The following is a 242,722-nucleotide window of genomic DNA, read 5'->3' on the forward strand; positions in this document are numbered from 1 at the left end:
TCCAGTTTATAAAGGCAATATTAGACAAGTGCACCAGGACCAGACACATATCCTTGACAAGCCTTATCTAAGAGGTGCAGCTATGGGATATATGCCTTAAAAATCCCCACAACAGTGAATTGTTGGAAGAACTTGGAGTTGACCTTCTGGATTTTTTTTTGTCTAAGGTGCTTACACTGACTTAGACATATCTTCAAACAAAAATCAAAATATCAGGCTATTTTTGAAAAGCTTTGATAATTTAAAAGGACAACTTGAACTGATCTTATCACCAACTCGGCATCAACAAAACACCTGAGGAGTTTAATGCAACTTTTTTAAATACCACATACTGAGAAGCAGCAGAGTTTGTAGAAAGGAATCCGGAGTTTGAAACTTCAGCATACAGTGAGTTTCTTGTAACTAGCAATAGTGCTGGACTCTAAACTCCTCTGCAGACGCAATGCATAGCAGAGCAGCAGTTGTTTTGGGGATGAAGGTGGTTATAATTAAGCTGATGCTGTTTGGAATCCAAGTTAACTCAGCACCCACTGAGAGAAGAGAAGAAACGACTGAACTACCAGGTGAGACCAGCCAGCCAGTGACATGTTAGTGAAATCAGTTGTTTTCAGATCAACAGTTTTCCGTTGATCATTTCCAATGTAGTACACAATATGATTATGTATAAATGTATGAAATCCAAACAGTTATTTCCAAAAGTATTATTGGTCCTCATATCTAATTTTGGGTAAGAGAGATAGTTTTGTAGTTGAAACACAAATGTGACAATCATAGCAGTTTGACATAGAACAGAAGTTGATATAACATTTTAAATATTATATTTACAAGTGTTTTTGCCACAACGTATTGCTATGTGAGGCGGGACCAGTATGGTAAAAATGGGTAACTTAAATTTAAAAGCACTATTTTAATCAAAATGAAATTGTTTGCAATGACTCCACTAAAAAGTTTGCTTTAAGTCACATAGACCCGCTACAGATGAGGCTTGAGACAATCTCACAATTCAGTAAGTTTATTTATTACACAATTGTTTTAGTTTAATCAAAAATACTAGTTTAAAACCACTCACACTTTAAAAGACACAGTTATGGCTCAACTCAGAGATAGAAGTGCAATTCAGGGTAGTATCCTAAAAGAAAAGAAACGGCAAAAAAAAAAAAAGAAAGTCGTGCACCAAACCAGAAGTAGTACCACCACCGAGAAAGTCCAACACCAACACCACGAGCTGGCCGTTCCTGTTAAAATAAAGGAAAGAAACATTCAAATTACAGACAATACAATTATACAGTTCAGTCCACAACCAATCAAGCAGCAATAGTCCAAATTAAGGGTCCGTCCTAGGGGGAACCGATCCGCTGTAGCAGATGCCACTCAGAGCTGATCACTAATCAGCCCAAATCAGCCACACTGGATGAGTGATAGAAGCCAGCTTTACGCCGACCAGGACGGCGGGCATGAAGCCAGCAAACAGGACGACAGGTAGGCAGTCGACAGATAACCCAGATGACAGGTGGACCGCCAGTCGGGGACAACCAGAACAGCAGGCAAACAGCAGCGGCTATCAAAAATTAATGTTAGAAATGGAATCTAAAAGCATGCAAACTCTAGCACTTCACTTACCACTGAGCTCTTCATGTACTGCCTCTGACAGGAAGGAGGAAACGTGGAGCTTGTATAGGCGGCCTGGATATACAACAAAAGCTGAGCTAAAGCTAAGCTAACAAACGTCGAGTGTGGGAAGATTCTTACCACAAGGACGATGGATCGGCAATCAGAGTGTCGTTAAGCGCATTCATTTGTGGCTATTATACAGAAAATGGAAATAAATCACAAGTAATAAGCTTGATTGAGAGAGAAGAAGCCTGCCTTACCTAGCGTGCAGCACCAACAAACGCCGAGGTCTGAACTGGAAGGAAAACAACGTGATGTCAACAAGGTGAGGGAGGGCCCTTTATATACAGGCAGCCAGCGCCACAACTAATTACATGCAGGCACTTGTGTGGTGCATTCAAAGCCTACAGGGCATACTGCCACATATGTAACATATTTCTAAACTTAAACATTTTGAAAATGTTTACATGTTAATATTGTGTATTTTTTTAATTCTTTGTTTTTATGTATTTTAAATAACTAGCTGATAAATTTGCTGTCAGCTGACCAACAATATGCAGCAACAAGTAGAACTAGAAAATTCCGCAGAAATTTTAAGGGGCATGCCAAAGTGTGCCCGTCGGTTTTTAATCAAGCGTTCTAATGCAAAAAATTAGCATTAATGCTAAAGAAAGCTTCAATGTAGTCAATAACCTGTGGTGAGTCAGAAACATGTTGACTAAACTGCACCTGTACCATTCAGTATGTTGAAATTAATGCATAAGCCAAAATGCTAATATTAGCGTGAAGACTAATATTCATGTAGGATGTTAGGATGTTAGGATGTGCACTGCCTTGCTGCGCAAGGCAGTGCACTAGTGGGGGCAGTAAAATGCTAAAGTTTGTGCTAATGTTGTGCACAATCTTGTGCTAATGTTAATGAACTGCCTTGCTGCGCAAGGCAGTTCACTATCCTGAGGAAAAAAAATGCGAAAAAAGCTTAATATTATTGCAACGCCTACGGCGTTGCACTAGCATGAGAGGAGTGCAGCAACTCTTTGAAGCAGTTAGTTTTTCTGATCAAAGCGGCTTACTGTTCAGCATCCATAAGAGCAATCCGAAAACTTTTTGAAGCTTATAAGAGGGCAATTTCTTGTCTCCGATGGAACCTCGATTTAAATCTGTAGTTCTCTCTGCACTAACCTGAGAGAAAAACATAATAAAGGCCTGAGAGGAATATTCAGGCTTTTATTTTGAAATTTTCAGTAAGCTTCATTTTAAATGGCCACACTAATCCCATGTCTAACAGTGGTTGGGTTAAACCAGTTCATATATAATGCCCAGAACATTCTGCCCTGTCTGTAGTTATAACATTCTGCTCACCTTCTTTCTGTAATAAGTCAGAGTTCCACCATTATGTACTTCTTAACTGCCAGCTCAGCCCTCCTTTGTAATGATTGAGGGTTCCACCATGTTGACCTTCCGACCTTCTGCTCAGGCCTCTGTAGTAAAGTGTTCCATCGTGTTTAGAACTACAAAGATGGTGTTTTTGTAGTCCTAAGGAGCAGTTTGGCTTTTGTCTGTGTTCTGTTGCTATAGTGATCAAGCCTCCCCCTGTGTTTCTCCAGACAGGGGGAGAAACAATTCTATGTGTTTGAGCCAGCCAGTTTCACTCCAAAAAGCTGTCCGAACAACTCCTTTCCATTCGGGAACCGTGATACGTATTCGAAAACCGTTTGAAGCATATGAGAGGGCTATTTGTCGTCTCATTTAGTACCGCGATTCATATCTGTAGCTCATTCACAGTAATTGCAGTGATGAGAGAAAAATGGTGTGCGCTGAGCTCAGAACTTTTTGCAGAAATGTATGTAAAAAGAGCAATTACATGATGTAAAAATTGTCAAGGCTTTTATTTTGAAAATTTTCAATAAGCTTCATTTGAAATTGCCACACTAATTTCATGTGTAATAGTGATCAGGTTAAATCAGTTATATAATGCTCAAAGCACAAGTAGTTCAGAATACCAGCCAACTCCTCCTCTGTAATAATTGAGTGTTCCGCCATGTTGTAGTTCTGACATGCTGCTCAGGCCTCTGTTTTAACTGAGTCTTGGCCATAGATAGAACTACAGTTATGGCAGTTATGGCTGCTGGTTTGTAGTCCAAACCAGCAGATTTGCCTTTCTCTGGATTCTGTTGCTATAGCGATTGGCCCTCAGCCAACTGCTGTGTGTGTGAGACAGAAAGCTGGGGAAGGATTTCAATCTTTGAGACAACCATGAAATGCTAATGTTAATGAACTGCCTTGCTGCGCAAGGCAGTTCACTATCCTGAGAAAAAAAACATAAAAAAAAGATTTTCATTTTTGCATCGCCTACGGCGATGCACTTTTGTCAGTGCAATTTTCAGAGTTTTATTTTGAAACTTTCAGTAAACTTAATTTTCATAACCACACTAATCCAATGTGTAACAGTGGTTTGGTTAATCCACCTGTATAATGCCCAAAACAGGAAGTAGTTCTAACTGCCAGCTCAGCCCTCCTCTGTAATAATTGAGTGTTCCGCCATGTTGTAGTTCTGACCTTCTGCTCTGCCCTCTGCATTAAAGTGTTCCGCCATATTTAGAACTACAGAGTCTTTGTAGTCCAAACCCCAGCAGTTCTCCCTCTCTGCATTCTGTTGCTATAGTGATGAAAGTGCCCTGTGTGTGTCAGACTTATCTATCTTTATGAGACACCCAGTCAGTTTTAATGGAAAAAGCAGTCCGAACGACTGCTTCCCGTTCGGGTTCCGTAAGTCCGATCCAAAAACCGTTTGAAGCATATGAGAGGGCTATTTGTCGTCTCATTTAGTACCGCGATTCATATCTGTAGCTCATTCACAGTAATTGCAGTGATGAGAGAAAAATGGTGTGCGCTGAGCTCAGAGCTTTTTCAGAAATGTATATAAAACACTGGGGAGGAGCGTCAGTTATCCTGTCCCAAAACTTTGCTCTGAAGCACCTTGACCGAAAACCGTAAGCCCTAGGAAAATTTTGAAAACATTTTACCGGAGCAGGCATACGTATCAATGTCATGACCGACTTTCATACCGATAGAGCAATTTTTGCACCCATGAGAGCGATTTCAAAATTATTTTTGGGTCAAAATTCCACTCTTTTTCTCACTCTAAAAAGCGGCAGTTGGTTTCAGTTACACTCTAAGGTTTCGGCAGTTGGAAATTTCGCTCGTTTTTCACTTTTTACGTCGCCGTCGTAACTCCGATCCCCAATAAAAATAATAGCTCCAATGCCGGGATCGAGACACACGTTTTGATACCACTTTTGTGGGTGGGCACGCAGCGGTACGAGCCGCATTAAGGTGAACGGAAGAAAAATATGGAATAACTAGAAAATTCCTGCAGAAATTTTAAGGGGCCTGCCAACTGTGCCCATCACTTTAAACCCAGCGTTTCAAATTTGACGTGAAAAATAGATATATGCAGGTCTGACATACTTATCCCACCACTACAACACAATAACTGTAAATATTGTCAGGTGTATTATGACAATGTCAGTCACCATTGAAAAGCATGGTATAAACCCAAAGTCAGTGAAATTCAATCCGAGACCGACGACTATAAGCTTCCCACATGTGGTTCTCACTCATGGTCCAAAATAAAAAACATGAAGAAAGTTGGTAATAGTTAATTTCTAAAAACAATTTCAATTTTCATAGTAAAGATTTGAATTTACACTCAAAAATTCAGAGAAGTAATAATTTTATGTAAGCAAAACATGAAAAGTCACAGGAAATATGTATTCTTCCCACAATGCATTGTGAGATCTGATTCAGCGCTGTGGGAATACTCACTGCCTCTGTCTAGGACCCGTTGCTATGGTAATTAATGATCTGCACCTGGGCTGGCTCTCTCCCTGGTTTCTATACTTGTGAGACACCCAGCGTCGGTCTACAGGACCCTGACAAAAAACCATAAGCCCTAGGAAAATTTTGAAAACATTTTACAAGAGCAGGCATGTGTATCTATGTCATGACCAACTTTGAGATCAACAGGCCTCTATTTGTGCCTGTGAGGGGGAGTTAAACAGAGTTTTTGAGTCAGACCTCCACTGTCCTGTGTGTGTGTTTCAGAGATTAATCTTAGTGATGCTGTGAGTTCCTCAGACTCAAGTTTTTTCGTTTTTCTCAATTTATGTCGTCATTTTTACACAGAATCCCAATAAAAATAATAGCTCCAATGCCGGGATCGAGCCGCACGTTTTGATACCACTTTTGTGGGGTTTCTTGCAGCGGTACGAGCCGCATTAACGGTAACGGAAGAATAATAAATTATAAACCCTAACCCTAACCCTAACCCTACCCGCAGAAATTTTAAGGGGCATGCCAAAGTGTGCCCGTCGGTTTTTAATCAAGCGTTCTGATGCAAAAAATTAGCATTAATGCTAAAGAAAGCTTCAATGTAGTCAATAACCTGTGGTGAGTCAGAAACATGTTGACTAAACTGTACCTGTACCATTCAGTATGTTGAAATTAATGCATAAGCCAAAATGCTAATATTAGCATGAAGACTAATATTCATGTAGGATGTGTGGCATCACTAGCATGTTTTCTGTCATTGATTTACTCCATTCAGTATACTGAACATCGCTAATAAGTAAGAAAATTATCTAATAGCTACCTTTAGGGAAAAGGCTAATGCTAATGCTAATGCACTGCCTTGCTGCGCAAGGCAGTGCACTAGTGGGGGCAGTAAAATGCTAAACTTGTGCTAATGTTAATGAACTGCCTTGCTGCGCAAGGCAGTTCACTATCCTGAGGAAAAAAAATGCGAAAAAAGCTTAATATTATTGCAACGCCTACGGCGTTGCACTAGCATGAGAGGAATATGCAGACTTTTATTTTGAAACTTTCAGTAGGCTTCATTTTAACCACCACACCAATTCAATGTGTAAAAGTAGTTTGTTTAAACATTTCACATAAAGCCCAAAGCTGATGTGAAAAATATCAAGGCTTTTATTTTGAAATTTTCATTAAGCTTCATTTTAATTGACCACAGCAATAAAATGTGTAACAGTGGTTGGGTTAATCCAACTATATAATGCCCAAAACAGCAAGTAGTTCTAAATGCCAGTTCAGCCCTAATCTGTGGTATCTGAAAGTTCCGCCATGTTGTAGTTCTGACCTTCAGTCATTGTAGTTCTAAAGAGCAGCTCAACTATCATGTTAGTGAGACACACAGGGAGAGAGAATTCTAACTGTTTGAAGCAGTTAGTTTTTCTGATCAAAGCGGCTTACTGTTCAGCATCCATAAGAGCAATCCAAAAACTTTTTGAAGCATATAAGAGGGCAATTTCTTGTCTCCGATGGAAACACGATTTAAATCTGTAGTTGTCTCTGCACTAACCTGAGAGAAAAACATAATAAAGGCCCAAGAGGAATATTCAGGCTTTTATTTTGAAATTTTCAGTAAGCTTCATTTTAAATGGCCACACTAATCCAATATCTAACAGTGGTTGGGTTAAACCAGTTTATATATAAAGCCCAGAACATTCTGCCCTGTCTGTAGTTATAACTTTCTGCTCACCTTCTTTCTGTAATAAGTCAGAGTTCCACCATTATTTACTTCTTAACTGCCAGCTCAGCCCTCCTTTGTAATGATTGAGGGTTCCACCATGTTAACCTTCCGACCTTCTGCTCAGGCCTCTGTAGTAAATTGTTCCATCGTGTTTAGAACTACAAAGATGGCGTTTTTGTAGTCCTAAGGAGCAGTTTGGCTTTTGTCTGTGTTCTGTTGCTATAGTGACCAAGCCTCCCCCTGTGTTTCTCCAGACAGGGGGAGAAACAATTCTATCTGTTTGAGCCAGCCAGTTTCACTCCAAAAAGCTGTTCGAACAACTCCTTTCCATTCGGGAACCGTGATACGTATTCGAAAACCGTTTGAAGCGTATGAGAGGGCTATTTGTCGTCTCATTTAGTACCGCGATTCATATCTGTAGCTCATTCACAGTAATTGCAGTGATGAGAGAAAAATGGTGTGCGCTGAGCTCAGAACTTTTTGCAGAAATGTATGTAAAAAGAGCAATTACATGATGTAAAAATTGTCAAGGCTTTTATTTTGAAAAATTTCAATAAGCTTCATTTGAAATTGCCACACTAATTTCATGTGTAATAGTGATCAGGTTAAATCAGTTATATAATGCTCAAAGCACAAGTTGTTTATAATACCAGCCAACTCCTCCTCTGTAATAATTGAGTGTTCCGCCATGTTGTAGTTCTGACATGCTGGTCAGGCCTCTATTTTAACTGAGTCTTGGCCATAGATAGAACTACAGTTATGGCAGTTATGGCTGCTGGTTTGTAGTCCAAACCAGCAGCCTTTCTCTGGATTCTGTTGCAATCTTTAAGACAACCATGAAATGCTAATGTTAATGAACTGCCTTGCTGCGCAAGGCAGTTCACTATCCTGAGAAAAAAAACATAAAAAAAAGATTTTCATTTTTGCATCGCCTACGGCGATGCACTTTTGTCAGTGCAATTTTCAGAGTTTTATTTTGAAACTTTCAGTAAACTTAATTTTCATAACCACACTAATCCAATGTGTAACAGTGGTTTGGTTAATCCACCTGTATAATGCCCAAAACAGGAAGTAGTTCTAACTGCCAGCTCAGCCCTCCTCTGTAATAATTGAGTGTTCCGCCATGTTGTAGTTCTGACCTTCTGCTCTGCCCTCTGCATTAAAGTGTTCCGCCATATTTAGAACTACAGTCTTTGTAGTCCAAACCCCAGCAGTTCTCCCTCTCTGCATTCTGTTGCTATAGTGATGAAAGTGCCCTGTGTGTGTCAGACTTATCTATCTTTATGAGACACCCAGTCAGTTTTAATGGAAAAAGCAGTCCGAACGACTGCTTCCCGTTCGGGTTCCGTAAGTCCGATCCAAAAACCGTTTGAAGCATATGAGAGGGCTATTTCTCATCTCATCTATTACCGCGATTCATATCTGTAGCTCAATCACAGTAATTGCAGTGATGAGAGAAAAATGGTGTGCGCTGAGCTCAGAGATTTTTCAGAAATGTATGTAAAACACTGGAGAGGAGCGTCAGTTATCCTGTCCCAAAACTTTGCTCTGAAGCACCTGGACCGAAAACCATAAGCCCTAGGGAAATTTTGAAAACATTTTACCGGAGCAGGCATTCGTATCAATGTCATGACCGACTTTCATACCAATAGAGCAATTTTTGCACCCATGAGAGCGATTTCAAAATTATTTTGGGGTCAAAATTCCACTCTTTTTCTCACTCTAAAAAGCGGCAGTTGGTTTCAGTTACACTCTAAGGTTTTGGCAGTTGGAAATTTCGCTCGTTTTTCGCTTTTTACGTCGCCGTCGTAACTCCGATCCCCAATAAAAGTAATAGCTCCAATGCCGGGATCGAGACACACGTTTTGATACCACTTTTGTGGGTGGGCACGCAGCGGTACGAGCCGCATTAACGGTAATGGAAGAAGTTGTTATAATAATAATAATATCCAGGCGTTCTATTGGGTGTAGAACAATAGGTGCCTGCCATGCAATGCATGGAGGCAGTGACTGACCTGCTTCGCAGGTCAGTCACTGCTCTCCTTATGCATTGCTAATGGCATGCCCCAACTAGAAAATTCCACAGAAATTTTAAGGGGCATGCCAAAGTGTGCCCGTCGGTTTTTAATCAAGCATTCTGATGCAAAAAATTAGCATTTATGCTAAAGAAAGCTGCAATGTAGTCAATAACCTGTGGCGAGTCAGAAACATGTTGACTAAACTGTACCTGTACCATTCAGTATGTTGAAATTAATGCATAAGCCAAAATGCTAATATTAGCGTGAAGACTAATATTCATGTAGGATGTGTGGCATCACTAGCATGTTTTCTGTCATTGATTTACTCCATTCAGTATACTGAACATCGCTAATAAGTAAGAAAATTAGCTAATAGCTACCTTTAGGGAAAAGACTAATGCTAATGCTAATGCACTGCCTTGCTGCGCAAGGCAGTGCACTAGTGGGGGCAGTAAAATGCTAAACTTGTGCTAATGTTAATGAACTGCCTTGCTGCGCAAGGCAGTTCATTATCCTGAGGAAAAAAATGCGAAAAAAGCTTAATATTATTGCAACGCCTACGGCGTTGCACTAGCATGAGAGGAATATGCAGACTTTTATTTTGAAACTTTCAGTAGGCTTCATTTTAACCACCACACCAATTCAATGTGTAACAGTAGTTTGTTTAAACCATTCACATAAAGCCCAAAGCTGATGTGAAAAATATCAAGGCTTTTATTTTGAAATTTTCATTAAGCTTCATTTTAATTGACCACAGCAATAAAATGTGTAACAGTGGTTGGGTTAATCCAACTATATAATGCCCAAAACAGCAAGTAGTTCTAAATGCCAGTTCAGCCCTAATCTGTGGTATCTGAGAGTTCCGCCATGTTGTAGTTCTGACCTTCAGTCATTGTAGTTCTAAAGAGCAGCTCAACTATCATGTTAGTGAGACACACAGGGAGAGACAGAATTCTAACAGTTTGAAGCAGTTAGTTTCAAAGCGGCTTACTGTTCAGCATCCATAAGAGCAATCCGAAAACTTTTTGAAGCATATAAGAGGGCAGTGATTTAAATCTGTAGTTGTCTCTGCACTAACCTGAGAGAAAAACATAATAAAGGCCTGAGAGGAATATTCAGGCTTTTATTTTGAAATTTTCAGTAAGCTTCATTTTAAATGGCCACACTAATCCCATGTCTAACAGTGGTTGGGTTAAACCAGTTTATATATAAAGCCCAGAACATTCTGCCCTGTCTGTAGTTATAACATTCTGCTCACCTTCTTTCTGTAATAAGTCAGAGTTCCACCATTATGTACTTCTTAACTGCCAGCTCAGCCCTCCTTTGTAATGATTGAGGGTTCCACCATGTTGACCTTCCGACCTTCTGCTCAGGCCTCTGTAGTAAAGTGTTCCATCGTGTTTAGAACTACAAAGATGGCGTTTTTGTAGTCCTAAGGAGCAGTTTGGCTTTTGTCTGTGTTCTGTTGCTATAGTGATCAAGCCTCCCCCTGTGTTTCTCCAGACAGGGGGAGAAACAATTCTATGTGTTTGAGCCAGCCAGTTTCACTCCAAAAAGCTGTCCGAACAACTCCTTTCCATTCGGGAACCGTGATACGTATTCGAAAACCGTTTGAAGCATATGAGAGGGCTATTTGTCGTCTCATTTAGTACCGCGATTCATATCTGTAGCTCATTCACAGTAATTGCAGTGATGAGAGAAAAATAGTGTGCGCTGAGCTCAGAACTTTTTGCAGAAATGTATGTGAAAAGAGCAATTACATGATGTAAAAATTGTCAAGGCTTTTATTTTGAAAATTTTCAATAAGCTTCATTTGAAATGGTCACACTAATTTCATGTGTAATAGTGATCGGGTTAAATCAGTTATATGATGCTCAAAGCACAAGTAGTTCAGAATACCAGCCAACTCCTCCTCTGTAATAATTGAGTGTTCCGCCATGTTGTAGTTCTGACATGCTGCTCAGGCCTCTGTTTTAACTGAGTCTTGGCCATAGATAGAACTACAGTTATGGCAGTTATGGCTGCTGGTTTGTAGTCCAAACCAGCAGATTTCCCTTTCTCTGGATTCTGTTGCTGTAGCGATTGGCCCTCAGCCAACTGCTGTGTGTGTGAGACAGAAAGCTGGGGAAGGATTTCAATCTTTGAGACAACCATGAAATGCTAATGTTAATGAACTGCCTTGCTGCGCAAGGCAGTTCACTATCCTGAGAAAAAAAACATAAAAAAAAGATTTTCATTTTTGCATCGCCTACGGCGATGCACTTTTGTCAGTGCAATTTTCAGAGTTTTATTTTGAAACTTTCAGTAAACTTAATTTTCATAACCACACTAATCCAATGTGTAACAGTGGTTTGGTTAATCCATCTGTATAATGCCCAAAACAGGAAGTAGTTCTAACTGCCAGCTCAGGCCTCCTCTGTAATAATTGAGTGTTCCGCCATGTTGTAGTTCTGACCTTCTGCTCTGCCCTCTGTATTAAAGTGTTCCGCCATTCTTAGGACTACAGAGTATTTGTAGTCCAAACCCCAGCAGTCCTCCCTATCTCTGCATTCTGTTGCTATAGTGATGAAAGTGCCCTGTGTGTGTCAGACTTATCTATCTTTATGAGACACCCAGTCAGTTTTAATGAAAAAAGCAGTCCGAACGACTGCTTCCCGTTCAGGATCCGTAAGGCCGATCCAAAAACCGTTTGAAGCATATGAGAGGGCTATCTGTCATCTCATCTATTACCGCGATTCATATCTGTAGCTCAATCACAGTAATTGCAGTGATGAGAGAAAAATGGTGTGCGCTGAGCTCAGAGATTTTTCAGAAATGTATGTAAAACACTGGGGAGGAGCGTCAGTTATCCTGTCCCAAAACTTTGCTCTGAAGCACCTAGACCGAAAACCGTAAGCCCTAGGGAAATTTTGAAAACATTTTACCGGAGCAGGCATTCGTATCAATGTCATGACCGACTTTCATACCAATAGAGCAATTTTTGCACCTATGAGAGCGATTTCAAAATTATTTTGGGGTCAAAATTCCACCCTGTTTCTCACTCTAAAAAAGCGGCAGTTGGTGTCAGTTACACTCTGCGTTTCGGCAGTTGGAAATTTCGCTCGTTTTTGGCTTTTTACGTCGCCATCGTAACTCCGATCCCCAATAAAAATAATAGCTCCCTTCTCGGCATCGAGCCGCACGATTTGATACCACTTTTGTGGGTGGGCACGCAGCGGTACGAGCCGCATTAACGGTAATGGAAGAAAAATAAAGATATATATAAATAAAGAGACATTCTATTAGGTGAAGAACAATAGGTGCCTGCCATGCAATGCATGGAGGCAGTGACTGACCTGCTTCGCAGGTCAGTCACTGCTCTCCTTATGCATTGCTAATGGCATGCCCCAATAAAGAGACCTTCTATTGGGTGTAGAACAATAGGTGCCTGCCATGCAATGCATGGAGGCAGTGACTGACCTGCTTCGCAGGTCAGTCACTGCTCTCCTTATGCATTGCTAATGGCATGCCCCAATTTGATTAGTCCTTTTCTGACTGTACGTACATTCACAACTATAGATGTATTTCCATTGATCATGGAATGGCGCAAATTGAAATTACATTAATTTGCTTAATGAAAAGACGCTAATTTTGAAAAAAAAAAAACAAAAAAAAAAAAAACGTTTTTAGATTAAAAAAAAATTGTGCTAAGATGAGCACAACTCAACCAGTCCGACACGTGGGATGGGTAGTGGCCAAGGGAGGGGGCCCTGGCGATCCGATCCTCTTGGGATGTGAAATGTCATCTCTCTGGTGGGGAAGGAGCCTGAGCTAGTGTATGAGGTTGAGAGGTTCTAGCTAGAAATAGTTGGTCTCACCTCAATGCATGGCAATATTATAAAGGCAATAATATTGCCTTTATAATATTGTCTCTCCTTGAGACTGGATCCAGTCTCCTTGAGAGGGGCTGGACATCCTTCCACTCTGGAGTTGCTCATGGTGAGAGGCGCCGGCAGAAGTGGGCATACTGGTTGGCCCCATCTCAGTGCCATCTCAGTGCCTGTACATTGGGGTTTACCCCGGTGAACGAGAGGGTCGCCTCCCACTGCCTATGGGTGGGGGGATGGGTTCTGATTGTTTGTGCTTACGCATCGAACAACAGTTCAGATTATCCACCCTTCTTGGAGTCCTTGGAAGGGGTACTGAAGAGTGCCCCTCCTGGGGATTCCCTTGTTCTGCTGGGGATCTTCAATGCTCACATGGGCAATGACAGTGAGACCTGGGGCATGGTTGGGAGGAATGCCCCCCCATTTGAACTCAAGTGGTGTTCTGTTGTTGGACATATGTGCTCAACATGGATTATCCGTAACAAACACCATGCTCAGGCATAAGGTTGTCCATATGTGCACATGGCACCTGGACACCTGAGGCCACAGTTCAATGATCGACTTTTTCATCGTTTTGTCAGATCTGTGACCACATGTCTTGAACACTCAGGTGGAGAGAGGGGCAAAGCTGTCCACTGACCACTACCTGGTGGAGAGTTGGCTTCGTTTTTGGGGGAGGATGCTGGTCAGACCTGGCAGGCCCAAATGTGTTGTGAGGGTCTGCTGGGAACGTCTGGCAGAGTCTCATGTGAGACTGAGCTTTAACTCCCACCTCTGGCAGAACTTTGAACACGTTCCGGGGGAGGTGAGGGACATTGAGTCTGAGTGGACCATGTTTATGTCTCTTTTGGTCTCTTTTGTTGAGCCGGCTTATCGAACTTGTGGCCGCAAGGACGTTTGTGCCTGTCGCAGCAGCAACCCTCGAATCTGTCGGTGGACAACTTCGGTGAGGGATGCTGTCAGGCTGAAGGAGGAGTCCTATTGGGCCTTTTTGGCCTGTGGGACCGAAAGCAGCTAATGGGTACTGGCAGTCCAAACGGCATGTGGCTTGGGTGGTTGCTGAGGCAAAAATTTGGGCGTGAGAGGAGTTTGGAGAAGCCATAGAGAAAGAATTCAGCACGACTTCGAGGCAATTCTGGCCTCCAGGAGGGGCCAGTGTCTCAGGAGGGGCAAGCACCAACACTGTTTATAGTGGGGATGGTGTGCTGCTGACCTTGACTTCTGACGTTGCGGGTTGGTGGGCAGAATACTTTGAAGACATTCACAATCCCACCAACATGCCTTCTGTTGAGGAAGCTGAGACTGGGGACTCTGGGTTGGGCTCTCCAATATGGAGATTGGAGAGCTCGGGGATGGATGAATCCAGCCCACGGATTCATCCATCCGGAGATTCACCCGGAGTTCCTTAAGGCTGTGGATGTTGTAGGTTTGTGTTGGTTGACACAACTCTGCAATGTTGCATGGATATCAGGGGCAGTTTCCCTTGATTGGCAGACTGGGGTGGTGGTCCCCTTGTTCAAAAAGGGGTGTGCTCCAATTACAGAGGGGTCGCACTCTTAAGCCTCCCTGGCAAGGTCTATTCAGGGGTCCTGGAGAGGAGGATCAGTTGGATAGTCGAACCTCAGATTCAGGAAGAGCAGTGTGGTTTCGTTCTGGTCGTGGAACACTGGACCAGCTCTACACCCTGAGCAAGGTCCTGGAGGGTGTATGGGAGTTCGCCCAACCAATCTACATGTGTTTTGTGGACTTATAGAAGGCGTTCAACCCTTCGGAACCCTGTGGGAGGTTCTCCGGGAGTATGGGGTACCAAGCCCTTTGATATGAGCTGTTAGGTCCCTCTATGGTGTGCATTGCCACCAGTAAGTTGGCTCATTTCCGGTGAGGTTTGGACTCTGCCAGGGCTACCCTTTGACATCAATTCTGTTCATTTCTTTCATGGACAGAATTTCTAGGCGCAGCCAATGTTGACTTATGACTCAGTAAGATTTAGAGAAACTCATCCATCCATTTATCTTTAGTCACATTGATTACTGTGACAGCGTTTTTACAGGTCTGCCTAATAAATCTATCCTCCAGCTGCAGTTGATCCAGAGTGCTGCTTCTTGTTTTTTCACTAAAACCAGCAAGATAGAGCACATCATTCAGTTCAAAATCCTTTGCACTTGCTCCATGTAGCTCAGAGAATAGATTTTAAAATACTGTTAGCTTATAAATTACTGAACCACAATACATTCAAGATCTGCTGCTGTTGTATCAAACTTCCAGACCTATCAGGTCTTCTGTCTCTGGTCTGCTCTGCATCCCCAGAACCAGATCCAAACATGGAGAAGCACCATTCAGCTTCTATGCACCACAAATCTGGAATAAACTTCTAGGAAACTGAAAAATAGCTGAAACACTAAATGCCTTTAAATCTAGACTAAAAATCAACCTGTTTGTAGTTGCTTTAGAAACATCATAAATGAAACGTTAATCAGCAATCTGATGTGTGAAGATGGTACGTGACAAAATGCAATGTTTTAATTGACTGTGACTGTGTGTTCTATGACTTTATATTTTTGTATTGTTATGATGTAAAGCACTTTGAAATGCCTTGTGGCATACAAATAAACTTGATTGATTGATTAAACATTGCAGTTATTTAAATACAGCAACATCCAGAAAAATATTTATATGTGATTGTAGCATCCCGGTTGAAAAGATGGTCTCTCTAATGCAGTGGTTTCCAAACATTTTCTGCGCCCCCCCCTATGGATTACAAAATGGCTGTCTGGTTGGTTGAAACGATGCGTGTGAGGGGGGGCATCGACTTATTTGGGGGCAAAATGAATGTATGTAGCTGAAAATAGACACCAACATCGGTAGCCTACAAGGTGCTTGTTAAGCTTAAGGTTCTGTATTAATATTAGCTAGTCATCTTTTAGCAAACATTACCTGCATCCAGCAGCTTTACTCAACTCAGTCGGTTAGTTTGGAGGGAAAAACTGTGAAAAGTTCTTTGCGTTTTGCTGGTTTGCTGCCGTGATTCTAACACAAACCTACGTAGCTCCGCCCAGCAGCAGCAGGTCTCCTTCACAGGTGGAAACCCAGCGCGAGCGTCGTAGCGCTCATGTTGCGTTTAAAGGCGGCTCGGAAAAACAGGTTACAACATGTTAACAACGGATTAAACAGTTTTAACTGCTGATAAAAGTGACAGAGGACACAGATATGGGAAGTGTGGAAGCCTCTACTGTATCAAATTGACAGAGGAATAACAGAGAGTTGGCCTTTCTAAGGTAAAAACCCAGCACATACAGTGTTCATGTTTTTTTTTTTTTTTTCATCCAGATGGCTTCCCGCGCCCCCCTGCAATGACACGGCATGGGGGGCCGTGTCCTGGCACGGCCCCCCCTAGTTCCCAAACTAGGGGGCGCGCCCCACAGTTTGGGAACCTCTGCTCTAACAGATGGTTCACGTTTCTTTATTCAACAGCCTTTGTACATGAACACACCGTAAGAGCTACAAACATACAAATAAAATACCATTAGTAACTCTTAGTGGTTCTAACCTTTTACCTTGACCTATAAACCTTACTTTATGTAATAACATTAAATTTACAATACATGTATTTAATTAACTGTAACATTTCTCTATTACAAATGAACCAAAACGTATTCCAACTGTTTGACAGTTAATCAAATATTAACACCATTTCATGTTGAAACAATAAACATCATGCTCAATAAATACAATTCACTCATCAAAACACCCACCTTGTTCCCTCATCAACAAAGCGCTAACTAATTGATTGTCTGGACCTTAATTGGACTATTCCTTAGTTATCTCCCCTCAACCGTGACTTGTATGCTCGCTCACTCTCTGCACTATGTCCAAAACAGCCAACCGTCAGTTACCGTCAGAAGTCTGTGTAGATCACCTAGCAACCTTGTTCCTTCAAAACCCCTTCAAATCAAAAACATTGGCTGAAAGGCAACAAACAACTCCCGGCCAAATGAACAACACCAAAAAACAAATAAATATATATGTATCAATAAAGTCATTTACAGTGATACATAACTACAAAATACTGATAGTTGTGAAACCTTGATGTTGTCATGTGATTGGACAACTCCCTCGTCCCCCTTAGTTAAAATAATTAACAGAAAGATACTATCACAATACAGTTAAAGAGAATGAATTCAGCTGTTTTGTTGTGTGTAAATTTTGAGCAAAAATGAGCAGGAGATTGTAAAATCATAAAACGGGAGAAATAGAGAATTTGAGGAAGTAGGTATGTTCTCTAAGGGAGAACATTCTCATTATGTTTTAAAATGAAGTATTTACTTATTATTTTCAGTGAATGATCAGAAAGTCTTATTCTTTGCAAATTAATGTTGAAAGTAATCATTTTAACAGTCATTGAGAGTCTTCGCATTTTAATAAGTGGGATACAGATTTGACATTAGGATGATGCAGCCCCAGGGTGGGGACAAGTGTAGGAAATAAGTATTTGATATGATGATATTAGTATAACTTGAGGGTTTTATGAATTTTTTTGGTGTGAAATAGATAATCTAGGACCATCCAATTTATTCTATAATGAAGATTCAGACTTAACAGTGAAAGAGTGAAGTTTACAGAAGTAGACAGCATATTGTTAGTAATCTAGATTTATTAGCAGTGATGAGACAAAACTGATATATTTAAAAGGAACAGTTATCTCTATGTCCTTTTAGGCAAAGGCTATTTTGTAGAACCAGTTCATGATTAGACTTTTAGAAGTTTACTGATGACTAATAATACAAGAAAACGTCTAAAACCAACAGGGTAAGACTTTAGTAAAAACCAGGTTGGTGCTAAGCTGCTCTGTGTAAATGCTTTAATGTTTTACTTTCTATGTATAATCATAAATTGCAAACATGGAAAAGTTATGATGATGAAAAGTTTATCTAAGCTGTATTGGTTAAATAACAAGTTAAAATTGTGAGCAGTCTGATGTTTTTTTTATAACTGTGGAATTGAATGCTACAAATATTCATAATGAATTAATATTAAATAATGATATCAATAATTGGGAAGTAGATTAAACTAAGTCTTTATCACTTAAATTATATTTTTATTACAAATGTATAAAATGTATTGATTGGTAAGATAAGGAACAGAAGATGACTCAGATGTGGTGAGAGAAAAAGGAAAGTTGTCTAGGACAGAGTATAAGTGGCTATAGGGGAACAATTTTAATTGCAAAAAAGGAGGAATTTTCCAGCAAAGAGGGATGGTTTTACGTGTCACAAAGGCATTGCTCAAAAAAGGATAAGGCAGAAGCACTTGCTAATATTCGGGGTTGTGTCTCGGGGATAGTCTTTGTGTTCACATCAGGAGGAGAGAACAAAGAACAAATGGATCAACCCAGGAAAGGGGGTACGAGCCTCACTCTCTGTCTCCTTGAAAATGTAAAAAGTTCAAATAGATACAGTTATAGGGAAAGATAATTAATCATGATTTGATTATAAGAGATTATAAACTCTGCAAATTAAAGCAATGAAAATCTTCTGGGAAGTTGTGAACATGTGATTGTTGAGATTGTTGTGATCTGTGTTTTGTGTAGTTATTTTTGAGGTTTATCTGTCTAGATCTGTTTTCCCTTGTGAGTCTCTGTGTCTTCCCTGTTGATTGCTCCCAGCTGTGTCTAGTTCCCTGATTACCCTCCCTGTGTATTTAGGCCCACCTGTTGTCTGTGTTCCTTGTCGGGTCCTCGTTGTGTGTTCGTCTAAGTCGTCTGCCAGTTCCTTGTGTTCTCTGTTTTCCCTGTGCTGCCACTGTTGGACTTCATTTGGATTTATCATTAAAACCACCATTCATCTTCATCCTGGGTCTGCCTGCGTCTTCCCTCACCTCACCAAACTACCAATCATGACAGAGATTGTTACCTTTAAAAGTTCTTCATGAGGTTAAATGCTGATTGCTGAGCTGAACAAAACAGTACACAGAGAAGATAAATAAAAAAATCACTTTGTTATTTATGTAGTATGGTAATCTTTAATTATCAGCAAATGGCTGCATCTTTCCCTCTTAAATTATATTTAAGCAGTAAGGTACTCAGTCTACAGTCACACTGGAGGCTTCAACACACAATTCAGAGTTTTTGTGAAATCCAAATTCATTTGCATGGTCATTCACATTTCCAAATATTTGTATAATTTCTCGTGTGAATTGCAAAGGATCTGAAAGTGTGCCACATGTATGGTAGAGGGCGCAATAATGTCACACAGAGGACATGCTAAGCCAACCACATTAAAAAAAGACGAAGAAGTGTTTAGTGTTTGCAGGAGGAAACACGAATGCTCATGGTGGAGCGTGTCTTTTCATGTTAAAGTTGTTATCCAACCATAGGCAGCATATCAGCACTTTAATCCTCATTATCATCCACCATGGTTGTTGTTTTTCTTCCCGTTTGAGCGCATCAGGTCATACCACAGTGACATTTGTTGAATATCAATGACATTCGGGTCGAATCATGGGATTTATGCGACCTGACGGTATACACAGAGGTCACATCTGAAAACATCAGATACATATCGACTTTAGGACCACATATCCAGGTGGTCCTAAATCTGATATGTTCCTGAGTTGCTTTTGAAAAAATCCGATCTGTGTTCAGACTGTCATGAAAAGATCAGATGAAGGTCACATCAAGGCAAAAAAAAATCTCATTTGGTCACTTCAGCTTTTTTAATATTGCTATAACTTTGTTTCACCAGGAACTTTTTTCTGCATGCAAATTTATATTTCAAGCTTAGAAAGTCAGGCATAGTGATTAATTGTGATTATTCACTGTGCTAGAGTGTGACTAATCTGATAATTTTCTTTTTATCGATTGACAGTACTAGTTTTAATTCATGTCTTTGGAGAATTACTTAAACCTTTCACTAAATGTACTTACTACATTTCAGACACAACTTTCAGCATGCATATTGTAACCTCTTTTTCTTTCTAGCAGGGTTTGGGACACCATCAGATCTTTTACCACCTGGCACTATAGCATCATCTGTCCTGTCGAAAGCATCCCCATTAAATCCGAGTCAATGCATGAAATGTTTTTTTAGCATAAAATCAGCTGGGCTTGATAAAATGACAAGAAATGCAGAAAAGATTACCCAACGAAGTATCACTGCTGGAATTATGGCTGGAAGATCACAAACAAGTACAGATACAGCCAGACCAGATAATCGAGCCAAGATACTGAAAATGATCTCAGCCCTCGCAGAGCTGCACAAGACCTTCAACAGCACACTGAGCTCACAAATCACTCTTATCCCTCATGGTAATATTACTTTATTTTCTCACTTATGTGGATTCTAAAACCAGTTCCTATCCTTCTTCCTGATCAGCATTCGGTTTTTTTTCTTTTCCTTTTTGTTATTTCAGCAAACAGCAAAAATCCTAGAAGAAAAAGTAAAGTGGTAAGATCCAGTGTTCAGATCAATTAACTTTACTCCAGTATTGTGATTTACAGCCTACATCATATTATGTATATCACAATATAATATGATGTATATAAAAATCAGAAGCGCTTTTATATGCACGATTCCCTCCAAGTACATAAGATTTGTTGCCTGTTATTTCTTCCTGTGGGAAGCTCCCTGCTCCAGTAAAGACAACTGCTGCCACTCTGCCAGCCTCGCAGACCACTGATTCCAGGTCAAGCCCAGACTCTGTTGCCCTGAGTATGCCAGGGCGAAACTTCAGGAAGTCTCTGCCACCACAGACCAAGAAGACCAACAAAAGAGGTGAAGAAAGCCAAAACCTTTTCACCATGCATCTGTGTTTGGCACTGTTTTCAAACTAGAAATGCCATTTTTATTATTCATTATGACACATTGTGTCACTTTGTTAGAGTGACCAACAGTATTTGAAGTACATTAAAACTATATTACCCAAAGTACTACTTGAAAATATGAGCAATGGGCTATTTTAGGTAACACTTTATTTGAAGGGGGTTGAATAAGACTGTCATGACACTGTCATAAACATGACATAACACCTGTCATGAACATGAATAAGTCTTCATGAATATTTATGACTGTTGTCATAAAGCGTCATTTGGTAAATTATGACACTTTTAATACAAAGTTGACATTATTCAAAATGTCTTTGTTATGACAACTTGACATTAACCAAGAAATCATGATCTGACATAAATTTGTCATGATAGTAGTCATAATGATTTAATTATTACACTAGCAAAAGCTTTAACAAAACAATGATTAATATTTCCACTCCCTGAAATAAAGCAAAACAAGTAGGAGAACCAGTAAAGATTTCACTAAGCTTTATTACACGGTCAAATGATTTAATAACAGACTCATTAACAATTTCTTTTACATCAACTAAAGTGGAACAAGTAGCACCTGTTATGAATATGTCATTAAGTATCATTACAGTGTCATTAATATTAACTGTTACCTCAAGTAAAGTGAAACTAGTAGCAACAATTATAAAGATGTAATTTAGTATTACAGTGTCAAATGCAATGCTAACAGAGTTATTGATATTAAGTCTTACCTCAAATGAAGTGAAACACACTGGACTACTTATAACTACCATCATAACTGTAGAACAAACCCTTTGTACATTGGAATAAAACAAAAGATAACTTGTTCTAAGATAACAGAGGATTTAACGTCTGGTCAGTATATTGTTACTTTGAAATGCTGATTGAAAAACTAAAACAGAATTACTTATTCTTTAACTTAAGAAAATAGGTTCTTTCAACAGTAACATTTTTTGCTTTATGTCAGCCATCTCCTTCATAATAGTCTTCCTGTAAAGCTCTGAAAACAGGAGATCTTCTTCTTGTCTTCATTTCCTGGAAGCAGCTCTTTGAATGTGTCCAGAAATGCTCAGAAATTACAGCTGTTCTTGCAATAGTTAATCATGGCGAAAGCCTTTTCATGAATTCAAACTTGGTGAATCTCTTCTGGACATTCTGATAGTCGGTGATGACTCAATTCATTGTGGTCACTTAGAAAAAGAACAAAAACCAAAAACAATGTCATCATATTTCAGCATTTATTTAAATACCATTTCAAAAATGTCCCTTGCTGCTCACTGTCAGAATGGTAGACTGGCAGACAAATGCCTAGTTAACATGACTGGTTGTTATAAAGTGCAATACAATTATTTCTTAATACAAGTGGAATGATAACTGGAGCTGAACAAAATTATTCTGATCAAATACTTTATTCATTTAACATATAGTTTTAGGCACATGAATGCATCTTTTTACTTAATGAGCATTCTAAACTCTACTCTAACTTAGGGTTGTTTGCAAGAAGCTTATAGATAAATAAATAAATAAATAGATTTAACACCAGTTTTCGTTGTCTAAAACTAACTTAACTCAGCTGGTGAATGTTGATTCCTGCTCCCCATTCCCCTCTTACCTGGCTGTCCCACCCCACTTCACATGGTGAAAATATTAACACAAAAACGACTTACCTAATTTTCTTGGGGAATATTTCATCTGCTTCTTTCTCTTTGGTCAAATAGGAACTTCTTTCTCTGGTGGCTGGTCCTTATTACATCCTCCACACTCGTAGCATGTCTTCATTAGCCAACTTTCTCCCCCCCCACCATGTGTCCTTAGGCTAGCCTGGGTCTTCATGTGGCTAAACTTGCCAAAGCAAAGAACACAAACTCTGTGTCACATCAGTCAAGTCGCTAAATAATGCACATGAAGGATAACTTTGACTAACATATTAGCTTTTAATTTGCTAGATTAAAATTGGAGAGAAAATACTCATTTGCCTGTCTTTAAAATATATTTAATATTAAGGGCTAACGTTAAATAATTGTGTTTAATAACTTTAGCTAACATTAACCTACAGCAAGGTAGGATTGGCTTTAATTACTCATAGCTAACATTACAGAGAAAGAGAACATAGTCAATGTTATTTTCTCAAAGAAAATGTAAAGTTAATAAGACACATACCTCATATGTATTAGGTATCAAACTTCGGCTTCTTCTTAAACAGGAGGTCTGGCCCATAGACATCATATACTAGACCCCTCATAGAGCGATGAGTCGTACGTAACAGCGTCCGCCATCTTGAATGTGGCAGCAGAGCGATCGGAGCTCCTTAAGTCTTGTGCTGTGTGGACTTGTTTCAACCGTTTTACGAAACAAACTGGATTTATTGGCATTACCTTTCACAGGTAAGGATGAAAGATCAGAATTACTTGACTTTGCAGCCAGAAATTCGTTTCTAAACAACCGAAAAATATTTCCTATGTAGTTTAATTGGCCCAACGTAACCGCTGATTGTTAGTGTAGCAGCTAAAGTTTTTATACTGTTTTCTAATGTGTAGGTTTGATAACCCTGTTGTTGCACAACTTGGACTCACTTTACAAGTGCACCATAAATGTTTCCATCATGGTCTTATGTTAAAAGCAGGGTGCATATGGAGTCTTAAGGAACTGGATCAGGAGGTTTTCACCAAGAGAGAACAAATGGGCAGATTTCTTATAGAGCTGAGCTGTGTAGTATGATTATCTCTATTAGCTGTTAGAGGAGAAGTTCATTAAAAACCAGAGGATTTAGTGAGGAAAGATCAGTCAGGATCAGAGCTGGAGCTGCTGTTCTTCAGTTTGTTTCCAGCTCAGCTTCTCCATGTCGGTATTTAGCTATAAAGATGCTACGAGTCAGAGCCCAACATGCTGAAAATGTCTTTTTATGAATGTGAAGGAAACATATACGAAACATATCGTATGTATTTTCTATTACACTTTTGGATCATTTCTCTTTTATCCTTGGCTTTAGTCTGTGAACCAGGACGTCTCAGAAGTCATTGAGTTCTCCCAGTGTGACCAGCAGACTGAAGCCTGTGACCAGTGTTCCCAGTATAATAAATAAATGTTTTATTCTTTCACTTTTTGTGTATTTTTAAATATCTCAATCTGAAGTATTAGTGTATTAATGTAGCTTATATAATGAAATAAGAATGATTTACTCTGTTAGAATTATTTTCACTCTTTGTCAATAGCAGAGTTGATGTAGTGTAATAAATATTTTTTTCTCTGGAAAAAAGTAAGAAAAATATGTAGTTTAATGTTTGACAATGACTGATTTATAAATCAAAAGTCATTTCTCAATAATGTATAAAAATATATACAAGAAAATAATTTGTTTCTTGTCTGGAAATGTTAAGTGTACATTAAATTATGGAATTATGTAAATATGTTCTTTATTAAACACTGTAAAAGTGTCTGTTCATCAATGTTAATATAAAAATGACCAGAATCATTTCTATCAAATAAAAACATTGTGCTCTTTAAAGTTAGAAATTCTCTTTAGTAATTTCTTTGATTGCCAAAAATATTAATGTATGTGAGAAAATGTGTCAATGACAGATATTAACTTAAAATACTTTGTAGAACGGCACTTTGTGAAGTTCGGTCCATTTACTTGTATTAGCTTACTGGCACATATTCCACATTCAATATGGCGGACGCTGTCGAGGTGTACTTGGCCCCATAGACATAATATAAGGGTAGACGCCGCATTGGCTGCTCCGGCGCAGGAAATACGGCGGCCATCTTAGAGCGGTATAAACTCCTACTTTCCTCAATCAAAACAATAGACGATGCCTCAGCTCTGAGGGATATTATTGTTCGGATCTATGGATTATTGATGTGAGGGCTCCACAGACAGCATTTCACAAGTAAGATGGACATATTATTGTGTATATATTGTGATTAGAATATTACTTTACTGTATTTATGTCCACCGGCGAGATACCAGCTAATATTAGCTACAGTGCTTGGTGTAATACAGGTTCAGCCCCGCTATGAAGGCTAACTGAGATTCTGTACATCTAAAAATATTAATTATTCTCTAACATTGACTTAGATTATATGACACAAGAGCATTAGAAATGAAACAATATAACACATATTATAAAACTTATGTGTTATAACATTCACCAGCAAAGTTTACACAGGTGGTAAAGACTATTATTTATATGTAATTCTTTCACTAGTAAGATACATCCCAAATCTTCCGTTTTTGTTTTGAAAGTTTCATAAAGACACGATGTGAGGAAGAAGAGGGAGAAATCTATAAAGAGAGACGAATTCACTGCAGCAGGATGGATCTCATCAGATTTTGGACTTAATCTCAGCTGCTGAAATTAAGCAGCTGAGATTATATATATATATATATATATATATATATATATATATATATATATATATATATATTCCCGGCCCCGGTCTTTCTGCATGGAGTTTGCATGTTCTCCCTGTGCATGCATGGGTTTTCTCCGGTTTCCTCCCACAGTCCAAAAACATGACTGTCAGGTTAATTGGCCTTTCCAAATTGCCCCTAGGTGTGAGTGTGTGTGTGTGTGCATGGTTGTTTGTCCTGTGTGTCTCTGTGTTGCCCTGCAACAGGCTGGCAACCTGTCCAGGGTGTACCCCGCCTCTCACCCGGAACGTGAGCTGGAGATAGGCACCAGCACCCCTCCCGACCCCACTGAGGGACAAGGGTGAAGGAAAATGGATGGATGGATATATATATAAAATTCCCCTCTCACCCTCCGTGGGTGGTCTCTTTCATCCTCTGAGCTCGGGTCCTCTACCAGAGGCCTGGGAGCTTGAGGGTTCTGCACAGTATCTTGGCTGTGCCTAGAACTGCCAATATATATGTATTAATTATTTATTTGTGCCATTATGAATCTTTATTTGTGTTGTATAGTTATTTAAATATGTATTGATATTACTAAATAATTTATTAAATAAATTATGAACGGCTGTGTGCTTTGTAATATGCTCTTTATACATCAATATCAGAATATTCCATTCCTATTCTATTGTTTTAGCCACTAAGCATATTTAAATACTTAAATAACATACTTAAATAATACAATTGTTTATAAATGTAGCTTTGATAGATGTTTGAATATGGTTTCCAGTAACAAAAAAGCGTGTTATGATCGATTAAATGCGCTGATCCGTCACTGTGCCTGTTAAACACATAGGACCGAGTGGAGTGGTATACCGCTCCAAGATGGCCGCCCTAAATCTCGTCAGCGACAATAGGCGACAGCGGGGCATGAGGCGTCTATCCTTATATTATGTCTATGCTTGGCCCCATGAGGGGTCTACATATTTATGTCTATGGGTTTGCCCCACAATATGGAAGATTTCTTCTTCACCAACACACTGCATGCCTGTTCGTGCACTGCTGCCTCTCACTGGTGGAGATGGTGTATTGCACTACTTAGCCCTTGTGTTTAGAAATGGGGTCCATACCAACCGACCCCACACACGTAAAACTTTTATCATTTGCCACAGTTCTCTACGTTTGCCTCAGTCCTCGCACGCACAAGGGTTAAAACAGCGTTAAATAATGTTTCAAATGCTAAGTTCATGAGTGCTTTGTAGACATCTTGCTGTAAAACTTTAGGATCGATTAAATTAAGAAAATTAAGACTAAACAACATGGCAGAGCTTTATAATATTACTACATAAAGCTAATTTTTAAAGTTTAATCGGTAATACTTTTATAACAAATGTATACCAGTAATGATTTCTTGGTTAATGTCAAGTTGTCATAACAAAGACATTTTGAATAATGTCAACTTTGTATTAAAAGTGTCATTATTTACCGAATGACGCTTTATGACAACAGTCATAAATATTCATGAAGACTTATTGATGTTCATGACAGGTGTTATGTCATGTTTATGACAGTGTCATGACAGTCTTATTCAACCCCCTTCAAATAAAGTGTTACCCTATTTTAACCTTCTGACAGTCTTAGTATGATGGTCATGATGCTGTCATGGTTGGACAGCAGGGAAGAGTGGGGTTGTTCCGTCAGACTGCCAGTTCCTGAAACCACACAAAAGAAAACCTTTGTAATAATGCGCAGGGCTACTGTGGACCCTCCAATGGACCCTGTCTCTTAAGACCACAGGAGGGTTAAACTGGGTTAAATTCTGGTATCCCTCTTATAAACTCAGCATTATGTAGCATCTAATCTTATTAGCTTAATGGTGAATACTATAGTGAATAGTTAATAGCTAAAATGGGAGATTAGAGTGAAATTGCTCAACACTAATACTCCCCTCACTAAGACTGTCTGAAAATGCTAAGTTACATATATTTAGCAATATATTGTTATTGGTATATTTACGTATTTAAACACACTTGTAATTTTTCTGGGTTTTTTTTTCTGTGCTCTGGTGGCCAAGCAGTGACATTTCGTTGCCAATTTCACTATTATGTCTTTGTGCATCAACAATTAAATAAGTCTAAGTCTAGAAGCAAAATACAATATTTTCAAATATGTCTGCACCTTTAAGTCAAATCTAACATAGCACAGCTACCCCACCATGCTACAATGTAATTCTATATTTTTTTAGTTTTGATTTGTTCTTTTTGTAGGCTTTTGCTCAAAATTTATTTGGTGAGTCATTGCATGTTTGGGCAAATATTTGCTGTGGTTTTGAATTTTGTGTAGCTGAAGGGTTTTGCTCAAATTATTTTATATTTGGACAGTTGTTATGATGCATAACCATGGCAACAATGTGTTGGTTTTACAACTAGGAGCAGCTAAATTCAACATCTCAAAATCTCAAATAAAACATTAACTATGATCCCAAATAACACAACAGTTATTATAGCAGCTTCAATGGCTGCAAAGAAGGGCCAGTAGCCAGAGATAGAAGGAGGAAGTTCAATTGATCTCTTCCTTCTGTCATAATGGGTCATATCCCCGTCGTTCTCCTCAACTTTTTAACCATACGGTCAGACAGATATTTAAACAGGAGCAGCAAAAGCAAATGAGATGGATTAAACAATATTTGCTAACAACTGGTGGTGACATCCAGCACATGTTGTGGAATATATTTCCCTGCTGTCTTGAAATTGAGCTGTCATAATTGACAGTCATAAAACTGTCATACAGCAACAATTTTTAGCTGGAGGCCTCTTCAGATTTTTTTTTTTTTGAGACTCACTGCTATCAGAGAGCATTCCTGCTCAGAGCATAATCATCTGACTCTTTGAAGATACTTGGATGATATTGTCATGATGTAGCGGTGTGTGGTGGGGAGAATGAACTCAGAGGAACCAGTTGAAAGATGATGATGAATTTAATAAAGATGCTCAAACAGTTCAGGTCAGGCAGCACAGCAGAAATGTTAGCTCACAGCTAATTACCAGTAGCAACTGAAAACATTGAAGACTGAATACAAGAACAAACCAACACAGGACTTAACAGTTCGACTGTGATGGCCCGCAGACAAACGACAAATGACTTACGACGGACAACGGACGTAACATTGATGAGGACCCGACAAAGGACAGAGACAACAGGTGGGGTTAAATACACAAGGAGGGTAATCAGGGAACTAGACACAGCTGGGAGCAATCAACAGGGAAGACAGGACAGGAACAGGACTAAACACAGAAAACCTCAAAAATTACTACACAGAAAACACAGAACACAACAGATATGAGTTACAACAACATATCATTCTATGCTGAGATAAAATAAATGTTTTAAATTGATTTAAACTGACCTGAATTGAAACAGCTATAGAGTAGAATATACTTTATTGATCCCCAAGGGGAAATTGTTTATTGACAAGCTACTTTATCCAAGGTGTTGAATATTAATAATACAAATATAACCATGAGATGAAAGCGTGATTTAAGTTGTTCAATGAGACTGAATATAAATAAATTAAGATTGCTGTAAATGAATATTTTAGTAATCGAGTATTCTATTGATTATGCTTACTGATTATAACTTCTTAACTGATTACTTGACTAATTGAGTAATCAGATAAAATAAAATATTGGTAAATCTAAAATAACAGCTCTGTTACTATAGTATGTCAGCATCAGTCCAATTTTTCACATTTGAGTTTCTCTAACAATTAACCTGTAACAATAATAGCTCACTTTCTAAGTTAACCTGAATGAAAGTTATATAAAAAATTACAATTATATTCAATTTAATAATAAAGAGGCAGGCTCACAAATACACTTATAAAAAATTCCTATACTCCAGTTTTTGTTGTATTCATCTTCAGTCTATTTAATAGATGAACTCTCACCTTTCCCAGCCATTCATAGCTTTTGTGCTCAGGTTAGCGACGGGATTTCACACCTTCGCTCATCACACACAGAAACTCATCTACCAGCTGTGTGCCGCCACGATGCCTCCGCCACACATTTGTTGAGACCGGGATGATATGAAATTTATTTTCCGGTTCGTCCGTAAAGCTACATTTAGTTAATAATCTGTAGCGCAGTCGCCCACAGTGTTCAGTCTATCCACTGACCTGTACAAGCTGCGCTCTTTCTCGCCACCAGGCAGCAGCTCTGGGAGAAGAAAGCCTGCCGTATCCAGGCATCGCGCCAGTCATTTTAAGGATACTTATTGGTCCCCGAAAACATGTTGCTAACACTTGGCTTTCCTCAACAACTCATAGGTGGAAGTGAGAGCGCTGCACAATGCAAATAATGACCCGGCCAGTACACGGTGCTAAATAATAAAACATAATTTAACAAGGCTTCAAGGCGAATAAATTTTCTTCGAGGATTTTTAATAATCAAGATACTCGAATCATTTGAGAAATAATTACAGTACTAAATTAATTAATTAATTAACAAGCATGTATATGAAAATATGTTAATCAATAAATGAGTGCAGAGAAAATTTGATTTAAGATACCCAGACTTGAGCATTGTAAAGTCTAATGGTTACAGGCAGAAATGTTGGTCACAGTCTAACCTATCTTGTCTTCTGTTCACAGTGTGTTTCTGGAAGTACTGTTCCCAGAACTGAAGTCTCCCAGTGAACACTGGTGACCACTCCCCACTAGTCACCTATGTCTGATCTTCCTATCGGTGATATCTTCTCAACTAATCATCAACTCAGCCATCTATCCCAACAGAGCCAACCACAAACAGTTCTCTTTTCTTGTTCTGTTCCTGTTTCATTATCAAGATCTTTGAATGGGCAGTGTAAGGTTAAACTGGTTATTTTACAGTAAAGAAATGGTTACATAGAGGTTATCAATAGTGCAAACAGAATACCTGCTACAACAATAAGTTGACTGCATTTGAAATTGTGAATGTATCCTTTCCTCTGCTGTGTCTTTTCTCTGACTTGTGCTAGGAGACTGTTGCCGGGCTTCAGAAAGCACCATGTCTACCCTCAGGCTGGCGCCAGCCTTGACTTGGCCCTTTTCATTTACTCATTTATTAACAAGACTGACCAATCAAAAACAGACGATGTGTGCTTGTGGTCTGGGCACATGAACAGATAGCTTTGTAAACCACATTCTGTTAAAGGATGGGCATACGTCAGTTTTGTGTTTGTGCCATGTTTAAAGTAAAATTCATCTGTTGCATGACAAACAGCAGCCATGGTGACGAAGTATGAAAAATGCCATCAGCTTTCTGTAGTTTCACCGTCAGTTTGATTCAAAGTTTCATGCTTATTAAAACTGATGTTGCTGTATAAAAAGTTGCCCTTTTGGAGTATTTTGTAGAGTTTAAATCCAAAAGTTTGATTTGCAAACTGGAACAAAATAAAACACATTCAGTGATGCCCGTTCAGAACTTTGTTCTTTTCCTTTCCTGCATGTTCAGGATATCCCATTGGATCAAACAAGCATACAATTCACACTGCAACGGAAAGAGTTTTTATTGTAAACGCTGAAAAACATTGCAAGATTTGACTGTAATTCCACCGTCCAGTTGTAAACAAAGCTGACTCTAGTTGCATTTTAGACAAAATATAAAAGTATGACAGAGTTTTCCTTTTTCCTGATTGGTCAACAGTTTTATAGTTGAATAAATGGACATAAAATGCTTTTAAATCAGTTTCTCAAACTGTTTTGGACATTTTTGTAGTTTGATAACAGTAATACGATTATTCCCAAGTTCATTAAAGATGTCAAGAACAAAAGACTTGTCTATCGAACCTTACATGTTGGAGCCAGAACAGGAGAATGAAGAAAATGAGACCATAGGACCACACATTAATGAGAATGCATCACAATGTGTTATTACTGTATTTACATGATGCAGTGTGGTAAACTGCATCAAGTCTTTTGGAAAATCCCTCTTGATACTGATGGAGGTTGATGAAGCACTGGTCAATAAGGTCTCCACAACAGACTTTCTACACTAATGTGGGTACATTCCAGAGTTTGACCAGACACTTCAAAGAGGCTCTGGTACCTGGGGGTGATGTCAGGATTCGTGTGGGGGAATGTACCAGAGAACCAAACATTTTGACTTGTCCTCTCTGTTCTTGACAATACTCAAGACATAAAGTTAACCTGGTGGTTTAGGTGGGGTGAGGACAAGGTAGGAGCAGAAACTGGGAAAGAGGCAAATTGACTGAGCCCTCTGCTGGACATCAAAAGTATTTAGGACAAAATGAATATTAGTAACAAATGCTACACTTGTCATATGTTTAATTGACTTATATAAAGAGAGTTTTAATAACTTAAGCTTTAACTGCAGCAATAGATTGGACACATTTCAGATTGTACTTTTGTCATAAAAAATTAAAAAATAAATTCAGGAAGAATAATTCTAGGTGGAATTATTTTTATTGCTGATGTCATTTTTTTATATAGAGGCATATCATATAAAGACGCTTGTATTCCTCTTTAATTTCTACTGAATTTTCCATTTTCATTTGGCTACAAGCATGTTTGTGGCTTTATTTTAGCTATCATGCAGAAACAGTCACTTTTATCAAATAAATTGTGTACAAAATATATTTTATTTAACACTTAACAGTGTTCTGATAAGAGCTAACTCGGGCTTAAGAGAAATTCACAATGTTGAAACTACTAGTGAGTGGGAAGGGATTTTTATTTGCATTTCTACACCAAATCTATAAATACTCAAGTCTCCCAATTCCCAAAAATGCCCAAAGCTCCCTATTTTAATATTTCAAACACCAAATATATCTTAATACACCTTAAAATTAAGCACAGTGAACTCTACCTTAGCACTACTGCAAAGATAAAGTCTCTCTTAATGGTACAGCTAATCAGCAGCAAAGAAAATGAACTGAACTCCTGGATGGGTTGCTTTGCAAACACAAGCCAATAGTCAAGACGCATTTCAACCGACCAACCTGCATTTTCTTTAAAACATTTTACAAAACAAAACACTTAAATATATGTTCCATGAAAAAATCTGACAACAGATCAATCTATGAGTATACTGAACTAATAATAGGTGGGCTCCACTGTACTCACAGTCATAAGAAATAAGAAACTGTGAAGAAAAACATAAGGACACCAGATGTTTAAAGACCAAGGCCTTGACTTGTGATTACAGTATAACGTGTTTCATTTCATTGTTTGTGATGTTCATTTTTTGTTGTAAGTTATATATGCAGTGATTTTACTGTAAATGTGGCTCTGCCATCATGTGAGAATAAAGAAACATCACTTGAAAAATGTTCTCAAACATGCATCCCAACCGGTGAGTGCACAAAGACCAAATCATACCAAATATTTTTTTAGTAAGTCTCTGTCTGTCTATAAAAACTAAAAATTCACATTGGATCTTGTTTGGTTATAATCTGACTTTCCTCCACCTCATCTTGACCCTAAACAGTCGAACTAGCTCATTGCAGAACTTGCATTTGAAGTTTTCCACGTTCTCTTTTCCTTCTAGTAGGAAAAAACTTTTGATTTCTTTTAATTGGGCAGTTTATTTCTCCAAACCAACATCTCCTTTTCCCACTTCTATTTAATTAGTTTTGCAACGTCCAGGTAGGCAAACTCAGTCTCTCGTTCTGCAGGGCAAGTGCTGGTGAACTCTTTCCTTAAGTAGGCACAGGTCAAATATCTCCACACACCAGTCATTTCTGCAGGGATGTCAAGTCCACGGTATTTCTTCACTACAACCTGATGAAGAAACCAGAGAATATTGAGCATAACAGGTCACACAATCTCCAGTGAAGAGATTGAACTTTAATGACCAAACCTTTAGAATATGTAGCTTAGGTAGAAGGTTACAGTCTGCAAGGGTGAGTTCAGGCCCATCCAGGAAGCTTCTGGTGGACTCAGGCAGGTCTCCAACTGCATCTGCATCAATCTCCTCAGATAGGGGCGTCCTCAGGAAGTCATCAAGACGACGGAGAGACTTTAGCAAGGCTTTCTCTAAGGCTTTCATTACAGGGGGAGAGAAAGAAAAAGTCTGAAGCATAAAAATAGATCAAGTAGATTTTTTTTTCATTCATACATTGTCTTCATTTTGCAAACTGGAAGCAAAAGCAAAAACAACAACTTCCTTTCAACATTTAAAGCTGCAGTACATAACTGATAAAAAAAATATAGTTTACACATTTGTTGACACTGTCACTATTCTGTGACAGATAATGAGAAAAACTGAGCTCCTCTGCCTTCTCCAAGTGCTCACAGTGCTAACTATAAATAACCAGGAGGAGGGTCTTAGCGCTGTCAATCAAAATCTTATTTGGCACTGATCATCTCTCCCTGCCTCCCCTGCTAGCTGCAGTGCTATCTGATACACTGGCTAGTTTGTAAAGGGTTCAAGTCAAAGTTGACAGCGTTTCAACTAAAGTACCGTAGGGTTAGAGTCCCAGTTAAATGGTGTTTTAACTAAAGTTCTAAAGGGTTAGAAAAGGGGTGCGGGTTTTAATGTCTTTTAATTTTTATTTAATTTATTTATTTTCATTTTTTTATTTATTTATTTTTTTATTCAATATCACATGACTCTGTGTTTTTGTTTTTAATTATGCAAAGCACTTTGAAATGCCTTGCTGTTGAAATGTGCTATACAAATAAAATTTTATTTGATTTGATTTGCTCTAGTATGGGCATCAATGACAGCTAAATACGGAGCTAAAATCACACATATGGAGATTTTAGACGATGCACTGCTTTTTGCTGATGTGTCATTAAATCTCAATCAAATAAAAATGAAGATCTTGTTCATAAGAGATAAAAAGGGTTAGAAATTTATACAGCAAGCAATTACTAAGACGGCATCAGGTAAGATTCTCCTGATCAAAATTAGGAGGTGAAATGCCATTATGGCCATCACAAGAGTATGTTCACTGAAAATGTTCATAGTCACAGGTAATTCTTCTGCTGGGAATTGTATTCTGCTGTGCTAAAAATATTACTAAAATAATATGAACCTTTATAATTCCTGCACTGTATTAGTGTAATAATCATCACAACTTTAACTTTAAAGAACACCTTACAAATGATGTTAATTGGTAATAACAAAACCTGAAAGTCTGAGAAAATGAACAATAGCATCAAAAACAATAGTTCATTCCCACACCAAATCAAGATCTTACTTATCTTTTGGCTTTTACTAAGCCAAAAGACTGCACCACTACATCTGTACCACATGAGGGTGCTGTTTAGCACCCTCATGTGGTACCTCTGTGCTTAGAGTGGTTACTCTAAGCACAGATGCAGAGGATGAGACCAACGGTAAAACAAGAGTTTCTTGTCCAAACCATATAATTTCTGTCTTACCATCATGTGTGTCTCTTCTTGGGTTTTTGATATAGGCAGAAAACTTGGCAAAGATGTCAATTCCTGCTGTGTTGGCTTCAGGATGTTTGGGAGCCAGTCTGGGGTACCTGTATTTTCAAGAAACAAAAATGAGCTGAATAAGCTGTGTGCCAATATATTTTGGCAGCATAAGTAGTGAGCTAAGTGGGCATAAATGTAGCCTGTGCATGTTTTAGCACTTCTCACCTTGTGAAGCCAATTTTTCCAATAAATACTATGTTGTGAGGACCCAATGCTCCATAACCCAAGGACTGGGCCCCATACAAAGAAGTGTTGTTTTTGGGTTAAGGGTTAGCTTTAGGAGTAAGGTATGAATTGAGTTTAGGTTAGGTGTAGAGTTAGATATGCAGTGGTAGTGGTTAGGTTTAGGGTACTGGTCAGGGTTTGGCTACAGAAACAAAAGGAAGTCAATGCACAGTCCTTGTGATGACAGACTTATATGTGTGTGTGCATGTGTGTGTGTGGGTATACCGTGGTGGAGTCAGTTTCTCCTCCAGGAACTCCTCTATCTTGTTAACATCAACCTTGACCTCACCATCAAATGTCATGAAAGGAGGATTGATCCCTGGAGCGAGGTCCTGTAGGTTTGCTGGCTTTCTGAAGGTACACATTAAACATGAACAATAGTGTAAAAATGCAAGAACAACTTTTTACACATGCATGTTCTTTCAAAGGATTATTCTTCACATCTGCCATAAAGAAATTAAGAAAACAAACTTTAAATGCTTACACTATCAATGTGAAAAGATGACGACAAGAAGTTACCTCTTAACATCCACTGTGGTGACAGTAAAGATGACTCCTTTCAGCAGTAAGATCATGAAGATTCTCTGAGAAAAAGGACAGTTTCCAATGCTCTCTCCATCACTTCCTGCCTAAACACATGCATACAAAAATACGTTCATTTTTTACATATTCTTCATAATAAGAAGGCACCAGCCCCCTGGGATCCTGTAGAGACAATTGGGTATAGGATTATTATGCCTAATGGCAATTAATCAGCAGGGTAATATGTCTCACAGCTGGATGAACTTAAATTTAAGGACTTCCTGAAGTTGGTTATGTTAGACTGCCCCAAGGCAAAAACTGTGTGTTAGAAAGGGTGAACAAAGGAATGTAGAGTGAGGTGGCAAACAAGTGGGTTAGGGTTTTACATTTTGCTTGAAGACTTTTTAGCCTTTTGCATTTTTTCTACATCCCCCAAATTCATCCCAGGCATACCCGGGGAATGTCCGTCCATTGTCCAGCATGCCCAGTGGCCAGTTCTGCTTTGAATCTGGATGTTGTGTGATTGACTCAGACCTGGATGCCCAGAGACACATAAAGCCAATGACAAAGTTGGCCTTTTTATCACCTGAAGTACATTTCCAGAATTAAAAGATTAATGTTCCAACAAGATCTTGAGAAACTTTTATATTTAGTCGGTTTGATTATTGCAACAGTGTCGTCACCAGGCAGCATAAAAAGTCAATTAGATAACTGTTGTGGATTCAGAGCTCTGCTGCTTGTGTTGTAACTAAAACTAGGAAAATAAGAGCGTATCACTCCAATGTGTTTACACTGGCTCCCTCTGGCTAGGCTTTACAATACTTGTTAGGAAATAAAGCACTGAATGGCTTAGCACCAAAATACATTAAGGATCTGTTACTGTATCAACCATCCAGACCACTGAGGATTTCTAATTCAAGTTTACCCTCATTGCTTGAATCAGATCCAAACATGGAGAAGCAGCATTCAATTTTTATATTCCTCTAATTTAGATCAAGATTCCAGCAAACTGCAAATACACTGAAACACTCAGTTTCTTCAAGTCAATGCTAAAACCCCATTTATTATTATTATTATTATTATTAATTACAACTGGGAGATTATTAATTATAGCATGTAATTCAACTTTTCATTGTTTTGACATTAGTCTTGTTTTATGTTTTCATCATTGAATTATCCTGGTGCTGAAATGTGCAATACAAATAAATATAATAAATCATTTTATTTTGAAATAGACAGGAAAGGCTTGTCCACTATATATATATATATATATATATACTGCTCAAAAAATAAAGGGAACATTTCACTTTAATTTTGTGTGTGCCTCCATTGGTTAATAAATTTGATTTCCATTGATGATTTTTGTGTGATTTTGTTGTCAGCACATTCAACTTTGTACAGAACAAAGTATTCAATGAGAATATTTCATTCATTCAGATCTAGGATGTGTTATTTGAGTGTTCCCTTTATTTTTTTGAGCAGTGTGCAGTATATATATATATATATATATATATATATATATATATATATATATATATATATATATATATATATATATATATATATATATATATATATCCAACAATGTATGACAGACAGCCAGACATAGCTGACGTTCACTTCTGAAAGAGAAACATGAAACAGATCACGGCCTATGAGGATATAGAGCTACCAGTATTCCAACACAGAAACTATCATCAGCAAGATATTGAAACTGACATTGATCCTGATAACAACTTCTATAATGTCAGCAATGATAGTTGTCACTATTACAGCGATGATCAGTTCAACAACAGCATTAAAACAGAACAAAAGCTGTCAATAATTCACTTTAATAGCAGAAGCCTTTATGCAAATTTTGACAGCATCAAACAATACCTCCAACAACTTTCACAGACCTTCAATGTTATTGCCTTATCAGAAACTTGGCTCAATAGTGATAAGGGCATAGATTTTGAAATAAATGGTTATGAAATGGTTTGTAAGAACAGAGAAAACAAAAATGGAGGGGGAGTAGCTTTATATGTTGACAAGAAGATTAATTATAAGTTGATCGAAACAATGTCAACTGTGATGGACAACATGTTTGAATGTGTGACTATAGAAATACTCGTGGAAAAAAGGAAAAATGTCTTAGTGAGTTGCATTTATAGAGCCCCTGGATCAAACATTGAAGTACTCAACAACTGGATAGAAGAAAAATTTATAACAATTAATCAAAAAATAACATTTTTCTGTGGGGATTTCAATATTGACCTTCTCAATCCAAATAAACATAGAATGACTGAAGAATTTATTAACACCATGTTCAGTTTAAGCCTGTATCCTAAAATCACCAGGCCCAGTCGCATTACATCGCACTGCGCTACCTTAATTGATAATATTTTTACAAATGTGCTGGAAAATAATTTAACTAGTGGAATATTAATGAATGACATAACTGATCACTTACCAGTGTTCATAGTCTACGACTGTAAGTGCAAAACAGACGATCAAAAAATAGAGACGCATTACAGACGGGTTACGTCTGAAGAGACACTAAAAGCTCTACAAGCTGAGTTGTTGGCCTACGATTGGAGATTAATATATAAAATGAATGATGTGAATTTAGCATATGAAGAATTTTTAAAAACATTTAAAATATTATATAACAAGCACTGCCCAATCAAACAATATAACAGGAAAAGCAATCAAAAAAATGAACAGTGGATCACAAAAGGAATACAAAAGGCATGTAAAAAGAAAAACAAACTTTATAGAGAATTTCTAAAACATAGAACGTCTGAATCAGAAAACAAATATAAGAAATATAAAAATAAGTTAACTAATATTATAAAAACATGTAAAAAGGACTATTATCATAAATTACTGGATAGGAATAAAAACAACATTAAGGAAACATGGAATATTTTAAATAGAGTTATTAGAAAATCTAACAATAACAACTATCCAGACTATTTTATAGATAATGAACAGAATATTACTGATTTGAAAAGTGTCGTCAATAATTTCAATAGATTTTTTGTTAATATAGGACCTCAATTAGCAGAAAAAATACCGACTACAAAAACTGCAACTCAGCAATATCTAATTGAGAATAATCCCAGCTCCTTATATCTCAACCCTGTACTAGAAGAAGAAATCATAAACATTGTGAATAACTGTAAAAATAAGACTTCCACTGACTGTGATGATCTGGACATGAAAACTATTAAAATAGTAATTAAAGGAATCTCTAAACCACTAACTTATATTTGCAATTTATCATTTCAAACAGGATCATTTCCCAACAAAATGAAAATAGCTAAGGTCAAACCAATGTATAAAACTGGCAACAAACACCTCTTCACTAACTACAGGCCTGTCTCTCTTCTCCCACAATTTTCTAAAATCCTGGAAAAACTCTTTAAGAAAAGACTGGAACAATTCATAGAAAAACATTCGCTACTTATTAGCAGTCAATATGGATTCAGAGCAAACCGGTCAACATCGCTGGCCGTAACTGACTTAATAGAAGAAATAACCAACGCAACAGATAGTAAGAAACTGGCAGTAGGGATATTTATAGATCTAAAGAAAGCTTTTGATACAATAAATCATGAAATCTTACTTAAAAAATTAGAACGCTATGGAATTAGGGGAGTAGTTTCTGACTGGATGAGGAGTTATTTAAAGAGCCGGAAACAATTTGTGAAATTGGGAGATGTGGAATCTGATTGGCAGGAGACTGTCTGTGGAGTACCACAAGGATCAGTATTGGGACCAATTTTATTTAATCTTTATATAAATGATATCAGTAAAGTGTCCAATGTATTAAAATTTATCTTATTCGCTGATGACACAAATATTCTAGCCTCTGGCGACAATTTAGAGCATCTTCTCTCAACAGTCACTTCAGAGATTAGTAAGTTAAAGATATGGTTTGACCATAACAAATTATCCCTAAATTTGGACAAGACGAAAATCATGGTCTTTGGGAACTGTTACAAAAATACTGAAATCCAAGTTCAAATAGAGGACGTAACTCTACAAAGGGTTTTTGCTAATAAGTTCCTCGGTCTAATAATAGATGACAAAATCAGTTGGAAACCTCATATTAAACATTTACAGAGTAAACTCAGTAGAAGTATATCCATATTGGCTAGAGCTAGACGTGTATTGAATGCTAAATCACTTCATATTCTATATAACTCTCTGATTTTACCATATCTATCATATTGCTGTGAAGTGTGGGGAGTTAATTACAAGAGCTCTTTACATCCGGTAACCGTCCTACAGAAACGAGCCATTAGAATCATCCATAATGTTGGTTATTATGAGCATACAAACCCACTCTTCATAAAATCCAGAATTCTCAAATTTGACGAGCTTGTAGAATTTAAAATGGCTCAGTTTATGTTCAAAGTATCTAAAAAGTTGTTACCTGAGCACATACAGAGCACGTTTTCTGAAAGAGAAGGGGGGTATAACTTAAGGGGTCACTCAAACTTCAAGATCCGCAATTTTAGAACAACAAGAAAAAGCTTCTGTATTTCAATTAAAGGTGTAAAGTTATGGAACAAGTTACATGAAGATTTAAAACAAAGCAATAGTTTAACACAATTCAAAAGAAAGTACAAAGAGGTAATTTTCAATAGATACACATATGGGTGACAGAAAGCAATAAGGTGTGTATTGCAGATAACTTGGTGTAAGGGTTTAGAAAGACAAACCAGCATAAAATGGGAAAATGTATAGGTAAATATTAGTAACTGTTACTTCTGACTGCCACTTTGATTTTGATTTTTTTAATGACAGTAGGACTCTAAAGTTTCAAGTGTTTAGGGGGTAGGAGTTTATAAGTTCTCACTTCTTCCTACCCCATTTTGAGCATGATATGTTAACTGAAACAAAAAAATCTGTATTTTCTCTTCTTTCTTATGCACTTCTTGTTACTGTGCACTATTTTATTTTTATATTTGTATCATGTTCGAATAAAATTTCATTTCATTTCATTTCATATATATATACTGTCCATATGGACAGGAGAGTTGTGCTTCTGCTGCAACAGGCTACTAGACTGTCTGATATCTCCAAAAATTGTCCAATAGATGTGAAGTGGATCTTATCCCTTGATCTTATCGGTCTCAGCAAAAGTCTAAAAATCAACCACTGTCCTGTTTTGCTCTGTTGTGAGACAGTTCTGACTAATGAACTGGCCCACTAGGTCTTGTCTGCATGTTTGCACTTAACAATCGTCGCTTAAACGATTGGCCAAAAAATGCAATCAGTGCTCCCCTAGTAAAAAGAGCCTGAAGTAGGCTCTGAGGTCTTATACATTCAACATGAGTACAGTAGAATTGAGTATTTGTGGTTAGCAGTTCTCCTTAGCATCAAATAGCAGGTTAATCAGCTTAAAGAGTGAGAATGAGGAGATTAACCTGCTGTTGGGAGCAGAATAACACAAGTACACTGCAAAGCCATAGGTTTTTATCTCAGAAATAAAAAAAGACAACCCTGATGTTATCACTAGATGAGACAATTTTGAATCAGAACTTATCATTGATGATTTGACCTGTACACACAACCAACACAGTGAAATCCAGTCCACAAACTCATTCCATAACATTTTCATCTACCTACAGTCAATGTTCCAGAGCTCCTAATAAAAGAGGCTATTGTTTGAATGTGGGGTCTCGTGGTGTGTAAGCTTGTTGTGCAAATATTTGAGGCATGGTTCAAAATGCCCTTTATTGTGGAGTTGGACCATCGCTAATTCCCTCTGTAATTCATGCCCTTGTTCCAGGACTTCTGGTCTATGGAAGAGCAGAATGAGCTGCTTTGTGGTGATGAGGAAAACTCTAAACTCTCCATCATTATAGAATAACTAAGTCTTTGTACAGAATGTGCTATTCTGTCCCTTACCACTAGGATTGCATGCCAAAGTAAAGCAAGCTATCTTGTCTGTTGGATTAGAACAGCACTGGTCTAATAGGATAAAGAAAGCAGTCTGTCAAACACACATACTGTACATGGGCCACAAATCCTATAAGTGTGTGTTCTTACAAAAATGCTAACTGGTGTTGGAGCTAAATTCCTCAGTTTGTATTACTAGATCTTTTGATATCTCTTGCTTAAAGTGTTTGTCTCAGATTTGTGGTTGGAGATAAAATAAGTCTCCCTATACTTTGAATTGCAAATAGCTTGATTGCATTCTTTAAATTTAATTAGGTTCCAGGAAGAGCTTTATGACATGCTTGTCTACATTCAAGATGGCAGTCAAAGATGTTGTGATGCTATCGATAGATAACCACAGAAAGCCATAACTTCTGATAGTGGTAGGCTCCAACCAGAACTACTAGTTTAAGAAAAGTACTTTCAATTCTTCAGCCTACCAAGCTCTGAAAGTATTTCAGTTCACCATTCAGTCTGCTGCTTTGCATGAGTATTCATGTCCAAATGACTGTTTAGCATTCTGCCATGTTCTAATCCAAAAGTATAGTAGACCCTCATCTATTGTGATTCAGCAGTCATGGATTCATAGCTCTATGTAGCTCCAAATTATTCGCAGAAAATCAACCTATTCACCTAAAGTAAATGGAAGCTGGAATGCATAGGTGGGATGCTGGTTGACATGTCATTGACTGATGTTTGCAAAGCAGCAAATCCAGGAACATCATTGATTTTCTTGTCATTGATTAGTTGTATCTCCATGAGTGGGGAAAGAGAACGCTGTAAATGCTAGCTTCTGCAATAACACAGTGCATTATAATACATATTAATGGTGTCTGAACTGTAACAACAGTTATTAGTGTTTTTAGAAGGGATCTCAAATATTTGCACATTTTAGCCACAATTCCTTTACTGGGTTGTGGCAGTTGCAAATGTTGGTGTAGATTCTTAGTCATCTAGGATTTGACAATCCTAAATACTTAAGTAGAGCACCTAACTTGCTTTTATTTCTTGAAAATGAATACCAAAATGTGAGCTGATTTGTCTCAAAGTGTGATTAACTGTAAAAGCACCTGAGACAAGTCAGGGATGCAGAGTAGATGTTAGAAAGATAAAGTTGGAAGGCACTTCCTCAGTTTTAATTTAGTTTTTCATATTGAAGATAGATGGCTAATTTAATTCCTTTCTACAGTTTTCTACATTGCTGCTTTTTAAAGAGTGTCCCTCATCTTTGAAATGTAGATGAGATGTAGACCTTGAACCAATGAGCTGGCTCTTCTGTGTTTGGCATTGCTTTTGTAAAACTATTTTGTTTCTCAAACAAAATTGCAAATGCAATCGCTGACCTGGACTGCATATACCAATCTGCTGAGCTTAGGGTCTCTGTTTAGTGTCATGTCTGAAAGTGTTTGGTTTAATATGTACCAGAATATAAGGCTTAATAAGGGTAGAGGGCCTTCTCTGGGTCGGGGAGGAGTTGGGTCCTCCCCAAGTGGAGAAGTTTAAGTATCTCAGGATCTTGTTCACCAATGAGGGTAAAATGGAGCAGGAGATCGACAGGCGGATTGGTGCAGCGTCTGTACCGGTCCGTCGTGGTGAAGAGAGAGCTGAGTCAAAAAGCGAAGCTCTCGATTTACCGGTCGATCTACGTTCCCACCCTCATCTATGGTCATGAGCTTTGGGTCATGACCGAAAGAACGAGGTCACAGATACAAGCGGCCGAAATGGGTTTCCTCCTCAGGGTGAGAGGGGAACCCTCACCCTGGGCTCTCCCTTAGAGATAAGGTGAGAAGCTCGGTCATCCTGGAGGGACTCAGAGTAGAGCCACTGCCCTCCACGTCTAGAGGAACCAGTTGAGGTGGCTCAGGCATCTGGTCAGGATGCCTCCTGGACACCTCCCTGGTGAGGTGTTCCAGGCACATCCCTCTGGGAGGAGGCCCCGGGGAAGACCCAGGACACAGTGGAGGGACTATGTCTCTCAGCTGGCCTGGGAACGCCTTGGGATTCCCCCGAGGAGCTGGAAGAAGTGGCTGGGGAGAGGGAAGTCTGGGCCTCCCTTCTTAGGCAGCTACCCCTGCAACCCGACCCCGGATAAGCAGAAGAAAATGCATGGATGGATGGATGGATGGATGGATGGATGGATGGATGGATGGATGGATGGATGGATGGATGGATGGATGGATGGATGGATGGATGGATGACAAAAACCTTCTTTGTTTCTGGGATACTTCACTGTCTTTCCCTTTACTGGATTGAGTTTAGTGTTTTCTTGAAATCCTGGATAACTTAGCAAAGGCCCAGTGAGATGAAAGTACTTTCTAAGAAGTACTTTCCAGATGATTTTGTGTGCCTTGTCCTTAACTTTCATCACTGTAAGGACTGGTTTTTGTTCCGGTGAGTGACGAGATTAAAAACTTTAAATACTTGTCCATGTGTGCAGGATTTCAAGTCCAAGATCAGAACTGCAGAAGCATTTTGTTTTGTTCTGTTTCTGCAGAGGAAGTCCAATTGCGTTCTACTCAAGCACTTACAAAAGGACTTACAAAAAGTAAGTATGTAATCAGCCCTTTTAAGGCAATATTTTAAAGGAACTTCAGCCTTATTGCTGCTGTATTACCTCTGGTAGTGGTATTGAATGAAGCTCCAGCCAGAAATATCAGTTTTGAAACAGTAATTTTAAACTTCAGCCTACAAAGTCACTGTAGATTTTCTCATTTGAAAAACTTAATTTTCATTCTATAAAGGACAATACAATTCATTGATCTTACCTTCTGTGGTTTAGGCTTAGTTTGGTATTCAATATAGCATCAACTTAACAATATAGATATGTACAACTCTACAAAATATTAAGAGACCACTACACTGAACTCTATTGAAAGCCTCATGGTTAACCCACCATATTGATTTCTGAACTCTTTCTGAGTTAAAATTTTACTATTGTTGTTTCTAAATGAATATTAACTTGTTTTATTTGCATTATTTGAAGTCTGAAAGCACTGCATCTTTCTCATTATTTTGACCATTTCTCATGTTCTGCAAATAAATACATTTTTGCTTGGAATTTTGGAGACATGTTTCAGTAGTTCATAGCATAAAAGAATAACGTTCATTTTACTCATATACCTATGAAAAGTAAAATTTGAGAAACCGATCATTTTAAGAGGTCTCTCAATTTTTTCCAGAGCCGTGCATAGGCCCTAAACCAGTTCTGTTGCATATAGAACTAGATTGTATGTGAAGTGCAGTGTGGGAACTCCATTCATTACCTTCACATAGAGAGAGATTTCATGGTTCTGATCTTGAAGTGTTCTGCTGTTTCTTCGTTTAGGATGTACTGGACTTTCCACTTTCCTGTGGAACATCAGCTTGACCTCCTCTCTGTCATCCGGGGTCATCTCCTCCCGCTGTGGTATATATGAATGGCCATCCTCCAGTAGCACTACTCGCTTCTTCTTCACTTGGTCATCTTTTTTTTTGGACTGGGATTCATCTTTGATCACTGACTTTAACTCTTTCATCCAGTCCCCCTTCTTCTGTGAACTTTTCGGCTCTGGCACTTTATGTTTTATCATCCATTCTTGGCTTCTCCTTTCATTTGCCAATATATTTTTTCTAAAAGGCCTCAGTTCTTTTCTCCAGTCCTTCACCTCCTCTCCAATTCCTTCACCTTGTTGGTCTCTTTTAATCCAGTCATCATCTTTTCTCATGGTTGGCAGCAGCTTCGATTTCCCCTGCCCTTCTTTCCAAAGTGGTTGTGGATGTACCCCCACGGTTCCATTCTCTATTGCCTGCTTCAGTTCTTTAACTTCAGAGTCTTTCTTTATGTCTTCTAAAATCTGATAATCCTTTTTCTCTTCTTTTTCTTTCAGCTTCTCTTTCTCCCCCTCTTGTTTTGTGCACTTTTCTTTTTCTTGGATTTGTTTCTTTTTTTCCTCTTTCTTTTCTCCAGCTTGCACTGTCACTTTTTGAAGCTCTTTATCCTGCTGACTCTCACTAGTTGTACCAAAAGGCCATCTTATAAATGGAATGCTTGGGACCTCGGTGGACTCTATAATGTAATCATCTAAAACAGTGACAGGTTCCTCTCCCATTTCAACTTCTCCTTCTATTGCATGTTCTTGTTCAGTCTCTTTCTTATCTTCAGCAAGTTGCCTGAGTTCCTGATTGTCCCCTGGATCTATTTCAGACATTCTGGGATCTTGCAAAAGATGCTCCTGCACTCTGCCTCTTTCAGCTGTTGTGGTTGTATTTTCTTTTAATGAGACTTCAGTTTTTTCATTCATTTCAGATGTGTCCCTCTCCTTATCAAAAATCTTATCTTTGTGTCCATCGACAGACACATCCTGCACATGTGGCTCACCCGGTTCTACATGAACATCTGCTGGCAGGTTTTCAATCTGATGAAACATTTCTTTTTCCATTTCATCTTTCCCCTCAAACACTAAGTCTCCAATAACTTCTTGACATGTCTTTCTTTCATCTTCCTCATCTTCCAAAGTCTCAGCCTGGCCAACTCCGGCCCCCGTTTTCCTTTCTGCAGCCCCGATCTCTGTCAGTGATTGTGGTTCAAAGGTCACAGCGGGCAGTGTTCCTGGTTCTGTCTGTTCACCTGCTTCACTTCTTGTCTTTGACTCCACATCGGAATGCTGATCATTAGAATTAGAAATGGTGTTTGTGTTTTTTCTGTTCTCATTGTTTTTCACCTCATCCTGATGGTTGGTTATTATCTGGTTGTCCTCGGTTTGGTGAAGTGTATTGGCTTCTATGCAGTCATTGCTTTGGCATGGATTACCCTGAGAGTTGATATTTTTCTTTACTGCAGTGAGATGTTGGGCCAAGACTGTCTCTAAATGGTCAGGATATTGGGTCATGTCTTCTGAAGTTTTTCCATCAGAATATTTTCTCCCATGTCCGGACTGCCCCAGGCATACATCAAGACAGGTGACATTGAGTTCTTTTAAACTGGAATCCCGCATATTTGTTTCAGTTGGATCTGTTTCCATACATTCTTCTGCATGGATTTCCTCCCTGAGGACTTCATTGCTGTCTGATATTTGATATTTCTCAGCCTCTGCTAACACAGGAGATGAACTTATGATGGTCTCACATTCTTTGTCTTTTGTCTGTTCATCTAACTTTCCTTGATCTTCATCCCTCACTTCAGTTCCCTCATTTACATGCTCCTCTCCTTCCTTGTTTTGTAGTGAAGCCACTTTACTTCTTCTTGTGTCCTCATTTTCACTTTGCTGTCTTGACTCTTTCACAGTGCCATCAACTTGCTCCTGTCCTGCCACAGTTAACATTAAGACATCTTCACCTACCTCCTCTGCTAGTTCCACCTCTTCAAATTCTCCCATTGCCTCCTCATCCTCTTTACCACTCTGAGTGTCCCGATGTGAACAGATGGCTACTGGGCTGTAGATAACGGCTCTGTTTGACAGATCTGGGTGTTGGCAGGAGCTGAACTGAGCCATGAGAAACTTTTACTGAACGATGGAATTCAATCCAGAGCTAATGCTGCCCAGGATCCCAGGATACGATTGACTCAATTGATTAAATTGCTATTTGTTCGGTGACTTTCAGATGAGTCTTTAAATCCAGAACAAAGCAAAGATGAATATTTACCAAACCTTTATATTCATGGAAGTACAATTTCTTCAAAATCCAGACTCCAAAATTTCAGAAATGAAAAAGTTCAAGCGTATGATATGAATATTATCCACCTGAAGGATCTGTTTGACTTCTTGAGGTGAGGCTCCTGTGCTCCTGCCTGCTAGCAAGTGTTGGATATTAATATGCACAATCTTACTTCCTTCTCTTCCTCTACCTCTCCTCTCTCTTCCTCTCTCTCCCTCTCTGTTCAGAGATTAAAACAAGGCTGATCCCCATATGACCAAAGGCTTTAATCTCTTTGCAATTCAAGGACCAGCACCATTTAAACAACAACAAAAAAACAACTCAGCAGAAACTGCACTAAAACTTTTGCACCTCTTGGGTTTACATTTTGTGCAAACAATCAGGTTAATTAAATTCTAATATTATTGAAAAGTTCATTTCTGCACAGTGGCGTAGTTAGTAGCGCTTGCCTTGGTTCTTGGGTTCGATTCCCAGCCGTGGGTCTTTCTGCATGGAGGTTTAATTTTCTCCCTGTTCATGTGTGGATTCTTGGGTTTCCTGCTTCCTAACAGTCCAAAGACATGACTTTCAGGTTGTTTGGTCTCTCTAAATTCTCCTGAAGTGTGCAAGTGTGTGTGCACGATTGTGTCTGTGTTGGCCTGTGATGGACTGGCGACCTGCCCAGGCTGACCCCGCCTCTCACCTGTTGACCGCTAGAGACAGAAATAGACATGCACTTGACAAACTTGCAATGACTGTGTGATTCTGTGTTGTCAATATTGACCTAAATCCCTGAAATTATTTTATGACACCTAAGTCTACGAGGGAAAGAAGCTGTCCTGAAAGCAAAGTGGGGTTCCAACCAGAAACTAGCATTGTCTACATTACATTTTCCTGGGTCTGAATGTGTTCTTCCTGACATGAAACAGATCATGTACAATATTTTGTTATTCTTTCATCTTTAAAGATGATTGAAAAGAAATCTTCATAAGTCACACATGGAAATTGTTTTTGAATTCGGATGGATTGTGTAGGACAGTGTAATGTGGCCATTGTGCATAGAAAAATAAAAAGGAGGAGTAAATGTCCACCAACAACCTCAGAAAATTTTAGAATAATCCCAGACATGTAAAAAAAAAAAAACTTGGACATTTCTGAGCTCCAAAAGTTGAAAATATGCTAGGGGGGGAAAAAAAATCAAAACTTTCTCAGGTTTTGAAAAAAAAAATGGACTTTTCAAGTTCTAAAAAAATTCTGAGATTAACCTCAAAGTGTCTGAGGATTTTTATTTTATTCATTTATTTATTTATCTTGGTGGAAATTTACTCATTTTTGTCGATCAACAATAGAAATAATTGTAGACAGATATTTTTCATGCCTTCCTAAATAAAGAAATTCTGACTTCAATCTAAGAATTCTGTTAATTTTGAGAATAATCTGAAGAAAAAGTCAAGATTCTGAGATTAAAGTCAAATTTTAAAAAAAAAACTGAGTTCCCCATTCCCCCCTTTTTTCAGTGGCGTCTTAATAATAATCCGTTTACTGTGATGAAAAATGCCATAGAGCTTCAGCAATATTTTTGTGGCGCTGTTCTGCTCCAGGACTCTAGAGGGCGATAGCTTACTGTGTGTGTGAAGCGCCTGGGAGAAAATGCAGACACGTCATGTCCTTTATCCTGTGAGCAGCTGTCATGTCAGCAGATTCAGTATTTCTGTGTCTCCAGATATAATTCAGAGTTCATTTTGGCCTAGCAGCTCTGATTCAGCCTGACGCAGGTTAGTGCGGAGTCATTAGGCTAACAGGAGCTAACTCAACCGTCTGCTAGCTCAGATCAGCTTCACTCTGCGAGGACACTCTGTTAGCTCACCGTGATGTTGTGTCTGTGTGTAGGAGGAGAGCCTGGCGATGGAGCTGCAGCAGGCTGTGAACGGAGCCGAGGAGGAAGAAGAGGAGGTGGCTGTAGATGTTCAGGTCACTGATTTACTGAACGCCCTGATCGCCTGGAAGGTCCCGGATGATCTGTTCACCGTCAGCAGTCTGAAGGTAACAAGTGGCTGAAATCTTATCGGGTTTTCCTTCCATGATCAAACTATGCAGCATACACCGAAGTGGAAGGAAACGATGCATGGCTTTAGGGCGTTTTTGCCACTTATAAAGTAGAAAATAAATTCCACCTGCTTGTAATTTAATTTCATATTGAGCTCAGATGTTTGTTAGAGCTGCAGAGATCTGAATCGTCCTTATTCGCCAAGATTGTGTGCAAACAAGGAACGCTTTCAACGTACAGGTATTGTACAGTATAAACTTTAGAGGAAGTAAAAGGATTAAAGGATCTGTTTGTGTGTGTTGTACAGCCACTTCACTTTTATTTAAATAAAAACTCAAAATAATAAAGGCGGTGGTAGCCTAATCTGCTTATTTTGTTTCAGATCAGAGTATCTGACTGCCCAGGTTGTAAGATGTGCAGCTTAAAAAAAAGAAACTTTTATTGTTTTTGAAACCACTGCTGGTTAGAGTTGACCTGAAGGTAAAAGTCTGTGTCCAGGATGTGTGGAGTCTGCAGAGATGACTCCACATCTCTGCAGATGTGGAGTGTCTTTGCAGAAAGTGTCTAATCATTAGAACCAAATTATTTAATTCTGTATTTTATTCAATAAAATTGAATAAAATAAATAAAATACAGAGGTCTGCAACATTTACAATCCTAAGAGCCATAGTTGCTTCCCATCCAGCTAAATAACTTTAGAGCCGCAAATGTTACCTGACTTACCTTTTCTTTAAAGGGTGACTTAAATTTTTGACAAATGTCTACTTAAGGATTTTTTTTTTCTTGATTGCTGTTTTATTTTTTTATATATATATTTAGATTTTATAATAAAGATGAACATAAAACCTTAGCAGAAAAGAAGGTGGATATGTTTCCTTCTGTGGGATGTTGAAATTTATGGACAATTAAAAAATGCTATATAGTTTCCAACTTAATGTCAAAAAGATCTAAAACAATATCACTGGCATTTTTAGTGTCATTCTGTTGTGGGAAATTTATTTATGACATAAAAAAACTTTGTATTAAATTTACATTTAAAACACTAGTTGATTCCTTATCATTTTAAGCTAGAGTTATTAATACCAAGGATTCATGGAATCTCTCTATTAATGTATTGGTCAGTAACATGGCAGAAGAGTTGAGGGTGAAATAATTGAAAGGATTTGAGGATAAGCTACAGAAGCTTGTCTGTTCATTCTTATTTCATTGTCCTCCCTGTTATATATATATTTTCCAGGCCAGCTTTGAGTCCCTGTTCCGTTCATTTGACCCAGAAGTTCAGTTCCAGTATTTCCGGTCGTTTCGACGGGTCAGGATCAGCTTCAGAGACGCTCTGGCAGCAGCTGAGGCGAGGCTCAGGCTGCACAAGACGGACTTCAACGGGAAAGAGATGAGACTGTACTTTCCTCAGGTAATGCTTGTGTTCCAGGCTGGAAGGACTTCCACATTTCTGAACAGTTTGCTGAATAAAAAGAGAATGTGTTTAAGAAATTATCTAGACAGCAACTTTTAGCAGTATTTTAGAGAATTGTAGGCTTCTGGTAATCTGTTTAACCTTTTTAACTTTCAATAATGTTTGATATTTGAAATATATTGATCTGTGAAACTAAAAGCTGTTGATCAGGCTGGTTTGTTCACCTGTTTTTTCGTTTTTATTTGCTATAGTCTGTCCACATTGGGAGTCCTCGTCTGGAGCCTCCAAAGCCAGAGAAGCAGTTCCTTATCTCCCCTCCTGCCTCCCCTCCGGTCGGCTGGGAACAGTCTCAGGATGCCACTCCAGTCATCAACTACGACCTGCTGTGTGCCATCTCCAAACTTGGACCAGGTACAGAACTCAGCTTCCCCTTCAATTTTAATGAAGGACCTGAACTGGGACACCTAACACTACTAGCAGTAGTCACAAGCATCAGCCTATCCATTTGAAAAGAACTGTCTTTTTAAATCTTCATCTCATAAGCTGGACACTGTGTCACTCCTGGATCCTGGGAACCAGTAGGTTTCTCTGGGAAATCTTGTCAACCCCAGTGGGAGAGGCACCAGGCAGTCCACCATTTAAAAAATGTTAAAAGCTGACAGGAAATTTGAAAATATGACCAGGAATGTATGTTAGTGGGAAAAAAAATACTGACTTGATTTAAACATCAACTATAAAAATACAATTAAAATAAATATCAATCTTATGCACTTCAATTAAATCCTAACTGAGTTATCAAGCTATCTTAAAACAAGCTATGTAATGCTGGTCACATTTAAAATAAAATGAATTAAAAGAAATACTAACCAAGATGGACAATAATGAGTATTGGAATGCTTAACTAAATATTCCTAGGGTACAAAATCCAAGTATTTGTTATTAAATCGTTTTGTATTTTCCTAAACCCCAACATTTTTAGTAATGTTCCTGGTTGTGATTGGTTTTTAATTGTCAAATTGAATTTGCAAAGAAAATTCAGACTGACTAAAAAACACTGAGACTTTGTAAAAAGAAAATGTCCAGCGTTTGTCCATGGTTTATCTGTGGCTTGTTGCTTCATTCACAGGTGGCTACAGAGTTCAGATAATTAAAATAAAAAAAGACACCTGACCTCAGACGTCCGTTGCTCTTTCTGCAATTTCACTAAAGATGCTCTTTAGATATCTTTTCGATTGCTGTTATTGGTGTATGTTAAATAATATTTGAAATAAATAAACAAACAAACCTTAGCCTGGTGGTGGGCAAGCAAAGCCTGGCAGCCTACCAGGCTTGTAGCACACTGTGACAAACCCTGCGTTGTGTTTCCACATATTTATTATGTTATTGTTGCTAACCTGTGCTCCTTTTCTGTGCTACCTCCCCTGCAGGAGAGAAGTATGAGCTTCACACGGCCACGCCCACTACCCCCAGTGTGGTCGTCCATGTGTGTGAGGATGAGCATGCTGACAGTTCGGCGGCTCCCGACAGTGACCAGGAGGACAAGCCCTGTCCCCCCCGGCCGAAGATCATCCAGACTCGCCGCCCCGACTACACCCCCCGGGTGGAGCAGTGAACAGTGACCACAGCAGAGTGCAAAGTTTTATCATGAAGTCATTGGTCAAGAGCTGACCACGCTCTCACAAAGATTCTTCGACGGTTTGGGGGATTTAAGAGTGCCCTCTAGGGAGCGAAGGTATCCTGGCGAGGGGCGTGTCTTCTAAGATGGAGACAGAAAACTAGCTGCTGATTGGACTCTTGTCCAATGGGAACTACATTATGAGAGTTTCCTGTTAGAACCAATTGTGCTTAGCCATCAGGTGATATTTAGTGTTTGGGTTTGAGGGCTGAAGGAAATGTTACCGTTGCATCATTGTAAAATCTCCCTCACTTTGTCCTCATCCAGCTTGCCTGATTCTCCACTTTGGTGAAATCCAGTGTTAAATCAGGTCCAGCCTAAATCATCCATTCACTTTATTCTATAGTTGCTTTAATTTCCAATATGAACAAAGTGTTGGTCAGGTGACTGGAACTGACGGAGCGAATTCTTGCTGCTGATGAACTCTTTTGTTCTGCTTTGCCAGATGACTTTGCTACTGTTTCATCTGAAGACTGAGCTTCACATATCTGCTCTGCTGAACCAAGCAGGCACCCATACTTCCTGTGGCAGCATTTCCTTGTGCAACAGAAAGCCAAGCGGGGGTGGCCTCTTTCCAGATGGATGTATTTAGTGTTGGTAGGCTGGAAAATTCAGGCTCCAGAAAGCTTGTTTTGTTTCTGCTGGGATTTTGTGTGAGATCATTGTGTGAATGTTTCCTGCAGCGTCACAACATGGTAAAGTATTCGCACCTTCTGATCTTTCAGTTTCACTTTTAGTAAAAATAAAAACAGAGGAGGGAGAACAAAGTATGTTGTAGTTTGTTTTGAAATTTTTTTTTCTTTATCATTATTATTATTATTATTATTATTATTATTATTACTACTACTGTGGTTGGACCTGGACAGAATGTGGAGAAGCTTAGGGGGGTGTGAATACTTTTTTTGACTGTGTTTCCTGCTCTAACTGTTGACATGTAACATGTAACTGAAAACACACGTTTGCACAGATGTAATTTTAGTCAGGGTGTGCAGACCCGATGTACCCGTCTTGTCTTGAGCATTGCTTTATGAATGGCCATAACCACCAGGTTGTCTAATAGCTTCTCAAAATATGTTTGTTAATGACAGAGATCACACTGTAGGGAATGTTATTTTCTTTGTTTAAAAAGTGATAGTGATTACTGCCTATATAAATGCTGATCACTTGACACAGTTGACAATGTTATATATGTGCAAGTTACAGGGGCTCTGGATTAGCAGCACTGTGAGAAAACATGTCTACATGTGAACCCTGCACAAGGCTCTGTGTCTCTTTTTTGTTTTAGTCCTGGTACATTTATATTGATAAATATAACTTACTGTTTGTGGAACAACAATAAATAGAAGTTTGAGAAACTTCTTCTTGTATTATCTCAGCATTTGGTGATTATAGGCATATATATGATTATTTTTATACAAATCTGCTGGATCCAAACAGACAGCTGTTTTTTTTACATCTTTCTTACAACTAGCTGTTTTTAAAGCCTGACTGGTAGAAACATCAGCTTTTTATCATGTTTTCTATTTACACTTTGGAAAATGAATCAAAACTAGAAACCTGAATATGGAAAAACTGGACTTCATTCCAGGGTGGAAGCCTGGAATGATTGTGTGCAAAGTGCAAGTAAATGTACTTGGTCAGACTTCTCTAATTTGCCCTGTTGATACTTGACTTCAACAATTCCTGACTGATTTTTCCATGATTGGGTTTAAGATGGGAGCAAGTGTTCAGTTGGGATCCAAATTTGAATGTTTTCATCATTTGTCCAGTGAGCCAGTGCTCAATCACACTAGAAAACAAGCAGGTTATTTCCAGGTTACTTCTTTATAAGAGGCAACCTCATTAATGTTTTGATCTCTACATTATCCATACGGTCACTGAAAGGTGCTGAAGGTTTTTCCTTAACAGGGTAAAGACAACAAATGAGCTTTGTCCTTCTGAGATTTAACTAAAAGGCGTTTGGTGCTCAGAATGAGAAGTCGCGTCATCACATGCAATAGAACAAGAGCGCCACCTGCTGTTTATGGACACAAGTAAAAGCAGAGAGGTTTATAGGCACTTTTTAATCCAGTTTCCTAAACTCTTTATTCCAAAACAAGACTCAAACTCAGTGGGATTTTTTGTTTTGCTTTTTTCTTTTAGATGTACACGCTGCAATTTTTTAATATTTCAAAGACTTTTATTATGCTGCATTGACTCTAATACCTCAGTGGAGACTGGAAGCTTCTAAAGGGCTTTCCTCATTCTAAAGATTAGATCTGCACAGAAGTTTCCTTTTGATTGTCTTCACAGGACTTTATTAATTTACTATTACAATTAAAGAATGTCAATGTACACAAAAAATCAAGCAGTGCTTTCTCCCAGTGATTGTGAATGCATCTTCAGTGCGTGTCCCTGTGGTCACATGAGATTCTGGAATCCACACGTATAGGTTCTGATGCCACTTCTCACTTTCCTCAATGCTCATGGAGTACATGTAATAATTCACAGAGCTCTGTGCAGAAATATAATTCCTGAAATGTTGACTGCACCTATGTAGCAAATTTAAACTGATTTTGAACTAAGAGCGATCTTCTCCTTTACATTCTAAGCCCCTGATCGTCTTACATTCAGAAGTTCTTCTCAGAGTTTCATTACCATTAGATTGCACACTGCTCTTGACTTGTTCTGTGGGCTCCACACTATCCACAGAGCTTCTTGCAACACATTTAGTCCCATTCCTCCATATCAGTATTATTGATAGCTCTGCATTTTAAACATTATCCACATGCAGGAATCCTGCCACGTGCCTCTTGGTGTCCAATAACATGTTTTAGTTGTCAGCCAAGCAAAAACAGCAGCATGTGCAAAATGTTATATTTTTACCCTGAGTATGGATGTGCCATACATAAAGGAGCTTATCAATCAGGTGAATCAGATGAAGACCACCTGCACCTTCAACCGTCTTAAAGAGACAAATGTTTTCCTTTTGGCAAATCTGCCATGTTTGTTCAGAGGGAACACATTTGACCAACCAGCTCTAAGCTAGTTGGTCACAATGATTCACAATGTAATGAACCATTGTGAAGGAAGGTCTGTGATTCATGGACTTCTAATTTTATTTTGCAAATAAAAAAATGTAATAGTGCGACTTATGTTTGCATTGAGCTCACCTCTAGTTTGTAGATCCGTCACGCTTCAGGTCTTTGGTTTTGTTTCTACCACATTTGAACATCTCATACTAAGACTGGATGAAGAGCATCTGGAAATATCTGCTTTGAAGTCTTGTTACAAATTCTCTGTTGGATTTAGGGCTGGACTTTGACTGCGCCATTCTAAAACTTTGAGGTTTTCCTCTGGGATTGTCTTGGATTTAGCTCCATCCATCTACTCATCAGTTCTGAGCTGCTTTCCTGATCCTGCTGAAGAAAAGCATGATGCTACCACCACCATGTTTCACACTGGTGGTGAAAGCACTATCCAGTGTTAGTTTCCATGTGGAAAAGTTTAAAGGGTGTGAATTTTTAATGGTATACTTCAGTGTAGTTCAGACATGACCCACAACACTTGAAAGCAGCCCATGGTGCTCCTGAGATTTAAGGCTGCTGTGTAAAGTGAGAGGAAGCAGCTGGTGTTATTTTAAACATATGAAGGGTGACGGCAACACCCCAGCTCTGAAGGATTACTGTTTTTTTTATTCATACAGCCATTTTCTGGTAAGAGCAGGTCTTGTTTGTGACAATTCAATGTAACATTTGTATTATTTTGTTCTCATATAAGTTTAACAGAACTTGAAACTCTGTTTCTGTAAAGTGATTCATTATCATAGCATTAAGCTATAGTTTTATGAGGACATTATTATGTTTTAAATGTGTAGGAATGTGACGAAAAAAAACTACTTTTGTAGTTTTGATAAGTGACCTCATGTTGAACCAGATTGTTGTGTTTTGATCCAAACTGCAGGAGAACAAGATGTTTAGTCTCTGGGGTTTGGTGGCGTTTCTGTGTCTTCATCAGAGAACGTTCTGCAGTGGTGAGACAGTCATTCACGTCATTCCCTGTTTAAATCATACATCACTAATAATAATGTCTGCTTTGTTGCAAAAAATATGAGCATCTTAAAGACAAGTTGCAATGTGACGTCAAGATACTCCCACCCAACCCCACCTGGAGGGCAAAAAACGACCACTGGTTTTACCTGACAAGTTGTCAGCATAACACACTACATTTTAAGTGTAGGTGTGACATATAAATGAAAAGGACATGCAGTGCTGTGCTGCTAATTGTCAACACTACAACAAGATAACAAGGATCAAAGGTATCACAAAAAGTTTTAATTTAAAAAAAAGCAAGGGGTAGGGAAGTAGGTCAGTTATGCTAGCTTGACTTTGACAATTTTAACATGTAGATGTGCTGCAGAATTCACTGTGTTTCAGTTCAGTTAAAAAAATAAGGCAATCTATACACCAACTCTGACAGATCACCAGTTGAGCAGGTGTTTAAATTGGCTAATCAACCACCGCTGTGTTCAGAAGATCACTTATTAATAATCTCAAAACAAGAATCAAGTCCAAAGATCTACTAACAGACTGAATGTTCTGTTCTTTGTGTGGGAAATGTTTGCATGTTTTTTGGATGTTGAATCCAACAATACTAGTGGTAACTAGTATCTGATGATACTAGTTACCACTAGTATCTAGTGGTAACTAGTATCCTAGTTCTGTTTTACAGAAACGGAAATGATGAGTTCCATTTCTGCATCCTGGACACATTTAGTCATTCTAAGAGCAAACGTAAGTAAATCTTCTCTACGTGTCTGAGTCCTTGGAGTCACTGCTCTGCTGCAGGCAGAGCATAATTTCTTCCATCCGATTCTTTATGTATTTTGTTTTAGGCAGCAAGCGCACAGAGTTGCAATCTACAGAGTCAAGTGGAGGCAATAATACTGACTTACAGGAATCCTTTACTGATCCATAGCAAACATCCAGAACATTTTTGTTGTTGAAAATAGTCATTTTCAGCAAAAGATGACTAAAGTCAGCTTGTATAGGGTCTGGTGACATTGGTGGAAAAAGGCTGGTGTTTTGCACTACATCTCTAATAGTGTTAGAAACAGAGGGAGGTGAATGTACACAATGTTAATGTACACATAGTTAAGTTTTTTAGGATCCATCCATCCATCCATCCATCCATCCATCCATCCATCCATCCATCCATCCATCCATCCATCCATCCATCCATCCATCCATCCATCCCTCCATCCATCCATCCATCCATCCATCCATCCATCCATCCATCCATCCATCCATCCATCCATCCATCCATCCATTTTCTTCCGCTTATCCGGGGTCAGGTCGTGGGGGCAGCAGCTTCAGAAGGGAGGCCCAGACTTCCCTCTCCCCAGCCACTTCTTCCAGCTCCTCCAGGAACCCCAAGGCGTTCCCAGGCCAGCCGAGAGACATACTCCCTCCACTGTGTCCTGGGTCTTCCTCGGGGCCTCCTCCCGGTGGGACGTGCCCGGAACACCTCACCAGGGAGGTGTCCAGGAGGCATCTGTACCAACTGCCCGAGCCACCTCAACAGGTTCCTCTTGACGTGGAGGAGCAGTGGCTCTACTCTGAGTCCCTCCTGGATGACCGAGCTTCTCACCTTATCTCTAAGGGAGAGCCCAGACACCCTGAGGAGGAAACCCATTTCGGCCGCTTGTATCTCTGACCTCGTTCTTTCGGTCATGATCTAAAGCTCATGACCATAGATGACGGCGGGAGCGTAGATCAACCCTTAAATCGAGAGCTTCGCTTTTTGACTCAGCTCTCTCTTCACCACGACAGATCGGTACAGCGCCCGTTTCACGGCAGACGCTGCCCCATTCCGCCTGTCAATCTCCCGCTCCCTTCTTCAGATACTTAAACTCCTCCACTTGAGGTAAGACGACCCCCCCTGATCCGGAGAAGGCACTCTACCCTTTTCCGGCTCAAGACCATGGCCTCGCATTTGGAGGCACTAAGTCTCATCCCGGCCTTTAACTTTAACATTTCAATTCAAATGAAAAGGCGATTCCTTCAGAAAAACATTAGAGGCCTAGTCTTGTCCAGTAGGCCACATTTCTCTGAAAGCTAAAATGCAGCCATCTCTAAAATTTCCCTGGAGACAAATGTTTCCAAAAGTCATGTTATACATCAGAGACTTATGGTGGCTAAGATAACAGCTTTTTGTAAAGCACAGCTTCACACTTGTTCTTTTAGCCACACTTCCTTCATTTCCACCCATTGAGAATCTCTAAAGAATTTCTAAATAGGATCCAATTGTTGCTGTACTTTGCAGGGTCAGTTGCAGCAGTGGCATTGACACTACTGCTCTGTTTCTGTCAATAAAATACCAAAATAATACACGGGTTGTACATAACAACACATGTGTAACCCTGTTCAGCTTCACACCACTATAAATAGCAGGCCTAGATAAACTAAATAAATGTGTTGTGGTGACACATTTATTTATGGGGCCAGTGCAAATGAGTACAGAACACAGTCCTGCAGCCTTTACACCTACTGACAAAAGGATATTCACTCTTACATATTTGGAGATCATTAAAATGGTTTTGGTAAATATGAGAGGAGCCTTTTTAAGGATTAGCTTTTTTTTTGCATGTTCCTAGTCAGTTGAGTCTCTGTTGATGCATTTTGCCCGTAATTGTCTCCTGTCCCTTGTTTTAGTGATTACTCCTCTGTGTATTTAATCCCACCTGTGTGTCAGATATCATCTTATGTCTCCTTAGTTCCTGTGTTGTGCCTTACCAGTTGCTACCAGTGTCTGAGCTCCTTGCCTTGTTGCTCACCTGTGCTGCCTGGACTTCTGTACACCTTGTTTATCATCATTTAGTCAACATTATTACAACCTGGGGTCAACCACATCTCTCACCCCCAAACACCCCACTTCATGACAGCCTTTGTGTTCTTTTGGGTGAGGAGTTGTTCTGGTTTTGGAACTCCCTCACAGAAGTTATTATTGCCCAGTTGCTCTTTCATATTGTGGAACTCTGACACTCTGACCAAGTTTGTCGTTTGATCTTTACCCAGGAAGCACATTGGCTAAACCGTGAGTGAAAGAGTCACTGGGACTGACTACTATATATTCCATTGAGGGACAATTACTTTAACATTACATACACCTTTCTGAACAGGCGAGGGCGATCTTTCTCCATCTATAGTCAGACATTAAAGCGACTTCAAACCATTTCTCGACCCGGGCACCTCCCCAGCCCCCCTCCAGCCCCGCGCCTGTGTTGTATGACTGTCACCTTCTGATTCTACTCGTTCATACCTCTTACACACCATTTTTTCCAAACTTTTATGTCATTCTCTCCTTATGTTTCCTTGTTTTTATCCAGCCTTTCAAACTTCACGGGTGGAAGTGGAGTATGGGGAGCCTGCTGTACTGCACTGTGACGGCTCAGTCTTGAAAGAAGAAGAGGTACAAGAAGGGGTAGTGCACTGGGAGCTGAGAGGAGAGGACGTGGTAATTCTACGAGGAGAAGCACAAGTTTCTGAAAAATTTAAGGTCAGATTCTTGACTACATTAAAAATGAGTATATATACATACATTTATATATGTGTATACTTATACATACTGCTCAAAAAAATAAAGGGAACACTCAAATAACACATCCTAGATCTGAATGAATGAAATATTCTCATTGAATACTTTGTTCTGTACAAAGTTGAATGTGCTGACAACAAAATCACACAAAAATCAATGGAAATCAAATTTATTAACCAATCGAGGCTTGGATTTGGAGCCACACACAAAATTCAAGTGAAATGTTCCCTTTATTTTTTTGAGCAGTATATATGTGATTCTTGAGAATAGGGACAAAATGGGTTTTAATTTTCCCATAATTTTTTTTGTTATGTCTCAACCTTATGTATGCACATATGACAAATAATGTTTAGGAAATGTAAAGATGCTAAGGTACAGGCTCCCAGTTGCAACATTTTTTTTAAAAAAATTACATTTTTAATCGACCTGACCTAGAACGTTGTCATCACCATCTGACAAAAATAAATAAAAAATCATTTTTAATGACCTTATTAGTGATATTTTTACTCATTTTACAGACAAACGCTTCTCAAGAAACAAAAGAAATATTTAATTTAAAACCAAAAACAACAAAAAGGCCATCTGATGGAGTTGACACAGAACTGAAGGTGGTGACAAACTAGTGAATAAAATGAAAAACTTGGTACATGTGAAGTAATGCAATTCATGTAAAATACATTAAAATGAATTAATTTCACATTTAAGTGAGATTTGACAACAATTTCACTGAAAGAGTCAGAAAAACTCTGACGGAGTTGGAAAAAAGTCAAACTACCTGAATTTATATGATGTTACTCTGAAGGAGGCCATATTGTAGCTCATCAGGTCCATGAAATCTTTAGTTTACCAAAATTAAGCTTTTATTTCACAAAATGTCATCAAAGTTTTGTAAATTGTCAGTTATGGTGTTGACACATCATGGTTCTGACAAGCAACTTAGGAATAAAGCAGAAGAAAAAACTAAAGAATAACATAAGCCAGTGGTTCCCAAACTTTTTCTTCTGCGCCCCCCCCTATGGATTACAAATGGCTGTCTGGTTGAAACAACGCTTGTGAGCGGGTGAGGGGGGGCATCGACTTTTTTGGGGGCAAAATGAATGTACGTAGCTGAAAATAGACACCACATCGGTAGCCTACAAGGTGCTTGTTAAGCTTAAGGTTCTGTATTGATATTAGCTAGTCATCTTTTAGCTAACATTACCTGCATCCAGCAGCTTTACTCAACTCAGTCGGTTAGTTTGGAGGGAAAAACTGTGAAAAGTTCTTTGCGTTTTGCTGGTTTGCTGCCGTGATTCTAACACAAACCTACGTAGCTCCGCCCAGCAGCAGCAGGTCTCCTTCACAGGTGGAAACCCAGCGCGAGCGTCGTAGCGCTCATGTTGCGTTAAAAGCCGGCTCGGAAAAACAGGTTACAACATGTTAACAACGGATTAAACAGTTTTAACTGCTGATAAAAGTGACAGAGGACACAAATATGGGAAGTGTGGAAGCCTCTACTGTATCAAATTGACATAGGAATAGCAGAGAGTTGGCCTTTCTAAGGTAAAAACCCAGCGCATACAGTGTTCATGTTTTGTTTTTTTTCCATCTAGACGGCTTCCCGCACGCCCCCTGCAATGACACGGCACATTCGCGCTTTTAGATAGATTTTTACCCAGAATGCAAATGGAAAAAACCGTGAGTTTTTCAGCCGACCAGTCCAAAATCCGATGTGAGATTCATTCGTGCTGCAGTGAATCCGTCTCTCTTTATAGATTTCTCTCTCTTCTTCCTCACATCGTGTCTTTAGGAAACCTTCAAAACAAAAACGGAAGATTTAGGATGTATCTTACTTTTGACAGAGTGAAAGAATATAAATAATAGTCTTTACCACCTGTGTAAACTTTGCCGGTGAATGTTATAACACATAATATAAGTTTTATAATATGTGTTGTATTGTTTCATTTCTAATATAGGCCCTTGTGTCAGACAATCTAAGTCAATGTTAGAGAATAATTAATTTTTTTAGATTTACGGAATCTCAGTTAGCCTTCATAGCGGGGCTGAACCCGTATTACACCAAGCACTGTAGCTAATATTAGCTGGTATCTCGCCGGTGGACATAAATACAGTAAAGTAATATTCTAATCACAATATATACACAATAATATGTCCATCTTACTTGTGAAATGTTGTCTGTGGAGCCCTCACATCAATAATCCATCGACCAGAACAACAATATCCCTCAGTGCTGAGGCATCTTCTGCTGTTTTGGTTGAGCAAAACAGCAGAAGTCTCCTTTAGAGACTTCTGCCTTTAGAGCAGGGGTGTCAAACTCAATTTCACCGAGGGCCACTTCAGCATATTGGCCACCCTCAAAGGGCCACATTGACGGTACAAATCAGGAGTGCCCAGCTGCAGTCCTTCAGACTGCAACTTTTAGATGCATCCCTGCTAAAACACACCCCAGGCAAAAGGTTGACTTCCCTCATTAGCAGCAACTCAGTTCTGTAGAGGCTTATAATGAGTAAATGATCCAGGTGTGTTAGAGAAGGAACGCATCTTGCAGATGGTAGCTCTGGAAAACTAGACTTGGGCACCCCTAGCATAAAATGTATGAAAATACAATGTTAAAAATAAATTGAACACCTCATATTGTTAAATAACTCTTTGGAGCTTCTGGTTAGGAAGCGCATTCAAAACCTTTGTTTGAAATGGCGCGTTAAATTCAAGTCTCCATTACAGACCAGAGAAAACTAAAGAGAATGCAACTTTGTGTTAATCCATTTGAGGAGCCGGCAGTTTATCTTGAGGAAATAAATGACGATGCAAAAGTTAATTAGATTGTAACATGCGCAGTGCGCTGCTCAACCACTGCGGAGGCAGTTACGCTATGCCACTGCGAAGAATTAAAAACCGCTGGGAGAAACTCATCCAGCGGATTTAACAAATGGAGCCTTCTGGGTTCACGTTACCCAGGAGAGCGGCGCTCTGGAGGAGCTGCAGACGTGACATCTGTCCGTTTCGGAGAAGCGGAAAAAAAAAAAAAAAAAAATCCTTAAAGCGCACACCGGACCCCGCAGGGTAAAACACTCAGAGTTCAGTTGATCTGTTTGGATCAGACAGATCCAACTGACTGGTGAATTAGCGCAGATTTTTCTGCAGATGGGAACCAGGAGGAAGTGCGTTCAGACCCCAGCGGGTGAAGTGATGCTAATTTAAGTGAAGTCGCTTAATTTAATTTATTAAAAGTTATTGGGGCCTCAGTCAGTGGTTTTTTTGTCACTACGGAGAAAAATGTAGATGCATTTATCTGCTTAATTTGTGATGAGATCAGGATTCACGGTGATGTTAGCTTGTCGAAGTCTCAGTTTTATTTGCTGGTAAAATCAATAAGCAGCTTAAGGTGACTCTGCTGCTCTCTAGTGGCGAGAAGCCGTAATGTTGGCTGGTAACAATCGGAATGCATTATGGGAGATGTAGTTTGTCATCAATTCGTGCTCAAAACCTATTTTAAGTCAATCATGGACCTATAAAACGCTGGGGGGGCCACATAAAATGACATGGCGGGCCACATGTGGCCCGCGGGCCTTGAGTTTGACACATGTGCTTTAGAGTCTCTCATCCGTCAGCAGTCAGGTCAATTTACAAGTTTCAAGATCATTCTCAGCACACACTGTGTTGGAGCCTATTAAGAATTAGATAAATTTATTCATTGCTAAATTAATTTCCACAGATTTAATGACAAATTAATGGTAGCTCAATTTTGTATATTTAATTATGTATGTATTTAATTGTTCTTTTTAGACCCTCCTCCTTGTCAGTCAGGCTCGGGCAGTGATTAACAGGCAGAAACAGCTGTTGGGGCTGAGCTGATTGTTTGGTGAAGGAGTGAGGAGTGAAATGGTTTTTGTACCGCAAATTAAGTTTTTTGTTGAAGTCAACTCGGAGATTACTTTTTGTTATGTTTGTAAGTAAAAGAAACCTTTTGGAAACATTAAAGAGTCTCCGCGAGTGCTTTATTTGTTTTGAGCGAGTCGAAACCCTCCTCCTGGACTGCTCTGGCATTTTTGTTTTTTTTTTGATATTTTGAAATGCGAGAGTGGACGTAACACACTGACAACATGCTGGGGACCCTCTGCACTCTCATCACTGCTCTAACATGTAAGGAGGATGAATTACTGCTCATGTTTGAGCCATCAGACTGTGTTACTGTTGATTTCATGTTATATTGTTGTTTCCAACAATATAACATGAAATATAATATAATCCGGCGCCGTATTTCCTGCGCCGGAGCGGTCCATGAGGCGTCTATGCTTATATTATGTCTATGACTAGCCCTCTTAACAAAGGAAGAAAAAAGATGACGTCATGGGGTCCTCAGAAGTTCTGGTGCCCCCCAATAATGCCTGATTTTTTTTACGTTCTTTTCATTTCTAACGGTGTTGACAAAAAACTAGGGACAAATTTCAATGGAGTTGGAAAAATATATAAAAATGATTTTTAATTCAATTCATTGATACTTTTATATTCATTTATATGACTACTTATATTTAATTGTCACAATATATAATTTTAGTATTTTTTTAAATTATTTTAAACTATTATAATGTATTGAGTTCTGCTCCTGGACAAGGATTTTACAGGCATCATCCACCGACTACAATGTTTAAAATAAAAAAAATATTCAGCAAACACCAGGAAAATATACATTGTTGTGCTCATAGACATCAAGAAGTAGACGCCTCATGGAGCGGGTCGGCCCGTTGCAGCGATACGTAATCGCGTCCACCATATTGAATGTGGCATCTTTGCCAGTAAGCTAATACAAATGAATGGACTGAACTTCAGAAAATGCCATTACACAAAGTATTTTTAGCTAATGTTCGTCATCGACCCACTCACATATAAACGTTAATATATTTGGAAATTAAACAATCACCAAAGACAACATTTATGACTTTTCATTATATTTTAATTGTAATTTCTGAATAAAGAAAATAAATGTGAACCTATAATACAATTGATTTTGATAAATCGTTTTTATATATACAGTAATCAACATTTATGAACATATGTACACACAGACGTCAATATATTAAATAATAAAATATATGTATATATACAATATATATATAATTTATCTATTAGTTAACAAATAAAAAATATTTTATTATTCAAATAACAAATATATGAATAATATATAAGAAATTATATATATATATATATAAAATATATATAATGTGTGTGTGCATATTTACTGAATGTGGAATATGTGCCAGTAAGGTAATACAAGTGAATGGACTGAACTTTATAAAGTGCCGTTCTACAAAGTATTTTAAGTTAATACCTGCCATTGACACATTTTCTCACACACATTAATATATTTGGCAATCAAAGAAATTACTAAAGAGCGTTTCTAATTTTTGATGTGATTAATTGTTTTGGGGCATTTCTGAATAAAGAGCACAATGTTTTTATTTGATAGAAACGATTCTGATCATTTTTATAATGACATTGATGAACAGACATTTTTAGTGTTTTATTAAAGTATATATTTACATAATTCCATAATTTAATGTACATTTAACATTTCAAGACAAGACACAAATAATTTTCCTGTATTTATTTTTTATACGTTATTGAGAAATGACTTGATTTATAAATCAGTCATTGTCAAACATTAAACTACATATTTTTCTTACTTTTTCCCAGAGAATTTACAGTATGTCAACTCTGCTATTGACAGCAAAGAGTGAAAATAATTCCAACAGAGTAAATTATTTTTTATTTCATTATATAAGCTACATTAATACACTAATACTTCAGATTGAGATATTTGAAAATACACAAAAAGTTAAAGAATAAAACATTTATTTATTATACTGGGAACACTGGTCACAGGCTTCAGTCTGCTGGTCACACTGGGAGAACTCAATGACCTCTGAGACGTCCTGGTTCACAGACTAAAGCCAAGGATAAAAGAGAAATTATCCAAAAGTGTAATAGAAAATACATACGATATGTTTCGTATATGTTTATTTCACATTCAGAAAAAGACATTTTCAGCATGTTGGGCTCTGACTCGTAGCATCTTTATAGCTAAATACCGACATGGTGAAGCTGAGCTGGAAACAGACTGAAGAACAGCAGCTCCAGCTCTGATCCTGACTGATCTTTCCTCACTAAATCCTCTGGTTTTTAATGAACTTCTCCTCTAACAGCAGTTTTTCATCAGCTCTCTCATTAGAAAACAGTATGAAAATGTTAGCTGCTAAGCTAACAATCAGCGGTTATTTCGGGCCAATTAAACTACATAGGAAATATTTTTCGGTTGTTTAAAAGCGAATTTCTGGCTGCAAAGTCAAGTAATTCTGATCTTTCATCCTTATCTGGGGAAGGTAAGCCTAATGAATCCAGTTTGTTTCGTAAAACGGTTGAAACAAGTCCACACAGCACAGGACTTAAGGAGCTCCGATCGCTCTGCTGCCACGTAGAAGATGGCGGACGCTGTTACGTACGACTCAGCGCTCCATGAGGCATCTACGTATTGATGTCTATGGTTGTGCTCACATGACCCAGGTTAGTTGAGTCAGATATTTTAAAAAAATATATTTTGTGTGTATTTTACTCAAATTTTGTGCTTTATCCATAGGACCCGTTTTGTCCCTATTCTCAAGAATCACTGATATTTACACTGTAAAAAGAATTGCCCCATGCACTTCTCTGAACCCTGTGGTACTCCACAGGAAACCCTGGAGTGTGAAGATTTGTCATTAGATTTTAAAAAAATCCCTACATGTTAGAGTGGATCACAATAGTTTCTCAGTCTGAGATCTAACAGAACACACACAAACAGAAATCCATTATCTGAGGCCATGACTATACATAATGAATTTAACCGGTGTAATGAGTTCTGATACCAGACTGTCTGAGCTAATGAGAATTGACTCACCTCAGCACTCTAAATGCTTCGATATTTCAGCAACTATAGTTAGGGCTGTTGTAAACGAATATTTTAGTAATCGAGTAATCTATCGATTATTCTTACGATTAATCGAGTAATCGGATTAAAAAAAATTATAAAATGAAATATTGGTAAATCTGGCTTAATACCGGTGTTACAATCAGATATTAATATCAGTCCAATTTTTCATATTTGAGCATCCCTAACAGTTGCTTTTTTGTAGTTTAGAAAACTAACCTGTAACAATAATAGCTCACTTTCTAAGTTAACCAGAAGAAAAGTTATGGAAAAATCTGAAATTATATTGAATTTAATAACAAAGAGGCAGGCTCACAAATATGCTTATAAAAAATGTCTACAATCCAGCTTTTAGTTTATGTATTCATCTTCAGTGAGTTTAATAGATTAATTAAACTCACCTTGCCACCTAACCTGTCACGCTTTGGGTTTGAAAATACGGGAAATGCCGCCTGGAGTGGGAGGAGAGGGCGAATGAACGAACGTAAGATGGGTGGAGGGGAGGAAATAGACCAGCGGACTGACGAACCGTTAGACCGGGGGACGAACACGGGGGGGAAGCAATACGGGATATTTACGACACCTTCACTGGTCACACTCAGAAACTCATCTATCAGCCATGTACGATGCGGTCCGCCACCCGTTTCTTCAGACCGGGATATGAAATTTATTGTGCGGTTCGTCGGTAAAGCTACATTTACACGGTAAGCATCAGCTACTCAGCCGCCCGCCCTGTTCAGTCTACCGCTCACCTCAGCGCTCTTCCCGCCGTTCGCGTTCAACCAGCAGCCCCGGAGGAGAAATGCTGCCGTACTCCAGGCATTCCCCAGTCATTTTAAGGATGCTTATTGGTTCCCCAAAAACGATAAAAAGTCGGGCATTATCATCAATCAATAAAATCCCCACGGGCCAATCTTGAAGATTGGACTTTATGCCGCTGAGACTTAGCTTTTGTCAACAACTCAGAGGCGGAAGTGAGAGCTCCGCGCAACGCAAATGAAGTCCCGGCTGGAACACGGTACGCTAAATAATAAAACATAAATTAACGAAGCTTCGAGGCAGGTAAATTTTCCTCGAGGAATTTTAGTAATCGAGGTACTCGAATCATTCGAGGAATCGTTTCAGCCCTAACTATAGTGTCATATGGTGGTGTGGTTGGTGGTGAGGAGAGACGCTGAGACCCAGGTTATTGTGATGATGATGAATGATTTAATGGTGAAGATGCTCAAACAGTCCAAGAACAGGTAGCACGGCAGACAGAACAAGCACACAGCTAAATGCCGGTAGCAACTGACAATAAGGACAAAACGAGAGCAAGCACAAACCAGGACTTGGCAGTTCCACTGGAGAGTACAGACTGACGCAGCAGCATACGCTTGACAAACAAAGACAAACGAAGACAAGGACCCGACAAGAGACAAAGACAACAGGTGAACTTAAATACACACGGGGTAATCAAGGGAACGAGAAACACCTGGGAAAAATCAACGGGGAGGACAGGATCACATAGAAAAACTCAAAAATAAACACACAGAAACACGGAACATGACAATACCCCCCCCCTCAAAGGCGGCTACCAGACGCCCAAAAGAAAAGTCCAAACCAAAAACAACCCAACAGGGTGGGCGGAGGGGCGACGGAAGGGGCCAGAGTCCAGAAAACAAAACCTAAATCCAAGCAGGAAACTAAAACACGGAAAAACAGTCCGGGGGCCGACCACGGCACAGGAGGTGGTGCTCCTGTGGGAGATCCGGAGGGCGGTGACGTCGGAGGCGGAACTGGAGCCGCGGTGGGCGGCGACGCAGGAGGCGATGTCCTGCAGGCGGGTCCGGCAGGTGTCGCCGGCGCAGGAAGCGGAGACGTGGAGGAGGGTCCGGCGGTCCCCACCGCCGGCGCAGCAAGCTGAGACGAGGAGGCGGGTCAGGCGGTCGCTGCCGCCACCGCAACAGGAGGCGCTTGGGCCCGTAGGGCCGGCTGGAGGCCCTGGAAGACCGGCAGAGGTGCCGGCCGACAGGAAGCTCGGACGGAGCAGACGGAGGCTCGGACAGAGCAGGCTCTGGAGGGCCGGCAGGACGGCCGGCTGAAGGCTCGGACGGAGCAGGCAACTCGGGGGGGCTGCGCTCCGGCAGCGGACTCGGGGAGCTTGGGGGGCTGCGCTCCGGCAGCGGACTCGGGAAACTCTGGGGGCTGCTCACCTGCAGCGAACTCTGGAACTGGTGGAGGTGTCGGGCAGATAGTGGCGGCTGGAGCGGATGCTGGGACTGGCGGAGGTCTGACAGGTGTGGTGAATACTTTATTCGCGAGGAATTCTTCATAAAGTTCTTGAATTAGGTCCAGCATAAAGGGATCGGACTGAAACAGGTTGAATAGATAACTGAAGTCCTCCTCGTACTCGAGGTTGTAAATGTCCAGAGACTTTAGGAATGGGTATTGAGCTGTGGGGGTTGTTACTGGGTCCATGTTGATGTTGGCGTTCCTCACCGGTCTTGGTCGGACGGATCCTACTGTCATGAGGTGTCGTAGTCAGTGTCGTCGTCAGATTCTAGTGTGCTCATGCGTGTGTCGCTCACAGTTTAACTGATAAGTCCTGTGTCGACTCAGCTCTCGTTTTCAGTCTTATATTCAGTTGCTACCGGTATTAGCTGCGTGCTACTTGCTACCGTGCTGCCTGTGTTTCTGGACTGTAGAGCTCCATTCATTAAATTATTCACTTTCTTCAACATCCTGGGTCAACCTGCGTCGTCTCCTCACCACCAACAATCACACCTCATGACATATAGTAGGGGTTGAATAATATCATGACACTGTAGTTTCCTCATAGTATATTATTTAAATGTACAATCCATTCAACAATTAGCAAACAAAATAAACTATATGCAGTCACAAAACTAGTCTATCTTTGACTGGGGTGGTGGTGCTGTGGTGGCACAGGGGCTAAGCACAACCCACATAAGGAGGCCTTAGTCTTCAGCCTGGCTGTCAAAGGTTCAATTCCCTGCCTGGTGACCTTTGCCGCATGTCTTCCCTCGCTCTCATTACCCTACTTTCCTGTAATAGCACTTTCAAATAAAAGCCACGAGAGCCAAAAAGACCTTAAAAAAATTATTTGACTAGGTTACATATTTCAAATATGGTGTAAACTATGATTGCATTTGAAAGCTGTAATAGAGCCAGCAGGGTGCACAGCAGACAAATCTGAAGAGTAATTGTTTTCACATATGTCTGTTATACATCCCAGGGTCGGGTTGAGCTGCCTTCAGAGGAGCAGATCAGGGAAGGCAACTGGTCTGTGGTCCTCACAGAAACCAGACTCAAAGACACTGATATGTATGAGTGCATCTTTGGAGGAGCAACTACCGTATCAACTGTCTGGCTCTCAGTCAGTGGTGAGTTGGATGATTTTATAGAAAAAGAAAAAGGAAAAAAAAAAAAAATATATATATATATACACACACACATGGGGGTTAGGGTATATATCATCAAGGGTAATTAATGGTAGCAGTGCATTAGCACTGTTGTTTCCTTTGGTGCTGATGAAGCCCTGGTTTAAGAAAGTTTAGATATCTTTCACATAACATGATGGTGGCTAAATGGATTAGCAAATCTTTGTCTCCTCTCCCTTACCTTCCGACTTTGCAAAAGAAGGCGCAGACTAATGCATTTATTTCCAGCATTTAGCAAACCCAGTTATGTGAAATATAATGGTGCTGTAGTTACATGTGATGAGCTTTCCTTTTAAAGTTAGTTTACCAGATATGCTTTTTGCTCAAGCACAGTTCCAAAATTAGAATATTGTGAAACGGCTTGATATTTTTCTGAAAAAAGAACTGGATTGTTGCCCTGTTGGCTACATGGACTTCTGTGGTCTGCTTTAATAGAAAAAAGGAGTTGCATTTGGATAATAAAAGCCATGTGCCACAGATTTGATTTACATTTAGCGATGAATTCATATTTTTTGAAGTGCACTTCTGTGAAGTTAAAAGTATGCGTAATTTTGTATTACCATGACCTTATTGGAAAATGAAGTAAGACCTGGTAGATGGTGGAAACAGATGTATAATTATTAGTATTATTATAGTAATACATGTTATTTGTGTGGCACTTTTCCTGGGGAATATGGTTCAATCAGTCTGTGAGCAAAATGGAAACCATCATTTTCAAAGTGATAAGAAATTAATTCTTGAAATATTTCACTTTGTGTAAAGCATCTAGTTCACTTTCTGAAACGAGTGACAAAAAATATTGAACATTTTCTTAGTATTCTAATTTTTGGAGCCGAAGCTGAAGAAAATTCTAATGATACAATCATTGTCTTTTCTCTCCATGTGCTGACATGCCTCGTGTCCTTTTGCTCGGCTTCTCATACAAGAGCCTGATGTCGACACGTTCATCACTGCAGTTGAGGGCACTGAGGTGGACCTGGCATGCTTCATTAAACCTGAGAGAGAACACATAAAGCGTTTTTATTGGACTATGAATGGCAGATTTCTCATTCAACATGACCATGTATGGTATTCTCCAGATGGCAGCTCATACATGTTTACTTATCTTTATTGGATCCTTTGGGAACTTAGACATACAATGAGGAAGGAGGAACAAATGGAAAATCAGCACAAGCTAATAACCAAACCATCAACCAATATTAGTTAACTTATTTCAGATGAACAACATAGCAATACTCAAAAGACAAGTGAAAATATGGGATCCATATGATCCAAGTGGTTAAAGTCAATTAGTTGGGGCAGAATCTTTGTCTCTACAAAACATTTAAATATGTATAACAAAATATATATCTTCCTTTCTTTTTAATCTATAAAACGGCATTGTTTCTTATTTAAGAGACTTCTAATCTTCTTTTATAACACATGTATTATGTTGGATGATCAGTATTTCTTTTCTATCTCCAGCAAACTGTCAGCGTAACGATGTACAAGTTTCCTAAACCAATGCAATTTAATGAAGAAGAGTTTCATCTTTATTTGAGACCAACTAGGAATGAAAGTGGGAAGTACCAGTGTTGGTATACAACTGGGTAAGAGTCATCAACTCGTTTTGTTTGTTGTTTCCATTAACAACAATAACAAAATTGTTTCATGTCAACAACAAGAAGATGACAACTAAAACATGGTGAAATATAGACGAGACATTTTGGTGGTCTGTCAGACATTTAAAATGTTTGACATTTCTGCCTGTTGTGCTGGTTTTCTGTCAGTCTAAACATCCCACCTGGCCTAAGTAAACCTTATCAAAGGTTTACTTAGGCAGACCTAACTAGTCAGTAGCTGCATTTCCATTACAAATTTATGCACCTCTTTGTTTATATTCTACTTGTCAAAAAACATAATTTTGCCACTGTGGTCTTTCCATTAAATTAAATTAAATTAAAATCACACATGAATAAACTTATAAATCATTATAAATGATGGCAACGGCAGATGTAAACAGTTACATGAGATATATTCATAATTCAGCCGTGGTGCTTATTGTCTGTCAGCCATCAGAGGAGACGTCGACGTCTTATTCAGGTGTTGGAGCAATAAACTTTTTATAAACTTTGTGATGCTGTTTAACAGAGAAAAACAAACCTCCTCTTCCTCCTACTTCCTGTTTTCTTCTTTGTGTTTTCATCTGTTGTAACATCTGGTTGTAAATCACATAACTTATGATGTGAAAACAGTGCTTCCATTTCAGTATAGCAAAATATATCTAATTTGATATGGACAAAAAAAACCACCTCATCCTAATGCAACAAACATTTTTCAAAATTAGTGTATTTCTATTAAGTAAATATATTTTTGTAATTTTGATTTACTTAACTCTTTGGTTAATGGAAACAAAGCTATTGACTTATAGCAGTGAGCATGTAGCAACAGTGAACATGACTTGGTAGCAATGACTAATGCCAACCATGTATGTAACAGGAAGAAAACTCCAGCAAAACCTGAACTGGGCTCAACGTCATCAACATCTGCTGCAACTGAAAAGACAAAAACAATACAGCAATAAAAAAATAATAATAAAAAAAACACAGCAGCACTGATCTGAGAGTACATTTAGAGATTGTACCCCATCTTAATAAAAGAATCAAAAATAGTATCTTAAATCAATTAATTTAAGATAAATTCATTTGTGTCTATAAAGTTTATCTAGAAAGTCCTGGTTACACTGTTAGGTTACTGCAGATTGGCATCTTATTTCCTGCATGATATTTCCAGGTCTCTTTCATTAGAACATCTTCCCTGTTCTAATGGTAAACTGGTGTGATAATTGCTATAAAACCTTAAAAAATTGTTAAAATAATGTTCACTGACAACTTTTTCTTTTTTTCCCCCATTTTTAGGGAGACTGACAGTCCTAAACTTGCATTACCAGAAAGCTACACACTAACTGTGGTTGGGCTACCCACTGACCCTGGTAATCTTCATTCCTTTAAAGTGGCAGAACTGACTACAGACATTGTCCCCCCTTCAGAAACAGTGTTTGACATAGAAGGGACAAATAAAAATGTCAGGGGGAGCTCTGTTATATTTTTGCTAGAGGCGACGACTGCTGCTGGGACTACAGAAAAACCTACTGATCATCTACCAGTTACTTTGGAAATGTCCACTCAGAAAATGAAAGGTGAGTATCTGAAGAGAACATGGCCCTTTCAATGTGCTGTGATAGAACAGAACCAGTTGTTGACTGCCGTAAACAACCCATGAACAGAGATGAAAATAGGAATTTTAACAGATCGTTGCCCTTTCACACAGCTACAGAACCTGGTGAGGCATCCACTGTAGAACCAATCAGAACATCCCAAGGGATGGTGACCCTACTTTCAGATCAGCTGAATGCTGTTGAAGCAATAGGATTCCCCACTGAGCTTCGTGATCTACTGGAAGACTCAACCCAGCTGATTCAAGGTAGAATAATGGAATGAATGCATGTGGGTTTATTAGCTCCAACCCGGCCCTGCTGTCCAGTAAGATCATTTATGCATTTATCTGTAATTCTATAATAGGGGTAACATAAGCAATGTTTTATATTTAGCACTAACATATACCTGTATATATTATAGGAGGTTCTGCATCCACTCAAGCAATCAGAATGAGTGTAAACATGACTGTTTCCATAATATAGTATTTCTTAAAAAAAGTTGTCTCATGGTTCAACTTTCCATGTGCACAGGGTAAGTTGAATCATATCCCTAAAAACCAACCTTACCCCTCACACACACACTTTACATCCCTCCCCTCACTTAACTTCTTCTTTCAAAAATAAATGACTTTTTCACATCAAGTGTATTTAACTTGTGCACAATTCATGGGAACAATATATTTTTTTATATGTAATTGTTACAAATTACAGTTAAAATTAGTTCCAGTGTGTTTGAGAAGTGAACATTAACATTTGGAGAAATAAAGCTCTAGAACTTAAAATTGTTTCAGAATCATAGCTGAGCCATTGGCTTAACTTTCCCAAAAGCTCCATTTCGACTTTATTTGTGCCCACAGCTGAAATGCTCAGTGTTGTAGCTCATACATAGCACAGCTGATACAAAAAACAAACCTTGAAATACTTTATTTGAAGGGGTGTGTGAATAAGACTGTCATGACACTGTCATAAACATGACATAACACCTGTCATGAACATCAATAAGTCTTCATGAATATTTATGACTGTTGTCATAAAGTGTCATTCGGTAAATTATGACACTTTTAATACAAAGTTGACATTATTCAAAATGTCTTTGTTATGACAACTTGACATTAACCAAGAAATCATGACCTGACATGATTTATTATGCTACTTCTTAGTACAAGTAGCACAATAAATGGAACTTGATGTGAAACAAGTAACAGTTATGAATATGTCATTAAGTATCATTACAGTGTCATTAATATTAACTGTTACCTCAAGTAAAGTGAAACTAGTAGCAACAATTATAAAGATGTAATTTAGTATCACAGTGTCAAACGCAATGCTAACAGAGTTATTGATTTAAGTCTTACCTCAAATGAAGTGAAACACACTGGACTACTTATAACTACCATCATAACTGTAGAACAAACCCTTTGTACATAGGAATAAAACAAAAGATAACTTGTTCTAAGATAACAGAGGGTTTAATGTCTGGTCAGTATATTGTTACTCTGAAATGCTGATTGAAAAACTAAAACAGAATTACTTATTCTTTAACTTAAGAAAATAGGTTCTTTCAACAGTAACATTTTTTGCTTTATGTCAGCCATCTCCTTCGTAATAGTCTTCCTGTAATGCTCTGAAAACAGGAGATCTTCTTCTTGTCTTCATTTCCTGGAAGCAGCTCTTTGAATGTGTCCAGAAATGCTCAGAAATTACAGCTGTTCTTGCAATAGTTAATCATGGCGAAAGCCTTTTCATGAATTCAAACTTGGTGAATCTCTTCTGGACATTCTCATAGTCAGTGATGACTCAATTCATTGTGGTCACTTAGAAAAAGAACAAAAACCAAAAACAATGTCATCATATTCCAGCATTTATTTAAATACCATTTCAAAAATGTCCCTTGCTGCTCACTGTCAGAATGGTAGACTGGCAGACAAATGCCTAGTTAACATGACTGGTTGTTATAAAGTGCAATACAATTATTTCTTAATACAAGTGGAATGATAACTGGAGCTGAACAAAATTATTCTGATCAAATACTTTATTCATTTAACATATAGTTTTAGGCACATGAATGCATCTTTTTACTTAATGAGCATTCTAAACTCTACTCTAACTTAGGGTTGTTTGCAAGAAGCTTATTAATAAATAAATAGATTTAACATCAGTTTTAGTTGTCTAAAACGTAACTTAACTCAGCTGGTGAATGTTGATTCCTGCTCCCCATTTCCCACTTACCTGGCTGTCCCACCCCACTTCACATGGTGAAAATATTAACACAAAAACGACTTACCTAATTTTCTTGGGGAATATTTCATCTGCTTCTTTCTCTTTGGTCAAATAGGAACTTCTTTCTCTGGTGGCTGGTCCTTATTATCATCCTCCACACTTGTAGCATGTCTTCATTAGCCAACTTTCTCCCCCCCCACCATGTGTCCTTAGGCCAGAGGTTCCCAAACGTTTTCTTCTGCGCCCCCCCCTATGGATTACAAATGGCTGTCTGGTTGAAACGACGCTTGTGAGGGGGGGAGGGGGGGCATCGACTTTTTTGGGGGCAAAATGAATGTACGTAGCTGAAAATAGACACCAACATCGGTAGCCTACAAGGTACTTGTTAAGCTTAAGGTTCTGTATTGATATTAGCTAGTCATCTTTTAGCTAACATTACCTGCATCCAGCAGCTTTACTCAACTCAGTCGGTTAGTTTGGAGGGAAAAACTGTGAAAAGTTCTTTGCATTTTGCTGATTTGCTGCCGTGATTCTAACACAAACCTACGTAGCTCCGCCCAGCAGCAGCAGGTCTCCTTCACAGGTGGAAACCCAGCGCGAGCGTCGTAGCGCTCATGTTGCGTTAAAAGGCGGCTCGGAAAAACAGGTTACAACATGTTAACAACGGATTAAACAGTTTTAACTGCTGATAAAAGTGACAGAGGACACAAATATGGGAAGTGTGGAAGCCTCTACTGTATCAAATTGACATAGGAATAGCAGAGAGTTGGCCTTTCTAAGGTGAAAAACAGCGCATACAGTGTTCATGTTTTGTTTTTTTTTTCATCTAGACGCCTTCCCGCACGCCCCGTGCAATGACACGGCGCCCCCCCTAGGGGGCGAGCCCCACAGTTTGGGAACCTCTGCCTTAGGCTAACTTGGGTCTTAATGTGGCTAAAGTTGCCAAAGCAAAGAACACAAGTATTGTGTCACATCAGCCGCACATAAAGGATAACTTTGACTAACATATTAGCTTTTAATTTGCTAGATTAAAATTGGAGGGAAAAAACTAATTTGACTGTCTTTAAAATATGTTTAATATTAAGGGCTAACGTTACAGTAATGGAGTTTAATAACTTTAGCTAACATTAACCTACAGCAAGGTAGGATTGGCTTTAATTACTCATAGCTAACATTACAGAGAAAGAGAACATAGTCAATGTTATTTTCTCAAAGAAAATGTAAAGTTAATAAGACACATACCTCATATGTATTAGGTATCAAACTTCGGCTTCTTTTTAAACAGAAGGTCTGGCCGTTATAACTTGTGTTAGGTTTGCCCCACAATATGGAAGATTTCTTCTTCACCAACACACTGCACACCTATGCGTGCACTGCTGCCTCTCACTGGTGGAGATGGTGTATTGCACTACTTAGCCCTTGTGTTTAGAAATGGGGTCCATACCAACCGACCCCACACACGTAAAACTTTTATCATTTGCCACAGTTCTCTACGTTTGCCTCAGTCCTCGCACACACAAGGGTTAAAACAGCGTTAAATAATGTTTCAAATGCTAAGTTCATAAGTGCTTTGTAGACATCTTGCTGTAAAACTTTAGGATCGATTAAATTAAGAAAATTAAGACTAAACAACATGGCAGAGCTTTATAATATTACTACATAAAGCTAATTTTTAAAGTTTAATCGGTAATACTTTTATAAGAAATTTATGTCAGATCATGATGTCTTGGTTCATTTATGAGAACAGTCATAAATATTCATGAAGACTTATTGATGTTCATGACAGGTGTTATGTCATGTTTATGACAGTGTCATGACAGTCTTATTCAACCCCTTTCAAATAAAGTGCTACCAAAGTAATTTATAATTCTTGCCGGTAATATGACAAAAATGTTTTCAACCTGTTGTTTAAATCTCACCTCATCTTTTTTCTTTTATGAATTCAATGTCTTGTATTGTATCTTCTTATTAGTTGAATCTACTGTTTCACTACTGGTCATGATCTGTCTTTTGCTCTGGAAACTGTTTTAGATTTTACTCTGATTGTTTCTGTTTTGTGCTTCCAGACGATGGGAATCTGCTTTCCAGTGATCCCACCAACACACAGCAGACAGAGACCTTTGAGGAAAAAGAGACATTTTCAGATAAAGGTCAGTGACACCATCTGAATAAATGTTGTTTTTAGGGATGGAGAAAAATTCAGACTTATTTCCTTCTTTACTGCAGACGACCTGGATGCAACTTGGAATGTTTTCCAGCTTGGGGATTTCCCATGGGTTCGAATTGGAATCATTGGTGGAGTTCTTCTGATCACAGCCGTGGTTCTGTGTGTTCTCAGAGCTCTGCACCATATTTAGTTCACAGGAGGGGACATGGATCACCGCTTACAATCTTCAGTTTAGTTAGGGATGAATCAGTAGTACAGTGGCCACGGCAACCAACACAGCATCTGCATGGAAATATTTGGGAACTGCAGAAATGGTTGTGTGGAATTTCTGAAACAGATCGCTCTGTCCTTGTAGGTCAGCCAACAAAGCAGAAATCAGCAGATTGCTGTTTGGGATGGACTGCATGTTCACGATTACAAGTTCTAATTCTTCTAACAACAGCTTCAAATAACAGCTTCTCAATGAAGAGAGTGGAGAAGTCCCAGATGATCTAGAAGATCTGGATGATGTGGTGTGTGTGGATGCTTTGTGACACAGCTGTGATTAAAATAAATGAAAATCTTTTGTTACAATTGTTCTGATGAATTCTTTGAAGTTGCTCATTTCAACTCCTCCCAATGTACTTATCACCTTCAGCGCAGTTTGAAAGTTTTGTGTATTTAAAAGAATTTATGAAACTAACAGGCGGTAAGAACCATGTGAGTTTTGGTGTTTTTTCGGGATAGTAAAGTAGTGACAGCTAAGCACAATTACCAGACACAATTTTCACATCTTTATTTGGAAGAACTATGAATCATTTTGATTATTAATGGACATATTAAAATAAAGACAGCTTAACAGTGGAATCACTTCATTCTATTTTACACAAACCTGTGAAGGTTTATCTGCCATGAGGATTTAAAGATCATTTTCGAGGTGCCATTAAAGTTACACTGTAAAACATTAACAGCGATATTTAGGATTATTTTGCCAGTGTGACAATCCCCTCCTATCCAGTAGGTAAGGTCATTTTATTTATATAGCACATTTTCAGCAACAAGGCAATTCAAAGTGCTTTATTTGAGTTAAAAGGAAATACAAACAAAATAACAAACGAAAGGAAGGAAAGAAAGAAGAAAAGAATCTAATGTTGATCTAAAGTGTAAACTAGGAGCTCCTGTTCAGGGTTGCTGAGTATCCTCTGGTCTAATTCCATTTCTGGGTTGGGAGAACAGGAGTCTGAAAAATAGGTGTCTCTAGTCCACTATGTGTTTTTTCTTGTTTCTTTTCAGGAAGCAGGTAGATGGCTGTTAATTGAACACACCGGCAGCTGATAAATACTGACATATAGTCAGTCACTGGTCTGCTTGATTGCCCTCCGGACCAGGCCGGAACAAGCAGCATTGGTCCACACGTCTCCCTGACTGGCTGTGCAGTTCTCCCTGAGCATATTTTTGTACGAAATAAATTATTGTTTCTATAGACCCACTCGTCTGTCTCCCATTTTTGTCATTTTTGAGCTGGGCGTGACACCCGTCATAGAGAAAAAAATCTGGGAGTTCACTTTTCAAAGTTATTTGGGTAACACTTTATTTGAAGGGGGGTGAATGAGGCTGCACAGTGGCGCAGTTGGTAGAGTTGTTGCCTTGCAGCAAGAAGGTTCTGGGTTCAATTCCCGGCCCCAGTCTTTCTGCATGGAGTTTGCATGTTCTCCCTGTGCATGGTGGGTTTCCTCCCACAGTCCAAAAACATGACTGTCAGGTTAATTGGCCTCTCCAAATTGCCCCTAGGTGTGTGTGTTGTCCTGCGACAGACTGGCAACCTGTCCAGGGTGACCCCACCTCTCGCCCGGAACGATAGCTGGAGAGGCACCAGCAACCCTCCCGACCGCACTGAGGGACAAGGATGTAAAGAAAATGGATGGATGGGCACTGTCATAAACATGACACCTGTCATGAACATGAATAAGCCTTCATGAACTGGAAATTATGACACTTTTAATACAAAGTTGACATTATTCAAAATATCTTTGTTATGACAACTTGACATTAATCAATAAATCATTACTGATATAAATTTGTTATAAAAGTTTTACTGATTGCACTTTAAAAATTAGGTAACTTTATGTTATTAAAGATAAAGTTTAAACAGTGATGATTTCTTGGTTAATGTCAAGTTGTCATAACAAAGACATTTTGAATAATGTCAACTTTGTATTAAAAGTGTCATAATTTACCGAATGACGCTTTATGACAACAGTCATAAATATTCATGAAGACTTATTCATGTTCATGACAGGTGTTATGTCATGTTTATGACAGTGTTATGACAGTCTTATTCACACACCCCTTCAAATAAAGTGTTACCGTTATTTGCTTATAAATGTCAGAGTTCCAAACTCAATATTTAATTCTTAACATTACATATTTAGTTTGCAAACTAAATGCTTAACCGCAAATAATTTATTTTCCTAAGTATTTAGTTCCAAACTAAATACGTGAGCTAAGTATTCAGTTTTTTAGATTATTAAGCAGAGAGACCCAGAAAAGCAATTAGAAGTTAGAAGGAAATTAGAATTAAGAAAAATTCTTCCAGAACAGGAACATTTAGTTTTTATTTTTTAGAAACTGGAGTACTCATTACTTTCACAAATTTAGAGCACACTAATGATGTGCAGAGAATTACTTATCTACCAACCCAGAAAAGAAGCAGATCAGTGTTTCTCCACCCTGGTCTTCAGCCTCCCTGCTCTGCATGTTTTAGATGTGCCTCTATTCCAGAACAGCTGATTCACATGATTGCATGACCATCAGGTACTACAGAAACCTGTTAATCACCCAGAGATACAATTCAAGTGTGGCAGAAGGGAAGCAACTAAAACATGCAGGACAGGGGGGCCTGAGGACCAGGGTGGAGAAACACTGATCTAGATCAACATTAGATTATTTTTCTTCTTTTGCTCTTTCCTTTGGTTTGTTATTTTGTTTGTATTTCCTTTTATTAATTCATGTAAAGCACTTTATATTGCCTTAATGCTGAAAATGTGCTTTAAACTCTAAATATTTAGTTAATTCACCTTGTGAAATAAATATTTAGTTTGGAACTCTGACATTTATAAATGTGTGCATAACATGATGAAATTATGATTTTGAAAAATGAACACACATTTATTTCTCTGACAGGCTACATTAACCTAAATATTTCTGTTAATTTTTTACTATGTAACTTTACAAACTGCACCATTTTGTTGACATTTAGCAGAAGGGACTATATATCCCATGATGCTTCAGGAGTAGATGCAGAAGGAGAAGAAGACTTTCATTAGAGAAGAAGTCTATTTTTCTGAGCTCCAACATTGTTGTAAATTATAACTATTATGTATAATTCATTCATCCTATTTTATTTTTTCACTAGAGTTCAGCTGACTAATACGTCTGGCTGCTTCTCGTCTTTGGATTAGTTGAGTTTGGAGAAGACATTTAAACTATCTATCAGCATAACACAGCTTTAACACGATGTTTCTAAACCAGCCCTGAGTATGTATGCGTGTGCGTGTGTGTAGGTGTGTGTGTGTACACCTAGTGATTACTTACTTCTTCACTGCTCCTTACCAGGCATGTGCAGAGGGGGGGGGCTGGGGGTGCTTGAGCACCTGCCCTTTTTGCTCCTTGCCCCAAAGTGCCCTTTTGGTCAATATTTTATTTTATTTTTTTTTTTTGGTATCATTATTTTCAAAGCCCTCTTCTGACACATAATAACATGTACTAAAATTATTTTATTTTTTTTGTACAACATAAGGCTTCCGGTCACCTTGTTACCTTTGACCTTTTGCCCGTGACGCATGACGCAGTTGCCTCTCACGCAGTGAGATAAGGCGGCTAACTGGAGCTCAGCATAGCGAACGATCCAGATTACAGAACAGTTTTTGGTGAATTATATATATATATAAACGTTTTTGGTGAATAAAGTGGAGTAGACTTGCTACTTGTCAGATGACGGAAAACGTTGAAAGTATCGTTTCTGCTTCAGCACAGAGTCGCGGTTTAAGCAGAGAGGTAATGAAATACAACAGACACTGACAGGCCTCTGCGTCTGGTTTACTCTGAAGAACTACTGAGGGGAGGAGACAACCAGGTGAGGAAAAACTGTTCTCATCTATCGATTCAGTATTTTTATCATACAGACATTAGGCTGTTGTTGTTGTGCTATTAGCTAGCTGCTAGCTACGACTTTGCTAGCAAAGCTAGATAAATAAAAAGCTTCTTCCCTGTGTACAAGGCACATCGCCCGTCCAAAACTTATCATCTCCATAATGAATATATGTCCGATTTTCTAATTTCCTTTGCTGCATAATGTACATTGCATTTATTCTGGCGTTAAGTAAATGTGTCTTGAAGGAGAATAGCACTTAAATAAAAGTCCAACAAGGATATTCATTTAGAATTAAAAATAACTCGCCCTGAATTACCATGATAGATATAATTTGTCATTAATGAAGGGGAAAAAACTCAACCCAGACTTTAAGTTTAGGGTTCGCAGAGTATGTAGTTAAATTTTTTCCCCAATTATTCAATGGGGAAAAATAAACTAACCTCAGTTAAGTAAAATAAAATTGTAATCAAAACTTTTGGAATTGTAATGATTTCTTTTTTAAAAACAAATTATTTTGTTTAAAAAACTTTTTTTTAATTAAATAACTAATTTTTGTCTTGTGAACTTAAGTTATTTGCCAAACATAAACTTTTATTTGCACACATCAGAAATCCTTTGTTGTGATTTTGGATCCTGCCCATGACGTCATGTGAGAATCACAAGGAAAACTTTGAGTCAAACAAAATCTTAGAATATCAAGAAAAGATTTCTGACATGCACAAATAAGTTTGTTTTGCAAAAAAATTCACTTCATGAGACAAATGTGTGATTTAAGTGTTTAAAAAAGTTGTAAGCAAAACTCAGTAGGCTTTTCCCATAGTGACATGCATTAACAATTCAATTTTTGCTTTTGTTTTTTTCTTTTTTTCTGCAGTTTCACCTTAAAGTTTGATGCAGCTCTGCTTTCCTGAATGGACCATCTTCATCTCCACTGCAGTAAACATGCAGCTCTTTTTTTATAGATTACAGTCACTAAAAGGCTGCATTGTGCCCTTGTTTATATTTTTAATAGTGTAATTCTGTAAAGACAAAATATGTAAATCAGAACTAAACCTCCAGCTCTGATTTACATATCTTGCTAAATTGCGGGTTTGAATATTGCAATACTTTCCTATAACAAAATAGACCTGCAAAAAGAAATTACTAATAAAATATCTTACATATGCATAGTTGTATGCTCTGTATAGAGATTTATCTTAGCTTTGATTGTATATTTCACAATTTTGTAATTTATCATTGTTTATTAAACTCTGAAAGCTGTGTGACTTTGTTGATATTCTGTCCTAGAATGCGGTTAGATGTGCCCTTTTTTTTTTTTTGAGCACCTGCCCTTTTAGTGGTCTGCACGGGCCTGCTCCTTACTCTGGCTTATTTTGGCAAAGAGTTTATTATTATCTAATAATAAGCCTATTCTTTATTTTATAGCCTTCCGGAAAGTTCAATTTTAAACAAATTAAGCAAACTAAATGTGTATAATGGGTAAATTATGTCTTTTGACCTAAATTGAAGGTGATGTTTGGTCCATTTAAGATTATCATGAAGGAGATCTGTCCACTTTTGTCTTGGCTCAGTGTGTGTAATCTGAGGTGTGAAACTGAGCTGAAGCTGTGGATTATTGATGCGTCTCAACCTTAGCAGGGAGCATGGCCGACGCGAGAAAGGAGATTTCAGTCCGATGAGAAGAACCTGCATATGTGTGTGTGAATCATGTATGTAATGACTCCACAGGGAATGCGGATGCTGTAAGCAGGAACTTATGTTCTCGTGGTGCCGTCTGTCCAGTCCTGAAAACTGTGCTGATCAAAATTTGATGAGCAGATCTTAGTAACCTGAGATGGACAGAAAACATGGTGGATCACTGTATGCTGCGGTTCCACTACTCCTGAATGGAAGTAGAGGGGTTGTGTGGTCCTGTAACACTGATCATGTAGCATGACAGGAGCAGCAGGTTTAGTAAAACAGATTGTGATGAAACCTTTAAACCACCACATAATTAATTTCAGTCATTTTCCATAACAACAAACTTGGACTTCCTCTGTACCGGAAATTTGATGTGCATCACGTTTTGGTAAATCCAAACACATTTTCAGACAATTTCCACTAAGTGCAACAGTTAGACAACTTACCAAACAGCCGACTGAACACTGTACCTCTGCTTTGTTGCAGAAGCCAGAGAGAGAGAATAAAAATGAGAGGGAGAGCGAGGGGGGAGGTGGTGGTAGGAGGGGTGACTCTGCTTTCCCATGTTGCTGCACACAGTGCAATGGGACAGCAGCAGAACCACAGGATCAGCTACCCGAATTTAGGAATGATCATCCAACAGGTTAGACACATGTTTAGTTTCTAAAACATTCCTGTTTAAATTTTAAATTCTTATCATATGCTGGGTTTTCTACTTTTGCACATAGACTTGCTAAACTGTGAACAAGTTTCAGTTTTCAGCATTGATGTGTAGACCTCTGATTTCATTTTTAAAAACAAAATTCAAGTTAAGTCTTTAAAGTTTTGAACAGATACTGAGCCAGGATGCTTAGGTGGGCCCCATAAGGGATAAAAGAGAGCAAACAACATGGGTCCTGGAAGGTTTTGCCCGTGGTTTACATGGTGGTCCTACATGGATTCGCCCAGAGGGATCTTCTATCTGGGCGAATGTTGGCAAATTGTTTGCCCTCACCTATCCCATATGGGGCCCACCTAGGTTTGCTGGCTGGGTAACTTTTTTAGTCAAAAGTATCAGGTGAATATAATTAAGTGCTTGATTTTTATGTACAATTGAAACCAAATATTCACATGTAAAAAGTAAAAAGACAAACAGTTTTTCTTACTGTTAGACATTAAATCAGACCAAACGTTTCTTGTTTTAGCTTGTTAGAAATTAGAACCTGAAACTAAACATACACAAAGACGAGAAATGAAAAAAGGTATATCTTCTTTTTCTATCTTCTTTCATTAAATCTAAAAGTTTAGCTATGGGCATAGATTAGAGTAAAAGTCAAAGAAATGCAAAGCCATGCATGTTTATGCGGTTCATTTTTGCAGTGGAATGTCGTATCATCATTTTAGGCTTCGGATCTAGACAGTTGGATCTAGACTTCTGCATGAAACTCCATGTGCAAATGTGCTTTTGTTGCAATTCTGCAGATGATTCAACTTGCAGAGACGACCCGGTGCTGCTCTGGCTCAGTGTTGAGGTCAAGAGTGAAGGTGACAGGGATTTGAGAAGATTAGTCAGCTTAGGCAGCTTTTCAAAAAGTGAATGCAATGAAACACAATGGAGAGGCAAAGCAGCATCCACATCAGCTTTAACCATCCCCCAAAGAGGCACAGGCTGAATAGTCACACTGCAACTGAAGATGAAACACGCAGTGGTGGAACAGAAAACTGAGGTTGCCTCTGTTTTATAGAGCATAAAAGTTATTAATTGTATTAGTTACAAAAGGTGAAAAAACACAAAAGATATGAATAAAATAATGAATTATTTGAAAAATTATCTAAATTAATGTAAAAATAGTCAGTTGATGTGGCTGGGGCGTCTGGTTATGACACCTGCCTGGTGAGGCGTTCAGGTCACGTTTCACTGGGATGAAACACAGAAGCAATTCCTCTGTTAGATTACACACATTACAAAATAGTTTGCATTAAAGAAGTTGGACCTGCTTCCCTGTGCTGCTGGCTTTTATGCTAAAGTACCATCTGAAAAATGCTGCACATAACAACATAGAGTATCAACACAACCAACCAGAACATTTGGTTCTAAACAGAGGCAAGGCTGCCATGCAGTGACTGGTACCACCAGGCTTTTTGACCACCAGCAGGGAAGGTGTGTGAAGTGTCTTGCCCAAGAACACAATGAGAGAGGGAGCGGGGACTGAACTGGCAAACTCCAACCACAGTCACCACCATCACCAACTGTTAATATTTATATGTATTTATAATCTATTACCAAACCCTGTAGAATGTTTTATGAGCTTCATTTATGATCTGTTACTGCCTGTTGTGTTCTTCTACTTAGAAGGCTCTATAAGACAGCAGGAGATGGCTTCCACAGAGAGTGGCCTCCGTAAGTCAAGTCAAACCTCTAGTCCTCACATGATTCTAAAAGAATTATGTTTAACAGTAATGAATTTTATTGACTTCATTTACTAAACTAAGCATTCCTCTGTATGTGAATATTCCCAGGAGGTCTGTCAGTTTATCTTAGCATCTCTGCTTTTCTTTTCTTCTCAGGTATTCAGGGGGATGAAAACCTGCAGTCCATGCTGGTGGGGACAGTTATGAGAAAAATTAAGTCTCGTACTTGGAAAAAACAACGATATTTCAAGCTCCAGGATGACTGCATGACCATCTGGTACAAATCCAAGAAAGCTGGCAAAGCTCACTCCACCTGTAAGAGTCAACAGTTTAGCAATATTGCAGAAGGTTGCAAAAAAGGCAATAGTTATCTTGCTTTAGTCTGGTCATAGCTCTTGATTTTGGATAAAGATAAAGTCAATTTGTGCTTTTATGTTAGGTTCATATTTTTGTATCTATATTACGTCTGTGGTCTATCCATGTGATACTTACACAATGCTTTGTGTACAGTTTCTATGAGGGATGTGGAGGTAGTGCGAGAGGGCCATCAAAGTGAAGTACTTCTCAGCATCGCAGACGAGTTCCCTGCTAACCGATGCTTCACGGTGGTGTTCCATGGTCGGAGAGGGAACTTGGACCTGGTGGCCGAGTCAGCCGAAGAGGCCCAGTCCTGGATCAAAGGCATGAGGAAGCTGATTGAAAACCTGGAAAACATGGGAGAGAGGGAAAAACTAGACCAGTATCCTTTCTTATTTGGGGTTTACTTATAAAGAGTTTCTGCATTTTGCCTCACTGTAAGGTATATTGCCTTACAAGGTCAGCAAATCATTCAGTTCATGAGTTCCAATCACTTCTGTGGTCACAGATGTATAAAATCCAGCATCCTGGCTTGAAGACTTCTTTCAAAAATATTTGAAAGAATGGATTGCTCTCAAGAGTTAAGTGAATTCAAGCATGGCAAGTTGTGCAGTAAATTCAGTAATTAAATGTTGCTTCTAAAAATCCCAGGGCCAACTGGTAGTATCATAGTAAAAAGGAAGCAACGTCAAAATACAGCAATTTCAAAGTTGAAAGGATTGGTTATGTGAAATCCCAGAATTGGAACAAGGCATTCTGATAAACAAATCTGTGTTTGTCAGAAAATTGGTAGAATGATTTTGGAGAAAGGGTGTTTGGTTGATTTCTAGGGGTTGGCGTCAGTGCCTTGTTTCCAGTAACAAGAAATCTAAATATGCTAAAGCATTTTGAGGGATGTTGCACAGTACTATGCTCTTGACTATGTGAGAACTGTTTTATTCCAAATCCAAGTGTGCACCGATGAAGTAAACTCCAAAAAGGAATTGATGTTGGAGTTGTTATGGAGGAACTTGACCTCAACCAAACAGAATACATTTGGACTCAATTAAGGAAGATTGTGAGATCTTGAAAAGTCTTCACAAACCTCACAAATGCTCCCATGGAGGAATAGTTTTCCTTGTAAATTTATAATAATTTCCGAGAGCAATGCTTGGTATACAATTTCCCCAACTAACTGGACAAGAACACAGTGACTGTTGCTTCTTTAAGCACTATTCCCAGATGGATAGGTGACTGGTTCAAAAAGGCTGATAAGAACAACGATGGCAGGATGAACTTCAAGGAAGTGCGAGATCTCCTGAGGATGATGAATGTGGATATGAATGAACACCATGCTCACCGTCTGTTCACAGTGAGAGCCTTTTGATAAAGACCCGCTGTGTGGGTCTGCATTGACTGTGTTTTGGACAGTCATTGCAGACCCACACCCTGATCATTCTTTTCTTTTCAACAGATGGCAGATAAATCACAGACTGGTGCCCTCGAAGGGGATGAGTTTGTCTTGTTCTACAAGATGATAACCCAGAGAGAAGATATTTTGAAAATTTTCCAGGAGTACTCATCTGATGGTCAGAAGTTATCCCAGAGTGACATAGAGGACTTCCTGAGAGAGGAGCAGCTGGAGGATGTTGATATCCAACACCATGCTCAAGAGCTAATTAAATACTATGAGCCCTCAGATACAGGTACATACTCAGGAATACACATTTCCTTTCCCTTACAAACACAGAGCTTATCAGTTCTTGTTTCATTCCAGCGAAACAACTGAAGGCTATGACATTTGATGGCTTCTTGATGTACCTTGGTTCTGCTGAAGGCTCTATCTTCAGTCCAAAGTGCAGGGGCATTTTTCAAGACATGAGTCAGCCACTGTGCCATTACTTCATCTCCTCCTCCCACAACACATATCTGATGGAGGACCAGCTCAGAGGACAAAGCAGTGTGGAAGGATACATCAGGTAGCTCTCAAAAGTCTGATTGTACAAAATGTAGTGTTGGAAGGTGGACAGATTAAAGAAATCTTATTTTAATTGTACATTTGTATCACATGAAGTGTAACAAGATGGTGTGATATTAAAATGAGATGAGATTTATCATAAAATTAGAGTCACAGTGACCTTAACCTTAATTGTCCACCTTTTTTATGAAAGCTTTGACATCTAAATGCTCCAAGTTGATTAATTCTGTTTCATTACTCCGATATTGGGATTAACAGAAGAGATAAGCTCTGCAGTAGAGCATTTTTTTCTGATTTTCATGACTAAGTGGATAAAAGATGGATTTGTCGTCATTGTTTAGGGCTCTCAATCGCGGCTGCAGGTGTGTGGAAGTAGACTGTTGGGATGGTGCCAATGGAGAGCCCATTGTCTATCATGGACATACATTCACCTCTAAGATCCTCTTCAAGGATGTGGTCAATGCAGTGGGAAAATATGCTTTCAAGGTAATGCTATCTGTCATGTATTGTCTTTGATGCAAATATTTGGCAAACTGAAATTATGTTGTGCAAAAATATGGTTTCCTGTAGCTAGGTTAAGGATTTAATGCTACTTCAAACTCATAGCTCCAATTTATAACCCCTTCCCACCCGCATGTATTGTATCCGTCTTACTTTTCTATGATGTATTAAGATATACATCTCTAAGTGAATGGTGTTACAGCATTGCCTTCCAATAAGTCTGATAATGCAGCAAATGTAAAAAGGTTTAAAGTTTTTCACCATATGATGGTGTGGGCTGGAACCACTCTTACTAGAAAAATAAGGTTTGTCAAAACATCTGGGCAACCTCATTCCAGATAGATATTGAAATTAGATTTTGTAAGCACTAAGCACTTTGTATTGCCTTGTTGCTGAAAATTTGCTATATAAATAAATTACCTTTACCTTTGTAATCAGTAATCTCATATATTCGTAGTCTGGGACAAAAAATGAACACGATTTGTCATCGTGTTAATTTTCACCCCCACTAAATGGGGTTTATCACAAACTACCTCCAGAATTTAGGAGAAAAGACGATGGAAAGCCCATTCAACACTTATGAATTCAGCTAGGGTGTGCCAGAGTGACAAATGCAACCACATTGACTGACTTCCAACAAATGCTGGTTGAGGAATGGTTGGTCATCACCCAGCAGTGGGTAACCAACGTGGTGACCAGCATGAGTATGAGGTTCCAGGTCGAGTTATATTTGATATATGCAGCATTATTTTCATAAACTGAAGACTGACAATTTGTTGACTTAGTTGTGCTATGAAAAGGCAGTATATGGCTGGAAAACACATTATACTAATACTTACCTTAAACTAATAAATTGTTAAATTGATAATATGTCAATCTGTAATCATCCAAACTAATAAACAATACTAATTGACTTAAAAGCAGAATATACACTGTTTTTTTACCTTTGACGGACAAGAGAGGGTAAAGCTGTGCAATGACACACAACAGATTAAGAGAAAGCACTGGCCAGAAAAAAAAGCTAGCAGAATCATATTCATGTCAAACAGTATTTCAATCCAGCAGAACATGCTGGCTATGTGACCGATTGTGTTTCAATGTTCAGGCCTTACAGTGAACAAGACAATGTTTTGCATAGTTCATGGGTGGAGTTCACAGATTTGAGAACATGGAATTGAACAATGCTGTTTTTCAAGCAATGAGAGTACTTAGCTCACCCTAACATTATTAAACTGTATTCTGTTTGAGTGTGAATGAAAGTTTGTCTTTGCATTTTTTTGAGGTAAATATTTCACTGAAAAAGAATAGGATCATTTCTTTTGAGGGCTTAGTTTCTGTGTATCTTAGTGTGCTGAGTGAATAAGTGTGCATGGATATCCTGTTTTGGTCACAAGGTTCTTCCTTTATGCCACCTTGTCTTCACATTTACTGATTGGTCAAACTCAAACCTTTAAATGATAACGCTACAATGAGTGTTTTTTCCTATAATGAGTGTTCAAACTGAATTTAGAGCTAGTCTATGTTAAGAAGCAGCTAGCAAAGAACTAGCTGTGCTAGCTGCTAGTTAGCTTAACAGCTAACTCCTGAATAGTATTTTATACCTATAGAGTTAGCTGTTAAGGAGCAGCTTGGAAATTTAGCTTGGGAAAGGTCTATAATTTATAATTTATGGATCTGCTCTCCTTCTTTTGCACTCTATGCTTCCCCATCTTTTCCCTTCTCCAGATATCAGAATATCCAGTTATCCTGTCAATCGAGAACCACTGCAGTGTTGACCAGCAGAGAGTCATGGCCCAACACCTCAAACACATTCTTGGTGACAAGTTGCTTAGAGGAATGTTGGATGGCAGGGCCCCAGTAGGGCTTCCATCTCCTGAGGTGAGCTATCTGTCTCTGTTGTTTAGGAAGATTTTAGGCAGAGTAGATGTTCCATGGCTGGGCATTTAAAGGTGTAACTGCAAGATAGTGCATGGATAGTGTGTTGGTGTAGTCTAGTTCAAACAGAAATAGTGTAATCTATTCTACTTTCTGTGTAATCAAAATTTTAACTTGCCTATCTGAGAGCATAGGATATATGCAACTAACCCAGGTTTTTGCTAAAGCGGGTTGGTTCATTTGTTTTGTTTGTTTCCTTAGTTTATTGTTTATTGCAAGTCAGTAAGAAATCAAATACAACACAATATAATGTAATTTCTTTAAACCTGATTAGAAAAGAGAACTAAATACAGAAAGAAACAAATATTTAAGTTTTATTTAAATTTAGAGATAATTTGTTCATATCTATCCATGACTTTAGCTTAAATTGTTTATTATTTATATTATGCATTAAAATCCCTATAACTATCACTAGTGTAGAATATGGTGGTGTCATCCTAAAATATTAATTATTCCTAATTATTCAGATACATCAAATACATCATTGATATCTATATCAAACAAATATGGACCCAATAACAGATTTGACACTGTAATACTAAATTACATCTTTATAATTGTTGCTACTAGTTTCACTTTACTTGAGGTAACAGTTAGTATTAATGACACTGTAATGACACTTAATGACATATTCATAACTGTTACTTGTTTCACATCAAGTTCCATTTATTGTGCTACTTGTACTAAGAAGTAGCATAATAGATCATGTCAGGTCATGATTTCTTGGTTAATGTCAAGTTGTCATAACAAAGACATTTTGAATAATGTCAACTTTGTATTAAAAGTGTCATAATTTACCGAATGACGCTTTATGACAACAGTCATAAATATTCATGAAGACTTATTGATGTTCATGACAGGTGTTATGTCATGTTTATGACAGTGTCATGACAGTCTTATTCAACCCCCTTCAAATAAAGTGTCACCATTTTTTTTATTGTATGTCAATTTAAAAATATCAAAAAATATATCAAATCCACAATCCACAAATGTTCTATACTATAAACAGTATTCCAGTCCTGTTCTGTTAAGTCATGATAAAGTAACTTAATAGTACATGTTTGTATGGATTTTTGAGAAGTTTTATGGTAATTACAGTTGTCATCATATTATGCAATGACACAAAGATGGTCAGTTATGTCACAAATCATAGGCCACTGATATTTATAGACTCCATAATTCACTGAAATCAGTTCTTGGGAATGTTTCAGGATAGTTTTATCCCAGAAGTGGTATCAGGTTTTTTTTTGTCAAAGCTTTACTAGGAGCTTATAAACATACTTCTCTAGTCACATATCAGAGAGATTGTTACAGCAAACAGTAATTCTTAGCTTTACCATGAAATTGGCGAGTTTTCCAGGTGATCTTGTCTATATTTAAAATTGATCCTCTAACAATTTAATCTCCTAAGGCAGAGGTTCCCAAACTTTGGGGCGCGCCCCCTAGGGGGGGGCGCCATGCCAATTCAGGGGGGGCGCAGGAAACCGTCTGGATGGAACAAAAAAAAAAAACAAAACATGAACACTGTATGCGCTGGGTTTTTACCTTAGAATGGCCAACTCTCTGTTATTCCTGTCAATTTGATACAGTAGAGGCTTCCACACTTCCCATATCTGTGTCCTCTGTCACTTTTATCAGCAGTTAAAACTGTTTAATCCGTTGTTAACATGTTGTAACCTGTTTTTCCGAGCCGCCTTTAAACGCAACATGAGCGCTACTACGCTCGCGCTGGGTTTCCACCTGTGAAGGAGACCTGCTGCTGCTGTGCAGAGATACACAGGTGTGTTAGAATCATGGCAGCAAACCAGCAAAACGCAAAGAACTTTTCACAGTTTTTCCCTCGAACAAACAGACTGTTGAGTAAAGCTGTTGGATGCTGGTAATGTTAGCTAAAAGATGACTAGCTAGCTAATATCAATTCAGCACCTTAAACTTGTTAACAAGTAGCTTGTAGGCTACTGGTGTTGTTGTCTATGTTGCCCCCCAAAAAGTTGATTCCCCCCCTTGTTCGTCTGGAGCCGGGGCTGAGTATAACAGGGAGTCTCTAAGAATCCACCCCCTTCGCTCACACACATCGTTCAACCAGACAGCTATTTGTAAGCCCAGAAATAGTTTGGGAACCACTGTCCTAAGGTAAAGTAAGGTAATCTTATTTATATCGCACATTTTGAGCAACAGGGCAATTCAAAGTGCTTTACATGAATTAAAAGGAAATACAAGCAGCATTTGTAAAATGTTATACAAATAGCATTTTCCTCTAAATACAACAAGAATTAAAGCTGCAAGCAGCCTCGAGCGGCCCTAGCAGCTCAGCGCCGCTCCGGCCTATTGGCCACCACGGGGGTCCAAGCACCGCCGCCCACCAGCCACCGCAGATGCTCTCACGCAGCTCCTGCACCCGTCCGCCAGGCCGTACTCATCGATGAGTTCTGCAGTGCTCCTCGACGATGCACCAAAAATCTGGTGCAGATGGGCCGATGTAGCGAGGAGATATAACTGATTGAATAACCTAGGGGGCGCGGTGGAGTCACATTACAATTCAAGGCTGTTGGGCTCTTTAGCGGTGAATAAAGGTCATACATCTCCAGTTTGGTGCCAATCGGATGCTCCATGTTTGATTTAGAGACAACCATATGCAGATGGCGAGAGACTACAACTTGGCATTTTGCCACTTACATGATTCAGCCAGCATTGACAGAGTTCATCATCATGTCATTTTATGTCAGTTGGCACAGGATTAAACCCATATGAATCATAGAGTAAATGTAAGACATACAGTAGAAAAAACAGGTGTCTTCCTGTCGGAAGTGGGCAGGGCTAAGATGATGTCATCAATTGACCACCTAAATGTTATGAGGGCTGGTCTGTAGTCAGACATAGGAAGTCTTATGGAGCTGTGACCTTCTATGTGGAAGTTATCGCATCTTGATGTTTTATGGCGAATAGTCAAAGTTTTGCACTTAGCCACCACCACATGCTTTGATGTACAAAAAATCCTGTGATAACTTTTGACCTTTCATGTCTCAAGAGTGTGCTGAGTGAGTTTGAAGTCTGTATCTCAAAAGTTGTAGTAGGAGTTCGATCACATGCGACGTCTCTGAAAAACAGGAAATTGCAGCTTTTATCCAAAATGGCTGACTTCCTGTGGGGTTTGGACCATGGCTCCAAGAGACTTTTTTGTAGGGCCTGACAAGATACATATGTGTACCAAGTTTCATAATTCTGAGATAAAACATGGCTTGGGGCTGAGCATTTAAAATATTCTAGGGGGTGCTGTTGTGACATTAGGCCACGCCCACCAAATATTTTTATGGATTCCTGTCTGGGGGCCGATAAGGATCCGACCTAGTGAGTTTGGTTCAGCTCGGCTTGAAACTGTGGAATTGACGGCCAAACATATGGCGACGGTGTTATGGGTCACTTCACCACGCCCAACTATTCCATTGAAAACAAACAGGGTTGTAATCCACAACACACCAACATGTCTTCTGTCTCTGGACACAGTTTGATGTTGATTAGGTCAAAGGGATCAGATAGTGACCGTTCACAGTAAAATATAACTCTTCCTGTTCTCAGGGGGCATGGCCTAAGTGATGTCATCATTTGACCATTGGGAATTGTAGGGCACCCGATGACGATCAATCACTGAAAGTTTGGTGCCTCTGTGAGTTTTTGTGTAAGTTATAATAGCTTTGTGTTTCATTGCGAATAGGTGAACTTTGACCCCAGGAAACCACCCTTTAGCAGGCACGAGGGTTATCAAAGGTTTGCGTTATCAAACGCAAACCTTTGATAACTTTTAATCGGCCATGCCTTATGTACCAACTGACCAAGTTTGAAGCTGATCGATCGAAATCCCTAGGAAGAGTTCGATCAAATGCGAAGGCTGTAAATGGCCAATATGGGGTCAAAATCGCAAATTCAATCCAAAATGGCCAACATCCTGTCATACTTGCACTATGACATTAATTGTAAATTCTCAGCGTGTTGGGGAGCTCTACAAGTGTACCACATTTCAAGTCTCTATGATGAAGTAAGTTAATAGGAAAGGGTCTTTTGAAAGTTGCTAGGTGGCGCCGTTGAGCCGATTCTTTTGCGATTTTTGCGTTGACCTTAAAATACGTAAATTTTTCATAGTCTCGACGCGTCCGTCAAGTTTGGTGAGTTTTTGAATATGATAAAGCCTCCAAAAAGCCAATTTACTTTACGGAAGCATAATAATTTACAGCACAATTTCAATAGGCCTTCGCAGCGCTTAGCTGCTCGGGCCTAATTATTGCAGGCACTGCTTACAAATAACACCAGAGTTCATGTCTCAGTATTGTATCTTTTTCAGGAACTTAAAGGGAAGATTCTTCTGAAAGCAAAAAAAATTGGTAGTTTAGAGGAAACACTCAATGGGACTGTTGAAGACTCGCTGACGGGAGAGGTCAGTGATGAAGATGAAGTAGCAGAAATAGACGAAGATATTCTACATCGTGAGAGTATCCGGCGCAGAGTGAAGGTGGGTTTGCTCACCTGTTCAGTTTCTGTGTCTTAGACCCAAACTGTCTTTTACACAATCTGATAATCCTGGCTCATCTACTCTCAGAACCATCTGTTTTATTAGATTTTAAGCCGCTGTTGAGCTTTTAATCAGGAAGTGGCATGTGATGAATGAATTAAACGTTTAATAGATTAAGGTAGTCCCCAATATATTCACCCTGTTTCGATAAAGGACGTCAAAATAATTGATTGCTGTCTGGCCCATTATATTTCCTGGACTATTTTAACGTTTTCTATAATTTTAGGATTTATGCAGGACATTGACTGTATTCACATACGAATATGAAAGTGAAGACTAAAGCCCATGGAGTTCCTTGTAAACCCATCTGTAGCAATTGGAATTTCCCTCATCTTGTCTTCAAATTTAAATTCTTGTAACAATAATAAACCTCAGTGGATTTTATTGAAGGTTAAAGTGATTATAACTAAATCACACTTTTTCAGAGCAATTTACACAAATGAAAGTGTGAAAAGTCAGGCATTCATTTATATATAATATAATATAATTAATATAACATAGTATTATATAATGTATTATATTTATATTTATATTCATTTATATAAATAAAAATGAATGCTAGACTTTTCACATGTTTCACACAGTAGCATCATGCTAAAGTTCTTCTGAAGGAACACAAAAACTTGTCAGAACTGACACAGCTAAATCCAGGAGAATCTTTGAAAGCATAAAGTTTTACATTAAACCAAGTTCTATTGTTGCATTTAATTATAAATATTATTTCCACATTGGACCTGGGGGAAAACAACAACAACCTACTCAGCATCCATTGGTGAGTGGACTATTGATTAGTCATAATCTCTGTGCTACAAATAAGTGGGGGTAGAGTTTGCGGGGTGTGAGAGGCAGGACAGACACCCATACATATACACAGACTCATAACTAGAGACAATATAAAGCAACCAGTGTTAACCCAAAAGTCAAGTTTGTAGACTGTGGCAGGGAGGCTCAGACCTCATGCTGGGATTCTTTCTTGCAAGGAAGCAGCATGAACCACTATGCCACTTGGTTACCCCTTTTATCCTTTCATAAAAAATAAAAACGGTTTGAAAAGCAGGGAACAGAGACAGGCTGTTACATGATGTGATCAACTTGCACACTGATGACCCACAGAGTCATGAGTGTTCTGCTGGAGTACAGCAGAACCAGCTTACCTTCTCTAAAAGTTTGTAAGTTGGAATAACAGTGCTAAAAAAGCATAGTATAATATTCAGTTCTTGAATCTCTTATTTTATCTTTAGGTTCTCTACTGGAAAGAACTGTGCCTCTTTGAGTCCCAAACTCACTCACTCACTCAATTTGTTTTGTTAAACTTTGGGTTAATGCATCTATTTCAGTGGACACAAACCCACTGAGCACTCACAGTCCTGTTTGGTAAAAAGCATCAGAACAAAACATGAACTTCTACTGAGACTTGTTAGCACATTCATCAGAGGTGAGGCTTTTGACAGTGACATAAGCTCCCCTGTGCAGAGACACAGACACCTAAACCATGAACAGAGGTTCATGGTTTAGGTGTCTGTGTCTCTGTCTTATAGACAGGTGAAGGTGATAGTGCCAGCGGAGGGCAGGAATGCCCTCACAGATTGGCTTTCATGTGAAAGCAACCAGGAAGGCAGCATACAGAGGTGCTCCGACAGTCTCACTGTGCAGAACCTTTGATCTGAGCAGCCATGACAGGAACCATGCCGACATGCCTCCTTCACATTGCAGTGGGGTATCACTTCCACTCACCATGGGATTTGTTTTCAGCACAAGGGTTCACGATATCATGTGGTTGACTGAAATAACAGTCAGGTGATGTTAATGCACAGCTAGTTCGTGGGTATAATAGAAAGACCTCATGCTGTGAGAGCGATAAAACTTCAAAGTTGGGACATCAGACAGGTGGCTTTGTGACATAAATATTCACATTAGGTTGAACAAACTGGACCTTTATAGGGCAATGTTTCTCAGAATCCAGAACTAAGTCTGACAGAGAATTTGCAGAACTCACTTGAAGAAGGTTGTGGACTAGAGATGCCTGACAATCTGGTTTTGTTTTTGAAGGAGTAGTGGACAGATACTACCAAGCCAAGAACAGAGAAGTTTACACACTCCTGCCAAAAAAGGCTGAAACATAAAAACTAAATCAAAAAGTGTTTCAGCCAAGTATTTGTTTAATGACGGGAACATGTATGGGTTATTCACATTTCCCCTCCAGATTTGCTTCTTATTGAGTTGAACAGTACAAGATGAGCTGCAATGGCTGCTTGTACGTTTCAGTTAAAACAACTATAGAATTTCAGTTTCTTCTTATTTACATTTATTAGCTTGGTTTTTAGCTGACAACGTTTCTGTCCACCATGTGCTCTTGTGCATTTGTCAATGAAGTAAAGAAATATTTACAACAAAAAGCCTTATGAAAGGTGAACTTTACTTTTCTCTTTCAGCAGATATCAAAACATTTCTTAAGTTTTGCACAGCACTCCACTAAAGATCAAAACACTGGATGGAACCAGGCTAACTACTTTACATCCATTTTATTTCTGATCTGTCACGCTGCGCTTCACACATCATTTTTCAGTATTTCCACTAGATGGCGTTTTCACATAAAAACATACTAAAAGCTGATCTTTTCCTATTAAGAAAATATCTAAATATACAAAAAGTATATAATAATCATACTCAATAATGAGTAATGTCACAAAATGACAATTTTGACTCTTACATAAATGTTTCCATATGTGGAAAGTTTGTAAATAATTTAGTTAAATTTCAAACACCTGGCATTTTAACTGTGATATGTAGACCAATGACAGCGGGCCACTGCTCACAAAAGGGGTCGTGCTTTCCTCCCTTTGTGAGCAACACAGTGATTAAAAGCCATATATTTTTCTCTCTGCTATCAAAGTAAAAGTAAGCTGTGATTTACTGTTACAGTTGTATTTCTATCATTTGTTTCTGTCCATAGAAGTCAAAGCAGCGTTTGTCTAAAGAGCTGTCAGACTGTGTGGTCTACTGCAAGAGTGTCCACTTCAGGAGCTTCAAACATGCCCGTATCCACTCCAAGTTCTATGAAGTGGCCTCTTTTACAGAGTCCAAAGCTCGCAAGCTCCTACGAGAGGCTGGTTAGTTCCATCCATCCATCATAAATATCATACATTTTCATATTTAGCATTAATGTCTGCACAAAATATCTTTGTGTTGTGAATTGCACTGGATCATTTCCTTTCCAGGAGCAGAGTTTGTGCACCATAATGCCCGGCAACTGACCAGGGTATATCCCACTGGCTTCCGAACTGACTCTTCCAATTTCAATCCCCAGGAAATGTGGAATGCTGGGTGCCAAATAGGTGACTACAACCGAAAGTTTACTGGTTCTAATCAGACAAATCACACAATGTGCTCTGCCTCCTATGTATTTCCTTATGGCTGAACTGGTTGCAATTTTGTATGCTGATATCTTCTGAAGGGCTTTTATTCCTAGGGTTCTGCACCAAGGTCTTGTGAAGTATGCACAAGAACTGGCCTTTAAAGGGATCTTAAAGGGATCCACAATTAATTGAACACGTTGGCCTAAAAATAGCTGTTGTTTGTGATGTGTGAAAAAACTCATAATTATTATTTTTTTAAATTTGTATCTTTTGTTATGTTTTTCACCCATGAAGGTCACCATTGTTTCACCTGTGCAATGCATGATAGGTTGATGATGTAGTTGGGACCATTCTGTAATGGAATCTACAGAGCAAACGCAAAAAGGCTAATTTTTCCAGACTGGCTGTTTATCATGTTGCTTTTGACCAGTGTAAATTTAGACAGTATCACAATGTGTCGCTGTTGGCTGTAATTTGAAAAAAAAAGGGGAAAAAAAGGAATAGTCAGGTGAGTTTTCTCACTTAAAAAAAAGACAAGTGCAGGACAGAGCCGAACACAACTTCCCAAGGACTTACATTTATGTCCTCAACATTTTTCTCCAGAAGATTTTGAATAATTTGTTCAAGTATCTGGCTACCAAGAGAAAGTTGCTGGGCAAAACAGGAAAGCCAGGCAGCATTGGGAACTCTTTTAAATGCTAACGGAGCTATTGCTACTGCCACTGGTACCAAATGTAAAACCACCGACCCGACACTGGACTAACGACTGGACCCTAAACAGCTGTTACCGGACTGGACGTAGAGCTACTTACCCGATCACAGTCCGATCAGAGGTATGTGCCATACATTGTTTCATTTATGAAGCTGAAGGTGACGGCAGCAGCACAAACACCAGCTCCTTCTGCCAACTCTTTCTTCTTCCTCCGTTTGGTCTTCTCATCTCCATCACCTACATTTCCATGGATTTCAACGCTCTGGTTAAAATTGAAAACGCTTAATGACTTTACTCATTGCTGTTTTGACTGGACGGAGTTGGTGCAAACAGACCAAGCATACATCATTTACCCAGAATGCATTGCAGTGTAAACTACATGGCAACATCGGTGTGACAATATTTTATTCAAATGAATAAAAACTAAACAGCCTACAGTATTACTGTATTGTTTTCACATCTAAAAATATATTTCTGAAATAAATCTATTGTTACAACTAATGCATACATCATCGTTATGAAGCAGACATTTTTCAACATTGTAGTACAAATTTTATGTCTAGTGTTAAATACAAACTAAATCCTGATAATTGCCCACAATTATCAGGATTTCCCACAAAAATGTTTCAAATATGTACTTGGAAACATTTTTTTTTTTAATTAAAGAACTTTGTCATTCCAAGGAGATATCTTGTAAATATATCTAAGAACAACAAAACTCACTGATTTTGGGGGCAACAAATCAGAATTAATCGAAAATGTTGGTCATGACGGCCCAGTTCCACCTGGTGGTCGGTTTGGATCAGTTTTATGTAATGGACTGAGAATTATAATGAGTAACAGCATACATTTCGTCACTTTTCCACCCAGTTGCACTGAATTTCCAGACAGCTGGGGAGGGGATGGATTTAAATGATGGTCTGTTCAGTCAGAATGGCCGCTGTGGCTACGTCCTGAAGCCAGCCTTCATGAGAGACAAAAACGACAGGTTTGACCCTGACCTGCCTCAGAAACGAGATGACTACCAACCCATCGTCCTCACCATTCAGGTATAACCCACCTAAAAGAAACAATGATTTTTGTTCTCAGGAGTTGGCTTCATAGGCTGGACTGAATCCTGCATTGACTGCATGTGTTTTACTGCCCTTTCATAAAGGTGATAAGTGGCCAGCAGTTGCCTAAAGTCAACATCAAAGAGGATTCTATAGTGGATCCTCTAGTCAGAGTGGAGATCCATGGAGTTCTGATGGACCAGGCCAAACAGGAAACCAGACACATTGAAAACAACGGTATGACATGTTGAGCTCTGCACTGTTCATATTCCAGTGTGCACCATTTACATGACCCTTCTGCTAGAAATTCAGAACTATGTATTCGTTAGAAGAGCACCACATTGTATTTTCTTTACGTCTGTATATTTCATAAGAACATGTCATTAAAAAAAAAAAACAGAAAGGAAAAAAACAAAATTGATATATTGAGCAAACTTTTCTGATTGGAGCTTCTCCTGCATTCAAACTAATTGGAAAATAAGTAAAAAAAACAATTTTCATTACAGTCTAAACGCAAAATCCTGTAAAGTTCTTCAAAGCCTATGGACTTGTTCACACTTTGTGTTTTACCTTTAATATGTGATAGAACATCGCAAAGCAGTCCATAATTATAACTGGGTTGAAAGTGGCTGATATCTAGTGAACATCTGTTAACATCAGTTTTCAATTCTTGCCACAGATTCTCTGTTGAAGTTAGGTCTGGACTTTGGTTAAGCCATGCTTTGTACCTCCGAGACCTTCAAGAAGCAGGAGGATTTACACTCAGAATACATCACACACACGGACTCTGTTTACTATAGTTGACGACTGGCGGTAATTGGTTGGATTTTACTCCAAGGTATCATCGTAAAGGGAACTAATTACACATTGTATTGGTAAAATAATAGTTGAAAATCTCGTATCAAGTTCTTTCCAATTTGTGTTGGTTGGACACATAAAAATCATTGAAGTTTGTGCTTTTAATCCAACAAAAAGTCTAAACAGAAAAGATGTGAATACTTTTATTAGGTCCTGTTTGTGTGATAAGACTTTTTTTCCTCACAAGCTGAGTGATATGTGTTACAGAAGATACCAGTTGATTTGTTTTCCAGGATTCAATCCCCTGTGGAATGATACTCTTCGCTTCACCATCCACACACCCGAGCTGGCTCTGGTCCGCTTTGTGGTGGAAGACTACGACAAGACATCCAAAAACGACTTTGTGGGGCAATTTACACTCCCACTCAGCTGCATGCAAAAAGGTAGATCTTTTTGATCTTTTTTAATCACCTTGTTCTATTCTTCCTCTTAAATTGAAGAACAAAAGGAGGATGCGTTACCATCAAATGTGTTGTATAAAAAATTCCAATGTTATTTTTCCACCATTTTTTCCAATATTTGATCATGAAAAGGATTTCAAACAGAGAATAATAAAGGAGACAAAGTACGGTCCAACTGAAGGGTTATTAAACGCAGTTATTATTCCTAAAGATGGATGTTTAAAACAACTTAAGTGTTTCTGTCAAACAGCTGTTTCCACTCCTGCTACCTAATGTTCGTGGTTTGGTTCTGTGTTCTTTAGGTTATCGTCACATTCACCTTTTGTCCAGAGACGGAACCAGGATTTCTCCCTCATCCTTGTTTGTTCATGTCAGGATCACAGATCTGGAATGACCTGAACAGATGTTCTGCAAAGAACAACCTTCCACATTGTATTTAATAATGGGAGTCCATTTATATTTGTCTCATAAAGCATTAGATTAAATGTTAGTATTGCAATATTCTTATTTGAAGTAAATGGAAATGTTATGCCAAATGAGAAGAGATTCTAAAGAGCTGATGCAAGGATGGCTGCTCTCTGTCTGTGTGTGTGTGTGTGTGTGTGTGTGTGTGTGTGTGTGTGTGTGTGTGTGTGTGTGTGCGTGTGTGCGTGTGTGTGCGTGTGTGCGGGTGTGTGTTGGGTTGTTAGTGACTGCATGCATGTGCATTTCTGCTACTATTGTGCTGTAGTGGAGAATGTGCCACCAGATATTAGTCAGGAAATTCAGTCCCTTGCTTTGTGTAGTCATCTGTATTCCTCCTGTCGTCAGTTTGGCTCCTACAGTCATGTCACCCATGATGGAAAATCATGATGGAGTTCTTACACACAGTTTCGGTGGACAGCCTTTTCCCACCTTCTCTTTGAAGCATGTTGGTCTGAGTTGAAGATGAAGTGAGGAACTCCTCACAGTTCAGTGTATGTATATAATAAATAATTGTGTGAATTTATTTTTGTATTTATACCATGATATTTATAGCAAACTGTAAACCGTTTTTGTATTGGACATATTTTCAATGAGCACAATCAGGAAGAAATAAAAGACTTTCATTGAATAGTTCCTTTTCTTTAAAAGGTGGACTACAAATTTGATCATCCCTCATGATGTCACTGTTATCTTGGTTAATCCAACAGGGCTTGAAATCTCTCAAACAGTTCTGGGTGACAGTCAGACCCTGAGTCTGAGTGAGTTTCAGCTGCTGAACTTTATAAAAAAAGAATTAAATATCCTTTCAAATCCTAATGCAGAAATCACTATTCTCCATATTCCTGCTACAATGTAGCTAATTCAAACATCAACATTCACATGATGCTGGCAAAGAGCTCAAACTTGCAAGAAACCTTAAAATTACCTGTTCACAAGTTGGAACAGGTAATTCCAACTTGTGAACAGTTGGAATTATGGACTACTTACACAGTCCATGAGACAAACTGTGTTGTAACTATAAACTATAAAGAACCTCAAATTTTGTGTTCCAGTTTACATTTTAAATTCAGCTTGTTGTTTGTAGCAGAAATTTGAACTTCTGGTCCAAGAAGACAATTTAATATTCTTTTGGTATCTCAACAGAAAACATAAATGGAAAACGTTCCAGATGCTTGTGAACTAAAACATTCTTCAAAATTATTATTATTATTATTATTATTATTATTATTATTATTATTATTATTATTATTAGTAGTAGTAGTAGTAATGTTACACATTCTGCCCTGTGACATTTTATGCTGGGTATGCGGAACGTTTTTAATTTGTTTCCTAACGACGGAGCAAACCGTGGCACAATTAGTGTCAAGTTGAACTTAACACAACACTTCCGTTAAATATCGTCAAAATAAAAGATTTGTGCTTTCTGTTACGGTTTTAGTAACTTTCTCGTTTCCAACTCATGTTGCTAAACAACTATTATTCACTCTGAAACCGTCAGTAATGAATTTAGCCAATGTTCATATACCAAAAGAATATTAAATTGAATTATTGGACCAGAAGTTCAGATGTACATACGCGACATTTAAAATGTAAAAACATGAACTTCCGATAGTTCAGACAGTCAGACCCCACGTGGTCTTCAACGCACCGTTGAAGAGTAGAAACGACAGGTCCAAGTAGTCTGGTGGGCATAAAAGGAAAAGCTGGACGTGCTGGAGATGTTAACATGGTTGGAAAGGTGAAACATGTCCGTCAGAAGCTCCATCAGGAGGCCGTGAAGCTCCACGGTCCCCACAGCCTCACTCAGCCCAGCGGGACGGAGCTGTCCCAAAGTCCGCTAGAGCTCCACAACACACCGGCGGCGCCACCCGTGGACAAAGAACCGACCCAAGGCGAAGGACAGGTCATACATCATCTGTCAGAATGTCAGATTTTAAAAGTAATCTGTGTGGACCATAAAATTAATAAAGCACAGATAAGCAGAGAAAGTGTGGTGGCTGTACTTTTGATATAACGAGTGCCGACGATATAATGTGGAAGTGAGGACTGATGATAAAACTGTCCATGCTGGTTGTTAAAGATCGGATGTACAGGTGGTTAAAAGATTTTATAAGAGGAAAAGAAAAAATAGAATAAAGCTATTCAAGAAAATATATTATTGAAAATGGAGCTCCCCAAGGATTCATAATAAGCCCTTTTCTCTACAATGATAATGATGTGTTTTGATTTCATTACATTTTTCCAGACTATTTCTCAGCGCTTCTTTCCTTCTGGGATATTTGCTGCCACAAAGATCTCTGCAGAGTCCCTGGTCCAAACACTCAGCTTTGAGGAATGCCCACAAGTCCAGCCCACCATCACAGGTAAGATTGACGCTCTGCTGCACCTTACTGATGTACACTATTGTCAAATGTATTTTCTCACCCATCCAAATTATGGGAATCAGGTGTTCTAATCACTTCCAAGGCCACAGCTGTAAAAATGAGGCACCTACACATGTAGACTGTTTTTACCAACACTTGTGAAATAATTCTCTAAGCTCTATCAGGAGCTCAGTGAATTCCAGCATGAAACTGTAATAGGATGCCAGCTGTGCAACAAATCTAGTCATGATATTTCTTTGTTCCTAAATATTCCACAGTCGACTGTCAGCTGTATTATAAGTAAAAGGAAGTGTTTGGGAACAACAGCGACTCAGCCACAAAGTGGTAGGTCATGTAAACTGACGGAGCGGGGTCAGTGGATGCACATAGCGGTCAGTGGATGCACATAGCGGTCAGTGGATGCACATAGCGGTCAGTGGATGCACATAGCGGTCAGTGGATGCACATAGCGGTCAGTGGATGCACATAGCGGTCAGTGGATGCTGAAGCACATAGCGCAAAGAGGTCACCAACTTTCTGCAGTCCGTCACTACTCCAAATTTCACACGGCCTTCAGATTAGCTCAGGAACAGTGCACAGAGAGCTTCATGGAAAGGATTTCCATGGTGACCAGCTGCATTCAAGCCATACATCACCAAGTGCAATGCAAAGCATCAGATGCAGTGATGTATGGCAGGCCGCCACTGGACTCTAGAGCAGTAGAGGCATGTTCTCTTGAGTGACAAATAGCGCTTCTCTATCTGGCAATCTGATGGACCAGTCTGGGTTTGGTGCTTGCCAGGACAACGGTACTTGTCTGACTGTAAAGTTTGGTGGAGGAGGGACCATGGTGTTGGTTTGTTTTCCAGCAGCTGGGCTTGGCCCCTTAGTTCCAATGAAAGAAACTCTGAATGCTTCAGCTTTCCAAGACATTTTGGACAAATCCATGCTCCCAACTTTGTGGGAACAGTTTGGAGCTGGCCCCTTCCTCTTCTAACATGACTGAGCATAAAGACATGATGGCAGAGTCTGGTGTGGATGAACTTAACTGGCCTGCACAGAGTCCTGACCTCAACCCGATAGAACAGCTTCGGGATGAATTAGACCAGAGTGAGACCCAGGCCTTCTCAGTATGTGACATCAAAAATGTGCTTCTGGAAGAATGGTCAGAAATCCCTGTAAACACTGCTAACCTTGTGGACAGCCTTCCCAGAAGAGTTGAAGCTATTCTAGCTGCAAAGGTGCACCAACGTCATATTGACTCCTATGGGTTCAATATGACAATATGTCACTTATACTCATATTTAAGTGACAGGCAGGTGAGCGAATCATTTTGGCATTATAATCTATATAGTATATAATGTATTGTCTCCTTACAACCACAAATCACAACAGTTTTTACGTGGTAGACCTACACAAATTGATGCCTAACTGTAGTCCTGTGGATTTCAAACATAATTATAACATTTTCAACATTGTTTTTTCTAAGAAAAGTCTGAAATCTGTGACTTGAATTTGTATTCAGCAAACCTAAACAAATCTAGTAGCCCTTGGGTCAAAACAAGACCATGTATGCACTATAACACCCACAAAATCTCATCTAGCCCGCGTACCTCGAGAGTGAAAATTCTCAAACCTAAATAAATCCAGACCTGCTGATAATCTTCAGAACTCACCTAGTTAGTAAAGAGTCCAGCTTGCTAAAGAACATTAGCAAACATCAACATCTGGTTAGGTGAGTCCATATTGAAGAAGTCTAAATACCGGATGTTGATGCTGTCTTACAGTTTGCTTGGCAGTCTGTGTTCTAGTTTTGGGATGTAATAATGTAGAGATTAAATTAAAGTTTTGTCAGGACGTTAGACATTTTTCTAAACTATCCAAATGTGTTTAATAAGCTCACTGACAACAAAGATGTGAATTTTTATGCCATTAATACTCGGGGCCTGGTGCAGCAGAAAACAGTTCAGATTTTCTCCTCAGGAAGGAAACAGGCACAGTCATTGTTTTAGACAGGATAATGCTCTAATAGATGTTTTTCCAACTATATTATCCACGAAAAAAGTCAACACATTTTAAAATCCAGGTTTATTTAAATATTTAATTCCTGTGAATGCTCTGACTGGAAGAAACCAGCAGGGGCCGCCAGCAGACTGGTCACTGTACCTCTGGACTATTCGAGGGCTTTGTCTGATCTTAACTCCACACATTTTAACATCGCAATCAGCAGAAATGGTTCATTTTAAGGTGAAATGGCTAATAAATTCTTCTATTTTGATCTGTCAGTAGTTTTTAAGCCACACTTTGATTCTACTCTTTGTGTTTAGGCCACTGTTTGGTTCTGTTTCTGGATAGTAGGATTCAAGGTTATTGAATCCTAAAAATTCTGAATCCTTTGTTTTTAGGATTGAGTTGTCTTTATTGTCTTTGTGGCTTGTTTTTTCTATTGCAAATGCAATAGAAGTTTTATCACAAAATTTCTATTGCACTTTCTTAAAATACCTCTCAAGATGAAGTATGAGTGTTGAACTCAGAGCTACAGACAGTAAACATGAAGGTGTTCACTGGTTAAAACCTCTTTAAGAGTCAACATACACAAGTGATGCTTAAACATAATGATGCCAAACAAGTGAAGTTGTTTGTGTGAAATAAAGTGAGTTCATTTCAGCCTGTGTACCAGAGCCTTCACTTTTACATCTCACAACCAGTGAACCTTCAATACACTTCAGATGGTATTTCTCTGTTTATAGCTGCTAAGGCAACAATTCTGAAATCTAGTGACTGTTAATAAAGACCTCTAGAGCCAATAAATATCTTTATTCCCAGTTTTTGGTTTCATCTATGAAATGAATGCTAATCTGTTTACCTGTGATCTGTGCAGAGTATCCAGTCCAAACTTGACCCCATATGGTGAGGTTTTATATCTCATCTGATTCTAGGTGGTTCTCTTTGTGTTTCCTCAAAATGGCTAACTAAACAAAAGGCCCAGACATGAAGCATGTAACCAGATTAAAGACCTTAATACGTCTTTAATTTGTGTCATTTTTTTCCATTGAAACAATTCAAGGTGTGTGGGTTGGAGGGTCGCCTTGTGTCCATTCAGCCAGAATCACAGCAGCTATCCATTTCATCTAACAGCAGAAAGCTGACTCTCCTCATGGGAGCAGAGTGGTGGTAAACCCCCCACCCCGCTCTGATCTATCCTAGTTTCTGTAGTCAGCATCAGATTCTTATCTTTGCCTGTTCTGATTGCAAACACTTGTGTTGTTTGGTTCTGTGGTGGCAGATAAAAACGCAGCATTTTAGAGGTCTTAACTACTGCAACGATTTTAGCCTCAACTTGCTAAGCTTTTCCTACCACTCCTTTTTTATTTTATCCACCTCATTTATTACTTAACAGAACACTGTTTTTTGGTTTAGCAGTTTCTGGTTAAAAAAAGCAACATATGGAATGCTACATCTGCATTATAATTCATCTAGAGAGGGATCAGCGGCAGTTTTTGAGTCAATTGTCTTTTTTCTAAATTGAGTGAAAGTTGCTGAATGTTTGTAATCCTGTTTACTTTTAATTGAAATTGAAAGAAAAAGAATGCTTTAAACAGTAGATTAAAAGTTTTAATTCATCACTACAGCATCCATCTGCCTGTACTCACAGGTCAATATGTGGCCCAAACAAGATGATCTGCAGACCTCCAGGTGGCCCCTGTGCCACATGTTGAACCTTCTTCATCTAAATAATTGAGTGCAGATCAGCTCCATTCTCTGCCCCTAGGAACCTTTCCTGTTTAACCGGGTTTTATATGTGTTACCATGGAACTGTGATTCTGTTGCCACAGGACCAGTGGAGAAAAAACTCAAGTCAAAGAAAGAGAAGATGAAGGAAAGAAGAGAGAGATGGCTCAGCAGTAAGTTCATCAGTGCCTGAAGAACATGTTTCCACCTGCTGTTGTTCACTGAAAGCACACATGCTTTAATGTCTGTCTTCATTCATCAAAATGTATTTCTCCACATTCAGCTGAAAGCAGATATTTACATAAACTTTTTAAGATTGAAATCAAGCAAAACGTTCCTGTTTTAGCTACCATTCTATGTTTTATTTGCTAATTGCCAGAATAATGACTTTCTTTAAATTCAAAGTTTTCCACTTTATTTGCCCTTTAAATGATCCATCAGTGCGTTTGCAAGCTGTAATCAAATTTTTCATGTTGCTGTTTGAGTAATGGCTTCTTCCTCTCAGAGTGGCCTTTCAGCCACTGTGGGTCCAAATCGGATGCAGTAGATGGCATTTGAAAATTGTCTCTTCTGATGTTCAAAAACTCCAGAAAAATGAATTAATCAATACTTTGCAGTATGACCACAGATCCAATCTGCATGTGTCAGGAGAACAACCAGGGGTCGCTGAGCCATTAGTGGTTATCCATAAAGTGTCTGCTTAGCTTAAAAATTAGCAATGTTAGAGCGAACATAACATTCAGAAGGGTTTTATTCCTTAGAATCCATCTGCAAATGTGACGCATGCTGACTGCATGAGTGGGTTTTGGATTCAGGACCATTATTGTGTCTCAGTGTAATTATTGCTGCTCTAACTCTGCGGCCATCATCTCCAGTAATTGACATGAAGCCTGTAACCAAAGCCTTCTGCTGAGCCAATCAATTCCTCAGTAACACAACACGCAGCTTCTTCACGCGTATAATTAGGTGCTAATGGCTGCTGCCTCAGACCCGCTGAAATCTGAGCCCGGCTCCACAGAGGACGCTTTTCCAGAATTAGGGAAGAAATTAGAAGGACAGCTTGTTCCAGGTTTCCTTGGTCTACAAAGAATGAATATATGAAAGGACAAAAGAAAAGCATGGCTGCCTCACCTAACAGTTTTATTATGATTGACCTGAAATATGTTTTCATTTTCTAGTAATCTGAAAAAATTGCTCTCTCATGAAAAATGTATTTAGTTCTTATTTCTCAAGTTTCACCTCTTACCAAGAATGACGAGGTCTGTAAGCCTCATTGTAGGTACATCTCAGCTGTGAGAGTTGACCTAAAAAAAGTTCAAATCATAGTATGATTTTTGAATAATTATAATTTTTTTGCATGAAATAAGTATAGTAGAAAAATACAACAATACAATACAAGCTGGGCAGTGACTCAATTTTATCAGCTAATAGAGTTTGTTGTTTAAGAATTAGATTTTTGGAAAACCAGGAGATTTTCCAAAGATTTCCGTAGTTCAGTCAGTGTGACATCAGCCTTTACAGCTTGTGTTTAGTTAGGTTTTGAATTCAGATCAGTTCTCACATGGAATGATTGAAGTAAAACAAGTTTTTGAAAATCTTTTCTGTCATTTGTTTCTAAGGAAGGAAAACATGATTAAAATCAAAAATTAGATTTGGTTTGAAAACAAACAAAAAAAATCAGAGATTTTATCTTTAAGACATATCACTCAGCCCGACAGGAACCTTTGTCTACAGCTGTTTCCTGTAGTTCTTTACCAAATGGCAGCAGGGATTTTGCTCCGTCTGTCCACACAGATTTTAGGGTTCAATCATTTCAATTCCTCTCAGACATGTGGATACGCTACATGTTAGCTCAGCTTCCTTCTCCGGTGTGGAGACTGGCTGGGCCACTCCAGAACCTTGAGATTCTTCTTGTGGAGCTTTTCCTTCAAGCAGTAAAATGTTACTGGACTTTCTCATAGTTGTGTGTTTTTCAGTTCTTCAAAGAAGAAACCCTCCAGAATCCACCGTTTCACATTTAAAAAATAGAACACATTATGGATTTATGTTTGAATCATTTTAATGATGATAGTTCAGGATCAAGTCAGCTGTCTTGACTGAACTGACTTTTTGCTCACCATGAAAAGATGACCCAGTAGTTATGAAACAAGCATAAAACGGCTGTTTGGATCAATGTCTTTTAGGGTCGACTGATTTCTGATGTTTTGGATAAACATGCTAGCTTGTTTTTATTCTTGTCATCATTCTGTTTCTGTTCTCAGAGATCAGCTTCATCAGGGAGGCCAAGGAGAAGCAGGCGGCGGAGGCCCGGCGGCGGGCCACCCCTGTGGTGGGAGACCTGAGGCCGCTGGTGGACGCCCTGCCGGAGCTCTGCCAGCTCATTAGCCCCCCTGCTGCCTTGGGATCCCGTCGTAAGACAAGGAAGAACAAAACGTAAGTTCCAGCTCAGAGTTTAGTGTGCTCAGTTCTTGATGACAGGTCCAAGAAAGAGCAGGAAGGTTCATCAGAAGAAAAATGGAGTGTATGTCCAAACTTCTGTTCAGACGCTGCTAAATGAAAGAGAAGGTGGTGAGAGGTGTCATTAGCATGTTTTTGTTCTTCTGTTTCAGGCCCATGAAGAGGCCTGAGCCGACAGACTTCAGCCAGATGAAGCAGTCCCAGAAGCGTAAACTGCTGTAAGCATCGCTTTTCCCTTCGATGATGACAGTCTGTCTCAAACTGGGGAACCCCATAGTGGTTTGCAAGGTTTTGCATTTTCTGTAACATGATCTTAAAGTGTGTATAGTTAACTTACCTAAGGATTGTGTTTAAAAATAATAGTGAATAAGTGGCTTATATTCACTCAGAAGAAAAGCTGAGCATACCAGTGGAAAGAAAACAAAACCTGGACTACTTGCATGATTGGAAGAATTTATGTCTGCAGGAATATTTTTCAGTTTCTTTTTGTGGGTGAGTGGCAGAACTTTTGTTTGTAGAACAGACCTAGACTGTGGCCAGGTCTGACCCTGACCTGGAGCTGCTCTGCTGCCACTGTGCGATATGACAGTGACGAGGCAGTGAGCAGCGCTGTGCCCCACGCCGACTAACTACATCTTAACATCTCAAATAAAACAATTATTCAAATTGAGCTTTCTTAGGGCTAAAAGAAAATATTTGTTTCTGCCATAGCAACTTACGTCTATATTTTTATGATGCTTCTAATTTACACATGACTCTAAACTTTTAGTAATGCACACAGCACCTGTAGTAAATAACTTCTTTTTTGATTTTCATGAGTTTTTCATCATTGGGAAACTTAGAATCTGCTTTTTCATTAGTAAGTAACTCAAAACACCTGGAGTAGACTCACTCATGTCTCTGTTGTGGCCAGACACTTTTACAAAATAGCCTCACCCTTCTCATTAGAATGAACAAAGAAGACAACAATAAGTGATTTAAGAGACTAATATTTTAATTTCAGGTTGTATATATTAAGATGATGTGTTATTGTACGGGCAAATTCAAGATAGGTGGTCCATGAGTGTTTGTTAAACGGGTAGAGTGATCTTCAGCCTGAAAACGTTTGTTAAACACTGGACTAGGGACAAAGGGCTAGGTTACCGAGGGTCAACCTGTTCTCTGCTTCCACAGGGAAACTGAGAGCAGCCGCTTCAGTGACGCAGTCAGGATACTCTCCGGCAAACAGAACCCACTGTTGGACATTGGAGAGCAGCTAAAGAAGAGGATGAGGCATGAGGAAGAGCAGGGCCCCAGTTAGTAGCAGGTGGAGGCACAAACTCGGCCATCTGATGACTGCAGCCTTCTGCTTTTCATTGTGACTCTGAGTGTTTTTCAAAAATGAGCTTCCAGAAAGCGTCCACTTCTGCTTGTCCCTCTCAAACATCATTAGAGGGTCTTCTTGGTCTTTTGTTGTTCACCAGTAACAGTTCTCCATGTGCTGGAGCCATCATCATCCACAAAGATGTTCAGCATCTCAATTTGTTCCCCTGGAAATGTCATGTTGAACTTCTTCCCAGCTGGAAGTTCTAAGACCCTGAGTGGGGTCTGGGTGGTAAGCTGTGGTTAGATCAGAGGTAAGGATCAGAGGTAAGACAAACCTAATCAATAGGAGCTTCAGGGCTCATGTGGACCATTAGTGCTCATTAATAATGGATGCTACGGGAAGAGCATAGGCTCAAATACAGTCATTAGAGCTTTGCAAAACCAAACATTGAATTTCTGTACTTTCAACTTTCATAGTCTGACTATATTGTGTGATGTTGTCAGTTTGGTATGACTGGAAGCTTCAACAACAGATTTTATTGGGGTTTATGTTGAGTGGTGACGGTATCTTAAGCCAGTGTTTCTCAGCCCTGCATGTTTTAGGTGTTTCTTTTCTTCAGCCCAACTGATTCCAGGCATTTGCTGAACTGCAATCACCTGAATCAGGAATACTAAAGCAGGGAGCTACCTAGAACATGCAGGGCTGTGTGACTTGAGGACCAGGCTTGGGAAACACTGTCTTTAAGCCTGCTGTCTGTTTTCACATAAAGTCCACTAAAGTTTGGAAGACACACATAATCATGGCAATAAACTGATGAACATGTGTTTTATACATTTTTTTAACTAATTTGTGTAAGATATGATGCAGCTCTGCTGAATGAAGCTGAAGAGATGATCAACACCTTACTCACAGAATGATGATGATGGTGGTGGGAGGGGCTTTAAGAGTAAGCAAGTAAATAAAGGAGCAGCTCATTGATGAGGGCCTGACTAGAGTCATTTCCACTGAAACTGAAGTATGTTTGGGTTGTGTGCCTGAAAAATTAGAGTTTAGATTTATGGCCTGAACCCAACTGCAAATTTGGCTCCATCTTTAATAAGCCTTCAACATACAGAATGTGAAGTAGTGTTAATCTACCTACTGTAGTCTAAATAGAGAAGTAGGCAGCTTACCCAGTTGATAAAAGATAAAAAGTAAGGCGAAGATGTTCATTAGACTTTAACATAATTAGCAATAGTGACCCCACTGTTGCCAACTCAACAATTTTCTTCCTTCATTGAGCAACATTTCAGCCCAAAAAAATGGTATCTCCCAAAATCGGAATCGGCATGTTAAGCTTTTTAAAAGATTGGTGATCGGCCAGAAAACTGCAATCGGTGCAGCCCTAGTTACAATTAGATCAGCCTTATTTCTGTCTTACCTTAGTTCAGTTCTTAGCTGTTTTAGCGTATGTTCATTTCTTCCCTATTTCTAGTTATTTGTTAAATTCATTTTTCAAATAAATTTTACAAATATTTATTTGTAAAATATTTGTAAATATTTTTGCCATTCCCTCCCCTCACACCTGCAACCCATTTCTAGTCAGCCATCTGTTCCTTGTTCTGTAAATCAAGCTCCCCAGTATACATGTCATTTATTCGCCCTCGCTTTGCTTTGTTGCCCCCTCTCACTATTTTCCCTGTGAAAACTTGCTATCATTCTGCCCCGGATTCCTGTTTTTGTTCTGCTCTGGCTTTGTGTGTGTGTTTGGTTGTAATACGTTGTGGGGACCGAACCATGGTCCCCACAAGGGGAAATGCTATTTTTGGGTCGGGGGTCAGATTTAGGACTAAGGTGTGAATTGAGTTTCGGATAGGGTTAGGTATGTAATGGTTAGCCTTTGGATAAGGGTTAGATTTAGGCTGTAGAAATAAATGGAAGTCAATGGAAAGTTCCCACAAAGATAGCCACGCAAACGTGTGTGTGTGTGTGTGTGTGTGTGTGTGTGTGTGTGTGTGTGTGTGTCTTATCTTTTTGTTAAATATTCTTGCCTCTGCTGCTCCTACATTTGAGTTTTACTCCATCACAACATCATGACATTTCCATCACAAACGTGCTCAAAACTTTCTCAATTTTCCACTAATGGAAACAAAAACATCATTTTGCAATTGCTGTTTCTACTAAATATGAGACGCAATTGAATCATGTGTGAATAAGTTTGTTCATGTGATTAGTAATGTAACGTCATCCTCCTACCATTCCTGCCGTCTTCCTCCTTTCTGCCAGTATCTGGTTGTTCATACTCAACCTCCAGTTGATCATATTTTATTACTACCAAAGAACAACCACATCCTTGAGCAAATATATACTTTTTTTTTTTATCAAAAAACCTTCTTTTGAAATTGGTATGTTTCCATTAAGCAAATTTAGTTTCATAATTCCCATTTCTGCAGTTATATGGTCGGTGGAAATGCAGCTTAGCAGTGAAGCGACAAGCTCCTTATACCTGGGAGAGGAGATGTATCTATGTGGTGTTTTGAGAAACTGATAGTGGGCAGTTTTACAGAACAGCTATGGATTCAATACTTTCAAATGACTCAACTTTTCATCAGCTGTTAGACCTCTGGTGCAGCCAGCTGCTGTCTAATCAGACACACTGCTGCTTTACCCTCCCACCCTTTTTCTCCTCATCCTGCCTCCTCCTCTCCAGTCCTCTCAGATAAGACAGGCAAGGAAAGAGAGGAAAGAGAATGAACCGGCCGGTGCTGGGATCTACAGAGCATCTGGAACCTCCTGCACACAGTGAGTACCAAAGCATGGCTAACCTCTGTAGTAATGGTTCTGGTTCTGGTTCTGAAGATTACTTGTCCAGATTGTGCAGTTTGACTCCCAAATGTGAACATTAAGCCTGAATAATGTTCTGGATTTGAACTGACAGCTCAGTGTGTGTTCAGATGAATCTAAAAGAACTTTATTCTGCGTTGATCCACCACAGAGAGCAGCAGCATTTACTGAACCATCCAGTTACGAACCTGTTGGACTTAACCAAGAAGAGCTGGGATCCTTTTTACTGCATCCCTGAAGACAAACAAACACTTCAATACATTTATTATAAGCCTTTTCCTTAAAAGATTTTTTTATGTAACTAGCTTAGTTGAGTGATTTGTTCAGATGAATCTAAACTGACACACATTATTTCCTTGCTTAAAAAAAAGACAAACTGGAAATAATTCAGCAGATCTGTTAAAAAGCTGAGCGCAGCAGAGAGACGATTAAACTCACCACCTTGTTAGACTCCTACTGTTACAGCTTTACAGCATAATGATGGTGACATTTGTATAAAAACAACTGAAAGATTGATAAAATGGCTTATGTGACAGATTTAGTAGGTGATGTTTCAAATAAAGTTCAAATTAAATGTAGATGGAGAAGAACTGTGACTTGACAAGAAGAAAACACCATCATAATCTTCATATGATGTACATTTAGGCTGATGTTTGGTATTTTATAGCTAAATTTATGTATTAAAATGACTTTAAAAAGGAAAGAAAAACAAAGTGAACTGCAGCATCAGAGCAGTGGCATCATCGTAACAATCGCACAGGAGGTGTGACTACAAAGGCTTTTCCAACTAATATATGATTAAAAGTGACAAGTATTAAAAAATATATATGTTGACGGTGATCTGATAGAAGAAGGTACTGATTTATTCATTTCTAATAAATCCTTTTGAACATGAGAACTATTTACAGACTTCACCTTTAACATGAATGATTCAGGATGGACTCAGGGTTATATAATGTTCAATAATTTACACAGACAAATCATTTTTGGGGGGAAATTTGTGTCAGTGTATTAGATGTAAATCTTAAAGATAAACATTGAAAAGTCACCTAATATACAGTTAGGCTCAAAATTATTCATATTCCCATCAGAAATAAAATTTTAATTGAATTTAAGTTAGTTGGTGGTGACAATCCACATTAATTAACATTTTTGTAAATGTGCCAGAATTAGCCGAAAGGCTTTTAAAGCTTCGCTAAAAACAAACAAAAGTTATGCAAAGTTAATATTAATTACACAAATTTAGTCAATAAATGCATACTGTAAATACACAAAAGGGAAACTACAACTGAGTTATTATAAAAGGCATTAGAGATAACTAAAACTAAATTAATCTACTTTCATTTAACCAAAACGTGTCTCTGAGGCCTTTGTCTCTTCAAGATAATGAAACAGATAAATGTATATTTATCTATTTTCATTAAAATATGTCATGTTTAAAGTGATTGTCAACCCTCTAAATGATTAAAATAAGGTTTATTGGTATTAAAACATTTAATCTCTTCCAATAATTTTCATAATTTATCTTTGCTAATGAGCTGGAAATCTTTAAGGCTGAAAAACAACCTTACCATCTTAAAATGTAAAAGAAATGTCCCAAAACAACACAATTACATCCGAGTAGATGTTTTGAAAATAATAAAAATGATGGAAAAGTTGGATTTGTAATTTTGTGTCAGCAAAAGAAAAAAGTAAGAAGATACAGTAATATAAATGAACACATTTACAGAAATAAAAATATTTACACAAATAAAATAACAAGAATTAACAGATTTAGTTTATTCATTATATTTATTTCATTTATTGTTTGCTATGTTAACATTTGATATGGAATGAAGATGCAGCAAGACGGCAGCAATCTACATTTTAAACACTTCAGTTCAGTAGCAGTTAGTTCATTTCATGGTTGATCGTTTTTTTTTTCAGCCTAATAAAAAGAGTCATGATTTTATTAAAGAGGAGCATCATGGTCAAACCTATCCAGAAAGGAGCCTGGATTTATTTCAGTGTTATGGCCATAGAATTATTAAAAAGTTCTCAATGAGAAGGGAGCTGACTTGTTACTGACAGCTTCAATGTGAACATGTGGTAGAGTTTGGCTTTGGTAGTGTTTGCATTTTGCATTCACTGTATTTTAGTAGTGGATTCCAGTCCAGTCTCACTCCAAGACCATGATGAAACAGATTTTTTTATTTTTATTAATGAATGTCTGTTGGAACAGATTTGTTGAAGAGGTGGTAAAACTGGTGGGTGCTGGTTTACTGTAAGTCTGTCTTTAACTGTTCTGATGTTACAGTCTAGATGCAACATCAGAACTTGAGGCTTTTCTCCAAAAGCCTCAAGTTTCAGCATCTGGATGTTATGCAGTGTGAATGTGTGTCTATGAACATGTAATAATAATCTAAAACACTGAAGCAAAAATGCCAAATTCAGTCTGGCAAGAAGGTTAAAAGTGAAAGCAACTATAAACATTTGTTTAGACAAAATAACGGTTTGGTTTTCTGATAACCAGAACGATGAAGATCCCACTCCAGTCTCACTTTACACATATTATCCATCAAGTTATATGTATTTGAATGCTGAATGTATTTTTCCTACAAGAGTCATAATCCTTAGGTTAAGGTCACCGTTTGAGTTAAAGCAAGTTTCAAGTAAGTCATACATTAAAACGTCTGGATAGACAGCAATAGGTCACATGACCTGCATGTGTGTTCATAGGGGATGTGTGTTTGTGTAATTGGGGTGAGTCTAAGGAGATCATTAGAAAGGTCAAGAATATATATTTTTTGTTTTTATTTGGGGTTTTTTTTTCATTCTGCCCAGTAATGATGAAAACATGGAAATTCTTCCAAGAACACCATTTTTACATTCTTTACATTCATTTTTACACTTTTACATTCTTCAATCTTCAGGTCAGAAGTTTTACAAGACGTTGGGACGACTGAGTTGACAGAACTGAATGTAGAACTAGATTAGGGTTCAGGGCAGAGAATCAGATGTGGTTCTGTTGCTACAGGACAAACAGGAAGTACTTTGTGTTAGCAGGTTTGTCTGTGTTGCTATGTGAAGGATCATTTCAACAGAATATTTTATTTTAACTTTAGTCACTTCAAGTCATTGTAGTTCTGATCAACTCGACTACATCTCACATCTCCGTTGACTAAATTTAACTGACTACACCTAGTCACAGTGGGATTTTTTGGGGCAAAATGATTTCATTAAAGAAAATTTATTCTCACATAAAAATGTTTCTTCTGGATCGAATGGAGATCAAGTTATATTTTATAAAACACTGGTACACAGATTAACTTTTAGTTTCTGATGTTATTTGATGTGTTTTTTTAATGTTGACAAATGAAAAATATAAGCAAATCAGATCAAAGAAGCAATTGCGTTTGCCTGAATAACATCCATATTTATGGAACGTGAGCATATTTTTTTGGCAAGTATCGCGTTGCTGTGAAATACTCCAAATGAAATTGTTGTACTTCTTAAATGATCATTTCCAAAGTTTTAAACAAATAAGTAAGAAAGTTTGTTGAAATGTTTGTTGTAATATGTGTAGCTTTTTTCTTTTTTTCTTTTTTCAAATGTAAAAATATAACTGACTTCCAGGTGTCGGAGCATAATACACTACATTAATTATTGTGGAGGTGGAGTATATGTATATTTCAGGATTAGTTACAGTTGATCCCCGCTTAGCAGTTTGGTACTTGAAGATTATTTGCACGCTACAAGAGATGGGTTTTAGTTGCAGAAAATTTCCCGTTTCTCCTAGAGTGACTTTAAAATATTTGACAAAAATAAAAATGCAGCCTGAGAACCTGAAATACAGGTCCTTCGAAAAAAATTAGCATATTGTGATAAAGTTCATAATTTTCCATAATGTAATGAAAAAAATTAAACTGTCATATATTTTAGATTCATTGCACACCAACTGAAATATTTCAGGTCTTTTATTGTTTTAATACTGATGATTTTGGCATACAGCTCATGAAAACTCAAAAGAAATGCTAAGTCAGGTCGCTCCTTTAGTAACCGTTGAAAAGCCCTGACTCGACTCCTCTGTGTTTTACTACAGCGTCTGCAGCTGTTCCATCAATATTGCTTTTGCCGTCTCTGAGATGCTGACTGGAATATTTCTGCAGTCCTTCGTTCAGTCAGCATTTCCTCTTGGGTTTTTCCCATTTCTTCGTGTTTTATTACTCTAATCAGTTTCCGTACTTCCAGAATCAGGATTTATGTCTCGCTGCTGCTTTATGAAACCCAAAGAGCAACTCATGAACAGCAGACAGGACAGGTCATCATCATTTCTCTCTGGGATTTCTTCCTCATGTCCTGATGTCCTCACTGAGCCTGCACTCAGTGCTGCCTCCTGCTGGGACTTTAGCAAAGAGAAGTTAGTTGCAGAAGCATCGCTGCTGCATGCTGCTCCTAGTTCTACTGGTTTCTTAAAACAAGGCCCAGATTGACTAAGATGTTTTTCTTTGCCTGTTCAGGCCACTTGGGTCAGTTTGCCTTCATCCTTTCATTATTGGGAGCTCAAATTTACTACCAACTGATGTATAAAAGAAAATTCCATTTGTGTTTAAAAACAAATAAAAATAGAGCTGCAAGCAGTTATAATGGGTTCCTCGGCCGACCCAGCAGGTCCCCCCATGCACCGCCCCACCACACAGGCATCACTTGACATGGGCTTTAATATGTGTTTCAACCCAGATTCAAACCTGCAGCCTTCCGATTCAGAGCAGTGTTATTATGTTGTAATTGGGCAAAAAATCAAAAATCTGCTGCACTACCTTTTTTGTTTGTTTGTTTCTTATAAAACTTGTGCCAAGTTTTATTGGGCGATCTTGGGGGGTGAGAGTGGTTTTGGCTAATGCATTCTTCATGGCTTTTTGCTGGAAGAAAAAAACAAACAATAAAAACAAAATATTTTTTGCACATATGTTGAAGAATCTTTCTAGGAAACTTTGCCCATATCAATTTTGTTAATGGGACATGCCAATTTCGAGTTGTAAGCATAAACGATTATTTTCTATGAACGATTATTTTCTATGATAGCGCCACCTGCAGGTGCACATACATGCATCTGCTGAATATATGTATCCGAGTAGCGGTGTGGGTCCCGATAAAAGTTGTAATAAGCTGCAGTACGAGTTTCAGCAGAGAATTACATATAATAAGAAAAATGTAAAGACGGAGTGACAGCAGGAGGGTTCGCTGCCCGGCTGGCAGCAGGCGGACGGCCGAACCTTACATTGACCGTCTGCTCAGAACCCTAATAACTGTAGAACAGAAGCTGAACCAGTGGAATATCCCACTGGTTCACTGCCATTACTTTGACAGCATAATGTACAGTTACTGAAGAAGTAACAATGGCCTAAATGTGCATTATGACTAATAACTCAGATTTCTATGAAATTACATCACCTGGAAGGAGAAAATAATATTTGTAGATGAACAAAAGGACAAGTTAAATGCAAACTTAGACTTAGAATATCAAGACTTTTTTGGGGGTGTACTTAGTTTCTATTGCCACATGAGATTAAGTCCAAACAATGTCTTTTTTTTTTTCCCCATAGTTAGCTGAAAGGCAACTCAGGCAGGAAAAATACATTATTCCAGCAGCAACAGAAGAAGCCAGATTACAGTTCTTAAATGTTCTTTGGGACAAAGACCCACGTTTCTGATCTGGTGAAAGTAGTTCTAGAATTTGGACCACTAGTTGGATTTGGAGGGGGAAAGATGGCAGCTTGTCAGCATCTAACAATCTAAGCCTAACAGCAGCCAAGCCTAAAAGTATTCATACCCCTGGAAGAATTAGATTTAAAATTCTAATTTGACCAAGATATTTGTTTCTGACAGAAAATCAGAGATCTCTCAGATCATAAGTTTTGAAAAAAGAAAAAAAACTGGAACTCTAACAACTGTGATGTCTGCTTTAAAGTTATATGTTCATTTTTATATAATATAACAAGTATAACACCAAACCACCTGTGATTGGACTTTGTCGGGTTCTGGAATTATTGTGCCATCATGTGAATGGCACCATGTGTACCTTCACTTTTCTCCTTGTCATACCTGTATAGCCTCCCGTTTTGGCCACAAATATCGTTCCTTAACCCCTTTTCCTGCCGTGCTCTCATATTATTGTTTATTGTGCGAGGTAAGTGTGTATGGCCCAACACACACACTGCGTTAACACTTTGACCCTGCTGCTTCCATCAAGACAGACATTTTCTAATGCAGGAAGAGACAGCCAATCAAATGGTTTCATTCAAGAGTTCTCTGGGGACTCGTTCAGACGAGCCGCCGTCCAGATAAACGCTCCCAGCATGTAGAGAAACCCTGAAGGATGAGACACTGATGCATCTATATGAAGAGAACTCAGAACATCTCAGTCAGAGGACAAAAATGAAGAAGCAGAAGTTCCCTGAACGCTTTGAATCCCTGAATATCTTAGAGACCTTCTAGCTTTTTGTATAGTCAGCTAGATACTTGTTGGCTGTAAGACTTGGATGACATTTTGTGGATTAAGAACGGCATCCCATCAGAACATGATAAAGGAATGTAAAATCAGACATTTATTCATTTATAAATCACCTGCCTGTGTTCTCTAACAGATTCATTTATGAACTTTTATTGGGCAGTTCCAAAACATTAGTATTACTTCTTGTCAGATGAAACATATTGATCTGATTAAAAGATCAATGTGTCGATGTATGAATCATTTGTACTGAAATGCTTGCTTTATTGGTAAAAGCTTTGGGTTAATTCCCTTCACACATACAGTGTGAAGGTACCTGGCATCCCTTTCCTTAATCCACAGGGTTAAATAGAAAGTATGCACACCCTGCCCAGGTATTGCAACTTCAGGAACTCTGGAAAGGGTTTTAACAGATTTAGGGGTGTCTGTATGGACGTTTTGACCATGTTTTCAGAAGTGCATATGTGAGGTCAGGCACTGATGTTGGACAAACACTCTCTACTGCAAATGTATAAGGTTGAGTTCAGGAATCTGTGCAGAATAGTCAAATTCCTTCACACCAACCTTGCTGATCCATTTATTTGTGGACTGCTGCTCAGTTATGTTGGAACAGGAAAAGATGATCTCCAAACTGTTCCAACAAAGGTCAGAGAATGAAACTGTCCAAAATATTTTTGGTTTGATAGAATGATTAAGGGATGCTCTCACTGCAACCAACAGAGTGAGCTCAGCCTCTGAAGGACGTGCTCCATGGTAGTCCTCCCTCCACCGAACTTTAGAACTGACACACTGAGGTCAGACAAATCCTGTCAAATCAAATCTGAGTAACAAACAGCTTGTGTAGAAGAATGGAACAATAATGCAGTATTAACAAAGTAGGATTTTTGTTGGTAAAAAAAAAAAAAAAAGAAAATATCAAAGGTCCTAATAATCTGACCTCATCAGAGCAGCAGTGTCAGCATTTACAGTTAGTACAGAAATTCATCTACAAACTTCAATAAATCTGCACTAACTGATGCAGTTCAGAGTTGGGACTTGTTGAAGTGAACAGCAGGTGGAGCAATTTCTCCTGTTATGCTTCTGTATTCAAGTGTGACAGGCAGCAGGAGGCGCTGTCAGACGTTTTCAACTTTAAACAAACTTCAATGGTTTGCAAGGATTTTGTGGGGAAAAACAACCCTGAATGGTGTGGCATGCATTTTTATTTAGCCAGCCTGATTCAATGCTATGTGGAAACACATTTTGCTGCAGTTCCAGCTGCAGCTCTCTGGGATCTGTCTCTCCAAGTTTCGAGGATCTATAGATTAAAATTTTGGCCAATTGTTCTCAGTGAGATTGTTTGGAGAACAGATTAATCTCAGTTTTTAGCTCTTCCCACAGATCTCGACATTTTAGGTCTGGACTTTTCCCAAATCACACATCTGCAATGTACCGACTGGTTTCTCTGTACAAGAGAATCTTAAAGTTCATTACAAAAATAATCTTTTGTCTTAAATAAAACTTATAATCTGTTTTTTTATATTTTTTATCCATAACTTTATTTGTAGACTGACCTACCTACTCTTTGTGCAGATTTGTATGGCTGGTGTAAATTTATTCTGAATGGCCCCACTAAAAATATTTAAGCAGAAGATAAAAGATGTGTTTAATGCTTATTCTACCAGCTGTACTTATCGCTTCTCATTTAAAAGTATGTTGGTTACTAGGTTAGATTGATCCCCCATAAAACAGTTTTTGGTGAACCAGCTCTATGAAAATGTTATGATTTATTGTTGACTTTTAAAGTTCACAGCTAGATTTATTTTGAAAGTGGGATTAAATATATGGCGCTATAAATATAAGGGAGCTTCATTGCATGAGACTTGTTTAAAAGAGATTGGATTTACTGATTAAAAAACTGTTAGAAAAATGTAAGTTCAGTAAATTTGCCTTACTGTGGAAAATATAAAAACCTGCGTGACTTTCAATTTTTTGTTTTAAAATTTGGACAAGACAGTAATTGTAATCTTTGGAGAAGAGCTTTTCTGTTTAGCTGATTGGTTTAGAGCAGCTGAACTTTCCTTTAACGTAAGCTCTGCTTCTGCTTGATGTTTCTTCCTGTTAAAACAGACAGTTCTCTCAACTGTTGCTGTGTGCCTAATATGAGGAATTGCTGCAAAGTCAATGACACAATGTAAGTGAATGGTGCATTTATGACTAGGACCAATACATGAATAACAAATTAAGACATTTCTGAGGTCTTTTATTTCAGTACTTCAGTTCACTGTGAAAGTGAAATGTTATCTAGATTATTTCCACACAGATGTCTTTATGAACAGAAATAAAATTCAAGCTGTTTGTGAAACATATCAATAAAAATAAATCAGTCTCATTAGAATGCATATTCTATTTTTTAATGTGACTGTACTTTTAAGCCTTATTCTTTTTTTAATACACTACATAAATTGGATATTGTTATATTTGTAATATACCTTGAGACATTTATTATGAATTGATGCTATATTATCTCCTCCTATCCCCCCAAACAAACACTTTTGAACATGGTGGTTGCCGCAGTTCAGCTAACTGGGCCTATAAGGTTGAGCAGCTATTGACAGATGTTGAATCTTACATTATATTGACATTCACTTTGGTTTTATTCTTCTGCAAGCTACATCATTCATCCTCTTATCTCATGTTTAATTTTCCTTCTCATGTCTGTTAGATATATTCATATCTTTGTCCCAGTTTTTCCTTTTCATCTGTTTTACTCAGAAATTGGATCAGACCTGTTTCATTTGCTTAGAATGTTCTCTGGTTTTAAACAGTAAATGTATGTTCAACCTCAAAAATCCCAACACATTTATCTTCATCCCTCCAGTTCACAATGATGCTCTACTTTGTGTTGTTGTGCCACATTGTGAAAAGGGATAAAATGTCAAAACATTCATTGGATGTGAATACTTTAGGAAGGCACTGCATCAGGTTACATCAAAATTTCAATGTCAAGTGGACCAAAACAAATCTGAGATAAGGAGAAAATGAAATGTTCTGAGCCCTAAAATGAAAGAGGGTTGAATGGAGCTAATTCACAGATCACTGGTGTAGTTAGCAGTTTGCTCCATGTGTGGGATAGCAAGAATCAGTGTGGCAGGCAGAGGAAGGAGGTGGAGAGACATCGCAGCCCATTCATCTGACAACCATTTGCCACATCAGTCCTCTGCTCCTCCTCCCTGTTCGCTCCAAAGTTGTCGACAGTCTTCCAGAGCCTGCAAGGGACAGATCAGCCATGGCTCTGCTGCTGGATGTGGCTGCACACTGCTGCCTGGTCCGCCGGCGGTTCAGGAGGAGGAGGAAGAAACGCTCAGAGCGTAAAGGTATGAGTCTACCTGCTGCTCCTGCTTCATCCTTTTTGCATGAAGCTGCTCTTCACTTCACAGGAGTTTTAGTTATATTTGTGCTTCATTGTGGTAAAGCCAGTGTCTTTTAGTCATTATTAAGGTGTGTCATGTTCAGAGGAAAATATCTGTTCAGTCATTGCTCATGTTCGATAAGTGGTGCTGCTCTAGGTAAACCACTGAGCACACAGAAAGGATGGAGCCGTGGATGTGATGTTTTTGTCTTTCTTCTAAACTCAGGGAGAAATGTTTGATGTTAGCTCCACAGCTTCAGTTTGATCAGTTTCTGTCTTTTATTTGGTGTGGTGCTTACTAAAGTATTTGCACCCTTTGAATTATTTACCTACATGTTATCCAAACTACAAACTAATGTCCAACTGTTGATTAAAATTACCATATATATATATATATATATATATATATATATATATATATATATATATATATATTATGTGTGTGTGTGTGTAGAGAGAGAGAGTTTAGATTTGCTGTTTCTGGTTGTATCAGGACCGTTGCCTTACTGGAAGGTAAACCTCCACCTCAGCCTCAAACCGTCTGCAGCGTCATGCAGGTTTTTGTCATTTAGTTCCACCCCCAACCCTAGAGAGTGTTGATGAGCCCATAGGCAAGGCACTTAGCCCCAAGTTCCCTTTTGATCTGTATATCCAAGTATGAATGGAATGTTGTAGTTATAGTTTTCCTTCTACTTTGCTCATCATCAGGGGCGCAACTACATATTATTCAGGTGGATGCGAAAACATAAATCGGCGCCGCCCCCTCCAGACAGGGTTTTGACGCCCCCTCTGGTGCAGCGCCCCTATGCGTTGCATGCGCTGCATACCCACTTTATGCGCCACTGCTCATCATAAAGAATCTGGGAATTTGTTCCAGATCTTTCTTTAGTGTTGTTCTTGTTTAAGTGAACAGACCAGAGTACCAAACTGGATAGAAACATATCTGACTAACAAAGTTCTAAACATTTTCCCAACAGCAGTCATTGTCAGACACGGATGTTTCTGGACTCCTGGAAGCTTTTGAACTTCTAAGATACAGTAACAGAATCACACAACATCATCAGCTGCTTCCTCTTCATTCATCTTCATTGGCTTTGGGTGAGATTATAAACAACTAATATCCACTTGAGAGCAAATGCTCAAGTTTACTTAATCCCCACATTTATTCAAATTTTAGCTGCTGCACCAAGAGCCAAGGCAACAGAGGTGTTGTGCTTCCTCATCCCTTTATTAGTCTAATGATAATTCATGCAGTGTGGTAAACAGCAACATCGTATGAAAAAAGAAAAACTGTACTCAGCCATACTTTGCATGCGGGGAGAGTATGAAGCCCATTATTTTCATGTCCCTGCTAAGCGAGGTGCTGGGAGATGAACTGAAGTGTGAGTTTAATCTACTGGGAGCAAAAGTGATTTTCAGACGAGCTCTAAGCCGATGTGCTCTGTGAGGCATACATGCCATGCCGCTTCCATGGGATGTGCCTGTCGGCCCAAAACTTGATCTGTCTCGCACACAGGTGATGTGCAGGAACTGATATCGCCCTCACTCCTCCCTTCCTCCACCCTGCTGCTCGGCTCTGCCATCAAACTCTGGCTTTAATCAACAGGTCTGTTAGACTTCCTCCATGACAGCCCATCAGAATGCCTGTTAAATGTCAGAGTCACTTTTTATTTACATCAGTTGTATATAACACACATTAATCTGATTGGTACCTGAAAGTTTTCTTCTGGACAATAAGTGCCCTTCAGAAATCTTTTCTTTTCTTTTTTTTTTTTTTTTTTTACAGTGTAGTGTGTGGCCTGTAATAAATCTCATCCTACTGAAGCAGCAGGTGGTTCTAAATGCCACACAAGGTCCCGTTTTTTTATACAATTTCTTTCTTTTGTGTTATTTCCTTTATTTAACCAGATAAAAATCCCCGTTGAGATCCAGATCTCATTTGCAAGATGGATGTGGATGGAAAATCTGCAACACACAGCAACCTGCTTACACAACAGTAAAACAAATTAAACAAGTTTGAAACAAATTACAAAACAGTTTGAAAGCAATAACACTGATTAATAGAGTTATGTTGCTTGTTTTTAAGAACTGCTCTAAATAATTCCAATGAAACCAAATCTGACATCTTCGCTTCAAACTGGAGCTGATTCCATACAACATTTATTAATCTAAAGAAACCAGATAGTCATCAAGCTGTGATGGGATGGAATGACCTCCAGGGTTATAACAGACTAATGGGCTTTTGGTGCCTGATCAGCAACTGTTTTCATTAGGCCCGAGCAGCTAAGTGCTGCGAAGGCCTATTGAAACTGTACTGTTTCTTATTACGATTCTGCCACCCTCTTTAGGGGGCTTTTTGGGGGCTTTATCATATTCAAAAACTCACCAAACTTGGCGGGGGCATAGAGCCCGGTGAAAAATTACGTATTTTAAGGTCCTCCCAAAAATCGCAACAGAAACGGCTCAAGGGCGCCACCTAGCAACTTTCAAAAGACCCTTTCCTATTCACTTGCTTCATCGTAGACACTTGAAACGTGGTACACTTGTAGAGCTCCCCAAGACACTCAGAATTTACAATTAATGTCATAGTGCAATTATCACAGAATGTCGGCCATTTTGGATTGAAGTTCCGATTTTGACCCGATTTTGGCCGTTTACAGGGTTCGCATTTTTTCGAACTTGTCCTAGGGATTTCGATTGATCGGCTTCAAACTCGGTCAGATCGTTCATAAGGCATGGCCGATCCAAAGTTATCAAAGGTTTGCGTTTTCGACCTTCCTGAAGGGGGGTTACCTGGGGTCAAAGTTCATGGATTCGCCATGAAACACAAAACGGTTATAACTTTTACAAAAAAACTCACAGAGGCACCAAACTATCAGTGATTATTCATCATTGGGTCCCCTACAATACCCAATGGTCAAATGATGACATCACTTAGGCCACGCCCCCTGAGACCAGGAAGTGTCATGTTTTACTGTGAACGGTCGCTATCTGACCCCTTTGACCTAATCAACATGAAACTGTGTCCACAGACAGAAAACATGTTGGTGTGTCATGGATTCCACCCCTGCTTGGTTTTGATGGAGCAGGTGGGCGTGGCGGCATGGCGAAGTGACCTGTAACGCCGTGTCCATACGTTTGGCTGCAGATTCCACAATTTTGAGCCCAGCTGCACCAATCTTGACATGAGTGATCGTGGTGGGATGCCTGACAATCCTATGTCGTCATAGTATGACGTCATCTAAGCCCCGCCCCCTCAGAACAGGAAGTGCCTTTTTGTGACTTGTAAAGCTCCATCTATGCCTCTCTCAACCTAATGAAGATGATTCTGTGTTGGATGACAGATAACATGTTGGTCTCACTTGCTTTAAAGCGCCAAGAGTTTTCAGTAGAGGGCGTGGCCGTGGCAGCGTGGTGAAGCAGAGGGAACGCCGCCACCATACGTTTGGCTCTAGAATCCACTAGGGGTTGAACGACTACATATTTTTTAAGGTCGACTACATCATGATAATAGTCGAGTCGATGTCGACTAGTCGCGGTGACGTCATAGTGACGTAAGCGCAAAAACCCTTCACAACTACTTGGAGGCGTTATCAGCTATTTTCACGGCAAATATGGACCCCCCCCGACCCCCCCCCCCCCCCCACACACACACACACACACACACTCCCCTTCTCCTGCTTTTACTAAGTCTATTATGCAGAATTAAAAGAGCAATAAACAGATCATTCTTTGTGAGCAGGGAGAAAAGTTCGTTGTACAAATTCGGGTCTGACTTTTTTTTTTTTTTTTTTCCAAACACCGGCTGATGCTGATGATCTCTGGATAGTTACTCGTATAGGAGTCAAATTATCACACTGACCACAATGGTGCTTTTGGAACATCACGAACCAAACTTATGAACGGATCCCGTTTGGTTACAGTTGAATTTAACGAAACCTCCTGCTGCTCCTCCGCCCGATGCGCAGCAGGAGGCTCTGCTGACTCAGCAGCTGCTCTCTGAACCGACATGCGGACGGCGGCCGAGATCGCCTCTATCAGATCCTCAGGATGGAGCTTGGACTTAGTTTCCAGATGTAGTTAAACCATATCTTTATAAGAGCGTAAAGCTGCCAGGTTAAAAGCTTCAATACGCAGGGTGACCCTGATCAGTTGGATGGATAAAAAAGCCTGACATCATGACGCGTTGTAACACATTACTGCGGTAGTCTTTTTTATTTATTTATTTTTTTAAGGATTTTTTCGGCACTAGTTTATTTGACAACGATCTGACTATAAGGGGGCAGAGAGAGCGGAGAGAGGCCTGGGCCCAGCGAATGGAGGATGGGAGTCGGACTCCTGATTACCGCGGTCTAAAGTCTCTGTATGCGGGGCGCCGCGCTAACCACCGCGCCGCGCAACGCCCCTATTGCGGTAGCCTATTCTGTAATTTACAGTTTGTAATTATTAAATTATTTACATTTTTATACAATTTGAGTTTTCTGACGAACTCACCTAGTCCACCTTCTTTCATTTTCTGGGAAAAATCTGTTTAGTCATGTAATTGCGACTAGTCGACTGGCCCAGAAAAAAGTCAGTGCAGAGAAAAGAATCGACTAGTCGACTAGTTGACTAGTCGACTAATTGGTGCAACCCCTAGAATCCACATCGTTCAGCCCAGCTGCACCAAACTCACTAGGATGCATCCTTATTCGTCCCCGAACAGGAATCCATAACAGTCGTTGATGGGCGTGGCCTAATTTCTCTACAGCGCCCCCTAGAATTTTTTAAATAATCAGCCCCAAGCCATGCTTTACCCTAGAATTATGAAACTTGGTACACATGTGTAAAATGTCTGGACCTACAAAAAAGTCTCTTGGAGCCATGGTGCAAACCCAACAGGAAGTCGGCCATTTTGGATCAAAATCCGCCATTTACTGTTTTTCATAGACGTCGCATCTGATCTATCTCCTCCTACAGCTTTCGAGATACAGACTTCAAACTCAGTCAGCAGAGAGTTGAGACATTAAAGGTCCAAAGTTATCACAGGAATTTTTGTATGTCAAAGCATGTGGGCGTGGCTAAGTCCCAAACTTTGACTATTCACCATGAAACATGAATGTGAAATAACTTCCAACTGCCAGGTCACAGCTGCATCAGACTTTCTATGTCTCATTATAGACCAGTCCTCATCACAGTTAGATGGTCGATTGATGACATCACCTTAGCCCCGCCCACTTCCGACAGGAAGTCACCTGTTTTTTCTACTGTATGTCTTACTTTTACTCTCTAATTCATATGGGTTTCATCCTTTGCAGACTGACATAAAATGACATGAAGATGAACTCTGTAAATGCCTACTGACCCGTGGGGGCGTGGCCAAATGGCTGTCCCTCGCCATATGGATCGTCCCAAACTTTGACTATTCGCCATAAATCATGAAAGTGAGATAACATGCACATACGAGGTCACAGCTGCATCAGACTTTCTATGTCTCATTATAGACCAGCCCTCATCAGTTAGATGGTCGATTGATTACATCACATTAGCCCCGCCCACTTCCGACAGGAAGTCACCTGTTTTTTCTACTGTATGTCTTGCTTTTACTCTCTAATTCATATGGGTTTCATGCTTTGCAGACTGACATAAAATGACATGAAGATGAACTCTGTCATATGCATACTGACCCGTGGGGGCGTGGCGAAATGACAGTCCCTCGCCATATGCATACGATCATCTCTTATTCACAGACACATTATCCGATTTACACCAGACTTTTTATGAGTGACACTTGTGAACCTCTAAGGAGCCCAATAGAGTTTAATTGCAATTTGACTCCACTGCGCCCCCTAGGTTAATCAACAGCTGTATCTCCTTGCCACATGGCCCAATCTGCTCCAGATTTTGGGTGCATCGCCAGGGAACGCTGCCGAAGACACCGAAGCGGATCGCATGGAGGACGGCGCGCGAGCGTCGGCGGTGGCCGGCGGGAGGCGGTGCTGGAACATCCGTGGTGGCTGTAGGCCTGAGCAGCGCTTGGCTGCGAGGGCTGCTTGAGGCTCCGCGGAGCTTTAATTTACTTCTTGTTACCTTATTAATACATTATTCATCTAATTACATCTTACAATGATACTTTAAAACAAAAAATGGTATTTTGACCAACAATTGATAAAACCTTCAGATAATTAATACCACACGGGCCCAAAAACTATTGGCTGAAAAGTGTTGACTGTGCTGATCTTCCCTGCTTGTTAGGCTTCAGCAAACACCTTTACCTGCCCTTCCACCAGCTACTGCTGACCTTAAAACCAAAGCCTCAGAGTGTGAAATTCAACACCAGTCCATCCCCGGCTCCCAAGGAGATAGCAATGGACCGGGCCTGGCTCGGCCAGAGAGAGCAGAGATAACTGTCTGTTGTGCACAGTGAGCTCAGTGATGCAGGGAGAACGGGGTAGAGATGGGTCAGTGGATGGCAGCAGGATCTGAAATCACTCCTATAAACTTCTCCATCTTTATTAAAAAGCTGAGGTGAAACAGAGCTGGCACAACTGCACCTTTTTGGATTGTTAGTATTCCACCATATATTTCCCCTCAGTCAACTTGTTATCACAAAGATGGAATTTTTACAGGTGAACTTTCTCTGTCAATCTGGTTCTTAACCAGCAACACATGCTGCAAGTTTTGAAGGCTGTGATGAAACTATCCTGGATGGGAGTTCAGCAACTGTTCTGACTCTGTGCATCCGTCACTATAACAACTGAGGTGTGTAGTGATAATTCACAAGACACAAACCAAAAGTCCATATACTTGCAAACTCCTTAATTTTCTAACTGTAATGAATGTTTTATGAAGAAGGAGAAATCTTTTTAGGAATTATTGTAAACTTTTATAACTTTTTGCCATTCAGTATTCTCAGGTTTTTCTATGAAACATGACTCAACAAGATTTGTTCAAAATCCCCCTAATAGAGTTGTTTATGGCTAAATTAGGGTTAGTGTGGGTTATGATGTCTTCAATGTTTTTAATGTTTTTATCTTTTCTTTTTATCTATTTATTAATTTCTTTTTATTTCTCTTTCTCACTGTTTCCGAAAGGTTAGACTCCTTGTCAAACGACGTTTTGACTAAAGTCCGAGAGATTAGAGTCCTTGTCAAACGGCGTTTTGACTAAAGTCCGAGAGATTAGAGTCCTTGTCAAACGGCGTTTTGACTAAAGTACGAGAGGTTAGAGTCCTTGTCAAACGGCGTTTTGACTAAAGTCCAAAGGGTTGGAGTCCCAGTTGACGGCATCTCAACTAAAGTTCTACAGCTTTTTATTTCTCTTTCTCACTGTTTACGTTTTAATGATGTTTTTTAAATCTCTTTCTCTTTCTCAGTGTTTATTACATGCTGTTTTTATTTTAATTATGTAAAGCCTTGCTGCTGAAATGTGCTATACAAATAAAATTTGATTGATTGATTAATCATGGATTTTTGTCATATAGCATATCTAAAATATTCTAAATAAAATGTAGCTTGGGAAGCTAACATACCAAGGCACAATGCTCACTGGCTGCTGCTGTTTCCTAAGCAGTAAATCCAGGAGTGTCATTTGTTCTCCTTGGCTCTAAACGGCTCCAACATCATAGCAATAAGGAAAACTGCAGATATTCTGCAGTTACTATTTATGAACTTATTCTGTGTATTATTGCATGTTAAGGTATATTTGGGGTTTGAACTGTTAAAATAAGCACTTGTATGTGTTTGTAGACAGAGTTTTAAGTAATCCAAGATGTTAGCTTTTTGTGGGTGGTACACAGCATAATTTGGAAGTGTTCCATCAACTACAGAGTTAAATTCAACACTTTGAAAGTGTCTATATTGGTCCACTCTGGATGGTGTAGAAGTTACACTTTTGAAAGTATTATTTGTGATAGAGTTGAATCAACACTCACAGTAGTTGAAATCAAATACACTTCAGTGTTAATCTACCCAACAACTAGTGTATTTTGTCAAAAGTTAACACTATGAAAGTGTTAATCTAACACAGAATGGTGTAAAGTATATATTAACATAGAAATTGAGTTTTAAGTACTACTGGCAGGGTGTGCTGTGGTGGCACAGGGGTTAAACACAACCCACATATGGAGGCTTTCAATGCGGCTGTCATGGGTTCACTTCCTGGTCTTCCCCTTCTCTGATTACCCACTTTTTTTGTCAATTTACTACCAAATAAAAGCCACTAGAGCAATTAAAACCTTTTTTCCCCAGAAACTATTGGCCATCAATAATCCCCAAATTCATTTTAAAAGACATTAGATGCTGCATTAGATGATATAAAAACACCAGCACCAGTTGCAGTATATAATCACTTTTATTTCAAAACATCAAACAGCACTGACAGCAATATACAACAAAGGTCATACATTCATGGTACTTTGCACTGAAGGTGAAGTGTGCTTTGAAAGTTCATTGGAAGCGACCACGGATGGTCTTGTGATCACTGATGATAAAGTGTCTTTGGTGCTGCTCTTGTTTTCGCCAAGACTTCCAGCCTGGAAGGAAAAACAGGAAATATAGCAGAAACATTAGAATAATAAATAAATATTTTAAAAAGAAGTCTGAACAAAACTAATCAGACTCACCTGTGTGTGTCACGTCATATTCATTCAAATTACTCTGCCCACCTGGTTTAGAAGATAAAGCATAAAAAAGTCAGAAATAATTACTAAAGAAATTAGTCAGCTTATAGAAAATGTTTTGGACAGCATTAAAAGTCGTGCCAACCTGACAGAAGAAATGTGTTGAAGTCATCATAACAGGCTTCAGTCACCAACATGACACACTGACAAAGAAAAAACATTCTGGCAGTTTTTAGATGTGCCACAGGTACAAAATACCAAAGTCAAATGACTTAATTGCCTCCTCATTGTGTAGATATGTTCTCCAGAGTCCTGCTAATCACCTAATAATTGTATTCAGGTGTGGTGCAGCAGCAGCACATCTAAATGTTGCAGGTATGTGGCCCTCCAGGACTGGAGTTTGACTCCTGTGGCATAGATCAAGCCGATGGTCCAGCGCAGCCACTCCCCCATTTTGCAGTCTACAGCCAAAAACTTAAAGAAAACGACCCCGCAGCTAAATAATGTTAACTCAAATGGCCTCCAGATTTTCCTGACAGTTTAAATGTTTGGTTAAGATAATAAACAGTCGTATATACCGTGATATCCAAACAAATAAATGTACGTTAAGCGAACTATGTATATGAATCGATACTCTTGTGTAAACGGAAACTTAATGCCTCCATAAAAAAGAGTCAAAAACATGATCATTTTGACATGGAGCTTACCTTGTTATAATAAGCTCCAGACAAGACGCCATACTGCTGCCTCCGCCCCTCAGGCAAACGTGACGCAGCAGCGGAACAAGACGGCGTGGGACGGGGGGCCGGGCTAATGACGGGGCCCAAATAATAAAGCTCATGATAATTTAACTTTACAACATGGACATGCCCACAACAGCGAAGCTAACAAGTTTCATCACCAGAGAGAGCGACTATGTCATTTTGAAATCCATCTGACATGAAGTTCAACAAACCAAGAGAAGAACAGAAACATCAGGCTACTGGTGCCTCCCATGCAGTCCCCTTCTATGTCCAAGCCAGGGGCCTGCTGCAACACCCACCCTATGTGTAGCTCCTTCCCTGAAGTGATGTCACAAATATGTTACAATTGTGGGAGGAACTGTCTGATATTGATTTCTAAATCAACACCAGACTGAGTGTTGAGTTAGACTGTTGGAGTTAATTTAGAATTCAACACTGGACTGGTTTGCTTTTTGTTTAACTCTTTGGAACTCTTTAGTGAGTTTTAGGGAAACTAACACTCACTAACACTCATGTTGTTGAATTAACACTGTATTTTTAACATAAAACACTTGCACTGGAAATCTGACACTTCTGACTTTGCTGTGTAGCTTTAAGTGGCATTAGTACCTGAAAATGACTCTGGCCCTGCAGCGACTTCCAGAGTCACACAACAAATTAAAGCTGTCATAAAGATTTCACAGAGAAGTTTGGAGGATTGTATTCTTTATCCAGCCAGGCTGAGTCTAAATCAGCAAAAAAAAAACTCAGAAGTGATCACCCCAACCTAACATGGAGAAAACAATTAACCTAAAATCCTGTTTTTGGACTGCAGCTGAAGTTTTCACTTATTTTCTTAGTAGTTGGTAGAATTGCCTTTTAAACTATAGGATTTGGGTCAAATGTTTCAAGCTTTCTTCCTCAAGCCACTAGAAATACCTTGTTTGGAATTATGGGCTTATTCATCAAGCTTCACTGCCTGTCACTGGCCAAACCACACTGAAACAGAGCTTGTTGCAGTGCTGTCTGCATTTGATAGATTATGCATTTTTCCAACAGCCAGAAAGTATTTTAGCTTAGGATAAAAAAGTGTTTTCTGTCTTTTGCTGAATCTTTCATTAGATGGATCCTGTTCTGGTTTCCCTATAATTTGCAGTAAATGTCACAAACATTTCCATCCAAATCTAAGAGCTTGTGAAAAGTTAAGTGAATTTTAAACAGAAGCTTCCTGTGAACTGCAGGTTAATCAGCTTTCTTTTTGTCCCATTCAAGCTGAAAAGGTCAGGCAGTAATCTAGGAGAATTAACTCAGCTTTACAGAAATATCTTTCTTTGCGATATTTTTCTTCATCACTTAAATGTCACATTTCAAAGATTTGTTTTATTTACATTCTAATTAAATGCCAAACCACAAATCCTATTATTGGATTTAGAAAAGTGGGTAACATGTTATTTGAAGGGGTGTGCATGAAACTGACACTGTCATAAACATAGCAACACCTTTTATGAATATAAAGGAGACTTCATCAATATTTATGACTGATAAAATGAAGTATTATTTGGTAAATATATGACTTTAGTTTAGCCAGTGTTGTAGTCAAGACCACCTAACCCAAGACCAGAGTGCATCGAGTCCGAGTTAAGACTAAGACAGGCGCCTCATGCTACATGATGCAATAAAATGCGAAATATGATCAAAATTGCTTCTCAAATTGATCTGAAACATCTACATTCCCATAAAAGCACCCAGATATTAAATGCTTAGAGCCGAAGTAAATTAAAATGATCGATTCAAACTCTTCTTTGTTCTGCTTTGCTTCCATCTCTGTGCCACAATCTGTAGAGGTCTTCACCCCTAACAAGATAACGCCCTGGGTGGTAGCTCATATGGCCCATGTGAGAAACCACCCGTCTGCTTCATTAAACATAATGCATTAAGGGTAAACGGTCAACTATGAACACTGACCAAAGAGCAACAAGCAAAAAGTAACTAGGCACAAGGAGAACTGTTACTGTCGTTACTCTGTCTCCCACTCCATGAAACCAGGTGACGAAAATAATCAAAGAACAATGCACATGTGCTACGTTCTTGTATTTTATTTATTCGATGATTAAATAAATATATAAAATTGAATAATAATAGCTACGGCAGCATGCGCAGAGCATTGCAAAAACAAAGAACGGTTCTCAGTCCTGTCGTTCTTAGTAGAGCATAGCAGAATCGTATGAGAGGCCCCAGGGGCCAAAACTTACAAACTCTCTTGCACGTACTATCAAACTCTCTGACAGAGTTTGATTGCAAGGAAGTTAACTTAAAATTTCAGTTTCTGATTGGACCCCAGGCAGGCTTTTCAAAATAAAAGTGGACCTCCGGTTTATGTTTGATTCATGTTTCTCTCCTGCGGCTTTAAAAATGTAAAACTTTGTGTTATTTGATTTGCTAAAGTAAATCATGTATCTGAAAATAAATTAAAACATATTATGTGGGCAAAAAATTGTGTAACCCACATATGTGCAACCTCAATCAAAATTGCTGACATGCAAAAAAAATCTTTCAGATTACATAAACAATACCTTCAGGATGACACAGGGACAGCTATAAGACCAATTTTAACTGAGGTTGCACATATGTGCTTTACAGGATTTTTTGCCCACACTATTTTTTTTCAGATACATAATGTCGTTTTGCAAATTAAAACCCTCTATGGCATGGCGTTGCCCTCAGGCAACAAACCACATTTCTGTAGCTCACGTTGCTCCTTTATTTTATTTTTGGGGGGGAATGATTTAAAATACCTCCAGACATATTTTTGTCCAAATAAAATAGGTGTTGAGGTTCATGTGACCTTTTACTTAGAGGAGGAACAGTCCTTTTTATGACGCAGAGGTGCATGCTACACCTTGCCTCCTACTTGTAAGTTATACATCACTTTTCTTCATGTTTAAATTTGGGTCACTCTAACTAAAAATATTTTAATATCTGTGAGTATGTAAAGAAGCATTATAGATCATTTCAAGACATTTTTTTTTATAATTTATATGCTAAAACTGTGTTTTTTTGTTTGTTGCCTCAGGGCAACATTGCGCAGTTAGGGCCCTTTTGCTCATACAATATTATTCTAATGCAATGATATGCAATTGATTACAAAATAATTATCACGGCCATTTTTTTAACTTTATTATTGACTAACAGCAACAGGAGATCGATGCAAGATCGTTTCATGGACAAAATGTGCATGGTTCATAAGCTGGGGTCATTCCCAATGAAAACATGAGGATCCACTGTACAACCATTATTTCATTGTTTGTTTATCCTCAAAACTGACTTCAGTCCCAAAGGGTGAAGAGCTGGTCATCAATGAACAAATGGCCCCATTCCAAGGCAGGCTAAGACTGAAGCAATACCTGCTAAACTAAATATACGGGTCTGCAGGGTACTTCATATGGCTGGTGCAGATGGTGTTCCTTACAACTTGAGAATCTACACAGGGCGAGCCGTACCACCACCAAATCGACCGTATATAGGAGCTGGTGGAAATGTTGTCCTTTGCTTGGCTCAAATTATACCAAACAAATCAGAACTACAAACTCTTAAAAAAAAGAACCTGCAGCCCTAAGTCCTGTCACTGATGTGAATCTGGTCGCTACAACCCATACATAATCAGATAAACCGATGGTGATTCCCAGGTACGCCAATTGTCAAGTGCCAAAAATGTGATACACACTTTTTTAACATCAGCAAGCAATTCCTTCCTGATGTTTAACATATCATAGGGAAAAGGTGTTACGATCCGTGTTTCTGTGTTTATTTTTGAGTTTTTCGGTGTAGTCCCGTTCCCTGTGAGTCTGTCTCTGCGTCTTCCCCGTTGATTGTTTCCCAGGTGTGTCTCATTCCCTTAATTACCCCATGTGTATTTAAACCCACCTGTTGTCTGTGTTCCTCGTCGGGTCCTTGTCTTTGTTTGTTAAGGGTATGCTGCTGCGTCAGTCTGTACTCTCCAGTGGAACTGCCAAGTCCTGGTTTGTGCTTGCTCTCGTTTTGTCCTTATTGTCAGTTGCTACCGGCATTTAGCTGTGTGCTTGTTTCCTGCCGTGCTGCCTGTCCTGAACTGCTTGTGAGCATTATCGTTATTAAAATCATCATCATCACCATAATCTGGGTCTCAGCGTCTCTCCTCACCTCATCCACTACACCGACCGTGACAAAAAGACTGATTTCAACATCCTGAGTGATTCTAACTCTGCCAAACATACACATGTACAAACGTACAAATGCTCGTTTTAGTAATTTGCGCAAATGTACAATTGATAAATGAAAGTTAGTTGTTTATTTTATATTTGGTGAGTTGGAATCATGTCTGATTTATTTTTGTCAAAAAAAGGTTTTTTATGAATATAGTTTTGTTTGATTTGTATTTAATTTCTCATAATCACTGTAGAAAACTTGGCGTTTTACTGTAGACCCCTTGTAGCTCAATGTTGCCCTGAGGCAACAAACCCAAATCTGGTTCCGGGAGGTGTCAGGGTCCAATTTTATTATATGTAATTAGGGACCAACAAGCTCCCAAAGAATGCAGGAAAATATTTTCCCCCCCAAAAATAAAAAAGTTATGCCATAGAGGGTTAATTAACACAAAGCTTTAGCCTGTTATAGCCGCCAGAGAGAAACTTGATGTGTGAATCAAACATAAACTGGAGATGTGCTTTTATTTTGAAAAGAGAGCGCCATAACTTGTGCTGTCGCGCGCACATTAAAATCGAGTGCAGGCTTTACTGCTATTTCCGAAGAGACGGCTAGCTTTATCCCACTGATAGATGGGGTTTCCGATGCTGGCTGTCGGCTCCTAAACACTTCTAATAATGCTGACATTACTTTTGGAGCGCTAACGATGTCATTTAAAATATTAGTTGCCTCTGTGAGTCGCTGCCGCTCAGCTATTTTTCTGTCCGTGAAAACCCGCCTACTCCTGCCTGGGGTCCAATCAGAAACTGAAATTTTAAGTTAACTTCCGTTGCAATCAAAGTCTGTCAGAGAGTTTGATAGTACGTGTAAGAAAGTTTGACTGTGAATGTAAGAGAGTTTGACTGTGAGTGTAAGAGAGTTTGTAAGTTTTGGCCCATGGGGCCTCTCATAGAATCGGATCATTCATGACCGTCCCATCACTATATTGCAGACTTTGGTCACAGAGTCATCGCACATGCGCGAGACATCAGTCAATACCTTCGCACAATAAGCGCAGAAAGTGACAGCATTTATCATCCTAAATGCAACATATTTGTCACTACTCAGCTAGCTTTGCTAACATCACTTCACAGAGCTTACCGTTCATTGTATGCCACATATGGAACCCCATACAAGGGCGAGGTAAAGGGGAGGCGATGCGTTACAGGGTAACAGAAACACGTAATTACTAAGTCACGTTATTCCATCCAGTGAAAAGAAGGATTCTGACAAATAAGCTGGACAATATGCTGACAATTTAGTGACATTTTTACAGTTGTGGTTTTGGCCGACACAAAATCGAGACTGGTCTTGAATATTACAACTCTAAAAGATGCTTTAAGTAGTAGTTGGCAACATGAGAAACGAGAGAATCCAATGAAAGCTGACTGAAGTTTGTGTTTCCTACAGGTGGATCAGGGAACCGGCCAACCCGAACCCAGCAGAGGCAACCCATCACAGAGGGGATGGAAACACAAAGCAGGAGTGAGTCCAAACTACATGTTGATATCTTTAAGTAAAGTTCTGCTTTTAGTGGAGAATTGACTCTTTTTGGCTCCAGTCACTCTCTTGTAGCATGTGTGTCTTTTAGCATCTCTTAGCAGAAAATCATCACAAAATGTACCGTTAAAGTTCTTTAAGGGGAAAGAAATAGATTCATTTGAATTTGGATAATCCGTGAATGATTTCAGACTATTTTTAGGTTACATTCTAACCTCCATACTTAATACAAAAATTAAAAATACAAGCTGTGGGAACAATGACTTACTTTGGAACATATAGTAGATGTGGAACATTCCAGATTTCATTGGGGCTAATGCACTGGTTATTAGCCCCAAGTCCATTCTACCGTAGATAACACTCAAGATAGTTCTAACTGGTGGTAACATGCTACCATATTTTCACCTGACATAATGTGAATTTTGAGGTTTGGAGACAGAAGGAAGATGTTTAATCTGACAGATAATCCAGCTCAACCCAGTACAACAGACTGAGACAGTCAGAGAAATGTAAGTGAATTATGATTGCATTCAGTGTAAGAGTGATAGTGCAATTATTCTCCTCTGTGGTGTGGCTGAGCCAACAGCTTATTTGGCTCAACACTAACACATGCAGCCTCCTTACACTGTTTTTTTTGTGCTGGGTAGTAATAATCCCATCCCTGTTGGAGGAACATGTGGATTATGGCTGACAGTGGTAGAGCTCAAGGTTATTGAAGGGCTTATTGCAGCAATTTGTACAGGTTTCACTCATTGTGAGGTAATCCATCATATTGTTAAACATGGTTTGACAATATTATCATATCGCTTTTCAGGCTGAACTACCAGCTGTTTATTTAAGAGGAGTAACTTCCCCTTCCCCTCTTGTTGCTTAGGGCTTTGCCCTTTTTGTTGTTCAGTTCCATCCAGCCCTTCTGTCTTTATCATTGTCTTTGCATGCTGTCCATTTTGCTGCTAAAACCCAAACTTTGTCCTGTTTAGTCAGTGTCTCCACTTCTGTAATTTAATGTTCTTATTGAATTACATGAAGCTGAGCTGGTAATGAGTTTTGGTCAGAAACTGGTCTGAGTCCCATCTGATCAGTATTTTTGTCAAGTTGAAGCTTGAATTAAACTGAATGATTCTACTAAAATTTAGATTGGTAATTATTTGCTATGACAATTTTAATATTGTGCAATGTGAAATTGTTTAATGTGAAAGGTTTTTATACAGTTAGAATTTGAACTCTGATCCCCTATGACTCCATCCAGTGGCTTGTCGACTGCTGAATTGATCTGTTTTGCTGACGTGACGAGGACTTCCAGAACACAGAGGTTTCTTCTGCTGAGAAGCAGAAAAAAAACTATATATATATCCATGATGTGGGGTCAGGGGAGGCTTTGCCCTCCCCTGACATGATGGCATTATTTTTCCATGCCATCATGGAAAAATAATGATAATAAAACCATTTATATTGTTGTTTTCACCCAGCAGTTTTTACTACAAAGTATCTATTTTTTTTACTTAGCTTAACCAATTCTGATTATTTTTTTCTTCAAAATCGCTGGATTTTTGCATTTTCCCATTCAAATGCTCAGAAGCGAAGCCGGTGAGGCAGCAGCGAGCTGAGCCTCACCTGGGACTGATCAACCTCTCGCCAACTGCACTGGCTGCCACTCTATGGGAGCATGTTCGTCCTGTCTGTACGCCGGTAATAAAATGGCTAAAAAACTAAAAAACATTTAATATATGGACTGATTTTCCATAATTTCGCTTATGTATATAATGTACAGTGTTTTTTTTTGTCACCAACTGTGCTTGTATCGTATTTTGTGTGCGGAGGAGCGATCAGAAACGGCAGAGAACAGACTCGAGGTGAGGCAGGCAGTTCTCTTGCATCATGGCAGGGGGCGCTCATGATCCCAGATATTGTGACTCCACAACTGCAGAGTAAGACACAGTGAGCTAGCCATGGAGCTAGCCATACAGTAAATAAGTAAAGTACAGCGATATATTTGTTTTCTCCTCTCTTCCGATGTCAACATGAAAGTCTACATTTCTACACTTTAACAGTTTTCTAAAGTGGATTTTCATTTGAAGCAGGAGATAATAACTAAGGAAGACCAACACCGGAGCTGAAAGTTTTGCTTCGAGAGTTTGACGATTCTCAAACGGAGTAGAAAAGACATGCCGGTGTAATATTTTTGTGCAGAATTAGCGGTGCATGCATTTCATTGATACGTAAAGGTAAGACAGCAATGAGACGTTTTTGTTTTTTTTAATGAAATGTGCGTTTTGTGGGTTACAGTTTATGTCTAAATAATTCAGTAAAGTAGAAGCGGTAGCTAATCTACCACAGCAATTATTTATTAATTAAACATTAAGCCTAAAACAACAGACTAAATCAGGGCTCCCCAAACTACGGCCCGCCTTCTCATTTGGTCCGGTCCCCTGAACAATACCAGAGAGCGTTCAGTGTTTTTTTTTCATATATATGTGGATTTTTTCTTCAACCACCAGGGGAGCTCTTGAGCACATATGAAACTTACTTTCCCTCAATGGAATATATACTAGTCAGTACCAGTCACCGTTTCGCTCACGGTTTTTCCATTTACATTCTGGGTAAAAATCTATCTACAAACGCGAATATGTCGTCGGCAGTAATCCAGCCCCCCCGGTCCACAGTTTCACTCCACCCCCTCCCCCGGTCAACAAAAGTTTTCTAAGGTTTCTTTCTCGAAAAACTAAGACCGGTCCCCGACCAGAAAAGGGAACAGTTATGTGGCCCTCGCAAGAAAAAGTTTGGGGACCCCTGGACTAAATGTTCTGTTCTGTGTGCAAAATTCTTGAATGTTTTTTGGTGTTAAATCCTAAAACATGAAGTGGCATTGTTGTCAGTTGCTATGGCAACGAGTCTGCGTAGCTTGGCGAATACAGATCACTTTGCTGTGGATCATAGCACGAAATCAATACCTACATTTCTAAATTTCACTGAGTTAATGTGGCTATGGATGACATGTAAATGATTAGTCTTTTTTTCCGTCCAGCGTTGTATGCCTGCGCGAAATTTGCGTACGTCCAATAACATGTGTGGTGTCTAAGTCATAAGTCAGTGCCTCACCAGCAATGAACCTCACCGCATGTTTAGCATATATATATATATATATATATATATGCTAAATAATTTCATTCCAAACAAAACTTGGAATTTATCCAGGAGGATTTATAACGTTTAAATGTTGCAGAGTTCATATATTTTGTTTTATGTTTTTTTGCTCCTTATCCTGATTTTTCTCTCACAAGCACCAAAAGCAGTAACCTATCAAGCTTTTGCTAGAGGATGTTATAAATGGGAATTTATGTAGAATTCCAAGGACTTTGTTAACAGGATCTGGTGATATGTGTTCCTAAATGCCATGAAATGACTTGAGAAAGAAGAAACAATTCAGTTGGAATTTGAGCTTTAATTTTCACATGAACTTTCCAGTTTTAGGTACAAATGAGATAGAGGCAGCTTTATTTTTGTTTTAAAGAATAACTCTTGCTGGTTGTAAGTTTTAGCAGTCATGAATGATGAAAATTCATGAATGATGAAAATACTGTTACGCTTCAGTTGTAAATTTATTCTAAATATGTAGTCAGAGTTTCATGTTTCATAAAAACTTCTATCAATATTTGACACTGTTAATACACTAACTATGAGTGAGAACTTGAGATCCGGTTGGAGAACACATATCACTGAGCTCAGTTGCAAAGAGATTATAAAGGACTCTAAATTTTACATTTACAAGATCCTGCAACGAAGGCATTGTAAGTTACTCTTTATGGGCACCGCAGGTTCATGCAGCACAGATGTTAAGGAAAATCACAACTTGGACAATCTCTTCTCAAAAGAAGGGGTTGCATCTGTTGCTGTTCAGCTCCTCAGTGGAAGGACGGGCAGAGCTAGGAAACGTCCCTTAGCGGAGGGTAACAACGGCCGCACACCTTGCAAGTACTGGCCGAAAAGGCGTAAAAAGGTCTCAGGACCCATTGTGCCCAAGAATGCCCTCATGCAGCTGAATGAGATAAAGCCCGGACTTCAATACAAGCTGCTTTCTCAGTCTGGCCCAGTCCATGCGCCTGTGTTTGTGATGACTGTGGAGGTTAATGGGCAGGTATTTGATGGCTCAGGTCCCACAAAAAAGAAAGCCAAGCTAGGCGCTGCGGAGAAGGCCCTGCGATCCTTTGTCCAGTTCCCTAACGCGTCTGAAGCACACATGGCCATGGGTCGGACTCTGGCTGTTCACACAGACTTCACCTCAGACCAGGGGGACTTTCCTGATGAGCTCTTCAATGCCTTTGAGACATCCAGAGCTCTAGGCGACCCATTATACTTGGCCCCCAACAGCAGGAGATCTTTCACAACTCTGGGAATAGAAAACCCATTGCTCCCTCCCCCTACCTCAGACATTGTTCAGTCTCCCCTGTCCCCTAATCCATTTTCCTTCACTTCCTTGACAAGTGGCAAGAACCCTGTAATGATTCTTAATGAGATGAGGCCAGGACTCAAATATAATACTGTGTCTGAGAGCGGGGAGAGCCATGCCAAAAACTTTGTCATGTCAGTGACAGTGGACGCTCAGAACTTCCAGGGTTCTGGGCGGAACAAGAGGCTGGCCAAAGCTCGAGCTGCCCAGGCTGCCCTGTCTGCACTCTTTCATATTGAGCCTGACCAGGTATCGTCCCGGCAACCCATACCCAAAGAGGGATTGCAGCTTCATCAACCACAGGTGAGCAGGATTTTATTGTCTGTTTACCTGTACCTTACAATAAACTAGGGATGAAACAATTTATCATATTGAATCAATTATTTAAATAATCGTCAACTAACTTAGTAATCGATTAATTGTTAAAATACTTTGCAAGAACAACTAGTCAGGGCTGTAATTTAACTAAAAGTGTTTGTCTAATATAGCATAAAAGTGGTTTCAATGAGAAATCTGCAGAATTGGACATTTTATTTTACCAGAATAGTCAACAGAATAATTGATTGAATAATCAATTACTAAAATAATTAGTTACTACAAACTGACTTTCACTTATAGCTCTGTGCTGTTTACATCAGTACCATCAGCTGTTAGGTGTCTTGTTTCTGATCACATATGTGATTTAAATAAGTAGAATTAAAGTAAGAAAACTTTATTTATGTAGCATCCTTAATCATCATTGACATTTATCAATTAAGAAAATCTAGTTACCTATTGTAAACAACTTAATAACACTTTGTAAACATGTATGTTTTAATTAATTCTTTGTTTTATAAAAATGTAAAATAGCTATGATTGTTTTTCTTTAATTTGTTAATAAAGTTAATATTTCAATTATGATTTCAATATTTCCCTTGATTCAGCCAAACTCTGATTTGCCAAAAACAAATTTAACTGAAACTGATTTCTCTTTAAGAACTTTTTTTCTAGTCTTTCTGCAGTTATTCATTGCTAACATATGCTATTCATCCTTATAAGCACTTTCCTTCAGTTTTACATGATTCATACACATTGTGGAAAACTATAGAACTTTATTTCAGTAATTTCCAGGAGATGAACATTGAAAAAAAATACACTTAAAAATATTTGCATTTGAGAACTGAAAAGTCCTGCCTTTACTTGCTGGTTTTCTGTCAGGTTTCACTTAAACTCCACCTGGTGTAGAAACGTCCATGGATTTTTATGTAATTGAAGGAAAACTGGAAATTGAGTATGGGAAAGTATGGAATTACTCATTTCTATTGAGAAAGAACCATAAAGAGATACATTGAACTGATAATAGTTTTATTCTAAAAAGGTTTTTGTTGTGGCCAGTTTGACAAAATATGATTAAAGGTGACTTCAGGAGAGACAAGTTCAATTCACTGAGAGTCTATTTACACATAAACTGATCCATAGCTGTAATCCCTGCACACTGATAACAGAGTTGTTATCTTAATTAGTATCAGCACCACGGCTGAGTGCTATTCAAACTCTGTTCTTCATCAAGCTGCCTCAGATCGTCAGCGAGTGCAGCAGCTCTCAGAGCGCTTCGAGTGGAGAACCTGAGGGGTTCTTTGCTCTCTGCCTGTCATTTACACCAGCAAAAAAAAGTGCAGATGAACTTTCATAGCTTTTTACCTCTTTTTAGTGTGTTGTCTATTGCTATTTCAAAATGGACATTACTTATAATGAGATGCAGGTGCTTAGCAGGAGTCTTTCTTTCAGACTGTTTCTGGAAGCTTTGTGTCTTATTGTTTTGCTTGCTTTAGGTCCTGGCTGACGCCGTCTCTCGTTTGGTTGTCGAAAAGTTCAGTGAACTAACTGATAACTTCACATCTCCACATGCTCGAAGGAAAGTCTTGGCAGGTGTTGTCATGACAGCAGGTATTTTCTAATTTTCTTTTTTTTCCACAGAGTTATACAGTTAACCCATTTTGGAGGACTTTTGATTAAATTTGTGTTCCTTTTTGAGCATGATATGTTAACTGAAACAAAAAAATCTGTATTTTCTCTTCTTTTTTATGCACTTCTTGTTACTGTGCACTATTTTATTTTTATATTTGTATCATGTTCGAATAAAATTTCATTTCATTTCAAATTTCATTTCATTTCATTTCAAAGTACTCTGTCCTTTACTAGGCGCTCTGTCAAGAATAAAGAAAATGTAAAAAATAAATGTGGAGAACTTATGTACGTTGTTATCTGAGATTTGGATTTTCCCCACCCAGGTTCAGATGTAAAGGAGGCACAGGTTGTCTGTGTATCCACAGGGACAAAGTGCATCAATGGTGAATACATGAGCGACAGAGGACTAGCCCTGAATGACTGCCATGCTGAAATTATAGCTCGGCGCTCTCTCATCAGGTTCCTGTACTCCCAACTGGAACACTTTCTCAGGTGATTTTTGCTGAGTTGAAGAAAAAGAAAAAAAAAAATTATGACCAATACTCCCACTCAGGGGCGCCGCCTGGAATCTTGGGCCCCCTGACAAAACATTTGATTGGGCCCCCCATGTGGATCTGCTGTTACAATTTTTTGAGTCTATTTGACCCTTAAAAAGCGTCACAATTTTAAAGGCTTGCAACTTGCTTTCTTTGGTTCAGTACTGATACTGATACTAACTGATATTTACTGCTCATGAATTTTACATCCAACAGTCCACATATGGAAGTAGGTTGCTTAAATTTTTTGTTAGTTTTAGATTCTGTTAGTTTTAGATACTGAAATGTCTCTCCCCACGAGCAAGAGTCACAATGTGCAAAATACACATAAAGCAATCCAGACTTCTCAAAACAATGCTATGTAGTTGCATTTTATTCAAGCTGCAGTACATAATTTTAATAAAAAAATATGTTACTCCATATTTGATAAAGCTGTCACCATGTCATGACATTTTGCTCTAAGACAGATACTCTGTGAAAAAAATCAATCTCCTCCATCTCCTCCCTGAACTACTATCTCTAGCTAAAGTAATGCAACGTTCCTCCCAAAACAACCAATCAGAACCAGGAGGAGGGTCTTATTGCTATCAGTCAACTTCATTCACTCACTGCTAAATGTGCTAATGGTGGAGAAACAAAATGTCATTCCAGGAAAACAGTTTATCTGCACTCAGTGGTAGCTATGCTAACTAAACTGAGCATTCACAACAGGCTCTGCTAGCTGCAGCACAGCACAGAGCGAGGGGAGGAAGGATGAGCAGCACCACATGAGATGGTGATTGGCAGCACTAAAACTCTCCTGCCTCTGACTGGTTGTTTCTAGCACTGGGAGAAGTCAGAGGAAATAGATTGTTCACAGATTACCTCTCATACTATACTGTCACAACATAATGACAGTTTTAACAAATGTGGGAAAATAAATTATAAAAGTTACTGCAGCTTTAATTTCAGTTAGGAGAGGACGGGTCAGGAGGTATGTAGGTTAGAGCTGCTGCTGGCTGACTCATCTGTTAGGTGGTGAAAGGTACAAGGGACAAGTTAAATATATGAACATATTGGTCATTTTTTCTCCTTAATTCATTAAATGCTAGTGAAATGGAGGCAAACAGTAGTCTGTAGCTAAGCTAACTATGCTAAATGGTTAATAATCTCATACAGTCTATCCACCTCTCGGAGAAAAACTGAGCTATAAATTGGCACTCTTGTCTTTCTCTCTCTCCCTCTCTCTACTTTTTTCATTTTTGAAAACCTAATTTTATAATTTTTCTTAGCAGCATAGTAGCTGCCACAGTCATAGGCGTAGGAAGTGGGGGAGACGGGGAGGACGTATCCCCCCAAATATTCCCAATATTGGAGAGAGTCGCATTCGCCCCCCAATAATTTCACCGCTGTTGCGAAGAATTTTAAAATCTTCCACTCGCGTGCCTTTATTTTGAAGGCGCACAACAGCGCATTCAGCAGAGCGCTTCCTCCCCCTCCCTCCTCTGAACCGTAAGCAGACGGAGTCAGAAACTCCGTTTGGATACGGAGGTAAACGATCTGTTAGGAATGTTGCCATGAATATCGCTCGTTTATAACATCTTGTTGTCAGTTTACTTTCATATATAGAACTAAATCTTTTTGGTTTAGCCGTTTTAATTCTGGGATTGTCACGTGCAAAATTTTACTGTTAACTGTTTAAAAGTTAGCTAGTCTAGTCACAATGATTTAGAATGAGACCGAAACAGCAACATGAGCCTTTTTATTATTTAAAGTGAGCAACACCTGATCATACTCGACCACTTAACATGTATTTATACATTTTATTATATTTTATTATATTATATAATTTAGATATTTAAGAGAACAGCAGTGCTAGAATGATGTTGAAGAAAGGTGAAGAAGCTCTGGTGAGGTCTTCATTTAGTTTATTGAAATATGTATTAACTGTTTTTAATTTTTAAATAAACTAAACTATTTTATTATGAGAGGAGCAGGTCAGGGAAGACAGGAGAGCCAGTTGGTGTTTCAGAGGGTGAAGATATAAAATTATATTAATTAATTATATTAAAAATCATATTAATTACAGGAGACAATAAGAAAAGTGCTTGAAGAGAGGTTTAAAAATAAATTAGTGAAAAGTTTTGTTACACAGTAAATACAGTTGAGATGTATAAAAATGTATACATCTGAAAATTAAGTTGGGTAAATTCTCATTCTGTATGATAAAAAGACTTTTTATATTTAGTTCACATTCTGACACTGTACATCACTGTAGTGTCTGTTGTAAATCCATGAATCCATGCAGGAACATCAGGCTGCAGAGAGTCAGAGGGAGGCAGAGACAGAAACACATATCCGTAGATATTTTAGTTAAATGTTTGCAGCTGAAAATGACAGGAGAAAAAAAACATTTAGTCTTTTTACCTCAGTGTTTTTTATGGCTCTTTGGTAAGTTACTGGATGCAGGGCTGGAAAGTGAGACTGAGTTAACAGTGAGGAGCTTAAGTGTCAGATGTGAAAAGTATCAGATCAAACTGTTGCACATAAGTGCAACAGTTTGATCTGATACAGTAGGGAGATGTTCAAGAAGAACAAAACTTGTTTTTTAGATTTAATTTTTGTTGGTCAAATTGCTGTATTGAGTTTAAAACTGCCGAGTCCTATTTTATGAGCTGTTTTCTACTTTGGTTTTAGGAAGAGGTAGAACCAGTTCAATTGCAAGTCAATTTATATCAAAGCATTTTGACCAATAAATTGTATCAGAATCTGTTAGCCTGTGTGTGCTACCAGAGTATTTAGCTTGCTAGTTGTGAGGCAAATGCTAAAGTGAGTGTTCATCCTGGAATGACAGTCATTATACTGCATAACTTTAATCTGACTATTGGATTGTAAATAGTAACGTGTTAGAATACTTGTTACTGAAACAAGGGTCAGATTAGAGTAACGCGTTACTGATGTGTTGATGGCATAATAGTTTATGATATTTCTGCTCAAGCTATTTACTGATCTGTCAGGTTTCCGATATGCGTCCCCCTAATGACAGACTCGTTCCTACACCCTTGGCCACAGTCGTTCTTATCTTCTACTGACTGCTGCAGAAGGTGAAGCGTCAAGCGCACCAAGCAGGAACAAACCATTTAACGAAGATCCAGGGGGGTTCAGGGCAAATATGGATGTGTTTTTTGGTCTCGGAGTGGGAACATTAAAGTTTTACTGCTAAAAACAATCTTCAAAACACAATATGATTAATTTTGTAACTAACAGGTCCCCAATTATTATTATTTTTTATTTCTATGAATAAAAAATAAATAAATAAATTGTGGAGGGCCCCCTATTGGTCAGGGCCCCTAGAATTGTCATCACATTCCCCCCCTACACCGCGGCCCTGCTCCCACTTTTTCTTATTAATAGAAAAGAACTGTGATCTTTGCCTTGCGTGTTGACTCAGTTTCATAAGCCTGATTGATACCAGTTTGAAACTAAACTTCCTGTCTGTTTTATGAATTTGAATCTTTAGTCCTAAGGAAGAAGATCATCACAAATCTATCTTCACCTGCTGTGACAACAAACAAGGTTTCAGACTGAATGAAAATGTCCAGTTCCACCTGTACATCAGCACCTCCCCCTGCGGCGACGCCCGCATCTTTTCACCTCACGAAGCTGCTGTAGAAGGCGAGGACGGGTTCTTCAGCTGCCTTTAGCAAAAGGTTTTCTCGTCATTCCTCAGAGGTTGTTGCTCCATTTTCCTTGTTTCTCTCTTTGAATCTCTCAGATCAGAGCGACAGACACCCTAACAGGAAGGCCCGCGGGCAGCTCCGGACTAAGATTGAGTCTGGTGAAGGAACCATCCCAGTGCGCTCTGGTAGCACCATTCAGACATGGGACGGGGTTCTTCAGGGTGAGAGGCTGCTCACCATGTCCTGCAGCGACAAGATTGCCAGGTCTGTCTTCTGGCCCCCACACACAGACAACTGACTAACTCACTTTTGTTGTAAAGCTTTTTGACACCTTGGGATTCATCAGACTCTGTACCTAGATGTCAGTACTTTCTGTGTTGTCTTTTTAATTATCCACTTTTGATCAAATTCTGACATAATATGCCTTATGAAAGTATACCTATAAAACTTTCTTACCCAAAATGATTGGCCTCTAACCTTTGTAGACCATCCCTACATGCATGCATCATGTAGGGATGATGAATTAATCATTCTTACTCTGAAATGATGACATAACATCAGACTTAAATAGTTCTTTTCAGGACACTAAAAGATGCTTCACATGATTATGCTATATCACACAGTTAGCCCTTATGAACACCAACAGGTAAGGCAGGTGAAATGTCTTATCCACGAGGTTGAAGAGCGAACTCATACCACCGTCGTCTTTGTGTCTCTAGATTTGTAGATGTCAGGATCCAACATGTTCTCGGATTATGCTTTTTGATGAGTCAGCAGAAATTTTATTACAATTACATTACACTGTCAGAATTTCTAGGATACATTTTCATTGCAAGAATGTCCAATGGGTGTTGTAGATATGTGATTTTCTTTGAGTTTCTTTTCTGTATTTGTCTTTTGGCGTCATGAAAAGGTGGAATGTGGTTGGATTCCAAGGCTCTTTGATGACCTACTTCACTCAGCCCATCTACTTCTCCAGCATCATCCTGGGCAGCTTGTACCATGCGGACCATCTGTCCAGAGCCATGTACCAGAGACTTACTGAGATGGAGGTGCTACCGCCACCTTTCAGCCTGAACAAGCCTCTGCTCAGTGGTAACCAATGTCATACTTGCATCCCACAGTCCTCCAGAGGTGGCCACGTCTAGCCCTTGAGAGCTACTATTCTGCTACTCTTAGAAGCAATCCCTCTCCAACACCCCAGAATCAAATGAATGGCTCATTAGCAGTCCTCTGTAGAGCTAAAGGTCTGCTGATGAGGGAATTCAGGTATGTTGGACAAGGTGATGCACATAAGAATTACAGGACAGTTCTTCTCAAGGACTGGTCTTCCTTACACAGATTCCTGTAAATCTGGTAGCAATTTCTGAAAACTTAAAAATGACCAACTAGTTTTATTGCCATAGTGTTATTTCACACTAAAACTCAATTACAATTCAATATCAATTAACTTTATTCATATAGTGCCAATTCATATGTCATCTCAAGGCACTTTGCAAAAATTTACTTCCACACAATTATACTTACATTCCAAATGATCCTAGTTATCAAGTAGTGCAGTCAAATTCAATTTGTTATTCAAATTTGTTTAAAATTGGCCTATCTAAGGAAAACCATTATATTGAATCAGTCTACTCAGACTAAGATTGCATGCAGTAACTCGTCCATGTAAATCTGTACTGTCATGGTGTAAAGTAGCTGAATAAGCAAGCAGGACCAAGACAGTAAGGAGAAGGTTCTGTTTCACTGCTAGAGACATTTTTAGTGTGAAATGTTATACTGTATTGTGTCCATCACATGTTTTATACCTGCCACTATACTGATCAATTTCTAGTTTCCATAAAAATCAGAATATTTATGAGTTAAGGTAGCGGTTCTCAACGTGGGTGGTACCGCCCCCCGGGGGGCGTTCAGAGGACGGCAGGGGGCGCTGGCGGACATTTTTACGAAAGGGGGGCGCTGGAATTCCTTTGGGGGGCGTTTGGTCGAAGGTAAACTTTACACCTTAAATACCCAACAATACCAGTTTAGACTTTGAGCAACTTGGTAAAACTGTGTCGTGTAACATTAAGTCATGCTTGGCTGCAACTGTATCGATGGCAGCTCTTCTTCTTCTTTTCTTCAGTGTTTGTTAGCTTCTGTTAGCTTCTCGGCGTAGCTCCACTCTCCTGCTACTTGTAGCTTCACCACATCAGTTCAGAGTTACATCGGCTGATGACGGTGCTGTGATTCACTTTGTCTGGTATTTTGTTTTGGCAGTTCTGTGATCATGTCAAAGCAGCAACTTATATTAAAAAGTGTTTTATTTCCGTTTGAAAGCTGCCTGCTTCCATGGAAGGACAACAGAAAATCGCTCTTATAAACATGTAATTACTAAAATCATGATACCCTCTGAAAAATGAACCATTTAAATAAAGAAATCCCTCCATGGTGATACCATGATAGAGAGCGTTCATTTTATAGCGATAACACCGGAGCTGTAAGTGGTCCGGTATGAAACTGGGGTGATGGAATAACACAGCACTTTTAAATTTCAATAATTAGAAAGCAGAAATTGTTTCCGTTGTTTTAAAAGGTTTATGTCAGTCTGCCTTTTCCCCATCGATACGCTTCCCGACCGCCCTGCACCTTAGGGGGTTAAAAAACAAACAAAAAAAAAACGATGCCCACATCGCGCAAAACTCTGAAACAGGAGAAGCGGGACATAAAACGGAGCGACGAACTAGATGTGAATTATGGCATAAAAACAGAGAATCCGACGCTGAACAGTGAAAAATCAACACATGATGTGAAACACATGATGACAATTAGAAGGAGCAGCAGGTGATGAGTGAAGATTTATGATGGTCAATAAATGATAAGTGATGCCCCTCCTGAAAGCTCTAGTTTGCACAATAAATGCCATGTGGGTGACATTTTATGGCTGAAACTCTGATGTCCCATTCCCCTGAAGGCAGCACAGAGCTGCACCACCAGAAACTGACAGAAACACTAAAGAGAAGAAGAGCTATGATTAATGTAGTTACAGTTCTATCCATGTTTTAATGTTGCAGAGCTCAGTCGTTTTGCAGATAGTTTAAAGTTTAAACTGGCATGTTGAACATCTTTTATCATTTTGTGGAGTATTTAACAAATAGAAAATGGCAAAAAATAAGAATATTTTTTCCACTCTGATTGGCTGCTGTCAGGCCTACAGATTTTAAGTTGAATGTTCATTGCATTTTTCTTAGACGCCTGTTAAAATAATTTCTATTCCCATTACTTTTTTGTTCTCTGGGAAATTATTTTTGATGATAAATACAGAAACAAGCATAAAAATCAAAATATCTACAATAGTGATAGTAATATTTATAATAAAATAATAGTCAGTGCAAAGTATCCTATAAATTCTTTGGTGGGGGCTTTGAGGGACCTGGATAAAGGCTGGGGGGGGGGCGCTGGGCCAAAAAAGGTTGAGAAACACTGAGTTAAGGGGAACATTTCTGGTTTGAACCTTGCTTTGAAACTCATGAACGAATCCTCTGTTAGAATGTTTTTAGAATCTAACCTGTTCAAAGGACAGAGTCTGATGAAGAACCTGAATGAGCAAGACCCTGATTTTCTACAGGAATTAGTAACACAGAGGCTCGTCAGCCTGGAAAAGCCCCAAATTTCAGCGTGAACTGGACCATCGGAGACCAGGGTTTGGAGGTGATTAACGCCACCACAGGGAAGGATGACCTGGGCCGACCCTCGAGACTCTGCAAGCATGCTCTGTACACCCGCTGGATTGACTTGCACAGCAAGGTAACACCTATGAGACAGAACACTGCATGTATTGTGACAGAACAGGAAATATGAGCAGATCACACACAGAGGTGATCCTAATGCATTTTATCTTGCAGGGTAACAATAGCTCACCTGAACTGAAGCATGTGTTAGCAAAGCCAGTGAGCATTACAAGGCTTATCCTGTTTGTATCCTCTAACTACTTTGCTTAATTTGTATTCATCCCTGATGTTGTGCTTTTTATGCAAGAGCAGACTCTGTGAAATCTTTTATGAACTTTTCTTTAAAATGTCCCTTTTGTTTCTATGCTTAACAGCTGTCCTCCACCCTGCGGATTCAAACACTGGAGCCCAGGAGCTACCATGAAGCTAAGCAGGCCGCAGCGCAGTACCACTCTGCCAAGCAGACTCTGTTCAGAGCCTTCCTCCAGGCCGGACTGGGAGCCTGGGTTAAGAAACCTGTAGAGCAGGACCAGTTCTCTTTCAGCAACTGTGTGTGAGCTGGCCATGGTTCTTAGGTGGAGAAGTATGTTCCCTTTTGATTTTCTATAGACTGTACTCTTAAATTATTACATTTGTCATTATTAGTATGTTCAATGGGAGATAGAATAGAGGGAAATCACAAAATATGATGCAGTCTGCAGTAACAGAATAGCTCTGTTCTGCTGCATATTTGACTGCATCTCCACCCTCAGTAGGATGCAGCTTCACATTTAAGGTAACGACAGGACAGTGGAACCATGAATTTGAAGAAAGTAATAAAAAGTCTTTCTCTGATTTAACATTTAACAAGTAGAAATAGTTTTGGTAATCTTAACTGACCTTAAACAGGGGAAAAAATATCCAGTTTCACATCAGAAATAGAGAAAATAATGGCTATGTGTATTTTTATATGGTGGATGATTGGTTCCAGTTGTGTGCAAGGTAGATGGAAATCCTGTAAACTTAATTTCATGACAGTGAAAGATGATGTCTTATCATTGACTGAAGTCTATTTTAGGCTAATCAATATCACATGAATCTTAGTTTACATGGTTATGATTATTATTTGATGTAAACTAAATTTTAATGTTAAATATGTCTTCATGGTGGTGGACAAACTTCTAGACTGGCTCAAATATACAATAAAAATAAGTTCAGTTGAAGTGTTTATTTGATGACCCATTCAGATCTAGTTATCAAGGTGATGTGATTTTCACAGGCTTAAAAAACTGTTTGTTTCACAAAACCGGTGATCAGCTCGGATGGAAGGTGGTACACATGCAGACAAATGGAGGGATTCTAAATGATCTTCAAGGAGTTAGAACAAGGCCATGTGGATTAACAGGAGGAGTTTAGATCCAGTGGGAACATGAGGTCTTCTGCTCACACTGTCATCTAGACGCTCTAATCAAAGATTTGTTATTCATGTTTGACCTCCAGTTTTTGCAATGCTTTGACCTGACAGTACTGATCTTAACCAGAAATGTAGAGTCCTCTGTAAGAACTGTAATTATATATAATTTTCTTTCAGCTTTCCTAGCAGTCATCAAGGATTTACTTCAGAAGCCAAGGTGACATCACAATGTGCATGATAATAGTAGTTACTGGAAAATCATGCTTAATGACTTCAGAACAGACTAACTGTTTAAATTGACATTTAAAGTTTCACTTGGCATTTTATGTTAGCAATCTGTGCCACTTTCATGGTAAACAGCAGGGCCATGTTTATTCCCTTTAGCTCTGCGTTTAGGTAAAGGTGCCAACATGTCTAAAGGTTATAAAATGGCAAAAGAGCTATCTCATACTTTATTTAAATTATTGCTCCGTATTAGCCCCTTTACAGTTTTATGGTAACATTTGGGTAGAAATTTTATTAGTATGGACCAAACATTTTAAAATATTTCTTTTGATTGAAGTCTTTATGTATATTTTGTGTCTGTTTTAATGTTTAACTTAATTTACAAACTCACCAAAAGTGATGCCAGGATAATTACCTGAAGAATCCTCATTTCCCTTGTTTTTATTACTGTTTTCTGCCTTTAACAATAATTTGTGAAACTTTTTATATGTGATGCGGATTTCAATGTAGTGTGATCTACCCCCTAAAACATTAAAAGATGGAATAAAAAAATGTTGTATTTCCTTGAGCATGTTTTACTTTGTATTTGCCTTTGCAGGACATATTATATCTATGAATTAATTCCTATTTGATATTTAATATATTTCAGCCCTTTATCCCCTTGCTTCTAACTAGATTCTTTTTGTAGTCCTGTTTTGTGACATAGCACCGCTTTTCTTTTGTAGATGTGAGCTGGATATTTGCACAAACTCATTCACTTTAATGGCATTCTTGCTTGGCAGGGTGACATGTTCCTGACTGTAGCAAAGTGCATTGGAGTGGGTGAATGGAGAACAATGACTATCTGTGTGTCGGTTCTTCATTAGCAGAAATGATATCTCTATTTCCTCAGAACCTACCTTTGTGGATGAGTGAGAAAACTTTATTGCTGATTGTTTTCTCAGTGACATGATAAAGTCCAACTGTGAAGCACAATGCATGAGCTCTACAGGTAAAACATAAAAGAATATGTAAAACCTGACAAAATGTTTAATAAAATATTTTACTGTCATTTTGTCTGGTTTTGTTGTTTTAACTAGTTGAAACAAATCAAAAAATATTTATTCATTAAAATATTTATCCATCCATCCATTTTCTAACACCCTTATCCCTAGTGGGTTTCTGGTGCCTCTCCAGCAAGACATTTTGGGCGAGAGGCGGGGGCAACACAGAGACCGACAGGACAAACAACCACACACACACACACACACACACACACACACACACACACACTCACACATAGGGAGAATTTAGAGAGACCAATTAACCTGATATTTGGACTGTGGGAGGAAGCTGGAGTACCCAGAGAGAACCCAGCATGCACAGGGAGAACATGCAAACTCCATGCAGAAAGACCCTGGGTGATTGGCCATGTTTGGCTGTACATGAAGAAAGTAATGATAGTGGGAGTGGGTATAGTGGGTTGGATTCGTCTGCCTCCAAAGTGATGGTGCCAGATGAATTTGGCCGTGGGCAAGGCACTGTCTCAATGGTGTAATGTATAACAGTAGAGAAGCTGCAGAGAGGAAATTTTTCTTTGGTTTCTCCAGTGCATTTAACACAATTCAGCCTGATTTGCTTTGTCAGAAATTCCAGAAGACACAGGTGGAGGCCTGAACAATCACTTACCTCATGACTACCTCACACACAAACCACAGTTTGTGAGGTGTGTCTAACCAGGTGATCAGCAACACAAAAGCACCACAGGGCCTGTACTCTCAAGGTTTCATTTTTACTCTGTACACTTCAGACTTCCAGCACAAGAGTTAGGGTAAGGGTTAAGGTCTGCAGTTGTAGGACGGACCAGAGATGGACAAGAGGCTGAGGACAACTGGTAGACTAAAACAATGATTTCATCGTGAATGTAGACAAAACAGGAGATGATTGTTGATTTCTGGAGAAACAAGGTTAGGTCAAACCCTTTTTCCATCATGGTGTTCACTGGGACAACAGACTGGACTGGAGACGCAACCATGAAGCATCTATCTGAAGGGTCAAAGCAGACTGTACTTCTTGAGGAAGCAAGATCTTTCAAGATACAGATCTTCTATAAGTGTCTTGTTTACGGCGTCATCTCTTCTGTAGTCATCTGTTGGGGCAGCAGCATCAGAGCCAGGAACCTAAAAAGGCTCAACAGCCTGTTAAAAAAGGCTGGTTCTGTTGTAGGGACTGTGGAACCTATGAATATGATGACGCCATGGAGGATTCTTCATAAAATCACGAAAATTATGGACAACCTTGACCTTCGTCTTCATGAGACTGTCTTGGGAAGGCAGAGTGTCTTCAGTCAGAGGCTACTTCAAATTCTCTGTAACACAGACCACTACAAGAGATCTGTCCTACCAACACCCGTCAATATCTACAATAACTATTTGAAGAATCTGAGTTAATATCAGTTACAACAACTTTTGATTTCCTTTTGGGATCAATAAAGTATTTTTTAATTGAATTGAATTGAATAATCTAAACCTCTGCTTCAGGACATCAACTAGATGACATCACATGTCGGATAGACGACATAAACAGCTTAAATGTGTTAAAAAAGCATATTTGTAAAAATGACCTAATCAAAGTCCAGAACTAAATCCAACTGAGGTAGGACTTGAAAGTGATGTTCTCCATTAAATCTAACTGAACATGAGGATTTTTTCAATGAAGGAAGGAAAAAACCCTTCAGACTGTAGATGGTTTTACACATCAATCACACAGGGAGCCGAATATAAATGTGCACTTTTTAATGGTTCTAGGTTGAAGTGTCAGTAAGTTGGGTGGTCCAGGCTGCATCAAGGTGATGTAAGCAGTTACCACAAATCATAAAATCATACAGCACAGGTCAACGGAATCCTCGACTCTGTGAAGGCTTAAATTTCCATTTCAATTTTCTGCTCAGTGGAGTTGATTCATGCAGGGACACAGTGAGTGGCCAGACTCTTTGCTCTCATCTATCCATTAATAAATGACAATGACCTTTGCTTTCTGACTCCATGGATACTCCAATCCCTCTGCTGAGCACACCACTATACTGACATAAGAGATCCCCCCTGCTAGAGACAAGAAAGGTCAGACATGATGTAAGTAGAGGGAGATCATTTTATTAAAGCACCTGGATGTTTTCCTCGACTGTAAAATCAACCGGAGGTGTTCATCTCTGCAAATAATATTATATAATATTCATTCTATTATTGAAACGAATTTGATACAGATCTTCCATAAGTGTGTCTGTAGTCATTACACTTGAAGGCATCACTTATTACCGCTAAAAGAGGGCTGTGGTATTGACCCAGCTGTTTCTGCTTTGTTTCCTGCAGGGATGTAAAGATGATCCGTCATTGGGACTGGTTTAACTGTCACGTTACCGCCATCTTGTGGTCGTGGGGCAATAAAGCGCTGTTTTGTTGATTTGTCATCGGATTGGTTAAAGTCCTTTTGTTTAATAATTGCGTCAGGACGCACAGTTTGAACTGCGGAAGCGCGCTGCTCTTTGCAGCAAGTTTGTACGGAGATGGTTGGCAAGGTAATTTATGGCGTTTTGTATTTATAAATGTTTTATGTCATTATTTTATATCCCAATGCGCTGTTTTATTGTTAGCTACAGATGCTATTCTGTTCGGTTTTCCTTTAGCTAGCTTAACTGACGAGAGGCAGTGCCAAGAAGCCGGAGTTAGCATCGCATTTAAGGTCTGCTTCACTCTTTTAAAACTTAAAATGTGTTAGTAAAAAGCTCATTAAAGGGATGGCCTTAAAATTCAGCTTATAAGTCAACTGTAAATGGTATCAGGTAAACTGATAAGAGAGTGAAGTGCTTAAAATTTGATCTGGAGGGGTTCATTCCAAGAGTTGAGAGTTTTCCTTCTAGAGTGGCACCAGGTACAAAATGGGTCTGTACTCATTCCACTTGAAGGCATCACTTACTGTCACTAAAAGAGGGCTGTGGTATTGACCCAGCTGTTTTTGCTTCGTTTCCTGTAGGCATGTAAAGAAGATGAAGCCGGTAAGACTCCTCCTCACCTTTTAGTGTGTGTGTGTGTGTGTGTGTGTGTGTGTGTGTTGTGTGTGTGTGTGTGTGTGTGTGTGTGAAGTGGAGGGCCCCTCCCCTGGTGGATCGCCTTTCCTTCATTGTTGAGTTGTAATTGCGACCTCTTCTCTCAGAGATAGGATCACTGACAGGAGGGTCAGCTCCTGCACACTTTGGAACACATTTATTTAGGAGTTAAACTGATAACTGCATACGGCTTAAGAATGGGTACAGACGCCAGAACAATGCATTTTCCATGCATTACAAATAAGACTTATGTTTATCTGTGGACCCATGGGCAGTTTCAGGTACCACTTAAATCTTCATTATGTATGTGGAGCAGGTTTGACTGATGCTGATTGTGGCTGTGCGTTGCAGCAGGAGCAGGTAGAATGGGATGATGTGAACAAACTGCTGCAGCATCACGGCTTTAAGCCTGTGTTCTTTGCGGACCCTGTGGAGAATAGGAACCTCACAGGTGAGGAGATTTGTTTCTGAAATGGATGTTTCACAGCTGCAATGTCTGATGTAGTTTTTATTTGCACATTTCTTGATGATGGGACCTGCATGTGTCCCACAGATTTGGTCCTGCTGGACAAGAAGTCAGTGAATGAGTTGAGAATGACTCTGAGGATGATGCTGATGGACTCTGAGAGGAGACAGGCGCTCATCCAGGAGCTTGTCAAGTCTAACAACAAGCTCAAGTACGTCTGTTACTCAAATCACCATGTTGGGTGATTCACTACTAACTGTGCCGCTCATGGCAGCGGCATGTGTGAGTACAATTTGTTGCAATAATTTTTGTGAATTGTTAAACATTGAATGTTTGGAGAATTCCCAAAAATAATTCCTTCCGGTGTTTTACGTGTTTTTTTTTTTGTTTTTGTTTTTTTACTTTAGGACAGTTGCTATGATGCACACCCATGGCAACATTGTTGTTTTTTTGTTTTTTTTTTACAACTGGGAGCCACTGATTAGAATCTCAAAAGCTCAAATAACATCTCAACTACAAGACAAAATCCTAGCTGAACCAAAAAAGAAGTCTTCAATCAGAAACTTCTTGAGATTTGTTGACTGACTGCTACTGGAGATCCTTTTTGCTCACAGCATGAATATCCATAACAACTCTTTGAAGACACTTGAATATGAGTTGCGGTAACATTTAATTTCCCTTTCAGATAAATCAGGTATTTTTGAATTTAATCAGAAGAGCACTGGTGACTCTGGAGGAGCTACAGAGATTGGCACCATGTTTGCACAGATGCCCTCAAACACACGTGAAACAAGTTGTGCGGATGTACTACTTTTATTAGGCATTATATTTACAATTTCTGGCAGGACTTGTGAGAAAGCACAGTTTTGAAATCCAATAAGTAGAATTTGTTTTCAGCTGTATTTTTTCAGATTATTCAGATAATCTATATTTTGTCTTGAATTTGATGACAATACCTTGCTTCAGAGTAGATGATTCAGTCAGTAACCACAGTATGAGGTTTAGAAATCTAATGGGCACAAAAACATTTCTGTATCTTTATTTCTTCACCAATATTAAATCTACAATATGAAGTAACTGAAACCATCAGTGTGGTTTGCAGATTTCATCCTGCTAGAGAACAAACGGCAGGCTTAGTGTCGTACCAAGCTCTGGCTCTTTAATAATGGATCTGGTTCTGTGTGGACCACCTGTCCTCCTGTCACCCAATCTCATCAGCATCTGAGGGCCCCTGACTGGTGACCATGGAAATCAGCAATATTCTCTGTAACCTTCAATGCAACCATCTCTGACTCTAAATCTAATAATCTGTCAGATATTTAATTTCCTCTTGATTAGAACTACGTAGATATTTGAAGATATGTGGACATTACAGAGCAAACTAAGTGACACTTTACTGTATGTGTGTTGTCAGAGAGGAAGTACAGAAGCACATGAGTCATGCAGCTCAGCAGTCCCAAAGAGCCACTGAGCTGCAGGGGCTGCTGGATGAGGTGAAGAGCAGAGTTCAGCACCTGGAGGAGCGCTGCCTGGGGAAGGCGGTCCAGCAGCACAGCCTCACCCAGCAGCTGCAGAAGGAAAGCAAAGAGGCTAAGGTGGCTTACTGAGTTTTTGTTCTTCTCTGGTACTTATATGTTGGTTTGTTGGCCAGAAAAAATTCTATGTTGTCTATGTCCAAGTATTTACAGAAACTTTTATAAATGTATGTATAAAAAAGCAGAATATGGTAAAAAAAAAAAAAAAGTTCAAGATTTTCTGTCATTCAGAAAGTTATATAGAGCAATTCCACACAGTGACATGTTAAGTTTGTATTTCTTGTAATTTTGATGGTTAAGACTAGTTGCAAAGAAAGAAATCTCAAAGTTCTGCGTCTCAGAAAATTTAATAATTACATAAAACATATGAACTGACAAGCTGCTTATCTGGTGAAAGGAGAAACAAAACTGAACTTTTGCACAGAATTGGGTCACAATAAAACACTTTGCTGGACGTTAAGTTGTCCCAGATGTTTTTGCAATAAATGATAATATTGTTGTTTTGAGGCCATTTTGAAATAATATTATTGCAATGGCATAATAATGCAAGAATGCCTTTTGAAGATAAACTTTAAATTCTAATCAACATTTAAGACTGAAACTGGAAGCATTTTCAAATATCCAAAATAAACAACAAATCAAATGAGTGATGAAGTTTTTGCAAACAAAATTGTGCTTCTAAAAAAGGCTAGTTAAGGCTTTTGTTATCCAGTTTTGGTAGAAAGAGAGACAAAAGAGAAAATGGATAAATTATGAAAATGGATATTATTGAGCTCGTTTTAATTTATCATGCAGTTTATTGATGCGGCAGGTCTGCTCACACGTCCAAAGTCGTCTTTTCATTTACTCAGCTGTGAGAGTTGGCAGTTGGGATGACACCACTGTCTGTTTGTAGAGGAGATATCTGCTGCTGGAGAAGAAGGTAGTCAGTCTGGAGGAAGAAACAGCACAGCTCAGGAAGAAACTGTATTTGACTGTCAAAGAAGAGGAACAGCGACTGACTCGACAGAGTCGATTACAGGAGTCCAAACATTTCGATCAAGCTACAAAGAGGACCTCTGCCTCCGTCTCCCCGTCTTTCAAAACCATCCTCAAGGTATTTCTCTAAGCCGTTCTTGTTGTTCAGGTTGTGTTCTTAAAGCAGGTCTGATTCCTCGGCTTGTGCCCAGACACATCAGGACCAGCAGAAGGAAAGCAACTCTCACATACAGGAGTTGGAGGAAGAGGTGGAACGGCTCAAGTCGGAACTGGACACAAGGTGTGTTTGTCACCAGAGATGGTTTTGAACTAGACTTCATGTGACTGTTTGTGTGTTTAGGCCAAGAAAAGAGACACCAGATAAGATTGATATCTCTAAATAGGGTGGAATAATACCTTAATAGGTCAAATGGGTCATGTAAAGGTATTACACTATTCACAGAGGTTAGGAATCACATTTATGACTATCTATTCCAATAGTTCAAGCAACAAATAAACACACTAACACACACAACTTTCCGTATTAATACTTAATGTGCATTAATATGCAAAGTGTAAGGCATCATGGCTTGACAGCAGAAGCTAACACTACGGGCTTCGTTATCTCTGCCAATCAGTGCCAAGGAAAATAAATGATGCTTCTGCATTAGCTGCTTTGCAAATGCCAGCCAATAGCAAATCAAGGAGCATTGTGCCGAGGTATTTCAGCTTTCCAAGCTACATTGTCTATATATTCAATAAGCTCTATGGAAAAATCTGCAAATGTCATCAATAATTTACTTTCCACTGCAACTTTTGATTGATTCAAAATGTGTTTGACTGAAGGATTTATTTAAAGCTCAGTACTGAAACAGGAAGTAGTTTTGTTTTGAAGAAATCTGCTTTTTTGCACTGATTAGATGTAGAAGTGACCTCACTGGGAACACCATGGAGCAGTCCCAAACCTCCAGGCAACGGGTCCAGTATCACCACGTAAGTCAGCTTTCCTCTGAGCAGATTAGTTTGTGGTAACTTCCTGTCTGTCAACGCTTTGTTCCAATTTTTCTGCTCTTCAGCTGTTGACTGAGATCAACACGCTCGTTATCAATCCCAGGCTGCAGCAGTATCAACGCTGGCCCAGGGAATCGGAGGAAGCAGAATTCCAGGCTGTCCTTCCCACTCTGGAGCAGTGGTCCCAGCAGCTCCACATGCTCAGGGTAAATACTCAGACAGCCTCGGTATTTACTCAGTGCTGGAAGCTGCTTTGACCAGAGTGTTCCTGTGTTCAGGATCTTCATAGCCGACTGAATAAACTGAGTGCCACACTGATGCCACTGCAGCCCTGTGATGTTGATGCAAAAACACTTAAGGTGGAGGACATGATGCTGCTGGTGGAGGCGCTGCTGGAGAATGCCTCTTCTGACGATAAACAGGTTCATCTTTACTTTTCTGAGATTAGAACTCAGCTTTTTGTTCCTGGTGCTGAAGTCTTCATGCTTGTCCTGCCAGACGCTCAGGAGTCCCACTCGATACACCTTGGCTTCCATGGTGGCTCACTTCCAGAAACTGTTTGACGTTCCCTCCCTCAGCGGAGTTTACCCTCGAATGAACGAGGTCTACACCCGACTGGGAGAGATGACCAACACCATGAGGAACCTCCAAAATGTTCTGGACCTAGGTGACTTTCAAAAATTAGCTTCAGTTGTCCATGTTTCACATAAAGCCTTGCTAACCTTTCCATGGGATGTTAGACAGCAAAGCTTCTCCTACTGAAGTTGTGGACCAGGTCTCCAGACTGGTCTCCTTGGATCCAGGACTGGGACGGGCAGACATTGACAGGTTCATTATCCCACCAGCAGCACTTAGTTTTTTCTTGTTACAGGTTCTGTGCTGGTCTTCATGAAGCTGCTTTTCTGTTGTCTGCTTTTGTTTTTCAGCATCATTATCAAAGTGAAGCAACATGATGAGTTTTTCCCTGCTTTCCACAACCTCGTGACAGAAATCTTAAAGATACTTGGTATCTTTGCTTTACTACAGTCAAACTTTAGGATGACTACATGGTCTCCTTTCCTCTGCATGATCTGCTGACATGGCTCTCTGTGTGTTGCAGGTGTGAGTCACCTGGACGACATACTTCCTGCTCTGCAGTCTCTGAAACAGGCGGCTCAGTGATCCTCCCTTCTCCACTGGATGTCTACTGCTTACATTTACTTATGTTGTCATCACAACTGCGGCCATCAAGTTTCAGACATTGATGGCTGCAGAACCACCCACTGAGCTTAGTAGTATGTTTCTCACCATCAGATGGCAGCACACAACGACCATGTGCCTAAAATAAAACAGAAATCCAACTGAAAATGTTTCGTTTCAGATTCCTCAACAGGAATTGCCTGAGCTACCTTTCCCAGGAACTAGATCTGTACAGTGGGAATTACAGGATTAAATTCCTGTGAATGACTGTGTAACCTCTCATACAATCCTGCCAGAATTGCACCATAGGCTGGAAAAACATGGAATTAACTTTTAGTCATTTGAGTGATGAAATGATGGAAAAATCTTGAAAACAAGTTTATAAACGTGTGTTCCAACCATGTTCTTACGTCATTTTACTCTGTATAACATGTATTTTGCGAACAGGGCTCTCTTTGTCTCTGGTGCCAATTTACCTAAGCATTGTTCTGGGCTCTGTCACATAGCTTTTCAAGCAAAGTGTTGTGCTCCTCTACCTCACAATAAAAGAATGAATAAAGATTTTAAATGTTAAGCAATGTTTTCCATATATTCAGAGCTCATCTGACTGATAAAATAGTTTTAATAAATGGAATGATTATCTGCTCCTCATTTCTTTTAAAGATTTTTATATAATTTCATTGTTGTCAATGAGCCATAAAATGCTGACCAGTCTGGACAGTCATTGTGAAAGCCTAAATTAGAAAACATCTAAGATGGAAATCATGTCTTCAAAGTTCTTTGACAGTCAGGAGCAATGTTGTAAAAAGGGTTCAGCTCCACCCAGGAGGAGAAGCAGTTTGGTGTAGAACTGGACCAGCTGGACTTCCTGCCACTAAAGACTGATTCACAGATGTGTCAGGAGGAACGCTAGCACACCCTGTCTGCATGTAAAAACTCCCTGCAAGCATAGCTGGTTGCTGCAGAGCAACCAGCCAACAAACAGCTGCTGCAACCACTGATGTCATTACTGAACTGGAATAAGGCTCAGCGTAATGTCCAAAATTACTGTCCACTTTGTGTGTGGTCCTCCAGTTCTAGGCCACCTTCTCTTTTCCTTGTATTTGCTCCCACTTGGCTTTAAACTTGGAAAACATGGACTTGTTTTTCATTTGTATGGAGCTCTCAGGTCTATACTAAACTAAGTAAAAGGCACATACTCTGTCCAGGCTTTAATGTCTTGATGTTGTTAAAGCCTGCATTAGCACTTACCTTCCTAAATATTCAATCAATCTTTTCACCTTGACATCTGACACACTTTGAGATGTTAATTTTAATTATTTCTGTTTTTTGTTATTTTTATGTCATATGGCTGTTTGCAACTTTTGTCCATTATGTTTTTAATGTGTTTATTTGTTTTATTCATCTAGCATGCTACAGTACAAATTTTACAGACAAATTTTATACATAAAGTGCCTTATAAATAAAGTTGTATTGGATATGTTTAAAATCAGAAACAGAAAATTAAACCGTTTCTGTTTCAGTACATAAATTAAGTGAAAACTATAATAATCTATTCTATAATGAGGTCATCAACATTTTAGACGTTCAGTTGCTTTAGAATAAAACTTATTTTTTAGTTTTTGGTAGAAAGACCAAAGGTTTCCTACTTCTCTTATTAATTTCGAAACAAACTATTAAGTGCTAGAATAAATAAAATGAAGAATAAATAACATGGAATGATTTTGGTAGATATTCGGAGGTAAATGAACCCACACGTGGTCCTTATTTTGATTTATATCAGTAGTAAAACTAAAACAATTTTTGAAGATAAAAACCATCCCTCGAAATTAGTTCACAGTAATTTTTGAGTTTGTTATTGGGAAACTGCTTTTGACCGTATAAGGCCCAGACCGGAAGTCTCCCGTTGCTAGGAGGCGGAGAACGCTGGGGATAAAATGCTGCTTTCTGCTCTGCTGCCTGGAGGATCGGTTTGATTCAGGGTGCGCTGACTGTCAGGGTGTTCTCAGTCTGTTCGTGCTCCAGGGAATGTGTTCCTCATGGCCAGCGGCTTCAGCCAGGACTCCATAGCGGACTTTCTGAGGCAGAGAGGAGGCACCGTCACGAGCCCTGAGCTACTGGAGCGTTTTAAAGCCGCGTTCCCACAGGAGCCGCACAGCAGGGCTGCTGTCCGCAGCATCTTTAAGTCTTGCGTGGACAGCGTGGCTTTCGTGAAGACAGACAGCGGAGTCAAACATGTCTGTCTGAGGAGACAGTTCCGTTACTGTCCTCCGTCCCCCTCACCTGACGACCAGGTGAGCCGCGATGACGCAGCCGCGAGCGCTCAGGTACAGCAGAAATCAGCGCGCGACTCAGGTTACGGAAATGACTGGAGGAGAGTTCCGCATATTATCACTGCAGAGAGCGACCAGCCGGACAAACCGGAGCAGGACTGTGGACAGCAGGGCTTGCTTGGTGTTCTGGATGAAGTGGCCGGCAGCTCAGTTCACATGGGGAACTCTGGGAGCTTCAGTACGCAGAGGAAGGACTCCAGGAAGGAAAAGGTCGCGAAACTTGCCATTCCACAAATCACAGTGATTCAGGCTTCGCCGCTCCCTGTGGACGGATCTGTCTTCATCCTGCCTGGGCCTGAGTCTTCTGCAACTGCAGCTGACGTACACACCGACTGGACGCCTGAGGGCCTGAGAGAGGAAGAGCAACAAGGTCTTGCGTCTGAGCAGAGGTTCCTCTCCACCAAGCAAGACTCGGAGGACAAGGAGGATGAACGCTGCAACTTGTCTGGCAGCGAGGACAGCTGCAGTCCGAAGGGCAGCCGGAAGCACTTCATCCAGGTGATGATGAACAGTTCTCCTGAAGTGAGGAACAGTATAGAACTCCGCAGCCCCGTCTGCCTCACCCCCAGGAGCGACGGTGACTCGGCCTCGCTGGGCTCTGCCAGCCTGGACGTGGACAGGACCTCCATCACCCTGGACCCTGCGGAACACGAGTGGATGATGTGCGCCTCAGATGCAGAGTGGGACAGCCTCCACGCCCTCCTCAGCAATGAACCCAACCTGGTCCTGAAGAAGGACTTTGTCACTGGTTTCACCTGCCTGCACTGGGCTGCTAAGCATGGCAAGCAAGAGCTGATTGCTCTGATCATCAACTTTGCCAAACATCACAACCTTCCCATTAGCGTGGATGTTCGCTCCAACATGGGCTACACGCCACTTCACATAGCTGCCATCCACAGCCACATGGAGGTGCTGAAGCTCCTGGTGGGGGCGTATAACGCAGACGTGGAAATCAGGGACTACAGTGGGAGGAAGGCCTGTCACTACCTCACCAACAACGTGAGTGTGGACATTAGAGACATCATAGGAGCATATGAGCTCACTGAATCCAAAGGTGCAGAGCCTAGGATTGGAGGTCGCTGGAGGTTCTCCAAAGTCCTTCAGAACAACCTGAAACCCATCCACCAGCTCAGCCTCAGAGACAGCGACCTTACGGGGGGCGAGGACCACCTCAGGAGCAAACCCGTCCGGAGGAGGTCTTCACTTAGCAGGATGAAGCCCAACCTGCAGAAGATACGCCAGAGGGCGTCCCAGCTCGTTCACAGCACTTCTTTCCGGGATAAACGGGAGCTGGATGAATCTGAGGAGAAACCCTCGAGGTCCAGACCTAAAACCCATTTCCTCGATTGAGCCCAAGTCTGCTACATGATGCTTCTGATGGATTTGGGTTGATCATGTTTGCAGGAATCTTTGATTCCCTCACTCCTTGATGCTTCACACTGCTGGTCAGCTGGCTGAAAGAAGGCTTCTGATTTCTTCCTTGCATACAACAAAATCTGATTCATCTGCATAGAAATATTTCCAGTCGTGAAAAGCAGGAAGCACCGCTTCTCACCTCTTTAAGCTTGCATTGCTGTTGAGCAACTGACTGCAGACTTCAACAGAGCAGATAGCCCAACTAAATAAACAACTATCAGGTATTTCTCTTACTTTATGAAGAGCAGAATACACAAATGAAACTCAGTCCTATAGTTTTATGATGGGGTTTTCCTTTTTATCCTAACTGGTTTTGCTTAGTTACGGTCCAAAGTTTAAGTGACCCATAAGAAGCTGAAAAACTAATCCAGATTAACCAGTTGTGACATCCTGACCCGGCTCTGGGTTGGCCTGCTTCCTTTTATCCGTCCTCAGCTGACAGCCTCAGTGTGCAACCTGGAGCAGGAGCCACCAGGGCTAATCTGGATTTCATGGGGTTCATTAGCACTGACGAGTTAGGTAACGCTGAGTTCGGTGTGTATGTTCTGTGTGCCTGCACATTTTTGACCTGAACTGACCAAAGTTAGGCCAAAGAAAAGTTGGTTCACAGCTAATGCTTTGGATTTAGAGAGGCTCATGTTTGTTTACAGAAATTAGTTGTAAAAAGTTGTAAGGTACAGGACACAGTGTCAGTTAATGTACAGTGTCCTGTTTGTCTTTGACTTGGGCTGGGCATCATTAACATTAAAAATGGTGATAAACAAACACATGCTCAATATCAACAGAAAATACATTCAACAGAATATTCCAGTAATTTCAATGAACAATGCATTCTGGGGGATGTAGGCAAAGGAAAGACGTTAGCTGGTCAACGGCTCACTCATTGGTAAGCTAGCAACAACTTGAGTAATTTGTGCAGCAGCAGTTTGTTGTTTTGCCACCGTGCCTCTAGCCTGGCCTTTGCCTTCCTGTAAAACACATTCTGCTCAATTCTCACTTCACAGACAGTTTGGGCTTTCTCTCATTCACTTGGATTCCTTCAGTAGAATTTCTACTGGGCCAATCAGTGAACAGAAGAAATTGTGAAAGATGACAACATTTCTCTGTATTTTGGCTGTAGCTTTAGCAGTGGTAGTGGAGGGTTGTTTACAGCACAGGCAATTTATGATGCTTTGAACTGGTGCATTATATATGTTATGGCAAAACGATTGTAACTTCAACAGAGCCCACACCTCCTGGAAGTAATTGTAATTGTTTCTCAATAGCGGAGAGTCTACACCATCTGTATGAAGCAAAGCAAAGGCAAACAAGGGGCTGTGTTTCACCAGGACTCATTTTCCGAAAGGACAAAATGAGTAGAACAGCTCAAGAGGAAATTGTGGACAAAGCAGGACAGGTCAGTTTGGCAGTATTTTGGACATGTAAAATAAAAAACCAATCGAAAAGTATCAATATTGACATATCGATATTGACACATATGTTTTTCAGTCATATTGCCCAGCCCTACTGCCAGTCATATTTTGAGCACAATCTCAGTTTTTGGATGTGAATACAGGAGAATAATCTTTATTTACGCCTCCATGGAAAAATAGAGACAGAAAGAAGTATGATAACTGTGGTTTGAACATTTTTTTAAGCATTCCACTGAGACGCAGCCCTTCTCTGAGCTAACAGCTCCACTTGAAGAAATTCATCATTCACCAACATGCTGCGTCATGTCAGAGATCAGCCTCGCCCACACGCTGCACTGACTTCTCATTCCACATACCAGCAACTCACCTGGAACTTTCCACAACCAGCCTACAAAAACACTGTATCTTTCAGGCAGAAAGCACTTCATTTACTGTAGACAATTCAACGCCACCTGCGATAAACTGGATCAGACACTTGGCTCCTCAGCAGGGGCGCAACTACATATTATTCAGGTGGATGCGAAAACATAAATCGCACCCCTCCTCGCACCCCCCAGACGAAGACACGTGAAAGGTAAAACTCGCTACATTTACATTTACATGTGCGCGAGGTGAAGTGTATGCGAAGGCATATCGGGGCGCCGCCCCCTCCAGACGGGGTTTTGACGCCCCCTCTGGTGCAGCGCCCCTATGCGTTGCATGCGCTGCATACCCACTTGTTGCGCCACTGCTCCTCAGGATCAGGATCTATGCATGTTTCTGAGTAAGGATTTAAGGGTTCTGCTGCCCTCTCGAACTTATGTTTACATGATGTGTTTTACAATTATGCTTAAAAGGGCTGTATGTGTCTTTTTGGGAGCACAGATCAAAATATATATTTAATTTGGGTTAGAATTTATGAGCTATCTCTGAAGAGGTTTTGAAGAAAATCTATTGGATTAAAAAAATAAATTTTATTTGAAAACAAAACTCTGCTGTTGTGTTTCTTCTCTAAAAGTTATTTAAGTTGCTGCTGTCATAAATGAAATATTTCCGCTTCACTCTCAGTTGTAATCTCAGGTTCCCCCACTAGATGTCAGTGTAGGACAGCAGTGGAACATCAGTGCTGAGACTGAAGAAGATCACGTTCTGATGAATAAGTGTTTCATATCTATTTCGATAATTACAATAAGTCATACTGTCCTACAGTGACATCTAGTGGGAGAACCTGAGATTACAATTGAGAGTGAAGCTGAAATGTTTCATTTTCATAGACACATGCACACACAAAAGAGGGAGATTTAAACAGTTTGCAACTTACAGTTTATAATAGTTCAATTATTTATGATTTTAAGTTGAATAGTGTTATCATAAAAATAGTTACTTATAAGCTGTGCTAAGCTAAACAGGTTTAGTGTGACTAGAAAAATGTGCTTGTGTCCTAAACCATGGTATCAAACATGCAAGAGTAGTAACATGCAATTTAATAATTGTTTTGAATCTCTGGCAGCAGTGCAAATAATACATGTCCACAGTATAAAATAAGCAGATGAGGTGAAGTGTATTCAACTCTTAACAGCAACCGGTGAGACATTTCCTATACATTATTTATTCTTTGCTGCTTATTTTCAATAAAAACACAGATTAATATAAAGTGCAAGTCTATTAAAGGAGAAATGCTTTATTAAAGGATTGTGTAGTAATACAATGCTTTGCAAAAGTATGCTGTGTTTTTCTTCAGCATTGTAGGTCATGGCTTCACTTGCGACACAAAAAGGACAAACGTGTTTAAAGAATCTCCTTCATTATATCTAACAGAAACTGAGCCATTTTGTCCATTTAGGTTTGTAGTTGGAACAGGGAAAAATGTGGAAAAGCTGAAAATATAAGACCTTTGATAAATGTTGTTGGTCAAATGTTTCACTATGACATCAAGAAGACAGAAAAGGTTGCAAACAAATTATGTTAAATTACATAGAAAGTCTTCTCTGTCCACATCATGATGCAGTCATCTTCACACCCTAAAAGTTCACACTTGCTGCTTCGCTTACATGATTTATGCAAAACTGCAGAAACATTTAGTCACTTTTCATGTACTTTAAAAAAAAGGCACTTTACAGGCTAAAAGGAAACCATTTGATATGATTTTATCTGTCAACATTAACTGTTTCAGAGTCTGGTTTAAGTTTTTAAATGTTCAAATTGCACTACAGAAATACTGCTGCCTCCTAGTGTTTGGATGGTTTTACAGATACACATAACTTTAAAAAGCATTATAACCACAGAAACTTCGCCGTTCAGTCACTGAGCCAGCATGAGGTTTTCTGTATCCTGAACTCAAATGCCATCAGTCTGACAAAAATACAGTAGAATTAAAAAACAATTATCAGGCTTAAAGTTCAAACTGAAATGCTGAGACATTCAGATGTCATATGTGGAAATAGTCTGCAAACTTCATTCAAAATGAAGGTAAGTGTGTCAAAGTTCAGGCAACGTGGCAGACGTCATCTTAAGGCAACAGGATCTTGTCCTCAGAAGAATAAAACAGGCTGTAAAGGCTTGTGAAGCTCAGTGGTATGTAACTCTGAAGAGTTTTACAGTGAAAGGTCAAGTCACTGGAAGTTAGGTCAGTTAAAGTCATGAGCTGCATTATTGCTGGCTTGTGAAAATAGAGTACATATCTGATTTCTCTGCATGTTTCTTGTTGGAGTCACATTAAACAGGACTTGAGCATAAAATCACCACAGAGATTAAAGCTGGCAGTAGTTCACTCTGATCCTTTGAACCTTTGCTCGAGATGCCGTGCTCTTGGCCATGATGCAAATCAGAACAACTCATGTGTACGTTGACTCCTGTAGAGATTGTCCAGAAAAATTAATAAAAAAGAAATCACACAGTTGATGTCACTGTACAATACTCACAGGTGCTGCACAGACTAGGATGTAAACCAAACTTCTCATTTGATCGTAAACCTTTGATGAGGAAGCAAGATGGCGATGGATAGCAAGTGTTGCTTCAAAGGACTGGCAGCTCTTGGTGCAAGAAGATTAACGTTCATACACACTTTGTAAGTAAGCAGTATTAGTAAGATGCAATGAAATGTATTATGCAGAGAATGTATGCTTCTAATTATTAGTAACCATCAAGAAACACATAATGTAGCCAACCATGCACCAAAAAAACTGATAAGCATCTAGATTTTTGACACTGTTAAAGGGAAATGCCGTTTACAACATATTTCATAAGTCATGTGCCATGACTTCAGGCAAAAATCAACAAACATGTCAGGAGGGAGAAGGCGCGGTCCGATTTCTAAGCTAGCCATTTCCAACTTTAATAAATACTGCCATCTATGAGAAGAATGAAACAATTAGGTATACTACTTTTGCAGACAAATTAACTTGACTGGACACTTTGAAATGCCTTGTTGCTGAAAAAGTGCTACAGAAATAAAATGTCTTCTTCTGAACAAGTAGAAGTCATGTCTGTATTGGCAAAAACAACTTGGGAAAACAATCAAAGTCGCTCCTGGTGTCACTTCCGACAATCGTCATAGTGCCTCAACGTGGTTGGGTGAAGTAGTTGTGAATAGTTAATAAAGGAGGAACATTGTGGAAATGGGAGTACTCCAGGTATCAGGCCTGGAGTCCCACAAGCTCGCAGCTTTTTTTCCACAGCTTGGTCTGCAGCTCAGAGTCGTAGGACAGATCAGAGGACTGAGTCTTCTGACCGTTGTACAGGTAACAGCCGCCCACTCCTTCCATCTCAGAGGCAGCTGCAGCATACACCGATATGGAGGCTCCCTCTGCTGGAGTCTGAGGACAACAGTACAACCAGTTCTAAACTAGTCTTGACAAAGTTCGATTAAGGTTTTAAAGACATACCCTGAACAGAATACTAGCCACTGGTTTCTTCATCATCTGTGCTAATGTCCAGAGGTTATCGTACAGCGCCGTGTCCACCATCCCAGGGTCCACAGCATTGACGGTGACAGAGAATCCTCCAGCCGCCAGCTGCTCTTGAAGGTAGTAGGTGAAGAGGACCAGGGCCAACTTGCTTTGGCAGTAGGCACCATGGGAGCTGTAGACCACTCTGTTGGGAAAGAGGTAATAAACAACATCATGTACAACAAACAATTTACCGCTCAGAGAGTCTATGGTGGTTTCATGGTTGCACCTCTTGTTCAGGTCCTCCAGGTTTATCTCTCCTGCGTAGTGTGTGGCAGAGGCCATGTTGATAATTCTTGAGCAGCGACCCTCCCTTCCAGACGTCTTCAGCAGGTCCAGCAGCATGTTGGTCAGCAGGAAGTGGCTCAAATAGTTCAGGCAGAAGTGGAATTCAAAGCCGTCCTCTGTCCGTCTCTCAGGAACCAGCATGGTTCCAGCTGTGTCAAAGTGGAACAGCTGTCTTTAGTCAGACAACAAAGCGTCTGCTTTCATTAATGGTGACCATCTAATGAAAGATATGAGGAGCCTACCGTTGTTAATGAGAACATGCAGAGGCAGAGATCTGTCTCTGAACTTCTGCACAAAGTGCCTGACTGATTTCAGGGAGGTCAGGTCCACAAAGACAAACTCAGCTGGAAGCAGAAAAGTTTTAGTTTCAGTTCTCAACCACAGTTTTGACAGAACTCAGCTAAGATCCCAGTACAACATTCTGGGCTGAAATCACAATCACTAACAAGAGAATCATTAAGCAAGCCGAAGGTTCGATCCACTATTGGGGAGCTGATTAAATATCCAGACTAGAAATGATTCTAGCAATAACTGGATTTACACGGAGCTGATGAAAGACACACACAGAGCTGGACACCACTGAGAAACCTCCCCACTGCCTGACACTACACTGTGTGCACAATTATTAGGCAAGTTTTAGTTTTGACCATATCATCATTTCTATACATATTTTCCAACTCCAAGCTGTGTAAACTTGAGTGCTTATTGAATTTAAACATGTCAACTGGTGTTTAGTTGTTTGATGAGGGAGGGTGGTGCCAAAGGAGATCAACATGAAGGTGTGCATAATTATTAGGCAGCTTTTGTTGCTCAGTCAAAATGAGCCAAAAAAGAGATTTAAGAGACTCTGAAAAGTCCAACACTGTAAAGTCTTTCAGAAGGATGCAGCATTCTTTAAACTGCTAAGATGGTGGAGTGTGATAACAGAACCATCAAATATTTTGCTGTGAACAGGTTTGCAAGAAACATGTTGAGAAAAAAAGACTTAAATTAACTGCCAAAGATTTGAGAAGAATAAAAAGTGAAGTTACCAGAAACCCATTATTTTCCAGCCTACCTGGAGTTCTAGAAGTACAAGATGTTCAGAGACATGGCCAAGATAAGGAAAGCTGAAAACCGACCCCCATCGAACAAGACACATAAGTTGAAGCATCAACACTGGACCAAGACAGATCTGAAGACAGAATTTTCAAAGGTTTTATGGACTGATGAGATGAGAGTGAGTCTTGAGGGACCAGATGGATGGACCTGTGGCTGCATCAGTAATGGGAACAGAGATCCACTTCGCGTCAGATGCCAGCAGGGTGGAGGCGGTACTGGTATGAAGATGGACTCAAAATCAACTTCCAAACCAGTTATTAGAAGACACTTTCTTAAAGCAGTGGTTCAGGAAAATGTCTGCATCTTTCAAGAGGACCATGATTTTTACAGGACTGTGCATCAGTGTACTTGTTAAAGTCCACACTTTTCTCAGGAGAGAGTCAGCGCATCATCCAGCTGCGACCGAGGGCCGAGCTCACTCAGAGCATTTCAGCTGGAATCACTTGGAGGAGATTCGCCCGGGTCTAGCAACCTTTTCCATCTGGATGTTCCTCCTCTCTTCCTCCTGTGGGTTAGCTGACTAGCTGCCTGAGTTAATGGTTGTTCTCATTTTCAAAAATTGTTCTTAAAGTTTGCCCGGGTTTGGTTTTTGTGTCTTCAGTTTCAAGTTGCAGAGAAGGAAACCCTGTTTTTAAATGCTGCGTTTTGTTCCAGCAGCACTATTTGTAAAGCTACTCCAAGAAAACATGTTGGGTCACAATTATTGGTTATATTTAAGTTGAATCTGTTGCATCATTTTATCCATTTATTAGTTTTATAATTAAGTCAATTTTTTTTTTTACTTTGTATTACCATTAGTGTATTGGTTTGCTAAGCACTCTCTGTCTGCCTACGATTATAACTTTGATTTCTTAGGATTACGTACTAAAAGAAATAGGATTAAAGCAAAGTTTGCATGACACACAACGTAAAGACATTGATCATAACCATTGATCTTACTGAAGTCTGAATCTACTGTTAGGTCTAGATGTTACTTTATATGATTAATTTTACAGGTAATTTCATGTATTATTACTGCCAAACCAAGATGTCCAGTATGGAGAAATGGGATGATCTCGACATACTCCACCATGTGGCTATCCAGCAAAGGCCTTGAAGGGATCTATGATTAGTAACAATAGACTTTATTTGGGAAATATTTATTTTAGATATAAAAACAATACAGTAATAATACTGTAAGTTATTTAGTTTTCATAAATTTTAATAAAATATTGTCACAGGAACTTTGCCATGTTATGCACGCTGCAATGCATTTTGGGTAAATGATGTCAAATGGTCCAACCGACTGGTTCCGTCCAGCCAAAACAGTGATGAGTAACTTTATGAAGCCTTTTTAATTTTGACTGGAGCGTTGAAATCGATCTGAACGTAGAAGTCACACGAGGTGATGAAGATGAGGAGGACCAAACGGAGGAAGAGGAAGAGTTGACCATAGGAGCTGCTGGTGCTTTGCTGGTTGGACTGTGTGATCCAGTAAGAACGTCTATAGCTCTGCACGGTTTCCCCCTGTGTATTATAAGCCTGGCGGGCCACCAGGCTTTACTTGTGCCCCCACCAGGCTAAGCATTGTTTATTTATTTTAGTTTTCTTTTTTTTTTTTTTTTAACAATAGCCTTTTTTAAAAAAAAAAAAAAAAGACTTTATAGTTTGTGTTTAGGTTTTAATCTTCCAGTAACACATAATTATCAAGTGATATTCTCAAATTTTCTGTCAACTTTAAACATTTATTAACTCAAAAACACAGTGAGCTGCAGGATGACTGCCGTATGGCCCGAGCTCCGGACTTAGCAAATGAAATAAATGAATAACTAAAATTAACAGAGAAATCCACATAATTACAATTATGAATATATAAAACAAAGAAACCCAGAATAACATCACTAAATTTCTGCAGGCCTTCTGCCTAAGGTCAGAGGTCATGATTCAACAATCAGAAAGGGGAGGCAAAAGTGGCATCAAATAGTATCAGTTTTTTTCTCTTTAATATACAAAATCAATATTTGAAACCTGATTTTTGATTTTCTCTGGTGCTCAAAATGCTTTGAAGGATTTAAATGAGACCAAAAAAAAATGCAAAAACAGAAGAAATCTGTGAAGGAGCAAGAATCTATAATATCTCAATAATGTAATAATGTAAATAAATTATATTTCACTCTAATGATTTAAATATGCAGTAGATGTATTATTACAATTTGTAGTTTAGTTGATTACCTTTTCCTTCATAGCATTCTTCATTTATCCTGCTGACAGCTGCAGCACCCTCTTCTGGCTCGTTCCCAGCTGGAGATCATAGAGATCATAAAGGGGCTTGGTGGGTCTGATGTCCAGTATGTAGTTTACTTTAACTAAACCCTTCTGTCTGAGACATCAAACTGATCACATTTATGTATTAACTGACAGGCCATTGCATGCAAGACTAAAAAAATAACTTAACAGATGTCACAAAAAATTCACACACTGCTGTCATCTCCTTGCCTCTGCTTTGCAAGAATTAGAGTAGAAGGAAAACATGTCAAAGTCATAATGTTTGGTAGATCTGACAAAAGGAACATGTTCTTAGTGAGGCAGCAGCCTACCTATGATGACATGCATGCCCAGGCTTGCCAGGTGTCTTGCAGTCTCAAACCCCATTCCTCTGGTACCCCCAGTCACTATGGCAACCCTCCCCTTTTGCTTGGGTAAGGCTAAGAAAAGAATGTGAGAAGAAGCCATTAATTTATAGACAAAGAAATGGAGTTAAATCACAGAGTGCAAAAAACTGTTTTAGATCCACTTTATTCTAAAAAGTTGAGGGTTTTATTGGGATGAAACTGTTCACTTCTCACTCACTGTCCAAGTTAAGCTGACAAAACAAAGTTTTATCTAGATTTTAAAAAAACAGCTGGACACCAGTACCGTCAGGTTGGAACCCGTACCGACCACTAATGGGTAAATCTGTTTGTAAGAAGCTAGCCAACTTCTTTTTGTGTTGTTGCACTAAGGCACACTTGTTCTGTCTGATTGTGAAATGTGTAAGGAACTCCAATGGATCAGAGGTTGATCCAGTGGTTTTGATCGTCTTACAATTTCTATGGTGGATTAAAACTTTTAGAAAGGTCAAACCCAGATAAGGAAACTGCATGGTGGGATCACATGTTCTGGAAGTTTACAGCAGAACATTTAAACCCTTGTTTTATCATCTGTATGTATTCATTCAAGCTCAGAAACATGAATCAAACTAAAATCTTTATCCAATTTACACGACAGTAAAACGGTTGGAAAATCCCCCCATTCATATTCAGCTGCCGACATTCTTGGGAAGATTTGCAAGGGACAAAGGGAACAGTCAGTTCTTTCTTTGTTTCCATCCAGGACGTGTGAGGACTTTCTCTTCATCCAAATTCAAATAATGAAATCTAAATTCTCCACTCTTATTACCATCCATCACAACAATTTTGGATGATTTTAGACTGATTCATTAGTTAAAGTGAGAAAGTCTGCCCATTGTTTCTCAACAATAGTTTTACAGAACATCTACATTTATATTTTAAAGTGTAATAATATTAATGCTGTAAAGCAGGAAGTCCTGCCTGAGCTCCCATCTCGGAATCATTCAGGAGGTTTCATTTCTGCAGGTGTTGAGGGGCCGGGTAAGGGCTAGGTAATCAGCTATTGAGGATTATTTGTTGCTGTTCTCAACACACAAAAGCACAAACAGAGGTTCATTCAGAACTCAAACATCTACAACAGTCAAAACAGCAATACAAGTTCATTTCCTGTTGCAGTTCAAACGTGAAAGAGAAACAGAGGTTGGATCTGACCTGGCATCTCAAAGGTTCGGTTGAACATTTGGTAGAGCAGAACTTTGATCCCACACAGATACAGCCTGAGGAGAGGAACCAGCACTGACAGCAGCCACATCCTGCAACCTGCAGCCTGTGTAAGCCGGTGTGACGTAACGCGGCGCGGTGGTGAAATGAGTCCGGCTCTCCGTTCCAACACTATAACATGTCTGTGGTTCCGCCCCCACGTTTCCGCGTAACACTTTGGGATTTCCGTACTGACCAACTACCGCAAACCTTCAGATATGGTGTGCTACATTCTGAAAAACTGTTTATCTTTTACTGTTTCATTTTGGTCCAATTTATTGGCAAAATTAATTATTTATACTTCAGACTTCAGAATTGAAGACATTAATTTGTTACCTAGGGCAACGTTGTGCAAAAAGGGTATAAAAAGGATTAATTCCAAGGTCATAAAATCTAGAAAATGTCAGCAAATGATTTATTATGCTACTGAAAAACCACTAAACATATTGTATGATTTGACATAAGAGTGATTCTATAATTGCAGATCTATTTGATACCCAGAGTCATTTTGTTTGGCCTACTTTGATTTCATGTTTTAAAATTTCCCCAATGCATTTGTGACAATATCTGGTGATTTTAATTATGCCCCACTCTCTTCCCGTCTTCCAGTGTTTCAGCAGTTTGTCAGCTGCTCTACCAGGGAGAGGGGAGCGAAACAAGACATTGGATATTTTTTAGACAAATGACAAAGACTTGACAACTACCAAAGCAATACCTCAGCTTAGAAAATTAGAACACAAACTTGTGTTTCTCTGCCTCGAATATAAAACCTTTGTTCAGACACAACCTGTAAAGAAGAGAACTGTGAGGAAGTGGTCACATGAAACAATAGAGGTGTTTTGAGGCTACAAATCGGACGACTTGGACAGTGCCATTGACTGAGTGTGTGTGTGTGGACAACACCGTCCCTACCAGAACAGTGAAATGCTTCTCCAATAACAAACCCGGGATCACTAGTGAGCTAACTACTGAATAGAAAGCAGGGCTGTGTGGGGCAGTCTGACAGAGGTGAGGCTGCCATGCACCGGCCCTCTCACCACCAGCAGCAGGCAAGGTGTGTGACATGTCTTGCTCAAGAGGCAGACAGCAGGAATCAAACCGATAATCTCTGATTGAGTGACAAACTCCTATCACTGCCTCCACCATCATCATTGGCCGTAGGAGCTGCTTTTGTTACACTGAAAAAGAGCCTTCAGGGAGGGAGACAGATAATTACTGAAGAGTACATAGAAGCAGCAAAAGTCAAGATTAGAGGCAGCAAGAAAGAAGATGTACAGAAAAAAGAAGAAGAAATTGTAAAGGAACAATATCAATGATGTATGGTCTGACATGAAGAAGATCACAGATTTCAAGCAAAAGGAGGATCAGATCGATGGAATCTGGACGGAGCCAATGAGTTGAATTGACTCTGTCCAGCTGAACCTGTGAACTAAGAACGTAGAGGCTGCCCACAGCATCTGCAACAACTATTTGAAGTTGTTACCACATTTATTTTCCCATTGGAATTAATAAATTATCTTTGAATTTAATTGTATTGAATTAATATTTACCTTTAAAATTATTGACAGAGCATCTTGTTGTTATGGGCTGCACAGTGGTGCTGTTGGTAGAGCTGTTGCCTTGCAGCAAGAAGGTCCAGGGTTTGATTCCCGGCCTGGGGTCTTTCTGCATGGAGTCTGCATGTTCTCCCTGTGATGGACTGGTGACCTGGCAGGGTGACCCCACCTCTTGTTGTGACTTTTTTACACTTATGCTGTTCGGTATATTTGCATGATAAGTGACTGATTTACAATTATATGTTAAGCATAATTACATGATGATTATTAATTGTATTGAACATGATTGTATATAATTACAAAGGTGAAGTGAAATATATTTAAGTGCAAGACATGATTTATTTGAATAGAGGAAGTCTTTTATTTTGAAGAATGCTTAAGGATCTGTTACTGTTTTGTCACTATCTTGCTTTGTTGACTTTTGATTGCTATTGGTTACGAACAGCTGTTGCCTGTTATCAGCTGACGCCGTTCTTTTTCTCTTAAATAAATACTGAACAGAAAGGTTCAGTAAAAGAAATACGAGCCTCCGTCTTGTTTGAGAAGAAGCTTTACTCCGTAACACCTCTTGCCCAAAACATTCACTAGAGAGGCACCAGCAACCCTAATGACCCCACTAGGGGATGGATGGATTTTGTTGTTATTGTTGGTTTATTTTCCCCCCATCTTGGATTATAACATAAAACATATTTTTCAATATTCTTCTTTTAATTGTCATCATATTTTGTCTACCTAAATTTAATTTAATAACAATATTGCACTGAATTAATTAAAGTACCCCTTTTCTTAAAATGAATAAATTAATATGTCCAAGAATCTTTTGTCAGCTTTGGTACCATATTGCATGAAATGACCTCACTTCCTCCATCCTTACTAATAAAATATTTGCCTTGTTGTGAAATTTCAATCTAAAAAGCATATTATTATATCATAAGAAAAATACCATTCATTTTTATCTTGAGAGATGCTTATTTAAACGTTTTCAAATTCTGATTTCATTAAGGCCATGTACTTCTTTAAATGCATTCTAACAAGTGATTTTCTAAAGTAAATGTTTAAAATTGTCATTTTGAGTGGAATCTGCTCTAATCTGGAAACAAACCTCCAGAAAAGTGGAAAAATGCTGAAACTAACTACTTTCAACTCTGTAGCATCCAAACAACCCTGAGAATTCACTATAGAACATGACAGAGGGTAGCACTGCCCTTGAATGCATTCCTATAAGCAGCAGCACAACAGGTACAAACTCTGAAAAGTGATGGTTTTACAGAATCAGATTTTATAAAGAAAATCTGAACCTGGAAGCTGTGAGAGAAAACACCTTCTTGTTTGGATACTATGTACTGCGCTTTAGATTGTGATTTTGATAAATAAATCAGAAAAGTGTGATGTATGGTCACCATCCATGCTGAAGGGCAGTGTGTTGCTAATGCAGGAACAGATGGTTTCTAGCAGTGGGGTTTGTATACAGTGAAGCAAAGACAAACATAATTGAAAACAGAGAACGCTACAGTTCTTGCTGCATTTGTGGGATACTGTGCTGCATGAGATGTGCCTTCCTGCCTGTTGCATGTGGTTTTAGTTAGTCATATGAAACAGTAATCACTTGGGATAAACGTCACAGCTCCTTGAGTTTCTTTAAGTGTAAAATGTCACTAAAATGACTTTAGTTGGTGTATCATGAGACCAGGAAGTCAAGATATTGCCTGTTCTCTTATTTTACCAAGGTTTGTCTACTATGTAGAGCAATCAGAAATAAGCTTCAAATTTGCCCTCAGTAATTCAACAGATACTATGATTAATACACTGTGGAGGTTGAATACTTTTTAATTAAGTAATTTATAGTGTTACATGATTTTGACTTATCACATAAATAAACTTCTTCACATTGGTACAAATGTGTCTGGAGACTTGAGGACAAGGGAAGACGATGACTACACAATATGGCATTTACAGGAGAGGACCAGGGGTATGTCTGGACCAGTCGGAACCTCAGGCAGCAAAGCACTTACAACCAGTGGATGTGGATGACCAGGAGAAGTTGAAAGAAGCTTGAAAACTGAAAATAAGATCTGAAATTAAATCACAGCACAGCAACAAAATGTTCAGTCCTCAAATATGCAGTCAGCAAGCAAAGGTATATGTATAGAGGAGTTGTAGTCATGCTGTGAATATGACCCCGACCCTATCCCTAACCATAAACCTAAAAATGCATTTGGTTACTCATGGGTATGTCAAAGTAAGGAGAAAAAGATCCAGTCAGTCTAATGAGGCACACTGAGGAGATGTTGTTAATTAATATTGCTTTGTTGTTGGCTGCAGGCTTTAATGGGATTTAGCAGCAGTTGTTGTGAAGACATGTCAACTGCTGTAGGTTCTTCTGCAGGGAATGGTTCTATAATGTAGAACAGCATTGAGTAACATGAACCGTCTTAATTTTAACCAAATGTTTTCTATTTGTTTTGAAGCAGTCTATTGTCATCATGGTCAGGGTCTTTCCTAATTCTCCTCCTCTAATGACACAGCTGTCTGACACACCCAGTCTGCTCTTTAAAACCAACACCTCAGGCTAAGTTTACATCGTGACATCTTCGTGATCCAGTTCATGCACTCAAAGCTCCAGCATGACAAAATTCACCTTGCTTCTATTTCTAGTTGCTGGAACATCGATGGTCCAAGGTAAGAAACATCAAGGCAAGAAGCTGCCCTTCAACAGAGAGGCAGCTTATGTGTCAAAGGAAAAGGAAAATCTTAGGAATTACCTTCATGATTTGTTTGTTTTATGTGTGTTTGATATTCAATCTATCTGTGTGGCTTTCATCCTGGTCAAAGCAGAGGGAACCATCATTTCTAAAGGATGTCATTGAAGTTCTGCTACCTGGCTCACTTGCCTTTTGTGGATCTGAAAAAAACTTTTTGACCCTTGAAATATTTTGTGTGGGATTCTGTAGCAGGATAAGCTTCTTTTGAGGGCTGCCTCGTACGTATGGGCCCAAAGCCAGAGCCGTTTTCTGTACTTTTTGCTGGTCGAAGTCCTTTGAGACGGCTCATAGTTCTTGAACCTGTTTGTGGTGTTCATGGAAAGAATCTAAATTGAAGGTGTCTGGTTTGGTAACCTCAGGATTCTATCTTTGTTCTTTGCATATGATGTTTTGCTGCTGACTTCAGACAATCGTTCTGATATTGATATCTGATTTCCTAAGATAAACTAATTTTATTGTCAGACAAAGAATAAATCTAAGTAAATCCTGAAAGAAGCTTTCAAATGATGGAACAAGCTATCCAAACCAATCTGGCAACATTTGAAATAGTTATGAATTAATCATGATTAATCATATTTTGGGAGAAACTTAGTACAATTTCAGAAATCAGAGAAGGTCGAAAATCAAGAACTCTTTTAAAGGTCCTGCCTGACAACATGAAGTAGGGCAAAAAGCAACATTTCACATCCCAATCTAAAGAAATTCAACAACATATGAGAAGCAAAGTCACTGATATCTGATTTACTAAGATGTTTCTATGGATTTGGGACTCTAAAGAACCACACACAAGGAAAACATGGAACAGCTGAAAACCTTAAAATCAACACACTTAAATACTGTGATTTTGGAACGTTTCATGGTAAAATGGTGTGATTTTCATGGGATTTTTTGTAAGGTAAAGAGCCTGTTCTTCAGATATTTAGATGTTTCATAAATCATGACGAGGATTTAATGTGAAAAACTGACATGTGAGATTTGTTAACTTTTGAGATCACAGACCAAGACAACTATTAACCAATATAAAAAAAATATTCTGTGTCCATTGAAACACCAAAGGAAAACTTCTCCTGTCTTTCAATGGACACTTGAGAATACAATTTTTCATAAACACTTAACAGGTTAATACGACTGTCACTGAAAATATGCTTCTGTTTTAAAATGCTTTCATCCTTTAAAGTCTATCTGTCCATCTCAATAGTGTCACCTATCAAATTTTCGTATCCAGTCAGTCAGTTATTTCTTAAAGATAGAATATACTGTAAGAACATACATAGTGACAACATCTTGCTTGTCACTATGACAGTGGGGTGAAGATCATATTGACTTTGTAGATATGATTTTTTTCCTCCAGCTCCTGTTTGGACCAACAGCTGACCAGTTCTGCCTCAGCCAGGACTCAGCCCCATAATTCACAGCTATTCTTTATAGACAAAGACTTTCATTTTTCTGACTTCCTGTTTAACTCCAAATTACATATTTTCAATCAGCCAGTCAATGGTAATTTGCTTGTTGGAGGAACCTGTGCCTCCTTGACCCATTGTGAAGTACTGACTGTTGCTTTTTCTCAGGTCTGAAACAGAACCTGGCTGTGAGCCGAGTCAAACCCTGGAGTGGTAAGAAAACAAACAGCTCACACTTATTTGTTTAAGTTGTTTTTAGAATCCCAGAGCAAATCACTCTAACAGGGTGAAAGCTGAAACTAACTGGAACTCCACACTGACTGCTCATATTGTATTGTTGGCAGCCAGTTGTGATATAACAGGGTTGGAACAAACTTAGTGACGAATCCAGGCCTCCATTAAGTCTACATTTCCAAACATGAATTTGTTAGTTTGCAAAAGCCTCAAATACTCTGTGAGTTTTATTCCATCTGAATCTGGGAGTGAAAGGTTGGAAGTTAACTGTGTGTTTTCCTTAAACAGGGATCAGCTTGTTTGATTCTTTTCGTGGTAAAAGATGTTTAAATATGGTGGCATACAAAGACATTCACCCCACTGTCAGTGATTTCCTTTAAAAATCACTGACTGTGGGTCATCCACCCTTCCATCCATCCATCTAACAGACGGACGGATGTTAGATGGACATCCATCTCTCAGATAGAGAGTTACTCTCTATCTGAGAGTAACTATCTGTTACTCTCAGATAGAGTAACATGCCGAACATCCCCATCCTCAGTAACAATATCCAGTTCATTCTGGAAGTTTCCAAGGTCAGAAGATGTGAACAGCCTGTTCATCAAGTGTCTTCCTCTCGTTTGGAAATTCCCGGGAAATTCCCACAAGGAAACTCATGAGGTTAAAGAACCTCCTAATGGAACAGTGAGACTGATTTCAGCCACTTCAATCAAGTATTTCCTTTTCTGAATCATGATCTTCTTGCTTGTGACTATAGTTGAGGACCTGAATGCAAGCTGACTAATAACAGGAGAAGTTCGCCTTTGGATCAGTTTTTTTCTTTACATCAACATTTTAGGAATACTCAGATAAAGGGATATTCAGAGGTTTTCTGAATATGTAATAAATCCCTGTTTTTGTGGGTTTTATGAACTGGAAGACCAAATTATGTAAAAATAAACAAACAAATACTTGAAACTATTCAAAACTGTGGGCCCTGACTCTATAACCTATGAAAGTTTAACTTTCTGAAGCCACCCTGAGGAGGAAACCCATTTCAGCCGCTTGTATCTGTGACCTCGTTCTTTCGGTCATGACCCAAAGCTCATGACCATAGATGAGGGTGGGAACGTAGATCGACCGGTAAATCGAGAGCTTCGCTTTTTGACTCAGCTCTCTCTTCACCACGACGGACCGGTACAGACGCTGCACCAATCCGCCTGTCGATCTCCTGCTCCATTTTACCCTCATTGGTGAACAAGATCCTGAGATACTTACTTTCCCATGATATTCTAATTTTTTAGAAAGACTTTTTGGAAACTCATCATAGGCACCTGCAATCTACATAAAATCCTCTGGTAGTTGGCAGTTCTTAGTATTGCAACCAAATTTTATTGAACTGCAATGTTATGCTCACAACAATTTAGCAATGTGACACAGAAAATGGTTGTATTAGGCAGCAAACCACTAGCAGACACATTTCAATCTTTTTCCTTTGCAAAAAGAGATTGTGAAAAGGGGAAATGTCAACATCATCTGTGAAAAAGTAAATGTTTCACATAAAAACCCATAAAATGCTAAATGAACTTTCAATCACTTTGATAAAAGCGTGGCTTATTCTAATGTAACAGACAACAGCTTATGATCTAGAAACAACAATCTTACGTACCATTCGCAACTGCAATTTTTTCTTGTCCATTTTGGAAATAATTATTGAAATCAGTTGAAACCGAGATGTACATAAGATACAACATACATTTTTTGGGTCAGATTCAAACATTCTCAAATATTTGAGCAGAATTGCCATGTGCTAGATGTTTTCTGTTTCCTTCCACAAGTTTCTCACAGTAGTTTGCTGGAATTTGAGAGCATTCCTCCTGATAAACATGGTGGGTCACGTTTGCTCACACAGAACTTTTCAGCTCTGACCACTCACATTTTATGACTTGACATGCTGTTTTGATATTTTCACATCATGATGCCACTCTTTATGGTGAAGTGCACCAGTCCCTCATGCTGTAAACCAGCTGGTGCCTGTATGGTTGTTGTTGCTCAGGATTTTGGGCTTTCCTTTTTTCCTCCAAATGTAACAATTTTCCATTTGGTCAGAGATCCCTGGTAAAAAAAAAGGATACTTTAGAATACTTCAAACATACTTAACTTTGTGAAAGTACACAAATATACTAATTATTACTACCTATAAGTATATCTGAAGTATAAGAACAATACACTTGTACCAATTTCGAAATTAGTACTTTAAACACACTTAAACATAATTGTACCAAAATACACTTTTAATATACTAAATAAAAGTATACTTTAAGTTAACAAAATATGAATGAATATGTATGAACTTTTAAGTGCCTTAATAATCTTTTACTATTTATTAAAATTGCATACAATAAAACAGGATCATCATGATGTAATTTTTAAGAAAGTACCCAATCAATTTTCAGGTGTGTGATGTAAAAGCTTATAATCAACGGCATTAGCTCCAGTTCATACTCCAGCCCAGATGGTGGCGGTATTGCACACTTTCATTTATTTAAAAAATGCCACAAAGAGAAGAAAAAACTTGAACAAAGGGAAGATAACAGACGCTGTTCAAATTCGCCATTTTTACTCTCATAATGTTGCCTTAAAAGTAGAGAGGGCCTTAACAATAGTTATTAATTTTGGTAAATTCAAGCTGGTGACGTCCTAATCCGAGTTGGACGACAACACAACGGGACAGCAACCGATGGAAATGAAATGTGTGTCACAAAAGGAGCCTGGATGGACGAAGGCTGCTAACGTGTTGCTAGCTGGTGGTAAGTTTGCTTATTAATTATCTCAGTTTAATTATAAACAGTGCAGTAAAGATATATAACTTACGTTGGTTTCTTAAATAAATATTTTATCAATTTTATTGTGACTTGTATGATTATTACCATAGGAATCATTCAGCTTCATGTTATAACTGCATGGAGGCGGTTTGTTGCGACTTATACTATAATTCATAAACTAACATGGTTTTAATTAAGCTCCATATGACAGAGAGACTTTGATATTGTGAGGTTGTTGTTCTAACTCGTTCATCAATGTTTTTATCTTCAACATATGTTTTCAGTCTAACTAAGCAAATGAAGATGAAAGAGGAAGCCAGAGAAATCGGGTGTCAGAAACCTAAAGACTTTCTCTCTCAGAAGCAGCTCTGACTCCACCAGATCACCAACCAGCTCTGAGGATGAACCTCCACATCGTCTTAATGATGTAAGTTTGTTTTTTCAATGAGGAACTAGCCACATTTTCAACAACAAAAACTGCTGGTACTAACACTAAGTGCTTAATAAACATGATTTGATTTAAAGGTAACTGGAAAGAATTTTTCTCCTTGTTAATCTAACATTTCTCTTTTTTTTTTTATTTGTTGTTGACTTTCAGGGCCCTGTAAGTGACCTGTCCAGGATGAGCCCTGCCTCTCATCTGACGGCTGCTGGAGATGGGCACCACCAGCCCCCCTCACCACCCTGCAAGGATCAGTGTGTTCAGATCAGGGATGGAAAGATTTTAAGGTAGTTTGTCTCCTTTAGTCCACACTTAAAACAGCTGCATAGTTAATGCCAACATCAACTGATTCTATGACATTACTGACTATTTTTTTTCTACTTCTAACATAAACAGGCAAAGAAGACACCCAGAAATGTTTTTCCACCCCAGGCATCCGGTCCCAATCATCATCAGTTATTATGATGTCACATACATGGCGAGTTCACAACGTCTTGAAATTGTAAGTATTATTTTTTTATTTGCCATTTTTCTGTTCTCTTTAAATGCAAATGCTTTCTCTGTTTAATTGCTCTATTGTTCTTTTTTGTAGGATTCTGTAGGTGCAGTGAACTGGAATGTTCTGCCATTGATCCTCACTTTCATGTTTTATTGTCACTTAAATTTTCATGTTCATTGTGTTCACTTTTGATGTGTAAACTGATAATTTATGTAAAGTTCATAAAGTTGTGAGTAAAATTGGACAATTTTAAAATGTCTGTAATAAAAAAATATTTGAATTACCTTGGGCATCTTGTGTAATTAATCTTTCCATGTAATTTTAGCCTAAAACAATGTAAGTACTGTAGTGTAGTTATGCATGTCATGTATAAAATAGTTACGTAGGAATAAAGACAAATTAAGAGTAATTAAAATTGTAGTTTATCAATAGCAGCGAATCCAAAATAAAAATGAAGTGTAATTTAAATACATTATTATATTAATAGTATATTTAAAATATATTTGAAGTATATTTAATATATATATATTTAATATAATTTTGAGACATAATATAATACTCAAAATATAATTATATCAAAATGTAATAATAAAGTTCTGAAATATGAAATTTAAAAAGTATACTTTAAGTGCACTAAGTATACTTGAAGTTGTTCCAAAAAGTACATATAGTATACTAATTTTAAACAATTTAAATACTACTAAAGTATACTTAGTACAAAATAAGTTGTTCCAAAATAGTACAGTTGAAGTACATTGATAAAAGTATACTAAAGTATACTTTTTACCAGGGTTTAAAATGGGTTTAATACCTACTGCAAGACAAACAAATCCTTGGTCTGCTGTAGCCAGAGAGATGAAGCTTAATTGCTGAGCTAATAAAAGGACAGCTGTTGTGTGTTCTGAGCTGTCAATGACTCAAAATGTTTCTCTAAGATTTCTTTTTTACAGGACACTCCTCAGTGACCAAGCCAACTAAACCCCCCTGACCCCCAACAGCAGGTCAGTGAATCCAACTGCATTTAATTTAACTTGATTTTTGGTTAAAGTATTCGTCCCTGTCTAAATGTGTGCTTTTTTTAAAATCTTCTCCATGTTCAGCTGCTCTGGGTTCAATCTTGCAGACGCTCTGAAAACAGGTTAATCCCACTGATTAGCTCAGGAGTCTTTGATGTTTCATGTTACTGAAGGATGGGAGATGAATATGGATGAAGATGTGCTTCAGTGCTGCAGCTTGGATTAACATCATGTGAAGCTGACCCAGTCTGTTCTTATTCTCAGGTCCACAAACTTCTAAACCATCTGGAGGAAGTGAGTCTGATCTCCTCCAGATTATATTAAGATAAATCAGAACACACCCTCATCCTGACTTCATACAGTGTGAGATATATCAGACAGAAGTCACAACCTTTTGTGTTTCCAAACTGAAAACACTGTATATGAACATGAAAAAAATCCTCATGATTACCAGTATTTTCTCAAAATTTGACACAAACTGTGATCCTTAGAATGAGCCCTGCACAGAGTAACTGTGGCTCAAAGGGAAATGTAGTTTTCCTGCAGTCTAAAAGATGTGGGTTCAGTTCTGGTATGTGTTGATGATCCTGGGAGAAGAACTGAACCCTAAGTTGCTACTCTGTGTATGAATGTGAATGTACTTGGATGATTCTCTATAAACCCAAATATTTTCAAGTTAAAATGAAATGAATTATCTAATTATTAACTGTCTGATGTATTTTCTATAATCAGATGACTCTGGATTCAAACTAGAGGATGCCCTGCGCCCAGGTAAAGCTGTCAGTCATGTGTGTTTATCAATAAAAATCCAAAAATTGTTTCAAAATCCAGACTTTCTCAATAACTTTACTTCTAGTATTTTTACACATCATCCTGAACACCTGTATGAAATGAGTGGTGATACATGTGATCTAAAGCAACTGTTGCTGAAGGGATAGTTAAAGCCCCATATGTAACATCTGTATTCAGCACCGTTTAATCAGAGCCACTGCATTAAAGTGGCTCAGAATATAAAGACGTTATGATTCCCACTTATAAGAAACTGTTCGTGAATCAGGGGTTACTGTCAGAAATGACTTATTTTTGAGCAGAGGGCGCCACCATGTGGACAGATGACATAGCTAATGCATCCCAGATCTGAAGATCCCAGTAACCTGGGTCTAAGTTAGTCTTTCCCAATCTTAATTTTTCATGACTCTGAAACGTAAACAGCAGAAATAAGGGAAAAAATGACAAAGATCTATTTAAATTACTTTGGCTACTTCCAAAGGAAAAGCCATATATCTTAAATTATCTGTCCTATTCAACAGTTGATGTAAATTATGAAGTGAAAGACAAATTAAATTAAAATGAATAAAAAAATATTTTATTTATCCAAAAGGAATATTAAATGTCTTCATAACTCGGGTATCTTCAGAGAGCCGTTGTGGTGGTGATGTTGGACAGGAGGGATCTCTATCACAGTTAGTCTTGCAACAAATCTGAAGAGGAATATTTTATTTGAGCTTTTGAGATGCTAATCAGCTGCTCCTGGTTGTACAAGCAAAACTTTGTAGCCAGTATTGGTTGTTTGAGTGTCTTAGCGCTGTCAATCAAGCTCATGTACTCTACTTAATATACTAAAGAAGAAACAACTTACTGTTACAGGACAGCTGTTTATTCGCCCTAGTCAGTGGTTATGCTAACTAGTTTGAGCATTCATGACAGGTTATGTTAGCTACACCTTGGCAGAGAGCAAGGAGGTGAAGGGAAACAGTTTTAACAAATATGTAAGAAAATATGTTTTCTAAAAGTTACATAAGCACCTTTAAGTGTCTGAGTACTAATGTTCCCAACAAACATCTGGCCAGAAACAAAATAGTTTTAAAATGTGGGAAAGTTCAAGATGTTCTTTTTTGAAAGACAATATTACATCCTTTTATGAGGGGCTGTTTAGGACAAAATCTATGGCTTATTCCAGTTCTAAGGCTGCTTACGCCTGAGTAGAGCCCCATGTGAACCGACGAGCCCTTGAGCAGGGAGCGGTAGAGAATGGCTGGCCGAAATTAGCGTTCATAAATCAGATTAACCTTGAGCTAAACACATTGTGGAGCTCCAATATCTAACTTGAAGATAACTTCACTGTGGTATAACGCATGCGCGATCTGATCTTCAAATTATGCCCCGCCTCTTCCGTGACACCTGTCACACATACGAAACTGAGTCTCTCACATACAAAATAATGAGTCTATTTTTCAGTGATTCTTGAGAATAGGGACAAAATGGGTTTTAATTTTTCCATAATTTTTTTTATTTCTTCTCAACCTTATGCATGCAAATATGACAAATAATGTTTAGGAAATGTAAAGATGCTAAGGTGCAGGCTCCCAGTTGCAACATTTAAAAAAAAAAAAAAAAAATTTAATCGACCTGACCTAGAACGTTGTCATCACCATCTGACAAAAATAAATAAAAAATAATTTTTAATTACCTTATTAGTGATATTTTTACTAATTTTACAGACAAACGCTTCTCAAGAAACAAAAGAAATATTTAATTTAAAACCAAAAACAACAAAAAGGCCATCTGATGGAGTTGACACAGAACTGAAGGTGGTGACAAACTAGTGAATAAAATGAAAAACTTGGTACATGTGAAGTAATGCAATTCATGTAAAATACATTAAAATGAATTAATTTCACATTTAAGTGAGATTTGACAACAATTTCACTGAAAGAGTCAGAAAAACTCTGATGGAGTTGAAAAAAAGCCAAACTACCTGAATTTATATGATGTTACTCTGAAGGAGGCCATATTGTAGCTCATCAGGTCCATGAAATCTTTAGTTTACCAAAATTAAGCTTTTATTTCACAAAATTTCATCAAAGTTTTGTAAATGATCAGTTATGGAGTTGACACATCATGGTTGTGACAAGTAATTTAGGAATAAAACAGAAGAAAAAACTAAAGAATAACATAAGCTAACCAGAGCTAACTAGCCCTGTGAGCAAAGGAAGAAAAAAGATGACGTCATGGGGTCCTCAGAAGTTCTGGTGCCCCCCAATAATGCCTGATTTTTCTACATTCTTTTCATTTCTAACGGTGTTGACAAAAACTAGGGACAAATTTCAATGGAGTTGGAAAATATATAAAAATGATTTTAATTCAATTTATTGATACCTCTATAATTATTTATATGACTACTTATACTTAATTGTCACAATATATAATTTTAGTATTTCTTTAATTGTTTTAAACTATTATAATGTATTGAGTTCTGCTCCTGGACAAAGGCTTTTACAGGCATCATCACCGACTACAATGCTTAAAATAAAAAAATATTCAGCAAATACCAGGAAAATATACATTGTTGTGCTCACATGGCCCAGGTTAGTTGAGTCAGATATTTGAAGAAATTATATTTTGTGTATATTTTATTCAAATTTTGTGCTTTATGCATAGGACCTGTTTTGTCCCTATTTTCAAAAATCACTGATTTTATTAGTTTATATGTGCAATCTTAGTCTTTGTGACTAAGACAAAAAGTTGTTCGAGTTTGTTATATTTTAGTATTGTATGTGCGCAATTGTATTTTGTGTATGAGTGTTAGAGAAATATTGTATGTGTGTGCGCAATTTGAGTATTTTTTGAGTGTGCGTGAGTCTTTCGTAGTGTGAGAGAGACAAAACATAGATTTTGTCCTAAACTGCCTCTCATAACCGTTAGCCATGTTCGTTTTCATTAAAAACCAAAAGTCTTTTTTCGACCTTCACCGCCTGTCAGTCAGAGCCATCACTGTGTTATTAAACCAACACGTGATGGTTGGCAGAACTCGGTGACTCAGTGTGTTGGCGGACCGGACCACGCCCTCTCTGGCTGACACACCCAACCCGCTGCAGAGGCCGCGCTGACTCACAGTGTAACTCTATACCCGTTTCAACTCGGCTCAGCGCAGGGAAACAGACTGGTGGCCACAAATCCTCGGAGCTCACGAGTACTGGATCAAAACCAGTAAAAACTTCAGGAGTATCTCCAGTCGGTCTCAGGATGAATTTTTGTCTACGGATACTTTTCCTCCTTTTGCTCATCACTGCAACATTAACGCAGGATGGTGAGTTTGCTGTTTGAAACTTTTAGTCTCTTTCTTTGTGGGGGGATTCAGAATGTTTTAGTGCAGGCGCGTTGTCTGTTGAGACAGACAGACAAAAAATAAATAAGTGTATCCGTCAGAAACTTTTATTATCACAGAAACAAAGTAGCAGGATGAAAGAATGGGGGAAAGTAGGAGTTAATCAAAGTGAGCGCTGATTTTTCCATTAGGTTATTTTTGCGCTCAGCTTCATGCTTCAGTTTTTATAGGGTACATAAATAAAATCCTGGAACTGATTACAGTAACACAGCAGTTCTGAATAGAAAAGGAGGATTTAGGTGGATCTACGTTGTTCATCTGCAAGAAGTTGGGAGAGTTTTAGTGTTTTGTTTAGTACACGGGTTTCCTTTAACGAAGTTTATTCTATAGATAATTTTGAAGTGCAGCCATTTTCCAGTTTACATTGTTGTTATTTGATAAGTTGTATATGCTCTGAGTAATTTAATTTTTTTCTGGATTTCTGTGTTGTTTGATAGTTTAATTTAATCTCAAGTGTCAAAGAAGATTGGGACGGATCTTTATTGTAGTCAGAAAGTTGAATGAAAACTTTAGAAACTAAGTTACCAAGTACCATTTTTAAAGTGAAACGTTAAAAAGTTGTAAAGGTTTATTTCTGAGAAGAGGAACACAGATCTCTGAATCATAAAATGAAGCACAAAACCTTTTAGTCTGTAGAAGCATTTAAGAGGAAAAAGTGATTTATTCATCAAAAGTATATTTAAGTTCTTGTACAGAAGAGTTTTGTGTGTTTTTTTGTTTGTTAAAGGACAGAATGGAAACAGTTTACAAGTAATCTAGACTAGAGCAATCATGGATCATTCATGAAGCTGAGAGAATAGTTGAGTTTAATCTTTAAAAAACAAAACTGTGTCATCAGCATGCTGGCAGACCTTACATTCTCTGACAATATTCCTTCAAAAAGATATTTCTGCAGGTAGGAGATTATATCGTTGGTTATGTCTTCACAACCTGGAGCTAAAAAACGTTTAGTGTCTGACATGGTGAACTGTGTTTGACTGTTTTGGATTCTTTGTTGCAAGAAATAAAACCTCAAACCTCTGAGCTCACAACATCTGAATCATCAATAAGTTATAGAACAAGTCTAATATTACAGCTGCTGTGTCCCACAAAACCATTTATTATATTATCAATAATATATCAGGCTTAGAGGGATAATGACTTGCTTCATTAGATTTCTCTGGATATCCATGGATGTTAACCTTTGTATTTCATTTCATTGGGGGAAAGACATGCATCAAAGAAACGCTTAGCTGGCCTTTTTAGGTAAATCAATCAGGTCATCAATCATAACATTTCCTATAAAAGCTGGCAATACATTTACAGAGGGTCAGCACTGAAGTACATTCAGCTTTCCTTTTATTGAGCATATAAATGCTCCTTTAGAAAGATCTCAACAGATCATTTATCCAGGTGTATTTAAGATATTTTTGGATTTTAATTCCTTTGCATGTAAAACTGGATATTTTTTGTTGGCTTGTCTTTATTTAATTCCCTTTTATTTAATGGTTAATAATGGTTAATGGAGGGAAAGTGTTGTTAAATTTGTTAAAGTGTTTAGTTTATTTTGCAGCTCTCAAGTTGGAAGGAAGTGAATAGAATTTGAAAATTAGATAAATTTCTCTTCCAAATAACAAAAGTTACATATTTATGGTGGATGATAAAAAGTACACCTGAGGGTACTTGTTATCATCTGTTAACCATGGATCTCTGTTCCATGGTTAACAGAGATCTCTTAAGTTTAGTATCAAAATATGTTTCCGGGAGAAAAATCAGCATTACAGTTTTTGCACGTCAACAAAAGGCCTTTCTTCTGAGTGATGTCTTTGATGAACCAGTTTAAAATTCATAACAATTAGCAACAGAGATTGAAAGAGAGATAAGCTCCTGAAGAAGCTGATATTTGAAATCAACTTCTACATGAAAGAGACGGATTGAAAACTGGTGAAATCTAAATCCTGAGGAGAGCAAAGCAATAATGCCACTACACCCATGTATGGGCGTAGCTGCTGCTAACTGCAGGATATCTGCCAGGTCAGGCCGATAGTTTCTTCTCTTCATGAAAAGGAACCACTCTGCTTGTTATGATGAAGAAACTTCCATTCTTTTGTTACTCTCCATACAAAGTCTCTGGACCATCCTTATCTTATGTCTTTGTCTTTTTCCAACATGAATCTTTATAAACCACCTTTTCATGTGGCTCTGCTATTCAATGCTTCTGAGAGTTCTGTTTTCTAGGACTGTGGCTTTCATGACAGTTTGACTTCTTTTTGTAAACTCGTGTCAGTTTTTGGTTTGAAGCATTGTATGCTAGAACAATTTTTCCCTCTGGTTTTGGGAGCTGTGCAGCTGAAAGGATATTTTTCTCATTCAGTCTTACTTTTGGACAGTTGTTATGTTTAATCATGGCTTAAAATTAAATTTTGTTTCAATTATTTTTGAATTGAATTAAATTCAGTTTTTTGCATCATGGTGCCTCGTATAGATTGCTACTGCTACTCTGAATCCAAGGTTATCTGTTAGAATATTGCAGCTGGTTTAGATTTTGTTTCAGTTATTTCTCTTTGTGGTGGAGATTTTTTAGAAATTTTTGTCGTTTTTGTGGACTACCATCTGGGTGGTTTATCATTAGCTACAGTGGAGGGAAATGCCATCTGCTTAAACTTCTGGATCACATCACTAAGGTTTACCTTAACACCAGATTTTTAATAATCTACGTTAAAGATTCCAGTGACTGCATGTGCTCTCCTACAAGCCCACCATCTCGGTTTTCCTCAAGCTTTATTTATCCATCAGGTCACAGCCGTGAGGCTAATCAGCTGAAAAATTGAACAACTTTAATAATTTGTGGCTTGAAATTGCTGCTATTTCTGATAAAGTGCTTGAAGCTGGTTTAGAGAGTGGTCCAGGCAGCAGGTGGAAACATGGCTGACAGTAAACACTGTATGTTCACCACCAGAAGGTAACTCACTCATTCAGACTTGAAAAGACTTGAACATAACTTGCACTGTTGATGACTGAAAGTGTTTCAAACGTGTTTGGGGTTGACCAAATGATCCAAATGTCTTTGCTTTAACTACATTAAGTTAAGAAAGTCCCATTGGTTCATATTTTTAGTCTAAGTAAAAATTCGGACTGACTAACCTTCAGCAGGTGTGTGCGCAGGTGGCCACTCAAACTGTGGTCAAGGACCACTTCACACCCACTGCTGAAAAGCATCACTTTTAGTTTAAATAAAAGCCACTCAGAAAAGAAGATTTCTGTTGTAAAAACCAAAGAAGAGAACAGCAAACTGAAGCAAAATGCTTGTGGCATCTTGTGTTGTTTTCCATTTTCCTCGGATGGCCTTGGCACAAGATTGAATTCCAACCAGACCAAGTTTTACTTACTTATCTTCACTCATAAAGATTTAGATGAGTGATGTTGAGAAACTACATTTTTTCCCTCTATGAGTCCTGACTTTAGGTTGCCTTCTTGCTGATTTATTTTCCTTTACAAACCCCATAATGAAAACATCCATCTCCTGTGTTAATGTTTAAAAAGTTGTGATAGTAGATCTGGAAATCAAGATATTTAGAGGGAGGCAAGTCTCTCAAGAAATGAAAATTGCGCATCTCTAGCCTTCCCCCTTCCTTTTTTCCCTGGAGCTTTGATCCCAGCATGTTGTTTGACCGGTTTTAACATTTGCTTGGAACAATAATACTGTGATATGTCTACTACAGAGGACTACTCATGATTTTCACACTACATAAAAAGGCAAATATGTAACATTTCCACCTGCTGCTGCACACCCAACCATTCAAACATGTGGGCAGTCTGTGGAAACAAAGCACCTGTCTTTAATTTCTCTTTAGGATAAATAAAGTATTTTTGATTTTGAATTGAATTTATTCAGTAGAACATCTGGAAGATGTGTTCAAGCGTCCCCAGACTCCGGTCACCCTGCCACACCTTCATCTGCAATACAATCTAAAGACCAGGATCAAAGCGGGCTCTGTGATCATGTGAATAATTAAATATAATGTAGGAGATTCTGTTCCATTAAATGCATCATTGAACACAGGACTTGCACTTTTGTCTTAACATGTCACAAATGTGACATTATTTAATTTACATTAAATAGGAAGTCATGTTTTGCTGTACATGACCACAGGGAAACTTAATTAAATGATGAAGATATCAAAAACCTAGTTTTGCTGCCTAGAAGCAAAATACAGTCAAACAAACATATAACGTCATTATCAGAGTATAAATAAATACTTTGTTACTGCTGTTGTATGCTTGAAAATCTTTATCAATCAGTGTGCAAAAACTTTCCAAATTTCATTCAAGCAGAATATTTATGTTTAGATCAGATACTTTAGCCTTGCTTGTGTGCTGAAAGCACCATACAAATCCCAAAAACTGTTCACCAAAAGCAGAACAAATCCAAGCAGATCCTACTTAAAAAAGGATCCGTTAGGGTTCACCCTGGCATGGCCCGCTCTACTGCCTGGGTTACTGGTTCTTATGAAGTCTTAAAGCCCATCTTCTAAATGCTGAAGACAATTAGAACCATAGACATGAAAACATAAACAGCTCATTGAGCAGGCTGGCCCATGCTGTGATACGACACAGCGTTCGCCATTTTGGACATGGTGTACCTGCCAGTAAGCTAATACAAGTAAATTGACTGAACTTGATAAAGCGCCGTTCGACAAAGTATTTTACATTAATACCTGTCAGTGACACATTCTCTCACACACCCTAATTTATTGGGGAATCAAAGAAAGCACTAACGGGAGTGTTTCTAGCATTTTCATGCAATTATTTAGTTGTTTTCAGGGCTTTCTGAATACAGAGCATGTTTACATTTGATACAACTGATTCTGATACGTTGTTTTTGTATTGATATTGAAGAACACACACACCTTGAGGGGTGTATTCATTAACATATTTACACAACTCCACAATTCTATGTGCATTTGTCATTTCAACAAATTAATTTTTGGACGGTATTTTATTGTAAAGACAATGAACTTTGATAAATCAGCTACATATTTTTCTTACTATTTTCAGGAAAACAGCTTTTGTTACAGTATGATATTCTAACTTTGCTACAAACAGTTTAAACAATGTGTGAGAGGAGACACTTCTGGGCAATTTAGTTTTATTGGAAATATTTCCTGGTTGGTTAGAAGCTAGTTTCTGTCCACAAGATCAAGGAATTCTGCTTGTAAAATTACGTTATTTTCTTTCATCCTTACCTGTGAAAGGTAATGCCAGTGGATCTGGTTGGTACTGTAAGACGGTTGAAACAAGGCCACACAGCACATGAATTGGGACCTCTGATCACGCCACTGCACATTCAAGATGGTAATGACTCAACGTTCAATGAGGCGTCTAATCATGTGTATGATTAGAACCACCTGCAGCCTGGATTCAGACCCGCTGTTCTTAAAGTTTGAATGAATATGAGGCTTCAGTGATCATGTTGTCTGTCCAGAGCTGCTATGAACAGAATTTACAAGTTCTGTTTGGAAACTTAACCATGACCAGTGAAGGAAAAATGGTGCTCTCCTGTGAAAAGGATATTCTTCAGCTGAGACCATGCTGAGTTATGAAACATCCAGCTGATGTTTGGTCTGTTTGAAGTTAGTCGGTTAACATGTTGAACTCTGACAGAGTTTTAGGCAAAGTCACTGTGATTTTAATGGAACCATTTCTTCCATCCATCCATGATGTGTTGGCATTCACATGTAAAATATGTAATTCATTCACATGAAATATGTAATTCTAATTTAATGAGAAAACACTGGCAGGTTCTGGTTTTTTATAAATTGCATGTGAACAGCCAATCAGTGCAAGGGAAATGAATGACTGCTATATAAGCACTAGCCAATAAGGTGTCAAGTAGCATTGCCCATACCTATTTGAGATGCATACTTTTGAGGAATAATTTGGAGTTATCTTTCACAGAAAGTTACCCACAGACATGATCTAAGTCAGTAAGGTTCGTTCACTGCTGGAGCTGAAAATTTAACTTAATGTTGACAATTACTGACGCAGATATGAAGTGTGTCTTCAGGCAAGTTTTATTTGTTAGGATATTTAACTCATCAACAACCAATGACCTCTAAGGTTCAAATGGATCATAACCTTGAAGACGGTGACATCAGTGACCATGAAAGTACCATAGATGTTCTGGATAGAACTAGATAGATGCATAGAAAATGTCCAACAGATGAAAAGTTGTTTTAATTCATCCTGTGTCCATTTACTACAGTGTTCAGGTCAATGTTAGCATAGTTAGCTATGTCTAACAAAATAAGAAAGACTGAAATGGAGAAATATTTTCAGTAACTGAAAAGAATAAAAACGGTAAATAATGTGGAAAACTGTGAGTAACTGGAACTATTAATCTAATACAGACTGAAATTATATGTATAATATCTTTATTTTCATTTTTGTGGATCTCTGCCTTTCGAACTGATGTGAAATAGTTTCTTTTTCCTCACAACAAGTTTACATCAGCTGTCGGCAAATTACGGTACTCCATAAATGTTCTGGCAGCTCTTTACCAGAACAGTCCCACCCAACTGATGGTGGGATAAAACACCATCAGTTGTTCAACAATAATTGACTAGATTTTTTGAAAATGGTATCTTCTGCTGAGCATTATTACCCAATCGATATCTACATAATCACAATATAATATAATACAATATAATACTTTAACCTTCTGCACCAAAAATTACCAAACTACTACTACTACTATCACTAATGCAAACTAAACTAAAACTATAAAACTAAACAATATTTAACAACTAATAAAAACTTGCAAACATACTGTAAAAGCTAATTGAAATTAACTGAGTCAGACAAACAAAAAGTCAGGATGCAATAAAACAAAACTATAATGAAAAGTATCAAACTATCATAACCCTGGTTCAGGTTAGAATTCCTGATGTTAATGTTTTATCTTTGCTACTAGCTATTCAATCATAATAGAGTAGCTTGAGTTGAGTTGAAAGTGTTTTTACACTTCAGAAGAGTTTCCCTTGCTGTTGGTCAGGGAGAGTCAGCTCTTTGTATCCAAAGCTCCCAGCTTTAAATAGTTTGCGCCCAGAAAGCCTTGCAGAACCCTCTCTGATGACTCATGCTATTTAAAGCTGCTTTGCACGTCAGTCACTGCTGCCATGGGAACCACCAAATAAATCTATCATTATAGATTTTTTTTATAGATAGATCTGAGTTCTTCTCACAGTCTGATATAGCAGACTAAACCTTTTCTTTTTACTTTATATTCAAAGGACCTGAAGGGGCTAAATGCCAGAAGGTTACACACACTAACAGTGCTGCGTCTGCTCCTAACTGGTTAGTTGACACATGCTGATGTCATGACTTTGTAAGCTTCTGATAGGTTCATGTACATCAGTCATAGGAAGGCACTATAGTTCAGTCAGGAGGAATGGCCCAAATTACTGTTGTTAAAGGATTCTGGAAGCTGAAGTCAGAGAGTTTGAAGACAATTCTACCAAATACTGAGGAAATAGATGGACATTTCTGGAACGAAAAGGAATAAATTGGCTGACATTCAGCAAATGAAATATTTTTTGTGATCATAACTAAAACTGTAGAAGTTTAATCTGATTTTATGTCAGTATATGTACATGTGTAACACTGTGTAACTCTAACCATGGTACTCTTTGTCATACAGGATTTGATCTCTCAGACGCTCTCGGACCTGGTGAGAAACTTTCTGTTTGAGCACATTGCTAATTTAGATGACTGGAAGCAGAATCATCAACTCTGCATATGCACTTTCATTTGTTTTAGACCCAACACCAGAAAAGCCCAAAGAGCAGCCAGGGTCTCCGAAGCAATCTGGAAATGATGGTTTGTATCTTGGCATGCATCATCTCAGCCTGTTGATGCATTATTGCAACCCAAACAGACCACATCTATCTTCCTGTTTCTGTTCATTACACAATGTTATAAGGTTAAGCTTTCTTCCTAGAGGAAGTGAAACATTAAACCACAGCATTGTTGCAGGAAACACCAGTTCTGTCTAACGTTGTGTTGCTGATGGTGAGGCAGCGTGTTGGAGTGGCTCTATTATATTAGGTCTGATTTGTTCATCATTGTTTGGTTGAGGTATTGCATGTTAGGACAATTATTCCTTCTGGTTTTGGATGCTGTGCAGCTGAAAGGATTTTTTTTTCAGTTGTTTTGATGCATAATCATGGCAAAAAGTTATTGTTTTTAGTTTTGGATCAAATTGAATTCAGCTTTTAGCTTAGTCAGCTTCTCCTATTGATCTTTGCAGCTACGTCACTTAATCAGACGAGGCACATGACGGACGCTGAGGGATGAGATTGTTTGGCTGCGTTGCAAACTCCAGTCAATAGTGTGTCAAATTGCAATGTGGCTAGGTTTTTCAGGATTATGTCTCTTCAGTGTTTCCACAGATTTCTAAAGGACTTTCAAAGAGTGTGAAATGACTTTGGACAGTGAGTGCGACTTGCTGTGTGTGTGAGAAGCTACAGAAGTAAAACTTCAGAATACTCAGACGCAGATTGGCATTTGTTCAAGGCAAGGGTGGTGAGGCAAGAAAACCACTGAAATGCCAGCTTTTCTCTTCTGCATGTTATGACTCAGATGTTGTCACGCACAGGTTGCTATGACTACCCTTTCATAAATGAAACCACATGCACTTCATGTAGCTGCAAAGTGTGACGTGTCATCCTGTAGAGAACTCATCTTGTTAGCAGTGAATTAAGGTTTCTGATTGGACAGAAGAATGACCCAATATGGCTGGATGTGGTTTTATTTTCCTGAACGCTGTAGAACATGTGGAACAAATTATGCAGTGGCTGAGTTTGTTGAGCATGTTTTACTCAGAGTACAGCCTGAAGTCATCAGACAGGTTTGAAACTGGACTTTGTTTTACCGTATGCTCAGGTTGCATGAAGTGTGTGTTTTGCAGAATGACTGAAAGAAGTTTTGTGCTGCAGGGATAATCTGTTTCCATGTGAGACGGGTTGTGTGATCAAATAGAAAAATCCCTGCAATGTTAATACTTCTCCTGTCCTCAGGTGGGCTGGACCTCTCCGATGCTTTTGGACCAGGTAAGACACAAATTTGCTTTCCAGAAACTTTCCTAACACCCATCTAACAATGGATTCATTACCTCGTGGCATTTATTATGTCATTATTAACATTAGGTTTTTTTTGTACAGATCCAACGCCTGCTCCCAAAAAGCCAAGTTCTGGAGATTCTGGTAGGCTGAGGTTTCATTCTCTGCTCTTAAAGCATGTAGAGAGCTGAAAGCTAAACTGGAACCAGGTTTACCTGTTTACATGTTGGCAAAGCGACCTGATGGGTGTGTGTCCTGCTGCAGGTGGCTTTGGGTTTGACCTGGAGGACGCTCTCAAACCAGGTAGGCCATGTGAAAATCCTTACACACCTGGAGCTTTCCCTCATTTATAGATTCTTAGGGGGGGAAAAGGGAACAAATGGACAATTTTTCACATTTAGGATCACTACTGTACATCAAGGCAACTAATATACAAAATCAGTTGTCTTTGTCGCAGTTGCTATACAAAATCACATTAATTTGTTCTTGTCATGTTGTTTGGCTCTTCTTGTCTCAAGCAAACATTAACATTTGGAATAAAAGTGCCAGAACTGAATCCTTGTTCCAGAATCATTTCCTTCTGTGATAGACTTCCCTTCTCTAACTTCACAGACATGATGTCCTCTCTGTAATCACACACATGCAGAATCTTGATTTAATATTTAAGATATGTGTACACTCTTAAAACAAATGTGTTCTTTCTCAATACATTTTATTTTTATCTTGTGTTGTTTTAGTTCAACAGCTATGTGTTAAACCATTGACCAATCACTGATTGTTTTTTATTACATTTGATGTCAACACTTTTGTTTTCAGAGTATACCATTTCAACTTTATTTGTGCCCACAGCTAGATACATATTCTTCATTTTGTAGCCACTATAGCACAATTGATACATAAAACAAAATTTAAAATATCTTAATTGGTCTAAACACAATTCTTAAAACAGACTAAATTCACTTTCTAGAGCTAAAAACAGTTTTTAAGAAATCCATGATTGTTACCTTCACACACTTCATTAAAGAATGCCTTCCTTCTATGTGGTCACATGATGAAGGTTTTTCACAGTTTCCTAGAAACGAGAAGTGGCTCAACTTATCCAGTCATAAAAATATCGAAGTATTCTCCATCCACTTCCACAGTGGGGCAGATATTTGGCTCTTCCTGTCATTGCTGGCTTATTCAGATCTTGATGACCGTTTGGTCTCTGTGTGCAGGCCCCACCGAGAAACCAAAGAACCCTGGGTACAATCCAAGCGGTGGAGGTGAGTGGACAGTAGATCCAGCTGCTGGTGTAGCAGCCTTATCAACTCACTGAGGCCCGGAACCAGAGCTGTGAAGCTGAGTTGACACAATGCAAAGACTAAAACACCAATATGAGTCTTGGAAACATGGATGTGTCCTGATATGTGGGAGGGAACTCAAACATGGACCTGAACTGCTCTGTTTTCCTCCAGGAGGAGGAAGTTTTGATGATTCTGACCTGATGGATGTTAGCAAAGATGGTTACAAGCCTGATGATGGAGGACGCTCTGGAGGTAGGACCACATGAATGTCTACCGTCTTTAGAAGCTGATAGTTGATGTTCTGCTGTGGTTTGAGGAGAGCAGAATCTCATGCTTCCAGTCTGGTTTCACCATGTGGACTGACAGTCTAAGGTGAGAGGTGAGTATTTCTGTGAGATTTGGTACCAACATGTGTGGCAGTGACACAACTGAAACCAGACTCTTACATATAAACTGAATAAAGAGACATAAACATATTTATTCTCTTCCCTTCCTGATATCTTGGCTGATTTTCTTTTCTATCATGTGAAACAAGAAAGCAGTGTCTTTCAGGTGAGGCCTTAAAATACATCCACAGGTGTTCCTTCAATTAGCTCAAATGTGTCAGTTAACCTATCAGAGGTTTGTGGAAGGAAACCCAAAAGGTTGAACCTGAGTACATAGAGTTTAAGGGATAATTATCCCTGACACTGTCAACGTTTGAATTTGAGGGAAGTTGTGAACAGGATTATTAAAAATGTAGGAGCCAAGTTTTCTGGCATTTAGCAAATATAAATAATTTTGGTAATTCCATTTAACCCAAAACAAGACAGATTAGGTTTGATTTAACTTCCCACAGTGAGGAAAAATGTTTGTGTCTTTATTCAGTGTATATCTGCCTTCAAATGGAATCTGTAACAAACTGTAATTTGCTTCTTGCTATTTACATCACAATCAGTTAAAAAAAGAAAAAAAAAACACCCAGTCCTTTTCTAGTTTTCTAGTTATTATTAGTCATGGTCCATTTGGTCCATTTGGTCCATTTGGTCCATTTCTCACTCACTCGTCTTCATGTGTCAAATCATCATGCTAACAGCCTGTTTTTCTTTAAACTTCTGTCATCTTCAATGGATTTTCTGTAACAAACATAATTATGAGGGGGGAGGAAAGGGTTAGTCTGAAGAGGAGGAGCCAAAGCAAATGAGGTGGATTAGCAGTTCTTGCCAACAACTGATGTGTCATCCAGGAAATATGGAATATTCTCTCTGCTTGCTACTGATTGCTACTGGATGGCCCTTTATTCACACATGAGCAAATATCTTTGAAGAGATTAGGGTGATATGAGTTGAACAACATTTGATATATCTTTCTAAATAAGTAGTTTCTAGTTAATTAAGTCAAAGTTGTGACTCAGGGCTGTTGTAACTTATTAATTCAAAGTCTTCAAAGAGTTATTGCACATGATGATGGCTGTTGGCAGGACAGTTCTCTTGTAGCTGTCTGTGTCACAGCTACATGAGGCCTCTGACTGAAGACACTCTACCTTCCCAAGACAGTCTGATGAAGAGGATGGTCAGGGCTGTTCATAACTTTTTATGAAGAATCCTTCTTTGTATAATCCTCTCCACAGGATCCACAGTCATCCCTAAAATAAAACCAGAATAGAACCAGAACAGAACCATCCTTCTCTATCAGGCTGTTGAGCATTTTTAGGTTCCTGGTTCTGGTGTTGCTGCCCCAGCAGATGACAGAAGAGATGATCCTCTCAACAACATATTTCCAGAATATCTGCAGCATCTGGCTGCAAACCTTGAAGGAGCTTAGCTTCCTCCACAAGTCCAGTCTACTCTGTTCCTTCTTATATTATAGATGCTTCACTGTTGCATCTCCAGTCCAGTCTGTTGTCCAGATGAACACCAAGACATTTATATTCCTCAACCACCTCCACTTCTTCTCCCATGATGGAAACAGGGTTTATCTAATTCTGTTTCTACTGAAGTTTACAATCATCTTCTTTGTTTTGTTCACGTTTAAGATGATAGTTTCCACACCATGACACAAAGCGGTCCTCCAGATCTCTGTACTCAGCCTCTTGTCCATTTTTGATACACTGCAGTCATTTTACTATTTTTATAGATGACAGAAGTCAGACTTGTGGTGGCAGTCTGAAGTGTAGAGAGTGAAAAGGAACATTGGGAGTACAGTTGCTGATCACCTGGCTGGTGAGTCCTTAAGTCTCACAAACTGTGGTCTGATTGTGAGGTAGTCATAGATCCAGGCAAAGTGCAAACTTTAGTTTTCTAAAAGAAAATATAAAACAGCTTCATTTTTGCTTCTTCCATTCATGTAGAAGCTAAAAATCTCTAGACTGACTAACTTTTCTTCTTCTTCTGCTTCCAGGCCGTGCAATGGACCCTGGCTATGATGACCAAGGTAAGCTGCTGTGCTTTTGGTTTGGTTTGGACATGTTAGTGCAGTTTAGTCTCTTGCTGTGACTCTGCTCTTTAGCTCTGATGCTATCAGCTGTAGCAGTGCTAAGTTTTGCTGAGATGACTGAGCAGGGATTTAAGTGCTGAAGATTAAAATTGAAGAGTGAGATGAGAAACTTTTAAGCCACTCTCTTTTACTTTGCTGCCAAGAGTCCACTTGGATCAATAATTCTCCAGGATGTGGTCTGTCTGCTGGAGAGCTCAGAGGATGGATGACTTTTAGCATGTCACCATTTGACCTTTATCTGATTATATTGAAATTTACTTCCTGCAATATAAATTTTTTGATTAAGCCAATGTGTTCTTACCTGAGTATTATGGGTTGAACAACACAGACTGACTTGGTTTCTGATTTTTTTTCACAGATGGAGCTGGTAAATCTCAAGGTAAACCTCTTCTATAAAATGAGCTGTACACTGATGAAAGCAGCATCTAGAAAGAGGAACCACTCATTGGAACATTTTTTTGTAATTTTTTTTATAAAGAGCCCAGATAAAATCTATGCTTCTTAAACTTCTGCAAAGGTTTAAGAACTTCTTTTTTTAAAGGTTTTATTGGCTCTATAGTGGCCTTTATTTGAATTGACAGAAAAATAGGTAATGAGAGAAGGGGGAAGACATGGGGCAAAGGTCACCATGCCGGGACTCGAACCTGCGACAGCTGCGTCGAGGACTAAGGTGTCCTTATGTGGGTTGTCCTTAACCCCTGCACCACCACAGCACACCCTAAGTTTAAGAACTTCTTAAACTTCTGCATTAAATTGGTGTATTTTCTATGATTTTAGGTGACATCATCACAAATTAGAACAGAACAGTGTAGAGAAATTAGTGCATTGCTTTCAACATAGAATATATATATATATATATATATATATATAAAATTCCCTTCTCACCCTCCGCGGGTGGTCTCTCTCTCTCTCTTTTTCATCCTCTGAGCTTGGGTCCTCTACCAGAGGCCTGGGAGCTTGAGGTTCTCCTCCAGTGTCTTGGCTGTGCCTAGAACTGCACATTTCTGGACTGAGATGTCTGATGTTGTTCCTGGGATCTGTTTGAGCCACTGCTCCAGTTTGGGGGTGACTGCCCCGAGGGCCCCGATGACCACAGGCACCACTGTGGTCTTCACCTTCCAGGCCTTCTCCAGTTCCTCTCTGAGGCCCTGGTATTTCTCCAGTTTCTCCTTTTTCCTGATGTTGTGGTCACTTGGTATTGCTACATCCACCACAACGGCTTTCCTCTGTTCTTTATCCACCACCTGATAAAGAACAGGTGGTGTTCTATATATATATATATATATATATATATATATATATATATATATATATATATATATATATATATATATATATATATATATATATATATATATATATATAGAACAATGACTGCCAAACAACTAGTAGCTCAGTGCTCCAACATCCGCAAACGGCAACTGCTATCACAACTTGAGATTGACGAGGTACAACACAAATGCTACGGCATAAGGGAGGAGCCCAAAGGTAAGGTCAGGGGGGAGTTAACTACTCCCCACCCCGAGACTGGGTATGCAGCCCCAGTAATGAACGAACTATCAAAGCTGAACGAGACAGCAACTGACCTGAGAGAGAGAATCGTGGCCCGAATGAACACCAGGCAACCCCGACGCCAATTACAACGGCTGAGTGAAGTACCATCAGAAAGTCTCATTGAAGATGTGAATGCAGCATTGAGAACAATCCCTACCAACACCATAACAGAAACCAATGAGCTGATATACAACTCAGCATCAGTGATCCTTGAAATGCTCGGCTATAAGAGCAACCATGAGACCCAATATCCATCATGGAAAAGACGGTTAGAGGCTAAGATCAAGATAACAAGGAGGGAAGTGAGCCAGCTGTCAGAGCTCCTAAGGGGTGCAATGAAAAGATCAGTACCCAAGAAGTACAGCCAGATGCCCATACCTGAAGCACTCAAAACTGCCAAACAAAGGCTCCAAGCCTTGGCCAGCCGCCTAAAGAGATACACAAGAGAGAATGAAGCCAGGAGGATCAACCGGCTCTTCTCCACCCAACCAGCTAAAGTGTACTCTCAATGGCAGGGTACTAACAACAGAGCAGACCCACCAAGGCTGGAGACTGAACAATACTGGAAAGGCATATGGGAAAGGGAGGCGTCCCACAACAGCAAGGCACAGTGGCTAACCTCTCTACGAGAGGACCACAGCAACCTCCCTGAACAAGCCCCGGTAACCATCACTGTGGCAGATGTGCAAGAAAGAGTCTCGGGTATGAAAAACTGGACAGCACCAGGGCCTGACATGATCCATGCCTACTGGCTAAAGAAACTCACTGCCCTCCATGAGCGACTGGCAGCTCAACTGAACCAGCTGCTACAGAATGGGACTCACCCTGAATGGTTAACTGAAGGGCGCACAATCCTGATCCAGAAGGATCCCTCAAAGGGTTCAGTCCCATCCAACTATCGGCCAATAACCTGTCTCTCTACAACATGGAAGCTCATGTCAGGCATCATAGCGGCTAAGATAAGCGGACACATGGATAAATACATGAGCACGGCACAGAAGGGCATCGGCATAAATAGTAGAGGAGCCAAACACCAACTCCTTGTAGACCACACAGTCGCCCGAGACTGCAAAACCCGACACACCAACCTGTGCACCGCTTGGATTGATTACAAGAAAGCCTATGACTCAATGCCACACACCTGGATCATTGAATGCTTAGAGATGTACAACATCAATAGGACTCTAAGAGCCTTCATTGCAAACTCGATGGGGCTGTGGAAAACCACCCTTGAAGCCAACTGCAAACCGCTTGCACAAGTGTCCATCAAATGTGGCATATACCAAGGAGATGCTCTGTCCCCACTGCTGTTCTGCATAGGCCTGAACCCCCTCAGCCAAATCATCAACAAGACTGGCTACGGATACCGACTTAAGAATGGGGCCACAATCAGTCACCTCCTCTACATGGATGACATCAAGCTGTACGCCAAGAGCGAGCGAGACATCGACTCACTGATCCACACCACCAGGATCTACAGCACTGACATTGGGATGTCATTCGGACTAGAGAAGTGTGGCCGGATGGTTACAAAGAGAGGGAAGGTCGTCCGCACAGAAGGGGTCTCACTCCCAGAGGGAACGATAGCAGACATAGAGCACAGCTACAAGTACCTGGGAATACCACAAGCAAATGGCAACCTCGATGAGGTCACAAGGAAAGGAGCCACAGCCAAATACCTCCAACGAATAAGGCAAGTCCTGAGAAGCCAGCTCAATGGCAAGAACAAGATCCGTGCAATAAACAGCTATGCCTTACCAGTAATCAGATACCCTGCCGGAATAATTAGCTGGCCAATGGAAGAGATGAAGGCCACGGATGTTAAGACTCGGAAGCTACTAACCATGCATGGAGGGTTCCACCCCAAATCCAGCACCCTGAGACTGTACACGAGCCGTAAGGAAGGAGGCAGAGGACTAGTGAGTGTGAGAGCCACTGTCCAGGATGAAACATCTAAGATCCATAAATACATCAAGGACAAAGCCTCAACGGACGATGTGCTCAGCGAATGTCTCAGGCAATGGGGAACAGAGGACGAGGTGCTGGAGGAACCATCATGGGAAGACAAGCCCCTACATGGGATGTACCACCGACAAATAACTGAAGTGGCTGATATCAGGAAATCCTACCAATGGCTGGAGAAAGCTGGACTCAAGGACAGCACGGAGGCCCTCATCCTGGCCGCCCAGGAACAGGCCATAAACACCAGAGCAATAGAAGCTCAGATCTACCACACCAGACAAGACCCAAGGTGTAGGTTGTGCAAGGAGGCCTCTGAGACAGTCCAGCACATAACAGCAGGGTGCAAGATGCTGGCAGGGAAAGCGTACATGGAACGACATAACCAAGTGGCGGGCATAGTGTACAGGAACATCTGTGCAGAATATGGACTGGAAGCCCCGAGGTCAAAATGGGGGACACCCCCAAAGGTGGTGGAGAATGACCGAGCTAAGATCCTGTGGGACTTCCAGATCCAGACAGACAAGATGGTAATGTCGAACCAACCGGACATTGTGGTGGTGGATAAAGAACAGAGGAAAGCCGTTGTGGTGGATGTAGCAATACCAAGTGACCACAACATCAGGAAAAAGGAGCATGAGAAACTGGAGAAATACCAGGGCCTCAGAGAGGAACTGGAGAAGGCCTGGAAGGTGAAGACCACAGTGGTGCCTGTGGTCATCGGGGCCCTCGGGGCAGTCACCCCCAAACTGGAGCAGTGGCTCAAACAGATCCCAGGAACAACATCAGACATCTCAGTCCAGAAATGTGCAGTTCTAGGCACAGCCAAGATACTGCGCAGAACCCTCAAGCTCCCAGGCCTCTGGTAGAGGACCCGAGCTCAGAGGATGAAAGAGACCACCCACGGAGGGTGAGAGGGGAATTTTTATATATATATATATATATATATATATATATATATATATATATATATATATATATATATAAAAGAAATAGAAATAAATCCACAAATCTAGCTTAGGAAGTTTTCCAGAAACTTGTGTTTAAACTCTTCAGAACTACCTAAACTTTCATTTATTCAAATGAGAAATTAAATGTTGTAACTCAGCCGAGTATTTTCAAAGTGTCATTATGGATCCTGATGCTCTTTAAATCTCTTGGTAGGTAAATGTAGGAGTAGTGAATATAATCCTTGTCCACCATCTGATTGTGTTTCTGCTCTGTTCATATGAAGCCAATGTGAGGGTGTGAATACTTTCATCAGGCTGTGTATTTGCTGGAACTCATACTTCTCCTTCCTAAACTTACTGAGTCTATAACAAGCTTGACCTTTTTATTTCCCCAAGTCTTGATCAGCTCCAGCACAGGCTGCTGCGTTTACATGTGCAACTTGCAGCGCAACATTATGTGCAGGAAAATTGAAATCAGTGCATCGTCATGGTGATTGGAGCATGCAGCTGAGAGCTCCTTCTTCCTGCCTTTGTGTGTGTAAACTCTCTTTGGGCACGTTGATGGTTTCCTGTTGGATCAGTGTTTTCTGGAGTGTTTTTTGGGAATTTCCTGCTTCTCCTCCAACAGAATCTATTTAATAGCTGATTATTTTCCTCACTCACCCAGAATAACGTCCTCATAGCTTCCCTGTGAAGGCTGGACTGGAATCTTTGTGTATTAAGTCTGTTTGTCTGATTACGAGACAGTGAGTGTGAGTTGGAGGTTCCCACTTAGTTTTATTTCGTTTTTCCTCCAGACATGGAGGTGGTGTGAGGCTCAGTTCAGTTTGATGTTGCCAGCCTTGGTCTGGTTTGTCCTAGCTAAATCCCTGCTTCGATTGTGTGTCGTTGCAGATCCAGATCTTCTGTGGGGCCAAATCCTGAAGATGCTAAATGCTAACATGCCAGAGGAATTCTTTATGTGGATGTCCAACTTAAAGAAAGTTTTAAACCCCCTGTTAGAGAGGGCGATGGAGCTCCTGCAGAATCTGCCATGAGCATTAGTTAGACCCACACTGTTGGTTACAGAACCATCCCTGCTTAGTATTTGGAGTTGAAACCACATGTTCATATACAGTCAACAAAAAAGACAAATTTATTTTTCAGTTTGAAATTAAATCCGACCAAACTTCTCTTGCTGTAGCTTAGTTAGAATTAGCAGAATTATTTGCTAATTATTTCTATTTGCTAAGTGCCAGAAAACTTGGTGAGAACATTTTTTAGAGATTTTTTTTTCAAACTCAAAAGTTTTCATACATTTTTATGGTCAGCATCGGGGTCTTTCAAACTCCAGCACAATGTTGTGAGTTTGTGGGAGGATACGGAAATGTTTGACTCAAATCATACATTTTAAAAGAACCGATACTAAACAAGTGTATGTAAACTTTTTAATTTGAGAAGAGTTAAAAATTCTCTAAAAACATTTCTCATTAAGTTTTCTGGCAGTTAGCAAATGGAAATAATTATGCTAATGCTAACTGGACCTAAAACAAGAAAAGTTTTGTGAGACTAAACTTCAGACAATAATTAAAAAAAATGTGTTTGTTGATCAAAGTATCTGGTTTCAGCTTGGCTGCACTTTTCTTTTGGGTTGTTTTCTGCTCCTGTGGGGTGAAAATGAGAAGTTTCTCTCAGGTTGGGTTTTCCTACTACAATGTGTTGCATACAGTAGATATTCTCCCATCTGGCCACTGGGATTTGGATTGTGGGACCGCCCTCTACTTTACTGAAACTTTCATACATTTTTAGCTCTTTGTTTATAGGGAGGATGTACTGTAAAAAAAAAACACTCCTGATGATTTGGTGGGATTCAGACGTTGTTACATGTTTTTTATTTGTTTACTTTGTTCTGAAAATAAACTAACCACTACTTGTGGTGTTAAATATGGTTATTAATGTATCAGGGTTTTGTTTTGATTTACAGCCTTTGTAAAACTGATTTTAGCTAATTAATATTTCCAGAGTGAAATGTGAGACAGCTCCTGATTCAGCAGAACCTTAAGCCCAGCAGTCAGGCCCCTTTGTTAAGTCAGAACTTTTTTTCCATAACTGTAAGCTTAGTCCTACAAATGAAACTAGCTGCTGTTAAGATCCATTAATAAGCTTTTATGTTGCTGCTCCTTCCGGTGAAAACTTAGCTAACTTTAAATGTGGGTTGTGTTTGTTTTGTTTATGTGTTCTGCTGTCATGGCTTCATGACAGAAATGCCTCATTTCTGCCGATCTGTTGTCTCACCTTGGATCCATGTGAATTGCAGCCTGAGCTCACATTCTTATAGTCAGCATTCAGAGTGCTGTGCTAACAGAGCCATGCTAACCTACAGTCCGCTTCTGTCTGTGCAGGTTCTCTCATGATTCAAAGCATAAGTGCAAAAAATTTTACAATACTTCTGATCCATGTTCATAGAACACATTAAGTTTGATCAAGCAATTAGTTCCCTTTTTCCAACATTGATGTGGAATTTTCAGTTTGTTCCTTGACATTGCATCACTCTCTTCAGGTGTTTTCCCCCAGGCTTTGAAAACAGCAGTTATCAAACCACTGATAATAAAGAACAATCTGGACAAATCACAGAATTACAGGCCGACTTCTGACCTCCCATTCATCAGCAAAGTTATTGAAAAAGCAGTTTAAACAATTAAATAGCTTCCTAACGATAACCAACCTCTTTCACTCCTTCCAGTCTGGTTTTTGTTCTCACCACAGCATGGAGACGGCCTAGTCAAAGTGTTCAATGACATCCATATAAATACAGACTATGGGAGAACCACAGTGCTGGTTCTGTTGGACCTCAGTGCAGCTTTTGACACTGTTGACCACGACATTTCACTGAATCGACTGGAGAGTTGGGTCGGACTCTACGGTCCAGTGCTCAGCTGGTTTGAATCTTACATAAAAAACTGGGATTTCTTTGTTTTAATCAGAAACTTCTCATCAGAGAGGTCAAAGGTCACATGTGGTGTACCCCAAGGTTCAATCCTAGGACCCCTTCTTTTCAGTATTTATATGCTCCCACTGGCTCAGGTTATAACAGGAAATAAGATCAGCTACCATAATCTTATGCCTTGCTGCTGAAATGTGCTATTCAAATGAAATTTTATTGAATTGATTGATTGATTGCATAGTTCAAACATTTAATCCAGACTTGTGGAAAAAAAGAAATATCTTCTTACAAGTCTGAAAAGTGTGGCATGCTAAAATTAGTTGAACCTCTAGTTGTCTGCAGCCTCCAAAAAGTTTTCTTCCAGGATTTTCCTGGATTTAACTCCATCCATCTACCTATCAATTCTGACCAGGGGCACGGTATATGGGGGGAAAGTAATGATAATTCTAGGGGCCCTTACCAACAGGGGGCCCTCCACAATTTAATTATTTATTTTTTGTTCATAGAAATAAAAAAATAAAAAAAATGGGGCCCTGTCAATTACAAAATTAATCATATTGTATTTTCAAAGATTTTTAGCAGTAAAAATGTAATGTTCCCACTCCCAAATCAAAAAACACACATCCATATTTGCCCTGATCCCCCCACCCCCGCATTAAATGGTTTGTTCCTGTTTGAAGCGCTTGAGAGTGACGCTGTTCAGCTGCAAACAGTGGAAGACAAGAACGATTGTGGCAGTTACTATGCTGCTAACGTTAGAAAATCAGGTTTTCAAAGAGAGAGAGGGGGGGGGGAGAGAGAGACAGAGAAAGGCAAGAGTGTTAATTTATAACCCAGTTTTTCTCTGAGAGGTGTGTAGACTGTGTGAGATTATCAACCATTTAGCATAATTACCATAGCTACAAACTAATGTTTGCCTCCTTTTCACTAGCATTTAATGAATTAAGGAAAAAATTACCAACATGTTCATATATTTAACTTGTCTCTTGTACCTTTTACCACTAAGCAACAGATGAGTCAGTCAGCAGCAGCTCTAACCCACGTCCCTCCTGACCTGGCCTCTCTCAAGTGAAATTAAAGCTGCAGTGTCACTTTTATATAAATATTTCTTTTTATGTATTTTTTAAAACTCATGTTGTGACAGTATGGTATGAGAGGTAATCTGTGAAAAATCTATTTCCTCTGCCTTCTCCCAGTGCTAGAAACAACCAGTCAGAGGCAGGAGAGTTATAGTGCTGTCAATCACAATCTCATGTGGTGCTGCTCATCCTTCCTCCCCCTCGATTTGTGCCGTGCTGCTGCTAGCATAGCACAGAGTTGTGCAGATTCAAACTGTGAATGCTCAGTTCAGTTAGCATAGCGACCAATGACGGCAGATAAACTGTTTCTTGTAATAAGTTGTTTTTCCATCATTAGCACATTTAGCAGAGTGAATGAGGCTAATTGACAGCGCTAAGAGCATCCTACTAGTTCTGATTGGTTGTTTTGGTCAGAACGGTGCATTACTTTAACCAGTAATAGTAATTCAGGAAAGAGGTGGAGGAGATTGATTGTTTTCACAGATTATCTGTCTCATAAACTGCTATGACATGGTGATAGCTTTAACAAATATGGAGAACACATATTTTTTTTAATTAAAGTTATGTACTGCAGCTTGAATAAAATTGAACTACATAGCATTTTTGAGAAGTCTGGATTGCTTTATGTGTATTTTGCACGTTGCTTTTGACTGTTGCTCAAGGGGAGACATTTCAGTATCTAAAACTAATAGAAAAAAATTAAGCAACCTACTTGCATACTGGATGTGGACTGTTGGATGTTAAATTCATGAGCAGTAAATATTGTGTTAACTATCAGTATTGAACCAAAGAAAGCAAGGCAGATGCAGGCCTTTAAAATTGGGTCAAATAGACTCAAAAAATTGTAACAGCTGCACGAGGGGACCCATTCACATTTTTTGTCACGGGGCCCAAGATTCCTGGGGGCGCCCCTGACTCTGACATAGGAAATCATCCCCACAGCATGATACCACTCCCAACTTATTCCATTGTGAAGAGACTGTTTTGAGGGTGAAAGATTTTCACCACACAAAGCAATATATTCAGGCTAAAAAGATCAAACTGTCTGTCTTGGCTGCTTCCCTGATAGATGCTCTCAGTAGCTGTATTCCTATTACAAAACCTTGTTTAAAAAAAACAATTTTGCAATTGCGGTGTTCCCATTAAATAAGAAAATAATTACAATTCATGCAATAAGTCATTACATAAAAACATTTAAAAGGGAGTTTGAATACAATTACATGCCACAATTATCAGATATTTGGGAAATAACTGCACAGAGATGCAGATGAAATCCTGAAAGCTTCCAACCGGACTGAATGTAACAAAGTGAAGGAATGTGAATATGCTTGGAAATGGCTGGAAACGGAACAAGGTTAAAGTAATTTCCTGTTCTAAGGGTTTTTGTTGGCAAAGTAGCAGTAACAATTACTACAGATTTCCTATTACTACGGAGATGGGAAAAGATATGCATTCTAACATTAGAGAGCACCATTCTGCATCTGGGAGGGAGCAGCTTTAGTCAAGTTCTGCACAAGATCCAGAATTGGACAGAACCCATTCAGGCGCTCTGTTTGTGTGGGAAATCTGGAGTTTATGCTGAGAGCAAATGCCGAAGGTTCCTCAGCAGTAAGTCATTCTGTAAGCTGGAATCCGCTCTGCTTTTCATGTGGGGACAACTCCCTTTTTTAGCACAAAGAATCATCACAAGGCACGCATGACTCATGATGCCCTGCAGCCTGGGACTGTCCACTTCCTGTTTTTAGTACTATATTTACTTCCCTCTTGTGGATAACATGAGTCACTGCAAGATTAAACCCCCAAAAGAAAACGTTTAGTTGTGAAACCATTATTTTATGCCACTTTTTCAATGAAATAAAGAAGGTCAATACAATCTTTATTATGCTAACTCAGTTTTTTCAGTCCTTATTAAAGCAAAAGTGAATAAATTATGTCAAATTGTTCTGAAATGAATGTAATCTTAACCAAACATTTTGTGTGTGTTGTCTCTGCTGCAGGAGGTTCCGGACCACTTGCAGGAATCATTAGTGCTGTAGGTGTCGCTCTGGTGGGAGCTGCGTCCAGTTACTTTGCTTATCAGAAGAAGAAACTCTGCTTCAAGCTGCAGGGAGGTCAGTGGTGTTTCTTCTGAACAGTCACACATGGTGGGAACTGGATCACAGCGACATCCTGGTTCTAATCAGAGTTTGACTTGTTCAGGTGCAGATCCAGAGAAAGGTCAGCGAGGAGGTCAGTCTAACCCAGGAGACAACCAGCGTGAGTAACTGTGGATTCCCACATTGTCACGAACTTCTAATGTATCACATAGAGTAGATTTGACCAATGTTGGTTCTACAGTTCACATAATGGTTTCTATCCACAAACACACCCACCTTATCCAGAAGGTCGAAGGTCATACTTCATAAAAAGTTTATATTTCATAAAGCAACCAGTCTGCTTTATGCCAGAGGCAACCCTGATTTAATGAAGTCAGTCACATAGTTAGGAAAATATGGTTTTTGAAGGGCAAAATGGCCCTGGCACATATAGGCAACCAGCTTCTTTGTTTGGTTTGCCCAGGCAGGACCTGTGAAATAAACTAAACATAAATTAAAAAAAGATTTATTTAAAATCAAATAATTACATATAATCTATGATTATTTTAACAACTACTGTAAATTCTACCCTTTAGTGATTAATTATGTAAAGAAACAAAAGGGAAGCTATCTGAGAAGAAAATTTCCATGACTGGGAGTCACAAAGGACAATCTTTACCTTGTGACCTTGTTCTGGGTTTCCAAGACAAAACCAACAAAAATACATCCCATTATAGCTGAGAAAACAAAATCACTCATCTAACCAAAAAACAAACACTACTAAACTTCCTGACTGGCCATAAAAATAGGAAAGAAATTAGTCAAAGGAAACTCCCCATATAAACACTAACATGCAAAAGTTTAAATGTCAATATCAATCAATCAAGTTTATTTGTTATAGTACATTTCACAAAGTGCTTTAAAAATACAAAAACAAAATGTCATAAAAACAACAACTAAGAAACCAGAAACAAACATTACATTTTGATGAGGGCCATCATCAAAATCATCAATACACTTCAAATATGCTGGTCAATGTTCCATTTATTCTGGTTCAAAAGCAACTCTGAACCGCTGGCTTCCAGTCAGGGGAAAAACTGATGCAGCACTGGATCACTGAAGCTTTCCTGCAGTTCACTGAGGAGGAGGAAGTGGTTCCAGGTGAGACAGCAGGCCTGCAAACAAAGAGGAGAAAGGTGGTCCTCCAATATGAGGACCCCTACTGGTCAGTGGACAGAACAACACTGATTGAAGGCCAGAGTTTCGCCTCATTCCTGCAGGTTCTTCTGATCCAAACTGTTGATGTGGTCTGTGACATTTGAAGTTTGGCTGACAATAAAAATCTCCTCATTAATGTGTGAAGTGGACCTGAAGGACATTTAGTGAGTCCATGTTGGATCACTCCACAACCAAATTTTGTACACGGATTTTTGCTGCTTTTATAGAAACCAACTGTAGTAGACATGTTTATGGATTTTTATTCATATCTTGTCTTGTCAGTTTGATTCAGCATTTATTTAACCTAAACTAATGAGGCCTAATCAGCCAATCAGAGATTATCTTTGGAAACATTGCATTAGACAGTCAATAAGAAAAACTCGATATTACTTTTTTATTTCAACTAGTTAAACAAGATGCATTGTGGGAGGAGTTTTCTGCTTATTATTGAGGAAAAGACTGCACTTTAAGGGACATGCTGATCCAAAAACAACTTTTGCTCTTTAGCATAACAAGGCCGCATCAGCAGATTATCCTAAAAGGCTTTTTTTTTTTTTTATCAGACGCTAATCTGGTTTATTATTGTGTTTGTGTGGCAGTTATTAGATCTATGCCTTTTTTTGGTTTTTGTGTGTTCTGCTTGAACTTTTCAAAGTTCTGTTACAATACTAATAATTCCATCTATAAAAAGAACCCTGCCTTGACACCAATGGCAAGAACCTGGACGAAACTAACTAACTCATCATCTAGTGAACGATATGAATTGAGTAAAATAGAAAACACAGTTTGAGTGTGAGCAGCCTGACACCTACTAGTGAGCAGTAGGTGTCAGGAGTATCCTTTGTGATCATTTATTTCTTTTTCCTTTTTCCTTTTCAGTTTTTAGCAACCTGCTCCGGAACAACTAGATCCTGAACCAGAATTTGATCCAACTTTTCAGCCAAGAGCCTTAAGACGTCTTTGGTACAGAAAAGAGCCACAAGTTCCACCAACACATGCAGAACAAAATGACAGCCAGCTTATAGCTTATCTTAGTCTGAGCTTCAGCAACAGTCAGAATGTCATTTTTGTAATGATTTCAGGGTTTTATGTTGATGTCTTTTGACTTCATGTAACTCTTGTAAACTTAATTTTTGTCTTTTTCGTGTTTGCTAAACTGTTGGTTTCATGTAATGAGTCACAGCAGGAAATCTGTTTCCTCCAGTATCTTCCATAAAAACATTGTTCCCCTCAGGAAAGGACGCTTGTGGCGTTGGCTTCTGTTTACTGTGGAGAATCTAATCTCACCTCCCAAATAATCCAAAGATGAGAAAACAGAAGTAACCTCAGCCACTGTCCAGGTCAGAATCTTCTAGTTAGCCACTGATCTGCTAAGAATTGGTCATCATTTGTAAACCCCCCACCCCCCCAAAAAAAAACAAAAAAAACAAAAAAACAACTAATATAAATAAAATCCTTTTGTATAGTACAGAAATAAGAAACTCAGAACATTTATTATAATGGGAGTTCTGAGACAAACATGATGTGTGACTCGAGATGTTTTTAGTTTTATAAGACACTGGTCATAAGTGTTTTCTGTAGCTGGGTGGGAATCCAGCTGAAGGAGCTTTAATGTAAACTGATTGTCGTGTAACCAAGGGCTGAATGAAAGTGCAAATATGTGTGAGGGACCTTTAGAAAAACATAGAGAGCTGCAACAGAGCTCTGTACTGTTTTATGGAAGCATTTAGCTGCTAAAGCTGGAATATAAATAAAGCTGCAGTATCTCCTTAAAACATGAAACTTTCTGGTTATAATGAGAAATAAGTGTTATTCCTCAAAGTGTTGTTTCATTGTTACCACCTTGCATCTAAATGGCAAGAAACTTTCGTGTTATGACAAGATGCTACTGCTTTATTTCCCAGCTGTAGCAGTTAATTACTTCTGAACTATTTGAGATTACTAGTCCTAATTCTACTGCTGTTTAGTTTAGTTTTTCTTTTCTAAACCGTTTGCACTGTTTCCTGATGGATTTTAAACACACCAAGCTAGACACATAGAGTAGCTGCTTGGTTAACCCCTAGAACCCGACGGACCCACCGGTGGGTCCAGCTGTCACATGACCTCGGCTCGCTCTGTAAACAAAGGCTTCACGTGCCTTTAAATTTGTTTTTATTTTTTATTATCCGCTAAAAGAGGCTTTAATCTTTCAAAAACTATTCCGCATAAAGGTTTTGCCCAAAATGATAAGATTTAAATTTATTTATACCCCCTGAGGGTGTAAGAGGTGCTAACTTGGTTAAGCAGCTAACTAGCTGCTAACATGTTAATAGCTAGACTAACTAGCAGCCAGTTAGCTAGTAATATCTTAGCTGCAACAAAGAGATAATGCTAAAGGCCATTTTTAGTGGATTGTTTTCTTGTTTTTTAGTTGAAAAATTAAGTACTGATACCTAAAAAATGATGTTTTTTATCTCACAGTTGGATATCTGTTTATTATGCCTTTGATATAAGATATAAGCTTTAGCTTAGTCCATTTTGGTTCTGCTGATTCATATAAAACATCGACACACGCCGAGATTCTGCTTCTTTGTTGAATCTCATCACTTCTCTTTCCGTTGAGCAGTTGCTGTTATCTGTGTTTGACGCCTTTTAATTTGATAGCCCAGGACGAGTTGTTAAAGAACGTCTTCATTGTGAAATACAAAAACAAGCTGCATCTCTATGTGCTGTAAATAATCCACTCCTTTGGATTGGAGTTCTATGACTTGTTCTGTCAGCTTCTACCATCAGTTTGATGTGTGTTTTGTTATTTTAAACTTATGTCTGTTTTACCTACATTGACATTGTGCAGGTCTGTTACTGGAATACTAAATGCATGATTTGTCATATGATTTCTGGTGTGTACATGTTTTTAATAAAGTGTTATTGTACACTATTTTGGTGTTGTTTACTTCTGAAGCTCAGAAATACCCCCAGTTGTTCTTTGATGAGATGATCTGTGGGTTTTAGCCACAATGAAACTTTGGATCATCTCAATGTTTTACTGCCAAAATAATAAAAATATATTTAAGGGCTAGCCAGTAATTGTGTGATATCTTTTTACAGTGTCCTGCAGTGTAACATGGACATTTTCATATTTTGTCACATTACAGCAAACTTTCATTTATTTTTCTGGGAGTGATAGATCATCACAAAGTAAAACATTTCTGTGAAGTAGAAGGAAAATAATACAAAAAAAAAAAAACATTTATTTTTTGCTCTAATATTTTTTAAAAATATGGAATGGATTTGTATTATTCTGTCCTTATTAACAGTATGGCTGCAGTTGTTTTGTAAAGGCTTTGTTGGAACATTAGTAAACCATGTGAGGAGAATTATCCGGTCTCCATGCTGAGTTCTCGATGTATGAGGCTAAAGAAGAGTCAGTGAGTTGAATTCATGAATTCCATGTATTAATACCAAAATACAGCTGGTCCATTCTGACATGCTAACTTTAAGAGCTAAGAGTCCAATTGACATCCCACAAGAGGTTTCCATTCCCTCTGTCTCTCTGAGCTACGCCCTAAAGAGGGCGTTACCTATTGTGTCATCCCTTACCCCAGCTCTCATTTGCATTTCCTAACATGTGATTTCCTTTAGGTTTAGCTTAGCTTTAGCTTAGCAACTAGCTACAATAGATAGAAGGAAAACAGAATAATTTATTCTCAACACATGGTAGTGACAGTATCAGGCTCTGGGGATGATATTCTTCAGCAGATGAATGAAACTAAATACACAGGACTTGTTCTCATCTTGAAAGTCTAGAATTTGATTTCCATATTTTCCTGGTCCAATGTGTAAAAAAAGAAAATAAAGCATGAAAAAGTTTGCTGTTTTCCTCTTTTATTTCCTATCCAGTTATCAGAAATATGTCTGTCTTTTATTCCTGACTGTTTTTTTGTAGCTTCCTTATTTAAATCTGACAGAATCAACAGAGAATCTAGGGGAAAAGCCACAATACCTGAAATATTTAAGTGTAACACTGAAGAACTCACAAGAAGTCTTGTCTTATTGTCTAGATTTAAATTACAAAGCTGTCTTTGAGTTTTTGCTGTCTGAAAAACTGAGACAGCTGTTGGCAGAAAGCCAACAGCTGTCATCAGGCTAAAACACGTGCTGCAGTTTGTTAAAGGTGTGTAGAGTAAGTCCTATTTATAAATACTCGTTATTCGGTCAAAGAGCATTTATATCTTCAGAGAAAGGTCAGAGGTAACAAAGATCTTCACAGCAGACAATGTTGGCTGTTTAAATTGTACAATAACCTAATTGGTTTTGATCAATTCGGAAATTCAATTTAAAAAATACTATATTAACTCACAAAGAAAAATAAATGTCTTAACCCATTTTATTCAAATTTCTTCAAAGATTTGTTGCGGATGATGATGGCTGCAGAAAGAAGGATCTCCTTTAGCAGTCTGTATTACAGTGGTTCTGACGAAGCCTCTGACTGAAGACTCTCAGTTGTTGCTTAACAGTACAATAAGAGGCTACATAGGGTTGTCAATAAGTAATTGTCCTTATGTGGAAAGTGATTTTGATCTGTATCTGAAGAACTGTGCACAGAAAACTGATGATGGCCTTAACACACCACCCCCCCTGTGAACCATAGAGAAGGCAGAATCATGCTGTGGAAATGCTTTTCTTCAGAAGGAACAGAGAAGCTGCTCAGTTTGAGAAGAAGGCAGATGGAGCCAAACCCAGGACATTCCTGGATGGGTTAGGGTTAACCCTGTTTGAGTTTTCAGAAGACCTGAGGCTGGGCTTTGGCTTCCATCCAAATCCATTCCCTTGAAAGGAATCGCTGAGCTCAAAGCACATTCATGCGTTAGAATGACTTAGTCAAAATCCAGGACAAAGAAAGATATGAACAGTTGCTTTATATGCAATCTGGTGGAAGATTCCCACAAAATTAGGATTTTTAATGAGATAAAACGAGAAAAGGTTCAAGAGGAGTAAATCCTATCGCAAGGCAGTGAATGTTTGAGACTCATGGTTATAGGTTATTTACACATGGCTGATGTGGAAAGTGAAAAGCAACGCTCTCCTGAGTGGGTTATCAGCAGAGTAAGAGATTGTGCTGTTGCACAACCCTTGTTGCCAAGCCCCCTTTCCTGCTAGTTGAATGACCAGTTGGACAAACACATCAGAGGAGAGTAGCAGCAAGGCCTCTGCTTCCTGATTTACTCCCCCATTAAAAGCAGACTGAGGTGTGACTCCACATCACAGTGGCAGATTTATGCTCACAGTGAGGATTTAGGAAGTGTCCCAGATCCAGCTGGTGCACCGGTGTACCCTCGCTGTTGACTGTTCTGATGTCACCACTGACGACTGGCAGCATGCAGGCGTAGTTTGCTCCTCATCTCCCCTGAGGAAAAGTAAACCTCCAGGATTTGGTACTGACTGAAGAAAAGAAATGTCAGGTAGGAAGCTACTTTTCATATAAATGATGGGATCTATGGATTCCATCATGGATTTAATGTCAGATTCTCCAAATATCCTACCGCTAGTGGGCTCAGCATGTTTCAAGATGCACAAATTAAAAAAAAAATGCTTTGATAAGCTGCTGCATGTTTTCTGCTCACTGCTCTTTAGCTCCAACTGTGATAGTCTCTCTGTGATGTTGAATTATTAACAATATGACAGGGTAGTTTGTTTGAAATGAGAACAGACTCTCTGCTTCTTCTGGTTCAAATCAAAAAGGGAACCAAGTGAAATCTAACACTGTCCTCAGACATAAGGTTACATGCCTCCATATCAAGCTGCAGGCCAGGATTATGGAGCTGCAGCCACACACCTGCTACAGCTGGTCCATAATAGAACGACAGAGAGAAACTCAGAACAAACAATCCATAAAGTTTTGTTCTTTTATATATTTGATGGCTAAACGTTGCAATATTTGCACTACTAATTCTTATGTCTCCATTGTGTGTGCAGCTGGTGAGGCCTTTGTTACCCTGGCCACCTCAGACTCCTACTGCCAGGGGGCAACAGTGGTGGCCAGAAGTTTGCGACGGCATGGAACAACTCGCTGCATAGTCGTCATGGTGACCCCAAACATCTCTGACCAGTCAAGGTTGGGGACTCATTTCTTTCTGACTTTGAGTTCCAATAATTATTCTGTAAATGTCTAAGATAAACTCAAACCTATCATAGGATTCAATACAAAAATACCACATTGTTAAAGGGTTAATAGAGGAGCGACGTTACGGTGACTTCCTGAAGGCATCATAACAGAAAGAGCAAGAGTTTCTTAAAGTCATAGGCCCAATATCAAGGTGTTAAATTATGAAATCAAATTTCTTTTATGTATATATCATTTTTAGAACAACTGAATGTTGTGCTTGATTGTGCTATAAAAAGGCACTATGTGCCTGAAAATACATAACATCATCCCTTTAAAGAAATGAAACATTTTTTTGCAATGAACCTTTTTCGTCTTGTTCCTTGGATATGAAACAAAGCAGCTAGGTTTACTCACTGAGTGGTAACACATTGTGTTTTTAGAACTTAAAGAACAAAATAAACATATACATTTGAACCAAGTAATTCAAATAGTACTTTGTTATGAGTTACAATTTACTTTCTGACTAATTGAAATCCTTTTGAGCAGAAAAGCTCTTGAGAATGTCTTTGATGAAGTCATCACTGTGGATGTGAAGAACAGCGAGGACCAACTCCATCTGTCCATGCTGGGACGTCCTGAGCTTGGCGTCACCTTCACTAAACTCCACTGCTGGAATCTGACTCAGTACAACAAATGTGTCTTCCTGGATGCTGATACACTGGTGAGTTTAGTGGGAATATTCCACTTTAGGGAGTTCAGTCTGCCTTGTGTTTCGCTGGTTCGTGAAAATATTGGTGCGTGAAAAATTGGAAGACTTGCTGGAGGAATCCTCTCCATGGTAGAGGGATGAACTTAAAGGGTGGGTCCCCTTCGGGGAGCGGGCACATGTACCCTGTCTTCCTTGTTCTGTACTGAAACAAATTTCGTTGTGCTTCCGTATAATATCAATAAAAGCATTCTGATTCTGATATCTAGGTTATCATCCTGGATCATACCCATAACCCAATCTTGGATTAGCAAGAGATGATGGATGCATGATGGATAGATGAACAAGTGTCACAATTCAATTCGGTTAATTTTTAAAGCAAATATTCACATCACATGACTTCAGAAAATTAGGTCTGTTTAATCTAGTCATACAAACAGATTTCAAGTCAAGTAGACCAATTTCAATTGATCCTAATTATAGAACAATGCAGTTAGGTCATGAGTCAACACACATCAATCTGGTAGTCTTCATTTGCTTCTGTTCTGACCTCCTGATCTCCTGCTTATCTCCAACATATGAACCCTGACATCTTCAGCTGGACTTTGTTCTTGTGATTTCTCGGCCTGTGAAGTCAGTGAAAATGTGTCCTGCTGGCTGCAGGCATGTTTAAAGGCCAAGCTACAAGCTACAATATAAGGTTCCTGAGGTCATAGAATGTTCACTGTGGTTAGTAAACATTGTATGTCTTTGAAACAGACACAAATATTTGTCTCTGTTTCGAAGTTCTCGACTGAAGCATCCACAGCCACTTCACCAACTCATCTGATTAAGTGGCTGAGACCAGCCAGCATGTTCTGGGTCTGGATCTCCTCCCACTGGGACGTGCCCAGAGGGCATCCTAAACCTCAACTGGTTCCTCTTGACATGGAGAAGCAGCAGTGGAGGAAACTCATTTCAGACATTTGCATCCACGACCTCATCTCATCTCATCTCATCTCATCTCATCTCATCTCATCTCATCTCATCTCATCTCATCTCATCTCATCTCATCTCATTCCTACGGCGCTAGTAACCATAACCCTTCTCTGGCTCTAAACCATGGCCTTGATTTGGAGGCACTGGTCCTCATCCCAGTTGCCTCACACTCTAGTATAGCGGTTCTCAACGTGGGCGCTATCGCCCCCCAGGGGGCGTTCAGATGACGGCAGGGGGCGCTGGTGGAAACTTTTACAAAAGGGGGGCGCTGGGATTCCTTTGGGGGGCGTTTGGTTGAAGGTAAACTTTACACCTTAAATGCAGAACAATACCAGTTTAGCCTTTGAGCAACTTGGTAAAACTGTATTTCGTAACAGTAAAACATGGTTGGCTGCAACTGTATCAATGGCAGCTCTTCTTCTCTTTGTAGCTTCTTGGCGCAGCTCCGCTCCTGCTAGTAGCTTCACCGTTTGAAAGCGGCCGCTACCATGGAAGGACAACAGAAAAACTCTTATGAACATGTAATAACTTAAATCACGATACCTTCACTTTGTATCCCTCTGAAAAATGAACCATTTAAATAAAGAAATCCCTCCATGGTGATACCATGATAGAGAGCGTTCATTTTATAGCGATAACACCGGAGCTGTAAGTGGTCCGGTATGAAACGGGGGTGATGGAATAACACAGCACTTTTAAATTTCAATAATTAGAAAGCAGAAATTGTTTCCGTTGTTTTAAAAGGTTTATGTCAGTCTGCCTTTTCCCCATCGATACACCCTGCACCTTAGGGGGTTAAAAAATAAAACGACGCGCACATTGCGCAAAACTCTGAAACAGGAGAAGCGGGACATAAAACGGAGTGACGAACTAGATGTGAATTATGGCATAAAAACAGAGAATCCGACGCTGAACAGTGAAAAATCAACACATGATGTGAAACACATGACGATTAGGCGGCGCAGCAGGTGATGAGTGAAGATTAATGATGGTTAATAAATGATAAAATAAATCTAACAACAGGAAAGAAACTAAAGTGATACAATAAACCAAGAGAGGATAATACTAATCAAAGGAAACTAAATGGAAATGAATGAAGAAGAAAATGCAAGAATAAACTAAGAAACTAAAGTAAATATAGAGGAATAAACTGGTATGGCAAGACCTTTAGAGCAATAATTAATACAGAGGACTGTATGGTAAGAATAAACAGACACTATTTCCAGATAAAAGGTAAAATAATATTGTTGAAGTGCCATGGGTTTGTTGAGACCAGTGGTGGAGAAAGTACTCCAAAAATGTACTTAAGTAAAAGTACAAATACACAGTCAAAAATGTACTCAAGTAAAAGTCAAAGTACCACATTAACATTTTACTTAAGTAAAAGTAAAAAAGTACTGGCTTTTAAAAATACATAAGTATTAAAAGTAAAAGTACTTGCTGAATACATAACCTAATCGCTAATATCATTAAGTGAACTGATCGTATTTAATTTTAATACATAAGAAATGTGCCATTTTAATGAACAAAGTGTTCTTATTGTGTTTATTCTCTGTAACAGTTTATACTTAGATATGTGATTCTATGAATCATAATTTCAGGGATGGAAACATCTTGTCTCCTGTCCTAACATAGCATGAACTTCATTAGTGACATTTATTTAGAAAGAAATCCAACAGAAAGGCGATGGAAAGAAGGTGGGTGAGGGAGAACATGCAACCGAGGAGCCACGTAGCAGAGTTGTAGTCAAGACCACCGAGACCAAGACCAGCAGCGCCCTGCGCTACATGACACAATAAAATTAAGTTTACCTATCAAAATTGGTTCTCAGATTGATCTGAAAGATCCACATTCCCATAAAAACACCTAGATGTTAAATACTTAGAGCTGAAATTTATTTAACCAGTATCAATTAAAACTCATTTCATTCTGTTTTGCTTTCATTGCTGTGCAACAATCCACAGAGGTCTCCTGCTATCTCTAGAAAAATAACACCCTGGACCGTTGCCCATATTGCCCATGTCAGAAACCACAACTGAAACAGCAATTAACGGTAAATAACGTTCAACTATGAACACTGTCCAACGGCGCAACAAGTAACCAAGCAGAAGGAGCACCATGACTGTTCTCACCCTCCCTCCCACTACGATGTTTGCCACCATGACAGGAGACGAAATCAATCAATGAGCATGCTCTGTGTTCGTTCAACTTTTACTTATACGGCGATAAAATAAACGTGTGTATGTGTTAGCTACTGCAGTGTACACAAGAACAAAGAACGGCTCTCAGTGAGGCTTCAGTCCTTAGGACTTAGTAAAGATCCGTCCAGAAGAATCGGATCGTTCCTGAATGTCATATTACTATATTGCACTTTGGTCACAGCGTTGTCCCATATAGGCGACACCTCAGTCAACACACAATGGCATGAGTGACAACTTTTTTTCATCGCAGATGCAACATGTGTGTCTCAGTCAGTACAGCTAGCTTTGCTAGCATGACGTCCACAGATCTTACCTTTCTTTAAGGTTTCCTTCCAAGTGACGCTAAATCACGTTATTGCTTGGATTTTACGGCGCCACCTTAAGACCCTGAACTTCACATTTTAACGGAAAAAAAGCTCAATGTGACGATGTAACTAGTAACGCGACGGTTTTGTAGAAATGTAGTGAAGTAGAAAGTACAGATACTTACTGTAAAATGTAGTGGAGTAAAAGTAGAAAGTATCTATTATTAAATCTACTTAAGTAAAGTACAGATACACGAAAACTGTACTTAAGTACAGTAACAAAGTACTTCGTTACTTCCCACCACTGGTTGAGACCACATCTAATACTGAGAATAAATATATCTTACAGACCATAACAGTAAATAACTTATCACTTATTTAAGTTTTTAATTAGATTTGATTTATTTATTTCTTCAATATTATTTTTCATGTCAGTGTTAATGTCATGAGGCTGATGACTCCATGACACTTTCAATTTGACTCATTAGGATTTGATTAAGAACCAGATTTGTTCTTTGTAATTTCTGTCCAGTAAAACTATTAATCTATAAATCAATAGACAGGTTTATATGAAGATATAATCCATGTTTCTGTCTCATATTTCTATGGCATTAAAAGGATCTGGAACTTTTGTTTTTCTACTGAAAGCTCTGGTTTGCGCAATAAATGCCATGTGGGTGAAATTTTATGGATGATACTCTGATGTCCCATTCTCCTGAAGGCAGCACAGAGCTGCACCACCAGAAACCTACAAGAAGAGCTATGATTAATGTAGTTACAGTTCTATCCATGTTTTAATGTTGCAGAGCTCAGTCGTTTTGCAAATAGTTTAAAGTTTAAACTGGCATGTTGAACATCTTTTCTCATTTTGTGGAATATTTTACAACTAGAAAATGGCAAAAAATAAGAATATTTTTTCCACTCTGATTGGCTGCTGTCAGGCCTACAGATTTTAACTTGAATGTTCATTGCATTTTTCTTAGACGCCTGTTAAAATAATTTCTGTTCCCATTACTTTTTTGTTCTCAGGAAAATTATTTTTGATGATAAATACAGAAACAAGCATAAAAATCAAAACATCTACAATAGTGATAGTAATATTTATAATAAAATAATAGTCAGTGCAAAGTATCCTATAAATTCTTTGGTGGGGCCGGTGAGGGACCTGGATAAAGGCTGGGGGGGCGCTGGGCCAAAAAAGGTTGAGAAACACTGTTGTAGATGGTGGGCAAATCCAGGCCTGGAGGGCCGGTCTCCTGCAATTTTTAGATGTGTCTCTACTTCAACACACCTGAGTCAAATAATGAAGTCGCGAGCAGGACTCTGGAGAACCTGACTGCACTGTCGGGATGACTCAGCTGTTGGATTCAAGTATGTTGGACCAGGGAGACATCTAAGAGAGGCAGGACACCGGCCCTGGAGGACCAGGACTGTCCACCCTTGATCCAGAGCCTTAAGGAACTCCAGGAGAATCTCATCCATCGGTCCCTCTGCCCGCCATGATTTTTTTTTTTTTTAGCTGTTTAGCACCAGAGAATCTGGAATCTAGCTGACAGCTTCACAGGTGGTCCAAAAGTTTTTACTCAATTATGAATGAAAATATAGAGTAAAATTAAAAATTTTCCCACACTGTCCCTTCTCAGGTCCTGTGCAATGTCGACGAGTTGTTCCAACGGGACGAGTTGTCAGCCGCTCCTGACCCTGGCTGGCCAGACTGCTTTAATTCTGGCGTGTTTGTCTTCAGACCATCCAAGATCACCTACACCAGCCTGCTGGCTCACGCCCTGCAACACGGCAGCTTTGATGGTAATGCATCACAACATGTTTGAGCTGCAGGCAAGAAAAAAGTAGAAGGCTGATTGCTTTGAGGACTGATGTCTCAACTGAATACGCTAATGTAAAGTCAAGAGAGATCTTAGGAAGTAACATGATTCATTCATTGCTTAAATTTACACTTAAATGTCTCATCAGATTTTCCAGCTGTCTACCAGCGTTGCAATAAAACCTGGATTTGTTTCAGTCAGCTGGGAGTGGGATTAATGTGACAGGATGACAGGATGAGCTGAGATTCCTTTTTTTTTTTTACCCCAAATCACAGCGATCAGAGAGACAAATCTGTCAAGTAAGAACAAATTAATATTTTACTAATTTCTTTTTTTTATATATTATATTATCAGGAGGAGATCAGGGCCTCCTAAACTCATTCTTCAGCAGTTGGAGTGTGGAAGACATCAGTAAACACCTGCCATTCATCTACAACCTGTGTGCCAGCTCTGTGTACACCTACCTCCCAGCTTTCCAGCAGTGAGTGTGTCGGCAACAAACTTGGCTGTTATATAATTCCCCTGGTAGCCTAGACGGTTTTGGCCATAATTGAACGTTTTCTTGGTGTCTGGAAAACATTTCAGAGCCATTTCAGAAACATCTGGAACATAATGGATCTGTACAATGGCTGCTGGAAAATGCAAGAGTTTTGTTGTTGACTTACCATCCAGAAATCACTTTCTGCATTCTTGTTGGTTGTGCAGGAGGCTCAACTTTTGCTTTTCAAAGATATACAGCTGTATAGTTGCACATCTGTGGCAATGTAAATGCTACGTTGGGGGTGTGGCCAGCAGCTTATTTGGATTTAAAGTGATAAGAGTCTTATTCTGGAAGGAGATCAAAATTGACAGAACTGACCAGATTAAAATCTCAATTTCAAAGAATGATTTTGTCCAAAAAATCTGTAGGATGTGTTTTATACACATACTATACATCCTAACCTGTTCAAGGAAGCATAACATGCCACCTGGATGCTATTGCAATAACCCCTAATATATTAATTTACATTCCAAGTTTCTGAAACTCAAAAAGTAATAACTATTATTAGAAATGACCATAAATGTCATGTTTTATTAGTTTCAGGTAGAATATCCTCAAAATGTACATCCATCTATTTGTATTGAGTTATTGAAATAAATAGAGTTTTAAGCAATGATAAAGTGAGAGGGGATGTTATGATGCTTCTCTTATCAGTTGTAACAAAACTTTAGTATTTCTTTCTTTAGCTGCAGCCTGAACTTTGTGTGATGGTAAAAATATGAAAAAATGACTTCTGGCTAACTGTGTGACTCCAATCTGCTTCCCACTGACTAGTGTATTGAACATGTTGCTGTTCTTCCTGTAGGTTTGGCCCCCAGGCAAAGATAGTCCACTTTGCAGGAGCCAGGAAGCCATGGAGCCCACAGAGGGATGGCTGCCACTCACAGAGTATGGAGCAGTTTGAGTCTCTGTGGTGGAAGGAATATCACAGTCACACACCATCTGCTCCAGACACTCAGCCCACTCCAAGAAGACCCAAACAACCGGTACCGAAACTGTTTACTGTTTTATTGCTCAGCTCTTTTCTTTTATGGATTTTGCTCATTTTTCACTGTTTGAAATTGCAATGTTTGGTGACACTTTATTTGAAGGGGGTTGAATAAGACTGTCATGACACTGTCATAAACATGACATAACACCTGTCATGAACATGAATAAGCCTTCATGAATATTTATGACTGTTGTCATAAAGCGTCATTCAGTAAATTATGACACTTTTAATACAAAGTTGACATTATTCAAAATGTCTTTATGACAACTTGACATTAACCAAGAAATCATTACTGATATAAATTTGTTATAAAAGTTTTACTGATTGCACTTTAAAAATTAGGTAACTTTATGTTATTAAAGGTAAAGTTTAAACAGTAATTATTTCTTAAGAGCTAAACTCTTAATTAAATTCATCATTTTCTTCTACAACCTTGGTCTCTGTGTCTCTCCTAACCACCACCAACCACTCCACATGACACAACCATGCACACACACACACACACACACACGCACACACGCACACGCACACGCACACACACACACACACACACACACACGCACACACACACACACACACACACACACACACACACACACACACGCACATACATACATAGGGAGAATTAACCCAATTAACCTGACAGTCATGTTTTTGAACCCATGGATGCACAGGGAGAACATGCAGACTTCATGCAGAAAGACCCTGGGCCAGGAATATATATATATATATATATATATATATATATATATATATATATATATATATATATATATATATATATATATATATATATATATATATATATATATATATATATATACCAGTAATCAGATACCCTGCCGGAATAATTAGCTGGCCAATGGAAGAGATGAAGGCCACGGATGTTAAGACTCGGAAGCTACTAACCATGCATGGAGGGTTCCACCCCAAATCCAGCACCCTGAGACTGTACACGAGCCGTAAGGAAGGAGGCAGAGGACTAGTGAGTGTGAGAGCCACTGTCCAGGATGAAACATCTAACATCCATAAATACATCAAGGACAAAGCCTCAATGGACGATGTGCTCAGCGAATGTCTCAGGCAATGGGGAACAGAGGACGAGGTGCTGGAGGAACCATCATGGGAGGACAAGCCCCTACATGGGATGTACCACCGACAAACAACTGAAGTGGCTGATATCAGGAAATCCTACCAATGGCTGGAGAAAGCTGGACTCAAGGACAGCACAGAGGCCCTCATCCTGGCCGCCCAGGAACAGGCACTAAACACCAGAGCAATAGAAGCTCAGATCTACCACACCAGACAAGACCCAAGGTGTAGGTTGTGCAAGGAGGCCTCTGAGACAGTCCAGCACATAACAGCAGGGTGCAAGATGCTGGCAGGGAAAGCGTACATGGAACGACATAACCAAGTGGCGGGCATAGTGTACAGGAACATCTGTGCAGAATATGGACTGGAAGCCCCGAGGTCAAAATGGGGGACACCCCCAAAGGTGGTGGAGAATGACCGAGCTAAGATCCTGTGGGACTTCCAGATCCAGACAGACAAGATGGTAATGGAGAACCAACCGGACATTGTGGTGGTGGATAAAGAACAGAGGAAAGCCGTTGTGGTGGATGTAGCAATACCAAGTGACCACAACATCAGGAAAAAGGAGAAACTGGAGAAATACCAGGGCCTCAGAGAGGAACTGGAGAAGGCCTGGAAGGTGAAGACCACAGTGGTGCCTGTGGTCATCGGGGCCCTCGGGGCAGTCACCCCCAAACTGGAGCAGTGGCTCAAACAGATCCCAGGAACAACATCAGACATCTCAGTCCAGAAATGTGCAGTTCTAGGCACAGCCAAGATACTGGAGGAGAACCTGAAGCTCCCAGGCCTCTGGTAGAGGACCCGAGCTCAGAGGATGAAAGAGACCACCCACGGAGGGTGAGAAGGGAATTTTTTTTTTTTTATATATATGTGTAAAACCAAAGCAGTCAGGGTCATCGGACTCTGACTGCTTTGGTTGTCCTTGGCTGGCAGCCAGCTTTCTACCCACTGAGGCTGCTTTGAACATCCAGGGTGACAGACAACTCAGAAACATGACTCTGATTTTGGATGCCAACATGACGTTACAACAAGCTTTCTTTTTTCTGCAGTTCCAAGAACAACAGGTCAAAATGCCATTTACAGGAAACTTGGACAGCTCCAGTTCACTGCTTGCACATTTTTCTCCATCCTCCAACAGTCTTCACTCACACACTGAAGAAATGAAGGTGAGATGAAAGCTCCGTGTTGTTGACCTGCATCAACTCTGAAAAGCACTATAAGAATCTGTATTCGCTGAATCAAAACTTAAATCTGATTTGACAACTTTGGAAGTCACTATACGTGGAGTAAAAGTTTTTGACACACCTTGAACTGGTAGCTTACAGGTCATGCAGTTATTGAAAAATCCCTTTAACTATCAAAGCTCCTATATATTCAGTAAAAGGTGAAATTTAACCCTATTGACATTTTCTAACAGGGCAGATGGTGGATGGTTAAATTTAAAATTCCCCCGGGGTTTTTAAAGCTCTTTGAGTTAAAACACTTTGAACTTCAACAAGTCTTGTTCAGTGTGTCTAAATGCCTCTTTGCTTTGAGTTGATGAAATGCGAATAGCCAAAACTATTAAAATTGATACATAATTGAAAAGGTTTACATCATAGAAAAGCCAATCAGTGTGAAAAACACGGGACTAAGTCCTCATGAATGTGATCTCCTGGGACCTTGGTAGAAAAGAGAGAAGCTGAAATGAGAGCACTTCATTTCCTTTGACTCTGTTTAATTTCATGCTCTTTCTGTGAGTAGTCATTAAAATATTTGTTGATAAAACTATTAATTAGCAGAATGAAAGGCCATATTAGCATAGCTACTTATGTTTGGAATATATCATGGTAATTATGATGGCTGCTTATTAGATGGGCCAAGTGGCTCTTGTTAGTTCCAGCAGATCAGGATCTCTGCTTCACTGCGTTTACTACAATCTTCCAGCAGTAACACTCAGTCTGTTATCTGTATGGTGCTCTGAGCTACATCACATTTCTGTCACTTTCAGTTCATTTCAATTTCAATTTTATGGGAGATTTGTTAGATTTTAAGTGCACTGATTAGTAACAAGGCTTCAATGTCTGAAGGCTCCTCACACAGACAGAACTCCAGAGCAGGAATCACCAGTCCTAGAGAAAGAGTCTCCATCAACAGAGACAGCAGAGGTCAGCGACTCCCCTGGTGCTGGAGCTGAAGGGACGGAGGACAGGAAAGGCAGTGCAGATGGAGACGCTCAGCCGGTATGGAAACTTATTTTACTTTCCATATCTTTCATAACTGAAGTCTTCCCGAGACTGTTTACTGGACATACAGGTCCATTTTCTATCTTTGTATCTTTTCAATTCAATATTTCAGTTCAATCAAATTTAATCTAATCCAATTGAATTCAGTTCAGTTTATTTAAATTCAATTCAACTCAAATCAATCCAATTTCACATCCGTCCATCCATTTTATAACACCCTTGTCTCTAGTGGTGTCAGGAGGTGCTGGTGCCTCTCCAGCCAACGTTCCTGGTGAGAGGTGGGGTCACCCTGGACAGGTCGCCAGTCTGTCGCAGAGACAGACAGGACACACACACACACACACACACACACACACGCACACACACCTAGGGAGAATTTAGAGAGACCAATTAACCTGACAGTCATGTTTTTTTTTGGACTGTGGGAGGAAGCTGGAATACCCAGAGAGAACCCAGCATACAGAGGGAGAACATGCAAACTCCATGCAGAAAGACCAGGCTGGGAATCGAACCCAGAACCAGTTGGTAGAGCAAGAGCTCCACCAACTGCACCACTGTGCAGCCCCAGTTCAATACTATTCAGTTCAATTATTCTAAGTTTAGTCCAAGTCAGTTCAATTAAGTTTAATTCAGTTAAGATCAAATCAGTTGAGCTGAGTTCATTTCAGGTCAGATGAATTGAAATTGATCACTTTTGGGAGAAAATTGTGTTTATTAATCAATAAAGAAACAAAACTGAGCCTGTCAAATAATCTTTTACTGTATTACTAATAAAAAATCACCTGTTTTTACTAAATGGTACAAGTCCAGACTGCCTGAATCAGGATAAATGAGCCCAGTGTATTGTTTGCACTCCAGTGAAATTAGACAAGCAGAGTTAGTGACTGAAACTGAAGAAAGAAATGAAGCAGTCTAATTGATTCTCAGTTTTTATGAGCTGAAAACATTGAGTTGAAAAGATTCTTTACTTCACATTATTTTTTTCAGAAACCAACATGTACTTTAGCTCTAAAGAAAAATAAAACAGGAGAAATAATAAGCCTCCATAATAGAGGACTTTTTCTTCACAGAAAACATTCTGTTCTTTCAATCATAACAAAGCCTGTTAAAGAAAACCTGATAAGGTTTTGTTGTTTCTGCCACGTTTCATTTCATCAGGCAGAAAAAAGAGAGGCAGAGCATCGCAGAATGTGGGAGGCAGGACAGGTGGACTACCTTGGCAGAGATGCTTTCCAGAACATCCAGAAGATGCTGGACCGCTTCCTAGACCCACAACATGAAACCTCTCTTCCTTAAAGTGTGACGCCACTCGCTAAAGTTTTTACACCCCTTGAACTTGTCCAGATGAAAACTTTCATTAATTGTATTAGGATTTTATGGGAGTGATCAATAGAAAATACTATTTCATGTTTGTTCCATCAAAAGCATGAAAAGTTGAGTATACTTTCCCTCCAGTTCCACAGTGATGCAGTAAAAATCATGTGAAATCATATTTGGTTGCAATGGGATTAAATGTGGAATAGTTCAAGTCTGATGTCGATATGAGCTTTTCAATGCATAGAGAAGTCATGAAGTGTAAAATCACCAAACAGCCTAAATAATACAAACACTGTAGAGGTTTTTTATGATCTTCTCATTAAAAGTACAAAACATTTTCCTTCCTGTAACTTTAGACGGATGTGGACACTGTGACTCATATTTAAACTGTGATATGTTTTCCTATTTGTGTTATGTTATGGATAAAAGCTCTATGACAAAGCTGTGAAAACTGACTTAATCATTATTTACTATTTTTTAAAACTTTGATCATGTTGTTTTCCATACATGTTGAAGATTATATTTAGATTAAAGCCCTATACTTTTCAAAATGACTTGTTTTGGGCTTATGCAGACTAAGGGTCTTAACAACAAAGATTTTTTTATTACCTTTTTTCTTTTTATTAACTTTTACAGTTAGAGATAACTCGCTAAGCAAGGTGGTACTTAAAATAAGCATTTTTGCTATTTATTAGCTGCGTTTAGCAAACTAAATGGAGCAAGTAACACAACATGCTAGTGATGGCAGCATTTAGGCTAACATTAACATTTTGGCTCATTTTAGCTTATACACTAACATTTCTTACACCCTCAGTGGGTATAAATAAATTTAAACTTAACATTTTGGGCAAAACCTTTATGCGGAATAGTTTTTGAAAGATCAAAGCCTCTTTTAGCGGATAATAAAAAATAAAAAAAATTTAAAGGCACGTGGAGGCTTTGTTTACAGAGCGAGCCGAGGTCCCGGCAGCTGGACCCACCGGTCGGTCCGTCGGGTTCTAGGGGTTAACATACTGAATGGAGTAAGTCCATGTTAGTCAATATGCTTGTGATTCTCCTCTTATTTGGTGCATGTTACCCAAGCTTAGCATTGATGCTAATTTTTAGCATCAGAATGATGTGTTCCAACCAATGGGTGCACTTTGATTGGCCCTGTTTAAATTTCTTCAGAAAATTCTATTCTATTCTATTCTATTCTATTCTATTCTATTCTATTCTATTCTGTTCTAAAGGAATCATAATGTATAGTTTCCTGTTTTTAAGAACTGTTTTGGCTCTAAAACATGTTGAGTGGATTTTGTATGAATGGTGCAGACTAAATCAATTTGTCTTGCTTTTAGCACATTTTTAGTTTTGGTTGGTGGATGAAAGATTAATTCAGAAAAGATTTAAATTACCCAAAGCACAAAATCAACCCTTAAACAAGTGATGCCCAGCAGGGGGCACTGTGGCTCTTCATGCAAGCTTGTTCAAGTGTGACAGGCCATCAGTGAGGGTGTAATGCAGATTATTAGATGTCTGACTGCAGTCAACAAACTGCTGAGCAATCCTTATCTAATAGCAGCTCTGTGCATGTCATCTTCATGGGCATTCCTCCTGAATTGTGTTGTCACAGTGATGGAGCGGAAGGAAAAACTGCAGCAGAGCTTGCTGCAGGGAGACCGCTCTGACTGATCAAGATTAAAGTAGGAGAGCTGATCTGAGATAAAGTGCTGCTTTCTTTTGACAGCCACTTTGATTAGGCTATGAGAGGTGAGCAGGAACCAAGGAACAGTCCCTGAAGGTACGAATGTCTCCAGTGGTAATTACAGCTCCTTTACTGACCGTTCTACTGGACAGACCAGTCCAACCAGTAAGGCAGCAGCTTTAACTGTGTTAAAGTTTCCACTCACTGAACATGTGAACTGAAGTCCAAACTCATAGGATTTTGGAAAACAGTTAATGATAACAGGATAAATCAATGATGTATAAAATCTCATGCAACTAATGAACATTAACTGTTGAATCCGGTTTACTCTGGATTCAGTTACAGATTTTTTATATAGATGAACATATTTATGTGTACATGCTTGTAATTTTATATTAATGTTATTTTATATTTTATACTATATTATATTTTATATGTGAGTCATCAAAGAAAAACATCAAAATATATATTTTACTGTTTAAACTTCATGAGGAAGTCTATTACACTGGACTGCGGACACAATGAAATTGAGCAAAAAGGTGTGTAAAGAACAAAATAATATTTAAAAGGCATTTCATTTAGGCAAACATCTAAATGTACAATTAAAATATTTTGTTGTAAATATTTGGTGCATTTTACAAAAAAATCATTGTAAGCAAAACAAGAGGACATGAAAGGTTGCTGCAAAAAAAGAATCACCCAAATATTTTTTTCACCTGGGAATTAATAAAGTATATTCTATTCTATTCTATTCTATTCTATTCTATTCTATTCTATTCTATTCTATTCTATTCTAGCTTCAGATTATTGTTGTATGTCTTCTATGTAAAAGTGATCTAACCAGCAGATTCAACTAACTGGAATCACTGGTTGAACAGGTATGTGGCAACAGTGGAGAGAAAAACATTTTCTAACCTTTATTTAATCAGATTAAAGACTCGGTGAGATCAGGACTTAAAGAAAAAAAAAAGAGCTTCTGCATTCAGAGATGAAAATCCTCATCTCCATTGAAAATGAATCCAAGTGACTTTTATTGTTGTTTTTTGTTCACCAATTACTGTAAATAGAACAAACATTAGAAACTAACTTAGAGAATCATTGATCTACAAAATCAATAACTAGATAAGAGAATGAATAACAGCAACAAGGAAAAAGACAAAGCACAGAAAAATAACCAAATGGTGTCACAACAAAAACAATGAAATTGTTTAACATATGCAGATTAGATTTACTTTTGTCCCCTTCAAGTTTTTTTTCTGACCTCCAAATAATATTCCCTAATATTATTTTATCAATCTAGGATCACATATATTTTGGGCAGAAGTGAAAAAGAGAGGGAGAGAAAATAAATAAATAATTAAATATTTCTGGTATATGCCAGAAAAAAAGAACAAATAATGAAATAAATAAAGGATAATTAAAAAACACTTTTATTAGACTGTCTCTTTGTTTCCATAGTGTAGAATTATGGAGTATATTTTAATGAAATATTCACATTGATTTTTATTTGTTGCTGTTTCATTGATATATGTTGTGTGAGAAAGTCTAGCCATTGTACTAATTTTTTCCTATTTTTCCAGATAAGCTGTATTGTTTTCTTGGTGACAGTCCAGCAGCAGGTTTGGGTCTGTCCATCCATCCATCCATTTTCTTTGCACCCTTGTCCCTTGGTGGGGTCAGGAGGTGCTGGTGCCTCTCCAGCTAATGTTCCAGGTGAAAGGCAGGGTCACCCTGGACAGGTCGCCAGTCTGTCGCAGGGCAACACACACACTCACACCTAGGGGCAATTTAGAGAGGCCAATTAACCTGACAGTCATGTTTTTGGACTGTGAGAGGAAATTGGAGAAAACCCACGTATGCACAGGGAGAACATACAAACTCCATGCAGAAAGACAGAAGCTGGGAATCAAACCCAGAACCTTCTTGCTGCAAGGCAACAACTCTACCAACTGTGCCACTGTGCAGCCTGGTTTGGGCCTGTCTGGAGTTTAATGTTCACTTCTTCTAGATTACCAATAAACAGAGGGGATAGTGGGATGTCGTGGCCAGAGACCTGAGACAGTTTGGTGATTGTTCCTTTCCAGTCGCTTGTTTTGGTGGACAGACCCAGAATGTGTGGAGGTGGTCATCAATGTCTGATTATGTAATCCATGCTGAGCATCCTGTGCTGTGTGAGGTGAGTTCTATGGAGTATTTTATATTCTATACTAAGGTCTTTTTCCTATTTATTGATCAGAATCAAAAATGCTTGAAGACATTATATTTTATGTCGTTTTCAGAGTGTTTTTAGCAACTTTGCAATTTCATTGATGCAGTCAAGTTGTCCAAGGTTAGCATTATTGATGTCTTGTTTTAATTGATTACACTGAAGAAACTGTTTCCGGTAAATGTTGTATTTATCAAAAAGCTGTTGAAATGTTAATACGTTATCCTCATGGAAGACGTGGCTTGTTCTCAAATGAGAAGAACATGGAGTGGCAGATCGAGTTGGAGTGGTGGTCAGAAAAACTCTAGACTTTGATTAAATTAATCCAAGACACTAAAGTTTGGTTAGAAAGTTGATAAAAACCCTGTGAAACACGACGGAAAGAAAACTCATCCGTCATCACCTGCCTGGACAGCTGCTTCCCTCTGACTTCTAATGCAGCTCCCACTTCTCATGCCACTGGGCTCATTTCAGTTTTATTCATGAAAATTTGATTCAAACCATATTTCATGTCAAGTCTGTAATGCATAATAAATGTTATCAGAATTTTCAGATTTAAAATATTTCCTTCAGAGTTATAAAAAGTCTTTCTACTGTGATTTCAACTTGGTGCAATGTCCAGTTCAAATCTTTTAGAAGGATTTCCTGAAACAAACCTTGAAAAGTTCTGTCTTTTCTTCACCACCAACACAGATCCAAGATTGCCGCCCAGCTTGAAGAAGCTGCTGTTTTTTTTTGTCTTTTCTGCTCTCAGATCTCTGCAGCATGCATGATGCATGGCTGTATGAATTACAAAGTTCCAAGAAGAAAACTGTGAGACATCTTTAATAATTAGTGATGTGTGCTTTGACATCAAAGCAAAACAGAAACTGTAAATTCATGTGTTTCTTTGGTTCCACCATGCTAAGCTATGCGGTCTGTAACGGCCTGTGTGGCAGCGTGGTCATGTTTCTGAACGTGTGGACAGCAGAAGGCTTTTGTTCTAATGACAACATGTTCTCAATCCACATATCATTTTACCTGCTGGTAGTGACAGAGATTTAAAAATCATTTAGTTTTAAATGATTGCCAATTTCTCAAGTTTTATTAATCAAACTAATAATTAAAGAAACAGCTGCCATTGTAGAAAACTTGAACACTCCGTTGAACATTCATATAATGATTTAGCTTTATTTATTACTAGGAATGTAAATCAAATAGTTATAGTTTTATAGTAAATAAAAAAATGTCCAAAAAATGTTTATTGTGTCTTAAATCACTCAAAATCATCTGAGAGATCCAGATCAGGTGCAGAATGCAGTTCTACTTCATGCTGGATTCAAAGAGCAACTACTCAAAAATGTTTGTGTTTTTGTTGATGACACTCACCTGTTTTCAGTTAATTCCTTTTATTTTTAAGTCAGTGTTTTCTGTTCACTTTGGGTTACCACTTTATTCCTCTACCAGACAAAAACATTGTTCAGCATGTTTTTCATGCTTGACAATAAAATACTGGCTGCCACACCTTGCTGCTTGTCTATTGTGGGACCTTCTCTGCTTGCCGGGCTTAGCTAAGTCTGAGTAGATGAGATCTAAAAAGAGAGAAGCTGAAACAAAAGCATATTGCAATTTATGAAGTTCAAAGCAAAACACAATGTGTTAAATGTGACAGAACTATTTGTTCCTGTACTTGAAACATTGCCATACCATCGGAGTCATTGGACCCTCTGAGCGCCACCAGCAGGTAAAATGGGTGAATGTCTTGCCCAAGGTCACAATGGCAAAGTAACTGAGACGGACAGAGTAGGGAGTCAAACCGGCATCCCAATGGTTAAGGACAAAACACCTCAAGCTCAGTTAGTCAGATTGGTGAACATTCAAGGTTCACCATAGATTCTGAGATGGATTTAGGTCTGGACTAGGCCATCCAAACACATGAACATGTGTCAATCTAAATCATTTCATATGGATACGTGTTTAGGATGGTTGTCATGTTGGGAGGT

General features: G+C 39.0%; 12 protein-coding genes and 2 long non-coding RNA genes across 17 annotated transcripts; 11 read left to right on the forward strand and 3 right to left on the reverse strand.

Annotated features, from left to right (window-relative positions):
• Positions 1-442: 442 nt before the first annotated feature.
• Positions 443-29,890, forward strand: urp2 (urotensin II-related peptide). The gene is made up of 5 exons (XM_015010214.2): positions 443-563; positions 20,026-20,349; positions 20,454-20,488; positions 20,665-20,815; positions 29,859-29,890. The coding sequence occupies exons 1-5, from the start codon at positions 443-445 to the stop codon at positions 29,888-29,890; spliced, it is 663 nt and encodes a 220-aa protein (XP_014865700.1).
• Positions 29,891-31,651: 1,761 nt separating this feature from the next.
• LOC106931850 (uncharacterized) lies at positions 31,652-46,807 on the reverse strand. Its single transcript, XM_015010211.2, has 6 exons — positions 44,600-46,807; positions 35,400-35,509; positions 35,106-35,231; positions 34,596-34,702; positions 33,067-33,248; positions 31,652-32,987 (listed from the first exon to the last, which is right to left on the reverse strand). Exons 1-6 carry the CDS (start codon positions 46,805-46,807, stop codon positions 32,826-32,828), a joined length of 2,895 nt encoding a protein of 964 aa, XP_014865697.2. The 3' UTR covers positions 31,652-32,825.
• Positions 46,808-48,575: 1,768 nt separating this feature from the next.
• Positions 48,576-53,440, forward strand: rcan1b (regulator of calcineurin 1b). The gene is made up of 5 exons (XM_015010216.2): positions 48,576-48,724; positions 48,840-48,992; positions 50,234-50,407; positions 50,662-50,821; positions 51,838-53,440. The coding sequence occupies exons 2-5, from the start codon at positions 48,855-48,857 to the stop codon at positions 52,020-52,022; spliced, it is 657 nt and encodes a 218-aa protein (XP_014865702.1). The 5' UTR covers positions 48,576-48,724; positions 48,840-48,854; the 3' UTR covers positions 52,023-53,440.
• A 1,834-nt stretch (positions 53,441-55,274) lies between these two features.
• Positions 55,275-78,223, forward strand: LOC106908832 (uncharacterized). The gene is made up of 10 exons (XM_088015067.1): positions 55,275-55,795; positions 56,028-56,097; positions 59,452-59,621; positions 69,863-70,010; positions 70,994-71,130; positions 71,532-71,656; positions 72,965-73,245; positions 73,377-73,529; positions 77,550-77,633; positions 77,710-78,223. Exons 1-10 carry the CDS (start codon positions 55,712-55,714, stop codon positions 77,838-77,840), a joined length of 1,383 nt encoding a protein of 460 aa, XP_087871193.1. The 5' UTR covers positions 55,275-55,711; the 3' UTR covers positions 77,841-78,223.
• On the reverse strand, positions 74,973-75,671 carry LOC148160811 (uncharacterized). The gene is made up of 2 exons (XR_015765944.1): positions 75,548-75,671; positions 74,973-75,077 (listed from the first exon to the last, which is right to left on the reverse strand). It is a non-coding gene; the product is annotated as an uncharacterized LOC148160811 (long non-coding RNA).
• A 7,728-nt stretch (positions 78,224-85,951) lies between the features above and the next one.
• On the forward strand, positions 85,952-102,534 carry plcd4a (phospholipase C, delta 4a; the record flags this gene model as incomplete). Its single annotated transcript, XM_088008225.1, has 14 exons — positions 85,952-86,168; positions 86,364-86,592; positions 87,432-87,561; positions 87,664-87,895; positions 87,967-88,168; positions 88,509-88,653; positions 90,394-90,546; positions 94,940-95,107; positions 98,121-98,277; positions 98,386-98,502; positions 100,106-100,284; positions 100,392-100,524; positions 101,379-101,528; positions 101,849-102,534. Coding segments are annotated over 14 exons (2,304 nt in total), but the record flags the coding sequence as incomplete, so codon positions are not given.
• A 1,077-nt stretch (positions 102,535-103,611) lies between these two features.
• Positions 103,612-112,179, forward strand: slx9 (SLX9 ribosome biogenesis factor). The gene is made up of 6 exons (XM_014975059.2): positions 103,612-103,914; positions 104,257-104,374; positions 108,211-108,279; positions 110,368-110,539; positions 110,716-110,781; positions 111,737-112,179. The coding sequence occupies exons 1-6, from the start codon at positions 103,738-103,740 to the stop codon at positions 111,861-111,863; spliced, it is 729 nt and encodes a 242-aa protein (XP_014830545.2). The 5' UTR covers positions 103,612-103,737; the 3' UTR covers positions 111,864-112,179.
• A 31,238-nt stretch (positions 112,180-143,417) lies between these two features.
• Positions 143,418-156,580, forward strand: LOC106908012 (double-stranded RNA-specific editase 1-like). Its single transcript, XM_014973944.2, has 8 exons — positions 143,418-144,365; positions 145,874-145,988; positions 146,333-146,501; positions 150,045-150,199; positions 150,300-150,468; positions 151,118-151,299; positions 153,812-153,990; positions 154,289-156,580. The coding sequence occupies exons 1-8, from the start codon at positions 143,418-143,420 to the stop codon at positions 154,469-154,471; spliced, it is 2,100 nt and encodes a 699-aa protein (XP_014829430.2). The 3' UTR covers positions 154,472-156,580.
• A 2,400-nt stretch (positions 156,581-158,980) lies between these two features.
• Positions 158,981-165,335, forward strand: cep70 (centrosomal protein 70). Of its 3 annotated transcripts, XM_014973948.2 has the most exons (16): positions 158,981-159,085; positions 159,194-159,249; positions 159,541-159,562; positions 159,721-159,894; positions 159,965-160,064; positions 160,167-160,290; positions 161,494-161,674; positions 162,510-162,710; positions 162,784-162,872; positions 163,492-163,564; positions 163,648-163,788; positions 163,861-164,004; positions 164,081-164,249; positions 164,323-164,410; positions 164,509-164,588; positions 164,682-165,335. In XM_014973948.2, exons 4-16 carry the CDS (start codon positions 159,811-159,813, stop codon positions 164,741-164,743), a joined length of 1,536 nt encoding a protein of 511 aa, XP_014829434.2. In that variant the 5' UTR covers positions 158,981-159,085; positions 159,194-159,249; positions 159,541-159,562; positions 159,721-159,810; the 3' UTR covers positions 164,744-165,335. The 3 variants fall into 3 exon arrangements, with proteins under 3 accessions (XP_014829434.2, XP_087871213.1, XP_087871212.1); XM_088015086.1 differs by lacking the exon at positions 159,721-159,894 and having other exon boundaries at positions 158,982-159,085; XM_088015087.1 differs by lacking the exons at positions 164,323-164,410; positions 164,509-164,588.
• A 1,171-nt stretch (positions 165,336-166,506) lies between these two features.
• Positions 166,507-170,891, forward strand: LOC106908013 (ankyrin repeat domain-containing protein SOWAHC-like). Its single transcript, XM_088015076.1, has one exon. It carries the CDS (start codon positions 166,801-166,803, stop codon positions 168,442-168,444), a length of 1,644 nt encoding a protein of 547 aa, XP_087871202.1. The 5' UTR covers positions 166,507-166,800; the 3' UTR covers positions 168,445-170,891.
• A 665-nt stretch (positions 170,892-171,556) lies between these two features.
• Positions 171,557-179,171, reverse strand: dhrsx (dehydrogenase/reductase (SDR family) X-linked). Its single transcript, XM_088015088.1, has 7 exons — positions 179,038-179,171; positions 177,814-177,921; positions 177,449-177,517; positions 174,379-174,480; positions 174,078-174,285; positions 173,786-173,993; positions 171,557-173,716 (listed from the first exon to the last, which is right to left on the reverse strand). The coding sequence occupies exons 1-7, from the start codon at positions 179,135-179,137 to the stop codon at positions 173,537-173,539; spliced, it is 975 nt and encodes a 324-aa protein (XP_087871214.1). The 5' UTR covers positions 179,138-179,171; the 3' UTR covers positions 171,557-173,536.
• Positions 179,172-187,563: 8,392 nt separating this feature from the next.
• Positions 187,564-189,066, forward strand: LOC106908216 (uncharacterized). The gene is made up of 5 exons (XR_015765961.1): positions 187,564-187,826; positions 188,126-188,268; positions 188,440-188,570; positions 188,680-188,785; positions 188,876-189,066. It is a non-coding gene; the product is annotated as an uncharacterized LOC106908216 (long non-coding RNA).
• A 4,626-nt stretch (positions 189,067-193,692) lies between these two features.
• Positions 193,693-221,500, forward strand: cd99 (CD99 molecule). Of its 2 annotated transcripts, XM_014974246.2 has the most exons (13): positions 193,696-193,888; positions 201,645-201,674; positions 201,764-201,823; positions 203,023-203,055; positions 203,167-203,208; positions 203,329-203,367; positions 204,282-204,329; positions 204,522-204,602; positions 206,730-206,762; positions 207,184-207,204; positions 217,288-217,401; positions 217,490-217,546; positions 219,463-221,500. In XM_014974246.2, the coding sequence occupies exons 1-13, from the start codon at positions 193,825-193,827 to the stop codon at positions 219,489-219,491; spliced, it is 651 nt and encodes a 216-aa protein (XP_014829732.2). In that variant the 5' UTR covers positions 193,696-193,824; the 3' UTR covers positions 219,492-221,500. The 2 variants fall into 2 exon arrangements, with proteins under 2 accessions (XP_087871215.1, XP_014829732.2); XM_088015089.1 differs by lacking the exons at positions 217,288-217,401; positions 217,490-217,546; positions 219,463-221,500 and adding an exon at positions 212,183-213,219 and having other exon boundaries at positions 193,693-193,888.
• A 2,173-nt stretch (positions 221,501-223,673) lies between these two features.
• On the forward strand, positions 223,674-237,298 carry gyg2 (glycogenin 2). The gene is made up of 9 exons (XM_088015090.1): positions 223,674-224,024; positions 224,539-224,677; positions 225,215-225,389; positions 230,502-230,664; positions 231,036-231,162; positions 232,028-232,208; positions 234,355-234,471; positions 235,375-235,527; positions 236,689-237,298. Exons 1-9 carry the CDS (start codon positions 224,018-224,020, stop codon positions 236,824-236,826), a joined length of 1,200 nt encoding a protein of 399 aa, XP_087871216.1. The 5' UTR covers positions 223,674-224,017; the 3' UTR covers positions 236,827-237,298.
• The last annotated feature ends 5,424 nt before the right edge of the window (positions 237,299-242,722 follow it).

Source organism: Poecilia mexicana, unplaced genomic scaffold (genome assembly GCF_051168715.1).
Source record: "Poecilia mexicana isolate PSO_F unplaced genomic scaffold, ASM5116871v1 scaffold_2, whole genome shotgun sequence".
Lineage (NCBI taxonomy): Eukaryota > Metazoa > Chordata > Actinopteri > Cyprinodontiformes > Poeciliidae > Poecilia > Poecilia mexicana.

Coding starts and splice junctions, on each gene's coding strand:
- urp2 (XM_015010214.2), top strand. CDS start 443: ATGCATAGCAGAGCAGCAGTTGTTTTGGGGATGAAGGTGGTTATAATT. Junction 20,489..20,664: donor CTAGAAGAAAAAGTAAAGTG/GTAAGATCCAGT, acceptor TCCTGTGGGAAG/CTCCCTGCTCCAGTAAAGAC. Junction 20,816..29,858: donor CAAGAAGACCAACAAAAGAG/GTGAAGAAAGCC, acceptor TTCTGTTCACAG/TGTGTTTCTGGAAGTACTGT.
- LOC106931850 (XM_015010211.2), bottom strand. CDS start 46,807: ATGGCTCAGTTCAGCTCCTGCCAACACCCAGATCTGTCAAACAGAGCC. Junction 35,232..35,399: donor ACCACAGTGGATGTTAAGAG/GTAACTTCTTGT, acceptor GTGTACCTTCAG/AAAGCCAGCAAACCTACAGG. Junction 33,249..34,595: donor AAGAAGAGACACACATGATG/GTAAGACAGAAA, acceptor CTGTAATGAAAG/CCTTAGAGAAAGCCTTGCTA.
- rcan1b (XM_015010216.2), top strand. CDS start 48,855: ATGGAGCTGCAGCAGGCTGTGAACGGAGCCGAGGAGGAAGAAGAGGAG. Junction 48,993..50,233: donor TCACCGTCAGCAGTCTGAAG/GTAACAAGTGGC, acceptor TATATTTTCCAG/GCCAGCTTTGAGTCCCTGTT. Junction 50,408..50,661: donor TGAGACTGTACTTTCCTCAG/GTAATGCTTGTG, acceptor TATTTGCTATAG/TCTGTCCACATTGGGAGTCC.
- LOC106908832 (XM_088015067.1), top strand. CDS start 55,712: ATGAAGGGTGACGGCAACACCCCAGCTCTGAAGGATTACTGTTTTTTT. Junction 56,098..59,451: donor TCAGAGAACGTTCTGCAGTG/GTGAGACAGTCA, acceptor GTTTTTATCCAG/CCTTTCAAACTTCACGGGTG. Junction 73,246..73,376: donor GTCCACTCAGAAAATGAAAG/GTGAGTATCTGA, acceptor CCTTTCACACAG/CTACAGAACCTGGTGAGGCA.
- slx9 (XM_014975059.2), top strand. CDS start 103,738: ATGGTTGGAAAGGTGAAACATGTCCGTCAGAAGCTCCATCAGGAGGCC. Junction 110,540..110,715: donor AAGACAAGGAAGAACAAAAC/GTAAGTTCCAGC, acceptor CTTCTGTTTCAG/GCCCATGAAGAGGCCTGAGC. Junction 110,782..111,736: donor TCCCAGAAGCGTAAACTGCT/GTAAGCATCGCT, acceptor CTGCTTCCACAG/GGAAACTGAGAGCAGCCGCT.
- LOC106908012 (XM_014973944.2), top strand. CDS start 143,418: ATGGGCACCGCAGGTTCATGCAGCACAGATGTTAAGGAAAATCACAAC. Junction 150,200..150,299: donor TCACGAAGCTGCTGTAGAAG/GCGAGGACGGGT, acceptor TGAATCTCTCAG/ATCAGAGCGACAGACACCCT. Junction 150,469..151,117: donor TGCAGCGACAAGATTGCCAG/GTCTGTCTTCTG, acceptor CGTCATGAAAAG/GTGGAATGTGGTTGGATTCC.
- cep70 (XM_014973948.2), top strand. CDS start 159,811: ATGGGTACAGACGCCAGAACAATGCATTTTCCATGCATTACAAATAAG. Junction 160,065..160,166: donor GGAGAATAGGAACCTCACAG/GTGAGGAGATTT, acceptor TGTGTCCCACAG/ATTTGGTCCTGCTGGACAAG. Junction 164,005..164,080: donor CCTCTTCTGACGATAAACAG/GTTCATCTTTAC, acceptor TTGTCCTGCCAG/ACGCTCAGGAGTCCCACTCG.
- LOC106908013 (XM_088015076.1), top strand. CDS start 166,801: ATGGCCAGCGGCTTCAGCCAGGACTCCATAGCGGACTTTCTGAGGCAG.
- dhrsx (XM_088015088.1), bottom strand. CDS start 179,137: ATGTGGCTGCTGTCAGTGCTGGTTCCTCTCCTCAGGCTGTATCTGTGT. Junction 174,481..177,448: donor AGAATGCTATGAAGGAAAAG/GTAATCAACTAA, acceptor TTCTGCTTCCAG/CTGAGTTTGTCTTTGTGGAC. Junction 173,994..174,077: donor CTGGAGGACCTGAACAAGAG/GTGCAACCATGA, acceptor CTTTCCCAACAG/AGTGGTCTACAGCTCCCATG.
- cd99 (XM_014974246.2), top strand. CDS start 193,825: ATGAATTTTTGTCTACGGATACTTTTCCTCCTTTTGCTCATCACTGCA. Junction 203,368..204,281: donor GGAGGACGCTCTCAAACCAG/GTAGGCCATGTG, acceptor CTCTGTGTGCAG/GCCCCACCGAGAAACCAAAG. Junction 217,547..219,462: donor TAACCCAGGAGACAACCAGC/GTGAGTAACTGT, acceptor TTTCCTTTTCAG/TTTTTAGCAACCTGCTCCGG.
- gyg2 (XM_088015090.1), top strand. Junction 232,209..234,354: donor CAAGAAGACCCAAACAACCG/GTACCGAAACTG, acceptor TTTTTTCTGCAG/TTCCAAGAACAACAGGTCAA. Junction 234,472..235,374: donor CACACACTGAAGAAATGAAG/GTGAGATGAAAG, acceptor CAATGTCTGAAG/GCTCCTCACACAGACAGAAC.